This window comes from Gobio gobio (genome assembly GCF_949357685.1).
Source record: "Gobio gobio genome assembly, chromosome: 12".
Lineage (NCBI taxonomy): Eukaryota > Metazoa > Chordata > Actinopteri > Cypriniformes > Gobionidae > Gobio > Gobio gobio.
The window spans coordinates 37563706-37817530 of NC_137105.1; the positions used below are offsets into that span (position 1 = coordinate 37563706).

The following is a 253825-nucleotide window of genomic DNA, read 5'->3' on the forward strand; positions in this document are numbered from 1 at the left end:
TTGCCTTGTGTCTTCGGATGTGAAGTCATCTGCATGCCTTTAGGCTATACCATCCGCTTAGACATCATGGCTCCATTCTTTGTCCGGGTTGTTAATTAACATGATATCCTGATCACACACACACACACAACCCCATTGTTTATGTCTGATTTGATTAGGAGAGTCACGAGTTGGTGTGTAAAAGTCTCATCCGGTGACGTATTCGGCCCAAAATCTGATTGAATCGGGACATTGTTGCTACACACTTGTAAATTAAATACTTTTATATACAGTTTATTAATCTGTAATACAATTTTATGAAATGGATAAAAAATAATCCAAGGAGCACTAAAATAATTGAATTGAAGCTAAAGACAGCATCAACTGATGCCATGCCACCCCCACTTCATGTGCACAAACATTAAATCCAAAAATAAAATATTTTGGTTACAACTGCATCTGTCTGGGATGAAAAATCCCTGACTTATTATTGTTATTTTCAGCGCTTTTAATATACTCTTATTATAAAAATAACTTTATTAACATTTATTTATCTTTAACAAGTATCCTTTTAGTAAGGAGATCTCAGAAATCTGAAACCAGAATGGAAAAAAAAAATTGTTTTGCTCAAATTGGTGGTTTCCAAACAAAGGGAAAAAATAAACATATAGGTATCGATATCGGCATCGGCCAAAATGAGTTGAAAAATATCGGCATATCAGATATCGGCAAAAATCCAATATCGTGCATCCCTAGTTTCTGTTTGGGACAGAAACAAGATTGCAAACAGAAACAATATTATCTTGCTTACCCCATTGGCAGATCATTTCGTTTTTTTTAAGCAAAAACTCACTTCAATTTCATTTTATTTTCCAGAAAACAAGGAAAAATGTCTTGTCAGTTAACTTATCTAGTAAATACATTTTGATTTAAGAATTTTTAGATATATTTAGACTAGAAACAGGCCAAAAACACTAAATAAGAGCATTTTTTCCAGTGCACACAAAACGTAAAAAATATTATTTCTATATCTAGAATGGCTTTATGGTATTTAGTGTATAAACATATATATTAGATATTACATTTCTGACAAATTACCACGATTACAGTTAGTGTTACCACAGTAAATCCAGGATAAATAGGGGTGTAACGGTACACAAAACTGACAGTTCGGTACGTACCTCGGTTTTGAAATCACGGTTCGGTACGGGTTCGGTACAGTAGTTTTACAAAATTGCTTTTTATTTATTTTTATTAAACAGTGGTTTACTGAAGAAAAAAAATGTGTCTGTCCTTAATGAATTAAATTATAACTAAAAGTTTATTGAAAATATTGCTGTAAAATATATAGGGAACCCTTACTTGCACATTAATATTAAAGGTTAACAACAGAGCCCAAACTATTAGCCTAAATTCAGTTGCTGTTTATTTTTAGATATAATAATCAACACTCAAATAACACATTGTATGCCAACATGTAAACTTCATATAAGTTTTTGCAATAACTTCTAAATCTAATTATAAAATTATAACGTTTTTTCTCCAATTCGTAGTTGAAATATAACGTTAATCATTTTAGCCTACACAGTGGCTGTCATTTTCATGACAGATTTATTTAAACATACATGAAATAATCAAGACTTCACTTAACATGTTAAGTAGAATATAATGAATATATAGGCTAATATAGTGCATATATTGAGTGAAAGAGTTGATTTCTTTAGTACAGCGGTTCCCAAACTGGGGTGCGCAGACTGACCACCGGGGGTGCGTGAGAGAATGTTTGTAATGGCAGAAAAATGGTCTCTTTTTAATTTTTACGTATTTAACTTAGGTAAACTTCACATGTCAGAGTATTGATAAATAAAAACTTCACATTACAAGCTGTAGTAAATTACTCATATTTTCATGTAATTTTACAAGCGTGTGCACACCCCGCCCTTTTCATATTAGGCGCTAAGTGATCATTCATTCATTCATTTTTTCGCTTACTACATTCATCAAAATGGACACCTGGTTAAAAACTGGCACTTTAAAGAAATCAAGGGACAGTGAGCCATCTACATCGGCATTATCTGTGGAGATGTACACCGGCCACGGCTGTGAATATATGGAGAAACCTGATCGAACGGACTCGGAAGATAATGAATGGGGTGAAGAACAGAGGCGGGAACAGAGAAACGCTGTGTTTCCATTACAGATTTGCGCAAAACTTTTGCAATATTTTCTAAAAGTCGATAAAAAAATATTGCGAAATGACAGCGTTTCCATTAACTGATTTTATGTGACTTAAACAAATTTGTTTTCCTCCAAAGTCATTCCAAAAATTATGCTACGTATGTTGTTAGGTTTATGTATATCCCAGCCACCACACTAGCCATTATTTTTAATGGAAGGAGACGTGTGTGTTATCATTGGTGGCAAGGAAAGCACCTTATACTTGAGCGGCACGTGTTTCTCCCTCATAACTGCTTCAATGTCTTGATAAATGGTGGCATTTCTTTGTTTAGGATCAAATATTCCTGTAATTATTTTGTCTTTTATGAGTTTAATAAAGAACCCTGCCATCTGTAACAAATGATCGACATTTACGTACGCCAGGTTATTGTGACGCATTGCTGCCACATATAGAGAAGAGCGAAATGTTTGAATTTGCATGGTGGTAACTCAAAGTTTTTTTTACCACTTCGTTATTTTGGCTTGGAATTTAGTTTGTAGGAAATATGAATATAAATATGGTATAAACACCATAATATGAATATGGTGACATGTTTAACTAGTCGAAATACATATTGGTCAAGCTCAGGGACTAAAAAAATAATAATTATGGGTAGATTCATTGTTCAGACACGGGCCGTGAAGGTGTTCCACCCTGTTAGGGACATATACATATTTATCACAAAATGTTAATAATGTAAATGTTAAACAATAACAAGTTTTTCTTGGATAGTATATGTCCCTTATGCCATCATGGCATTTTTTTTTAATTCTTGAAACAATAACAAAACTATTATTGATGAATAGAATGTCTTGATTATTAAGAACAGGTACTTTTTGTACCCATTTTTGCCAACAGGATGGTAAATAATAAAAAAATGTGTTTAAAAACATATATTGTATATGCTTTTAATGATCCTCACCTCCCAAAATGAAACATAAGTATGCAAAACATTTAACCTAACAGGGTGGAAGACCATAACAGTGGATGAGTTTTCCGTCATTGTCCTGCATGATTTGCCATCAGTAATGTGTGGCACTGCACCTATATAACATGGTTTTATATATAATATTTATATATGCATATATGTGTTTATAGAATTTGCAATATACACAAAATACGATTTATTCTATTAGAATTTCCACCCTGTTAGGTTTATAGATCTAACAGGGCGGAATCAACAGGGTGGAAAATTTTAAGATAAGTTAGCCGTAGCTCTTTGAGGGATCAACGTTTAGTTAACTAACCTTTTACAGATAAACAGAACTTTTATAACTATGTCAGATATGTTTTAACATTTTTTTGACCGGACAAACATTCTTCATAACAGAGCCTAACAGGGTGGAACTTTAAGATTGGGACAAGCAGGATAACATTTCAAAAACTAAAAAAAAAGGTAGAGGTGAGTTGAAGCTTACTTAATTTTGTACGGTTGAATTCCAGCAGGAAAAACTAATTATGTAATTTCCTGAAAATTGTCTCAATGAAATTGTGGTATTTTTTGGAAGTCGAGAAATACATTCTAACAGGGTGGAAGATGACTTCAGGGACACAGTAAATGAAGACAATTGTAAAAAAATAAAAAATAACTATAGTTTCACATGATTTATATGTATAACTAGAGGTAGTTTAGCCTATTCTATAACATAATCTAAAAATATTTTGAGATTTTCATCATTTCATGGTTTATAGTTCTTGTGGAAGTTGATTACTTTGCACTGAGGACATGATAAAATTGAATGCATATATCAATAAAAAGGTGTGCAAAATACAAAATAGTATTTTTAATACCTATTATATCTGTTTAAGTGATAAAGAAGACCTACATTTATAATTTAAGCCATTTCTTATGTGACTCATTTTATAGAAAATATGAGTAAGTAAATCATAAAGACAGAAAAGTCACTGTATAACAGGAACGACCCAGCTACAACATGCGGCTGTTGTCATCGGTAGAAGTGGTGCCACTCTCGTCCTCGTCCGCGGCACAAGTGCTTTGTATTTTAACCATAGATTTTAAACGAGCAGCTATGGTTGCGCGTTTCCAACCCAGTCTCACGTGGCGTTTCACACACCCTCTCCGGACCACTTTGGCTGCGTTCGAAACCGCATATTTCCCTACTATATAGTATGTAAAAAGCAGTAGGCGAGCGAAGAGTATGCTCGAATCCTTTGTATTCATAAAAGAGTAGGCGAGAACTACCAGGGTTTTGGAGTATTTCTCGCGAGATTCGGACGTGCGTATACTGATGTTGCGTTCGAATATGCCTACTTACCTACTATATAGTAGGCGAAAACAGTACGTGAAAGGAGAAGTATGTTCGAAACCTCAGTAATCATAAAAGAGTAGGCGAGAAGTTCCCGGATGGCTTGCTGATTCCGCCTGATTTTTTACAGTCTATGATTCCGCCCAGATTGTGAAGTACCCATCGTCGGATACTTTTCTATCCCTGCCTTCCCATGCCATGAGGCCACAGGAAAGGATACGTCAGGCGGAGAAAAGCCAATCAAATGTGAGTATTACAAACCAAAATCACCGTTCCTTGTGTTAAAATCGCATTTGTTGGACTACTGTAGAGTAACGTTATACTGTTGAATTGTTAAAAGTGTAAAGACGACAGACAGTATAGTGTAGTTGTGATTGGGCTGTAAAAACACGTTTTATTATGTATGAGCTCCAGTCACACACACACACACACACACACACACACACACACACACGTCTCCAAAGTGGATTTACATAAACGATATACTTAAAGATAAAGATGCTTACTAAATGTTTATTTAACATCTGACAGGAACATTTTCGATAAGTATTGCAGATGACATCACAGCATGAAATAGACATCTGATCAGAGTGATGTGTGTGTGTGCTATAATGTAGAGTTCACTGTGGTCAACACTGCTTACTTTACATGAACGTCAGTAATGTTAATAGATCTACATAAAGTAACTAAACATAAGTTATCTTTTTTTATTTGTCCATTAGTACTGTTGATGAATTGAGGAACATTAACACATCAGCAACTACCTCAACATTTAAGGCTATTGAGCACATAAACTTTTATGCTTTTATCAAGGTGTTGTTTAAGATACAGGTAACATGAAAGTTGTCTGATGTTACAGGGGCAGAAGAGCACGTGTGTGTGTGTGTTTATCTGGTGGAGACTGGAGAGAGGGTGATGAAGGAAGCCTGTCATCAAAGGCTTTGAGTATACTACAGAAATGAATAAAACATACATTTAAATCTTAAGTTGTATTTTATTTTAATTTCAAACAGAGTTATTTCAGCACTTTTCTGATTCTTGATGTCTGTGCATTTGCTGCAGAGCTTCTGTGGTTGAGCCTTGCTCAAGGACACACTGGTGGTGGTGACGGCTGCGGAGATCCAAGCAGAAACCTTCTGCTTATCAGTTCAGTGTTTAGCCCACTACACCACAAAAGTCATAAAGCTACAATACAAGTAGAATGTAATTGTAAAAAATATTAAATCAAATATGGCAAGAAATGGGATGCTGACAACATGAATTGTAAAACGTTTTAAGTAGTCATGCTGGTGGACAGCAGGCACACGGATGTTTGGAGTAGACATCAGCAGTCAGAGATTGTCCCGCACATGTTCTCCACTCTTGCTTCAAGGTTGTGGGGTTCAGAAGGGACATGATGGACATGATGGAGGGACATGATGGAGGGACATGATGGACATGATGGAGGGACATGATGGACGGCTGGACAGGCGAAGGTGTTCACGGTGGTCAACTGCTTCATCAAGCTGTGTTGAGATGGCAGCAGATGTGGGGTTCACCGTCTGTAAATGTGTGAAGGTTTGTTAGAACAATACGTTTGAATAAAGCTTTGTTTCATGGTGACTTATTCATTTGTGATGTTTACTTTTATTCATTCTTTTACTCATTAATTCATGTTTCCTATTGTTGTCAGTAAATAAAATATTTTATTAACTCATGCATTTATTCATTGCTTGACTGAAAATTGGTATTCACATCGGCTGCATTTGTTCTAGTGTATTTTCATGCATCGCTATGTCATATGACAACAAGTTGCATTTTGCTTGTTTTACTAAAACAATATAATTTTCAGTAAAAAAAAAAAGTAATATAATTAAGTATTGGTCAGCATTTGTTATTATTATTATTGTAAGTGTTTTAGTGGGCTAGCAATGCAATTCATTCTGGGGTAATCTTAATTTTTAATAGTAATAACTTACATTTTAAGAGTATAAAATCAACAGTGTTCTCCCAAGGTGAGATCTTCGAGCAGCTGAAAGACGTCCTCGTTGCAGACTCTGAGGGAAACCGCACAGGTCGGGCTGTGGAGTTATTGATGCTTTGAGCTGTTACTGCACCTGTCACTCATAGGCCTATCTTTTATTTTATAATTACATGGTTGTATCTTTAACAATCCTAATAATAAAACAAATATCATGGGTTTGCATACATTATATACAAAGAAAAAACAATAACAAGGTTAGATATCTTTGAATAAGGGATTGAGGGATAAAACAGGAGTTAAATTTAAAAAGGAAAATATAAAGGAGATTTAGGCCAATTTTGCTTGTGGATGACATGCTTTGCATATAAAATAAAGAAATTAACAACATATTTAAGAGATCACGATTGTGGGTTTTGGTAAGGATAAAACTGGGTCAGATTAGTAGGGTTAATATCACAAAATAAATGGGCAGCTGTTTCTTCAACAAGCCCACACAATTAGCAAGTTTAATCAATATTAAGATATTTATAGATCGATGAATTAAACCTGTCACTCGTCTTTCAAGTTGTTGCGCTTGAGATAACGTCGTAGGACACATGATAACGTCAACATGGCGCATAAAGTGCGGATCGCATTCATACTTAACGAGATCAGGCAATATAGTACCTACTCTTTTAGAGCTCGTTAAGTAAGTACTTATTGAAAATGAGTACCTACTCAATGAGTATGCGGTTTCGAACGCGGCCTTTGAGTTGTTGACACTGACAGCGGCAAAAGCGACGCATGCGCTTTTCACTTGTAAAACTCAAGGGTGTATGGGTAATGTAGTCTCTGCTCGCAAATGAGCGTACCGGTACGCTAAAAGCACGTTCTGTGCGCACGGAGAGGTGACGGTACGCTCAAGAGCTATATTTGGTACCGGCCCACTTAAAGCACTGATTACAGTTTTGTGAAAATTTCCTTTTTCGAATTGCCTGAAAAACCACCTCATGCGAGCGTAAAAACTTTTTACGATATATGGGCGTTTTTGCAAAATTGACTCGTTTCCATTGCGTGTATTTTAAATTTAAATTTTGCGCAATTTGAATTGTTAAGGAAACGCGGCTACTGTGACAGTTACATTGGTTTCGGGTTTACATGGTGATGCAGAAAGTCCGAACCCGCAATGTGTAGTGTGTGGAGAAGTGTTAGCTAACAGCAGTCTCAAGCCCTCATATATGGTTCGGCACTTACAAACAAAACTAGATGCCAAGAATGATTTGAGAGTAAAACTGTCATCCATTACCCTAAATTTTGATGATTTGTGTCTAAACATGCAGGCCCATCCATCTCACTAAAATGTGTACGAAGCAATAGTATATATATATATATATATATATATATTAATTTAATTAAATTACTTATTTAATAATCAAATATGAGTAATACAACGTGTCACCCACTCCACCTCAGATGTGTGCACTTCAGAATGTGTGGACGCGCTCTTCCTGAAACAATGCACTGAAAACGCCAACTAGACCCAGTAAATTCACAACGATGTATTACAATATTGTTCTCTTTATAATGATATGTAACATGACAGTCCCAATCATAGTCATTATAAGTTGTGCATTGCTGTTGGAGCTGCATGCGCTGATCACGGCACGCTTCACTACTGCATTAATTCTTAACCAGATGCATCCTATATGAGATTAAAAAATCAGCTATAGAAAGGCCCACGGAAAATGTACAACTTACATGTGCACAAAGCAAAAGGCTGCGAATGCACATGCAAACTTGCAGTCAAGATGAAGGTGTAACTCTAGCTGTAAAATGGTCCAAAAAACAGAGCTCCGGTTCGCTCGCATCATTATTCCTCGTGCCTGATTTACATGTTTCTCGGTTGAGCAGCACGCACGCGCATGACCCTGATTAATCGATGATCGATAGATTTTATCGATTTAATGTATTCTCGACAATTAATCGATCATCGATTAATCATTAACATCCCTAATATATATATATATATATATATATATATATATATATATATATATATATATATATATATATATATATATATATATATATATATATATATATATATATATATATATATATATATGGTAACACTTTACAATAAGGTTCATTAGTTAACATCAGTCAACATTAGTTAACATGAACTAATAATGAACTGCACTTATAAAGCATTTATTAATCTTTGTTAATTTTAATTTCAACATTTACTAATGCTTGTTAACATTAGTTAATGCACTATGAATTAACATGAGCAAACCATGAACAGCTGGATTTTTATTAACTAATGTTAACAAAGATTAACTAATGCTGAACAGAGGTGTTGTTCATGGTTAGTTCATGTTAACTAATGCATTAACTAATGTTAACTAATACAACCTTATTGTAAAGTGTTACCATATATATATATATATATATATATATATATATATATATATATATATATATATATATATATATATATATATATATATATATATATATATATATATATATATATATATATATATATATATATAATAACTGAAATGTTGATGTTTTCTAATATACAGTGGATATTTGTATTTAGTTATTGCTATTAAAAAATGTGATGTTTAACCAAAGTAAGGTGGGGGGGGGGGGTGCTTGACAGGTGTCAAACACTAGAGAGGGGTGTGTGCAACAAAAAAGTTTGGGAACCACTGCTCTAGTGAATAAAATTCTGTGGACACTGAATGACTGCCTGAGGTAAATGTGATGATACATGACATTGTTTACAAGCAGTTATATTGAGGTCTTTCCGCCGTTGAAACAGTGATTGAGCGATTACATCAGTAAGTTGTAATGTATCCTCAACATACCTTCAGATGTTCATTCATTTTTATTCTTTAGGAAGAGATGATCGATAGCGTTCACAGATGATCGAGTTCACGCGCGGTTGCTTGAACTGTGATCAGTGATCAGTCACGTCACATTAAACACGCGTGCACCGAACCGAAAGCGGTTTGGTAATTGGTACGAATACGTGTACCGTTACACCCCTAATGATAAATGTTGGTGAATTGTTGTTTGAAAAGTATTTTAACTGGATCGGCTCAGTGTTTCTCCTGATTTGCACGTTAGTGTTGTTGCAGGGCAGTTTCAGCTTAAACTAAATAAACCTCTGCGCCGAACTCGAACGCTTCTCACGGGCTGTTTAGTGGTCGTGTATTCGAAACACTCAGCAAGTAAACACATCTGTTCAGAGTCAGAGCTCGCGAGTTGCGCTGCACACAAGTAGCCCTGTTTCGTTCCGCTTTTGGCGCGTTAATGTTTCCCTGGCCTAAAATCTAGTACCACCTTGTGTTGACATTGTGAAACTGCAAGATTTGTAAATTATGCGTAGCGGGCCACATATAATATATTTTAAAGGTCCTGTTCTTCGTGATCCCATTTTTCAAACTTTAGTTAGTGTGTAATGTTGCTGTTAGAGCATAAATAATACCTGTACAATTATAAAGCTCAAAGTTCAATGCCAAGCGAGATATTTTATTTAACAGAAGTTCCCTTTCAAAGCCTACAGCGAACGGCTGGTTTGGACTACATCCATGTACATCCTGCTTTAATTACGTCAGTAGAGCAGTTTGTTGACTAACCTCCGCCCACAAGAATACGCGAAAAAGGGGGCGTGGTCTTGTTGCTCCCTCGTGGAGAAGAGGAAGTGTTGCGTTCGGTTCGGTTCGGTTCGGTTGCGTTTTGTCGCCATGTCATTCAGACGCTGTTATTTTCATCCCGGAGTCAAATCACCTTTGTTTGGCCTTCAGGGGCTGTAGTTTGAGCACGTTCATCTCCCCGTTATGGTAAGAGGCGTGACCTTCCCGGGCAACGTGAGCTAAGCTGCTGTCGAATCACAACACGGGAATCGCTGGCACAATCAGAACTCGTTACGTATTTCTGAAGGAGGGACTTCATAGAACGAGGAAATTCTCAGGCCGTTTTGAGGACAGTGAAAACAGTGGTATACAGATAAGTAACTTGTGTGAAAAATACTGTGTTTTTTTACACATGAAACATGAACACATGTTATATTGCACACTGTAAACACAATCAAAGCTTCAAAAAAACACGAAAAACGAGACCTTTAATAGACCAGCTGTGGGCCGTTTGAAATTCATCCACAGGCCGGACCTTGAACACTCCAGTTCATAACTTAAACATTTTTTGAGAAAGATAGTGCTTATGATTAAATTAGCAATTTTAAAATTAGCAATCAAATTGTTCCCAGTGTTACTCGTCGTAATTGCATCTTTACTAGTAATTCAATTGTAGAGTTCTCTAATTCAGTTGTTACCAGTAACCATTACGATGAGAGAGCTCTCTAATTCAATTCTTACTAGTAAAAATGCAATTACGACGAGTAGCGCTGGGAACAATTTAAACTAAACCGGCTTGCCATAGTAAAGGGCGAATTTAATCAATCTAGACTTTATAATAAGATTATGTCTGATTTATCCTCCCTTGTTTGAGCCTTTTTGCACACATTTTGGACAGAAGCAATGACTCAATCCATTAGACTGTAAGTGCCTTGCAAAGTAGGTGACCAGATTTCTGAAATGAAAACCGGGGATTTTTCCTATTTGAGTGGTCAAAATATCACTAAAATCTTATTTGTAATTATCTTTTAATTAAAAAACAGGGACAATGTATTTTTGGATGTTTTGTTGTTGCTGTTGTGGGCTCCCTATATTAGGCTATAATTAACATTAATAATTATTATGATTTTGTTTGATTATTAGGATTTTTGGATTGGATTTGATCTGGATTGAATCTGGATTTCATATTTATAATATTATAACATGACTTAATAAAAACACATAAAAAAATAAAACAACATAAATATGATAAATAAAATTATTTAACAAATATTCACATGTATTTGTTGCATCTGCACATGTATTTGTTGCAAGTGTAATTGTTTAGGTATTTTTAAAGTAAGATGTGTGGTAACGTTAATCCCTGCTTTGTGACGGCAGAACTTTTGTTGACAAAACAATCCCGCACCCAGTTGAGGCTCTGTTATAAAGCACATACAAACAGTATTACTCTAATTTAACATGACTAGTTAGTATGTTACTACCTTGAAAGTGATAACGATGTTTCTTTTGATATTTGACGATAATGGCGCTCAGCTCTCGGTTCTTCTTGAAGTAGGAGCGGAGAGCGCGCGACCAAGTAGAGTCACGGCGCCATCTGCTGGTGAAAATAATCACTACACGATTGCTTCTATAACAAGAAGCTGCTGTATTTTGCAATATATCTGCGGGTTGTTTTGAACGAGTTGTAAAATTGGGGACATTTCCGGAGACAGCTCCAGTCGAGAGAAAAAAATAAAAATAAAACAAGGAACTGTCCCCGGAAAACGGGGATGCCTGGTCAAAAGTGGACGCTTTTGTTCAATTAATAGCTAATAAAGATTTTGCACACGAATAATTCCACAGAATATAATAATAATAACTGTTCAGATCATATGTATTAAAGAAAACATACAAATTAAGTTTGTTACTATTCAAAAAAAAATTCAAATTCAGTGTGGGATCACGTGCTCTGCTCATATGCATTTGCTTGCGTGAATTTTTGTTGCTATAGCGACGCGAGTTTTGAATTCTGCCTGAATATATACACAACAACCGATCGTGATCGCTATCTTTTGGTTGAGAGACCAGGAGAATTCACGCACTTTTGCTGAATATTTTCTGAGCGGATTTTGTGATCTTGAAGCTGATTTCTGAGAGGAGACTTCTATTCTAGAAGGACATCGCTGGATATATCCTTTATAGAGTTATATTTTTGTTGTATTACTCATAATTTTTTTATAATATTATTTCTGCGGATACTTTTATTTTATTGTTATTTTCTTATGTTAAAAGGAGTTTGGAGTTTTATCTAATTGTTTTGGGAGGAGTATTTTTAAGGAGACTTGTAGGCTATTTTATTGTATTGTATTTTGTATTGTATTTTGCACAGTTTTTTATTGCAGATTGGACTCGCGATGGCTCACATGACGGGTGAAAGAGGGGGTGAGCGCTTTTGTTTTTCAGTTGTTTATGGTATGTTATGGTATGCTGTCCAATGATTGACTACATTAATGTGAAGAAAAGTGTGCGAGGAATTCCATTTGATCCCCCAATTTACGCAGCTAAGTGGTATTTGATTCCTTGCATATGAAATAAAACTTTTCAATTTGAGTAACTATAGTAACAATAATTGTAATTGACACTGACATTTTTTATTGATAATTATCAAAACATTATTAACTATGTGATGTCTGAAAATTTCCAGGATCTGATAGCCGAAGCGAACCGGGCAGGTCCGACAGCCTCGATTGGTCGAGCCCTCCACTGCCAGGTCAAGTTCCGGTCGGGCCAACAGAGACTTCGAATGGCGGAACTGCTCAGGGTGCCATGGAGGCTTCTCCTGTGAAGATCTCAACAGGTGAGATTGAAATAAGGCTGGGCGGTGTAAAGTGTACATACAGAGATTTTGATATTTCATGCATAACTGCTTCAAGTTTTTATCATGTTAATGTCTGGTCACATTTACTGTTGCTTAGCAAAATTTAGCTGAAATTGTCTTAATATTTTTAGAAATATTTAAAGTGGACATTCGTCTAACATTTTCAGAACATTCAGAGAACATTCAACCATAATGCAAAATTATAAAATAGAATGTTCCTTTGACCAAGAAATTTTTTTTTTTAAACATTGAAAAAAACAGACGAAAAAATTCAGAGTGCAGTCGAGTCCGCGTCATGTGTAACAACAAAACCGGCATAAAACTAAGATAAGAAATAAATAAACGTCTCCCCGCATGTCATTTTACTGCACCACACCGGCAGGCAGCAGTAGCATCATCTTATGTTTGCAGACAAAACACACATCACACACTGGATTGCAATGCGTGGCTAGGACAATGTCTTCAAAGTCAGCAATAATTTGTTTTGCTTATGAAAATCATAAAAAATGTATTTGCAAGAAATCCGGAAAAAAGAAGCACATTGCAGATTGCAAAATGTGCAAATCAACTCTTACTAATGTGTCTGGCACGACTTTCTACTGACATGTTCAAAGAAAACTATAACAACAATAACAAATAACTTATTAATAAATAATAAATATATATCAGATTTTTGTGTGCATACACTTAAAGCGGCAGACAGAAATGAGGCCGCCTCATCGTGCATCATCAGTAACAAATTATCTAATGGTTTACTCTTGGACTGTCAAATAAATTCACATACATCATGTCAAAATGCAAGTCTGACGGAGTATTCATGTAAACACAGTCGGTTATATCTTAAGTAAATGTAAAACAGTCAATATAGCAGTCCAATAAACCTGATGCCATAATGTTAATCAAACAACAAAAGACAAAGAGAAAATCACTCACTCACTCACTCACTCACTCACTCACTCACTCACTCACTCACTCACTCACTCACTCACTCACTCACTCAATCACTCACTCACTCACTCACTCACTCACTCACTCACTCACTCACTCACTCACTCAATCACTCACTCACTCACTCACTCACTCACTCACTCACTCACTCACTCACTCACTCACTCACTCACTCACTCACTCACTCACTCACTCACTCACTCACTCACTCACTCACTCACTCACTCACTCAATCACTCACTCACTCACTCTTCTGCTGACTAACTTTAATAAGAATCACTGTTCATGTAATACAGTGAAGTTTGTTTTATTTTACATTTAATTATTTTATTTAATTTCTATATTTTTATTCTTACTTGAATGAGAAAACATATAATTATTGTGAAATAAGATTTTAGTATCGCCCACCCCTAAACATTAGCATTTGGTGATACCACAGGCATTAAATCATTGAAATACAATAAAACAGGTTCATTTGTGTTTTTCATGCAATTGGAATAATAATTGTGTTCAAATTCATGAATGTTCATGTTCATGTTCAAAAATGTGTTCGAATTCATTGTGTGATCACGTCATGTGCTCTGCTCATATGCATGTGCGTGCGTGAATTTTAGTTGCTATAGTGACATGAATTCTAGTTATGAGTTCTGACTGCATATTTACACATGCGAACTAGGGTTGTGCCGATGGACGATATCATCCATCAGGATGGCTGACTGACATCACGATGGAGCTCCACCATCGTGATGCCACGCCCCCCATTGCGAGTCTTGTTGTGAGTGCGAAGTAGGGATGTGACGGTGAGGAAATTTTCCCACCGGTTAATTGATGTGTGACAACACCGGTAATACCGGTATCACCGGCGGAGGCTTTTAAATCACTAATTCTATCTAACCGAAAGTAACAAGCACACGACCGCTCTGAGCTGAAAACGCGCCAGTGTTGCGTATTCACACACCGTGAATGACAGCTCGTCTGTAAATGCGCGCTCTGTGAGGCCATGGGTGCGTCTCAATCAGTTCCCTAGTTCAGTAGTCAGGGCACTGATCAAGCATTGATCAGTCTATGATTGAAATGCACGCCATGAATGAATAACAGTTCGTCCGTAAAGCCTTTATACTCGACGCGCCCGCACAAGCGCGAGGGTGCGCGCGGCAAAAATAAATGCCCGCAGTCAGCGTAGCGCGGAGGCTCGCACTGCGGAGCCAGGCGAAAGTAAACAATTCGCGCTCTGTGCGGCCGTCTACATTTTACTTTCGGTTTTGAATTAGCGCCAATTCGGCTGCGGGTTGCTTGAATTGTGGGTTCATTAGCCTATTATTTTTTATGAAAAACACAACAAAACAAATGACAAACTCCCTTAAATAGGCGCTTTTACGTTTCGCTTTGAAACCAAATCTTCCGCGATCATCTCAGTCAGCTCTTCACTCTTAAATCTGATGAATGACTCCTGCCGCTGCCGAGACTCACGGTCAGATCCTGCTTTATTAAGCAGATACGTTCAGTTTTTATTTGTATTGTCTGTTCTCTAACTGAACTAAATTATTTTATTACTATAAAAAAATCAAAAAGACGGTGGGCGGTGCCACGGTGGGCAAGTGATGTAACCGGTGTTGAGTCTGAACACCGGTAACACCGGCAACACCGACTATCGTAGCAAGCCTAGTGCAAAGCACACTAAATCCTTTTCTATAGTAAAAAACTTTGCAGGGATTGCCCTGAAAATTAAATTGAGAATATAACTAATGCATATATTCTATTTTAAATACTGTAGTCTATGCCAGATATAGCCTACATTTTGAAATAATAAACGTGGCTCAAACATCCATTTCAAGCATGCGTGTTTCTTTCAGCGCTTCCGTCAGTGAAACAACACACCACAGCCTGTTAAATATTGAAACAATTATCAGTAAATAATGGTAACCTAAAGAATATAAGAAAATTAAATATTATTAAAAAAAAATAAAAAATTCATTTCCCCTCAATGATGCGTCCCCTCCGCTCTGCGCGAGATCACGAGCTGGATAGACACCTTCTCAAATATCTTCGTCTTCATGTTTTCTCATGATCTTGCAAAGCCACACTTGTTGAAAAAGGTCTGAAGAGCGAATTTTATCTTCCACAGGGTAAAGACATTTAAGCTATGTTTGATTATTCACTGCCAGAGAAAACAAAAGTAAAATGGCCTGTGTGTGTGAAATGCGCTATTCAAATAAACTTGACGCGCCTTACCAAGTCTAATAACAAGCACAAAATGTGTTAAATAAAATTAAGTAAAAAGGTAGACTATTCGTCCTACAATGTTTTTCTACTTTCCCACAGTAAAGGACGTGAATGGGTATAATAGACTTAATTATAAACAAACGAAAGGAAGAAACGTTTATAATTCCCTGCGAAATGGGTGTGACGCGAGTGAAGATTTGAGAAAAGAAACGAGATGTCCATGTGGGATAAAATGGACTGACATTAGGCCTATTGTTAAAATTCACGGAAATCGCAAAACAGAATAAAAAAGCTGACAAATCTTAAACTGGGCTCAGCCTACCTCTCTCATTCGGCATGAATCCATTCATGGCTGCGAATTTATTTCCTTTGTAAACAAAGCTTTGTGCTTCACTCTGTATTATTCACATAAAACAGCATTACCATACAAAACACTGACAAAATTATAGTTTTGAAGTAGAAAATGGTATTTATGTAAAGAGATATATTAAAATAAAAAGTGCACAACTCTTCTTAAGTGTAAGGAAGCTACTTTTTTCCCCTCACGTGCAACCTAGCGCGGATGAGTCATTATTTGGGTTAGAAAAATAACGAAATTATATAGTTTTTAAGTAGAAAATAGTATTTATGTAAAGAGATGGTAAAATACAGATATAGCAAATTATATATTTGTATTAATAAAAAAAACGACGATATCATCGTCCATCACAATGTTTTACTGTAAACATCGTCAACTGCCAATTTAGGAGACATCGCCCAACCCTAACACGAACCGATCGCTATCTGTTGGTTGACAGACCATGCGAATTCACGCACTTTTGCAGAATATATTTTCTGAGCGAATCTTGTGATCTTGAAGCTGATTTCTGAGAGGAGACTTTTATTCTAGAAGGACTCTTATTTTTTTGTTCTTTTCTTATTTTAGAAGAAGTGTGAAGTTTTATAAAAAATTTTGTTTTATTTTATTTCTAAGGAGAGTTATAGGCTATTTTACTGTATTTATTTTGCATTGTTTTTTTATTGCAGTTTGGACTGGGAGGACGTCGATGGCTCACATGATGGGTGAAAGAGGAGGTGAGCGCTTTCGCTTTTCAGTTGTTTATGGTATGTTATGGTATAATGTTGTACAATGATTGACTACATTAATGTGAAGAAAAGTGTGCGAGGAATTCCATTTGATCCCCCAATTTTCCCAGCTAAGTGATCACATGTATTTGATTCCTTGCATATGAAATAAAACTTTTCAATTTCAGTAACTATAGTAACAATATTTGTAGTTGATCACTGACATTGTTTATTGATTATTATCAAAACATTACTAACTGTGTGTGTCTGAAATATTCCAGCCTCAGGCCGCTCCAGATCCAGAAGAGCTGCTTTCTCTCAGACAGCTGGTCAGGAGATTTGGAGACCCTGTTCTGATGAGCTTGTTCAGGATCCGCTGCCAGACCTGACCCAGACCCAGAGCCTAGAGCTTCCTAGACATTCAGCTTCACTGTGTCTGTCTGAGTTCTCTGCTTCTGTGTCCACGGGTCAGGCTGACGGGAAGAGGACGCAGCAGAGCGACAGCCAACAGAGCTCAGATGATGGACACCCATCCACTTCATCTTCATCTAAACGCTCTTGCATGGGTCAGAATAGGCTTTTAATAAAGAATTTATGGCTCAGTTTCTATTTCTATTTTCAATGTCTGATTTGACGTCTGAATTTTTCCAGACTCAGGCCACTCCAGATCCAGGAGAACTGCTTCCACAGATTCTTCACTGGGCATCATGTCATCATTATCCTTGTCACTTAGCAGCAGAGGCTCGTACAGCGTCCTTTGGAGGTGGAGTGGCGATGGATCTGATAGCCGAAGCGAACCGGGCAGGTCCGACAGCCTCAAAGGGTCGTGCCCTCCGCTGCCAGGTCAAATTCCTGTCGAGCCAACAGAGACCTCAAATGGCCGAACTGCTCAGGGTGCCATGGAGGCTTCTCCTGTGAATAAGATCTCAACAGGTTAGATTGAAATAAGGCTGGGCAGTGTAAAGTGTACATACAGAGATTTTGATATTTCATGTATAACTGCTTCAAGTTTTTATCATGTTAATGTCCGGTCACATTTACTGTTGCTCAGCAAAATTTCGCTGAAATTTTCTTTTCTTTTCTTTTTTTTTTTTTCTTTTTTTATATTTAAAGTGGACATTCGTCTAACATTTTCAGAACATTCAGAGAAAATTCAAAAGTAACACTCCCATAATGCAACATTATAAAATAGAATGTTCCTTTGACCAAGAACATTTTTTTATTAAATATTGAAAAGAAAAAACTGACTTTTTGAACATTCACAGAACATTTAGAAATAACGGTTTCTTAATTTAATGGTAACGTTAGCAAAAGTTCTCAATAAGCCATGAACTCAGTGGTACTTGTGCTGTCTGACACACACCCGAAACTTACGCACAGAAAGCCGTTTCTCAGACAGCATACAATCCCGAATATAATGTTTTTATTGCTTCTACATTGTCAAATACAATCGTGCCAAGTATTAGTAGTAGTCGGTTATGACATAAATAATACATTGCTATGCATTTAATAAAAATCTATATTTAACGATATTATATTTAATATAATATAAATATATTTTAAGATATGGCCCATATTATCTTTGCCATTACCAGAACTGAGCCACACGTGTCAGAGTTGGCCAAATGAAGCCAAAAAGATCAGATAAAACAAGAAAAATATTGTGACTATTAACATTGTGAAATAAGATTTTGGGACATTTATTCAGGCATTAAGCAGAAGTCATGGGGATAGCATGGAAATATTTCCATTACTTTAGATTTGTAACACTACAGATGAGAATTTAATAGTAAAATGTAAGTTATGTCATTATATCATTGCTTAATTTGATGTCATTGTAATAGTTTTTTTTTCATTCCTGAAAAACCTACAGAATGTAGGAAAGGAATTCGTTCTTTCCTCCAGAGGCTATGGAAGGCTGTGAAGAGTCCTTTCTGCTGTTGTCTCAGTAGTGCTGTGGATGCAGAGTCTTTTAAATCTTTCTATAACGTGGGCGAGATGATTGGATCCGGAGGATTTGGCAGGGTGTACAAGGGAACACGCAAATTTGATGGCAAAAAGGTAAATCTTACTGAATTGTACAAACATTTTGCTCTTGCATGCATTAAAACATTTACAGATTTACAGATTATCCTTTTTGTTGCAGGTTGCCATCAAGCAGATAAGCAAGACTGACAACAATCGTTATCTTTATATTGTAAGTTGGCCAAAACCTGAATATGTATTTAGTTGTTTAAGTACAGATTACTGTAGTTAAAACACCCGTAGGAAGCATTAGGAGTAAATGTGATTGACAAATAAGCCTAGAGGCACCAAATAACTTTGAGCTGAAAAGGCTATTTGAACGTATCTAAAAAGATATATTTAAAAATGATATGTTTTATTCAGATTTTTACCCAGCTAACCTTCTGACTACTATTTTCTCTAGCCTGGGCATCCCAAACCTCTCGTTACAGAAGTGGCGTTGCTGCTAATGATGAGGCGAGAACCCATAAGCCCGCTCATCATACAACTATACGAGTGGTTCGAAAATCCTCGAACATTCACTCTTGTCATGGAGTTCCCAGAGCCTTGCGTGAGCTTGCTGGACTATATCAATCGTAAACCCGTAGTGTATGAACCAACAGGACGGTTCATCATGCGACAGGCTCTTCTGGCAGTGCAAGTCTGCATCGAGCATGGTGTTTTTCATAATGACATTCATGCGCAGAATTTCCTGATAAACGAAAACACGTTGGAGCTCAAGCTGATAGACTTTGGCTGCGGTCAGCTGTTTAGTAGGGATGGCTACGAGAGCTACACATACGTTGGTGAGCATTTTGAGAGTGTGGGAACCTAAATGTAGTGACTTATTAATGATCTGATGCTTTTAAAAAAAAGCTCAACCATGTGAAAATGTCTTGCTTACAGGAGTACCGTATTACTGCCCACCTGAAGTCTTCACAGAACCTCGATTCCACGCCATCCCAGCAAATGTCTGGTCTCTGGGAGTGCTGTTGTACACTATGGTGCACTATGGATCTCCTCCCTTTCTCAATCGGACAGAGATCAGACGAGCCAACGTTACATTTCACAACTACAGCTTATCCAAAAGTGAGTGAATAATATTGAGAAAGCTTATAAACACATACACACATAAAGCAAAGACTCTGAACAGAAACAGTTAAAGATGAAGTATGTTTATATGAAGCTCAACGTGTAGCGAGAGTTTGGGGCGTAGCTACTCTAGCAGGCGGAGCCATGGGAAAAGAAATTCAGCTTTAGTTACGTGAATGCCAAAATTTGCTGCATTTATACTGTAAACAGGTCATGAACATGTCAAAGCGAACAGAGCATTGTGATACAAAGCATGCTTCGATACCATACAGCCTCATCCTGCACCCGTTCAGAAAGATACATTTTCATAAAGACAAATGCAACACAGCTAAAAGTATTCCTAATATGTTGAACCTGAAACATGCCCTTCACAAGAGCTGTGTTTGTGATTTTTGAGTTGGGGAAGACGCGATGCACAATATTATTATTTTGTAATTCCGCCCTGTGCCACTAATGTCGCAGAAACTACATACTTCACTTTCAAAGTAAAGATAAGGAACATTTTACAGTGTAATAATCATGTTTTAGATGCTGTTTTCATAGATGCATGACTAACTCCTTATTACAATTTGTACAGAATGCAGGGATCTGATTAGCCAGTGCCTAGCCCGGGATCCAACTAAACGGCTGACGTTAGAGCAGATGTCAAAACATAGATGGATGAGATGACCTACTGTAGATTGGAGAAGTTCAGGAGATTCACTCGATCAGTGATTTCAGGTGTGAGGAAGTGTAACAGACAGAGTAGGATTATTATCATTTGTCTTATTTCAAATGAGATTTTAAAATTTGTGTTCATTGTAATGTTCTTCTTATAGTCAAGTCAACGTATTTTATATAGTGCTTTATACAATACAGATTGTTTCAAAATAAAAATCATTCTTATTTTTGACTTATTCAAATAATCTTTGTATTGAATAGGAAATAACATACTTGCTGTCCTTGGTGGAGGGCTTGATCTCGAGACTTGAGCCGAAGCCTGATGTCCAACCCCAACCTGACAGGGAACTCAGAGCCTGTCCACGTCTGAGCAAGAACATGAGAGACGGCAAGACTGGGAAGAAGTCATCAAGTCATCACAGCCACATTTGCTTTGTTGTAAAAGTCATTTTTGCTTTGTTTTTAAACGTCAAGACAAGACAAGTCATCTGTATTTAGGCGGAGCTAAAGAATGACGAGTGCACGCAGATATTGTGTTGAGCTATGCATGTTTACATAGAAAAACAATGGAATCGATAGCTAACAACACAAAGACATTTGAAGCATTTTTACGCACCGCCTGCTACCAAAACACGACCGTGAACCTTAATCGCTGAGACAGCTCCATCCTTCAGCATTAGACGAGCTACAAATCCGGAGTTGAACTGTACCTTGTCGTGAAATTCAGGGAACAAACAAACACTTGCACAACTCCGTTGCTACTTCGAAAAAACAAACTCCATCCACTGTCCCATTAATGCTGGGTTCTTTGGGAAGCTGTGCAGGGTTGTCTTGCCATAACAACCAAAAACACACTTGGTGACATTGTTGATTCCGTAAAGTCCTGTGACTGCAGCGCAGCCGGTTTGCTCTCTCGCTCTAGTCGCACGCATGCCCTTCCAGGAGAAGAGCCCGTACGGCCCATACAAGGACATTCCGCCCCATCTGACGTCACATATACCCATACTCGAAAAAAACTTTCTGAAACTTATGAGAAACCGGAAGGAGTATTTTTGGCACAGAAATACTCCATCAAACGTCCAACTTTTTTGGAAACTTTGTCCATGTTTAGGATGGGAATCCAGGTCTTTAACAGGGTAAAAAGCTCAGTATGCATGAAACAGCATTTCACCCTACCTTTAAAAGAAATGTATGAATTAATGTAATTTAAACAGCGGGGCATCACTGACGTCCATCAGAAAAGTGAAGTCAAAGTTTTGAAGTTTTATTTTATTCATACAGCCTAAAGTTAATTTTATTTTGATGTATGATTTTGTTTTATTTACCATACAATATTCCTAACGCTTCTACCTCCATAATATTTCAGTCCGAATCGGCACATGACAGCGCAGATAAGTTAAACTAATAAGTTAAATAATCTGTTTTTGAGAAGGATAGTGCTGATGATTGTAAAATTCATGAAGAACGTGATCCTCCCCTCCTTCATTAGTAAAATCATAAATGGACTTTATATCTTCACCACTCTACTAACTCTACTAATTACACTTTTACTATAGTAGGTAAAATTTCTCAATATGCGTTCTGTCTGTACTGGACTTGTGAAACGTCATCAGTCGCTGCCCAAGTACTGTTCCATTTCAAAGTTTACATCTAGCCAAGTACAATTAAAATCCCCGGATGTGTCCTTGATCCGGCCCTTTTATCGAGGATGCATCGAGAGGTGACTTGAGCGGACTTGTGACAGACAGGTATCCCAGAATGCATCTCACGCCAACCAACAAGCATATAGCGGATGAGAAATCCAGCGTAATTTAACAATACTACTGTTAATGTGTTACGAAATGTAGTTTTAAGACTTTTTCAGGCGATAATGTACTTGTTTGTAGTTTCTGTAGTTTATTTATAAAGAGATGGCCTATTTGAATTTTTTCTGGTGTTTTCTGAGTTTTGAGATCCAGTCGATCAGCGGGCGTTCAGTGCTCGTTAATCCGCCGAGAGCAGCCTTTCCTCGGCTAGTCCTTCTGATGTTTACGGCTGGCTCTGATGTCTCTGTAGTAGTTAAACATGAGATATTATTCGTCTAACGAATTCGTAGATCTTTGGTCTCGTGAATCTATCATTTGTTCCCTGGCAAATCGTTTTGGCTGAGGGCAAAGTGAAGTTTCATAACTTTGTATTTTATTTTTTTAAATAAAATTACTAATTACTTTTTGTATTTAACTTTACCGTTGTAGCCTTAGTGCTGACTTTGTATGTTTGACTGAATTTTTTTATTTTATTTCTTGTATCTCTTATACCTTTACCTTTTATGTTATATTTTATTCCTTTCATATTTCCTTTTACTGAAACACTAAAGAATTGTGTGAATATGGCCTGTACTATTGTCTGTACCTCTCACTGAGAGAAAGCACATGTAATCAGTATGTTACTAGTACTAGAACTAAACCAACTCCAACCTTGGAGAGACTGTGTATCTGTGTGTGTGTGCTGTAGGAAGGTCACCACCTGCCTAAATCCGGGGTGAAAGTGTCAACAAGTGATATATGTACACATGAATCTGATTAACTGACAATGTGTGGAAATTTACCATGACTGTTAATTTTCTCTGAGCCAATCAGAATCATCCACCTTGCAGTAATGACGTGGCTAGACCTTGAAAACAGTATAACTGTTGAGAAATTGTATGTACCATAGGCGGGTAGAGGGAGCGCGGCCTACGAACTCCTTGTGAGACTTGAAGCTGGCTTCTGCTGATGAAACTGCAAACTATTCTTCAGTAAATTTTTATTTAATGAAATTGCACTCCTGACTCTTGGTCTTCATTTTTCACTACTGGTCCTGGGTCCTAAACTGTTAACCCAACATAAGTTTGCTCTTTCCAAATATTCTATTCAATACACAACAAGCCAAACTGTTCTAAAATTCATCCACTATCCTGAAAGCATTTTGAAATTTGGGGTTCTTCCGGAGCTTTTTGAGTGGTGCCACTTTGCCCTTGCCTTTGAAGGTGCTGGTACAGTCCTCACCACTAAATACATAGTACCCAAGCAGGGTGCTGCAGTACGGCTGCCTAAAAGAAGTGGCCAGCTCTGTGCCATTGACCAGCTGACGGTGCCTACCCTAGATGACGAGGTTGATGGCGTCAGTGTGCTGCAGGAGGATGAAGAAGATGTCGGTGTCCAGGGTCCTCACTACTGCCGACTTGAATTCTAGCTTGACGGCATAATGCAGGTAGAGCACAACCCGGCTGTCTGTCTCCTCCTGGTCTGACTGGAGGGGATGGATCTCAATAAACTCAAACTGAAATGCCAGAAAACACCCCAATGCATTCTTGGCAAACAATCTGCTAACACAAAGTTTCCTAGGTATGGCTCAATCAACTTCTCCATCCGACGACATTAGCTGATGAACTGTTCTTTTGAGTTTATTTGTTCATCTCTCAATCATCATTGTGTTGCATTGCATTATATGTTTTGCCCCCTTCAATAAAAAACTACAGAGCTTTGATCATAAAAGCATTTAAATATAATCTTACTAAGACATTATTGGGAAACATAGAGTGACAACTGATATTTATATATTTTATTTATATATGCTTTTTATGTAAGCCTATTATAAAGATCTCACTGGCTGACATTACAAGCTATCAGAATTTCATCTTATGTTTTGACAATATAAGGAATCACTAAATCAAATCAATGAAAAAGGTTCAAACTAGCCAAAATATCTTTATATTAATAATCTCATCGTGGATCGGCAGACAAAAAAAAAAATTATAAAACGAGTTTAATGACACTCTTTAGGAAATGCACAAATACAAATTTGCATTAAAATAATTGCAATGTGACCTATTTATATCTACAGCAAAATCAAATATACAATATATCATCCTTATCGCAAGAGCTGTTCAGTCCAAACTGCACTCTAAAAAATGAATCATGGATTTTGTAATTTTCACAAAATAAATTGTGTATATTTCCTTAATAAAATTGTGGTTCAGTGTTGTACAGAAAATATTAAGAACATTTCACATATAAAACCAAGCGATACATTTCCCTAATTTTTTAAAGGAAATTTAAACTATTTTGAGGCTTAAATTGAGGAACCGATTAAAGGGGCTATATGCAACTTTTTCCCCAAAATAAACGTAACAATAGCTTTTTTATTTTACCATTTATGACTCAAACATCTCCTGATGAGCATACTGACACCTTGTCCGCTCACAGTGGGTGCACCTATAAGCCTGTATCCTATTTTTCCTATTTTCTGGCGGGTAGGTTTTTCCCGCGGTGTCTGCGGATGTGACGTCACCACCGCTGCGAGAGCGAGCAGAAAATAAGAGCAGTTCTATTTTTTGGCCACAGGTGTCAGTCGCGAGTTTAAATTTCAGAAAAACGCATATAGCCCCTTTAAGCTGATAAAATTAAGGGAAAAAAGGCTACCTATTTATTTTAAGAGAATTAGCTCAATTGTGCAGTTTATTTAGAGACACCATTGTTAGTTTCCAGCATGAAATATATAGTACTGTTGGGGTAACAGTTTAGGACCCAGGACCAGTAGTGAAAAATGAAGACCAAGAGTCAGGAGTTAGATTAATTAAAGAAATATTTACTGAAGAATAGTTCAGCAGAAGCCAGCTTCAAGAGGAGTTTGTAGGCCGCGCTCCCTCTAACAGTCTCCCCGCCTCCGTCTAACAAACATACAATTTCTGAACAGTTATACTGTTTTCAAGGTCTAGCCACGTCATTACTGCCATGTGGAATGATTCTGATTGGCAGAGAAAATGCCCAGTCACGGTAAATTTCCACACAAGGATAGATAGCAGAGTATATCACTAAAATGGGTAGACTAGTTGTCGCCCCATGACTAGATTTTTAGATCTCAATGACCCAGGAGGTCATAGAAAGACGTCTTCAGGTCTGGTGTCGTGTGCAGAAAACGTCCATCTTCAAGATTGGGCCTGCACCGATCATGCAACACACACACAAAAGCTCCAGAGAATAACAGTTCCCTCAAGGTTGAGAACATCTTAACTATCAACAAGGCACTTCTCCAAGACATGCTGATACATCTAGTACAGAAGTGAATTTATTCTATTTAGTAAGAAAAGCATATAAAAGAGGTACATTTCTCTGAGTCCCCAAAAGTCCCGTAGACCTGTATCCAAAATCACTCATTAAATATAGAGAGGTTATAGGTGAACTGATTTATTAAATATAGAAAATGGTTATAACTTGATTATCATTGATTCTTATTTTAATATTGATCATGTGTATGAACGAAGAGGCACAGGTATCTGACCTGCCCCTTCAGTCCCCCCTTTTAGACCAATGGGCGGTCCCATACCGCACATCTGGTCTACCAGTGAGGTCACTACGGAAGGTCACTACTTTTCATCAAAATGACTTAATTATCAATTCATATTCAATCAGCTTGTTTACTCATCTTTATCATGTTGACATTATGCTTAATCACACTTAATACCCAATTATTAATCAAATTCACCATATTAATAGTAAAACATTCAAAATCATTCATCAGGGTTTTCTTAAAAGTACCCTTTTTTAAATGTTCTTTTATTCTCAATGTCTTGTCCATTAAAACTCTTCAGGTGTAAGCTCCAAATGACCAAAATATTAAACCTCTTAATTCATGTCATTTGGCAGTGATACTTCATCAAATCCTCACTAGCCTTATCTTGCCGCTTACACCCAAAAGTGTCATAACTTTACCAAGAACAAATTTTCATAATCCCCCATATTACTTTAAATTTGGACTATAAGTCATCATCAATTTCTTTGAAGCCGTTTAAAATGATTTGTTCATTCATATCTATATTAACTCCATTTAACTTTACTGGTGTTCCTAAATTCTATTTCACAACATTAATCTTTGGGCTATTTCTCATTATTCCTCTATTAATCTGCAGATGCCACCCAATATGATCATTATTGTTTCTTATCTCTCCTGCTCTGCAGAAACCAAAATATTATATTCCTCTTATCTCAAGAAAGGTTTTCCCCAATCACATGATGAGAACGGCTTCACTCCAGTATGAAACATTATGAATGAAACTGACTTGACACTTGCTTTAACATTGTAATGAAGAAAATAAGGTTAAATAATGCAGTTGTCAGTACACGTCAGGCTTTTCTTGCGATATTATTGCCGCCCGTCATGTGTACAGATAATTTTCATACATGAGACGCGCTTTCAACCCCTGACACGCAAGTGTTTGCCGCGGTAACGGACAACAATACCGTAATGTGCTGGCGTATATAGTCTAACTTATCTGAGAAAATCCGTTTATAATAGGCTTTTAGGTCTGAACTTATTGGTCCTGCGCTGCTCATTGATTCAGTTAATTTGAATGTAAATACATCAGATATCTGATCTATTTTTAGTGGCATTCAGTGTAAGGATTTGACTGTTCATAGATTAGGTCAGTTCTCTTGCGCTGTTGCTTCACTAGCATCGTCTACATCGGGAGTTAACACACTTTGAGCCAGCGGCTCGCATTGATAAAGCTCTGGGTCTGTGTCTACAGACAATCCACCCTCCTCCACTTCAGGTGAAGGTAGGAGAAATGACCGCTCTGTTGCAAAGCTGGCGTCACTCCAGTCATTCTCCATCTTTGCGACTTGCGAGTCAGACAGCTGTCAATCAATCCGTCACTAAGGGTCTCAGGTGCACGCCCACCGCTCAACCCCGCCCTCGGTTCGTCCCCTCTGTCTCCGCTGGGCTCTGCCCACTTTTCCAGCATTTTTCAAATATTGCCAGTGGGTGGAGTTAAGCTCTGAGCTGGGGTTTAGTTACCCTTTAATAAGCTGGAAAAAGGAGCTCAGTTTTGCACTTGTATGTCAGAGGCGGCTTTATTACGGTATGTGTGCGTTTCAGATGCGAGCGCGAAATCTGCGGGAATTAGTAGAATTAACGTTATGTGCAACCCCGCGCAAAATTCAGACCGGTCACACCAATACTTGCAAAAGTCCAGCAGAACAACCGTTCGCAATGTTCAGAGGATTAACTGGACTGAATGAGAGGAGGCGGGTGCGTGTCAACTCGCTGTCGGTCGGAGAGGAGAGCGCAGCTGGAATCGATACTGTAGAAAATGAGTATTGTATCGGTTCAGATATTTCAGTATCGATACATAGCGAAATATCGATAGTTTTGACAACACTAGTAGGCATACACACAGGTTCGAAGACTCGTTCTCTCGCCCCTACAGTGCAATTCGGCTAGGTATACATCCGCGCTAAAATAGCTTGCGTAGTATAGACCCAGCTCCCAACCCAACTTTGAGAATAGATTAACGGCGATAATCGTGATTACTCAATTTGACAGCACTATTAGTAATTCATATTTATTCATGTTTTACACTAACCTGGCTCCGCCCTCCAACGTACTTCCGCTCAATTTGAATTTTCCTTCAGAACTCCGTCTGGGATTGCGGTATATTCTCTGGTTTTCTCCGGTCAAATTTTAACCGGTCCAATCAGCGAACAGAGGGAGTGGCTGAGAACGATGACGTTGATGTTGTGCGCTAGTTTGAGATGACATGCGTCAAGACCAAACGTCAGCGATTGGTTATGGCAGATCCAGAGGGGCTCTGGGCAGATCCAATAGTTTTAAACTTCAACAGAGTACCCGCCTTCAAGGAAGTTAACTAGTCAATGGAGAGTGGCCAGACTCTCTGTACAAATAAAATGTACGAAAGTCTGGTAGGACCAGGCTAGTTTTCCACTACATTCCTTAAACTTTTCCACTGACCCCCTAGCAGGGCTCCAGACTGAAAATATTAGGGGTACAACCAGAAAATTTAGGGGCGCACACCATAAATCAATATGCTAACCAAATCTACTAATTTCTAGGGCTGGGTATTGACACAAATTTCACAATTCGATTCGATTTCGATTCACAAGCTTTCGATTCGATTTTCGATTCAATTCAATATCGATTATTTTGGATATGTATCAGGTATAATACAAGGAAAACTAATTTCTGAACTAATGTTGTAAACTATGGGAGTCAGTTGATACTATATTAGCCTACTTATATTGAAGGTAAAAATTAACTGATTTATATACAAACACTTAAATGACACTAAATTATGTTTTTTTTATATATAATAATAGTTATAATATTAACTTTTACAATAACATAATCATAATTCTACTCCAATTCGTTTTTTTGAAATATAAACATTTAAAGGGTGGCTGTCATAACTTGCCAGATTTATTAAATATTGAAGAACATTGACAATGAATATCTTATGTAATGTGGTGCATATAATTAGCAAAATGCTCCCCTCTAGAGTCCATTTTTGTAGCTGACTAACGAGTTTATGGGCACTGGATATGTTTTTTCTGAGGTAGCTATGACGTTACGTGACATTGTTTACTTGTAAGCCGCTTTACTTGCATCTTTCTGCGGTTGAAACACTGAGCGATTCTATGTGACATACAGAGGTGGACAAACTACACAACTCCATTACTCGAGTGAAAGTAGAAGTACTACTGGTCAAATATTATACTCTGTTACAAGTGAAAGTTGTTAAAAACTATTTTTACTCAAGTAAAAGTACAGAAGTACTTGTTTGTAAAAGTACTTAAGTATCAAAAGTAAATTTCCTTTTTTATGTCAATGCATTATTTTATTATTGTTGCATTGTTGTATGAATGCACGCTACAGCCCTCATGGTGGTTTAAGCCAGTCAGTGATGCTCCATCTGACAAGCTAGCATACGACTATCTTGAACTAATTTAAATACTTGTAAAAAAGTTACAAAGCTGCTGTCACTTTAAGGCAGAATGCACAAATCCTAAACACTGATACACATCCGATATTCCCCCAACTGTTTACGTTCACTTATGACATAATCAACTTTGTTTAAGTGAATACTTTCCAAAAGGAAAATTTTGACATGTTGTGTGTATTGGTCTGTTTAAGTGTGAAAAAAACACAAAAGAAAGCTCTATTCAGTACTCGAGCTCTGGCATCTCAGAGGCACCAAAAACAGACTGAACTGAGCTCTTTCATCATCCATATATGCTTCTCTTTCTCCCAGACATTTACATTTTTGAACATTTTACGAGACATTCATCAAGTTTATTCCAACGAAACTAATCTTTAATCTTTTCAGAAAACTGAAACTTACTTTCTAATATGGCCATGGGTGCACACACTGCACAGAGGAACCGCCTTCCTCCATTTAGCTATAAACTGATCAGTGTTCAAAAAATGTTGGGAAATTATGACCCTACAAAAGTGTTTACGTAGAGGCTGTCTGCAAAAAAAAAACAAAAACACTTTTAAAGAAGAAAAAATATCATGCACTGACTTGCAAAGCTGCTACAGAACGAGGACCTTGATAGAAAACCCTGTTCCGTGGATTCCCCTTTTGCCTGTCTGTCCTACCTTGTTTGCCTGTTTGGACTGCTTGCCTGTGTATGACCTTTTGCCTGTTTTGATTACGATTGTGGATTACCTTTCATTAAAGCTGCATTTGGATTCTCAACCCTTCTGTCTCAGAGCAGTTAAGTTGATCGACTTTTATGTAGGCCAGGTTTCTGTTAGGGATGCAAGATATTATCGGCACGACATCGGAATCGGCCGATAAATGCTTAAAATATAAAAATCATGCCGATATGCCTTGCCGATATGATAACGTGTTGATACGAGCCTGCAATAACTCACGTGTGCAAGGACTGCTATAGCGATAAGACAGGGTTGCCAACTCTCACGCATTTGGCGTGAGACACATGCTTTCAGTCTCACGGTCTCACTCTGCCCAACTTAATCTCACAGCAAACTGCCAAACCTGCTTTTGATATTAAACAAAGTCTAAGCTTTTTAATTTTTTCAAGTTTTAATGCGAAATTCAAACAATAAATATCGTTTTGGCGCACTTGATGAGGCATACAGTTAAAGCCAGAGGCGATGAAAAACCGAGTTGCGACATGCTTTCATCTCCCGGCGGCGCGCGCGGTCACGTGGTTCACGGAGCGCTCAATACTTCTAGCGCTGTGTCAATGCATTTGAATGGCTTAAGCGGATACACAACAGCTTCCACTATACAGGTATTTGCAGCAAGTTTTGGTAAACAGTACAGCATAGTGTGCATTGATTAATACGTCAACCATATTTACAGGATCGTTTTATTATGGAGAGTGGTGGAAATGCAACATTGTTAACATTAATGTTAATGTTTTTCTTGTATTTAGCCCTCAGGTATTCCTTACTAATTGATCACACTCATACTCATTGATGGTCAAACTAACTATTTTGCTATTAAATAAATGTTCTATATTTTAGTTCAATAATATTTATTGAATATTTTGAGGTGATCTTTTGGTACTAAATACTATTTGTGAAATAATTATTGTAAATAATAAATAATATTTATCTTCTAATATTTTTTATTATTTATATTACAATTAGTGTAGTAATTAAGGTTAAAATAGAGAATTCCAATGCAAAGCAGCAAATTATAGTCATGTTGTGGCTAGAAAAATAATAATTTTCATTTGTAATGCTATTACCCACTTAGGTGCCTGTATGGCCCTTTAATAAATATACATGCGTCTAGTTGTTCAAAGTATTGCAGATCATAACTGCTTACTTATTTTTAGGTTTTGCATTTTAATAAATATTTAGATGGGATCAAACACTAGATTTCTTTAAATGTGACATTTTAAAACGTTAATAACTTACATCCTAATATTTTTAATGATACTTATATAAGCACACACAAGTGAATATTAATGAATGCGAGCACATATAATTTAACCCAAGAAACGTTTTAAAATAGCGCTAAAATAGTGCTAAGGCAAACTTATTTTTCCTTATATGTACAGTAGGCTATATACATATGAGTTGATACTGAATCAAGATCGAAATCGATATTTGTGCCTATCACAAACCCCCCAACCCCCCTTTTGAATTTGTGAATCAAAGCAGGATTGCCAGGTTTTCACAACAAAACTAGCCCAAAACAAGCACAATCACGTCTCCCCACTCTCTAGCTCGCACAGCAGCCTCCACAGCAGCTGAAGCTCCTCCAGGTCCTAGTGCCCGCCAGGTAGATCGTTATATATACCGGTAGCCTATTTAGTAGGGGCGCTGTTGTTATAGTATTAAAATGATAAGTAGAGTACACAAATACATTGAAGTTACTTCTTTTTCTGAATAAATAAAGCAGAAATGATGTCAAAGCACAAGCATGACACTTGTAACAACAATAAATTCTGGGGAATAATTAATTCAAATGGTATGAATATTCATGAGTCTATGAATATTATTTGCTTGTTGTACAGAAAAATTAAGGAACCTTTAATCATTTAAAAGTAACCTTTATCCAAATTGATTTCTTCATCAATTATCAATCTTACAACCCTTAAGAAATATTGATCTGTTTGATCAGGACAAATAATATCTCTTATGTTTGTACGATCTGTACTACTGAAGTAGTACTACATGAAAATCAAGCTTAAATGGGTAGCTTAGATCTTACGCTTCAGTGACTTCGAGATTTGTGAGCAAAACAATAAGGATTCAATTTAATGCAATTATTGGGTTTTAATAAAACAACTACAGAATACAAAGCTACGAATCACACGGGGGTAAATATGCATATAGGAGAAACAAACGATATGGCACAAACAAGGAAAAATCAAACTTAACGAATAAAATCAAAGGGAAGAGAATGATGGAAAGAGAGAATCCACGAGGGAGAGAGAGAGAGAGAGAGAGAGAGAGAGAGAGAGAGAGAGAGAGAGAGAGAGAGAGAGAGAGAGAGAGAGAGAGAGACAGTTCACCACAGCCCTTCAGACATTTATGATTTCGTGAATCAGGATTAATTTAAGACAACCTCGTACAAGCAGTTTAAGGTGAAATATAATACTTGCATTAGGCTCTCTCGTGTACGTGTCTGAGTTCGAATCGTCGTGGAAGTTCGCTACGGAGGTGAGTGTCCGGGAGAGTTGCTGTGAAGTTCAGGAAAGTCGCTCCAGAAGTTTGCAGGCCTCTCTCTCTTGGCTTGGTGCCAAAGGAATCCTTCTCTCAAGGGGAGGGGGCGAAGGCCAGGGTCGTCTTTCCTCGGGATGGCGGAATGCGAGGAGTTAATGATAAACTTCTGCTCTTATAGATGGAGTGGCCGAGCCCGACAGATGGAGAGATCCAATCATATCCGTGGAGAGAGAGAGCGCGAGTGTTTCATTGTTCTCTGAACCCCTCTCCTCTGAGTTAATCAATAGGGTGGAAATTCTAAAGCCTCTATTTCTTTAGAAAGCTGGTATTTCTGAAATTATGCATCAAAATCTGATTTTTGAGCAAGATTTGGCCTAGTCATATTTTTGCGATAACAGAGATACTAAGAACGGTCATTCTGCGATTTGCGCGTCCAGATATACAAGATTATCACAGTTACTGGCATACAGGTTTTGATTTACAACAGTAAACATCCTAGTTCCCTTTCAGTCGGTCACGTTCGACGTACGTCGGAACTGACCGACGAATTGGGATCTGATCTCAGATCTCATATTTTTTTACGGTCTATGATCGTTATATATATAGCCTATTTAGTAGGGGCGCTGTTGTTATAGTATTAAAATGATAAGTAGAGTACACAAATAAATTGAAGTTACTTCTTTTTCTGAATAAATAAAGCAGAAATGATGTCAAAGCACAAGCATGACACTTGTAAATTAAATTCTTTTATATACAGTTTATTAATCTGTAATACAATTTTATGAAATGGATGAAAAATAATCCAAGGAGCACTAAAATAATTGAATTGAAGCTAAAGACAGCATCAACTGATGCCATGCCACCCCCACTTCATGTGCACAAACATTAAATCCAAAAATAAAATTTTGGTTACAACTGCATCTGACTTATTATTGTTATTTTCAGCGCTTTTAATATACTCTTATTATAAAAATAACTTTATTAACATTTATTTATCTTTAACAAGTATCCTTTTAGTGAGGAGATCTCAGAAATCTGAAACCAGAATGGAAAAAAAAAAATGTTTTTGCTCAAAATGGTGGTTTCCAAACAAAGGGAAAAAATAAACATATAGGTATCGATATCGGCATCGGCCAAAATGAGTTGAAAAATATCGGCATATCAGATATCGGCAAAAATCCAATATCGTGCATCCCTAGTTTCTGTTTGGGACAGAAACAAGATTGCAAACAGAAACAATATTATCTTGCTTACCCCATTGGCAGATCATTTCGTTTTTTTTAAGCAAAAACTCACTTCAATTTCATTTTATTTTCCAGAAAACAAGGAAAAATGTCTTGTCATTTAACTTATCTAGTAAATACATTTTGATTTAAGAATTTTTAGATATATTTAGACTAGAAACAGGCCAAAAACACTAAATAAGAGCATTTTTTCCAGTGCACACAAAACGTAAAAAATATTATTTCTATATCTAGAATGGCTTTATGGTATTTAGTGTATAAACATATATATTAGATATTACATTTCTGACAAATTACCACGGTTACAGTTAGTGTTACCACAGTAAATCCATGATAAATAGGGGTGTAACGGTACACAAAACTGACAGTTCGGTACGTACCTCGGTTTTGAAATCACGGTTCGGTACGGGTTCGGTACAGTAGTTTTACAAAATTGCTTTTTATTTATTTTTATTAAACAGTGGTTTACTGAAGAAAAAAAATGTGTCTGTCCTTAATGAATTAAATTATAACTAAAAGTTTATTGAAAATATTGCTGTAAAATATATAGGGAACCCTTACTTGCACATTAATATTAAAGTTTAACAACAGAGCTCAAACTATTAGCCTAAATTCAGTTGCTGTTTATTTTTAGATATAATAATCAACACTGAAATAACACATTGTATGCCAACATGTACACTTCATATAAGTTTTTGCAATAACTTCTAAATCTAATTATAAAATTATAAAGTTTTTTCTCCAATTCGTAGTTGAAATATAACGTTAATCATTTTAGCCTACACAGTGGCTGTCATTTTCATGACAGATTTATTTAAACATACATGAAATAATTAAGACTTCACTTAACATGTTAAGTAGAATATAATGAATATATAGGCTAATATAGTGCATATATTGAGTGATAGAGTTGATTACTTTAGTACAGCGGTTCCCAAACTGGGGTGCGCAGACTGACCACCGGGGGTGCGTGAGAGAATGTTTGTAATGGCAGAAAAATTGTCTCTTTTTAATTTTTACGTATTTAACTTAGGTAAACTTCACATGTCAGAGTATTATTGATAAATAAAAACTTCACATTACAAGCTGTAGTAAATTACTCATATTTTCATGTAATTTTACAAGCGTGTGCACACCCCGCCCTTTTCATATTAGGAGCTAAGTGATCATTCATTCATTCATTTTTTCGCTTACTACATTCATCAAAATGGACACCTGGTTAAAAACTGGCACTTTAAAGAAATCAAGGGACAGTGAGCCATCTACATCGGCATTATCTGTGGAGATGTACACCGGCCACGGCTGTGAATATATGGAGAAACCTGATCGAACGGACTCGGAAGATAATGAATGGGGTGAAGAACAGAGGCGGGAACAGAGAAACGCAGTGTTTCCATTACAGATTTGTGCAAAACTTTTGCAATATTTTCTAAAAGTCGATAAAAAAATATTGCGAAATGACGGCGTTTCCATTAACTGATTTTATGTGAAAATCTAAAACAAATTTTTTTTCCTCCAAAGTCATTCCAAAAATTATGCTATGTATGTTGTTAGGTTTATGTATATCCCAGCCACCACACTAGCCATTATTTTTAATGGAAGGAGACGTGTGTGTTATCATTGGTGGCAAGGAAAGCACCTTATACTTGAGCGGAACGTGTTTCTCTCTCATAACTGCTTCAATGTCTTGATAAATTGTGGCATTTCTTTGTTTAGGATCCAATATTCCTGTAATTCTTTTGTCTTTTATGAGTTTAATAAAGAAACCTGCCATCTGTAACAAATGATCGACATTTACGTACGCCAGGTTATTGTGACGCATTGCTGCCACATATAGAGAAGAGCGAAATGTTTGAATTTGCATGGTGGTAACTCAAAGTTTTTTTTACCACTTCGTTATTTTGGCTTGGAATTTCGTTTGTTGGAAATATGAACTGAATTTAGAAATGCTTTTGAAATGAAAAACTTTGCGTTTAATAAACAAAATATATTTTTGAAAAATGAAGACGGCGTTTGGAGTGGAGTGCATGCAAAATAATCTGTTCCCTGAATCCACGACCTTTGTTGTTATTGTAAGTGTAAAATAAAAAATAAAAGCAGACAATTTACTGTTTATATCTTGCACTTATCTGTATGGCTATAAATGATGGAGTATTGTGAGTTGTTTCCGCTGTCATAAAGGAAAAAATCCATCAAAAGGCGCCGACGCCTTAGTCGGACAGAGAGTTAAAGAAAACGCAGCCTATTTAGTTTCATAGTTAGGCTATGTTTAAATATGATACATTTTTTATTTCAGATGTTGATTATGAAAAGTGAGCAGCATGAGTAAGGCTACATAATCAGATGCGCAAATATCTGGAGACATGGAGTGGGGTCAGACATGATTTTGAGCACTTCTTTTTAAAGTCAATTTTAAAGTCTTTCTTTAAAATTAATTTAGTTTTGTATAAATTGTGTTTTAATTTTGATCAATTTTTCATCAACTATTTACCTGTATATTTAATAAATAAGAAGCAAACCAAGATCTTCGGGAATGGATTGACGTGCGTAACTGGCCTGTTTCCTCTGCCTCTGAGTAAGGCTCAAACTATAGCGTCTTTCTGTTTTTAATGCATTTCTTGAATATATGTCTTAATTACAGTAGGCCTGTAGATAGTTATGATATTTGTGGCTGCACCGGGTCCGTCATTACTAAGTTAAAGTTACGCCCCTGTCCTTATCAGGAGAAAATATATGTGGTTTTAACGACATACTTGAGTGGAAAAAAAAATATGTAGGCCCTATCAGGGCTCTACACTAACATTTTTCTTGAGGAGCACTTGTGCTCCTAATTTTAAAAAATTAGGAGCACAGTCAAAAATGTAGGAGCACTTTCTGATCAATAATACGCATTCCAATTATGACTTTCCCATTACAGGAGTATCTTTGTCCCTTTAAATTAATGTCCAGGGGCATTTTTATAAGAGCAATGTTTTCTAATCTTATTAAATATATGGATCATCTTATCAATTTCTTCAATAAAAATAGAAAAGTTGTTTTTAAAATGTTAATTTAAACAATAAATTCAGTTAGAGCAATACGACACAATCAGACTGTTACCAATATAATTAAATCAGCATCAAAAGATCCATATTTGCAGTGTAGAAGTGGCACAGCAGCTCTATCTGAAGTGGTGTTTAGACTGTTTAAGATGACGGGACGCGCGCAGCTCATGGGTAAATAATGTTGTTGTATAAATGTTTTAAATATAAGTTTTTGAATTTAGAAATGGGTTATGTACAAGTTAAACTTTAAGTTTGATATTTTAAATAAAAAGTTAATCCAAAGTATAAATATGAAAATAAAACCGCCAGTAGGTGGCGTGTCAAGTCTATGTGTGAGTCATTGATTCAATCGTTCAACAGTTCTGGTGTAGTTTTGATTTTCATGAAATAAACAGTATTGTGGCTAAAACGTTGTTACTTAACATCAGCTTGTCTATTGGACTTTTGTACAAGGTCAGTATAACATTTGCAATCATGCCAACTCGGAGCAACAGCAGTCCGTAACTTTTGGCGCTCTGGCGCTAATAAACAGAACTGCATGCGTCTCGCGGAAGAACATTGTGGCCGGATCTACTTCTCTCTGTTTATGTCTATGGCGAGTCACACAGGGACTGTGCTCCTCCGCAGCGCTGCGACCCAAACTGGAATAAAATAGTCAGAATATAAACACTTATTATATGTGTACCGTAGTGATTCAGGGTAAGATAAAAACACGGTTTGGAAAATGGATTCATGATGTACTCTCATATATACATCTAGTCATTTTTAAACACGAGAAAAGTTGTGGACTGAAGCTGATAGCCTAAAGATTAAATCAAGAAAGAACTCATACATTGGCTTTTTTTAGTAATTATTTTTTGGCGGCATTTTTGCCCCAAGCCCCCGTTAATTTCCGACCTTGTTTATGATAATCCAAATGTGGTATTTCTAGTTCATTTTGATTTGGCTGGAAATAAACATCAGCGTGTGGCGTCTGGTAAGTGCGCATGGCCGTGTCACACCCGTTTCACCTTGTAAACAATCTACGAAGTGTAGTCCGTTGCACACGTTTTTTGCACATGCTCTGCTGACAGAAGGCATGACAAGCAGTCGATCGCAGAACGAAACGCAACTGTTGCTCAGTCAGTGTTGATCCACTTTGGCAGTTGAAGTTTTTATTCCGATTGTATTATAGGCTACATTTATTCATGAGAATCGATCAGGTCACTCGCACCGGTGCGCCTAAATATTTTTTCACAGTCGCACGCAGTAATTTTCAGGCGCAAATGCGCCCAAAATGGTCGCTATGTAGAGCCCTGCCTATGTGGCAGCATTGTGTCACCAGGTGACCTCTAAATGTGAAAAAACTGTTTCCATTGCAGTCTGTGCTTTAAGTGGAAAAAATAAAGTGCCGGTACTCACCAGAGGGGGCGGGGCTTTGTTGGGGCGTGGTTATGGGGGGATTGTTTAGTCAATAATTCAAGAAGGTCCGTATTTTAAAGCTCTTTCTAACTTGTTCTCAGCCTTAGAACTTACATATAGTTCTTGTAATTGTGTAAATATATCATTTGTTACAATAAGGGTTTATTTACAAAGCAAGTCCATTGACGGCACCTCATTAGGCTACCATATAGGCCAATGTTAACTTTTTTCTTTCTTTTTTCTAATCAAATAGCAACACAGTTAGAAACTATAGCTGGGTCATTCCTGGTATGCGGTAACATTTTGGCTTCATAAATGTTTGAAAAAAAAGTACATGATTTTCGTGTTTTTAGCATTCTACCAAAATGGTGACATGTTTAACTAGTCGAAATACATATTGGTCAAGCTCAGGGACTAAAAAAATAATAATTATGGGTAGATTCATTGTTCAGACACGGGCCGTGAAGGTGTTCCACCCTGTTAGGGACATATACATATTTATCACAAAATGTTAATAATGTAAATGTTAAACAATAACAAGTTTTTCTTGGATAGTATATGTCCCTTATGCCATCATGGTATTTTTTTTTAATTCTTGAAACAATAACAAAACTATTATTGATGAATAGAATGTCTTGATTATTAAGAACAGGTACTTTTTGTACCCATTTTTGCCAACAGGATGGTAAATAATAAAAAAATGTGTTTAAAAACATATATTGTGTATGCTTTTAATGATCCTCACCTCCCAAAATGAAACATAAGTATGCAAAACATTTAACCTAACAGGGTGGAAGACCATAACAGTGGATGAGTTTTCCGTCATTGTCCTGCATGATTTGCCATCAGTAATGTGTGGCACTGCACCTATATAACATGGTTTTATATATAATATTTATATATGCATATATGTGTTTATAGAATTTGCAATATACACATAATACGATGTATTCTATTAGAATTTCCACCCTGTTAGGTTTATAGATCTAACAGGGCGGAATCAACAGGGTGGAAAATTTTAAGATAAGTTAGCCGTAGCTCTTTGAGGGATCAACGTTTAGCTAACTAACCTTTTACAGATAAACAGAACTTGTATAACTATGTCAGATATGTTTTAACATTTTTTTGACCGGACAAACATTCTTCATAACAGAGCCTAACAGGGTGGAACTTTAAGATTGGGACAAGCAGGATAACATTTCAAAAACTAAAAAAAAAGGTACCGGCACCGGAGACCTTGCGTCCACAGCTCCGAGCAGCCGCTTTGACAATGGAGGTGGAGAACATGGTCCACTCGGACTCAATATCTCCAGCCTCCCTCGGGATCTGGTCGAAGCTCTGCCGGAGGCAGGAGTTGAAGATCTCTCTGACAGGAGACTCGGCCAAACGTTCCCAGCAGACCCTCACAGTACGTTTGGGTCTACCGAGTCTATCCAGCTTCCTCCCCCGCCATCGGATCCAACTCACCACCAGGTGGTGATCAGTTGACAGCTCCGCCCCTCTCTTCACCCGAGTGTCCAAGACATACGGCCGCAGGTCAGATGAAACGACCACAAAGTCGATCATTGACCTACGACCTAGGGTGTCCTGGTGCCATGTGCACTGATGGACACCCTTATGCTTGAACATGGTGTTCGTTATGGACAAACTGTAACTAGCACAGAAGTCCAATAACTGAACACCACTCGGGTTCAGATCAGGGGGGCCGTTCCTCCCAATCACGCCCCTCCAGGTTTCACTGTCATTGCCCACGTGGCCGTTGAAGTCCCCCAGTAGAACGACGGAGTCCCCAGTCGGAGCACTCTCCAGCACCCCTCCCAGGGACACCAAGAAGGTCGGGTACTCTGCACTGCTGTTCGGCCCGTAGGCACACACAACAGTGAGAGACCTATCCCCGAGCCGAAGCCGCAGGGAAACGACCCTCTCGTTCACCGGGGTAAACTCCAACACATGGCGGCAGAGCTGGGGGGCTATAAGCAAACCCACACCAGCCCGCCGCCTCTCACCATGGGCAACTCCAGAGTGGTGAAGAGTCCATCCCCTCTCGAGTAGTGTGGTTCCAGAGCCCAAGCCGTGCGTGGAGGTGATTCCGACTATCTCTAGTCGGAACCTCTCAACCTCACGCACAATCTCAGGCTCTTTCCCCGCCAGTGAGGTGACATTCCATGTCCCAAGAGCCAGATTCTGTGTCCAGGGATCGGGTCGACTAGGCCTCCTCCTTCGACTGCCGCCCGATTCGCTTTGCACCGGCCCCTTATGGTCCCTCCCGTGAGTGGTGGGCCCATGGGAAGGTGTCCCCACGTTGCTCCTTCGGGCTGAGCCCAGCCGGACCCCGTGGGGGAAGGCCCGGCCACCAGGTGCTCGCATACGAGCCCCAACCCCAGGCCTGGCTCCAGGGTGGGGCCCCGGCTGCGCCGTACCGGGTGACGTCACGGTCCTCGTTTTATTTGTCATCATAAGGGTTTTTGAACACCGGAAGTAAGGGATGCCGTCAAGCTGAAGAAGGAGTCCTATCGGGCCTGGCTGGCTTGTGGGACTCCTGAGGCAGCTGACAGGTACCGGCAGGCTAAACGGACTGCAGCCCGGGTGGTTGTGGAGGCAAAAACTCGGGCCTGGGAGGAGTTCGGTGAGGCCATGGAAAAGGACTATCGGCTGGCCTCGAAGAGATTCTGGCAAACCGTCCGGCGCCTTAGGAGGGGGAAGCAGTGCCCTACCAACGCTGTTTACAGTGGCGATGGGCGGCTGTTGACCTCAACTGGGGATGTTGTCGGACGGTGGAAGGAATACTTCGAGGATCTCCTCAATCCCGCCGTCACGTCTTCCATTGGGGAAGCAGAGGCTGGGGGCTCAGAGGAGGACTCGTCCATCACCCAAGCTGAAGTCACCGAGGTGGTCAAGAAACTCCTCGGTGGCAAGGCACCGGGGGTGGATGAGATCCGCCCTGAGTACCTCAAGTCTCTGGATGTTGTGGGGCTGTCTTGGCTGACACGCCTCTGCAGCATCGCGTGGCGGTCGGGGACAGTGCCTCTGGGATGGCAGACCGGGGTGGTGGTCCCTCTTTTTAAGAAGGGGGACCGGAGGGTGTGTTCCAACTACAGGGGGATCACACTTCTCAGCCTCCCCGGGAAAGTCTATGCCAGGGTACTGGAGAGGAGAATTCGGCCGATAGTGGAACCTCGGATTCAGGAGGAACAGTGTGGTTTTCGTCCTGGTCGTGGAACACTGGACCAGCTCTATACCCTCTACAGGGTGCTGGAGGGTTCATGGGAGTTTGCCCAACCAGTCCACATTTGTTTTGTGGATTTGGAGAAGGCACTCGACTGTGTCCCTCGCGGCGTCCTGTGGAGGGTGCTGAGGGAATATGGGGTCCGGGGTCCTTTGCTGAGGGCTGTCCGGTCCCTGTATGACCGAAGCAGGAGTTTGGTCCGCATTGCCGGCAGTAAGTCAGACTTGTTCCCGGTGCATGTTGGACTCCGGCAGGGCTGCCCTTTGTCGCCGGTTCTGTTCATAATTTTTATGGACAGAATTTCTAGGCGCAGCCAAGGGCCGGAGGGTGTCAGGTTTGGGGACCACACGGTTTCGTCTCTGCTCTTTGCGGATGACGTTGTCGTGTTGGCCCCTTCTAACCAGGACCTTCAGCATGCACTGGGACGGTTTGCAGCCGAGTGTGAAGCGGCTGGGATGGGGATCAGCACCTCCAAATCCGAGGCCATGGTCCTCAGTCGGAAAAGGGTGGCTTGCCCACTTCAGGTTGGTGGAGAGTTCCTGCCCCAAGTGGAGGAGTTCAAGTATCTAGGGGTCTTGTTCACGAGTGAGGGGAGGATGGAACGGGAGATTGACAGACGGATCGGTGCAGCTTCTGCAGTAATGCGGTCGATGTACCGGTCTGTCGTGGTGAAGAAAGAGCTAAGCCGTAAGGCGAAGCTCTCGATTTACCGGTCAATCTACGTTCCTACTCTCACCTATGGTCATGAGCTTTGGGTCATGACCGAAAGGACAAGATCCCGGATACAGGCGGCCGAAATGAGCTTTCTCTGCAGGGTGGCTGGGCGCTCCCTTAGAGATAGGGTGAGAAGCTCAGTCACTCGGGAGGAACTCGGAGTAGAGCCGCTGCTCCTCCACATCGAGAGGGGACAGCTGAGGTGGCTCGGGCATCTGTTCCGGATGCCTCCTGAACGCCTTCCCGGGAAGGTGTTTCGGGCATGTCCAACCGGGAGGAGGCCCCGGGGAAGACCGAGGACACGCTGGAGGGACTATGTCTCCCGGCTGGCCTTGGAACGCCTCGGTGTCCCCCCGGAAGAGCTAGAGGAAGTGTCTAGGGAGAGGGAAGTCTGGGCATCTCTGCTTAGACTGCTGCCCCCGCGACCCGGCCCCGGATAAGCGGAAGAAGATGGATGGATGGATGGAAAAAAAAGGTAGAGGTGAGTTGAAGCTTACTTAATTTTGTACGGTTGAATTCCAGCAGGAAAAACTAATTATGTAATTTCCTGAAAATTGTCTCAATGACATTATGGTATTTTTTGGAAGTCGAGAAATACATACTAACAGGGTGGAAGATGACTTCAGGGACACAGTAAATGAAGACAATTGTAAAAAAAAAAAAAAAAAAAAAACTATAGTTTCACATGATTTATATGTATAACTAGAGGTAGTTTAGCCTATTCTATAACATAATCTAAAAATATTTTGAGATTTTCATCATTTCATGGTTTATAGTTCTTGTGGAAGTTGATTACTTTGCACTGAGGACATGATAAAATTGAATGCATATATCAATAAAAAGGTGTGCAAAATACAAAATAGTATTTTTAATACCTATTATATCTGTTTAAGTGATAAAGAAGACCTACATTTGTAATTTAAGCCATTTCTTATGTGACTCATTTTATAGAAAATATGAGTAAGTAAATCATAAAGACAGAAAAGTCACTGTATAACAGGAACGACCCAGCTACAACATGCGGCTGTTGTCATCGGTAGAAGTGGTGCCACTCTCGTCCTCGTCCGCGGCACAAGTGCTTTGTATTTTAACCATAGATTCTAAACGAGCAGCTATGGTTGCGCGTTTCCAACCCAGTCTCACGTGGCGTTTCACACACCCTCTCCGGACCACTTTGAGTTGTTGACACTGACAGCGGCAAAAGCGACGCATGCGCTTTTCACTTGTAAAACTCAAGGGTGTATGGGTAATGTAGTCTCTGCTCGCAAATGAGCGTACCGGTACGCTAAAAGCACGTTCTGTGCGCACGGAGAGGTGGCGGTACTCAAGAGCTATATTTGGAAGTGGCGGTACTGAGTACCGGTGCGTACCGGCCCACTTAAAGCACTGATTGCAGTTTTGTGAAAATTTCCTTTTTCGAATTGCCTGAAAAACCACCTCATGCGAGCGTAAAAACTTTTTACGATATATGGGCGTTTTTGCAAAATTGACTCGTTTCCATTGCGTGTATTTTCAATTTAAATTTTGCGCAATTTGAATTGTTAAAGGTCCCGTTCTTCGTGTTTTTTTGAAGCTTTGATTGTGTTTACAGTGTGCAGTATAACATGTGTTCATGTTTCGCGTGTAAAAAAACACAGTATTTTTCACACTATTTACTTATCTGTATACCGCTGTTTCCACTGTCCTAAAAACGGCTGGTGATTTCCTTGTTCTATAAAGTCCCTCCTTCAGAAACACATAACGAGTTCTGATTGTGCAAGCGGTTCCTGTGCTGTGATTCGACCACAGCTTAGCGCACGTGAAAGCGGTTCCTGTTTCACGAGTTCACACTTACAAATAAGTCAGATAGAAAGAATGGTATGCGTATTTGGCGTGCTGTCCGAGGAGAGGGCTCCGAGCTCGGTATTTGGCCCGAACCCAGAGTACCCCCCCCGTATGTCTGGTTTAGGAAGTAACCAGGTGAGTGTGAGGAAGATGGGGTGGTGGAGGGATGCTGCAAAACTTGTCGAGAAACATTGGTGAGTTGACTGGGTATTTATATGATCCTCCACTTGTGCTGATTGGGTAGACATGTTGATTACTGATTGCTGACAGCTGGTTGGAATGACATTATGATTAGATAGATCATTTGAACGTGCTCCTCCCGAACTTTGTTACTGAAACATAATGTTGTAATTTGACAGCAGCTTAGCGCACGTTGGAAAGGTCACGCCTCTTAACGGAGAGATGTATGCGTTCAATAATCTCTACAGCGTCCCTGGGAAAGCCAAACAAAGGTGATTTGACTCCTGGATGAAAATAACAGCGTCTCAATGACATGGCGATAAACACACTCAACGCAATAGTTCCATTTCTCCACGCGACCGTCCGCTTCTCCACGTGGGACAGCAACAAGACCGCGCCCCCTTTTTCGCGTTTCTTTGTGGGCGGAGGTTAGTCTGTTCTACTGCTCTACTGACGTAATTAAAGAAGGAAGTACCAGGATGTAGTCCAAGCCAGCCGTTCGCTGTAGGCTTTGAAAGGGAACTTCTGTTAAATAAAATATCTCGCTTGGCATTGAACTTTGAGCTTTATAATTTTACAGGTATTATTTATGCTCTAACAGCAACATTACACACTAACTAAAGTTTGAACAATGGAATCGCGAAGAAGGGGACCTTTAAGGAAACGCGGCTACTGTGACAGTTACATTGGTTTCGGGTTTACATGGTGATGCAGAAAGTCCGAACCCGCAATGTGTAGTGTGTGGAGAAGTGTTAGCTAACAGCAGTCTCAAGCCCTCATATATGGTTCGGCACTTACAAACAAAACTAGATGCCAAGAATGATTTGAGAGTAAAACTGTCATCCATTACCCTAAATTTTGATGATTTGTGTCTAAACATGCAGGCCCATCCATCTCACTAAAATGTGTACGAAGCAATAGTGTAGGTGCCAGCAACAGTGCGATGTCTCTTATTTTGAAATAGTCTTTTATTTTGAAATTGTTCTTTTCTGTTTGGGTAACTTCACTTAGGGTGTAGGTGCTTATATTACCTGTTCATTGTGAATGGCAGACAGGGAGGGGGTGAGTAGCTGGGACGCTCACTTTCTGTTGACCGTTTTCGTACCATATATTTTTGTATTGTTATTTTGTTTATTTTATGTTTTCTGCTTTATTATCAGTATACAACACTTGTCTGTTCCTTTAATTAAACTATCTTAATTTGAAACGAAACGCGTCAGAGATGTTAATCCCACTGCTTAGCCTCTCAGCGGCAACTGGCGGCCGCTATATTTAGTCAACAGAAAACCGCTACCGTTGGATTGGAGCCAGTGGATCATCGGAAAGGATTCCATTGCCGCATGTGAAACACAGCCACACACACTGAAGAGAAACAACACGCTTCTGTATCCCGACGACAGAAGAGGTATGTGAAGCGGTTTGCTATGTTTGGATACAGCACTGCTGTTTATTGAGTGAGATGGCGAATGGATCGCGGTTGTGGATTGAAGTACAAGTTGGCGTGCTTGGTATCGCTCGATGGTGCTGCGCTCATTCATGAATTGGTGGCGTGATTAATGCACGTTGAATACGGCGTTGGAGTACTGGGCTCGCGCTGTGTGTGAAATGGACGACGATGATTCTGAGCGTGCTGCTGAGAGCAGTAAAAGAGAGCCTAAGCTTACGGCAAAGGCATTGGCACTGAAAATTGAAACACTGCAAAAGGATCGTAAAGCTAAAGTGAATCACATGAAGAGCTTGATTTTATCCATGAAAGATCTCATGAAATGTGATGAGAATGATTTAAAGGTGTCTTCAATGTTGGGATCTTTGAAGTGTTTGAAAGATGATGCATCTGGGTTGCACAAAGAATTACTTCCTTTCTTACCTCCGGATGAACAAAACAAACAAAATGAGTGGTTTGGTTCGATTTCTAAGCACAATGATGGGTTCATGGAAGATGTCGATCAATGGTTGAATGAAGCTGAGAGTCTGAGGCAAAATGCTCAAATAACAGAATCTACGCAAGGTTATGGAAATGTACCATCACTCTCTGGTGTTCATGATGCAATGACAATGGATAACTCTGTGGAACCTCGGTTGACTTGTGATTCAAAAATTCCATCGTCAGCTGGACCAGTTTCATCTTCTCGTAACATGAATGTTCCAAGTGAATGTCAAAACAGCGACTATGGTGATGTGCAAAGTCAAGTACAACCAACAGACAGTATTTCTAATGTGAGCAGGAAAACTCATGGATCTCGATCAAGTCGATCTTCTATTGTATCTGCTCATCTCAAGATCAAGGCTGAAATGGCTGCTTTGTTGACACATCAAAAAATGTTACAACGCAAACATGCATTACAGCAAGAAGAGGATGATCTGAAGAGGAAAAAGGAACAAATGGAGCTTGATTCTAAAATTGCTGTGTCTATGGCCAAGATGAAAGTATATAGTGATGCAAGATCAGAGGCGAGTGAGTTTACTAATCGTCCTGATACCAATGCATTGAGGATGAAACCTACTGAAACCCGTTCTCTTAACCCTAATGTGAATTCATTTGTACCTTCAAGTTCACATTCAATATCACAACAACCACCTGTATCTTATTCAACGACTCGAGCAACACAAGATTCAAGGCGTCTTCCAACTCAGTCAACTCAACAACAACAGCAACCAATTGTAAGACCTAAAACAAGTTTGACACCCTCTGCTTTGCCCAGTATCAGTCATGATGGTGTATATGGACCTGGATTGCAAGGTGCACATGGATCAAGTGTACAGGATGGTTTGGAAGGAGGAAGTATTCTTAAGCTGATTGACAAGCAAAATGAAATTGCTGCTTTGTTAGTTCAACAACAGAATTTGTCTTCACTTCCACCAAGGGACGTCCCATTCTTTGATGGAGATCCATTGCGTTATCACGACTTTATGAGAACGTTTGAAGAGGTTGTAGAAAAGAAAACTAGTGGCGGTGCAGATTCATTGCATTTCCTTGAACAGTACACCAGAGGGCAACCTAAGGAGCTGGTTAGGAGCTGTCAGCACATGATCCCATCGCAAGGGTACATAAGGGCTAAAGCTTTGCTCAAGGAACACTTCGGCAATGAGGTGAGGATAGGCTCTGCTTACATGGAAAAGGCGCTGTCATGGAGAACAATAAAGTCTGAGGATGCTAAGGCTCTGCAGGACTACAGCTTATTTCTCAGAAGTTGTTGCAATGCTATGCAGAATATTTGTTACATGAATGAGTTAAATCTTGCTTCTAATATGCAAATTGTTCTTGCAAAACTTCCTTATAAGCTCAGAGAAAGATGGAGAGGAGTAGCTTATGATCTACAGGAAAGACGTAACCATCCAGCTTGCTTTTCTGATATTGTGAACTTCATAGAAAGACAAGTAAAAATAGTCACTGATCCGGTATTTGGAAACATTCAAGATGTTCTTCCTAGTGGAGGTAGAAACTTGAATATCAAACCACCTCATTCAAAACCCAGAAGCAGTTTTGCCACTACAGTCAGTGAAACTGGTGCAAAGGGGTATAGTGGGAAGATTGTGAACAACATCTGTCTTTTCTGTGAAGGAGAACATGCTTTGGATTCCTGTAAAAGGATTGCTGAAAAGCCTCATGGCGAAAAGATGAATTTCTTGAAGAAGAAGGGGATTTGTTTCGGTTGTTTATGTACAGGACATATCAGTCGTGATTGTAAGGAGAGACGCATATGTAAGATATGCCACCTCAAACACCCTAGCATTCTTCATATTCTTTCATCAGAGAAAAGGGGCATTCAGTACAAAAAGGATGAGTCAAAAACTACAGTGGGAAGTGCTTTGGTCTCACTCCAGTCCAGTGCTCTTACTGGGGCTGGTAAAGATAATTGTGCATTGTCCATTGTTCCTGTATGTGTGAAATCGCAGAAAGGAAGTGAAGTTGTGACCACCTATGCTTTCCTGGACTCTGGGAGCTCAGCATCTTTCTGCACCGAGAGTTTGATGTCCAAGCTTAATCTCTCTGCAAAGAAAATCAACATTCTAATGAGAACCATGAGTCAGGACAAATCAGTTTTCTGTTATGTTCTTAAGGATTTGGAAGTGTCTGGACTGAATCAAGAGCATTACTGTGCTTTACCAGAAGTATACACGCAGAAGAATATGCCTGTAAGTAAAACTAACATCGCTACACAAAACGATCTTGCATTGTGGCCTCATTTAAGTCATCTATGTTTGCCTTCAATTGATGCTGATGTTGAGTTGTTGATTGGTGCTAATGTTCCAGAGGCATTGGAGCCGTGGCAGATTATTCGCAGTCAAGACAATGGCCCATATGCTATTAAGACCATGTTTGGGTGGGCAGTTAATGGACCAATTAAGCATCAGGAAGAGGATGCTGTTGAGGACCATCCTCACATGACTGTTAACAGGATCACAGTTATGAAACTTGATGATTTGTGGGAGCAACAGTTTAGGGTTGACTTCCCTGAGTGTGTTCAGGAGGAACAGCAAGGATTGTCAAAGGATGATCATCAATTCTTGGATTTTGTTTCAGGCTCGGCAAGACTGATCAACGGACATTACTACATTGGTCTTCCACTTAAAACTGAAAAGGTAGTCATGCCAAAGAATAGATCACTTGTGGAACAACGTGCTCTGAATCTCCAACGAAGGTTTCAACGAAACACTGCTTTTCATGCTGATTATACTACCTTTATGGAGAGTGTCATTGCTAAAGGCCATGCTGAAAGGGTTCCCACAGCTGAATTGGAAAGACTGGATGGACGCTTATGGTACATACCGCACCACGGTGTGTATCATCCTAAGAAACAAAAGATCAGAGTTGTGTTTGATTGCGGAGCATCCTACCAAGGAACATCATTGAATGAACATCTTTTACAAGGTCCAGATTTAACAAGTTCATTGGTGAGTGTTCTGGTGAGATTCAGAATGGAGTATGTTGCCATGATGGCTGACATAGAATCAATGTTTCATCAAGTCAAGGTGCATCCTGATGATTGCGATCTTTTGAGGTTTCTCTGGTGGCCAGGAGGAAAGCTTGATGGCAGTCTGCAAGAATACAGAATGGCTGTACATTTGTTTGGAGCGACATCATCTCCAAGTTGCTCTAGCTATGCACTGAGAAAGTGTGCAGAGGACCACAAGGATCTGTATGATGCTAAGACTGTAGACATTGTCTTTAAAAACTTCTATGTAGACGACTGTCTTGTATCTGTGTCTACAGATTCAGATGCTGTACTATTGTACCAGAAGCTCACGGAGTTGTGCGCCAAAGGTGGATTCCGATTAACAAAATGGATAACTAACAGCCGCACTGTGTTAAGTGCTATCCCTGAGGAAGACAAAGACACGAAAGTAAAGAGCTTGGATTTGGAACATGACACGCTACCTTTGGAAAGAGCATTGGGTGTTCAATGGTGTGCGGAGTCGGATGTTTTCAAGTTCAAGGTGACCATCAAGGATAGACCTCTTACCAGAAGAGGTATTCTTTCTATCATTAGTTCTATATATGACCCTCTTGGCTTTCTGTCTCCTGTGATTCTACGTGCCAAAATTATACTTCAGGATCTGTGTAGAGAGAAAATTGGATGGGACAGCACGATTCCTACAGTGTACATTCAGCGATGGACAAGTTGGTTGGAGGAACTTCATGAATTGGAGAAATTCAAGGTTCGCAGATGTCTGAAACCTGAAAACTTTGGTGAAGCTCTGTCTGCCCAATTGCATCACTTTTCAGACGCCAGTGAGAAGGGTTATGGCATGGTGTCCTATTTACTACTTCAAAATGATCAACGACTTGCCCATTCCTTTCTTCTAATGAGTAAAGCAAGAGTGACGCCTTTAAGATCTATTACTATCCCTCGTCTGGAGCTTACAGCTGCCACACTGGCTAGTCGCATGGACATGCTGTGGAAAAAGGAGCTGAACATACAATGTCAGGATTCTGTTTTTTGGACAGATAGCACCTCAGTGCTTAAGTACATTCGAAATGAGACTTCAAGATTCAAATGCTTTGTAGCAAACAGAGTTGCTGAAATTCAAAGGGTTTCTGAAGTCACACAATGGAGGTATGTGAATTCATCCAACAATCCAGCTGACCTAGCATCCAGAGGTTTGAATGTAAATTCATTCTTGAAAAACCAGATATGGATTTCTGGTCCTCCATTTCTTATTCAACCACAAGAGTTGTGGCCCATGGATCCTACTGATGTAGATGTGATGTCCACTTGTGACCCAGAAGTGAAAGGGAGTGTTCTGGTAAATGTGGTACAGGTTCATCAAGAGTATGATTTTATGCCATTCTTTAAGTATTACTCTTCATGGATGGGATTGAAAAGGGGTGTGGCTTGGATCCTTCGATTCAGAAACATTCTGATTGATCTCAGCAAGAAAAGAAAAGGGTTGATGACTACTTACTCTGACATAGACAAGTTCCAACAAGAGATTGTTGTCAATCAAGAGATGCAAAAATTCAGATCCAATATGCCTTCGAATTTGTTGTCTTCAGAGGAGCTGGAAAGGGCTGAATTGGAGATTATCCGTCTTTGCCAAAGGAAAAGGTATTCTGAGGAACTGACTAGTCTTCGGAAAGATGGATTGGTAAAACGGAGTAGTGAACTCTATAGACTGAACCCTGTGCTTCACTCAGATATCATCAGAGTGGGTGGACGTTTGGACAAGGCTATGATGCCTGAGGAAGTGAAACATCCAGTAATACTAGCCAAGGATCTACACATTTCAGATTTGATTCTGTTGCAAATTCATCATGACATTGGACATTGTGGACGGAATTATATGCTGGCTAAACTGAGGCAGAGATATTGGATCCCTGGTGCTAGCACGGCTATAAGAAGAATTTTGTCTAAATGTGTAGTCTGTAGACGTCTTCACGGAGCTACAGGTCATCAGCAGATGGCAGATTTGCCACAAGACAGAATTACACCTGACAAACCACCATTCACGTATGTTGGAGTAGACTACTTTGGTCCCTTTGAAGTAAAACGGGGAAGGAGCGTTGTAAAACGTTATGGAGTAATCTTCACATGTTTGACTATGAGAGCTGTTCACCTTGAAATAGCTGCTTCACTTGATACGGACTCTTTCATCCATGCATTAAGGCGATTTATTGCACGTAGAGGACAAGTAGTCGAGATCCGTTCAGACAATGGAACTAACTTTGTTGGTGCCCAACGTGAACTGCAGGAGGCTATAAAAAACTGGAATCATAATCAGATCAATTCAGTTCTGCTGCAGAAAGGAATTAAGTGGAACTTTAATCCCCCGGCTGGTTCGCACTTTGGCGGAATCTGGGAAAGGCTGATAAGGTCAGTAAGGAAGATTCTAAATTCTATCCTTAGAGGACAAAGTTTGGACGAGGAGGGTCTCTACACACTCTTTTGTGAAGTTGAATCCATCCTAAACAATCGTCCTATATCCAGAGCATCTATGGATGTTAATGATTTAGAAGCACTTACTCCTAACCATCTCATCCTGCTAAAAACACAGCCATCTTTACCATCTGGACTGTTTAATAAGGACGATCTGTATTCACAACGAAGGTGGCGTCAGGTCCAATATATGGCGGATTTATTTTGGAAGAGATGGATCGGGGAGTACCTACTTCAACTACAAGAACGTCAGAAGTGGCTGGTGAAGAAACGCAATTTTCAATTGGGTGATATTGTGCTTGTAGTGGATGAGACTGCCCCAAGGAGCTCATGGATTATGGGCAAAATCATTGAAATCATACAGGATAAAAGAGGATTGACACGTCAAGTAAGAATCAAGACAAAGAGCACCTGCTTGACCCGACCCATTACTAAGATTTGTCTTCTCCTTGAAACAGAAGACTTCTAACTGTTCTATGACTGACCGACCGACCGACCGACTGACTGACTGACTGATTGACCGACTTATGAGAGCTCTCAAATGACTTACTGGATACTTTGACTATAGACTGTTTGATGGACTTATTGACTTTGATTGATTTGCAGGACATTATTCACACATTGAAGAACTGGACATTTGCACACGTACACATGTTTTTGTATACACTGTTTATTTGTAAAATTCATGATTTATATGTACTTTGATTGTATTGTATTATGATTATTACTATTTTGGGGTGTAATAATCAGGGGCTGGAATGTAGGTGCCAGCAACAGTGCGATGTCTCTTATTTTGAAATAGTCTTTTATTTTGAAATTGTTCTTTTCTGTTTGGGTAACTTCACTTAGGGTGTAGGTGCTTATATTACCTGTTCATTGTGAATGGCAGACAGGGAGGGGGTGAGTAGCTGGGACGCTCACTTTCTGTTGACCGTTTTCGTACCATATATTTTTGTATTGTTATTTTGTTTATTTTATGTTTTCTGCTTTATTATCAGTATACAACACTTGTCTGTTCCTTTAATTAAACTATCTTAATTTGAAACGAAACGCGTCAGAGATGTTAATCCCACTGCTTAGCCTCTCAGCGGCAACTGGCGGCCGCTATAAATAGTATATATATATATATATATATATATATATATATATATATATATATATATATATATATATATATATATATATATATTAATTTAATTAAATTACTTATTTAATAATCAAATATGAGTAATACAACGTGTCACCCACTCCACCTCAGATGCGTGTTTTTTTACACATGAAACATGAACACATGTTATATTGCACACTGTAAACACAATCAAAGCTTCAAAAAAACGGGACCTTTAATAGACCAGCTGTGGGCCGTTTGAAATTCATCCACAGGCCGGACCTTGAACACTCCAGTTCATAACTTAAACATTTTTTGAGAAAGATAGTGCTTATGATTAAATTAGCAATTTTAATATTAGCAATCAAATTGTTCCCAGTGTTACTCGTCGTAATTGCATCTTTACTAGTAATTCAATTGTAGAGTTCTCTAATTCAGTTGTTACCAGTAACCATTACGATGAGAGAGCTCTCTAATTCAATTCTTACTAGTAAAAATGCAATTACGACGAGTAGCGCTGGGAACAATTTAAACTAAACCGGCTTGCCATAGTAAAGGGCGAATTTAATTAATCTAGACTTTATAATAAGATTATGTCTGATTTATCCTCCCTTGTTTGAGCCTTTTTGCACACATTTTGGACAGAAGCAATGACTCAATCCATTAGACTGTAAGTGCCTTGCAAAGTAGGTGACCAGATTTCTGAAATGAAAACCGGGGATTTTTCCTATTTGAGTGGTCAAAATATCACTAAAATCTTATTTGTAATTATCTTTTAATTAAAAAACAGGGACAATGTATTTTTGAATGTTTTGTTGTTGCTGTTGTGGGCTCCCTATATTAGGCTATTATTAACATTAATAATTATTATGATTTTGTTTGATTATTAGGATTTTTGGATTGGATTTTATCTGGATTGAATCTGGATTTTATATTTATAATATTATAACATGACTTAATAAAAACACATAAAAAAATAAAACAACATAAATATGATAAATAAAATTATTTAACAAATATTCACATGTATTTGTTGCATCTGCACATGTATTTGTTGCAAGTGTAATTGTTTAGGTCTTTTTAAAGTAAGATGTGTGGTAACGTTAATCCCTGCTTTGTGACGGCAGAACTTTTGTTGACAAAACAATCCCGCACCCAGTTGAGGCTCTGTTATAAAGCACATACAAACAGTATTACTCTAATTTAACATGACTAGTTAGTATGTTACTACCTTGAAAGTGATAACGATGTTTCTTTTGATATTTGACGATAATGGCGCTCTGCTCTGAGTGCTCTCGGTTCTTCTTGAAGTAGGAGCGGAGAGCGCGCGACCAAATAGAGTCACGGCGCCATCTGCTGGTGAAAATAATCACTACACGATTGCTACTATAACAAGAAGCTGCTGTATTTTGCAATATATCTGCGGGTTGTTTTGAACGAGTTGTAAAATTGGGGACATTTCCGGAGACAGCTCCAGTCAAGAAAAAAAACAAAAAAAAAACAAGAAAACAAGGAACTGTCCCCGGAAAACGGGGATGCCTGGTCAAAAGTGGACGCTTTTGTTCAATTAATAGCTAATAAAGATTTTGCACACAAATAATTCCACAGAATATAATAATAATAACTGTTCAGATCATATGTATTAATACCTTGAAAGTGATAACGATGTTTCTTTTGATATTTGACGATAATGGCGCTCTGCTCTCGGTTCTTCTTGAAGTAGGAGCGGAGAGCGCGCGACCAAGTAGAGTCACGGCGCCATCTGCTGGTGAAAATAATCCCTACACGATTGCTACTATAACAAGAAGCTGCTGTATTTTGCAATATATCTGCGGGTTGTTTTGAACGAGTTGTAAAATTGGGGACATTTCCGGAGACAGCTCCAGTCAAGAAAAAAAACAAAAAACAACAACAAGAAAACAAGGAACTGTCCCCGGAAAACGGGGATGCCTGGTCAAAAGTGGACGCTTTTGTTCAATTAATAGCTAATAAAGATTTTGCACACAAATAATTCCACAGAATATAATAATAATAACTGTTCAGATCATATGTATTAAAGAAAACATACAAATTAAGTTTGTTACTATTCAAAAAAAAAATTCAAATTCAGTGTGGGATCACGTGCTCTGCTCATATGCATTTGCTTGCGTGAATTTTTGTTGCTATAGCGACGCGAGTTATGAATTCTGCCTGAATATATACACAACAACCGATCGTGATCGCTATCTTTTGGTTGAGAGACCAGGAGAATTCACGCACTTTTGCTGAATATTTTCTGAGCGGATTTTGTGATCTTGAAGCTGATTTCTGAGAGGAGACTTCTATTCTAGAAGGACATCGCTGGATATATCCTTTATAGAGTTATATTTGTGTTGTATTACTCATAATTTTTTTATAATATTATTTCTGCGGATACTTTTATTTTATTGTTATTTTCTTATGTTAAAAGGAGTTTGGAGTTTTATCTAATTGTTTTGGGAGGAGTATTTTTAAGGAGACTTGTAGGCTATTTTATTGTATTGTATTTTGTATTGTATTTTGCACAGTTTTTTATTGCAGATTGGACTCGCGATGGCTCACATGATGGGTGAAAGAGGGGGTGAGCGCTTTTGTTTTTCAGTTGTTTATGGTATGTTATGGTATGCTGTCCAATGATTGACTACATTAATGTGAAGAAAAGTGTGCGAGGTAACGTTATTCCATTTGATCCCCCAATTTACGCAGCTAAGTGGTATTTGATTCCTTGCATATGAAATAAAACTTTTCAATTTGAGTAACTATAGTAACAATAATTGTAATTGACACTGACATTGTTTATTGATAATTATCAAAACATTATTAACTATGTGATGTCTGAAAATTTCCAGGATCTGATAGCCGAAGCGAACCGGGCAGGTCCGACAGCCTCGATTGGTCGAGCCCTCCACTGCCAGGTCAAGTTCCGGTCGGGCCAACAGAGACTTCGAATGGCGGAACTGCTCAGGGTGCCATGGAGGCTTCTCCTGTGAACAAGATCTCAACAGGTGAGATTGAAATAAGGCTGGGCGGTGTAAAGTGTACATACAGAGATTTTGATATTTCATGCATAACTGCTTCAAGTTTTTATCATGTTAATGTCTGGTCACATTTACTGTTGCTTAGCAAAATTTAGCTGAAATTGTCTTTGAAATTTTTTAGAAATATTTAAAGTGGACATTCGTCTAACATTTTCAGAACATTCAGAGAACATTCAACCATAATGCAAAATTATAAACTAGAATGTTCCTTTGACCAAGAAAAAACAATTTTTAAACATTGAAAAAAAAACATACAAAAAAATTCAGAGTGCAGTCGAGTCCGCGTCATGTGTAACAACAAAACCGGCATAAAACTAAGATAAGAAATGAATTAACGTCTCCCCGCATGTCATTTTACTGCACCACACCGGCAGGCAGCAGTAGCATCATCTTATGTTTGCAGACAAAACACACATCACACACTGGATTGCAATGCGTGGCTAGGACAATGTCTTCAAAGTCAGCAATAATTTGTTTTGCTTATGAAAATCATAAAAAATGTATTTGCAAGAAATCCGGAAAAAAGAAGCACATTGCAGATTGCAAAATGTGCAAATCAACTCTTACTAATGTGTCTGGCACGACTTTCTACTGACATGTTCAAAGAAAACTATAACAACTATAACAAATAACTTATTAATAAATAATAAATATATATCAGATTTTTGTGTGCATACACTTAAAGCGGCAGACAGAAATGAGGCCGCCTCATCGTGCATCATCAGTAACAAATTATCTAATGGTTTACTCTTGGACTGTCAAATAAATTCACATACATCATGTCAAAATGCAAGTCTGACGGAGTATTCATGTAAACACAGTCGGTTATGTCTTAAGTAAATGTAAAACAGTCAATATAGCAGTCCAATAAACCTGATGCCATAATGTTAATCAAACAACAAAAGACAAAGAGAAAATCACTCACTCACTCACTCACTCACTCTTCTGCTGACTAACTTTAATAAGAATCACTGTTCATGTAATACAGTAAAGTTTGTTTTATTTTACATTTAATTATTTTATTCAATTTCTATAGTTTTATTCTTACTTGAATGAGAAAACATATAATTATTGTGAAATAAGATTTTAGTATCGCCCACCCCTAAACATTAGCATTTGGTGATACCACAGGCATTAAATCATTGAAATACAATAAAACAGGTTCATTTGTGTTTTTCATGCAATTGGAATAATAATTGTGTTCAAATTCATGAATGTTCATGTTCATGTTCAAAAATGTGTTTGAATTCATTGTGTGATCACGTCACGTGCTCTGCTCATATGCATGTGTGTGCGTGAATTTTAGTTGCTATAGTGACACTAGTTATGAATTCTGACTGCATATTTACACACGCGAACTAGGGTTGTGCCAATGGACGATCTCATCACGATGGAGCTCCACCATCGTGATGCCACGCCCCCCATTGCGAGTCTTGTTGTGAGTGTGAAGCACACTAAATCCTTTTCTATAGTTAAAAACTTTGCAGGGATTGCCCTGAAAATTAAATTTAGAATATAACTAATGCATATATTCTATTTTAAATACTGTAGTCTATGCCAGATATAGCCTACATTTTGAAATAATAAACGTGGCTCAAACATCCATTTCAAGCATGCGTGTTTCTTTCAGCGCTTCCGTCAGTGAAACAACACACCACAGCCTGTTAAATATTGAAACAATTATCAGTAAATAATGGTAACCTAAAGAATATAAGAAAATTAAATATTATAAAAAAAATAAAAAAAATTCATTTCCCCTCAATGATGCGTCCCCTCCGCTCTGCGCGAGATCACGAGCTGGATAGACACCTTCTCAAATATCTTCGTCTTCATGTTTTCTCATGATCTTGCAAAGCCACACTTGTTGAAAAAGGTCTGAAGAGCGAATTTTATCTTCCACAGGGTAAAGACATTTAAGCTATGTTTGATTATTCACTGCCAGAGAAAACAAAAGTAAAATGGCCTGTGTGTGTGAAATGCGCTATTCAAATAAACTTGACGCGCCTTACCAAGTCTAATAACAAGCACAAAATGTGTTAAATAAAATTAAGTAAAAAGGTAGACTATTCGTCCTACAATGTTTTTCTACTTTCCCACAGTAAAGGACGTGAATGGGTATAATAGACTTAATTATAAACAAACGAAAGGAAGAAACGTTTATAATTCCCTGCGAAATGGGTGTGACGCGAGTGAAGATTTGAGAAAAGAAACAAGATGTCCATGTGGGATAAAATGGACTGACATTAGGCCTATTGTTAAAATTCACGGAAATCGCAAAACAGAATAAAAAAGCTGACAAATCTTAAACTGGGCTCAGCCTACCTCTCTCATTCGGCATGAATCCATTCATGGCTGCGAATTTATTTCCTTTGTAAACAAAGCTTTGTGCTTCACTCTGTATTATTCACATAAAACAGCATTACCATACAAAACACTGACAAAATTATAGTTTTGAAGTAGAAAATGGTATTTATGTAAAGAGATATATTAAAATAAAAAGTGCACAACTCTTCTTAAGTGGAAGGAAGCTACTTTTTTCACCTCACGTGCAACCTAGCGCGGATGAGTCATTATTTGGGTTAGAAAAATAACGAAATTATATAGTTTTTAAGTAGAAAATAGTATTTATGTAAAGAGATGGTAAAATACAGATATAGTAAATTATATATTTGTATTAATAAAAAAAACGACGATATCATCGTCCATCACGATGTTTTACTGTAAACATCGTCAACTGCCAATTTAGGAGACATCGCCCAACCCTAACGCGAACCGATCGCTATCTGTTGGTTGACAGACCATGCGAATTCACGCACTTTTGCAGAATATATTTTCTGAGCGAATCTTGTGATCTTGAAGCTGATTTCTGAGAGGAGACTTTTATTCTAGAAGGACTCTTATTTTTTTGTTCTTTTCTTATTTTAGAAGAAGTGTGAAGTTTTATAAAAAAAATTGTTTTATTTTATTTTCAGACGAGTATTTCTAAGGAGAGTTATAGGCTATTTTACTGTATTTATTTTGCATTGTTTTTTTATTGCAGTTTGGACTGGGAGGACGTCGATGGCTCACATGATGGGTGAAAGAGGAGGTGAGCGCTTTCGTTTTTCAGTTGTTTATGGTATGTTATGGTATAATGTTGTACAATGATTGACTACATTAATGTGAAGAAAAGTGTGCAAGGAATTCCATTTGATCCCCCAATTTTCCCAGCTAAGTGATCACATGTATTTGATTCCTTGCATATGAAATAAAACTTTTCAATTTCAGTAACTATAGTAACAATATTTGAAGTTGATCACTGACATTGTTTATTGATTATTATCAAAACATTACTAACTGTGTGTGTCTGAAATATTCCAGCCTCAGGCCGCTCCAGATCCAGAAGAGCTGCTTTCTCTCAGACAGCTGGTCAGGAGATTTGGAGACCCTGTTCTGATGAGCTTGTTCAGGATCCGCTGCCAGACCTGACCCAGACCCAGAGCCTAGAGCTTCCTAGACATTCAGCTTCACTGTGTCTGTCTGAGTTCTCTGCTTCTGTGTCCACGGGTCAGGCTGACGGGAAGAGGACGCAGCAGAGCGACAGCCAACAGAGCTCAGATGATGGACACCCATCCACTTCATCTTCATCTAAACGCTCTTGCATGGGTCAGAATAGGCTTTTAATAAAGAATTTATGGCTCAGTTTCTATTTCTATTTTCAATGTCTGATTTGACGTCTGAATTTTTCCAGACTCAGGCCACTCCAGATCCAGGAGAACTGCTTCCACAGATTCTTCACTGGGCATCATGTCATCATTATCCTTGTCACTTAGCAGCAGAGGCTCGTACAGTGTCCTTTGGAGGTGGAGTGGCGATGGATCTGATAGCCGAAGCGAACCGGGCAGGTCCGACAGCCTCAAAGGGTCGTGCCCTCCGCTGCCAGGTCAAATTCCTGTCGAGCCAACAGAGACCTCAAATGGCCGAACTGCTCAGGGTGCCATGGAGGCTTCTCCTGTGAATAAGATCTCAACAGGTTAGATTGAAATAAGGCTGGGCAGTGTAAAGTGTACATACAGAGATTTTGATATTTCATGTATAACTGCTTCAAGTTTTTATCATGTTAATGTCCGGTCACATTTACTGTTGCTCAGCAAAATTTCGCTGAAATTTTCTTTTTTTTTTTTCTTTCTTTTTTTTATATTTAAAGTGGACATTCGTCTAACATTTTCAGAAAATTCAGAGAAAATTCAAAAGTAACACTCCCATAATGCAACATTATAAAATAGAATGTTCCTTTGACCAAGAACATTTTTTTATTAAATATTGAAAAGAAAAAACGGACTTTTTGAACATTCACAGAACATTTAGAAATAACGGTTTCTTAATTTAATGGTAACGTTAGCAAAAGTTCTCAATAAGCCATGAACTCAGTGGTACTTGTGCTGTCTGACACACACCCGAAACTTACGCACAGAAAGCCGTTTCTCAGACAGCATACAATCCCGAATATAATGTTTTTATTGCTTCTACATTGTCAAATACAATCGTGCCAAGTATTAGTAGTAGTCGGTTATGACATAAATAATACATTGCTATGCATTTAATAAAAATCTATATTTAACGATATTATATTTAATATAATATAAATATATTTTAAGATATGGCCCATATTATCTTTGCCATTACCAGAACTGAGCCACACGTGTCAGAGTTGGCCAAATGAAGCCAAAAAGATCAGATAAAACAAGAAAAATATTGTGACTATTAACATTGTGAAATAAGATTTTGGGACATTTATTCAGGCATTAAGCAGAAGTCACGGGGATAGCATGGAAATATTTCCATTACTTTAGATTTGTAACACTACAGATGAGAATTTAATAGTAAAATGTAAGTTATGTCATTATATCATTGCTTAATTTGATGTCATTGTAATAGTTTTTTCTTCATTCCTGAAAAACCTACAGAATGTAGGAAAGGAATTCGTTCTTTCCTCCAGAGGCTATGGAAGGCTGTGAAGAGTCCTTTCTGCTGTTGTCTCAGTAGTGCTGTGGATGCAGAGTCTTTTAAATCTTTCTATAACGTGGGCGAGATGATTGGATCCGGAGGATTTGGCAGGGTGTACAAGGGAACACGCAAATTTGATGGCAAAAAGGTAAATCTTACTGAATTGTACAAACATTTTGCTCTTGCATGCATTAAAACATTTACAGATTTACAGATTATCATTTTTGTTGCAGGTTGCCATCAAGCAGATAAGCAAGACTGACAACAATCGTTATCTTTATATTGTAAGTTGGCCAAAACCTGAATATGTATTTAGTTGTTTAAGTACAGATTACTGTAGTTAAAACACCCGTAGGAAGCATTAGGAGTAAATGTGATTGACAAATAAGCCTAGAGGCACCAAATAACTTTGAGCTGAAAAGGCTATTTGAACGTATCTAAAAAGATATATTTAAAAATGATATGTTTTATTCAGATTTTTACCCAGCTAACCTTCTGACTACTATTTTCTCTAGCCTGGGCATCCCAAACCTCTCGTTACAGAAGTGGCGCTGCTGCTAATGATGAGGCGAGAACCCATAAGCCCGCTCATCATACAACTATACGAGTGGTTCGAAAATCCTCGAACATTCACTCTTGTCATGGAGTTCCCAGAGCCTTGCGTGAGCTTGCTGGACTATATCAATCGTAAACCCGTAGTGTATGAACCAACAGGACGGTTCATCATGCGACAGGCTCTTCTGGCAGTGCAAGTCTGCATCGAGCATGGTGTTTTTCATAATGACATTCATGCGCAGAATTTCCTGATAAACGAAAACACGTTGGAGCTCAAGCTGATAGACTTTGGCTGCGGTCAGCTGTTTAGTAGGGATGGCTACGAGAGCTACACATACGTTGGTGAGCATTTTGAGAGTGTGGGAACCTAAATGTAGTGACTTATTAATGATCTGATGCTTTTAAAAAAAAGCTCAACCATGTGAAAATGTCTTGCTTACAGGAGTACCGTATTACTGCCCACCTGAAGTCTTCACAGAACCTCGATTCCACGCCATCCCAGCAAATGTCTGGTCTCTGGGAGTGCTGTTGTACACTATGGTGCACTATGGATCTCCTCCCTTTCTCAATCGGACAGAGATCAGACGAGCCAACGTTACATTTCACAACTACAGCTTATCCAAAAGTGAGTGAATAATATTGAGAAAGCTTATAAACACATACACACATAAAGCAAAGACTCTGAACAGAAACAGTTAAAGATGAAGTATGTTTATATGAAGCTCAACGTGTAGCGAGAGTTTGGGGCGTAGCTACTCTAGCAGGCGGAGCCATGGGAAAAGAAATTCAGCTTTAGTTAGGTGAATGCCAAAATTTGCTGCATTTATACTGTAAACAGGTCATGAACATGTCAAAGCGAACAGAGCATTGTGATACAAAGCATGCTTCGATACCATACAGCCTCATCCTGCACCCGTTCAGAAAGATACATTTTCATAAAGACAAATGCAACACAGCTAAAAGTATTCCTAATATGTTGAACCTGAAACATGCCCTTCACAAGAGCTGTGTTTGTGATTTTTGAGTTGGGGAAGACGCGATGCACAATATTATTATTTTGTAATTCCGCCCTGTGCCACTAGTGTCGCAGAAACTACATACTTCACTTTCAAAGTAAAGATAAGGAACATTTTACAGTGTAATAATCATGTTTTAGATGCTGTTTTCACAGATGCATGACTAACTCCTTATTACAATTTGTACAGAATGCAGGGATCTGATTAGCCAGTGCCTAGCCCGGGATCCAACTAAACGGCTGACGTTAGAGCAGATGTCAAAACATAGATGGATGAGATGACCTACTGTAGATTGGAGAAGTTCAGGAGATTCACTCGATCAGTGATTTCAGGTGTGAGGAAGTGTAACAGACAGAGTAGGATTATTATCATTTGTCTTATTTCAAATGAGATTTTAAAATTTGTGTTCATTGTAATGTTCTTCTTATAGTCAAGTCAAGGTCTTTTATATAGTGCTTTATACAATACAGATTGTTTCAAAATAAAAATCATTCTTATTTTTGACTTATTCAAATAATCTTTGTATTGAATAGGAAATAACATACTTGCTGTCCTTGGTGGAGGGCTTGATCTCGAGACTTGATCCGAAGCCTGATGTCCAACCCCAACCTGACAGGGAACTCAGAGCCTGTCCACGTCTGAGCAAGAACATGAGAGACAGCAAGACTGGGAAGAAGTCATCAAGTCATCACAGCCACATTTGCTTTGTTGTAAAAGTCATTTTTGCTTTGTTTTTAAACGTCAAGACAAGACAAGTCATCTGTATTTAGGCGGAGCTAAAGAATGACGAGCGCTCGCAGCTATTGTGTTGAGCTATGAATTTTTACATAGAAAAACAATGGAATCGATAGCTAACAACAGATAGACATTTGAAACAGTTTTACTCACCGCCTGTTACCAACACACGACGTGAACCTTAATCGCTGAGACAGCTCCATCTTTCAGCATTAGACGAGCTACAAATCCGGAGTTGAACTGTACCTTGTTTATAAACCATCGTCGCCGAAATTCAGGGAACAAACAAACACTTGCACAACTCCGTTGCTGCTCCGGAAAAACAAACTCCATCCACTGTCGCATTAACGCTGGGTTCTTTGGGAAGCTGTGCAGGGTTGTCTTGCCATGACAACCAAAAATACACTTCTTTGGTGACATTTTTGATTCCGTGAAGTCCTGTGACTGCAGCGCAGGCAGCTTGCTCTCTCGCTCTAGTCGCGTGCGCGCTCTTCCAGGAGAAGAGCCCGTACGGCCCGTACAAGGACATTCCGCCCCATCTGACGTCACATATACCCATACTCGAAAAAAACTCCAAAGTTTTGACGTTTAATTTTATTCATGCAGCCTAAAAATCATTTTATTTTGATGGATGATTTTGTTTTATTACCATACAATATTCCTAACGCTTCTACCTCCATAATATTTCAGTCCGAATCGGCACATGACAGCGCAGATAAGTTAAACTAATATGTTAAATAATCTGTTTTTGAGAAGGATAGTGCTGATGATTGTAAAATACTTGACGAACGTGATCCGTGATAAATGGGTGTGGCGAGCAGCGAGGCCGATGGACCGTGAGGGCGGGACGAGGCGGCGCTCATCAGTGGGGATGAGCGCCAGCTGCGAGTCACAGCAATCTCGGCCCTTGCGGAGGAGTGAGGGAGTATAAAGGAGGAGCGACAACAGTGAGGGACGAGAGAGGACCAGGCCTGGATTTTATGTTATGTTTTATTTTGTGTTCGCTGCAGTCGTCCGTGAGGGGCTGCAGCTTTTTATTTTCACTTTGTGTTTATTTGTGTTTGTGTGTAGGCGGCAGTCGGCCGTGAGGGGCTGCCGCCGCCATATTTATTTTGTCTTTATTTTGATTAAATATTTTGAATGTCCGCCGGTTCCCGCCTCCTTCTTCCCGTACAAACAACGTTTACTACAGTGGTGCCGAAACCCGGGAGGAAGGAGGGACGCGCTGTCGAGGAGCCCTCGCAGCTGAGGGGGATCGCGGTGCCGCGGAGTTCGGGCAGCGCGGAGGAGTGAAGTCCGCGAGCGGCTGCCCGAAGCGGTGGTGCTGGAGCGGATGAAGGTCGGTGGGACGGAGAGCTCGCTGTCGTGCCCCTGGGTCGAGGTGGGGTGGCTGCCGTCCGCGAGGGGGCGAAGGAGTCCCCAGCGCTTGCCCGGAGCCGAAGCCTGCTGCCTTCCGCCATCTTGGGGAGGAGCCGGAGCGCTGCCGTCCGCCAGGTTGGGGAGGAGCAGGGAGCGCGGGACGGGGACTCGCTTCCGGCCGCCCTCAGAAGGAGGAGCCACCGCCGGCCGCCAGGGGGCGGAGGAGCGTCGAGCCGTCCACCGGCCGTCCAGTACCACCGCATGGCACCGCGAGGAAGAGCCTCTCGGCTGGCTGAGGACCGAGCGGCAGTGTGTCTGGGAACCGGACCAGAATTTTTTTTTTTCTTTTCTCCTCTCTCCACTCTCTCGTCTCTGTCGCTCCTCATGCTCCCCGCTCCGTTCTCTCACCTCGCTGTTCTTACCCCCAGGTCCCGCGGCCGCCGTGATCGGCCCCCCCCGGGGAGGGGGGGGGGGAGTAGAGCGCAGACTCGGGAGTGCCCCCCGGCCTGCGAAGGGCGTTGGGGGTATGTGGCGAGCAGCGAGGCCGATGGACCGTGAGGGCGGGACGAGGCGGCGCTCATCAGTGGGGATGAGCGCCAGCTGCGAGTCACAACGATCTCGGCCCTTGCGGAGGAGTGAGGGAGTATAAAGGAGGAGCGACAACAGTGAGGGACGAGAGAGGACCAGGCCTGGATTTTATGTTATGTTTTATTTTGTGTTCGCTGCAGTCGTCCGTGAGGGGCTGCAGCTTTTTATTTTCACTTTGTGTTTATTTGTGTTTGTGTGTAGGCGGCAGTCGGCCGTGAGGGGCTGCCGCCGCCATATTTATTTTGTCTTTATTTTGATTAAATATTTTGAATGTCCGCCGGTTCCCGCCTCCTTCTTCCCGTACAAACAACGTTTACTACAATGGGCTTTATATCTTCACCACTCTACTAAATTATGTTTTATTAACAAAGTTCGGGAGAAGCACGTTCAGATAATTGACACAGGTGGAAAGCACTCAGCTAATCAACAATAGAGGTATATATACACGCAGCAGTCGCAGTCCTACCTCCGTTTGTTGACAGTTATCAGCAACCCTTCCACCACCACTTCGCCACACCTTTTAACTCTAAAACCACTTACATATACGGGGGGTACTCTGGGTTTGGGCCTAATTCCGAGCTCGAAGCCCTCCCTCCGGACAGCACGCCAAATACGCATTGAATTACATAGTTTACATCTAGCCAAGTACAATTCCAATCCCCGGATGTGTCCTTGATCCGCCCCTTTTATCGAGGATGCATCGAGAGGTGACTTGAGACAGACAGGTATCCCAGAATGCATCTCACGCCAACCAACAAGCATCAATAGTGGATGAGAAATCCAGCATAATTTAAAAATACTACTGTTAATATGTTACGAAATGTACTTTTAAGACTTTTCAAGCGATAATGTACTTGTTTAAAGGGGTGTTTCCGTGTTTTTTTTCTAGGCTTGGTTGTGTTTATGGGGCGCAGTATAACATGTCTTAATACTTCTTTTTTTTTTTTTTTTTACGCCGTATTTTTCTTATATTTTACCTTTATTCCACACCGCTGTCTCCACTGTCCTTTGAACGGCTCGTTTGCTTCCTGCTTCTATGAAGCCCATCCCTCCGAAAAACGCAATGGTCCTAGATTGGTTAGATGGCCAAATGTAGTTTGTAGTTCTGCAACAGCTCTCTCTCTTTCGTAATGACTGCGACGTGGCCTCGCCCACTTTGTTGCGTGTTCATGTTAATAGCAAGGGTTTATGATGTCACCAACCCGGGAAGAAGCTTGTTGTAGTCCAAACCGGCCGTTTTTGTAGGCAATAAACTGCCATAACTTTAAAAGACAATATCTCCGTTTGCATTGAACTTTCAGCGCTGTAACTTTGCAGATACTGTTTATGCTCAAGCAGCAACATTACACACTAACTAAAGTTTAAAAAGTGAAATCGCATGCAACCACCCCTTTAAAGCTCAAATCTGTGGTTTATTTATAAAGTGATAACCTATTTGAATTTTATCTGGTGTTTTCTGAGTTGTGAGATCAGCGGGCGTTCAGCGCTCGTTAATCCACTGAGAGCAGCCTTTCCTCGGCTAGTCCTTCTGATGTTTACGGCTGGCTCTGATGTCTCTGTAGTGGTTAAACATGATATATAATTCGTCTAACGAATTCGTAGATCTTTGGTCTCATGAATCTATAATTTGTTCCCTGGCAAATCGTTTTGGCAAAGTGTTATTTTTTAAAATAAAATTACTAATTACTTTTTGTATTTAACTTTACAGTTGTAGCCTTAGTGCTGACTTTGTATGTTTGACTGAATTGTTTGCTTTATTTCTTGTATAGCTTCTTATACCTTTACCTTCATTTTATGTTATATTTTATTCCTTTCATATTTCCTTTTACTGAAACACTAAAGAATTGTATGAATATGGCCTGTACTATTGTCTGTACCTCTCACTGAGAGAAAGCACATATTATCAGTATGTTTTGGGAACATTTTTGTGGTCAGTAATAGAGCTCAACCAACTCCAACCTTGGAGAGACTGTGTATCTGTGTGTGTGTGCTGTAGGAAGGTCACCACGTGCCTAAATCAGGGGTGAAAGTGTCAACAAGTGATATATGTTCACGTGAATCTGATTAACTGACAATGTGTGGAAATTTACCATGACTGTTAATTTTCTCTGAGCCAATCAGAATCATCCACCTTGCAGTAATGACGTGGCTAGACCTTGAAAACAGTATAACTGTTGAGAAATTGTATGTACGATAGGCTGGTAGAGGGAGCGCGGCCTACGAACTCCTTGTGAGACTTGAAGCTGGCTTCTGCTGATGAAACTGCAAACTATTCTTCAGTAAATTTTTATTTAATTAAATTGCACTCCTGACTCTTGGTCTTCATTTTTCACTACTGGTCCTGGGTCTAAACTGTTAACCCAACATAAGTTTGCTCTTTCCAAATATTCTATTCAATACACAACAAGCCAAACTGTCTAAAATTCATCCACTATCCTGAAAGCCTTTTGCAATTTGGGGTTCTTCTGGAGCTTTTTGAGTGGTGCCACTTTGCCCTTGCCTTTGAAGGTGCTGGTACAGTCCTCACCACTAAATACATAGTACCCAAGCAGGGTGCTGCAGTACGGCTGCCTAAAAGAAGTGGCCAGCTCTGTGCCATTGACCAGCTGACGGTGCCTGCCCTTGCAAGTTTCAATGTAGATGACGAGGTTGATGGCATCAGTGTGATGCAGGAGGATGAAGAAGATGTCAGTGTCCAGGGTCCTCACTACTGCCGACTTGAATTCTAGCTTGACGGCATAATGCAGGTAGAGCACAACCCGGCTGTCTGTCTCCTCCTGGTCTGACTGGAGGGGATGGATCTCAATTAACTCAAACTGAAATGCCAGAAAACACCCCAATGCTAACACAAGGCCTCACCAAAGTTTCCTAGGTATGGCTCAATCAACTTCTCCATCCGACGACATTAGCTGATGAACTGTTCTTTTGAGTTTATTTGTTCATCTCTCAATCATCATTGTATTGCATTGCATTATATGTTTTGCCCCCTTCAATAAAAAACTACAGAGCTTTGATCATAAAAGCATAAAAGCTGTGACCTATTTATATCTACAGCAAAATCAAATATACAATATATCATCCTTATCGCAAGAGCTGTTCAGTCCAAACTGCACTCTAAAAAAAAGAAAATCATGGGTCTTGTAATTTTCACAAAATAAATTGTGTATATTTCCTTAATAAAATTGTGGTTCAGTGTTGTACAGAAAATATTAAGAATATTTCACAAATAAAACCAAGCGATACATTTCCCTAATTTTTTAAAGGAAATTTAAACTATTTTGAGGCTTGAATTGAGGAACCGATTAAGCTGATAAAATTAAGGGAAAAAAGGCTACCAATTTATTTTAAGAGAATTAGCTCAATTTTGCAGTTTTATTTAGAGACACCATTGTTAGTTTCCAGCATGAAATATATAGTACTGAACCATTTTCCAAAATTAAAGTTTCTTACTGTAAATTAGCACGTGGTCTGTGGGGGAGGGGAGGAACTGTGAAGTACTTTCACTACAACATGGACTACACCAGTGCAAGAAGCTGCCATTTTCTCAGTGTCTTCGGATAGAAACGAGTGAAGTACAATGGTACGGTGACAAATTGCTGCCACATACATATTATTTTTTCGACTCAATTATGTCGTAATAACCAGTGCCATCGAGCCACCGTGTTAATAATTTTAGAATCTCCTTTACAGTGACTTTAATTAAGTGATTCCTCTGCGTACCACTAGAGGGAGTCTGAGTACCACAATCAAATTACACTTCAAATCAATTTTTTCCAAAGATAGTTTCTATCATTTTAGGCTGTTTTATCACGCTGATGTTAGTTCAAGTGTTCGTTCTTTAAATAAGTTTTAGTTAGTTATTTGATGCTATAAAAACGAGGGTGTGACGTTAGAATTGACAGTTTCTCTAAGCGAAGTAGTCACTGAGGCACTAACTGACATTTTTTGGGAACTTCGGGAGGAGATTGGAGCTTTAACTTTAATCTCTACATTTCCATAACTGTTTATTTCACAAAAAGTTGTTGATTAGGCGGGAGTGTGGGCGGGACCTTCCCAGATAGCAAACAATATCTGTACGGCTTCTTTTTGCCGCCGACCCTAAGCTGTCAGCTATAGGTGTGTCCTGCTGGCGGGGATGAAACGTTTGCCACCTAATACGTCACTCCCATTTCTTGCGAGATGCCTCCAACAGGCCGCCTTCAGTAGCCTATAATGAGCCAGCGGTGCGCTGTCAAACGTGTTTGTGATTACGCCATTCTGACACTTCTACTGCCTCCGAATCACCGCCGGCGGTCTGCCGACTCATTGCTATCTGGGTTGATATCATCACGGCTCATCTTCACTACTGCGCAGACTCTGGCTCCAAGTTGCTACTGCGCAGACTCGAGACCCAAGATGTCAGCACCATATTGGAACACTGGCGGCTTCAGTTACGTCAACGGAAGAAAGTGAAGGCGCGTCGTCCATCTTTTTTTACAGTCTATGGTTGACATACTGCGTTGTATTGTAGCTCATTTGAGTGACGTTCTGCATTGCAGCAGTAACCTGAGTTTTATCTATGTATGTGAACTTAATAAACTTATTTTTTGTACTGATATCCACGTCTCTTTGTCCTCCATGGTAACGAACCTGTGTGCCCTATTTCTATTGGGTAGTTACTTCCCCTTTGGAAGTGCCTTGCTCAAGGACACACTGGTGGTAACTGCTGGGATCGAACCAGCAACCTTCTGCGAAGCAGTCCCATGGTTTAACTCACTGGACCACCAACTCCAAATCGTCAACAATAGTATTACTATTAAGATTTGGAATTTGTCAACTATTCACCCCCACCAGCACGCTACATTCACATATCAATATCACCCCACCCTCTAAAAGCCTTTCGACTTATTCGTCATGCATGGGCTTTCAGCTTTAGTTCAGGTTCTCATGTGTGTAAAACATGTGATGCATCATTATTATCTAAAATGTTGGAAAATTAAAGTGTAAAAAGGATATCATATATTTTATTGGTGTTTTAATATAGGAGACCACTGCATGTTTAAAATGTTAGTTTTATTAAACTTTAGACCATTGCGAAAACCATTGAACTCATCTTTTGTTTTATGATAAGATTTATGACAACACCCAAAAGATAAAGACTTGCAAGTCTGTGATAATGAGAAATGACTGAACATTCCTGATAGTCTTCGTGTTAGTGTAACAGCGTTGTTGGTTTTTTTCTTTCTCAATTATTCATTCCAGTTTGATCCACCTTAAACTAGTGCCAGCAGAGACCTCCCTCCTCTTTGAGACTTCAGATACGCTCAATTGGTTACATAACAGGCTGATTTCAATGAGATGGTAGCAGGGAAATCTGCTCTAACTATTAAGAACAGAAAAAAAAAACATTATTGTGGCTTTTTTTAACTCTGAGGGCTTGAGACCATCTTCAGTTAAAAGGTAAGATTTATCTTTGTGACATAAGTGTCAGTCTTGCAGCATATATTTAGACTGGTGTCTGTCTTTGCGTCATCTGCTGACATATTTTTCTTAATGAATAAATGCAGCACATCCATGCCAAACATTTGAATGATTCCTGGAATAGCTTATTAAATATGCATATCACAATTGACGTAACAACACTAGTGTAATATTGTGTCTTTTTTAATAACTGTGCATTTTCACAAGACCATGTGCGTTTGTTGTTGTTTTTTTCTTTCATCATTCCATGTTTCTTTTGCAGACTGACAACATGGCCAAGCGTGTGGCTGTGATTGGAGCAGGCAGCTCTGGGCTGACCTCCATCAAATGCTGTCTGGATGAAGGGTTGGAGCCAGTGTGTTTTGAGAGCAGTGATGATATCGGAGGACTCTGGAGTTTTAAGGTTGAAATTAAACTCAATTTTTAATATTTAATGTCTGAAATGTAAACAGCTCAACAATAAAGGTGAAGTGTGTCGTTTATATGCCATCTGCAGTACCACACGGAAAAACAATGACTGATATAATGATAATTGACAATCATTTTTAGCACACTGTAATCTAAACCAGTGGTTTTCAAACCTGTCTTGGAGGCACCCCAGTCCTGCACATTTTGTGTGTCTCCATCATTTATCACAGCTGGGGTCCGTTCTTCTCAGTTAGCTGGATTTGATTGTTGACGATTTGGCATGATCTTGGATTGTTTGGTTCTTTGAAGCTCATCCTGGACTTGCTGTCATAGCAAAAGGTCCTGCCCGCGAGCACAGGATTGTGGTGTCGTTGCAACCACTGCTTCTTTATTACAAGAGTTCCTTACTGAACCAGGGGCAATACTAATTCTAATTAGGGCAATACCAGGGGCAATACTAATTTTAAATAATAATAATATAAAAATTTATTTAAAAATAACATTATAATGTTGTGTATAATACTATATACACAGCCACTTGATTGAGAGATTCATTTTTGATAGGATAATTACTTTATAATTTTATTGGAGTATTACACACATGCTGCTGTACAGTTAATCTGAGCTGTGCATTAATTTGAGTGATGATGGATATTATGGGAGTGTCTTGATGCAGCGCAGGAGATGCAGATAACTTGATCTTGACCCTTAAGAAACTTTAATTAATACTGTCATGGGACAAATCTGCTTCAAATTAAATAAAAATGTAATTAATTAATTACAATATTGAAATAAAAATTTAAATGGTGTACAAAAATACTATAAAATTGTGAATATAAATAATTGGGAATCATGTTTAAAAAAAACATTTATCATTTATCTATTATAACTTTTATGTTGGTTTGGTCGTTTGGCTGTTTCCTTAAAAAAGGTCCAGAAATTTGTGTGTGGGTTTTTTCTGTTTTTTTTTTTTTTTGCCAGGTAGCTTTTTTAATTATATGGTGTCATCAGAGGTGTCAGTAATAAAGTACAAATAGCTACTTCGTTATCTTATTTAAGTAGAAATTTTGGGTATCTACTAGGCTACTTTACTGGAGTAATTATTTTCCAGCCGACTTTTTACTTCTACTCCTTACACTTTCACGCAATTATCTGTACTTTCTACTCCTTACATTTAAAAAAATAGCCTCCTTACTCCCATTTCATTTCGGTTTGTTTTCATTTTAGCGCCATCCATATAGAGTGAATAGCATTTATTTGAAACAGAATTTTCTTTGTGACATTATAGATGTCTTTACTGTCACTTTAATCAATGCATTCTTACTGAGAAAAGTATTAATTTCTTTTAAAAAATTATTATGAATTGTTATTATACAATTAAATTTTTTTTCTTTTATTGTCTTTGTTGGTTTTTTGTATCTAAATATTTTTATGCTCTGACCTGTTTGACTTTTATTATTATTATTATTATTATTATTATTATTATTATTATTATTATTATTATTATTATTATTATATGTTTTAACAGGTTTCCCAAACACTGCCATTGGTCAACAAACAGATAGCCCCGCCTCAAACTCACAATATTGTTTACACAATATTCCATTTTGTTTACACTTTTGGGGGCAATAATCCTTCAAATTACTTATAGTTATGTATATTAAGATGGGATATGAGACAGTATTTTTACATTAAACTACTATGGATTTTTAAAAAAATTCATTTTTTTTTTTTTTTTGACCCTGCCCCCCTGTTCATTCACAGGACAAACCTGAGGCAGAACATTCCAGTATTTATCGTTCTCTCACAGTGAACACCTCTAAAGAGATGATGTGCTATAGTGATTTCCCTGTGCCGGATCATTACCCAAACTTCATGCACAACACTCTGATCATGCAGTACTACAAACTCTATGCTGAGCACTTCAAACTGCTCAAGCACATTCACTTTCAGGTAATTAACACAATGACATCACATCCGCTTTTCACCAAGATTTCACCAAGAAAGATATGTTTCTTGATAAGATATGTTTCCATCCATATTGGTCCTGGAATAACATTCATTTCAACAGATTTTAGGGTTAGGAGTGTTTGTTGGACAAAGATATTCCCAGAACACATCCTACTTTCAAATGCAAATGTGTGTTTATAAGTATCATTACTTTTATAGATGACATGTAGCATTTCATCTCTTTGTGGTTTTGTGTGTTTCAGACCACAGTTCGCAGTGTGAGGCAGAGGCCTGATTTCTCTGATTCAGGGCAGTGGGAGGTGGTGACCGTAGACAGAGATGGACAAGAGGAGAAACATGTGTTTGACGGGGTGCTTGTGTGTGCGGGACTCTACACACAACCCATCAAACCCGTCTCAGACTTCCCAGGTGATCTGTTCATTTGATTACAGAATGTTATGTACTGTGGAGCATTCAGCACTGTGTGTAATAATGATTCCCTTTATGGCTCTATACAAAAAGCATCAATATATTTGGTAACACTTTATTTCAATTCTACTAACTATAAAACCCCTTTTCCACCAGAATGAACCGGGTGCTAGTTCAGAGCCAGTGCTAGTGCCAGTTCGGAGTTGGTTCGACTTACGAGCCTTCTAAGAACCGGTTTGCCTTTCCACAGGCTAGAGAGCCACTACAGAGCCAGGTCTTACGTCACTCATGTCTTATCTTTTTCAGCAACGCTAGCGAGGCAGCGGGAAACACAAACACACCAGACTTGTTCGAGATGCATCAGCGCTGCGCAGACCAATCAGCGTATGATATCGAAACACAGCAGGAGCGATTCAAAAGCGTAAGGAGTCGTATGCTCTCGTTGGACTCGTTGTCATACGGCGATCGGTCTGCACAGCGTCGATGCATCTCGAACAAGCCTTCCATCGACAATGGCGAACTTTGCGTTACTATTGATGCACATGGCTTTGCGATCCTACATCGGCATCAAAACACAGCGAATCCAACGCATTTGTGCAGCTCACTGTGATTTGTATAGACAGAGATTACAATCGAGCAGCTATAAGCTCGATTAGCTGCTATTTCAAAAATGGCGGTCACAAGTTAGTGTTCGTCTTGTTGGTCACGGTAACCCCGCCCTCAGCCCCTGACGCAAGCGGTTCTTACTTTTAGACCAGCAATGTTTTGGTGCTACTTAAGAACCACTTTTCCTGGTTCAGAGCTGATGCTTTGGGTTTGGAAAGACAAAGAACCGTTTTGAAACTAGGCTCTGGCTCCGAACCAGCATCACCACTGCCTCGGTGGAAAAAGGGTATAGGCCTAAGTAACTTTGTACATGTAAACTATCAGTCATTAGAGTTATTCGACTGTCTGCTTAATATCTGTTGATACTTTTGCTATTAAGTTACATATCTGCTAATATTTAGATTTTCTCCTACTGATTTTAAGTAACTTTGCAACTACATGTCAACTTACTAACCCAAACCCTAACACCTAAGCCTAACCTAACAGTCTATCTACTAATACTCTTACAAGAGTTAGTGGACATGTACACTAAAAAAAAGGTGCTATAGCACTAAAAGTGGTTCTTTGGCTCGTAATCATAGGTAATCATAGGCACCAAATGTTGGTGCTTCAGTGGTTCTTCACCGGTTCTTTGAGTTGACTGAGGCGCTATATAGCACCGCTACCATACACAGAACCTGTTAAGATATGGTGCTATATAGCACCAAAAGTGGTTCCCCTATGATTACGAGCAAAGAACCACTTTTAGTGCCATATAGCACCATTTTTTTTTTTTTTGAGTGAATTGCAAAGTTATTTATAGTTAGTATGTCTAAAGTGGACCATCGAAATAAGTTTAACCAAATATGGTATAACGTTAACTGTAATTTTGTCTACTACAGGTATTGATACATTCCCAGGGACAGTAATTCACAGTTGGGAATATAAGGACCCTGATCCTTACTTTGGGAAGAGAGTTGTGATCGTTGGGATTGGGAATTCTGGTGGAGACATTGCCGTGGAGCTTAGCCGAGTGTCTGCGAAGGTGTCTAATATATTTTGTAATATATATATTTTACTGATATTTTCTCTAGTTTTAGATTCTCAGCAAGGTCAAAATCAGCATATATACACTTAAATATTATTATTATTTCAAATGAGTAAAAAAAACCTAGAGCTTTATAAAACATTTTGTATAAATCTTAAACTTTTTTAATTAGTGAATACGAATAAACTAAATAGTCAATTTCCTTGTTCAATGAAGATTTATACAGAATGTTTTATTAAGCTCTATTTTTTTTATCATTAAAAAATCTTAATTCATAATATGAATACTAAGTAAGGATTATTCAATTCAATTTGATGGAATTTTACTATTAATTGAAATGCGTACATCTTGAATAGAAGGCTTAACATTTTTTGAGTGTATGGAGGGGGTGCATCCCACTAATATAATATGTGTTATTTTTATGACCAACGGACTCTTTTCACATTAAATAATAAATATTATTGCAATGTTCCAACAGCAAAAAAAATATATAAAAATTAAATAGAGGAAAAATTAAGAGAGAGCGATGGATGGTATTTAACCAAACACTACTAAACAATTTAATGTAAAAATCAGGATATATTTAATTTCCTCAAACCCCTTGATTTGAATTGATTTAATTTATCAATATTAAAATATTCTAAATATTCTAACCCTCCACCCCATTGGCTCCGCCGGGCTTCTCCGTCACCCTCCCACCCGTCTGCGGAGCCCCGTCTCCACCTCAGTCCCGCCAGCAGCTTCATCTTGGCTACCGTGCTGAGTATGTAGACCTAGTCCATCAGCCTCTCTGCTTCGTCAGATACTCTACACATCTGGGTTCCGCCTGGGCATTCTGCCAAAGCTCCACCCTGACTCCACCCACCATCGGCTCCACCATGGTGTCTATCTCCACCGACTCCTCTCCTAAATCAGGATCTTGTGACTGAAGAATACATTAAACAGAAAAGTTATTTTCAAATGTAGTATTTTTTTTTATTTACAATATTACTGTTTTACATTATATTTGATCAAATAAATGTAGCCTTGGTGAGCTCTTTTAAAAAATCTAACCAACTCCAGACGTTTGTATGTAAATAATCTCTACCCCTGCTAAATCAATCTTTTAACTCTGTGAAAAGGGTCATAAGATCATTACATTTAACCCTCCCTATTTTGAATATGTTTCACTCTCTTGGTTCTCATTCATTTTCAAATTCAAGTTCAAAGTTCTGGTCCATCCACTAATTCAGTTTTCCTTTCTCACCCTACTTTGGTCTCCCTATTCCTCAGACGTTCCTGAGTACTCGTAAAGGGGCGTGGGTCATAGGTCGCATGGTCGGTAAAGGGCTTCCTCTAGACATGACGATGGTTAGACGAGTTCGAGATCTGATTTACTGCCTCCTGCCTAGATCTCTGCTCAACTGGATTGGCGAGAGAAGCCTCAATCAGAGATACGACCACAAGCTGTATGGACTACAGCCTATACACAGGTGAAGGGCCAAAACTTTGCTATCGTTGGTGATTAAATTAAAGCCCTGTGAGTTTATTTAAAAACTACTTCATCATTCACAGTGACCTTTGCCCATATTTTGTTATTCTAGAATCCTTGACCAGCGTCCTATTATCAATGATGACCTCCCGGGTCGCATTCTGGTAGGAGAACTGGTGATGAAACCAAATATGCAGAAGTTCCAAGGCTCGACGCTTGTCTTCGATGATGGGACTGTTGAAGAGAAGATTGATGCAGTGATCTTATGCACAGGATATGATTATACATTTCCCTTCCTCCCCGCCTCTTTAAAATCTGGTGCTGATGGAGATCTGAAACTCTACAAAAGAATATTTCCTCCATCTCTAGAGCGTCCAACACTGGCCATCATAGGCCTGCTGCAGACCAGAGGGCCAATCATGCCAGCTGTAGAACTGCAAGCTCGCTGGGCCACCAGAGTCATCGCAGGTATTGAGCAAACATGACATGAAAAATTATGTTGATAGTTATAGAAAAAGCAAATATAAAATTCATAATCATTAATCATATTTATATACAGTGTTGGGGAAAGTTACTTTTAAAAGTAATGCATTACAATTTACGTTACTCCCTTTAATATGGAAGCATATGGGTAGCAATATTCAATTTGTTTGAAATGTAATATACAAAATGGCAATGTATTTCTGTATTTAAATGTACATTTTCCATACCAAATGTGCAACGTTTGGAGCAAAATGCAAATTCAATTATATAATTTAAATGAGCTATTTCCTACACTAGTTGCATTTTCAATTCCACATTTAATTTGTCTTCATTCGCTGCGGGACATTTAGTGTAAATGCAATTAAGAAAAATGTAAACTTAAATACAGAAATACATTGCCATTTTACATATTGCATTGCGATTTTGTATATTACATTTCAAAATTAATATTGCTACCCGTATGCTTCCATACTTTTAAAGTAACTAATTGCGTTACTTAGTGTAATGCTTTTTTTTGTCACCTAGGCTGGGCTTGCTTGTTTGTTTTTTAATAACAAATGTTATTCAAATGTAAAAGCCCTTTCACACCAAAAGTGAAATTAATAAACTTCTGCTGAAGGAAATGCAAATTCCTGTACTGGGCGCAGCTCAAACAAATCTTTCAGCTGTGCCACCATTTCTTACTTTTGTTGATTTCTCTTAATATGGGGACAGGAGAGGTTTCATACAAACAATGGAGAAGCAAAGTAACTTGCATTACATATTTGAAAAAAAGTAACTCAGATATTTTGTTGTGAATTTAAAAGTAATGCATTATTTTACTAGCCTGGATGCCAGCCGAACATAGCCCCGCCCACAACATTTGAGGTCAGGCTTTATACGATGATGGACAGATGATCAACAGTAACGTAATCATGCAAGTCACCAAAGAGCTTGATTTCGTTGATTTCGTTCTAATCCTAAACGGAGAACTTGTTCGTATATATGCATTCACCTTTACTATTTCTCTCAAAAATGATGATCGTCTTGGTAAGTACTCAGTGTATCCTTAAATTCTTTTTTTAAAACACAGGTAAAGATCGTTTACACTCATCTTCTTCTACTTCTTCCAGCGTGCGTGCAGTTGAGTTCTGTTGACAACTATGCGTCGCTCGACATACATCACTTACTCCGTTGCTCTGATTTGTTGTAGGTCTATCCAATTGAGTGCAGAGGCATTTTCTTTCCTGGTTCGGTTGAAACACGCCTCATAATCACAGCCCAATGGAGCAGTATCAGACTCATATTCTGACTAGAATTGAGTATGACGACGTCAGGCTATTACTTTACTTAAAGTACTTTTAACAAGTTACAAGTAAAACTCGTGTTACATGTAATGCATTAGCCCCAACATATATTTTTTTATTAATGCAGATTATTAGTATTAATTCTTTCCAGAGGCTGTATGACTATGAACTTAGTGACTGATCTCTCCATATATTTATACTTATCTCATGCTGCTTTGTCATAATGTTGCTTGGGTTAATATGCTAATATGATGCGCTGCTTTTTAAAGACGTATTGCTTAGTTATTTATTAAAGGCACAATATGTAAGATTTTTGGATTAAAATATCCAAAAAACACTATAACAATGTTATATATTTTGTCGACTTGTGTCCTTGCAATCTCCCAGATGTTTCCAAGAATGTTTAAATCCAGAGAAATAAGCTATTTTAATCAGGGCACGGACCTATCAGCGACGTCATACCTGCCTTACCCTCGATTTCTGGTTTTATTTTGTAGAAACCATGGGAACACCAAAGACGCTTTAATATATTATATGTTTTATTAGACATGGGACAGAAAACTAATTATTGTTATATAACTAAAACACGTTCAGTCTTATTGTTTGAATCTCGTTTTCTTGATTTTACGCAGAGAAAAACACTATTTTGTCAAGTGGCTTACATAACAATCAGATGCAGCTTAATTTTTAGTAACAGTGATACAGCAATTTCAATTACTTTATTAACGTAATGTAACTGATTAATTTTGATTACTTTTTGATTACTTTTCTAATTTCCAGCACTGAAATGCATTTTTATCACTTGCCGTGGCTGTAGCTTATAGGCTGTAGCCTCCCGGATAACGGAAAATGGCCAAAGAGGCGGGACGTGGGTTGAGCTGAGGTGCCTGGTTGCTGAAACCATGCCCGCCTAGCTCGACCATAGTGGCAACCTACCTTTCCATCAAAAGTTCTGTATTATTTAATGGACCTGCGCAAACATGATCTAACAATGAACACATAAACAGAGATTATAAGTAAAAGTGTATTGCAAATTGTTAAAGTTAGTTAATACAATATGGCACCTTATTGTAAAGTGTTACATATGATAAAATATATATTAAATATTATGAAAGCATAGTAAAACACGTTTCCAAGACAGTTTTTACGTGACCTTGTTATATGATTTAATAATTGATTATGTTTTGAAAACTTTTTTTATGTATTAATTCTTCTCTTCTTCAAGGACTAAACCGTCTTCCTCCAGCTGATAAAATGGATAAAATAATTGAGAAGGACATTAAAGCAAATTTAAAGTGGTAATTGTTTATTTACCTTGAAGGTTAATTCCAAATATATTTTGGTTTGACAATTAATCTATGCTTGTTTCGAACTCTCTATTCCTGCAGTTACCCCTGCCCTAAGCTGGCTGCCCTTCAAGTGGACTACATCCCTTACCTAGACACCATAGCAAATGAAGTGGGCGTCTGTCCCAACATTGCCTGGTTGCTCCTGAGAGACCCTGCAGTGGGACTGAGGGTTTTCTTCGGCCCCTGTACTCCCTACCAGTTTCGGCTAAGCGGACCAGGGCATTGGAGAGGTGCCCGTAATGCTATTCTTACCCAATGGGAGCGTGTGGCCAAACCCATGAAGACACGGCCCATTCCAGAACCTTCCTCCTCCCGTTTGTTTGTTTGGCTGGGCCTGTCAGGAGGGGCTGCAATGATTTTTGCCGTTATAGCAATGCAAAATAAGATCCCACTCTGTTTCTGAATAAAATCTCTTTCTTGTATCTCATAGACATCCTATATTCGAATTTTGGGTAGCTCTGTTTTGAACTTTAACCTTATTATTCCTTTATCTAATTCTTGGAATTCATTATTATTTATAATACAAGTTATATTTTAAATCTGTTTATCTTTGAAGGAAATTGAAATTAAACAGCATTGTGGTCTAACAAGTTGTATCTGTGTCATAGAGCTGCACGATAAATTATTAAAGGATTGCAACCTCAAATTCAAACTCTCATGTGATCTTATTCCTAAATGACAGCGATTCTCCTGTGTATATTAAACCAAAAGAACACCGTGTGACGTAGTGTCCATGTTGTCACCCGAAGGTCTCTGAAGAGCATTTTTGAAGCCCAAAGTGGGAGGAGCCGGCCATCATCAACTTGGCAGCAAGTCACAGCACGTAATTCCTGGAAAACCGAAAATGGGCAAAGACGCACGACATGGGTGGAGCGGACAAACAGCTAGTAGCCTAGTGACAGCAGTGGCAATCCACCTGTCACTCAAGGGGCCTCGCCCTTAATTATGCAGAACTTTAATGCTTAGAGGATTAGTTCACTTCACAATGAAAATTTCCTGATAATTTACTCACCCCCATGCCATCCAAGATGTTTATGTCTTTCTTTCTTCAGTGGAAAAGAAATTAAGTTTTTGAGGAAAACATTTCAGGATTTTTCTCCATATAATGGACTTCAATGGCAACCAAGTTGAAGGTCCAAATCAATGCAGTTTCAGAGGGCACTGCATGATCCCAAACGAGGAATGGGGTCTTATTTAGGGAAACCATTGGTCATTTTCTAAAAAAAAAAAAAAAATTATATACTGTCACGGAGCGCACGCCTGTCACTGAGCGCGCGTCTTCACCTCTCTCCGGTCTCACACGCTCCTTGTCACCTGAGTTCTAGAACTGCAATTCCCATCATTCCCCTCTGCTATCATTAGTTCCCAGCCCTGTCTGGTTGTCTATTCAGTATCCTCACATCCACCTGTTTATCATTATCCACCCTTTATCTGGACTGCCTTGTTCTTTGTTCTTTGTGAAGTGTTGTTTTGCCACGCTGCATGTTGCTACGTGTTTCCTGTGTGGTTTATGTCAGTGATTTCTTGTTTCATTACTTGATTCAATAAAGTTCAGCAGATGGATCCGCCTGCCTCTACTTCATCATTACAGAACACTTCACCACCACAGGATCCAGCAGACTTCCAGAGTCTTGTTTCCGAGGTTCATTCCCAGGCATCTGTGTTAATCACACACCAACAACAGCTGGTCAAGTTGACGAATCTCACCGAGGAACTTGTGAAGTCAGTTCATGCTCTCACTCTACAGAGCGCGGACGCTAATTCAGTTCAAGCTCCCGCTGCACCTGCGCACCTCCCATCAAGCGTGAGTACAGCTTCAAGCAATCCCAGATTATCTCTACCTGAGAAGTTTAATGGTTCACCGGCTGCCTGTAAAGGATTTCTGTTGCAGTGTGAATTATTCATCAGCCAGCAACCCCAGCTGTATCCCAATGACGCGTCCCGCGTTTCATTTATCTGCTCTTTACTCACCGGGAGGGCGTTGGAGTGGGCAACGGCTCTCTGGTCGGGTGGTCATCATACATTTCCCTCCTATAACGTGTTTATGTCTCAATTCAGAGAGGTGTTTGAACATCCCGCGGGCGGCAAGGAACCAGGGGAACTGCTTCTCGCATTAAGTCAAGGAGATTCCACCGCGGCTGATTACACGCTTTCCTTCCGCACCCTGGCAGCACAGACGGGGTGGACCGAGGAACCTCTTAAACTGCTGTATCGAAGGGGTCTAAAAACTAATCTGCAGGGGGAACTGGCTTGTCGTGACGAGGGGATGTCTCTCGGAGAACTAATGGAGCTGGCCATTCGTCTCGATAACCTCATTCGCTCTCGACGCACGCCTCTCTCATCCAGTCTGTTTGCCTATCCTTCCTCCGGCACGGAGTACGAGCCCATGCAGGTCGGCTTCACACATCTCACTACGGAGGAACGTGAGAGAAGGATGCGGAATAAATTATGCCTGTACTGTGGCCAGGCCGGTCATCAGAGAGCTTCATGTCCTGTGAGATCCAGATCCCGTGATACTTCTGCGGTGAGTCCTTTGATTAATTCTCCCAGCTCTCTAACTCTCGAAGTTTCATTTTATTTTAATGGAAATAATTGTGAAACAAGAGCTTTAATTGACTCTGGTGCCGCTGGTAATTTTATCGATTTGGAGTTTGCCTTGTCTAAAAATATCTCTCTCATTCCTTGTGAGCCTCATGTGGCAGTGGCCGCTCTGGATGGACGCCCCCTGGGGACAGGGGAGGTACAATACATCACGCAGCCTCTCACGCTCAACTCCGGATCTCGTCACACGGAGAGAATTCAGTTGTACACGATCAACTCACCCCTTCATCCAGTGATTTTGGGATAGCCATGGCTGGAGAGACACAACCCTCTAATTTCCTGGAGCGACAGGAGAATCACTAAATGGTCCCCTTTCTGTCATGACCATTGCCTGCCTGCTCTCCATGGTCCTGAATCTAGCCACAGTTCCTGTGAGAGAGTGAATCTGCAAGGTATTCCTGCTGTATATCATGATTTAGCCCAGGCATTCAGCGAGAGAGAGGCTTCACTTTTACCCCCGCACTGGCCCAGCGACTGCGCTATTGAACTTCTACCTGGAGCCGTTCCCCCGCACGGCCGTGTGTATCCACTTTCACGACCGGAGACTGAGGCTATGAGAGTGTATATCGAGGAACAGCTTGCTAAGGGATTTATCACCTCCTCCACATCTCCAGCATCCGCAGGGTTTTTCTTCGTCAAAAAGAAGGACGGGAGTCTTCGGCCCTGCATCGATTTCCGTGGTCTCAATGAGGTAACTGTGAAGTATCGTTATCCCCTGCCTTTAGTCCCTGCAGCCCTGGAAATGCTTCGCTCAGCTCGTTACTTCACCAAACTGGATTTGAGGAACGCCTATAACCTCATTCGCATACGGAGGGGTGACGAGTGGAAGACGGCCTGATCTACGACTACAGGCCACTATGAATATCAGGTTATGCCGTTCGGGCTGTCTAATAGTCCTTCTGTATTCCAGTCTTTCGTTAATGAGATCTTCCGTGACATGCTGAATCAGAATGTGATTGTTTATATTGATGATATTCTGATTTTTTCAGAGACCCTCGACGATCATGTACGGGACGTGCGTGCAGTTCTCAAACGCTTGATTGAGAATCAGCTATACGCCAAAACTCAGAAATGCGAGTTTCATCAGACTCGGATCACCTTCCTAGGATATGTCATCAGCGCTGAGGGGGTTCTCATGGATGACAGCAAGGTCAAAGCCTTAGTGGACTGGTCTCAACCTTCTTCTGTGAAAGAATTACAGCAATTCCTGGGGTTTGCAAACTTTTATCGTAGATTTATCCGTAACTTCAGTCTCATTGTGTCTCCCCTCACATCTCTTCTCCATGGGGGGGGGGGGGCGCTTCCGGTGGTCTCCTGAGTGCACTGCAGCGTTTAATCAGCTGAAGGAGAGATTCACTGCCGCACCCATCCTCCATCATCCAGACTCGGAGAGGGAGTTCATCGTGGAAGTTGACGCCTCGAACACTGGAGTGGGTGCGATTCTGTCCCAACGTCACGGTAATCCTGCGAGAATGTTTCCCTGTGCCTTTTACTCCCGCAAGCTAACCTCGGCGGAACGCAATTATGATGTGGGTGACCGGGAGCTTCTAGCCATGAAGGCTGCTCTGGAGGAGTGGAGGCACTGGCTGGAGGGGGCACGTCAACCTTTCAGCGTCCTCACAGACCACCGAAACCTCGAATACATCAGGTCCGCCAAGCGTCTGAATGCTCGTCAGGCTCGCTGGTCAATATTTTTCTCTCGTTTCAATTTCAGGATCACATACAGACCTGGGTCCAAAAACGGGAAAGCTGATGCCCTGTCTCGTCAGTTCGAGGATTCCAACGAAATCAGCCAACCAGAAACCATCTTACCACCCACTCTGATCGTGGCACCTGTGCAGTGGGATATCATCTCGGAGGTCACTGAGGCTCAACAAGCTCTTCCTGTACCGCCCGAGTGTCCTGTGGATCGCCTTTTCGTGCCACTCGAGGTCCGTGAGCGGGTACTTCAATGGGTTCACTGCACTCCCAGCGCCGGACATCCAGGTATCTCGGCTACTGTACAGTTAGTCTCCAACCGCTTCTGGTGGTCCACACTCCGGGCTGATGTTATCAAATTTATCCATCAATGTCCCACCTGTAACACAGTTAAATCTTCCCACCTTAAACCTGCCGGTCTCTTACAGCCACTTCCAGTTCCTCAACGCCCGTGGTCGCACATCGCTGTGGATTTCGTAACGGATTTACCTCAGTCTCAGGGATTTACCACAGTTCTGTCAGTCGTGGATCGCTTCTCCAAGTCCTGTCGGTTCATCCCCCTTAAGGGTCTACCTACTGCCATGCAGACTGCGGAGGAGCTTCTCAATCATGTGTTTCGTCTTTTCGGCATCCCAGAGGACATTGTCTCCGACCGTGGCCCTCAGTTCACCTCACGTGTTTGGAGTGGACTCTGCTCCAAGCTCAATATCAACGTCAGCCTCACCTCCGGATACCACCCACAGTCTAACGGTCAGGTTGAACGGTTGAACCAGGACCTCATTCGCTTTCTGCGGACATACTGTCATGATAACCAACAGGACTGGAGCCGATTCCTGGTTTGGGCTGAGTATGCCCAAAATTCCCTGGTAAAGCCAGCCACAGGTCTAACACCTTTCCAATGTGTCCTAGGTTTCCAACCCCGTCTCTTCCCGTGGGCTGGAGAGCCGTCAGACCTCCCTGCGGTGGATACATGGTTGCAACGCAGTGAGGCCACTTGGAATACCGCTCATGTCCATCTGCAACGTGCCATCCGCCGCTTTCGTCTTCATGCAGATCAAAGGAAGTGCAGATCAAAAGTCCTAGGTACAGGCCCGGACAGTGGGTGTGGTTTTCCTCCCGTGATCTACGTTTAAGGCTCCCAAGCAAGAAACTATTGTTGGGGAAAAATTTAATCACAGAAGATTTAATCTTCCAGACCTGTTTTCTCTATTGTGTTTTAAATGAGTCAGATCAAAGAGGCCTCACCTGTGGAAGCCATACATTGTCCCTTTTATCTATTATGGCTCTTGGAATTGGAATTCCTGACTAGCATCTATGCGTTTGAATAGATATGCTGATTAAGAGTAGGTGATACTCTGTCTGTTGTTACAGATGAAGGACCATTGTGTTTCTTGCTTTTAATTGCTTAAGGCGAAACCTTCAGTGGGTTTCGCCAGATGTATGGGAAATTACTGAGGGGGTTATTTAGACATTGGGGGTATAAGAAGCTTGTGGCTTCTTTGTGTCTCCAGTTCACACTCAAGGTAGCCTCGAGCGGCTGCGTTTGACCGTGGCTCTTCCTTGCAAGGAAAATAAATCTTTATAAAGACAATTGGATCTTGGTTTGTCTCTTATTAGTGATGTCGACGAATTAATTTTTGCCATTACAGTTGGTGTCAGAAGTTTGGGATTCCTTGGATGTGCCTTCTGGACCCCGAGAGCAGACAGTGACCTGATCATCCTGGACTTAGAGTCACAGCCTTACCCCGAAGAATTGAGGGAGAAGGGCTGACTGCTCTGGGGGTGTCCGGAGGGTCCAGACACAGGAATCAGAGAAAACGAATCCGATGGCAACGGGGCGCTTCTGGTAAGAGACAAACTTTTTAAATTCAGGGGGAAATGTTTTATTTTTTATTTTATAGAATTTGGTTTAATTGAAAATTGAATTGATAGGGATAAACCATTAGGCGAGTCTGACTCTGTGGCAAATGCAGCGTGAATTGATGTTTTTTACGAGGTAGAAAAAAGAACTGAAATCACGTGGGCGATTAAATACCTAGATTGGTATAAATAAGACCTAGATTGGTCTGAGAATAAATAAGACCTAGATTGGTCTGGGAACCATATTACCTAGATTGGGTTGGTTCCGCCCGCGGTCAGGTAACCAGGGCACAAAATCGGGCACTATTGAGAGTGTCCGCCCGGCTGATCTCGGGCGAGGAGATCAGATCTGTCCGGAGACGTCCAACAGATTAATAGCGCGCGCGCGAAAAGCCACAGAATCAGACTGCCAATATGGGGAAATCCAAAGCAAGCTAGCTGAATATGAGACACCGGTATTTTATCAAATGAGAAAATTATATGGCCAGAAATGCATGCAACGTATACGAAGTTCATTAAATGTCATGATTTGAGTGTCACCGCTGAGTGACCGGACTGGGACTGTGAAAGAGAGTCAGTTGAAGGAAAAGGATAAATCGATGGGCTGTTGTGAGAACGTGTGTGAGAAATGTGAGCAGACACTGAAATGCTGGGTGTGAGAGGCATTGACTGTGGAGAAATGAAACGGAGAAATTAAAATGCCACAGCTGTTTAAAGATCGCTGGTGAGTATGAACTTTGACTAAATTTTAGCTAACAATTTGAGTGATATGATCAGTAATTTGATTAGTCGGTATAAAGATTGTAAGATGAACAAGAGCAAATGCTGTAAGCAGCTCCGCTCTGAAAACCTGACTTCAAAGAAATTTGCTGGACTGATGAAGATAATGGGCAGAAATGTTTTTATTGTAATTGGAAGTTAACTAGCTACAAACAAAGAGAGAACAAGAGAATTCAAATTTGTAGATGTTTGTGCGTATTCATTAATTTATAAAATGGGGGAGGTGCCATAACCGAAGGGAGATATACAATTTGAGTAACTAAAAATAATGTTGGTGAAAAAGCAGATAAACTTTGATAAAGCACCATAAATTGCAAGCCATTGTCTGTTTTATTGGACCTCGAGCGAGCTCTGTTCTCAGACAGACTGCCACTTTTGGAGCACACAGGTTGCTGAACGTTGCTCCATAAGCTAAAGATGAGAGCGTTTTAATTGTGCTCAGCTGGGCCATTGATTTTGCGCGTAACTGTGTCTGAACACCCATAAGGTGTAAAAAGTGTGGCAAATCAGGCCACCAGACTAAATTCTGTAAATGAAATCAGTAAAAAAAAAAAGAATAAAACAGAGATTTACACTAAGAAAATGAGAAAATAATAAGCTTGATAAATTCTTTAGTGATTATTTTTGAAGGAAGGATTTGAGATAATTTTAATATGAGGTTAAAATTAAAGTTAAAGATGATAAAACATGTTGTAAAAGATATATATAAAATATATAAATCCTGATTAACCGAGTTAAATGAAAAAGATATAATAAATATGTTCTTGCTCTTCTCACCTTTGCAAAACTCTGATAATGATGATTTGACTGAATATTGGGTTGTTGAAATAACTATAGGTGTTAAAATGTTGAAAACCCTAGAAATTGATGTTTTGGTTTCAAAAGATAAGATTGTGCTGATCTGAAATAAACCATTTGTAATCTCAATCCGGCCACCACGTGGCCTAATTTGAGTAACAGAGACTCAATCTGAGTGGAAATTAAAGTTTCTGAATTAATTTTGGGGGCAAGAGACAAATATAAAGTTATGATCATTTGAAAATGTGATTTCTGTCTAAGGATAGAGTTAAAAGGAAAATGTCTCATTTATTTGAAAACAAAGCCAGATCTTACGCTGAGCTAGTGTGAAGAGTGAGAAGTTTATGAAAATGCAGTGTACCAGCCCTGAAGGCCTCAAAGTCTCTCTCTGATCCCAGACCAGCTCAAAGCTGATATATGAGCCTGTGCCACAGATGATAGAAGATATTGATGAGTAAAGGCACAGGGTATCATGTGAACATAATAGACAGTTATTTGTTAAGATAGAAAAAGGTGCCATCAAGAGGGCAATAAGACATGTTTTAAAAATACAGACTTTTAATGAACTGAAATGTTTGACTAATGTATGATATGACCAGTAACTTCTGTCTGCTTTTAGCCTTCACCATGTACAGAACCATTGGTCACATTGGCCTTGGTCACAGATGTAGCAGAACATTAAAATGAATGGACAGGTGTTTTGGCTAAATTCACTGAAAATAATCTAAGCACTGCTATGGGGCAGCTTTGAAGAAGTATGCTGGATTTTAGTGATTAAGTTGTGTTATAATTAGCCTGTCTCCATGTTTTTGCTAATTTGAAAGCAGACCAGATGGCTCTGATGACTCTTGAATGCACTTTCCGAAAGGCTCCAGAAAATATCGGATCCTGTTTAGGGTCAAAGATCTCAAAGCGATGACGAGGTTGAGCACGATGTGGTTGTTCCCGATGACGGGTAAGACTTCCTACGGCCTGACAGGATAGCAACCCAAGCCAGGGGAATCACGATAAGTCGCCTTGGACCCCCTACCAAAAAAAAAAAAAAAAAAAAAAAAAAGGAGGAGGGGGTTTTATGTGAGGTGTGTATTAGAGGTGAGGCAGATGTCTGTGAGGCCAGCAGCATCTCTGTTGGGGGGGGAAGCTGTGTTTCGTAAGGGCCAAGGTCAAGACTGGACACAGCAGCCCCTGCCCTAATATTGGCCCCTCTATACCGCTCACCAAATACCGCATAAATTGAGAGCCAGGAAACACCCTGAAGGAAAAGAGCTATGAATGAGATCGGCATTCAAGAGCCAGCTGAGACCATGCTGTGATTGTGATTGATAACTTTGTGGAGCAGAACAAAATTTATTTGGATTAGTAAAACTGTATGATATTGAACTAATATGTCTCTATCATAGTCTTAATCCTGCAGGTCATTAGGATGGCAGAGGATAATTTGGAGACATGGTGATGGCTTTAAGATGAGGACGGCTTTTGAAGTTTAAAGAGAAGGTCTGAATAACAAAGAAATCTAAACTAAAGATAACTTGAAACAATAAGTTACACTATGAAATTTCTAAAACTTTGTGAAGGATTAATGATTTAAGGGTTAATGAATTTAACATTATAGTTAAAGTCTTAGAAGACTGTTGAAAAGATTATCTGGGTGAGAGAGAGAGAGAGAGAGAGGCTGGAAACAGGGATTGTACTATATCCGTTATTGCTCAGTTAAAGCTGAGACTACACAAAAACAATGATATCAGAACAAAACAACCCAGCTGACTTTTCTAAAAATAAACAACTAATGAACGAACATATTTGAAACTGGTTAAGAGACCATGTAAAAGCACATCTTGAGAATGAGCAGTTCATATTTATGTGTCATGATTGAGTGTAGTGTGTCAGTAACCTCTGGAATTAGTGTCTTTATCATTACAGATGAGTTAAGTTAAACAAAACAAAAAAACTTTAGAGGAAGTTGATTATTCTGAGTGAAACTGATGAAAAGATGATCAGAACATGGGACGAGCTTTAAGTGGATTGGACATCCAGCTCTGTCTGTCACTAGTAATTATGACCAAATTTGTCATGGATGAAGACTATTTTAATTTATCTTTGGATTAATTAAGAGACAAAGTGACAATTTAACCGAAGTCACTATCCAAATGATCTAGAGACTCCCTCATATTTATGAAAGGCCGGAGGGCGAACCAAAAAGATAACTTCTAAAAGAATATCTAGATAACTTCTAGACATATTTTGATTCATACAGGAAACAAAAAAATAAATAGAAAATAAAAATAAAAAATTAGGATTTCTGACAGGGATTGTGAACAATCAAAGTCAAATTAGGCTAAAATGGACATTGAAATATGAATGCTTTTTAAAATAGAGACTGGTTTTAACCAGCGTTAAAGAAATTGATGTGGCAAGTTTGATGATAAGAATCACTGCCAAATTACATGATATAAGAGGAGTTTTAATGGACAGGGCATGGAGAAAAGGGTACTTTAAAAGAAATCCTAATTGATTAATTAATTAATTTTGTTTATTGATAACAGGAGCTGAAAAGATTTTGATAAAGAATTGGGTATTGAGTATGATTAAGTATGATGTCACGAGATAAAGATGAGTGAACGAGCTGATTGAACGTAATACGAATTGATAATTTTGTCATTTTGATGAAGTATATTTAACATTAACAAATTTAGATTTATATTTGTTAATGGTTAAATATGAGGTGGGCTATGATGAGTGAAAATGGTTCTGTTGGAAATAGTAAGTAGGGAAGTTTGTGAAGAATTGTGTTGAAATGACTGACTGAAGGAAGGTTGATAAGAATGTGATGCACAGTGAGAAACTGTGGGCAAAGCACAAAATGTAAACTGAAGGATGTTTTATGTAGAGATTTAAAGCGCTAAGATGGATTATTATCTATCTTACTTATTTGTATTGTTTAGTTTGAGTTTGAGTGAATGCCAAAAAGGTCTGTTATGATTTTGATTAATCAAAAGAACCACTGATTGTTTGTTTTCATATATGCTTTCTAAAGTGTTTAGTCTCTGAGGAGTGACTGTGGGTCTGACCTAGGGATGTGTGTGTCGTCAAACGGTTGATAGCAGAAAGTTGGCATGCTTGAATTTTGGAGGTATCACACACCCCTAACATGATGGGAGAGCAGTGACAGTGATTACTGACTTAGCCCGGCTTACAGAGATGAAATACGGATTTGTCTTCCATTTTATTGGATATTTTCAGTATGTTTATGGGAAACTTTCAAGTTAAGACTTAAATGCGCAGCGTAACTAACAACAAAGAGTTTATTTCAACAGAAAACCATGAGAGCAGATGCGGCTGCGAAGGCCACGGCAGCACAGCAGTCAAAGGAACCAGAATGTATTTTATTATCTGAAACTAACACAAATGCTTTGATTTCCTTACAGAGTATGCAGGCATTTGCCACAGCAGCGGAGAAGCACCTGTGGAGACGTGGCTGGAAACTTATGAATGATGTGTGAATGTGCAAAATGGCGTCTAGACAAGAAGTGATGGCAAGCCTTGTTTACCCCAACAATATTTTCAATGATTATGATAAATGGCTGCATGGGCGATCCTGCAGCCAAAGGGGGAATGGTAATGGTAATGGTACTCAAATGAATGAAGTTTATAAGGGGATTACAATATTTGCTGAAAATTTCGCATTTTGATGCATATTGAAATACATGAAAACGAGAAAAGGCCTTGAGTAAATCTGAGCCCGTTTGAGACATTTTTTTTGGAAGACCACCATTCATGGGAATGGAAGGGGGTAAACAATAGCTTGCATCAATAGAATTGTGAATTATTGCAAAGAAATGTCTTCTCTGTTGTCTGATATCTGTGTGCAGGCGAAAGCTGCTACAGGGGAAACCGGCTGAGACTCCCTTGCACAACATCAAGCCAGGAGATCACGTGGTAAAACAGGACCTGAGTACGAAGAGCTGGAAGGCGGAAAGGTGGCTAGGGCCTTTTGTCAGGCTTCTGACGACACTGCCGTCAAAGAAGCGGAGAGAGATCGGCGTGGGTGCATGCAAGCCATTGCAGAAAGATCCCACCAGTGATCGGGGAGGAGGAGCCGAGAGGAGAGAGAAGCAGGAGGAAAACGTCTGTGCGGGCAGATATATAAACATCATTTGCCGTTATCATCTCAGGAGCAGAGACACTGGCACAACGTGGTGCTGAGCCAACCAGTTTTCAAGTTAAAGAAGAATTCAAGAATCAAGAAATCAAGAATTCGACCACAGGGAACTGCACAGCGGTGATAGGCAGTATCACAACAGGTTTTACCTGTACGTTTAGCAAACCAAGTGACACTTCGCATGCTGTAATTTGGGTTTGTGGTGACAGAAACCATTTCATGCCACAGAAAGACTCGACAGGTTGCTGTTACCCAGCTTTAATGAATGTGATGAGTGACTATTATTACTACTTCTATTTTTATTATATACACATTTAAAATTTTTCTTTTTTGCAAGTTATCAAAGAATGATAAAAGGGGGAAATTGTTGGGGAAAAATTTAATCACAGAAGATTTAATCTTCCAGACCTGTTTTCTCTATTGTGTTTTAAATGAGTCAGATCAAAGAGGCCTCACCTGTGGAAGCCATACATTGTCCCTTTTATCTATTATGGCTCTTGGAATTGGAATTCCTGACTAGCATCTATGCGTTTGAATAGATATGCTGATTAAGAGTAGGTGATACTCTGTCTGTTGTTACAGATGAAGGACCATTGTGTTTCTTGCTTTTAATTGCTTAAGGCGAAACCTTCAGTGGGTTTCGCCAGATGTATGGGAAATTACTGAGGGGGTTATTTAGACATTGGGGGTATAAGAAGCTTGTGGCTTCTTTGTGTCTCCAGTTCACACTCAAGGTAGCCTCGAGCGGCTGCGTTTGACCGTGGCTCTTCCTTGCAAGGAAAATAAATCTTTATAAAGACAATTGGATCTTGGTTTGTCTCTTATTAGTGATGTCGACGAATTAATTTTTGCCATTACACTATCCCCTCGCTTCATTGGGCCCTTCAAGATCCTTCGGCAGATCACTCCGGTCTCGTTTCGTCTGGCTCTCCCAGCACATTATAAAATCTCACCCACTTTTCATATGTCTCTTCTCAGACCCGCTGCCGCTCCCAGGAGAGAGGAGGTCCAAGAGGGGGTCGGTTCCGTGCAGGCTCCCCCAATTGAGGTCGGAGGCGAGGAGGTGTACCGGATACGAGACATCCTGGACTCCAGACGTCGCGGCAGGGTACTGCAATATCTGATTGACTGGGAGGGCTGCGGCCCTGAGGAACGTTCCTGGGTCAGATCTCAGGATGTCCTGGACCCTGCTGTTCTTACCACTTACCATCACACGCACCCAGATCGTCCTGCTCCCAGACCCCGTGGTAGACCCCGTCATCGTCCAGGTCCTCGCTTCCGGAGCCGCTGGCAGGGAGGGGGCTCTGTCACGGAGCGCACGCCTGTCACTGAGCGCGCGTCTTCACCTCTCTCTACGGTCTCACACGCTCCTTGTCACCTGAGTTCTAGAACTGCAATTCCCATCATTCCCCTCTGCTATCATTAGTTCCCAGCCCTGTCTGGTTGTCTATTCAGTATCCTCACATCCACCTGTTTATCATTATCCACCCTTTATATGGACTGCCTTGATCTTTGTTCTTTGTGAAGTGTTGTTTTGCCACGCTGCATGTTGCTACGTGTTTCCTTTGTGGTTTATGTCAGTGATTCCTTGTTTCATTACTTGATTCAATAAAGTTCTGCAGATGGATCCACCTGCCTCTACTTCATCATTACATATACTTTTTAACCTAAATTGCTAATTTTGCACTGCTCTGCAACACCACGGATTGCTCAATCACGTTGGAAAGGTCACGCTAGACGTAGGCAGAAGTACCGCCCCTGTATTTACAAAGACTAATACAAACATCCTTTAGTAAAAAAGGTCAAACCATGATGTCGGACGATTTTGAAGTAGGAGATGGAGTTTTTTTTTAAGGGTGTTTGTATTAGTCTTCGCACGTTCGCTTGGGGCGGTACTTCTGCGTGGTGTGTCGCAGAGCAGCGCAAGATGAGTAATTTAGGTTAAAAAGTATATAAATGTTTATTTTTTCTTGAAAATGACAGATGGTTTTGCTAGATAAGGCCCTATTCCTCAGCTGGGATCGCACATTGCCTTTGAAGCCCTTCGAAGCCCTTTGAAACTGCATTGATTTGGACCTTCAACCCGTTGGTTGCAATTGAAAACTATTATGTGAAGAAAAATCCTGGAATGTTTTCCTCAAAAACTTAATTTCTTTTCAACTGAAGAAGAAAAGACATGAACATCTTGGATGAGATGGGGGTGAGTAAATTATCTGGAAATTTGCATTTTAAAGCTAACTAATACTTTAATATAATTTGAATGGATTATATATTTTTTTCTTTTAAATCAGGCCCTCACAGTTGTCATGAAGGGCAAAATTAGCTATATAGACTAAAACCACTTTTCTGTTCAGAATCGTGGTCTGTATTTGGAACAAAACAAAATTGTGATTGTCAATTAATCCAGATTCGTGCAGCTCTACTGTGTCAATAACAAGTTGCTCTTCCAAATTCCCAGACAAAATAATCATCTTTTGTTGTTGTTGTTGTTGTGTAAACAGGGAATAGCGTCCTTACCTTTTGACAGTTATCACATATGTAAAGTAGCAGCATTTAATTCGTTTTTTTTATTATATAATTTTAAATAAAACAATCGTTCGAGAAGCCTGAGTTTGGAAGAAGTACTATAATTTTAATTTAATATTATAATAAAAGAGCTTGGTAAACACGTTTCCGACCATTTTATTGTGACCTTCGTATAACATAAAATGTATTGCTTGAAATGAAATGCTAAAACCCAAATATGACTTTGAAAAAAACAGTACTTTGTAGAAGTGCGATCCAACATTTAATATTTGTTAACATTATTAAACTAATTCAACCAGAGTGACGGCTATGAATCTCCACTTCTTTACATCTATGCAGGGGTGTGGTGTGTTTGTGTGGAGTGACCAACATCTATAACTACCCAACGCACTGCTGTGCTCTAGGACTTATAAGGGGAATTTTGAACATAGCAAATATCAAACCATATAAGGGGTTTTTATTTATATTATACTTATACAAGATGTTTTTGTTAAATATAAGGGGAATTCTAGTTTTCTGTAGTAACCACAAATTTGTTTGATAAAGCTTTGATACTTTTCTCAATAGAACTAGTGTGTTCGGCAGTCTTGAACAAGTTCTCGGAAACTTCAAGGTGGGACAGCTGCAGATAACACCAACTAAGGAATTTCTTATTGTGTTTTTGTGTTATTGACTAGAAGTCACCACCCACTGAAATGAGAGCATAAAAGAAGAGTGAGGCTTCCACGCTGTCTTTCCTGACTGCAGACACAATCTGTATGTCTGAACTGACCTTCTTGGCAAGAATAAAAGCTTTTAAAGAGACTTGCTTGTGAAAAGCTTGTGTTTTTCAATTCCAGCTTCACCATGATAATTATTAAAGTTTCTTTTTTCCACAACAATTTGGTGACGAGGATGGGGATCCCGTGAGTGATTCGTCTGGACTTGCAACGTTGGTGATTGGCCATCCTAACTGAAAAAGGTTAGCCTCTACCCCAGAAATTAAGGGATGAGAGGACTGACAGCTGGGGGCCCGGCCTGTCAACACCGGGATCTGAAAAGAACAAAGGAAAAGGAGAACGGTGAGCCTGACTTTGAAATTTATAATAGTGAATAGAGACTGACATATACTTGAAATATACCTGAGGGTTTCACTAGTTCGTGAAACATTTCTTACAAGTTCGTAAGAATCGTTCGTACACAGGCTACACAAGTTCGTGCAGGACACAGAGGTAACGACCACTGTGTAAGGTATAAAGACGCGTCTAAAGAACTTAGGTACAAAGTATGGGATCTGGAAATGGCAAACACAATTTTCCTACTGCAGAGGACTTGGATAGTCCCATTTAGAGAGAAATTAAAAGGAAATATGGAAATGGCTGGAATAATAGATTTAAAAAAAAAATGGTTTTCCAGCAAAGGGTACAACAATTGTGACTGTTAAATAAGTTTAAAGAAAATATGGAAAAACATGAAGAAAAATTGAAAAGCAAAAGAAAGTTGAAGGACAGACAAGAAGATACATTTCAGATATATCAGAATGCAATGACTAATCTCTCTGACCCAAAAGGGTTTCTATTGTTCTGACAAGATTTCAGTCCCGGTATATGAACTAAAACGATTGTGGATGCTCCGGTTGGGGCCAGCAGAGTGGCACAAGATCAAAGCCCACTTTCCAACAACAGATTCGAGGAGAAGCAATGTCAACTGGACGCATGCTGAAAATGCAATGTACAGACAACACATTGAAGACCTGTGTACATGCATTAGGGAGGCATTACCTGCAAAGACACTGCGTAAGGTAAAGGTAGGCACCTGCAAGCAAGATGAAGATGAAATGGTGCAAGAGTATTATGTGTGATTAAACAAACTGTTCAATCGACACAGTGGAATGTCAGAACCCCCAGAAAGAGAAAACACAGTGAATCTGTGGAATGCGCACAAGTGTGTAACCCAGATCATTAACCTAGGTCATTAGCATTTATTGGCAATTTTATTTAACTATTATTGTTATAATATGTATAAAAGAAAGAAGAAATATGCAGAAATATTGCTCCTATAAATTAAAATTAGAAATACTCCTGAAACCATTTCTCATTGGTGAGGTGAAAGGTTAGTCCCGCCCCCTGCAAAAAGTTTGCGCACAAGCAAGCAAGCAGAACGAGAGTGAACTTGATAGTGATGGAAATTTCGATTCTTTCAAGAGATTCGTTCATTTTCAGTTCGTTCATCAAAATGATTCGTTCAGATTCGTTCATTGATTCGTTCAGTGACCATTTTTTTTTTTATTCCATAAATATCCCAGCAGGTGGCAAAAAGAGTGTCTTATGCGTTATTTCTTAAGTCAACGAACGAATTTACTTACAAAAAAAAATCATTTGGCTTTATTAAAATGTGTGCATCTATCATTAAATAAAATAAGTCTAAATAAGTGGTTCAGAAGACCAAAGCACAAAGGTTTTCTTGCATGATTAACAATTAATTGTTTGGTCAGACATTTACACATTCATATTATTCAGATATATCTGGGATTATGGTAAACGAACGTAGAGTTATAAACAATCGTAGCCTAAAACTGCGCTTTGCAGCCATCCGCTCTCTGCTTATTGCTGAACGAGACTGATTCACATGCTAAATGACCGACATCCATTTCCACGAACGAGAAGCACCACCAGTTCGTTCACGAACGAGATGTAGCAGCAGTTCGTTCAATTCGTTCACGAACGAGATCTCTCTCTCTCGTTCAGTGATGGGCGTGTTCGTTCAGTATCGTTGGTGGTTCAATTCGTTCATGAACCAGATGTACCAGTTCGTTCGTTCACGAACGAGATCTCTCGTTCAGACTCAAAAAAGCAACTCGGTCAGTGATGGACGTGTTCGTTAACTCCAATAATATCGCATTTTTTATTTGTTTTGCAGTTTTTGGAGAATTGCATGACATGACTCAAACGTAATGAAGTAATTTGTATTAATTTTATAAAACAACAACAATGAAAATAAATAATACAAACACAATAGGCTACATCAGTAATTATACATTCATTTAACCATCAGCCTGCATTATTACACTGTTTTCATTAAAATGGTAAAGTGTACATGTCTTTCTTTGCTGCATACCGTATATGCCTAACTACACAAGCCGAGCTCTACATGTTCGCTATCAGTATCGTTCAATAGCTGGTTTGTTTCGTTCACGAACAAGTCGAGAAGGAGATCTATGGCGTCATATAGCTGTCTTTATTATGAGAGCGCACACACAATATAAGCAAGCACAGAAACAGAAATCGAGAGCGTAAAAACAGAAACTGAACAGATGAAACATAATCTTGTGGCAAGTAAAGCTGTCATCACGAGCGAATAAATTGTGATCCAGCACAGGTTTGAAGGTGGCAGCGATGTCTCAGTGTGATCGAATTCGTTTTCGGATTGGCAGCTCGGTCGCGTTATCATCTGCGCTCTCTCTGTTTGAAAATTCTCCTCGCTCTCGATTATATCTTCCAACCGGAAACACGTCATGGATTAAGGCTTGACAAGACGATCACTGATCAATTGAACTGCATTACTACGAACTGCCACTAGAGTTCAGAATTGCGACTTTGGAGTTAATTGCCAACAACAACAGATGGAGGAATAATTGCAACTCATCTGCTCACCTGGTTTACTGAAGCCATGGAGTCAGGAGAAAACGTAAGTTTAAAATATTTCAAATTACACATGTTGATGCGTATGCGACTTAATAGTGAACGAGTTTTGTGTTTATTTGTAATGGCTAAAGCTGCAATTTTAAAAAGTCATTAATAGGCATTTGTCTAAAACCTGCAACCTAGGCAAATAACCAACAGCCAGCAGAGGGAAAACTAGCAACAGCAGTAGCCAGTTAGTTTATGGACTGATGCATTTTAATCATTTAAATGAAACAGTTTTCACATTCATTAAATAAATTATCATTTGTAATTTACATTTTAATACAATGCATTTAAATTACACATTTAAAGCAATGCTAGTCTATTGTAGCTCAAAAAGACTAATGCAGTGTTCCTTGTTTAGGAAATCCTACGTAACATACTGGAACGTCTGACGACAAGACTTCAGTGGATCCTTGAACAGTCTTCTGTTGACCTTGATTATTTGGAGTATGTTTGCAATCAAGAATACATCTTAATTGATGCAGCATCCCGAATCTTTGATATACCCTCCCCCATAACAGAGGGTCTGAAACAATTAGGCAGACTTGTGCATGCTGGCATAGAGGAAGAACAACGACCTATATTGTTCACACTTGAGCAAGGGGAAAGGGGACGCCCAAAATGTGTGCTTTCCGCTGATTTCCTGACATATCTTTTTGAAATACCATTACCTGTTAAGTGTGTGGCCAATCTACTCGGTGTTAGTCATAGCACAATTTTTAGAAGAATGAGAGAACTTGGCATTTCAACAAAGACTTCATACAGCTCTATGTCAGATGAAGAACTGGACAACAAAGTTGCTGCTGTTAAAGCAAGAGTCCCTAATGCTGGATACAGACTTGTCAAAGGACTGTTACAGTCCGAGGGCTATCGTGTTCAGTGGGACAGAATTAAAGGGTCTATGCACAGAATAGACTCTGCTGGAGTTCTGTCCCGAATGACACGCATGGGGAGCACAGTGAGACGAACTTATTATGTCCGGGGTCCACTGTCACTTGTCCACATCGACACCAATCATAAACTAATAAGGTTTGCATGATATAGCACTAGTAGTACCAGTAGTTAGTTATGTGCTCATATTGGTTTGTATTGAAAGTGCCTTCTTATCTTTAAAGCCAATGATTAACATAAAATGTTAAAAAAATATTTAATTCTGTATTTATTCCTGTGGGTTAGGATGGTTAGAATAATATCTTCAAATTTCATATCTGACAATTTTAAAATTGTTTAACAGTATGTTTTTTTTTTACTTGTGTAAGGTACAACATTGTGATATTTGGCTATGTGGATGGCTACTCAAGAAAGGTAAATATGATGTGTGCATTGGTCAGTCAGCTCGTGTGTTCCTGATAGGCTCTCAGACAGGATAACATTATTTTGTTGTTGTTGTTAGGTCCTGTACCTGAATGCTGCAAATAATAACAAGTCGAGCACTGCGCTTGCTTTTTTCCTGGAATCTGTGCAGCGGTTTGGTTGGCCGTCAAGGTATGCTTATTTACTCTTCCAAGACTGGCCAGGTGAAAAAAAAAAAAGTACATTTCCATACTGCTTTATTTTCACACACTAATTTTGTACTTAAAGTACTAAAGACGAATTTTTAGTATATTAAGAATCGTAAAAGGATAGTTCATCCAAAAATGAAAATTCTGTCATTTACTCACTCTCATGTTGTTACAAATCTGTATAAATTTATTTGTTCTGGTGAACACGAAGAAAGATATTGTGAGGTATGTTTGTAACCAAAGTGACCATGAGCCCCATTCACTTCCATAGTAGCAAAAAAAGAATACTATGGAAGTGAATGGGCTCATGAATGGTTTGGTTACAAACATTCCTCAAAAAAGCTTCCTCTGTGTTCATCAGAACAAAGAAATATATACAGATTTGTAACAACATGAGAGTGAGTAAAAGATGACAATTTTCATTTTTCGGTGAACTATCCCTTTAAGAACATCTAAGTGAACTTATATGTGCTGTTTTGAGACACCATGAATATGAACTAAAATGTGCCAAAAAAATGATTTGTATGAAAGACAGGTTTAATTCAAAAGACATACAGTTTTCTTTGTCGCTACATGCAGAGTAAGAGGTGATCAAGGGGTTGAGAACCTGGGCATAGCACGCTGCATGTTTACAGTGCGGGGGACTGGACGAGGCAGCTTTGTGTCAGGAAAGAGTGTACATAATCAGAGGTGTGTGAAATTTGTAATACATCCTTAGAAATTGAAAATGCAAATTAATTACACTCTAAAATATGAACAATTTCAGAATCGAGCGTTTATGGAGGGACGTATGGATGGCTGTGACCCAGATCTACTACGAGGTTCTGCATGGTCTGGAAGAAGATAGCCTACTTGATCCTTCTAATAACATTCACATGTTTTGCGTTCACTACATCTTCCTACCTCGGCTGAACGACGACCTGGCAAAGTTCTGCGATGGTTGGGACAACCACCCACTACGCACGGAGCAAAACCTAACTCCAAACCAGCTGTGGGTCATGGGCCATATTCAACATTCCACCACTGAACCAGAACATCTTGAGCAGGTATACACACAATAACAGTATAAATTTAACATTTTAAATTCTTGTAAAAACACTTTACGGTTTAAAACAAAGTATAGCCAGTTCAGAACAGCTCCCTATGAATGTCTGCATTTGTGTTGTTGCAGCCTGCTGAGGACAACACCATTGACTGGGAAAATGTAGGGATCCCACACGGGTCTCATTATGGCATTGAAGTACCAGAGATTTCCAGCCCATTTAGTCCTGAAGAAATGGAACAGCTACAAACTACCATTAATCCTAAAGGACCATCACAATGCTTTGGCAGAGACATTTATTTGAACATGGTACAGTACATACAAATAATTCTTGCCAACTCGAACAACAATCACTAACAAGGTCATTGTTCGAACAACAGTGACAACAAGGATATTGCATATACCAAAAATAACTGATAACAATCATGGCACTTTCATTTTGCCATTTACTTTTAGTGTAAAAAAAGATTTTACAATGTTTACCAAAATAAAATGTAATCTGTGCCAAACATTAATCATTGTCTTCATTGTTCCACAAATTAAACTCTACCAAAGACATTCCCAAAACGCAGAGCCAGAGTTAGTACATGTTTGAACTCACTGTAAGAGCTCATGTGTGCCACTGGAAAAGTTATGGTCTTGGTACAAGCACTAACTATTGGAAAACAAATTGTATGTGCTTCCTGTTGGCAGACATGATTGAATTTCACATGAATTTCAAAATTGTTTCTCTCACTTGGTAGTACTGGCTTGTGTGCCTGGCCAGTTAACCACTGCAGGACAGCCGGAACTGTAAGTGTCTTGGTGTTTGAAACCACTTCAGTGTCTGAGTCTTCGATTTCGGCAAAGTGCTCAGGAACTGCATCTAATAAAGTAAAATACTACATTTAATTTTCACTTACAAAAAAACTCAAGCAACTCAAATCTGCACAATTAAAGCTCTGTACCATCATCCTCTAGTTCCTGAAGAAAATCTTGAAAGTAGTTCAGAATACTTTGTTCAAGATTATGTCTTGAGGTGCCTTTTTCACTTAAGTCAGGTTTGCAGCTTGCCATAAGGAAGTTTGCATCAGGCTAGTAAAGACAAAAGAATAATAAATATCACAGAATTTATGCCTAGCTTCAACTAAATTCAAACGATTTTACTTTGTTATCCTGCAGTGGCACAAACAAGGGCCGACAGAGGTCCATGTGTTGTTCCATCACATCTGGAAGGTTGTAGAGCTGCAAGCCTTTTCGCATTTGATCAAGCATGGGCAGAACTCGGGCCAGGGAGTTTAGAATGATTGTTCTGAAGAATAAAATATTTTTTTTTTACTATAAACATATTCCACTCTCAATAACACTAGATAAATTATGAATAATGTTAGATTTTATGCTTTTATAAAAAAAAGTACTAGAAAACACTTAGATCCATCAATAACATATACTTAAAAAGCTTTAGCAGTTGATAAATCAATGAGGTACATTTTAGTGACTACAAACCTTATTATTGGGTCCTTTCTGTCTGTTTTTATGAGACCCGTATATCCACAGGAAAGCAGATTATCAGTGAGACTCCGTAATTCGTCATCGGTGGCTATTCTTACCTGTAACATACAGGTTACATGATACATGCAGTGCACACATACTTTTTAACTGTTTTGATGGGACACCTAGTGTATGTAATTGAACAATATATTTTATGCTCTTAAAAAAACACAGTACACTTCATCTTCAGGAGGATTTTGTGCCCAAACTTAGTTAAATAGCTTTCCACAAAATATGAGAGCATATACTAAAGGTATTTATTTTCTGTTGAGGTGTACAGATAGGCAAAACACTCATTTAATACAGCAGATGAATTGCATTTAAAACATTTATGGGTGGTTTCCCGGACAGGTCTCATCCTAGTCCCAGACTAAAACGCATGTTTGAGCTGTTTTAATTTAAAAACGCCTTGCACTGACGTATATATCAGTGTCATTGTTTTGTTTTTAAGATGCACACCAGTATTGTTTTTTGTAAGGTTTGTTTAACTACTTAAATGCCCTAATATAACTAAAGCCTAGTACTGGATTAATCTAAACCATGTCCGGTCTAAACCCTGTTTCCCGGACAGGGATTATCTTAAACCAGGATTAGGCCTTAGTATAATTATGAAATATAAGTAGTATTAACAAACATGCCTTACTAAAACATTACTTGTGTGCATTTTGAGTCAAAACGAAGTGCACTGGTGTATTTTAAGATATATCAGTGCAAATTTTCAGTTTGGACGACTAGTCTAATCCCTGTCCGGGAAACCACCCCATAATATTGCATATACCATTATTATAGCTTTACCTTTTCAATCAATTCGATGGTTTCTACATCTGTGACATCTTCGGGGGTTAACACCACACGGTCAAAATCTCCTGTAGCAAGATAGGTGTAGCACCAATTGCGCATGAAGTCAGGTGCTGGACCTCCTTGAGCCAAGGAGCAAGCAATGATCTCTCCAAAGCTCCTAAGGATATTTAAAAGACAAATTTCAAGCATATACACCACCAATCAAAACTTTGAGTACACTTTCATAACTTTATATTCAAAGTGTACCAAAACTTTTGATTGGTAGTGTATACACACACACACACACACACACACATAAAAAAGGAAAATACATAAGTAAAACTTAATGCAATAAAAAGGTTTTCTTAAAACCTGAAGTAGCTCTCCTCCAGGGCACTTATTGAGTATATAGGATTCTTTCCCTTGTTGTCAGGGCCAGGCTCAAAGTAGCGTAATTCAATTCCATTCATCAGGTCTGCCAAAATCAATAAGTGCACGTAAGTTAAACAGCACAAGAAGAGAATATCAACGAGATATTGTTCACAACAACTGATACACCAAAAAAATGAAAGACAGTTACCAGTAAGGAACTCCTTCTTTATTGCTCCTGTATCTATACCTGCCTCTCCAACAAAACAAACTTTAAGGGAGCATTTTGGGGTGCTTTTCTTTTGTCTTTTCCATTGTTGAATAGCACGGTGAAAGAAGTTAGATCGAGTGACACAGACTGAGAATGTCTGAGAGTTGTCCACCTGTTCAGCTAGATTTTGCAGGATGTCATCAAGGCTGGAAAAACGACAACTCAATCACATATGTGTGTGTGTGTGTGTGTGTGTGTCACACACACACACATATATTTCACGATAACAATTTCACAGTTTATCTACTGTAATCGGTTCTGACCTTTGAGGCTCATTTTTTTCTACATCCAAGGTTCCTTGGTTTTCTACAGGTCTGAGAAATATATACAATAGAAAAGAGAACAATGTCACAATGGGAAAACTTTTGTTCCTTCATAAAAGTAAATGATACACTATTGAACGTTAATGAAACATGTTTTTAAACCTGGGTAACATTTGGATGCTTAAATTACATTTAAAAAGCTAATAATGAGAAATTATACAATTAATCACAAAGTAAATTACATGAAGTTCAAATAATCTGTATTTCATATTCTATTCTGCAATAGCCTGATGTGTTTCAGAACATAGGATAGTTTAACCACTCCTACCTCTCACCACATGTGCTTGCATGCACCTCTAGAAAATAAAGAGGAAATGGTTCCTGGCATATTGGGCAAGATGCATACTCGCTCTGAAAATATGAGAATACATACATGGGAACATAAGCAGGGTATATAATTCTATAAATTAGAAAAAAAAGATTCCATGACAACAATTACCTTTTTGGATGGTTCTGCATTCAGAACAGGTGGAACAAATTCCACATCAGAGTCACAGTTGAATAGCTATAAAAAATATAAATTGCATTACATGGCAATACTCAATATTGTGGTTTTAAAAATACCAGGAAATAGTTAAAACACGTTAACTTACTTCTTTGCTGCCTTCGTCATGCACACCTTCTGCATGCACACCTTCGTCATGCACACCTTCTGCAGCATCCGATTCCACAGTTATTGATTCCTCACTGTCAGAAAAACTTGCACTGCTACAGGAATTGACATGGATTGCCAAGAGCTGTAATGGCATTTGTTCATTGCATCTACTGCAGTGAGCTTTGGGCATTTTATCAAATTCTTTGGAATTGAGTGGCAATGGAGTCATATCAATTTCCAGTTGAAGTGGCACTATATAAAGAACAGATTTGCCACAATTGCTTGCTGTTTGTACTAGTGCTCCTGTATAGCCTTCTGATTCTGGGGCAATCACAGTTAGGGGCCTCTGTCCACTTCCACCTGTGAATATAGCAAAACTGAAATATAGAAAAGCTAGTAAAAGAGCAAAAAAAATTTAAATAATAAAATCAAACAATACCCATTGCTTTATACAGCAGCCAGCCTCCATCCAAGCCTTGCATTTTGGGGAATTCAAGACACAACATCTCAGACAACTGTATATAAATAAAATGTGTTTACAATGTGAGTGTGCATTATATAAGTATGGTCCAAGAATTATACTATTACCAGCACATACTTCGGCATGACTGATGTTATCGTTAACTTGTAAGCTTCTTTTCCCAAGTCCTGCCTCAATCAACTTGAATTCATCACTGCCTTTTGGAGTTTTTGTAGTCATGTGAGGCAGAAGGTAAAATGACATCACAACTGTCTTTGGTGCCTTGCGTTTCATGGGGACAAACTTTGATTTTCCCTTCAACCCCTTTTGAAAAACTCCTGGAAATGATCTAAAATGATACAAACAACAATTCCCACATGTATATGCATACTATAAACTAATATATTTAACAAAACCTACAGAATTTTATCCATCACAAAAAACAGAAGAATGAACCTTATCATTTCCTGCTGTACGGAGGTCTGGGGCGAGGGCTGTGGGTGGCTGATGTGTTGTCCTCTTGTCTGGTTAACCTGAAGACTAGTTAACCTAGGAGACTGCAATGTGCTGTTGATTACGGTAATGAGGTTTTGAGCTGTGTTCACTATTTCCCTCATAGTGCTCTAGGACAAATGAACACAAAGTATATATTAACATCTCTTCTGACTTGCACTTAACCACTGTTTACTAAGGTTTTTTTTTTATCTTGAAGGCACAGTATGCTAGTTCAGAGGTTTTTTTTTTTTTTTTGAAGCTACCATTAGTGAAAAAAACATCATAATCTGGTGAGCTGGTTTTAGCTGGTCTCCCAGTTTGGTATAAGCTGGTTTTGCTTGTGTAGCAAGCTGTTCTAGTTGTGTTTTGGTCACTTTTTAAGATGGTCTAGCTGGACTTAGCTGGTCAGGCTGGAAGGACCAACTTAAACCAGCTAAAACCTGCTACCTGCTTATGCTGATTTGAGCTGTATTTTTCAGTAGGGAATTTTTTTAGTAACGTATTGACATGTAAAGGAGACATAAACACACATTCCATCAGCAAGCTATTAATTATATAGATTTAGCAAGTACACTTTATGTAGAAGTATGTTTCACAACACCTCTTCACCAAATAAATGATTAAACTGATAATGATAACTGTACTGCTGTTGGTTATTTGCCTAGGTTGCAGGTTTTAGACAAATGCCTATTAATGACTTTTTAAAATTGCAGCTTTAGCCATTACAAATAAACACAAAACTCGTTCACTATTAAGTCGCATACGCATCAACATGTGTAATTTGAAATATTTTAAACTTACGTTTTCTCCTGACTCCATGGCTTCAGTAAACCAGGTGAGCAGATGAGTTGCAATTATTCCTCCATCTGTTGTTGTTGGCAATTAACTCCAAAGTCGCAATTCTGAACTCTAGTGGCAGTTCGTAGTAATGCAGTTCAATTGATCAGTGATCGTCTTGTCAAGCCTTAATCCATGACGTGTTTCCGGTTGGAAGATATAATCGAGAGCGAGGAGAATTTTCAAACAGAGAGAGCGCAGATGATAACGCGACCGAGCTGCCAATCCGAAAACGAATTCGATCACACTGAGACATCGCTGCCACCTTCAAACCTGTGCTGGATCACAATTTATTCGCTCGTGATGACAGCTTTACTTGCCACAAGATTATGTTTCATCTGTTCAGTTTCTGTTTTTACGCTCTCGATTTCTGTTTCTGTGCTTGCTTATATTGTGTGTGCGCTCTCATAATAAAGACAGCTATATGACGCCATAGGCTTATGCTCATTTACAATCATTTCTATCACCAAAGGTGCTTACTCCTTGAGGGAAACGGAGGAGAAAAAACGGAACATAAGGCAAGAGAAGCTGTTATATCTTTTATATTACGTTATTTGTATACTTTCATAAACACCGCATCCGTAGGGGCTTCCATTGTTGTTTCGTGGGCTATGTGACGTCAGAGCGCATAACTGGGAGTACAATGATCTAGAACGAGTTCACAGGTGGGAAGTCACGGTTTTGACTGCCGTTCCAGTGCACTTTCACGGGTAGAAGGTTGGAAAAACACGGGTTACGGGTTGCCTGGAATGCGACATTAGACTGAATAATATCGCATGTCATTTTTCAAGATTTGTGGATTCAGGTAACCCGGTAGCCTAGAAATCTAGACGCACCCTAGCGGCAGCAAAAGTAATTTGCAGCCAGGGTCATCTAGCAACTCTCCGTTGGCTTGCGAGCTTGAAAAACCAAACTCTAGTCAGGCCAATCATATTGTGTATAGAGTTGGTGGGCGGGCTTAACATAATGACGGCTCCACGTGAATTCCCTGCTACTTGAAAACAAATGCTGCGTCCCAATTCACATACTATCTGTCCTAAATAGTATTTGAAAATAGAATTAGTATGTCCCAAATCATAGTAGCCTATGTTGAAAAGAGTATTCTAAAGATACCCAGATGGTCTACTACTTTCGGTTGTGCAGATCGATGCTTACTCTAACGGCTGATATTGCCCACAACCCATTGTGAGTTAGACGAGGATTTGATTAGAACTACAAACGCAGAGAAAAAAAAAAGAACAAAAAAACTACAAATGACAGATGGGCTAGTCCGAAGAGAGGCTTATGCTGGTTCCAGGCAACTCGTAACCCGTGTTTCTCCAACCTTCTACCCGTGAAAGTGCACTGCAACGGCAGTCAAACCCGTGACTTCCCACCCGTGAACTTGTACTAGATCAATGTACTCCCAGTTACGAGATCTGACGTCACATAGCCCGCAAAACAACAATGACAGCCCAGTACAGATGTGGGGCCTGTACCATGATGGTAGTTGAACAAACTCAGGGTTACAGGATTAGTTTCGAGTTGACAAAACCAAACCAATCTATTCAGGCTTTGTTGGTCCCATGATGCTGATCATCAACTTTCTCTGTCAACTCAGGCTCTGATCCTGAGTTTAGGAGTTTAGCTGTGACATCAGCAGTGAACAGCCAATCACATGCTGTGGATCAGTGAAACTGAGATTCACTTCTCACGAGAGAAGCAGTGTGATTCACTTCACTCTTCTGCAGAATATACATGATTGAAAAATATTAAGAATTTAAACAAATTTACACAGAAGAAAAGAGCTGTTGAGGACAACTTTAAGAAAAATCTTATACGTCAAAGCAAGTAAAAGTTATGAAGTTAGTTTAGTTGATATATAGAGAGAATTGAACATTTATGCTCACATGTAATTTTTTATAGACTTAGTTATTGAATTTAAAGCTTATTTGTATGACCTTTTATATAGGCTATTTATTTTAATATTAACAAAATGCATATTAATGATTGATTTACTAAAATGATACATGTGTAATTGGTTAAGGGTATAATAATTACATAAATTATTTTTAAATAATTCAAAATTATTATTATTATAAATAACCATTGTTAAAAGCCAGAGGCTTAAGTCTTTAATAGCCATTTGCTATGTAGTGACCTTTAATTTGGAGTAGAAACAGGGGGAATGACTTTATTGCATCAGAGGTGTGTCACTTTGCTCACAGCTGATTGGTCCAATTTCAGTTTGAGATCTCTTATCCAGAACATAACCTGCCCTGGAGCAGGTTAGCTGTGGAGCTTAAGTTACTATGGAGATGAACACTGCTAAAAGCCAAACCACTTTAATGGTCCCTTAAACCCAGGATTGGCACAAACTAAGCTTAAACATATCTGGCTAGCCAGCTAAACCGGCTTCATGGTATAGGCCCGTGGTGTTTATGAAACAAATATCAGGGTTCCCGCGGGGTCTTAAAAAGTCTTAAAATGTATAAAATTCCATTTTTTAAATTTAAGGCCTTAAAACGTCTTAAAAACGGCCAGATTTTCACCCGAGGTCTTAAATTTAATTTAGTTAGGTGTTTGTGCATTATTCAATAAAATAGGCAGGAGCTGAATCACAGTGTGTGTCTTTATTTCAAAAGCCCAGCGCCAGCAGCGCGCGAGCAGGAACCAACAACGTCACCACCTGATACAGACCATATATGGCATTTCACCGTAACATCTCCCTTTCTTTAAAGAGTTGCCATACTTCCCTAAGAACCCCCTCAAATAATTAACATCTCTGAACATGAAGAGTTTGCTAGCCAAACTTATGCTGTGCATTACCGAACCTGAACTGCATTAGTCTGTCTGCAACACTCAGCAGAACTCACAAGTCAAGTCTCTGTGGTGGCCGTGACTGGCGGCCACTGCGCGTAATGATCAGGGTTCCCAGCTGGGAAGGCTTGTTGGACACTGACAGCCTTCGTTCCTGGCCTTGCTCTGGCCCACAATCTGTGCTGTCCGATGCGTCATATTCTCTGATTGTCGTTTCACCGTCGCTAGCCACTGAACCCTGGCTGCTCTCCTTCATCACTGCCTCTTGGTGATTAAACTGAGAGTGCTCCGCCCTCCGCAAATCCACACGATTGCGCCTGTATAATGTGCCATCCACATCCACCACATAAGACCTCGGATTCACTTTTCCCAGACACCTGCCTCTCCGCCACCGTGCGATTTCCAGGCAGTGGTTTCATTCTGATGTGTTCGCCGACATTAAGCTCCGGGAGATCTTTGGCTCTCGCGTCATAATGGAATTTTGTCATGCGCCGTTTCCACCTCAATTTCTCCGAAACTCCTTCGACCACTTTGGGGAACAGTAAACTGTTTGCCATAGGAAGTCCCGTCCTAAGTCTGCGGGACATAAGTCGCTGTGCAGGACTGCTGTGTAATCCCTCTGTTGGCGTGTTTCGCCAATGTAGAATTGCCAGCCATGGATCTGTTCCGTCGAGTTTTGCCCTCTTACAGAGTGATTTCACAATCTTCACCGCAGATTCGGCCTTTCCGTTAGATTGTGGGTGCTGGGGTGAAGATGTGACATGCATAAACTCCCATTGTGCCGCAAATTTTCTGAACTGTTCACAAGCGAATTGCGGCCCGTTGTCCGTGATTACCTGATCTGGCTGTCCGTAACGTGCAAACTGCACTTTACAGCGTGTAATGACTGTGTCCGCTGTCATATCTGGCAACTGATCAATTTCCCAGTAATCTGAGTAGTGGTCCACTATGATAAGAAATTCTCTGCCACCATACGCATACAGGTCCATACTCACGATTTGCCAGTGGCGCATAGGGATTTCATGGGACATCATAGTTTCTTTTTGCTGGTTGTGCGCATACTCATTACATGCGGGGCAATTAGTCACATAATCATTTATCTCACCTCTCATGTTGGGCCAGAACAGCGTTTCCCTCGCCTGTCTGTAACAGGCGTCTCCTCCGATATGAGTGGCGTGAATCCGATTCAGCATCGTTGCTCTCAATGCCTTCGGTATAATGACACACTGACCTCTGTAAAGCACACCATTCTGAACGCTCAGTTCATCTCTGAATGGCCAGTACTCGCGCACTGAGAGCGACACGTTTTCTTTGCGCTCAGGCCAGCCAGTTAGCACGATCTTTGCCAGCTCCTGCAATGCGTCGTCAGCTTTGGTCTCAGTTACAATTTGACGGAGACTGGCATCAGTCACGTTGAGGTGTAGGGCTTGGTCTATGAATGAGAACACAGCCTCTGCGCTGTCCATTGTACTCACAGCATGTTGTTGTGGTCCGGGCTCGTTGGACACCTGCCTGTCGGACGCTGCTCTGCTCAGAGTGTCACTTATGTACATCTCAGGACCAGGTTTGTAGTTCTGAAGCTGTAACATCATGCTTTGGAGGCGTTTGGGAGCACTCAGGAGTGGTTTCTTACAAATTGTCACGAGAGGTTTATGATCGGTTTCAGCCGTGATTATCTCCCTGCCATACAGATAATGATGAAACCTCTGACATGCGAACACGATGCTCAAGCATTCCTTCTCAATTTGGGCATAATTTTGTTCTGTTCGCGTAAGCGGGCTTGACTCCCCTGAGAATGTCTGGTCTATGGATTTTGACATACATAGACGATTGGCTCATCATAGCTGACTCGAAGGAAAATGTGTTGCAGGACACCTGCCGTGTGCTCGCGCACATCACATCCCTGGGCTTCTGGGTGAATGTGAACAAAAGCAATTTTGCACCCAGCCAGAATGTGATCTTCTTGGGCCTGGAGCTGAACTCAGTCTCCATGCGAGCGCGTCTCTCTCAGGAGCGCGTTCTCTCTCTGATGAACTGTCTACCGCAGTTCAGGGAGGGGGCAAAGGTGCAATATCGCACATGCCTCAGACTACAGGGTCTTATGGCTTCATCTATCCAGGTTTTGCCACTAGGACTCCTGAGGATGAGGGCGTTCATGAAATGGGTTTCGTCACTACATTTCAGCCCGTTACACGATCTCTGTCGCTCGGTAACAGTGACGCGCACCTGCGCCGCAGCTCTGCGCCACTGGAGGAGCACAGACTTTTACGCACAAGGTACCGTCCTGGGGACGGTATTGTTGCGGAAAGTTGTGACGATGGATGCGTCCTTAACAGGCTGGGGTGCCACCCAAGAGGGCAGAACTGTGAACGGTTTGTGGCCGAACAAACTACGTTCAGAGCACATCAATTATTTAGAGCTTCTGACCATTTGGAAGGCTCTGAATCATTTTCTGCCTCGTCTGCAGGGACATCATGTGCTCGTACGCTGTGACAATACAACGGCAGTGGCTTATATCAATCGTCAAGGCGGCGTGCGCTCGTCGAAACTTCATGCCCTAGCTTACAAGCTGCTGGTATGGAGCAGACGTTTTTTCCTGTCGTTACGCGCGACTCATGTTCCGGGAATCCTGAACAGAGGCGCGGATCTTCTATCGAGGGGGAACCCGCTCTTCGGAGATTGGCGCATTCACCCTCAGATAGTGAGCATGATATGGATGAGATTCGGACAGGCGTCCGTAGATCTATTCGCCTCGCGCGAAAACAGCCATTGTCCTATGTTCTTCTCGCTAAAGGACTTGGACGCGCCCCTCGGGGTGGATGCACTGGCCCACCCGTGGCCCAAAGTGCTGCTGTATGCCTTTCCTCCCCTGTGCTTGATAACTCCTACACTGGCCAGGGTGAGAGAGGGGGGGCTGTCTCTTATCCTGATAGCTCCCAGGTGGCCCAAAGCGCCCTGGCTGGCGGAGATAATCCCTCTGTTACATGCTCAGCCGTGGCGCCTCCCCCTCCGCACGGACCTATTGTCTCAAGCAAACGGGGAGATTTATCACCCACACCCGGACAGGGTAGCTCTCTGGGCCTGGCCCGTGAAAGGACGAACCTGAGCGCGTTAGGGCTTCCCCCGCGCGTGGTGGCTACTATACAGAATGCCAGGGCCGTTTCTACACGGTCCTTATATGGCTGTAAGTGGCAAGTGTTCGATGAGTGGTGTGATGGGCGGGGTCTCACGTCATATCAGTGCTCAGTCTCTGATGTTTTGTGTTTCCTCCAAGACCTTATGGATAAAGGAAGGTCTTTTTCCACTATTAAGGTCTATCTGGCAGCTATCTCTGCTTGTCATGTGGGCTTTGAGGGCTCATCGGTTGGGCAGCATCTTCTAATCCGCAGATTTATGAAGGGTGCCCGCCGCTTGTTGCCAGTCGTTAAGGGAACGATCCCTGAATGGGACCTCTCCTTGGTGCTGGAAGCTCTGTCTCAATTCCCTTTTGAGCCACTGGGGGATATTTCCCTAAAGTTGCTGTCTTTTAAGACAGCTTTGCTCTTGGCCTTGGCGTCAGCCAAACGTGTCAGTGAGTTACATGCACTCTCGGTTCACCCCTCGTGCATTAAGTTCTCTCTGGGCGGGAATAAGGTTTTCCTTAAACCTAATCCAGCCTTCATGCCGAAATGTTTTCCTGCGTTCACATCGGGGGTATTGGAGCTGTCCGCTTTTCACCCTCCGCCCTTTTCCTCCGCGGAGGATCAAAGGTTAAATGCTCTGTGTCCGGTCCGTGCGTTACAGACGTATTTGGCTAGGACCAGTGCATTCCGGAAGAGTGATCAACTCTTTGTTTCATGGGCCCCTCCCCACAAAGGGGATCCCCTGTCTAAACAACGCCTTTCGCATTGGCTTGTGGACGCTATCATTTTGGCTTACGAATCAAAGGGAGTGCAACCTCCAGGGGACATCAGAGCTCATTCCACAAGGGGCTTAGCCGCCTCTTGGGCTCTGTTCAGGGGAGTATCACTGCAGGATATCTGCTCTGCTGCCAGTTGGGCTTCTCCCCATACGTTTGTGCGTTACTATAGGCTGGATGTTACCAAAACTCCGGTAGCACATTCGGTTTTGGAGGTGGGGTCTTCCTAACCCTGCCTTCTCTTGTGTGTGCCACACACATTTCATGTCCTGCTTGCACACCGCAGTTACGTGTGTGCGTCGGTGTGGCGGGTTCATGAGTATGAGACGTGTCAAGCACCGCCCCCTTGGGGTGACCGTCTTTTTCCTGGCTAACAGAACCTCACTGTGAGTATATTGGGCAATCGGGGAGCTGTCCATGTCTCTCCCATAGGTGGATCTCGAACACGAGATGATGAACGAGAACAATAGGTTACTGTCGTAACCCCGGTTGTCTGAAACATCGAGTGGAGAGATCCACCAGCCTTGCCCCGCTTGCTGCACGAGAAGCGAATATTCTTACTGGAGTACAGTAGCGCGTGCAGGCTATATATGCCCACAGGTAAGGGGCGGGGCCTTACCGGGCATTGGCTGCGCGCTCCTGTCTGTCTTGCCAGACTTGGTGCAATTGGATGCTTCTGCAGAGGTCAGGTACGGATGCCCTTCCCATAGGTGGATCTCTCCACTCGATGTTTCAGAGAACCGGGGTTACGACAGTAACCTATTGTTTTATTAGTTTACATATAAGTTGTATTGACGGACATATTTGAAGCTGCACCTGTCATTCAATATGAAAATACATTTTGATTTGGTTAACTATGTATAAATGTAGGCTATTCTTAATCAATGGTCTTTGTAGTGGTCTCATCTCGTACACTTTCTTTCCCAAACGCAGCTGCATAGTAAACATTCCTGAGGTAAATAAAGTAAAATATTTTAAAAAATTACAGCCATCAGCTGCTTCTCAACACTTTTATTTTGTTTACATATGCATAAAATATAATATGCGAATTGCCATAACCATTCATAAATACTCTGGTTTGTATAATAACTATGAATGTTCAAATGCTATAAACTCTTTCTGTTATAAAGCTGTTAAAACTCTTTCAACGGCTCTGCTCCGTTCAGGCGATGCCGACGCGCAATGACAGTTTGGTGTTCCCTTTCGAACGGTCAGTTCGTACTGCGTCTTAAGACGCCATGGGAATTCTCCTATTCTCGAATATACTGAAGTAATTTGTAAAATCACGCAGTGCTACTGCCCAGTCAAAACAGTGTCGAGACATCTCGCACGCTATTGGCTGGCCAGTGGGAACTGCATGAACCAATGGCAGAACAGCATAATCTGAGCGAACCAATGGGCACAAAGCCCGCAAAGCTGAGCGCAAGAGCCCGCGAAAGGGGCATATAAAATACGCTGTAACTGTCAAAAACGTCAGATTAATCTCCTTCAGCGACGATCTACGGTCCTCGCTGATAAACTCGAACTTCACCACCTTCACCGTGAATTGACGAGCCTGCAGCGGAATAGCGAACTAACCAGCCCGGACGTCCTGCGAGAGTCAGCGGCCTGCTGTATTTAAGTGCGCTCAAATCGCCAGCGATCCCGCATGCTGTCACGCCTTTCCCCTGCGCTCTTCGGTGAAACACTACGGTGTATCCTTCTGTACAATACTGAGAAAAACATATCACTTGTGTGCAGTACTTACCTGCACTAGGAGGATAACCACGAAGGGTGCGTGATCTGTCTGGGCAAGGCCCACGCGGACGCTGCTCTCGTCGGGTCCGGCTGCTCTCACTGCGAGGGTATGCCCATTTCCTCCCTCCGTTCGCGGATAGCGCTCTTTTCAGAGCGCGACCCCGGCCCTCGCGCTCTCCCGTTCCCATTTCCGCCCGAGCCTCGGCGGGAAAGAATGGCGGAGACAGAGGGCTGAGTATACCGAGGCTAGCGAGTTCACGTCGGCCCAGTGCCCGCGTGACTCGTCTTCACCTCAGAGAGACGTTTCCCCTGTGACGTTCTCTCGATCGGACCGCTCCCTCTGCTCGACGCCGAGGGCTTGGTCTCATTCGGCGGCAATGAGGAAGACGAATCCGCACGATTACCAACGTCTCGCTCTTCCTCTTCTCTCACTCGGGCCGCGCTAAGAAGCGCCGCGGACAGAGAATGCCAGAGTGGATGAGCAAACTAATGCCGGTGTCCTGACATTTCATCCTACCCGTCAGATTGTCCTACCAAGGCTTACTCCGCATGCCCACATCAATATTTTTTATTTGTATTTTTTATATTTACATTTTAAGGGTAGGTTTAGGGTAGGGATAGGGGTAGGTATGGATATTAATGGATATTAATAAAGCAAATCACATTAATATGATTCTGGTAGCACAATCTGATAGGTAGCATTTTACATCCATATTTAATATTTATTTATTTAAAATATTTACATAGTTTTAAGGGTAGGTGTAGGGTAGGAGTAGGTATGGATATGAATAAAGCCTCAAATCAGATGAATATGATGCTGGTAGCACAATCTGATAGGCAGCATTTTTAGCTGTCGAATCGTGCTACCTACTTTTTTAATGGGAGGTAGCAAAATCTGACATGGTAGGACAAATCGACAGAACACCGGAGCTTCCCGCATTACTTTCTCTCAGACTCCTGGAGATATTGAGAGTGCGCCTTACGTTACAGGCTGTTGTCACTGCAGCTCGCGCTTCCTCAGCGGCAGCGCGTACGCCCCCTCTCTCTCTCCCAGCGCGCTCACTATCTAGAGCGCGACTTACGTCATTGCTGCCTCGCTGTCTAGCGCATAATGGCGTCGTGAATGGCGGCCAAGCCCTGCGTCTTTTCACTCTATCACTTCTCTCAGTCCCCTATTGAGGCGACTGGAGAGGTTCAACAGTGTAGTAAACGAGCCTGTTATGAAACACGCATGCCACACACACTGAAAACACCATCAAGAGCGCGACTTACGTCATAGCCAGGCCCTCTGCTGTTACGGTGTACTTCGCACACAGGGTTGCCGGTTCGAGCCCCGCTCTCACAGGTTTCTCAATGAGTCTCAATTTAGTGAATGGCGGCCAAGCCCTCCACCACTTCTCTCAGTCCCCTATTCAGGCGACTGGAGAGGTTCAACAGTGTAGTAAACGAGCCTGTTATGAAACACGCACGCCACACACACTGAAAACACTGTCAAGAGCGCGACTTACGTCATAGCTGCGCCCTCTGCTGTTACGGTGTACTTCGCACACAGGGTTGCCGGTTCGAGCCCCACTCTCACAGGTTTCTCAGTGAGTCTCAATTTAGTGAATGGCGGCCAAGCCTTCCACCACTTCTCTCAGTAAACGAGCCTGTTATAAAACATGCACGCCTGTACACAGAACGCTGTATTAACGGTGATCCTAACAAACAATTAAGAGTTCTTTCCTCTGTTATGACTGCAGGCAGTGTGTCCCCTACATAGGGTGTACCCCTGTATATAAGCACTGTTAATTCAGCGCTATAGAACCACTCAAAAGTCCTGCTGTGGCCGGATTACCACTACAGACTTACTTTACATTCTCTCAATCCCCTCGGGTCAGGCGACTGGAGATGTAAATATTGCAGTCAACTAGCCTGTTGTCAAACACGCTCGCCTGCACATCAACGCTGTGTTTTAACAACGACTTTACTAAAATACATGCACCTTGCACATAAGCACTGTTCTCACAGATTACTGCTCACGCCGAGAGCGCTCCATATGTAGAGCACGCGCCCACTACAGGTGTGTGCCGCTACACATAAGTGCTGTCCGCACAGTGTCACATCTCTCCCCTCGGCCCGTTTTTGTTCCGGTCAGGGAGAAAAATACTGTTCTGAATGTTTTTCATGCAATGAATGTAAACTACGAGTCCGTTTTAATGCGTGCTCCCCTGCATTCTACCGCCATAAAGGCGAGTTAAAAAATTCCAGCTCAGAGCGAGTCAGGGTTTTTTACAGCCGCTACTTCCTTGTTCCCCAAAAAAAAAAAAAAAAAGATGGCGGCCTCAGGCCCATCTTAGATCTCAGACACCTGAACAAGGCTCTATCAAAAGGCCTTTCAGAATGCTGACATTAAAACAGATCATCGCGCCAATCTGCCCGATGGACTGGTTTTTCTCATTGGATCAGAAAGATGCTTACTCTCATATCCAAATTATCCCACGTCACAGACCGTTTTTGAGATTCGCGTTCGACTGGAAGGCTTATCAGTGCACAGTCCTGCCATTTGGCCTGTCCTTTCACGAAGTGCATGGATGCAGCTCTCTCCCCCTTAAGACAAGCGGGAATGCGCATTCTGAACTACCTCGACGACTGGCTCATACTGGCCCAGTCAGAGGAAGAAATAAAATCTCACAAATCTATGCTACTCAGCCATCTAGAATGCCTGGGTCTCAGAATAAATACAGCCAAGAGCTCATTGCTTCCCAGGCAGAGAACCTCTTTCCTGGGAACGATTTTAGACTCAGCCCAAATGAGGGCGTGGCTATTGGACGAACGCGCTCTGACTACACAGCAGCTTGCATGTTCATTCAAATGGGAACCAACACACCCCTAAAAAATTTCAGAGAATGCTAGGCCTAATGGCAAAAGCTTCTCCAGTACTTCCGCTGGGTATGAAGCACATGCGCCCCCTGCAGTACTGGCTGAAATCACGGGTTCCTTCCCAAGCGTGGCATTCAGTCCAACTTTGTATCAAAGTGGGCCGCGGCTGTGTCAAAGCCCTGGCCCCGTGGTCACTTGGAAACAGTTTCCAGACGGATGGTGGTCCCCACGGACGCCTCCAACTCGGTTTGGGGCGCTCTGTACGAGGCGAACCGGCCTTCGGCTCATGGTCGAGCACGGAGTCACGGTTGCACATAAACTGCCTAGAAATGCTGGCAGTAGTGCTAGCCCTCAAGACTTTTTTACCACGTCTCTCAGGTCACCATGTTCTAGTCTGCACGGACAACACGACTGTGGTCTCCTACATAAACCGCCAAGGCGGGCTCAGGTCGAGATGGCTCAACCAACTGGTCAGACATCTCCTCCTATGGGCAAAAGGCAAATTACATTCACTAAAAGCAGTGCATGTGCCAGGCAGACTGAACAAGGGAGCAGACATGCTCTCCAGGGGCCTCGTGTCTCCGGGGGAATGGGCCCTCCATTCCTAAGCGGTTCAAATTATATGGAGTGTTTTTGGGAGGGCAGAGGTCGACCTCTTCGCCTCCGAAGACAACTGTCATTGCCCAATCTATTTTTCAAAGAGCAAGGATGCGCTGGCCCACGAATGGCCCAGCTGCATACTTTATGCTTTTCCACCAGTACTGCTCATTCTCCAGATTTTTAAAAGGATCAGGGAATGCGAGCACACAGTCCTGCTAGTGGCTCCACTCTGGCGAACCCACATCAGGTTTCCCGAGTTGATTCAGTTACTATCAGCAGCCCCATGGCCTGTTCCCCTAAGGAAAGATCTCCTTTCTGAGGCGAACGGGACAATCCGGCACCCCCACCCCAAAATTGTGGCCGTTACATGTTTGGCCACTTAAGGGGGGCTCGAGAACCTGCCAGTGAGTGTCTTGAGCACCATCAGTGAAGCTAGAGCTCCGTCTACTAGACGTCTCTATGCCCTTAAATGGTAAGTGTTCTCTGACTGGTGTTCAGTCAGGAACTATAACCCAGTGTCATGCGAGATATCACAAATTCTTGTTTTTCTATAAGAGATGTTGGATGCAGGACACACTCCATCCACACTCAAAGTCTACACGGCAGCTATCGCCGCATCTCATACGCCTATAGCTGGCCAATCAGTAGGCAGACACGACATGGTCATAAAATTCTTAAAAGGAGCCAGGAGGCTTAACCCCCTTCTCCCTCCTACGGTGCCATCCTGGGACCTTCATTGGTCCTAAGAGCACTAAAAAGACCTCCCTTCGAGCCGCTGCATACGGCTGAATTAAAGCCACTTTCGCTGAAAACTGCCCTGCTATTAGCACTGGCATCTGTTAAGCGTGTCAGTGACATTCAAGCGTTATCTGTGAACGCGTCATGTTTAGAATTGGCCCAGGCGATTCTAAAGTCATCCTCAAACCAGGGCATGGTTATGTACCTAAAGTGCTTTCAACACCGTTCAAAGCACAGGTAATCACTCTCTCTGCCCTCCCCACTTCGGAGGATGAGAGACAGTTACACCTGCTCGGCCCTGTTAGGTCGCTTAGAGCATATATTGAGCGGTCCTCCCACTTTAGACAGTCGGAGCAGCTCTTTGTAAGTTTTGGTGACCGAACTAAGGGACTTCCGGTCACCAAACAAAACCTAGCCAAATGGCTAGTGGACGCGATAGCGTTAGCATATGACACTATGGGCCTCCAATGCCCCATAGGTGTCAAAGCTCACTCCACCAGAGTCATGGCCTCCTCTTGGGCGTGTGGTCTAGTGGAGTTTCTATGGGTGACATTTGTAGATCGGCAGGTTGGTCCTCACCATCTACTTTAACCAGATTCTTCAGTCTGGATGTCCCTGCACTGCAGGCACAAGTCCTCGCTGTATAAAAATACTAAGACGGCCTAACGAATATTAGACGGCCTTGTAAGCCCGTCCCCGTCATAAGTTGGCATTGGGGCCTTCATATGCTTCAATGCTTACACATTCCTTATAGTTACCGGCCTCTATGAGCCCAGTAGTATAAGACGTGTGTACATATTTATTATATATATAAATGATGTGTCAGTAACTCTAGTCTTGAGCCCTTTCTAATAAGTGTTCAAACTTGAGGGAGTACATGTCACTGCGCTTATCACAGCACGGCGGGATTTTACAGGTTCCCATGGCGTCTTAAGATGCAGTACGAACTGACCGTTCGAAAGGGAACGTACTCGGTTACTTAACGTAACCTCGGTTCCCTGAGATAAGGGAAGGAGTACTGCGTAGACGGCCGTGCTATGGCGCTGACTCGGGTGATCGTCGCTTCAGTCGATTTAACCTGACGTTTTTGACAGTTACAGCGTATTTTATATGCCCCTTTCGCGGGCTCTTGCGCTCAGCTTCGCGGGCTTTGTGCCAGATTACGCTGTTCTGCCATTGGTTCATGCAGTTCCCTCTGGCCAGCCAATAGCGTGCGAGATGTCTTGACACTGTTTTGACTGGGCAGTAGCACTGCGTGATTTTACAAATTACTTCAGTATATTCGAGAATAGGAGAATTCCCATGGCGTCTTAAGACGCAGTACTCCTTCCCTTATCTCAGGGAACCGAGGTTACGTTAAGTAACCGAGTACGTTTTTCACTCTCCACTTCCTGTGAAGTGATGTATCGATGTTCCCTTCTTCCCTACGCCGTTCGCAGTACCCTTCGAACTGAACATGTTCGCTCCCTTTGGATTGGAATCTCACTTAAGATGGCGGAATACCCTCTGCAGTCCACTTCGCAGTCCACTTACGGTCGAATGGAAAGCACCCAGTGACGGGATGCACTTAACTAACCGACAGAGTCCGTTATAGATGACGAAGTAGTATGTCCCAAAGCTTGCATACTCTTCTGCTACACACTCAAAAGTATGTACTTTTTCTTCACAAAAAGAGTACATACTTTTAGGTCGTAGTAATTGTAGGCACATTAGGACGCAGCAAAAGAAGATGGCTGCTGCTGCTGGCGAACAGCGGTCTTCTGAATCGGCTTTGTACAAAGAACGGCACTGAAGTCATAGCTCCTCTGACTACGTCACCTTCTTTGCAGCGTTGCCAACTAATTTTCAGGGAAAGTTGCTAAAGGCAGGTCGATTTGTTGCTAAATTTTGCGAAATGACGTTGTGATGTCATTGCATGTCATGATGACTTGACTGCGTAACCATGACTATGGTTAACCATGATTATTGCCTAGAATACACAATGAGATTACACAAATCTCAGTGAAAAATATGATTTGAAATGTTAATTTAGAGTTCGTAAAAAATAATATAAATATTTTATTTTTAAAAGTAATATAAATGACATTCTTCATGATCAGACATTTTTGTCTTTAAGTACAACATTGAATTATTGAAGAGTTATACATTTTTGAACAATTTCATTTTATGTATTTTCTTATTAACTAGTAAAACTACACATTTTGAGCAATTATAGTTTCTTTTAAGCATTGTATTTGTAGTTGGTGTGCTACTACACTCTTTTACAAGTCTGTAAAAATAGGGCACGGTGCACTGTGTTAGGCAGGAATAATGTGTAGTGATTTTTCACAGCTATTTTACCTGTATTTTAAATTGCGCGTTGCATTTTGTGTTTAGGGTTACAGGGTAAAAACTTAACGGATAATGTGCTAGCAAAAAATTACCAGTGCCTTTTTCATTTTTTTGTAAAATTTTTCATACAGTGTACCTAACTGAACAACCATTATTGGAACAAGCTAATAACTTGCGGTGTCATAAATGAACAATTATTATTGAACAATTGCAGCTATAGCAACTTAATTCACATTTGATGTGTGTATTGTTAGGCATCTTTCTCTGGCTCTCTTCAGGCTGATGTGCTGATTGGCTGGCTAGCTGTTCTAAGGTTTCCTCTTTTTGTGTACTTTAGATGAAAATATGTGCCCTTTTATTGTTTGAGGCACTAAATGTTGCCAAATCAATTTTAAAAATAGCTAAATTTGTTGCTAGGTGCTTTTTGAAAGTTGCTAGGGTTGCTAGTAGCTAGTAGTGGTTGGTTGTAGCGCTATTGCATGCAGTGCAGAGGGAATTTGAAAGACAACTGTTTATCCCGCCCCTCGGATTGAGCCCTGCCAATGGTGTGTTCCCAGACCCAACATCTTGATGTGGGTTTGGCTTGTCAGGCTAAATAAATTACGTAACTTGTACTTCGTATTAGCTGGGAAGGATTTGCATGCAGCCAGGTATGGTGTTCATTCTATTCATCAGGAGCAGTTAAGTTCCATATATTTCATTAACAGTTCATTTAAGTATTGTGTATTTAGGCATGTTAACTGTTATTTCCATAATTCCCAAAATGCCACTTTTTTCACTTTGTGTTATTTTGTATATTTTAAAATGACTGTGGTGGCTGATACCAACTTAGTAACTTTATTGTTTGAACAAAAATAGTTTAGGACTACTATTAAATAGCCTTACCTTATACTGTTTATTCATCAGTATTTGTCATAACTTTACAATTTATGTGTAAGTTAACTGGGGCGATGTGTGTGTGTTATTTTTTTATATAAATTTGCTCAAGTGAAATTATTTAACTTAAATATACAAGGTTTATAAAAATGATAATTCTAGAAGAAAATTTCAGATGGCACTTAGAGGCTTTTGCATCTGAACTCTATATATATATCCTGTCAGAGTTCCATTTTCTAATGATTGCTCCAACAGTGGACCTTTTTTCACCAAGCTGCTTGGCAATTTCCCCGTAGCCCTTTCCAGCCTTGTGGAGGTGTACAATTTTGTCTCTAGTGTCTTTGGACAGCTCTTTGGTCTTGGCCATGTTAGTAGTTGGATTCTTACTGATTGTATGGGGTGGACAGGTGTCTTTATGCACCTAACGACCTCAAACAGGTGCATCTAGTTTAGGATAATAAATGGAGTGGAGGTGGACATTTTAAAGGCAGACTAACAGGTCTTTGAGGGTCAGAATTCTAGCTGATAGACAGGTGTTCAAATACTTATTTGCAGCTGTATCATGCAAATAAATAGTTAAAAAATCATACATTGTGATTTCTGGATTATTTTTTTTTAGATTATGTCTCTCATAGTGGACATGCACCTACGATGACAATTTCAGACCCCTCCATGATTTCTAAGTGGGAGGTGGGAGAACTTGCAAAATAGCAGGGTGTTCAAATACTTATTTTCCTCACTGTATGTATATATATATATATATATTTAATATATATAAAAAACTTTCACAAATTATAAATGTAAAATTATGTCAAACAGGTGTAAAATTTAATTTTGTGTATTATGAATAAATAAAAAGCTGGCTATGACATTAAATTTAGCATGACACAAATATGTTTCAAAACTCATTTCTACACTGGTGGATAGTTTCATGTTTTGGTAAATGCCAAAAATCTCTAGAAGATAGTTAAATCATGAGGTTTCAAGTGTGTGTGCATAATTGATGACATTTCTTTCTTTTTTTGGGTGAATTATTCCTTTAAATTTGACAGTTGTGGATCAGCATGGCTAAACGTGTTGCTGTGATCGGAGGAGGAACCTCTGGGCTGACCTGCATCAAATGTTGCCTGGATGAAGGCCTGGAGCCAGTGTGTTTTGAGACCAGTGATGACATTGGAGGTCTATGGAGGTTTAAGGTGAGATATGTCTATTTGATTGGGCTCACTGAAGTAAAAAAGAAGGGGGCCAAGAACTGAACCCTGAGGCACTGTTCATTGCAGACCATAAATAAACAAGAAGCTTATGCAGTTTGTTTTTTGTCTTTCCTTCTTAGGAAAATCCAGACCCAGATCGTGCTAGCATTTACCACTCATTGATTATCAACACTTCAAAGGAGATGATGAGTTTCAGTGATTTCCCCATCCCTGCCCACTTCCCAAACTACATGCACAACTCCCTCATCATGGACTACTTCCGCATGTACGCCGATCACTTCCAGCTCAAACGGCACATCCGTTTCCAGGTCTGGCCTGAAAAGCTTGAATGTGAAGTTTTATAGAAATATTCTGTACCTCATATTTATCTTAGGTTTTTGGGGTTTTAGAGATTCTCTATTATTCATGTTTTGTGTTTCTTAGACTAAAGTCCTTCATGCTACTCCAAGGCCAGATTTCCCTCACTCTGGTCAGTGGGATGTGGAGACCGAGTCCAAGGATGGCCGTAGAGAGAAGCAGGTGTTTGATGCTGTGATGGTCTGCACCGGTCACCACTGTCACCCTCATCTCCCTCTAAAGGACTTTCCAGGTGCAGTACATGTGATGGCTAAGCAAACACAGTCCATGTGCAAAGTGCAACAACAAAGTCAATAAAAGCCAAACTAGGACACTTATAGTAAACCTTAGTTGAACAAGAGTAATTAGGTCTTATCACAGCTCTTGTACAACTGTTGTATCATTAACAGAATCTCAGGCAGCAATATTGTTTAATGCGTTTACAAGGTTCTCTTTCAAACAATCACATATGGGAACGCCCCCTTGCACCAATTACACCACGCCTGTCCGAAGGACGGACAATCACAGTGGATCTGTTCTCAGAGAACCCGGGTTACACAAGTAACCTAATGTTCTCTTTCAAACAATCGCTCGGTATCTCACATATGGGAATGATATAGCCAACTCACTGGGAATGAATGCAACAAGCTTTAAAATTATTCAATAACAAGTCAAATGATTTTACTAATTAGTTAATTTTATTGCTTACAATATATACAAAATGTAAATGCAATGGCAGACTTAATAAATTATATAGATAAGTTATATATTGCATTACATAACATATAGTGCATCCGGAAAGTATTCACAGCGCTTCACTTTTTCCACATTTTGTTGTTACAGCCTTATTCCTAAATTGATTAAATTAATTATTTTCCTCAAAATTCTACAAACAATACATCATAATGACAACGTGAAAAAAGTTGGTTTGAAATCCTTGCAAATTCATTAAAAGTAAAATAACAAAAAAAAATCACATGTACATAAGTATTCACAGCATCCTGTTTCCACTGATCATCCTTGAGATGTTTCTACAACTTGTTTGGAGTCCACCTGTGGTAAATTCAGTTGATTGGACATGATTTGGAAAGGCACACACCTGTCTATATAAGGTCCCACAGAGCACAAACCAAGTCATGAAGTCCAAGGAATCGAGGCACAGATCTGGGGAAGGGTACAGAAAAATGTCTGCAGCATTGAGCACAGTGGCCTCCCATCATCCGTAAATGGAAGAAGTTTGACACCACAAGGACTCTTCCTAGAGCTGGCGGAGGAAACCAGGCACTGCTCATTCCCTGGCCAGTACCATCCCTACAGTGAAGCATGGTGGTGGCAGCATCATGCTGTGGGGCAGGAACTGGGAGACTAGTCAGGATCATGGGAAAGATGAATGCAGCAATGTACAGAGACATCCTTGATGAAAACCTGCTCCAGAGCACTCTGGACCTCAGACTGGGGCGAAGGTTCTTCCAACAGGACATCGACCCTGAGCAAACAGCCAAGATAACAAAGGAGTGGTTTCGGGACAACTCTGTAAATGTCCTTGAGTGGCCCAGCCAGAGCCCAAACTTGAACCTGATTGAACCTGATTATCCTGCAAAGAAGAATGGAAGAAACTGCCCAAAAATATGTGTGCCAAGTTTGTAGCATCATACTCAAAAAGACTTGAGGCTGTAATTGGTGTACATTTGAATTGTTTTTTTCTTAATTTTTTATTTGTAATCAATTTGCAAAGATTTCAAACAAACTTTTTTTACAGTACCATTATGGGGTATTGTTGGTAGAATTTTGAGGAAAATAATTAATTTAATCCATTTAGGGATAAAGCTGTAACATAACACAATATGGATATAAGTGAAACACTGAATACTTTCCGGATGCAACTGTAACTGAAACAGTGATATCCTTTCTATACAATAGTGGCAACATTTTTTAATCCTCTCTTTAGGAATAGACACGTTTAAGGGGAAATTCTTCCACAGCCGTGAATACAAAAACCCTGAAGAATGGCGAGGAAAGAGGGTAGTTGTAATTGGCATTGGAAACTCTGGAGGAGATATTGCTGTAGAGCTGAGCAGAATGGCCAAACAGGTGATATGCCATAACGACAGTATAAATAATTATAGTATATGAATAATTATACTTAAAGCCTCTGCATTCCACATTGTTTCCCTTACTTACCTTCCCTAATTCCAGGTTTATTTGAGCACCCGAAGGGGATCTTGGATACTAAATCGTGTAGGAGAAAATGGTGTTCCATCAGATATGTTTAATAACAGAATGCGTACTTGGCTTATTCAAATGTTGCCTGTTGGATTTATCAACAATGTCGGTGAGAAAAAAGTCAATAAACGGTTCAACCACAAGCTCTATGGGCTGCAGCCTGCGCACAGGTACTCTGAACACTGGAGGAAACAAGACTGCTGACTTTGGTCCATGAAAGTGTCTTTGCTGCAATTAACCCTTTTCATAGTGTACTATATAATGTCTTTTGTTTATTTCACAGATTTTTCAGCCAACATCCCATGCTCAATGATGATTTACCAAACCGGATCCTCTCTGGTACCGTCTCGGTCAAGCCGAATGTGCTAGAGTTTCGTGGATCAAGTGTGGTTTTTGAGGATGGCACAGTTGAGGATGACATTGATCTGGTGGTGTTTGCCACAGGCTACACTTTCTCATTCCCCTTCCTGTCTTCACATGTAATTCCTGTCTCAAAGAACAAGGTATCCCTGTACAAATACATGTATCCCCCAGCACTGGAGCGCCCAACTTTAGCCGTGATTGGTCTGATCCAGCCTCGGGGAGCCATTATGCCCATCTCTGAGATGCAAGCACGCTGGGCCACACGTGTTTTTAAAGGTATCAAACATGATGCTGACCTTCTGCACAGACAATTAAGGGCTGTTCTTGAAATATATGTTCATATTCAGAACAACAAAGTCTACATATACTATTGGTCAAGATTTCTATCACCAAAAAATGTTGTAGTGTAGTTTTTCATGAGCATTTTCTCTCTGACATTTAATTAAGCACAGATTTTAACTATTAGACAATGACCTTTTCTTTTTTTGGTCTTGTCTTGGTCCTTTTGGGCTGGTTTTAAGTTTTGAAAAGTTACAGTATGATGGCATAGTACTTATAGTATTTTTCAGGATGTGATTACTCTTTTAGTTTTACTTTAAAGTAATATATGAATATGTCAGAACATTAAGTACACAGTGTTTTTGTACGTAACAAACTGTGATATGCTCACTAGGACTTTGCAAACTGCCTTCAATGAGTGCAATGATGAAGGACATTAAAGCAAAGGACAATGCAATGGCTCAAAGGTTCTCCACACTTCACCTCACATGACTATATAACACAGCATTTACACAATTTCTACAGTTAAAATGTCATTTTAGTGTATCTTGATGGCTCTTAATCATACTGTCACGCAGGTATGTGGCTGCTCAGAGACACACCATCCAGGTGGACTACATCCCCTACATGGATGAGTTGGCTAAACAAGTGGGTGTCCGTCCTTCTATGCTGAAGCTTCTCCTGACAGACCCTAGACTGGCTCTGAACATCATCTTTGGGCCCTGCACCCCGTACCAGTTTCGCTTGCACGGACCAGGCCGGTGGGAAGGTGCACGGCAGGCCATCCTGACTCAGTGGGATCGAGTCACAGAGCCCCTGAAAACACGCTGTGCACCAGAGCCACAGTCCCAGCGCTCCTCTCATTCACTCATATTCTCAGTGTCTGTTGCAGCGCTGCTGTCTGCTCTGTATTACTGCAGGGCCAGTCTGCACACACTCATAGCAGACCCTTCATCTCTCCTCGACAAGATCAGGACTTTTGTACCATTGCCAGTGACCACAAAGTGATCATGTAATATGTTTACATATTATATATGTATATATATATATCATCACAAACTTAACATACTTTAAATGAAATGTAACATCGTAACAAGTGTGCTTCAATTAGGGTAAATTGTAGTCAACATCATAAAAAATGTATATTTGACATTACTTATAAAGTATAAAATGCTTGATACTGAATCATAAGTGCCATAACATTTGAAACACAGTTTGTGTATAATGGACATTTAATTTTATTGTAAAATTGATTTTATTTGCATTTTTGTATGCAATTATCAAACTCTTTTGTTGTTAAAAAGTATTGTCTTAATGATGAATCACAACTGCTGCAGTTGTTAGCATGTCTGGTTAGCATATGCATTTACTCAAATATGCTGATATTGAGAATAGTAAGGCTGGTTAAATTGTGTAGCAAAATCAAATCTTAAAAATGTATTTTTAAAACAATGTAATTATATTAATCAAATAAAATGCCACTTAAGTCTACTTAAACAGAGTGTACTTTCATAACTGTTTCTTAACACACTTAAGTGAACTTTAGAAAAGTAATAATTTACATTACTTCTCAAAACTTTTGCGTTCCCTCGAGAATGTATGTTCGTTCTCAAAACCTTTGTATTCACACGAGAAATTTACATTTGTTTTCAATACTTTTGCGTTCCCTTGAGAAATTTACATTCATTCTCAAAACTTTTGTATTCCCTTGAGAAATTTGCATTCATTCTCAAAACTTTTGTATTCCCTTGAGAAATGTATATTTGTTCTCAAAACTTTAGCTTCCCCTGAGAAATTCACATTTGTTCCCAAAATATTTGCAATCCCTAGAAAAATTTTCATTTGTTCTAAAAACGGTTGTGTTCCCTCGAGAAATGTATATTCGTACTCAAAACTTGTGCGTTCACTCGAGAAATTTACATTTGTTTTCAAGACTTTTGCGTCCCCTGAGAATTGTACATTTGTTCCCAAAATGTTTGCGTTCCCTTGAAAAAATTATATTTGTTCAAAAAACTTTTGCGTGCCCTCGAGAAATTTAAATTAATTCTCAAACTGTTAACGTTGCCTGAAAAATTTGCATTCATTCGCAAAATGTTTGCGTTCCCTTGAGAATTTTACATTCGTTCTCAAAACTTTTGTATTCCCTTGAGAAATGTACATTAATTCTCAAAACTTTTGTGTTCCCTCTAGAAATACACTGATTCTCAAAATGTTTCCATTCCCTTGAGAAATGTACATTCGTTCTCAGCTTTTGTTTGTCATTGAATCATTCATTCAACAGATTCGTTCAAAAACGCTTATTCATCCAGTAATGAAACAATTGAAATCTTTATGAGCGAGTCATTCATTTATTCTTTCAAACTGATTTTTAAAAAGAATTCATTCAAATTAATTAAGCTTTTAACATCTTTTTCAGAACCTCTTGTAAATTGCGTTATTTTGTTTAGTTATCTGTAGCGCGCTACGAAGACTCTAAAGCTATACCTTTAGCAAAGGTATACCTTTCCTAGGCGTCTTCTCCGAACTATACCTTATGTGCGACATTATCAGATGCTGAACATGGAGGTGGTGCTGAATTGGTTGATATTGATGGCTCGAGAATCGATTATTCACTCTATATAACAATCACTCTGTTACTTCACTGCGTTATGTGAGAAAGCGGTGTTCTTTATAAAAGAAGCACTTCAGAAATGGTTGAAATTGCATTTATCAGGACTCATGGGATCTTATAAAAATAATCCAAATTGCAAGCTAAATCCAACCCTCGATATTTTATATAATTTCAAAACCTGCAACCTCATGCCCAAAAGTATCATGAGGATGATGAAAGTGAAACAAGGTTTATTAAACAAACTCTAACTAAAGCCAACTGCAAGACAGCATGCACACACGCGCAATACCAGACAAATGAGAACTGAAAAGACTGCAACTTAAATAGTGAACACAAACGAGATAATTAAACAGACACAGCTGAACTAAATGAACTCATAATGACAGTGACCATGGTAACAAAGGAGTGGCGGGAAACGGAACAAAGGAACAAATCAAACAAGCAAAACAGACTGAACATGTGACATTACTCACCCCTCCTGGAAGGCCTCAAAAAGTCTTTACTGGACACTAGACAGAAGGGTGCAGTGAAAATACCCTTTTCGTTCGTACCGCAGTGCCCCTACGAACGCGATTTCAAATGTCTACCTTATGCGATTTAACCAACAACTGAGGTTCATGATGGAACTGCAGGGGGTTCGTGAGTTTAATGAAAAGCTATTCAATCATATTTTTAAATAAATCATTGAAAAATAAAAATAATTCAAATAAAAAAAAGTATTTTATTTGTAAACTGTGTGTCATGTGTGGGATTACAAATTTAAGAAAGTACATTGCATTTAGCATTTAAGGTAAAAATGATGATATCAGATGAATTAGTCTGCTATGCAAATCTTCCAGACCTGTTTTACTGATTTCAGAGGCTCTAGCAAGAGACTCCTTTCCTGCCAGTTCCTGTTCTCTTCATTGTAAGTAAAATGAGCACCATTTGTCTTTAATGGCTCTTGGAGCCCTTGAGTGATTGGATTAGCATCTATGCATTTGAATGACACTGTTATGCTGATTAAATCTGGACAGGTGACACATGTAGGGTGTGTCCTTTTACCTATACAACATTTGCATTGTATTGTTCAGAGTGTCTCCTCCCCTGCTGTATAATCCCTCCCCCTAAAATGTAGATAAAATACAATCTATAACTCCTTTAGTTAGACTTGGAACCTCAGCCGAAGAACAACACAATTCTCAATAAACGAGTAACGTCTGCTTTAAAGATACCCCAACGTCTCCTGGTCTCTTCTTCAAACGAGGAAAAAGAAGTTCACAACACATGTGCCCATTAACTGACAACTGAGAAGTGTGAACTTAATTTTATTAGTAGTATTGTGCCATTGTGAGCATAACATAATCATGTAATGATAAGTAACTGTTGTCTGCTTATGAGTATTAATATAATCTAATTACAAGTATTTAATATTTGGAATCTGATTACATAATCCAGATTACATATAATTACTACCCAGCACTGGCCAGGGGACTAAAGTTTTCACAGATTAAAAAACACATACACTAAATGACTCTGCACACGGCGCCATCTTTGATTTAGCTCAACTATTCGCTGTATTGCTGCCAGTTTGACCAAACTCCCCACAACAATAATTTAAATAGACTCCTAAGCCTGGAGGAGACTGGAGGTAAACGGCTCCAAGTAGCCTACTGCTCAAGAAGTGACAAAATAACGCCAACACTTTCCTATTTACATGTTGTGATGTGTTACACCGTGTACTAAGACCGACAGAAAATTAAAAGTTGTGATTTTCTAGACCGATATGGCTACGAACTATTCTCTCATTCCTGCGTAATGATCAAGGAACTTTGCTGCCAATGATATTGCACAGCGCCTGGTGTTATTTTGTCACTTATTGAGCAGTAGGCTAGCTGGAGCCATTTACCTCCAGTCTTTGTGCTAAGCTAGGCTAGTGGTGGGTGCTTCAGACAGAGTTACTGCACGCACGGAGATGAGAATGGTATGTATGGACTTATCTAACTCTGGGGGATATGGTGAATAAGGTAAAGTCCCAAAAAGTCGGCGTGTTCCGTTAAAACCAGACCAAAAATCGTAATAATCAAACTAAATCATAATAATAATGGTAATAACAATATAGGGAGCCCACAACAACAACAACAACAACAACAACCACAAAAAAACATTCAAAAATATATTGTCCCCGTTTTTTAATTAATAGCCTAGATCAGTGGTTTTCAAACCCTGAGACTTAAAAAATGGGTCGCCAGGATGATTTAAAAAAAAATGGAGTGGCATTAAAAATATAAATTGTTTCATAAAATCAGCATATAGGCCTAAATAAAAGGAATAAATACGCGAAATATATTTGACTTAAATAATTAACAGATTAACAAAAAGAAAGAAAAAAAATATGACTGTTAATTGGCATCCCATATATAGGCCTAGCTATCAAATTAGTGCAGAATCAACATTGCTTTGCAAATGCATCAATAATCAAAAGCTGTTATGTGGAAAAGTGCTGAGCTGAATTTTTGTGCCATCTAGTGGTTTAATGGAGAATATAGTCAAATAGCCAATTGTCTTCTTATGCTTGTCTTGACTTGTTTGAATGTAATTGGTTGTAGGCCTAGTATATGGGTCACGACAACAACAACAACAACAAAAAAAAGAGGGTCGCTCTTACATTTTTTTAAAACCACTGGCCTAGATAATAACAAATTAGATTTTAGTGATATTTTGACCACTCAAATAGGATTTGTCCCCAGTTTCCATTTCAGAAATCTGGTCACCTTAATTTAGGTGTTCTTGGAAACATTTGGTGTAAGTAGTGATAGAAATATTTTATATAATGGCCTCAGAAGTGGTAAAAGGGTTTAACATGAAACTACAGACAAACGCAGACTAAGGATGTTCAGGTCAAAGACCATGTAGACTTACCCAAATTACCTTAGATTACCTACCTTAGATCATTATAAACCAAAAAACTTAAATGGACATTCAGTTCAAGAGACTCGTATGGTTGTTGTGAACAGTGATCTCCCGGCTGTGAATAAAACTTCATTTCAGCAAAGAGCAACTTTGGAGTCGTGTCAGGTATGCTGCGCAGCTGAGGAATAGAAGTAGCCTACTAAAGATATATGCTCAAAAGATCACAACAGAGACAGTGATCGTGTTGGAAGACTATAGAGCCGTTCTCGGGGTGAGGCTGTAATACGTTAAGGATCCTGCAGAGACCAGCGTACACCTGAGAAGGACGGTGTGAGATGCTAAAGACCTGTGTGCTCGTGTGTTTGAGGTAGCTTCTCGACGGGACGCCGTCACCTTACTTCGGGAGGGGAATTACCTCGAAGTATTGAATTGTATTAGAAGTATTCGAGAAGGGAATTACCTCGAGATAGCTACTGTAGTATTATATTAACAACTGGGAGTTGTTTTGAATTGTCTGTATAGTGAAGTCAGATATTGAGAATTTCCACTACAGTTTACAAGTTCTAGTGGTTTGTGGATATTTTAATCCAAAAATCTTACATATTTTGTGCCTTTAAGAAGGTTTCGGGAACCCCTGTTCAGAATCGTGATCTTGTTCCACACAAAAAAAATGTGATTATCTATTTATCATCGTGCTCTACTGCGATCATAACAAGTGCTCTGCCAAATTCTCAGACAAAATAATCATTTTTGTTGTTGCTGTTGTTTAACTGAGAAACGTGTCATTGTCTTTTGTCAGTCGTCACATAAATAGGCCTAATAGCAGCATTTTACTTTTATTAAATACTTAATAATAAATAAATAAAACAATCGTTGGAGAAGCCTGAGTTTGGAAGGGGTACTATAATTTTGTTATGATCAACTCTAGATGATAGTTATTAGTTATGCAGTAGTTGTTGCAGTCATCATTTTAATTTAATATTTTAATAAAAGAAAGCATGGTAACGTTTCCAACCGTTTTAATGTGACCTTCATATAATATAAAATGTATTCCTTGGGACATTTAAAGTGCTAAAAGTTTAAGAAAACCCAAATATAGCTACTCTAAGCACGGAGTATTTCCATGCATCAGGGGCCCGTTTCAGAAAGGAGGTTAAGTGAAAACTCTGAGTAGGTTAACCCTGAAATAAGGGAAACTCTGGGTTTTCTGTTTCAGAATGGGAGGTATGTCAAACCCGAGAAAGCAGAGTAAGTCAAGCCCGTTTCTGAAAGAGAGGTAACTTATACTCAGAGTCAGTTACCAGGGTAACTTACTCTGTGAACCTAACCTGGTCAGAAGCAGGTTTTCTTTTGTAAACCCAGAGTTTCTTTCGTTCTTCTCCCCATTTTTAAAGCACCAGCAGTGTTTAAATACTTTATTCATTCATTCAAACGCCACAAATGCTTTTCTTACTGAGTATTTTGGTCGTATTTCAAGTATAAATATAAAAAATATATAAATTTAATCTAAATCTAAAGTAAGCAAAGTTTACTTAAAACAAATTAAATTATCTGACACTTGACAATAATACAAAGTAAGAAAAGCATTATTTGCAGGAACATTCATTGCTCATATTTCATCATTTTATCATTTTAAGTGACAAAAATGGCATGTCCTTTTATACAGGATCCTGACGTTCACTTGATAATCCTCTAGAAGTAACCTAATAATTCTAATTTCCTTTAGGATTTCCAGTGGTTGGACGCATTTATGACACTCATATACCCATCATCACACTTTCTGAAAACGGATTACTGTATGGAATGGAAGGATGCTGCCAGATGGTAGTACGAGATATATGCCATAACCACCACCACAGCTGTTAAATACATTTATTTACATTTTTTATAGTCATCTTTATTTCCTACAAATACTTTATTTTTTTTCCTGTTGGGTGTTAATATTCTTCCTCCATCTCCTCTTCATCTGTCAGTGGTGCTGAAGTTTGGCTGGCCTGAGTAGAAGTCAAATGTTAATGTCATTACCCTGATTAATAAATGTAACAGGTGGGATCAGAGAACATTTCATTATGTGAAAAGAGCATAGAACCTTTTCACATTTCTGGGTTTCCGAAGCTGAAGTCGTCATAGTTGGGTTAACTCTTATAGCTGTGAATGAGAGAATACATTAAATATATATTTTTGTGTCTCCATTTGCTCAAATAGCAAAAGAAAAACTCCACAATAGTGATTTCACAACTTTCAAAAAGATGGAAAAATTAAAGTGAGATTGATAACTGCAGTGAAAAGAGAGAAAGATGTTAATTTTAACTATCACTCCCATAGACGCTTTATTAGAAACACTCTCACAGCAGCGGTAACTTGATTTTTGTAATTTGATGCAAAAGTAATATAATACAATGTATTAGTGTTATAAATGTACATACATAAAAAATAAATAAAAAAAACATTGCAGGATTTACGATATTGATGACCATTAAAACACGTCATCACAGTCTGTGAAAAGGGTCTATGTGGGAAAAGCTGCTGCACATTGGACACTGAATGATATTTATTTAATATGTCAAATGTTTGTAAAGTCATTAAACCAACACCCATGAACATTTTATGCTTAAAGCTTTATCTGATTGAATTATGTTTTTATTTTATTTTTTATTTTTAGCTGCTGCCACATTCTTTGTTTGCCTTTTGGATACCATGAAAATTAAACTTAATTAAAATAAATAAGAATTAAACTTGTGTATTGACCCGGAAGTATGCAAACGTCTTTTTGTTGGGTGCTGTTGCCATGGTGAATCGTAATTTCGGAGCTCCATTGATCGTGGCTTTTCATAGTTGGAATGCATGAGCTTAACTCAGAGTCAGTCTACTCAGAGTTGATTGAACTACCTCAATTCAGCTGTTCTGAAACCCAAAACTCAGAGTTTCCCATCTCAGAGTAAGTCAACTCAGAGTTCAGGTTTAAACTCAGAGTTTGTTGAACCTCCTTTCTGAAACAGGCCCCTGGTCTACACACACACACACACACACACACACACACACACACACACACGCAGTAGGATACTTTGAACAGGTGCGATAACTGCGATCCAACACAATAGTTCAACATTAATTCAACGTACATATTGACCAGAGTGTCGGCCATGATTCTCCGCCTCTTTTACATCTATGCAGGGGTGTGGTGAAGTGTTTGTGTGGAGTGAACAACGTCTATAAACTTCCTCGCTACTGCTTGGTAAGGTCGCCCCTTTTACAGTCTATCTATGGGTTCGCCACATACTTTTTATTGACATATCGCTTAACGTTACGTGACTTAACGAGCTGTTTGTCCGAATCTGACTGGAATATTTATATTTGCGTGTGTTCTCTCTTGTTGTCAAAGCTTTAGCAAGTCGATTTCACAACAGACCCCGCGGGTAGGCTACACACCGCAGTAAATAGTTTGCGGTTTGAAATTAAGATTTATTTTGATTTGTCCGAGAATCCACGTTCCAAAAGTTAAGTTAGTCACTTCACGTGCTATCGGAACTATTGTAGTTTCCTTGTTGGCGCATTCCTGTTATCCAGTAACATTTCGGCTTCCTAATTTTTGAAAGAGTTGCATGTTTTTCATATTTTTAGCATTTAACGTTGTTGTCAAATTATTATTTAAAAATGACTCCTCTAACAGGGTGGAGCGGAGCATATAGGGTGGTACACGACAGTGGATGATTTTTCCGTCACTGTTTGCCATCAGTTATATAATATAACGAGGACATCAAATTGAATGCATAAATCAATAAAAAGGTGTGTATAAAATAGAAAGTTGTATTTTTAATGTCTATTATATCCGTTTAAGTGATAATAAGACCTAAATATGTAATTTAAGCCATTTCTTATAAATATGTGACTCATTTTATAGAAAATATTAGTAAGTAAATCATAGAGACAGAAAAGTTACTGTATAACAGGAATTACCCATTTAAGAAAATTGGACATGAACGCCCTCTCAAGTCAAAATTTGAATAGGATGAGCTCGAATTCACGATTTCAGAAGTGGGAAGTAGGACATTTCCGGCATTAGCTGACTGGAATCAGCGTCATCTTGACCAGATTTGTGCTAATTTGTGAAATATTTCACAGTTCAGTTTTGCTCAGTTAATTCCCTGGGTGCCTAACTTCACTATTCTGATTTGTGAAATATTTAGCAGAAAATCAAAACATTCACAAATCACAATTGTAAAATTATGCAAAAAGAAAATGCATAATTGCATATGAAATTAAATTTATCACGATGACAATTTTTTCAAAACTCATTTCTACCACAAAATGCTATGCATAATTTGAGATGTGATGGAAATAACACTGGTGGATAGTTTCATGCTTTGGAAAATGACAAAAATCTTTAGAAGATAATTAAATCATATGGGTTTCAAACAAAAAGTGTGTGCATAATTGATGACATTTATTTATTTAAATTTTTTTTGTGAATTATTCATTTAAATAAAATGTTTCGATCATCTGCATCTGCCTAAAGTCTGACAGTTGTGGATTATCATGGCTAAACGTGTTGCTGTGATCGGAGGAGGAACCTCGGGGCTGACCTGCATCAAATGTTGCCTGGATGAAGGCCTGGAGCCAGTGTGTTTTGAGACCAGTGATGACATTGGAGGTCTATGGAAGTTTAAGGTGAGATATGTATATTTGATTGGGCGCACTGAAGTAGAAAAGAAGGGGGCCAAGCACTGAACCCTGAGGCACAGTTCATCGCAGACCATAAATATATTCAAAATGCTGCAAGAAACTGATGCAGTTTGTTTACTGTTTTTCCATCTTAGGAAAATCCAGACCCAGATCGTGCTAGCATTTACTACTCATTGATTATCAACACTTCAAAGGAGATGATGTGTTTCAGTGATTTCCCCATCCCTGCCCACTTCCCAAACTACATGCACAACTCCCTCATCATGGACTACTTCCGAATGTACGCTGATCACTTCCAGCTCAAACGGCACATCCGTTTCCAGGTCTGGCCTGAAAAGCTTGAATGTGATGTTTTATAGGAATATTCTGTACCTCATATTTATCTTAGGTTCAGGGTTTTAGAGATTCTCTATTATTCATGTTTTGTGTTTCTTAGACAAAAGTCCTTCATGTTACTCCAAGGCCAGATTTCCCTCACTCTGGTCAGTGGGATGTAGAGACCGAGTCCAAGGATGGCCGTAGAGAGAAGCAGGTGTTTGATGCTGTGATGGTCTGCACCGGTCACCACTGTCACCCTCATCTCCCTCTAAAGGACTTTCCAGGTGCAGTACATGTGATGGCTAAGCAAACACAGTCTATGTGCAAAGTGCAGCAACATAAAGTCAATAAAAGCCAAACTGGGACTTTTATAGTTCAAGAGTCATTAGACCTTATCACAGCTCTTGTACAACTGTTGTATCATTAAGCAGAATCCCAGGCAGAAATACTGTTTATGATTAGTAAGTTTCAAGTTTTGTAAACTTACAAGTTTAAAATGATTCAATAACAAGTCAACGCTTTTACTTATTAGTTAACAATTGTTACAATATATACAAAATTAATATGTGGAAGTTACTGTCAGTGCTTTTGCAAGTCGATTTCACAATACATTCCCACATATGTTACACTAGTGGTGACACACCATGGTATTTCATACGGACTGCATGACACAGAGCCATACTGTAACGGTTGTGTTGCGGCAGGAAGACAGAAGAATAGATCCAAATATTCCAAGTTTAATTCAAAAATCCAAGACAGGCAGGATAAACACAACATATAACGGTGACTGGACAAAGACTGAGTGAACAAGAGGAACTAAAATAGCATACAGAAATGAGATAATTACCTAAACACAGCTGAACAGAACTAACAGAACATAGTAACTACGAGGGTTACTATGGAGACAGACAAGTGGCGGGAAAAACAAAACAGACAGACAGAGATGTGCACTAGGGCTGCACGATTAATCGAAAAAAAATCACGATCTCGATTCAAACATAAATGCGATCTCATTTCTTAATGTTGGCGATTCACTTCCGTGTATTTCCCTCAGATCATGCTGCGTTCACGCGTTATTGGTCACACTCACACAATAACAAAACACTAACCAATCAATCATAAATCTCCACTTCTCTCCTCTCCCTCATTGGCCATGTTTCGCTGTTACTGACGTGTAACAAGACGGCAGAGCAGATCTAAACGGAGTCAGACTTGTAGCGGTAAGAGGTAAAAATTTACCGCAAACTGTGCACGCGCGCACGGCAGAGAGGGAGAGAGAGCGAGAGACCTTGCGTGTGTGTGCTGGTGTGCACCTAATGAAGCGCATGTAAGACGGAGAGCGTCCTGATTGGCTTGTTTCGGTAAGTCAACCAATCAATTGTCAGTGCGGGCGGGCTTTTATCTCTTCTCCCGAACCGAATTAATCAGTTCAGTGTATCTAGAAACTGGAGCGCCATGGCAGAGGGAGAGTGCCACAAAAAACGAAAGTATAAACATAATGACAATCTTGCACGCTGTACAGTTTGTTACTGACATGTTATGTTTGAGTTAAACAAGTTTCATTTCATGTGCATATTTTTCAGGTCGGCTAGTTGCCAAGGCTACATTAAAACAACAAACTCCTTAGACCTGTTTAAAGTTGCAATGAAATATAAATAAAAGCAGTTTACATAAATAGTATAAGCAGCTTATGTAAATAGTAAAAGTGATCTACATAATTTTACATATTTTTTTTTTTACAAATAATTGCATAGGCCTATAGAAATTATATATTAATGATATATTATATTATAATATACAAGTAAAGTCATGTTCTGTGGTGAAATTCGGGATACTTTTCCTCCTTTCATGTTTTTTTTATTTTTATTGGGGGGGCGTACCTCCCTGAAATGACTTTTTTCAGGTTGGGATGTCTGTAACACTGTCTTAGTACATTAAGCCACGTTAAGCGTTTTCTTATAACATTTTTTAAAAAATATTTTATTTATAGTTTTCATTTTTTACAAAAACGCAAAAACAAAATGAAACAACGAAATAAGACAACAAAAACCCTCTCTCCACAAGGCAAGATATTAAATAATCATAAAAATTGAAATTAACGGTAATAAGCATATATTTACATCTAGTCTGTCTACATTTGTTGTTTCTACATTTTAATTTAATTGTAACTAATTACTTTTATTTAAAATTGATTCATTTTTTTTAAAGTATAAGAAAAAATGAGAATCGTGTAAGAGAATCGTGATCTCAATTCCCATGGAGAAAAATCGTGATTCACATTTTAGCAAGAATCGTGCTGCCCTAATGTGCACATACATGTGCTAGTTGCTTATGCTAGACAAATGATTACATAAGAACAGTAACGGACCACCACCACATTTCAGTATACTTAGGTTCCCTTGACAAAAAGAATTGTTCTTAATTGTATCGAATGTGCACTTGTAGTGTAGGCCAGGGGTTTTCAAATCTGTCCTGGAGGACCCCCAGCCCGGCACATTTTGTATGTCTCCCATATTTGACACACCCACTTCAGGGGGTATTCCAGAGAGCAGGTTATGTGACATACCTGGGTATAGTTAAGAGTAAGCAAGTGGATAACCTTTCGGTTCCAAAAACGGAGGTAACTTAAAGGGTATGTAAGTAGCCATAGCAACTCACTCTCTGAACATAACCTGCTCCAGAGCAGCTCATGATCCAGGGTTAGTTTGCGTTGTTATATAGATAAATTATACACTGATCAGGCATAACATTATGACTGGTAAAGTGAATAACAATAACAGTGAATAATCGGAGGTGAAGTAGGAAAAATGGTTATGTGTAAGGATTTGAGCAAGTTTGACATGGGTCAAATTGTGATGGCTAGACTACTGGGTCAGAGCATCTCCAAAACTGCAGCTCTTGTGGTCTGCTGTGGTCAGTATCTATCAAAAGTGGTCCAAGGAATGAACAGTGGTCAACCGGCGGCCAAGGCTCATTGATGCACGTGGGGAGCGAAGGCTGGCCTGTGTGGTCCGATCAAACAGACGAGCTACTGTAGCTTCAATTGCTCAAAAAGTTAATGCTAGTTCTGATAGAAAGGTGTCAGAATACACAGTGCATCGCAGTTTGTTGCGTATGTGGCTGCATAGCCACAGACCAGTCAGGGTGCCCATACTGACTCCTGTCAAAAGCGGCAACAGTGGGCACGTGTGTGTCAGAACTGGACCACAGAGCAATGGAAGAAGGTGGCCTGGTCTGATGAATCACGATTTCTTTTACATCACATGGATGGCCGGGTACGTCACTTATCTGGGGAACACATGGCACCAGGATGCACTATGGGAAGAAGGCAAGCCGGCTGAGGCAGTGTGATGCTTTGGGCAATGTTCTGCTGGGAAACCTTGGGTACTACATCCGTGTGGATGTTACTTTGACACGTACCACCTAACTAAGCATTGTTGCAGACCATGTATAACCTTTAATGGAAACGGTATACCCTGGTGGCTGTGGCCTCTTTTAGCAGGATAATGTGCCCTGCCACAAAGCAAAAATGGTTCAAGAATGGTTTGAGGAGCAGAACAATGAGTTTGAGGTGTTGACTTGGCCTCCAAATTCGCCAGATCTCAATCCAATCGAGCATGTGTGGGATGTGCTGGACAAACAAGTCCGATCCATGGAGGCCCCACCTCGCAACTTACAGGACTTAAAGGATCTGCTGCTAACATCTTGGTGCCAGATACCACAGCACACCTTCAGGGGTCTAGTGGAGTCCATTCCTAGATGGATCAGGGCTGTTTTGGCAGCAAAAGGGGGACCAACACATTATGTTTTGCCTGATCGGTGTATATTGCATTACATAACATAACTTCACTTTAACAGTGCTATCCTTTCTATATTATAGTGGCTAATGGTCCAAATCCTCTCTTTAGGAATAGACATGTTTAAGGGGAAATTCTTCCACAGCCGTGACTACAAAAACCCTGAAGAATGGCGAGGAAAGAGGGTAGTTGTGATTGGCATTGGGAACTCCGGAGGAGATATTGCTGTAGAGCTGAGCAGAATGGCCAAACAGGTGATATGCCACAACTACAGTATAAATAATGATAGTGTACTGTATGAGTTATACTCTTATTAAAGCCTCTGCATTCCACATTGTTTCCCTTACTTCCCTTCCCTAATTCCAGGTTTATCTGAGCACCCGAAAGGGATCTTGGATACTAAATCGTGTAGGAGAAAAGGGTGTTCCATCAGATATGATGTTTAATAACAGAGCACTAATGTGGTTTCTTGGATTGTTGCCCGTTGGATATCTTAACAAATTGGGGGAGAAACAACTCAATAAACGGTTTGACCACAAGCTCTATGGGCTGCAGCCTGTGCACAGGTACTGGAGCAAACAAGACTCTGATGATGTTTTGTTCAGAGTTAAATACAGCATATTATCTTAAATATTATATTGTGTTGTATAGTTTTGTATTGTGTATGTTGTTTTTTTTTACCTGACAGAGTTTTCAGCCAACATCCCATGGTCAATGATGATTTACCAAACCGGATCCTCTCCGGTACCGTCTCGGTCAAGCCGAATGTGCAAGAGTTTCGTGGATCAAGTGTGGTTTTTGAGGATGGCACAGTTGAGGATGACATTGATCTGGTGGTGTTTGCCACAGGCTACACTTTCTCATTCCCCTTCCTGTCTTCACATGTAATTCCTGTCTCAAAGAACAAAGTATCCCTGTACAAATACATGTATCCCCCAGCACTAGAGCGCCCAACTTTAGCCGTGATTGGTCTGATCCAGCCTCTGGGAGCCATTATGCCCATCTCTGAGATGCAAGCACGCTGGGCCACACGTGTTTTTAAAGGTATCAAACATGATGCTGACCTTCTGCACAGACAATTAAGGGCTGTTCTTGAAATATATGTTCATATTCATACAATTCAGAACAACAAAGGTCTACTTATACTATTAATCAAGATTTCTATTACCAAAACATTTTGTAATGTTTTTCATGAGCATTTTCTCTCTGACATTTAATTAAGCAAAGACTTTTGACAATTAGACAATGACCTTTTCTTGTTTTGGTCTGGTCTGGGTCCTTTTGGACTGGTTTTAAATTCTGAAAGTGACAGTATGATGACAGTACTTAAAATATTTTTCGGAAATTATTCTTTTAGTTTTACTTCAAAGTAATATATGAATATGTCAGAACATTAAGTACACAGTGTTTTTGTACGTAACAAACTGTGATATGCTCACTAGGACTGTGCAAACTGCCTTCAATGAATGCAATGATGAAGGACATTAAAGCAAAGGACAATGCAATGACTCAAAGGTTCTCCACACTTCACCTCACATGACTATATAACATAATTTACATAATTATAATTTATAATTATAAACATAATTTCTACAGTTAAAATGTCATTTTAGTGTATCTTGATGGCTCTTAATCATACTGTCCCGCAGGTATGTGGCTGCTCAGAGACACACCATCCAGGTGGACTACATCCCCTTCATGGATGAGTTGGCTAAACAAGTGGGTGTCCGTCCTTCTATGCTGAAGCTTCTCCTGACAGACCCTAGACTGGCTCTGAACATCATCTTTGGGCCCTGCACCCCGTACCAGTTTCGTTTGCACGGACCGGGCCGGTGGGAAGGTGCACGGCAGGCCATCCTGACTCAGTGGGATCGAGTCACAGAGCCCCTGAAAACACGCTGTGCACCAGAGCCACAGTCCCAGCGCTCCTCTCATTCACTCATATTCTCAGTGTCTGTTGCAGCGCTGCTGTCTGCTCTGTATTACTGCAGGGCCAGTCTGCACACACTCATAGCAGACCCTTTATCGCTCCTCGACAAGATCAGGACTTTCTTACCATTGCCAGTGACCACAAAGTGATTATTATATATATATCAGGAACTTAACATACTTTATATGAAATGTAACAGCATAACAAGGGCTTCAATTGGGGGTAGATTGTAGTCAACATCATGAAAATGTTATAATTGACTTTATAAAGTATAAAATGCTTGACACTGAATAACAAAGTGCCATATCATTTGAAACACAGTTTGTGTATAATGGACATTTAATTTCATTGTAAAATAATTGATTTGATGTCCTGTTTCATATGTAATTAAACTATTTTGTTGTGTTAAAATTCCAAGTATTATCTTATTGATGTATTACAACTGCTGCAGTTGTTAGCATGTGTGGTTAGCATGTTAATTAATATATATGTTGATATTGAGAATAGTAAGGCTGATTAAATTGTTGCAAATGTATTTTTGAAACGGTGTAATTATAATATTATATTAATGAAATAAAAAATTATAATCTTTTCTCTCGGCTCACATTATTTCATTCACCAGCTATTTCAATACTTTAGTGCATCCTGGATCTGTGGATGCGGTGCGATTAACAGGACTTTGGCGATGAGATGTAGCCTAAACCTATTATCTAAAAAGAACAATAACGGACCACCACCACGTTTCATTATACTTAGGTTCCCTTGACAAAAATAAGTGTTCTTAATTGTATCAAATGTGCACTTGTAGTGTAGGCTACTTAAAATCTTAAAAGTATATACCTGCAGATAGTATAATATTAAATGAAATAAAATGCTGTGTAGAGTAGGCTACACTTTCAAATTAAAAGTTTTACTTTAAACTGCATATTAAATCATCATGTTTAACAATCTGTTGTCGTATTTTAAAGTAGGCTACACTTATTTTAATGTGTTGACTAATATGGTAAAGACAGAAAGTAGTTGATTATATATAGCTATAGCTATGCCTTTCATTTATAGTGTAAATGTACTAAATTGCAACTTCATTACAAATGTGTAAGTACAAATATATTTAATTACATGAAATTCAAATTTCAATAGAAATTAAATTAAAGTATAATTTAGTTTACCGTAAAAGCTTGTCAGTATATTTGACAGTGCACTTTAAATGTAATTCAAAGACAATAAAAGTAATTTTTGCATTACATATACTTAAAGAGATAGTTCACCCAAAAATGAAATTTAGCCCTTGATTTACTCACCCTCAAGTCATCCAAGGTGAATATGAAATTCTAAGTTAATCTAAGTTATATTTTTTAAAAATGCCCTGGCTCTTCCAAGATTTATAACGGCAGTGAATTGCTGTTTCTGTTTTGAAGTCCATAAAAGTGCTGGGGGGTTAATAAAGGCCTTCTGAAGCGAAGTGATGCATTTGTGTAAAAAATATATCCAAATATATAACTTTACAAACTGTAGTCTCTAACTTCTGCTAACTGTCGTACATGTGATCACGAGAGACTGGCGTTCCAGCGTATGACGTAGGACGCTCTGGTGAGAACATGCTAGTTTCCCCAAAAAAAGAAGTTTTATTTTGCTCTATCCTCTGCACTCCTGCGTTCATCACCAGAACTTACGCTACACCTGTGTTACGTCTTACGCTGGAACGCCAGTCTTACATGAATGCGGGACAGTTAGACAGTAGAGTAAGTAAAGTGAGTAAAGTTTTAAATATGGATATTTTTTCTTACATAAATGCATCGATTCGCTTCAGAAGGTCTTTATTATATTATGGTCTTAAAGAGAGAAAAAAAAGAAGATTGTCATATATAGGCTATCTAGGATGACTTGAGGGTGAGTAAATCATGGGCTAATTTAAATTTTTGGGTGACTAAGTGAGTCAAAAAATGACTAAGTTCAACTGTAAGAATGCTAAAGTGTACTTTTTCCCAAGGGTTACATTATGCTTTCAAGTCACCATGAAATCGTAACTGACAATTTAATTTCCTTTTTTTATGGAATATGTGTCCTTGTTATCTTTAATCAAAACAACTGACCATGAGAGCAACACTTGCAGCGACATCTCTTCTCTGATGACGTACTGGCGCGAGGACAGGACAAATCACTCACTTGAGATCACTGCAGTTCATAATTTTAAGTCACGTGACTGGCACAAGAGACCTGGAGGCCAAAACATCCATAGAACTGCTGAACAGGCATGTCAATTTTCCATCTGTTTCAGGCCATGAATATTTTGAATATTTAGCTCACCTCTCAAAAGAAGAACAAAATACAAGTTTTGGACACTTATGATCCATAGGTCATATACAGTGCCTTCTGCAGTATTTAAATTACTATACTTAAAGTATCTTAATGTACAAATTCAGTGTACACCTTATTGATGATGCATATATAGGCAAGCAGATGAGCCCAGAATATGAACACAATATGCTAAATGGTTATAAGCGTCTTCTTTGTAATGGTTTTCTGTTGAGAAACTGCATGTTGTATTTATATTCTAGGTTCATTTGCTTGCCTGTACATAATATGCATCATCAATAAGGTGTATTTTGAACTTGGTCTTTTAATATCACTCTCTTATTACATTAGTACTTAGTATGAGCCTATAAAAATGACTGGCTGAACTTTGCTCTAAATATTTTGAGCTGTTGTTCAGCCGAAATAAACTTTGTTGAATAATTTTCCTGTTAAGCTGCTTTGAAACAATCTGTATTGTATAAAGCGATGTATAAAGGTGACTTGACTTTACTGTTGGGCAATAGAGGAAAGTCTTCTTGGGCATTCCATTAAGGGTGTGACATGAAAACTATGAATAGCAAACCACAACAAAAGGAAGTTCTGCCTTACATTTGTTCTTGTTCGAGAACCCATTTCACTTGGATATGTATCACAACAGGGAAGAAAATACAATCACAACTTTAATAGTGCTGGAACCTTTACTTAGCTCCTCACTTTATCAGCTGTTACTGCAATTAATTGTAGCTACAGTAAACTCTGGTAACTTCTTTACCAACGCTGTCATCAAACGCATATGTTTAAAGTCCATATTTATTTTTTCAGAAACTGAATAATAATTTTATCGTTTAGTACTAAAATCATAGCAGCGTCTTCTTACCACAACTGAGATGTCTGAGATATAGAAACCAGTTTAAATCCAAAATCTCATTATTTATTTCTACCATCTGCCTAAAGTCTGACAGTTGTGGATCATCATGGCTAAACGTGTTGCTGTGATCGGAGGAGGAACCTCTGGGCTGACCTGCATCAAATGTTGCCTGGATGAAGGCCTGGAGCCAGTGTGTTTTGAGACCAGTGATGACATTGGAGGTCTATGGAGGTTTAAGGTGAGATATGTCTATATGATTGGGCTCACTGTAGTTGTGCAAATAAAGAAAAGAAGGGGGCCAAGCACTGAACCCTGAGGCACAGTTCATTGCAGACCATAAATATATTCAAAATGCTGCAAGAAACTGATGCAGTTTGCTTACTGTTTTTCCATCTTAGGAAAATCCAGATCCAGATCGTGCTAGCATTTACTACTCATTGATTATCAACACTTCAAAGGAGATGATGTGTTTCAGTGATTTCCCCATCCCTGCCCACTTCCCAAACTACATGCACAACTCCCTCATCATGGACTACTTCCGAATGTACGCTGATCACTTCAAGCTCAAACGGCACATCCGTTTCCAGGTCTGGCCTGAAAAGCTTATGTGAAATGTGAAGTTATACTGTACCTCATATTTATCTTAGGATTTGGGGAATTCAAAGGTCCAAAAATTCATGCTTTGTGTTTCTTAGACAAAGGTCCTTCATGTTACACCAAGGCCAGATTTCCCTCACTCTGGTCAGTGGGATGTGGAGACCGAGTCCAAGGATGGCCGTAGAGAGAAGCAGGTGTTTGATGCTGTGATGGTCTGCACCGGTCACCACTGTCACCCTCATCTCCCTCTAAAGGACTTTCCAGGTACAGTACATGTGATGGCTAAGCAAACACAGTCCATGTGCAAAGTGCAACAACGTAAAGTCAATAAAAGCCAAACTGGGACACTCATAGTCAACTTTAGGTGTACCAGAGTCATTAGGCCTTATCACAACTCGGTTGTAAAATTAAGAGAAAACTCTCTCACACTTTAATGTTGAATATAATTTTTATATATAATTTATAATAATTAATAAGTTTACAGGGCTCACAAAGAATAATTCAGCATCAAAATATACAATATGCAGTTGATAGATAGATCCAAATTATCCATACTTTTCCATATTATACATATCTATATTATTCTGTACATATCCTCTCTTTAGGAATAGACACATTTAAGGGGAAATTCTTCCACAGACGTGACTACAAAAACCCTGAAGAATGGCGAGGAAAGAGGGCTGTTGTGATTGGCATTGGGAACTCTGGAGGAGATTTTGCTGTAGAGCTGAGCAGAATGGCCAAACAGGTGATATGCCACAACTACAGTATAAATATAGTGTATGAATTATTATACTCTTATTAAAGCCTTCATATTTATTCCCATTCCTCTTTGTAAACTACCCACCAATCACATTTTGATACATTAGAATTTAAACAATACATTTATTTTACTTTAAAAGAACACCTTATCCAAAAATGAATATGCTTGCCAGTTGCCAGTGACCACAAAGTGATCACGTAATATCAGAAGCATATTTATATGCAATGTAACATCAACAAGTGTGCTTCAATTAGGGTAGATTGTAACAGTGTAAGAAAAAGAAAAATTAGGTGAGATTTTTACATTCTGTGAATTAGCTGTATAACTTCCAGCTATCACTGCGAATAAAAATGTAACAAATATAAGTTTTATAAATATATTTGTAATTATTTGTAATTGTTAAAGGTATAAATGTATATTTTTCCAGCATACACAAGCTATTTTAATCAAGTATGAGCATAATCAATTTCATCCAATTAATATCAAAATGTGACTATTATTATCAACAAATGACCCTATCAGTTGTTGTAATATTAATGAGAAAAATAAATAAATAAAAACAGCTCATAAAAGCTTGTGTTGAAATGCATTTAAATATATAAACTGGGCTGAAGCTTGGGTTATATGCTGTTTGTGAAAAATACTGTTAAAAAATAAAGTAAAAGGTTACATTTATATTTTTACATGTATCCATCTGTTGAAGAAATTTAGGTTGGATATTGATTATTCTAATGATTTTGTTCAAATTCAACAGAAAAAGCCTATTGTTTAAAACCTTTTTTTGTGCAAGTTTTGGGGGGTGGATATTGAAAATTTTATTTAAAAAAAAAACATAATATAACTATTTTATAGGCTACAGTACATCAAAATTATTAATCTTGAATATTAGCATATATAATTTTAAATATCCACAAATATTTTATGAATATTATTCAAGATTAATAATTTTGATATAGCTTACTGTATGTATGTAAAATTCCATTTTCTTGTTCAACGTTTTGTTTTTTAAATGAAAAATCCACATACACTAAAGAAATGGTCAGGGTCAAAACCAGAGTTCATTTCCTCCAGGAGACCATGGACTTATGGTCTCTTATGGTCTCTTAGAGCTCATGTTTGTTATATTTTTGTAAGACCTACTATTTTTTAGGTATTTTTTAGGAGTTTTCTATTAAAGAATGGCTGTTATGTGCACTGGCATATTAGTGTAGATATTTGTATAGTTTTTCTAATTAAGAGAACAGTCAGCTAGGCTCCTTTCAACAAGTATAAAGGGCGCCATCTGCTGTGTCTTTGATAAAGGCGCTTTTTCAGCCGCTGACGCTGCGCAGCGCCTGTACGCGGTGACGTCAGGCTCTCGTGGATTGGCGCTCTGCCATCTTTGATTGTGCGACAGGCCGCGGCGCGAGCGGGGCCCTCTCTCGAGCGCACGAGACACCGCCAACCGCCCGTTACTGCTCACCTCACACAGGCGGCGCGACCAGAGAGAGAAAAATAAAGAGAAAGAAAACGACAGAGAGAGGGAGATAAGTGCTTCTCTCTCTTTTGTGGAGGAGGTTTTGTGGGTCGCTAACCGCTCGGCTAGCTGGGACTAGCATAGCACGAGCTTTTGTAATCCACAGCCGGCCACTCACACATACATACATACATACACACACACGCTCGCTCGCTCAAACACAATACAAAGGGCCAGGACTCAGACCTTCTGGACGGGATAAACGATATACCTGAAGAGAGCAACGGGACCGGCGGAGACAGGTATGTTAACGGTTGATCATTGTGCTGCTGCTGCAGTGGTGTATGAAGAGAAAAGATTGAGTCTAGCTAATGTTAGCACTTCCATGAGCAACGACAAATCACGCAACCAAAAACCAGTTTTCTTATTTTCTCACACAGGTCAGCATTAATATGGGCAGGTTTAGTGTAAAAATTGCAAAAAGATGATAGCCAGAGGCAGAATTTGGGGATGAATGGGGTGTCTGGAGGCCACCTCACAGGGCCCAGTTGACCAGCCCATTTCAATAAATGACTCATTTTGCCGGTAATATCGGTGGTATTTGGGAAATTGTTTGTTTTGTTAAATCATACGTTTGTTGCATTCGCACGACCTCAACTCGATAGTTATATTGTTGCATTTAAAGCTGAAAGACAAGCTCGCAGTCCTGAGGAAGGGACTAGTTATCCAGTGTCCTATTCTTGGTTGTGCAGAGGTAGGTTAGCCAAAGGTGATGGCTCACATGACTATTACAGATACATCAAACAAAATATTAAAATCAGTGCATGCAAACGTGCAGCCACAACTTCCACTTTACCACATGCAAGATGCACACAGTAGTGCTGCATGCTTATTCCCCATCATGTTGAGCATATGCATGTGATTTAACCCTATACATTCATCTGTCATATTTGATGCATGAAAGCTTCTAAATTTAGCAAGTCCTTTTAGTATAATTATAAAAATGTCTACCGTTTTTGTTTTTTTGCTGCAAAATATTTAAAGAGGGAAACTTCAGAATAACTTTTATATTGTTAGTAATATTTTAAGATGAACATTTACTACACTCAAGCAACTTACGTTTGTTTGATTATCCATGCAACATTTTTGTATTTAGAAAATAAAACATGATACAACAGTTGTTTTAGGAACATTAATATGTACATCTCTCTATCATTTGTATTTTATGCTTTGCCTCCACAATAAACCTACAGACCTTTTTTCATAAAACTAATGTAAATGTTATCTTACTAAAGGCCTGTTCACACCATTGACAGTAACTAAGTTGTTAATTCTATGAGAATAGGGAAGTCTTTCTTTTTATACTTTATCTAAATGTTCTGTTCATATGTCGTGCTCTACAGGGTTAAACCTAAGATTTGCCTATAGCATCTATCTTAATGGATACTTCATTCTTTTGTGATCCACATCACAAATTACTCATTCCTTCTGTATGCATGATGTTTTGTGGGCCTTGAAACTAGATCCGTGAGGTTTTGTGAAAACAGCATTAAACTGAGCAAGTCAGAAGCTTTTTGGGGTCAAAGCACAACAGAGTCTTTCAACAGAAGCAGGAACAAGTCAGATTTGATTCATCACAGTGGCAGCAGGATGGAAAAGATGCTTGTGAGCGTCAGTGAAGGAAGACTTGATCGTTTAACTTCCACTTAAAGAACTTTACATATTCATAAGAGGAAATGCCAACAAGGACACCATTGGTTGAAACAAGACCAGCCTTGAGGGGTGTTTAGCAAAGAAAGGAGTGAAGCCGCAGGAACAGCGGATCAAGTGAATGTTTTGAAGCTTCCTGGTAACTGCGGATCTGTTTGAGCTGTGAGGTTTCATACTAGAGTGCTCCCTTCATTTCTTTAAGACTGCCCCTCACCAATTTATTGAAAAGATATTGACTTTACTCATCCCTCAGGGGCTGCGGCTCAGTGCAGTGATTGCTTGGATGCTCATTTGGGAATATCAAAGGAAAGCAGCTATTGGCGCGTGTATTTGGGAGGCAGATGGCCAGGTTATGGGGGTGTGATTGGATGTCAGAGGTTGGGGTTGAAAGAATAAAGATGTTTTAATTGAAACCTCCAGTGAATCTCACCATTTTAGACCGAATTCTTCATTGCTTGTACTGTGCCTATACCCTGCTGTATGTTAGTCTTCCTCTGTTTACAACGCAAGTAAAATGTGTCACAAGCCTGGAATTTGTTACTTAAAAGGCATGTTTTCCAGCCTTAACCATTTTGGTCTTAGACATTCAAAATATGAGTCACACTCTTTAGGGGGTTTTATCCATTCATCTGTCTCCGTCTCCTGTCCTGGCCGTATGGAATAAAGAGGCTATTGAATGATAGCCTAGCCTTTGCACACTCCCTTTGGTTGAGTTAAGCTACCTCTGTAACCTTTCCTCCCTCTACAATACACCAGAAGACTGCTGTATTGATGAAGGCTCTTGAAGTCTGGATTGAGGGGAAGTTGGCATTTAACTGGTGAAGCTGCGCACAGTTTTTCCTCGTTGAAGTGTTTGTCTCAGTACCCAAAGTAAAAGATGATTGCTTTCACTTTCATTACACCTGTCTTGTCATTTGACTTTTACTTTTGTGTGTGTGTGTGGAGCTGGTTTGCATTTTATGTGCTATATATATTTGTCCCAGAAGTGATCAACTGTTAGAAATGTTTGTGACTCGATGCTTCAGCGTTCAGTCTTATGATTCATATTAAAGCTGTGAATTTCTAACAGCTTCTGAAGATTTTGGTGTTAATTTCTGTTATGGATAGGGTTGGGTACTGAAACAATATGGCACCGGTACCTATATGACCGGTATGTAACCGGACTGAATCAGAACGCAGATTTCGGTGCCTCATTTCGGTGCCACTTAAATTCAAACGTAGTGCTGGGCGGTATGACCAAAAATGTATATCACGGTATTTTTCTAAATTATATCGGTTTCACGGTATATGACGGTATTTTTCCCCCTATGCATGAAAATTTTCTACTGATTGAGAGAGGAAATACTGCAGTAGATTGACTAGAATGCCCTGCTTTACTGTCATGATGAGTGAATATTGTAGAAAAACTCCACACTAGAGATAATACAGGTTTGCAAAGCCCCACAAAATGATGCTGTGGAGAGACAACCAATAAAACAGACCTGCAACACGCTCATTACAGGCACATGAATATAAAAATATGACCACAGAGAGAGAAACAAATGGAGTTGAGGGCACCGTTAGCATTTAAAAAATCGTATCTTGTTGTTATAAAAATCCTATATAACAACAAACTGCCAAAACGAGGGAGAAACGCGGATATTTGCAATACATTTAAGAGCACTCTCTGAACAAATGACACATCAGTTTAACACAGAAAGAATAAAGCAGTTGCTTTTTTGCCCATTCTTCTTTGAATTGTCAGTTTATTTATTAACTTACATCCTTCATTGTCTTTTGTATAACGTTAACAGAATAATCCATTGTGTCAGATGGTTGTATCAGTGTAGCCTAATCAGTGCACATTTCATTTGAAGAAGGCATGATGAAATATGTGCGCATACACGATTCGGGTTCACGTTTAGATCACTATAGTATATGAAATATGTCCATAAACTTAAACGCGCTCGCTATATGTCTATATATATGTATATGTGTGTGTGTGTGTGTGTGTGTGTGTGTGTGTGTATATATATGTATTAGGCTTGCTACGATAGTCGGTGTTGCCGGTGTTACCGGTGTCCAGACTCAACACCGGTTACATCACTTGCCCACCGTGGCACCGCCCACTGTCTTTTTGATTTTTTTATAGTAATAAAATAATTTAGTTCAGTTAGAAAACAGACAATACAAACAAAAACTGAACGTATCTGCTTAATAAAGCAGGATCCGACCGTGAGTCTCGGCAGCGGCAGGAGTCATTCATCAGATTTAAGAGTGAGGAGCTGGCTGAGATGATCGCGGAAGATTTGGTTTCAAAGCGAAACGTAAAAGCGCCTATTTAAGGGAGTTTGTCATTTGTTTTGTTGTTGTGTTTTTCATTAAAAATAATAGGCGAATGAACCCACAATTCAAGCAACCCGCAGTCGAATTAGCGCTAATTCAAAACCGAAAGCAAAATGTGCACGGCCGCACAGAGCGCGCATTGTTTACTTTCGCCTGGCTCCGCAGTGCGAGCCTCCGCGCTACGCTGACTGCGGGCATTTATTTTTGCCGCTCGTGCGGGCGCGTCGAGTATAAGCAAGGCTTTATGGACGAACTGTTATTCATTCATGGCGTGCATCTCAATCACAGACTGATCAATGCTTGATCAGTGCCCTGACTACTGAACTAGGGAACTGATTGAGACGCACCCATGGCCTCACAGAGCGCGCATTTACAGGCGAGCTGTCATTCACGGTGTGTGCGTACTGGCGTGTTTTCAGTTCAGAGCGGTCGTGTGCATGTTACTTTCGGTTAGATAGAATTAATGATTTAAAAGCCTCCGCCGGTGATACCGGTATTACCGGTGTTGTCACGCATCAATTAACCGGTGGGAAAATTTCCTCACCGTCACATCCCTAATATGTATATATGTGCTATATGATCCATGTGGAGAACGCTGTTAATCTCATCACGGCGCTCTCTCGCGCGCGCCGCATGTAGTTTGAATTCTTCACTGTAATCAAGTGCTGAATCCGAGATAGCCCCCTATAACCTCAAATAGGCATTATTTGGAGGGGACAGCGCTTTGTAGTGGTGTCCGAAACCATAGTGGACGTTACTGAGTGCAGTCATTCTATCCCACATCGCAACGCTATAACGAGTGTACAGCCGATGTACACACAACGGTTGTCCGACTTCAGGCACTCGTTTTCATTCACTCCTTCAAATAAAGTTATAACGTAGGGAATAGTGAATGAGGGTATAGGAGGCGATCTTTGATTCAGCCATGTAAAGTGATCTCAGCTGTGCTCTGACTGCTCAGCTCTCACTAGTACAGTGCAACAGGGAAATGCGTCCCCTCTCAAACAATGACGCGCTGCGCCGCGTTACGAACGTTGTTTAAGCGACATACCGGTATCATAAAAATTCATATCATAACAAAAATAAATACCGGTATTCGGTATAAACCGGTATACCGCCCAGCACTATTCAAACGTGCTTTGACTGGCGCAGAGCCACAGACCGGTATGCGCTCGTCACATATTACTACTATTCAGTGTTTTCAACCACATCATTATTTTAGGTTTCAGACATTCATACTTGTTTTATTCGTATCAGATACACATTATATAGTAACTATATAGTTTACTCTATTCTTCTCCCAGTTCAGCGGTCATTTACTTTCATGTATTTCGTGAGACGAGGAGGAATTTACGCAATGTAAATCCGACAGATCCGATTCTCTGAGGCGCAAACAATCATGCCATCGCGCATTATAGATCAGCTAACACACATTCACTCACACATATTTGAAAATCAGAATATCAGATAGTTCATGACATGGTTAACAAATTTGTGAATATTTTAAATAAAAAAAGAAAAGGAAAAAGATACAGCTGAGCTGTCATACAGCGCTATTGCGGCTGCTGTGTGTCATGTGAGAAGCATGACGCGTCACCATGGAAACAATAAGGCGACCCTTTCTAAAATATTTAGCCAGAGAATATGGTCATATTTCCAAATAAAGCTGAACCTTGAAGCTGGTTTGTAGCATACCAAGAATGTAGACTACTTTGCTTTTATTACTGTAACTCTTATTTAGTGTTAAATTAGGCCTGTTGTAGTTTGGGTAAGGTGGCTTAGGTTTTATTGTGAATTTAAGTAAATGGTGTTTTGTATCTATTTATTTATATAAAGTGTTCTTTAAACTTGTGTAAAAAAAAAAAATCTATATAAAGCCATTCTTTAATGTCATCCACCGTTTTGTCTTTTTTTATTTTTATTTTTTAGTATCGGTTTAGGCACAAATGCCGATCAACAAGTATGGTATAACTGCATAAGTCAACCTCATGAAATCATTTAAATGTGACCAGTTAAAGATAAAAATAAAAAAACAGATCAATGGAAATAACTTGGTTACATGTTTGCTAACGAAATAAACCAATTAAAGCCATTTGTGTGGTGTGGCTTTTGTTTTCATGGTTAAGTGCTAGTCTAATTTCAACAGTTTATAGGAGACGTTTGCTAGCCTTGGTCTTTGATTAACATTAACATTAGGGCTTTAACGGTTTGAGCAAAAATAAAAATCTCGATTAATAGAACATTTTACCTCGATTACGATTAATGAACGAATATTTTTCTCTTTTTTTTGCCTTCCTTTTTTTGCCCTCATAGTTCACTGATAAGGTTTGTACTGATACAGATAAATTAGCACATAGGCCTACATTACATCTATCTGAATGCATTAAAGAGAGCGTGATTGTGTGTGTGAATTAGTCATAAGGCTGATTTATACTTCTGCGTCGGACCTACGCCGTATCCTCTACGCCGCAAGTTACGCGTTGGTTTTCATTTATACTTCTGCGTTTTTGTCCGCATCAATGTGCAATTATGCATGCAGACTGCTAGTTAGCAGTGTCCACGGGCATGTTGATGGTAACCCACAGTATCAATGCAAAAGCTGAGAAAAAGCTTACATTGTCTTACTTGTTTACATTGTCATTGCATGCGTCTCAATCAGCTCCCTGGTTCAGTAGTCAGGGCACTGATCAGGACATAAGTCAATGGGCTGCCTCCCTGATCAGTGCCCTGACTACTGAACTAGGGAGCTGATTGAGACGCACCAAAGTATCAGCAGCAGATAGCGGCTTTTCTTGCGGCTTGAGTTGTTGTATGCAATACAAATTAAGCATCTCTAGTTGATTAGTAGAGTTACATAAGAGGCGATCTGGCACTGGAGTGCGTTTGTGAAATCATGCAGAGTGCTCGTTGCCGCTGTTTTCAGTATCGGTAGCTCGTGCACAGACTAGCGCTTCAATCGATTGCTGTTGCGGAGACTTTACTCGTTCCGTTGAAATCTCAAAACGAAATGCACCCATTTTGATGTGTCCCTGTTCTTGATATACAATCACTCATTAACATCTTTGGTTTTAATGAGGAAATAAACCAAACACAGCGGATCTATGTATGTATTTATTCACCAACATCAAGAATCTCTGCACTACAAAATAGTGTTATATAGCAGATGTAAGGATTAAACTATCATCCCATTTCTGGACACACACACTCCATCGCAGATTTTTTTATGTATTTATTGACCTGAGGGAGGGGTTCTGGCTAGAGATGCTCCGATCAGCATTTTTGGGGCTGATTACCGATCACCAAGTCACCAACGAGTGCTGAGCGGTTTGACCACTGGCAAGACTTAAAAATAAATGCAAATGATAAGCTTTAGTGACGATGCGACACTGCCTCGATTGTGCAAAGTGGCAAATCCTGTGTCAACTGTGCAGCTCAATTTTAGTGCACATGCGATGCGCTGATGTGAAGCCATTTCAGCATTTTGAAAGGGACAGAGAGAGCGCGCGCACGCGGTGATTCACGCGCGCTGTTTGTGAACTTGTGTCCCACAGAAAGTTTTCAAATGACTGCGTAAGTTTATTTAATATAGAAATGTGAATTGTACCTCACCTTCAGCATTATAATTATTTTACCCGCGCTGGAAAGAGAATGAGACGGTGTCACTGCATGTCATGCCCTAGCTCTCACGGCAGGTGCGGGTTTTATGTGTCGTCAGCATGCGATGCGATCGGTTCATGAGATTGGCCTTTTTGGAGACCGCCGATCAATCATCCCAAAGCGGTTATCGACCGTCAATCGGAGCACCCCTAGTTCTGGCAGACCGATCACAGTGCTTGCGGTCTGCGTAGAATTGACGCGTTGTTACATTTTTTGGAGGTGCGCGTCAGGGTACGTCGTAGGGTACTAGTGCTGGGCGGTATACCGGTTCATACCGAATACCGGTATTTATTTTTATGATATGAATTTTGATGATACCGGTATGTCGCATAAACAATGCTCGGAACGCAGCGCAGCACGTCAGTGCTGTGTTGCACTGTACTAGTGAGAGCTGAGCAGTCAGAGCACAGCTGAGATCGCATTACTGAATCCGAGATCGCCTCCTATACCCTCATTCACTATTCCCTACGTTATCACTTTATTTGAAGGAGTGAATGAAAACGAGTGCGTGAAGTCGAACAACCGTTGTGTCGGCTTTACACTAGGGCTGTCAAAATTGCTCAAAAATGATGTTCGAATATTCCTACTACTTACATAGGTAGTCTATTTAAGTTTAAACATATTTGACAACATATTACCTACACAAAAACAAGTAAATCAACTAATGGCTAAAGACCGCAGACCCCACTCTCTCTCGCCCTCACGCTCTCTGCGCATAACGGCGTAAATGAACAAACACATTTCGAGAGCTGATCAAGAGTTTTGTACAAGCAATTTAAGGTCGCGACTCTTGTCCAAAATATAGCAGGCTTCATTCAGTGATTGAAACAAATATTAATATAAGTTTTACAGCATATTATTGAACGCTCCGAGCGAGCTGTGCTGTGGTAAACATGGAACTTTTCTTTGACATGAAACGGTAAATAATCAAACCAGTGGAAGCCGTGCATTTATCCTTCATTCATGCAATATCTATTCAGGCAGTACCTCGGTTCCATTGCTTGACAGAACTCCCTGAAGCCGCCTCATCCACGACACTGATCGCTCTCATGTCCTTACAAATTAACAAAATTAATTTCTCCGTTATGGCCTCGCGTGTTGCAGACAGAGAGCTTGTGGCGGGCGATGCAAAGTAAGGGTGGTCCAGTTTGCACATACAAATGAGTTGCTTATATTTATAAAACGAGCCTACAAAAGCATAAAGTCCGTTTAATAAAGAAAAGTGAAACTAAGTGAAAACTCACTAAAGTGTTTAGTGAAATTATGAAACATTTAGATATCATAAATTGAGTTGTATTAGTTAACGTTACATTTCTACATACATTTTGTTCTCATGTCACAAGTAATATCAAGGTTTATTTTGATCTGTTTTACATGATTCTTTTGTAGTGTGGTTTTCGGTGAAGTGTACTTAAATAAATATCGTCACCTGTGTACATTAGCCCACTTCTTCTCGACGCTTTTCCTGATAGTTTATAGAACAATTACTCCGAGTCGCCATCTGTCGTTTCAAAGAAAAGCACAACGCCGAGCGCGTCAATTATAAACGCCTCGTCCGTTTGGGGAGGAGCGCGCAGTCAGCGGGGGCTCGCGCTCTGGAGACGGGCCAAAGTACACAAGGCTTCAGGCGCGCTAGCGCGCCCACTCGCAAAGCAGACAGCCACGCCTCTACTACCGCGGGCGTTTTTTCCCCCACATTTTTTTATTTATTCGAATATTAATTTTCACCTTCGAAATTCGTTTTTTAAAAACTATTCGAATATATATTCGAATTTAGAATATTCGTTGACAGCCCTACTTTACACTCGTTATTGCGATGCGATGTGGGATCGAATGAGTGCACTCAATAACGTTCATTATGGTTTCGGACACAACTACAAAGTGCTGTCCACTCCAAATAATGCCCTATTTTAGGTTATAAGGGGTGATTTCGGATTCAGCCCTTGATTACCGTGGAGAATTCAAACTACATGCGGCGCGCGAGACAGAGTGGTTTCTGCGCGGAGCGCTGTGATGAGATTAACAACACTCACCACATGGATCATATATCCGATATAGACCGGAGCGAGCGCGTTTAAGTTTTTTATGGACATATTTCATATACTATAGTGCTCTAAACGTGAACCCGAAGCGTGTATGCGCACATTTCATCACTCATCATTCGTCTTCTTTAAATGAAATGTGCACTGATTTGGCTACACTGAACTGATCACGACCGCAATGGATTATTCTGCTATACAAAAGACAATGAATGATGTAAGTTAATAAATAAACTGACAATTCAAAGAAGAATGGGCAAAAAGTAACTGCTTTATTCTTTCTGTGTTAAACTGATGTGTCATTTGTTTAGCTCTTAAATGTATTGCAAATATCCGCGTTTCTCCCTTGTTTTGGCAGTTTGTTGTAGGATTTTTATAACAAGATAACATTTTTGAAATGCTTACGGTGCCCTCAACTCTGTGGTCATGTTTTAATATTCATCTGTAATGAGTGTGTTGCAGGTCTGTGTTTTATTGGTTGTCTCTCCATAGCATCATTTTGTGGGGCTTTGCAAACCTATATTAACTCTAGTGTGGAATTTTTCTACAATATTCACCCGTCATGACAGTAAAACAGGGCATTCTAGTCAATCTACTGCAGTATTTCCTCTCTCGTCTCGTCATATACCGTGAAACCGATATAATTTAGAAAAATACTGTGATATATATTTTTGGTCATACCGCCCAGCACTATAGGGTACGCGCGCATCACACAGCCTACGGCGTAGCTACGGCGTACACTCGACGCAGAAGTATAAATTGGGCTATACCGTCTCTATTCATTATGAAGCTGTGGTTTGTGCTTCAAAGGTATTAAAATCTATAGCGGTTGAGTTTCTAAGCTACTTAAGTGATAAATCAGGACGGCGTTGACAATGAGTTTCTGCGCTCCTCTCTGCACGCAATCTTCACGTAATGTGCGAGCTTCTGTCTGAGTGTTTGTGTGTCACAGTATATCAGGCATTAGTTCAACATAATACACATCTGATGGTCTAAAATCACTACAATGTTCAAACTTGCAGACCTTTTAAAACGCATACAAATGACAAAGTTTTGTGAGGACACAAGTGAACGTGATCTGGCTTCAGGGCGCGCTGTCAGAGACACGACAAGGCTCGGCTCTCTGTGTCACAGAAAACAGCTCATGAGCACTGAACGGAGAAGTTTTCCATAACGTTGTTCTTGAATATTGCACAGTCGCTTTAATGTTCAAAATGGCAAGCCTTTAAACCCATTTAATTGACAAACTTCATGAGGACGCAAGTGAAAGTGATCTGGCTTCGGGGCTTGCGTTGCGTCTGTGTGTATCAGCGCAAATAAGAATGGTGATTAACTGACCTGTGTAAAACATTAAATTACCATAGTAATACTGAGTAGGGCTGTGCAATTAATTGAATTTCGATTTCGGCTCCCAACGATCACCAAAATAGTAGAATCGAGAAAACGATTATTTTGCCATGTTCAGTTTTGCAAGAACACTCTTATTTTGTCTTGCGTTCTGAATGAAACGTGCACGCGCACATCCGCCCCTCCCGAAGCCACAAACTCTCTCAGGTCGTGAGTCTCGTGACTCGTGTGCATATCATCCGCTGGAATTTAAAAACTCGGCGCGAGTAAAGATGGCAGAAGGAGGGCAGTTACAGCAGCGTTTGGTGAGCAAAAAAGGCAAAACCAACTCCGTTGTCTGGGAACAGTTTGGCTTCGAGGAATCAGACGACGAGCAGAAACATGCTACGTGCAAGATTTGCTACATGGTAGTGGCTGCAACGCAAGGGAACACCACAAATTTGTTTAACCACTTGAAAATTAAACACAGAGTGACCTATGCCAATCTAATAAAGAAACAAAAACTGACGAGAGCAGGGGTGTCGTGTAAACTTCCTTTTTTTTGCCAGAAGACGCGAATGAGAAGTAGCAAATATTGAGTTCTCTTTCAAGTCTTGCTCTTGAACGGACAAACTCACACAAAACGTATGTCAACGTCCATCTTGATGAGTATCCTAGCAGACATAGTCTGTATATGCCTTAAAGGGGCTATATGCGTTTTTCTGAAATTTAAACTCGCGACTGACACCTGTGGCCAAAAAACAGAACTGCCCTCATTTTCTGCTCGCTCTCGCAGCGGTGGTGACGTCACATCCGCAGACAGCGCGGGAAAAGACGACCCGCCAGAAAATAGGAAAAATAGGATACAGGCTTATAGGTGCACCCACTGTGAGCGGACAAGGTGTCAGTATGCTCATCAGGAGATGTTTGAGTTATAAATGGTAAAATAAAAAGGCTATTGTTACGTTTATTTTGGGGAAAAAGTTGCATATAGCCCCTTTAAGTAAACTTTATTCAGTCGAGAAAGACGAAGCATATCCGAGCATTAGGTCTTAAAGGGGCAGTAGCCTTTACTGCTGTCTGTTTAATGTCAAACAAAAGACAAGGACATCACTCACTGCTCTTGATTGAATAGCTTTTGTAAGTTTAATAGGATTAATCTTTAATTTATGCACTCAAATATGCAATGTTGTTTTACATTTGATACATTTCTGTACCTGAAAACTAATGTTAGACGTACCTGAAAAACCTGAAAAGCATATCTAGCCGAACCATATTGTTGATCTTATTTATTTGTGGTTATCATTTTTACTTGAATACTTTTATACTTTGATTTGAATATATGTTATATTATTTATTTTAATAGTTCAAAAAGTACAACAAATGTTACAATTTCACAATTTACTTTTTAATAAATGCAACACATTCCCAAAGTCATGTGAAATAATCGTGTTACATAATCGTGATTTCAATATTGACCAAAATAATCGTGATTATGATTTTTTCCATAATCGAGCAGCCCTAATACTGAGCATCTATAAACTCAGATAACTCCTGAGTCTTGCATCTTTCCGTGTGCCTGCAAACTGTACTTGATGTGACTGACGGGGCGGAGTCACGTGAAAACTGAAATAACCGACATTGGAAAATAACGTCAGTTAGAGGTTCCAAATTTCGGTTTTGATTTGTTCTCGGTTAATTGTCCAGCCCTAATTAACATTCAAAAATATTGATTGGCTGTCAAATTCTAACTGTCTGAAAGGATTATTGCCGCTTCCATAGACACCAGTGTGTATTTTTTGCTAGTACTTATGTGCATTTAAATGCCCGAAACCTAAAATAAACATGTGTTTTGAAAACACTGAATAGTGTTTGCCATATTGGCACCGGGTTTCGGTACCCAACCCTAATCTTTACTGGGCTACTTCCTCTGTATCTGATTCAAAATGACCAGAAATCTGTGAGAAATATAACAACCCAAAGACAAAAGAACTGATAAAAAAAGCTGTTATGTAGGAGCGCTGTGTCATAGCCTATGCCTTAGCATTCTCTCATGACTGTGATGAATCTATAAGCTGATTGACGGTAGGCCTATATCAACTAGGGATGCCACAATTCTCAATATAATATTGAACCGTTCGGTACGGCATTCAAGGTTCAATACGCGCTTGTGAATTGCTCGGTTTTGCATTTAATTAATAATTTTTCTACAAATTCTATAATTTGCCTCCATCCCAATATTCTGAACAACGCGACATACATTCACATCACACATTACTGGAGTTATACTCACGGAACACTAGTTATTCACAATCACCGAAGTTCATTATTTGCATGCGTTTTAAAGCCTTGCCGGTTTCATTCGCGTGAAAGTAAAATCGCGTGTGTCTGTAGATGCACGCAGGTCTTAAATTGACAGCAGTGCAGTAGTGAACATGCTGTCCTTAAAGGGACAGTTCACCTCTAAAATTATGTCATTATTTACTCACTCTAATATTGTTTCAAACCTGTATTCATTTCTCGATGACCATTTTCATTTTTGAATGAACTATCCCTTTAATGTTCATACAACAACAAAAGACAGAGAAAATCACTCACTGCTCTTGACTGAAAAACTTTAATACAGTAGCTTTAATAAGAATCAATGTAGGCTATATTTTATAGTGAAGTCTATGTAGTGTTTTATTTTTACATTCATTCAATTTCATATGTAAATGCTGTTGTACAGCTCTGAGCTGCCAGTGTAAATCTATCTATATATATATATATATATATATATATATATATATATATATATATATATATATATATATATATATATATATATATATATATATATATATATATATATATATATATATATATATATATATATATATATATATATATATATATATATATATATATATATATATATATATATATATATATATATATATATATATATATATATATATATATATATATATATATATATATATATATATATATATATATATATTAATTATACTATACACTAGGAATACAAGGGTTTTTTAAAGTAAAGTTTTAAGTTTAAGGTAGGTTTTTCAATTATTTTAAGTAAAATAAAGAGAGTATTGCAATACAAAAAGTCTTTTCTCCTTAACCCCTTGCTGTTCTTGTCACCTAAGAATAGAATAACAAAAAAGTGATGTGACAAGCCATCAGAACCGAACCGAAAACTGTGGTTAAAAACCGAGGTATGTATTGAACCATGGACTAACTGTATTGTTGCATCCCTAATATCAACTATCCTAATTTACTGGCTTAATATTTATCTTGTGGACCATACATTAATTGACAGTGGAAAGTCACATATTCACAGTGGAAAGTCACATACCGAAGTATAGGGGTGTGACGATAACCGCATCACTGCAATATTGCGGTAATGAGATGCCTACCGCTAGGGGTGCTCCGATTGATCGGCAACCAATCTCGATCGGTCGATAATCGCTTTGGGATGATTGATCGCCGGTCTCCAAAAAGGCCAATCTCATGAACCGATCGCATGCTGACGACACATAAAACCCGCACCTGCCGTGAGAGCTAGGGCATGATATGCAGCGACACCGTCTCATTCTCTTTCCAGCGCGGGTAAAATAATTATAATGCTGAAGGTGAGGTACAATTCATATTTCTATATTAAATAACTTGCGCAGTCATTTGAAAACTTTCTGTGGGATGTACGTTCACAAACAGTGCGCGTGAATCACCGCGTGCGCGCGCTCTCTCTCTCTCCCTTTCAAAATGGCTTCACATCAGCGCATCGCATCTGCACTAAAATTGAGCTGCACAGTTGACACAGGATTTGCCACTTTGCACAATCAAGGCAGTGTCGCATCGTCACTAAAGTTTACCATTTGAATTTATTTTTAAGTCTTGCCAGTGTTCAAACCGGTCAGCACTCACGCGCTGTCCAGACCGTGCACGCGCGCACACACACACACACACGCCATCTCACAAAAGCTTGCGAGTTCAAATTGCGCTGAAATGGTCAGATACACACAAATGTATGTACTAAATGACCGTCTTGACGAGTATGCACGTAAACCCCGTCGTGACTCGCGAGTGAACGTTTGTGCAGCTGCATGTAACCGTATCCGCTTTTAAAGTGACAGCTATCTAATAAACTGCTGCTGTCTCTGATTTTCTCTTTGTCTTGTGTTGTTTGATGAACCTTTATGACACTCACTGCTCTTGAATGACTAACTTTTGCAACCTTAAGTGTAAGGATTAATCTAATTTAATTTATTCAGGGAAGACCAATATTAATTTACATTTGATTTATTATTAAATGTCTTTAGTATTTCTTACCTCAATACTAATGTTAGACCTACCTGAAAAATTGGTGAGATAATTATATACATTTATTATATCAGGGTTTTTCCTGGGTCAAAAATGGTCTTCGGTGGTGGCTGACAGACATGGTCATCCATACACACACACACACACACACACACGCACGCACAGTAAAAAAGTTCCCTACCCACGTGATCTGCAAGTGCAATACTGACAAAACATTTTAAATAAATTCAAAGAAAATTTGTAATTTTTGCTTATCTTATTTTGATACCTTGATGTTTGTTTTTGTTCCTCATTTTTACACTATTTACTGATAGTTGTTTTGGTATATAATCATATCAATATTAAAAAGTAGTATTAAAAAATGAACAAATAGCCTAATTTTCTGCTATATACAATTTCATAAAATTATCAGCTAGCTAACCACAACTTTGTTCTGGGTTCACTCCAGTCTAAACTAAATGATTTTAGGCTATTTATTTTACTACACATTGTCCAAATAAATAAGCTGAAAGACTGTGGATGATTAAAGCTAATTCTTACTATCCACTCTTGCTAAAGTGGGTAAGCACACTTGTGTTCTCATTTCAAGTGTTCTGAGTAAATGATTCAACTGATTCATGAGTTCAGTGTTGGACTGATCCGTTCTAACCAGTCGTTAAAATGATTCGGTTCAAAGGAGTCATAATGTGGCGAATCGGACATTGGCTGACGCGCTGTGTGTGAATCCCTTCTGTTAGAACATCGCGAAAGATTTGTCAACACACAGAAAACACTTCATAACCGGATAGGATTTGTTTCACGTTTATTGAAAGTATGCTTTATGTCAGCTGGTCAGAGAATCAGTCAATGTTTTTTGAGCGCATTTCACACCCAGCGGCAATTAAAGGAAAACATCGTCTGATAGCGCCACGTGCAACATGGATTCGGTCTTCCGACCTTTTGATTTTGATTAACGTAATATGTGAAATATTAGAAAGCTAAGAATGCTTATTTTGAAGACAGAGAGCGTGCGAGCGGGAGAGGAGCTCTCTGGTCGTTCTCTCTGACACTCAGTTAACGCAAGGGCAGCGGTCATCTATTCTACATCACTCCTAAATCACAATAACTCATCAAATAAGGCTTTGGCGGGACAACAATTTGTTTTGGCGGCCGCCAAAAAATTTTCAATGTAGGAAAAACCCTGTATATACATTTATTTGGGAAAGATGGCCTACAGTAGCCTTAAGTTCTCATTTTCTAAAATAAACACTTGGTGGTTCTCCTCAGGGATGGAAATTAAATTTTTTGTCCACCGGCCACTGTGGCTGGTGGATTTCAAAATCTACCAGCCACTCAATGTTTTTACCAGCCATTTCTTGTTTTTAACCGACAATGTGTAACTGCATGTGAAAATTAATACTACAAGCTCTACAATACTTCAGCAGTTTATTTAATCTCAAGTCTCAATGAAATACTGGCATTTTCTCTTTCTCTCTTATACACACACAAACCATGAACTGATATTAATTTCATTAAATGAGTAGGGCAGATTAATGGATGTGGCATTTGGATGATTCGTGGTCTTTTATGGCTTCCAGTTTTAGGTTTTTAGTCCCAACAATGAAACTATTCGTTTTGGCATCTTCTGAAGCGTGTTGATGACATACTAGGGTTGCCACCTTCAGTGTGGCAAAATAAGGGACACCCGTTCACGACAATGTAACATTTTTATATTATTTTACATTTGATTATTTAATTTATTTCTAAAGCCTATTTGGTGCACTTTAAGGGATAGTTCACCCAAAACTAAAACATTCTGTCATCATTTACTCTCCCTCATGATGTTCCAAACCTGTATGAGTTTCTTTGTTCTGCTGAACACAAAAGAAGATATTTTGCTGAAAGTTTGTACCCAGGCTGCTTTGGGGGCACCAATGACTTCCATAGTAGGAATGAATCTTCCAATGTGTTCAACATAACAAAGAAATGTGTACATGTTTGGAACAACTTGAGGGTGAGTAAATGATGACAGAATTTTCATTTTTGGGTGAACTGTCCCTTTAAGCAGTCATTCTGAACCACTAATCACTTTTTTGACAATTCTGAAATTCAAAATTGTTAAATTTTGTATTAATTTACTTAAATTTTGACTGTTATTATGTAATTATTTGTCCAATTTTTATCTAAATATTATTTTAATAAAGGGCAAACTTTATATGGCAGGATTATTTATTATGTATGATTAAAATTATACATTAATAATAACATTAATTAGGCTATAATCTATTAATTAACCTGTCTAAAAATATATAATAATTCTGTCTGCCAAGCTCTGATAATGTATGGAATATTATATAAATATATTATCCATTTAAAAAAACAATAGACCTATACCTTGTAACAAGTACAATTCGGTGCTGCTCCTTTAAGGGGGAAGGCACTTATTTTACTCACTCGCTGAGTGGGCAGTCCTTAGATGGAGCACGAGCTGTGAGCTGCATGTATGCTTTATATATTTCTGTTGCTCTTTATCGTTTATTTTTCCATTCAATAACGCTGTTGTCAGTGAAGTGTTGCAAACTAACGTTACCCCATTAGTGCATGGGAATGGCGCTGATAATAAACCCCATGTGAAACGTCAGATAACTCACGTAGGCAGGCTTTGCTTGCACTTGGCTGAAGCCATTTGGTCCAGCTATCCGGTCTCTCTCTGTGTCACTGCTGCTGCTTTAAGTCAGTCAGTCTGAACAACTGAAATGCTTCTCATAAAGTGTGCAGTTCGTCTGAGGTTCATCACGAGTTACTGGACAGACCCATTGATACCTTTTTTTCTATTCAGCTCTATATCTGGAGATCCTCTTGCGTTCAAACGGTGAATGCGACGCGAGCTCGATATGTCTTTAAAAAAACCGCGCACATTTCCAGCGCATGTTCTCGATTCCGCCGCTATGGCAATAAAGCCGCTTAACGCAACCACGCGCAAATTAACTTCTCTACTGCATATTGTGAATTTGATTTGTAACGGCACATTTCTTTTTGAAGGTGTGACTCCTCTAAAAGTGTCCGCCGTCCAGCTGAAACAGTCGGCTATGCTATTTTTATTTACCCGCCACGGTGGCCGGTAGGTGAAGCGAATCTACCCGCCACAACACAAAATCACCCGCATTTGGCTGGTGGCGGGTGCTAATTTCCATCCCTGGTTCTCCTTAATTTAGAGTTAGTTTAATTTCTACAAATGGTGCAAACTCTGCAAGATTATGGATAAAAGATTCCCATTCCCCTGCCATTCTGTGATCGGCAATCGGCAGATTGTGTTTGATATGAACTACAATAATCATTGCTTATAATTTACTGTCTTCCGTGAGTCCTGCATGTTCAAGGGCTTCTAGAGCAAAAAAAACCTTTCTGAGCAAGGGAGGGACAGTCCATTAAACATATGGGGGATTTTATTTGTGTGCTTGACTGATTAGTCTATTATTAATTAACTGCTAGGTTTCAGTACTTGATTAGGGATGCTCATATTGACCGTTTAACCGTTAACAGAAAGTAAGACTTTTCTCGGAGAAGGCGCGCCACACAGTCAGCGGAGGCTCGCGCTGCGGAGCCAGACGAAAGTAAGCAAGGCTTGAGAGGGTGTTTTCTGCTGCGGGTTTAACTGTCAACAGGCTGCGCTCCAGACTAAAGGTCCTTTCACTCCGGACGAGTAATGAAAAAGCGAAGCGGGAAAATTAATATTTTGTGCGAATAGTTTGCGTCAAAACCATTCACATCAGCCGCGACGCGAGTTTGCGACGTCTGTGACTCTTCAGAGCTCCAACATTCCAAAACATTTGCGGCGACAGCTGAGAAAACAACATATACACTATCATTCAGTGAAGACAAGCTTTTCATTTTATTTAAAAGACCAAAAAGAAGGTTTTGAGTGCACCCAGTCTTAAAGAACAGAGTCTGAAGGGCAGTATGTTAATCTTGTACAGGAGCTAAAACTTTATCATGGCTGTTTCCGCACTTATTTTCAAATTTCCGTGGGACAATTTGAGGAGCTCCTCCAGAGACAGTAGCACCGCATCTGACGAGACAGATACCCCTTTTCCACCAAGGCAGTGCTAGAGCTAGTTCAGAGCCAGAGCTAGTCCCAGTTCATAGTTGGTTCGACTGAGGAGCCTTCTAAGAACCGGTTTGCTTTTCCACATGCTGAGAGCCACAACAGAGCCATGTCTTACGTCACTGTATACGTCTCATCTTTCTCAGCAACGCTAGCGAGGCAGCGGCAGTGTTGCCAAGTTGGACTACTTCATCACTGTTGCCGCGGGCTGTTTTTCATGTCCGCAGGTTGAAGCGACCCCAATTATGTGATATTTAGCCCTAGGAATGCGAATTTTAGTAGGCAACCATGCCAAAAAAACACATTTTACCCCCAAATGTGATTTTTACCGGGGAAGCCCCCCTGAAACGCGATTGGGCTTGTTTTGAGTAGCAATTGGGTGGGTTTTGTTGTGAAAACCTGGCAACCCTGGGCAGCGGGAAACACAAACACACACCAGGCTTGTTCGAGATGCATCGGCGCTGCGCAGACCGATACACGTATGATATTAAAAAAAACGCATGAGTGAATCAAAAGCATAAGGAGTCGTGTGCTCTCGCTGGACTCGTTATCATACGGCGATCGGTCTCTGCACAGCACGGCTGCGAACAAGCCTTCCATCAACAATGCAAACGTTGCGTTACTATTGATTCACATGGCTTTACGATCCTACATCGGCATCAAAACACAACGAAAACACAGCGAATCCAACGCATTCATGCAGTTCGCCGTAATTTGTATAGACGGAGATTACAAACGAGCAGCAGCTATTAGCTCCATTAGCTGCGATTTCAACAATGGCGGATCTCAAGTTTTTGTTCGTCTTGTTGACCCCGCCCCCAGCGCCTGACGTAATCGGTACGTTCTTCTAGCCCTGTTTTAGCCCAGCAGTAGCCACGTTTACATGCGCACTTTTTTGTCATTCCGATTTAAAGATTCGGTGGACTGTTTACATGAGACGTTATCTAAACCGATCTGGTGTTTACATGTGCTGACTTTCAGTAGGAATCATTTTGTGACATGCGCAGATTGCGCACACAGTTTGTCTGCCGCCTTAGATTCGTTACGTATCGTGGATCAATAGTTCTGTGTTGGTAATTTTTATATTTATTTATTTTTCTGTGGGCGGACATGCAGTAGTTTAACCTAATTTATGTCCTATACAATGGCTATTTCAACAGCTGTGAATGGTGAATGCGGAATCAAAAATGAATTAAATTCATTTATTTTGAAAAACACAAAATTAACATAAAATGCACTCAAATTATTAATAAAAACATAGGATATACGGTAAAACATGAATGAAGCATTCAAGACGTGCTCAGCATCATTACTAGTTGTACTAAACATAGCCTATATATTTCAGATGATTAAGGAAAGATACCATACATTTTTTTTTTATAGCTAACTTAACTAACGAGAAACAGAGAGCAGCATGAATGTTCCCCATTGAAATGGCAGCTCTCAACGGCCACCAGGACTGTACAGTTTTATAAATGCTATTTATTATTTGTCGTAAAGTGTAAGAATCACCTCAGAAAAATAAATTCTGTCAGGCGCATTTGAAGCCTAGGACAAATGCTGTCAAGATGAGATGGTGTAGCCAGGCTATGTCTGTGTCATTATTCCAACATCATGTTCATAACATGTTACGAAATAAAAAGTTTAATACCTCAGAAAAATGAACTTTCCTCTCTTGTCAACATTAGCCTGGTGTGAGCGCGGCGCGCACTCTTCAGTTGAGGAGGCGCGCGCTGTATATCACGTCACAGAAAGACGTGCACTCAAAGTAATCGGATCAGATCGTTTACATGGTGGAATTTTTCGGTTGATCGGTTCATGAAAAGGTTTATCCCACCCCTCTCAAACCGATTACAATTTCATTCGGTTTGGCCATTTTTATTCCGATTGAGGTGTTTATATGGAGTATTTTTATTCGGATTGGACTTTCAAACCGATTACAGTGCTCCATGTAAACGCACCTACTGTTTTGGTCCTACTTAAGAACCACTTTTCCTGGCTCGGAGCTGGGGCTTTGGGTGTGGAAACACAAAGAACCGATTTGAAACTAGGCTCTGGCTCCGATCTAGCTCTAGCACTGCCTTGGTGGAAAAGGGGTAAAACACACACTTCAGGAACCAATCGATCCAGAGCAGCTATGTTTCCAGTTGAGTCACAATGTAAACATTTAAGTGCCACAGTCGTACTGATGGAAACACATTCACTTTCTATAGTCGCTTACACAATTAGGTTAGAAAAAAATCTACGAGTTTTAACTCAAAAGGTTATGTTCTCGTTGTCTGCAGCCTACAGTGGGCAAACACAGCTGCAGCTATACAGCTGTAAACACAACTACAGCTGTAATCATGAGAAATGCGATACCTGGCAACGATTAATGTTGATTGAAAAGCTAATGACATCAACTGGACATTTCGTCACCTTTGTTTCCTTGTATGTGATTGGTTTAAGCCTTTTCTGTCGCTCGTGTTAAATTTTTTTTACATCGAAACGGAAAAAAATAAACATCGTTTTTTTCGCCGCGGCACATTTCACGTTCGTTATGAAAGCACTCACATCACTTAAACATGTTACTTTTTAAAAAACATACAAGGTGATGATTGAGGTAGGCCTGTTATTTTTATTTGACGGAAAAAAAACTATTCCGGTTCTTCAAAGCTTCAAACAGATTCAGTGTATTTTCGTTTTGTCATCTTTAATTAGGTAATTATTTAAGTGAAAAATATTTAGTGTAGGCCTATTTATTTTATGCTTTTTATTTCTATTTTATTCTGTTTTTCTCTGTTGTGAGAAACGCTGCAGGTGCGTGAACATAATGTGAATCCAGGGTCTGTTGTTGGTCTGATCTGTATGCTGCAGTTTGCACAGTTAAATAAACCCGTCTTTTTAACGGGTCACAGACATTCATCAATTGTATTTTTATTTAATGCCAATTATATATTATAATCTTATCAGTTAACGGTTAATAATCGGATAATGAGCAGCGGTTGTCGGTCGGGAAAATTAACCAAATGAGGAGGCTAGGCTACTTGTGATGTTTACAGATAATGTTTAATTAAATACACACAAACACAGGCATGCAAGACAAAAGCATAACGTAAAAAAGTTGGAGTTAGATTTTAATTGCAAGTGGCGGCCCTTTTTCTTTAGACATTGTTTTTCAGGTAACAGTGCGTGGATATAAACGCAGTTGTCCAAACGCAACTTGTTGAAACTTTGAATAATTTATTCTACAAAAAATGGGTTGCAAGCGATGACACTGTTCCATAATTCCTATTAAACTCAAAATATATATATAAAAAAAACAAGTTATATAAATAAATTGTATTTCATATTATTGTTGTTAATATGTCTTATGTTAATAATAAAAAATTTTTTAAGGCCAATACGAAATGAAATAACGAAATTGAAAATCCTGTGAATAACTGGGCAAAACTTACAAAACGCCAATCAATGCTCTGAATTTCTGCTGTCCATTTACATGATCAAGATAAGAAGACTTTATTGATCCCGAGCTGGAGAAATTCGCTTGTTATGCTGCGTTCACACCAAACGCGAATAGAGCGTCAAAATCGCGTCTAGTTTGACGCGTGAACATTTTTAATCCATTTGGCGTCCGCGGCGAATTGGACGTGTGTAGAAATCGAGCCTTTGAAGCGAAATGGACACGCTTTCAAGGCGTTCCAGGAGAAATGTCATAACACCTCTCTGCCTCTTTTCATTTTCATTAAAAATATATATTAAGCATTAATAGCCACACAAATGTGGTCCAGGCAACTCCTACATTATCTTCACTGCCTGTGTATTTAAAGATCCTTAAAAAATAAAGTTATGAAACTTCTCTTTGGCCTCAGTCAAAACGATTTGGCAGACAACAAATTATAGATTCATGACACCAAAGATTGCCCGTTAGATCCACTCAAGATGAACCACTACAGGACATCAGAGCCAGCGGCAAACGTTAGAAGGACTAGGCGAGGAAAGGCTGCTCTCGCCGGGGTTATGAGCGGTGATTGCCCGGTGATCGCCTGGATCTTACAACTCTAAAAACACAAGATCATTTTTTTTTAAATAGGCGCTCTCTTTATAAATAAACCACAGATTTGAACTTTAAACAACTACATTCTCACCTGAAAAAGTCTGAAAACTACATTTTGTGACACAATAGTAGAATTTTTAAATTATGCAAGGTTTCTCATCACGTCACTTTACCACGGGACCGCAGCGAGCAGGCTCCTGATTGGTTAACGCGGCGCGAATTGACGCCAAAGTTCAAATTTTTCAACTCTGGCGTCAGACGCGAATTCGCTTCAAACGTGTGAATGCACAAAAGCACCACTCTCGTGTATCGCGCAAGACGCTCCATTTGCACGAACTGGACGCGCGAATGAGGCGGATTCGCGTCCTTCGCGCTGCGGGACCTCCAGACGCGCGTCAACGCACCTTTCCATTGACTTAACATTGAAATCACTCGCGCCAGATGCTCTACGCGTTTGGTGTGAACACAACATTATAGCGGCTCCAGATACAACACATCAGATGGCTAAAATACACATTAAATAAAAAATAAAGAAATGGTGAATAAGAGCATAATATAGGCTATAGTGCGGCTATATGTATTCAGTGCGGTTGGCAACATTGTGAACATGTTGGTTTTCCTGTCATAAAACCTGAAGACCGAAAAATAAAGCAGCAGGACTTGCCGATTCACTTAAGCGGCAAAACACCCGAACACTTGTACTAGGTTAGCTCTTTTATATTGCATTTTGAAAAAGGTTGTTTAAGTTTAGCCTAAATAATATTTAATTATTAGGGATGAACGATATTATCGGCACGACATCGGAATCGGCCGATAAATGCATAAAATATAAGCATCGGCTGATATGAAAAAATTATGCCGATATGCCTTGCCGATATGATAACGTGTTGAAACGAGCCTGCAATAACTCACATGTGCAAGGACTGCTATAGTGATAAGATCATGTCAGCCGTGTGGTCATTCTTGAAGCAAAAACAAGCACATGCATTGCATGTATGGTTTTTTATATTGACCGTTTTTAAATGCTGCCTTGAATTTGAGAATGTACAGAAGGACGTGACCGATAATGTAGGGTTGCCGGGTTTTCACAACAAAACTAGCCAAAAACAATCGTGTCTCCCCACTCTATAGCGCGTGCAGCAGCCTCCACAGCAGCAGAAGCCTCCTCCAGGTCCTAGTGCCCGCCCACTAAAATGTTATATATATATATATATATATGTATATGTAGAGGGGGGCGCTGTTGTTACAGTAATAAAATGAAAAGTAGAATACACAAATAAATTAAAGTTACTTTTTTTTTCTGAATAAATAAAGCAGTAATGATGTCAAATCACAAACATGACACTGTTTCAAATTAAATACTTGTATATACAGTTTATTAATCTGTAATAAAATTGAATGAAATGGATGATTAAAAATAATCCAAGGAGCACTAAAATAATTGTATTTTTTTTTTTATTTGAAGCTAAAGACAGCATCAACTGATGCCATGCCACCCCCACATAGGCACAAACATTAAATCCAAAAATAAAATATTTAGATTACAACTAAATTTGTCTGGGATGAAAAATCACTGACTTTATTATTTTTAGAGAAAATATACTCATTATAAAAATAACTTTATTAACATTTATTTATCTTTAACACGTATCCTTTTAGCAAGGAGAAATCTGAAACCAGAATGGAAAAAAAAGTTTTTGCTCAAAATGGTGTTGTTTCCAAACAAAGGGAAAAAATAAACATAAATCGATATCGGCATCGGCCAAAATGAGTTGAAAAATATCGGCATATCGAATATCGGCAAAAATCCAATATCGTGCATCCCTATTAATTATTATTTACAATTTAATATTAATTTGCTGTTTTCATAATAAACTGCTTTATAATTATTAATTTATATTGTCATTTTACAAGCTAAAGGCGTTCTTGATCGCGTCTTTATTTGTTTTTTTTGGGGGGGGGGGTTAGGTGTGGTCTGGTCGGGCGTGTGCGGTTAACAGCCAAACTGCGAGATTATTTGCTTCACCGCGGTAAGAAAAAATCCCATACCGTCACAGCCCTACTGAAGTACCAGTACTTTTGACAACCCTAGTAAATAGTGCTATATTTGCGTACCGCGATCTAGACAATAATTATAACTATGGACATTGTATACCGTGGTAGCGTATATATCGCCATACCGCCCATATATAAATATTGCTATAAAGATATAGTGTGGCCTACACATTTCTTAGTGAGCAGTCCGGTATTGTGGCTGTGCAGTGAAACTCATTGTGTATGGACATGTTGAGGTGACCCTGTTGCTTCTACTGTGCGGTCTTGGCGTACGGCCTCACACCACATCAATTATGAATGGAGCCCCATGTGGCTCACGGTAGATTGCTGCACCCCCTCCCTTGCTGTCAATTCACTATCTACTCTGACATTGGCATGACAACGTGATATGCATCATTGATTTGAGCCATTGAGATTTAAAGATGTAGAGTTCTGACTGCCTTTGCAGTCCATCTGCTTCAATGACACACAACTAGTAATAGACAGAAAGTTGATATTTTGAAATTATTAATGTGTGTATAATATATTCAGCACATAAGATTCTGCCTCTAGCAGGAAGTTGGAAAGTTTATAAAAGACCTGTTGTGCACTTAGTGTTTTAGTTATTTTCTGCAAGTTAGGGTCATGGCCTTAAAAAAAACCTCCCAGTTTGAAGCACTGAATTCAATTTAGTAATGTTTGTGAAACAAGTATAAAGGCTATCATTCGTGGTGTTTGGGGAGAGTTGCTTGCTCACATACACATTTGTCTGTTTCTCCCTGTAGTTGCTCAACGATGGCTTCTGGTTGTTGTGTTGTAGCTTGCTCAGGAAATACAGCTTAAAACACTTAAGAGGTGCAGATAGATATTAGAGTAAGTATCTGGATTTTCTTTCAGCTCATTCAGTCTTTAATTTCTTTGTCTTTTCCTTAAGGGGCTGGTTCTGAGGGGTGAGGCCGCAGGACCAGACTCAATGAGTTTCCAGCGAAATGTCCGAGAAGTCAGGGCAGAGCACCAAGGCAAAGGATGGCAAAACAAAGTATGCAACCCTTAGCCTCTTCAACACGTACAAGGGCAAGTCTCTGGAGACCCAGAAAACTGCAGGTGAGTCAACTGACCATCCTTACAAATTCTCAGTATTGGAGCGGATCTCTCTCAACCTGTCAAGAATGTTACATTTCATGTCAAAATTGAAAGCTTGTAAACTGCATTTTGCACTTTTAAAAATTAAGCAAATGGAAAAAACTAACTTTTTAAATAAAATAATTAATGCTCTAATCTTTTAATACAGACAATGCACTACATTTATTTTTGTCTGAAATGTAATCTTGGCACATTTTGAGACCTTCACATGACGTGTAGCTCATGATAATTTGCACTTCAACTCTTAATGTAAGAATTGTTCATTGAGAAGAGCGTCAAGTGATGCAGTGGAGTCTTTGAACTGTTGTTAATTGAGCTCCCCAATCAGCCTCCTGTGCATTGCTGGATCAAATAAGAAGCCTTTGTTCACTCAGTCACTGCTGTGAATTCCTATGAGCTTTAGTAGATCGAGAGTGCCCAAAAAACATTTGTTATTGCAGCTGTAAATTATGTTCTTGTTAAAACTCAGAAAACTATAGTTTCTTTGCCTAAATCAAAAGATTAGTGTGTAATTGTTAAGGCTAATTAAAAAAAAAAATTCTCCTCCTTAGTTGCCGCCAGACATGGGCTCCAAAGTTTGGGCAAAGTTGCCGTTAGTCGACGCATGCCCCCTCCAGCTAACCTGCCCAGCCTGAAAGCTGAGAACAAAGGCAACGATCCCAACGTCAGCATTGTACCCAAGGACGGCAGCGGATGGGCCTCCAGACAAGATCAACCAGGAGACGAACGGTAAAACTACACCACCTTAAATGATAGGTGTATTGCCTGTTGCAAGATTAGTTTTGGAAGTTATAACACTTGTGTTCCAAGCATACTCCTTTAGATTCCTGTGTTCCATTGACACTTCCCTTATGATTATAGGCAGCAAGAGACCCCTCCACCACAGCCCAAGCCAACTGTGCCCCAGACCACTGATGCCCCTCTGGGAGGCAGCCGCTCCTGGGCCAACAGCAAACAGTCTGGGCAGCTGGACGGTAAGCCTTTTCTTCTGTAAACCATTGTTGTTGGAGTGTTCTCAAAATACTACTCGGTGCACTGTAAATCCTTATCTAAACAAATTTATGTAGCAGAATGATCAATTATGAGTTTTAAACCGCTAAAGCCAAGTGCTTCAATGTCACTATGTGCAGGAGCTCCTCGGATGAGCAGTCAGTTCCATCAGGAGTTTCCGAGTCTACAGGCGGCGGGTGAAGTGGAGAAATCAGGTGATCAGGAAGATGAACCCTATGGACCGGGCCCCAGCCTCAGGCCTCAGAGTAAGACAATTGTCATTCCCATTCACTCACAAGTTTTGTGTAACCTCCCTGATGCAAGAGTTTGAAATATGCAGCCATTTCTTAACTAAAATAATTTTGATGAAAGATGCACCGATAGCCTACATACATGCATGCATACATACATACATACATGCATACATACATACATGCATACTAACGAAACAAAGACAAAAGCTCTCCATCACACCAAAGTAATTGTGACAGAAATATATGAATGTTGTACAGTAGAATTTCAATGTAATATATGTATTTAATTTATACAGTGAAGAATATGCAGTGTTATTTAACATTTGATTACTTTATATTAAAAAGCACTGTTTATTTGATCAACTTTGCTGATTTAAAACATGATCAAAACACTATCCATTTTAATGACACAATTTCAAATAAGAGGGTAAGTGACAAATTTCGGATTTCGGCCAATAATTGTTTGTTAATATCGGTATCGGCCCCAAAAAATCCTATCGGTGCATCATCATGTGCACTCCCTCACTCTGGTCTTTTAATGTCCATTACCAGATGTGGGTAGCTGGCGAGAAGGTGGAGGCAGGAACTTAAACGTTGCTCCCAGCACCTCAGAGACTGAGAGTAAGCCCTCTGAGGAGTTGGGCGTGGGTAGAGGCACACCATCTCCCTCTGGGGACTCTGATGAGGCAGGAAAACCCTCTGCCGTTGAGGGCAGAGAAAAGAGGGATGCCAGGGATAGGCTCCCACCTACTGCCCCTCAGCATAAACTCAACGGTGGCCAGCAACCACCGGGAGGGATGTCATCTCAGTTCCATGCTGCCCAGTTCAGGAGCATGATGCCGCCATATGTGAGTGATTTGTTATTTAACCATTGTTTATCATTTCTTCTACCTTCTGAAATGTGGCATGCTGTTATATTTATCTGGCTGGTACTGATTTTGTGCAGTGGATTGGCAGTGTTATTTTAATGTGTGAATCTTTTCAGATGTTCAATGCTTACCCCCGAGGGCCCTTTCCTCCTGTACAAGGCAGCTTTAGATACCCTGGACAACAGGAGATGTCTAAGTATGTAGTCCCATAAGGTCTGAAACCAAACTTAACTGGCTTTAGATGGGGAAAGTTGAAATTGGAAGCAGTTGAATGACAATCTCAATTGGACAAGACAAGCAATTTGGCATTTTCGGATGCTTCCAGGACATTGGGAGCTTTGTAAAGTCTTGCTTTCTCATGTTTCTCTCTCTTCTCCATTTAGGGGTCCACGGCCTGGAAGACCCTTACAGCCTCCCTCTCAGCCATGGCTGCAGGATCCAGACAGGCCTTCAATTGTTAGTGCCACGGAATTAAAGGAGCTAGACAATCTGGACACTGATGCTGATGAGGGTTGGGCAGGTGAGAATGACCATTGGAGAGGTTTCCCCCCTTTTCTTTGTTTGTGTTCATGGTTTGTGGTAGGGTTGGGTGGGAATGTACAGTGCAACAGTAGAAATGTCTGTCATTAGTGCTTGCTATACCATTTATATCATGACCGATAGTCACATGGCAATCAGCTTGACATAAAACTGGAATCATCAAATTTAACTGCTTTAAATGTGGCTCATCCATTCAGAATTTATAGTCAATAGTGTTTTGTAATTTTAGATTTATTTCCTGTTGTCAGTTTTGAGAAAAACTTTTTAACAGTTTTTCATGGGTACTAACCAGAAGTACAAAATAATAATGAATATGAAGTTCAGTGTTTCCCCTAGGTTTACAGCTTTGGGGGGAGGGGCCTCCCGAAACTACTAGTGTCGCGGAGCGGGAGTGTTACGGATATGTGGTGTTGCCATAGACAATAAATTAATTCATTTGGTAAATAAATATAAACAATATATATACACTATATTTCAGGGCTCAATGCTAAGGATTTTTTTCAGGGGTTCAAATTTTTACTTGCCCTGTCAGAATTTTCACTGACCCCACCACAAAAAAAATGACAAATAAAATAAAATAGGCCTAGTATTGTTTTTGAGCCATATAAGCTTAATAATTAAGGTTATGACTCTAAAAACTAATATCCTAACTCATATATTTTTTTTTATATTGTTAAAGACCGTCAGTAATAAAATAAGAACAAATAATCAAATTATGAGCAAAAGCACAAATAAATAAAGCAGAACAAACATATACAAATGAAATAAACAGTTATTTTCATGTAGGTCAAAACTAGATTGTCAGGTACAAAAATAGTAATCAAATGTAAAATATAACTGCATAGTCTGCATAAAATGATATGCCACTGCATATAAATACAGATTAACCCTTATTAAAAGTTATTCAGTCAAGAGCAGTGAGTGATTTTTTTTTTTGTCTTGTTATCTCAATATTTATATAGCCAATGACGATATTTTCCGGCTTTCCATGTTTTCACTGTTATACGGTAGGGGGCGCTGTAGCGCATTTCCTGCACGAGAACAGAATCTCCTGATCAAAACACTGCCGAAGAAGCAACGTGCGATATCATGTGTAAGCAGATGCATAAAATAACGTGATCATCACCATTAAACAGCATATAAATCAAAACTGCCTAATGTTATTGAATGAAATGTCAACCCAGGACGAGTTATAGGACTGTCAAGCTTTGGGGTGTTGATGGACTCCATCTACAACATCTGTGTTTTGTTCATCGTTCCGACGTAACGTAGTCTTTTACAAAAACGTGATTTTTTCAGCTTTATGCTCAAAATGTTGCTTTTTCATGAAACTTGCAACATTAAAAAAAAAATAATATATGAAGCTGGAATAAAACAGTGGGTCTGTTCTTTCTTTTGATATATTGCATGTTTAGATATTCTGTGGACCATTAAAACTTGTGAAAATTATCATAAATGCTGGCGGTGACTGGCAAATTTCATGTTTACGTTCATTTAAAAGACCTAACCGACTATGTTTACGATGATACTCAACAAGACAGTCATTTTGATATAATTGTGTGTGAATATTCGCGTGGCCGTGCGTGTGTGTGTGTGTGTGTGTGTGGTGTGTTGCTGCCCTTCGCGACGAGCAAACTGAGAGACACACTTTCTCGTCTATGAGCGCTTGAATATTTAAATTGGCAAGGCTTAAAAATGCTCAAATTATCAGTTTCCGTGAAGATGCAGCTCTGGGAGTGTCTTTCACGCTGGCACTGAACCATCGGGTAATTCTTATTGTCGACCGTAATGACAAATATTTTTTGTCATTCGTTCAGGGGGGGCAGGGGGTCGTTTTGGGAGGGCGGGGCGCCCCCCCAAAACAATGGTAGGGGAAACACTGAAGTTCTTAATTTCCTGGCTTATTAGTTATTGTCACATTTTATTTCACATGTAAACCATTGTCCATCTTGTCACCATTTTTGGTCTTATTTAGGTGCCCAGATGGAAGTTGACTATACTGAGAAACTGAACTTTAGTGATGATGAGGAGAACCATTCAGCTAAGGAGAAAGGCGATAGCTGGTAAGCGCTTATCTATGTTTGGAATAAAATTTGCCACACATATTTGGGCATAGTATAATTTGGTTCTATGAAACTTTCTTGCTAAAACTCAGGGAGTGGATGGCTAAAGTTGATCGTATGCGGTCAAGAAACATTGATGTCCAAGAGGGCTGGAAAGAAGGAGCAGAGGAGAGGGGTGACAGCAAGAGCTCATGGGTGGAAAGTGGAGATCCCAGGGCTCCCTCCCCTGGCAATATTGTCCATTATAGCAAGACAGACCAACAGGTATGACGTGCACTGGGACGTAGTCTCTGATTTGACATGAAGTTGGCTGAGAATTTGTTTAGCTATTATTGCTTCATTGTTTTTTGGTCTATAATTTCCAAAAATATTTATTGTGCAGGGACAAACTGTTGGACGTTCTGTGGGAAGTGGTGGCCCACGTGTTACAAAGCTGCCCACTACAGCACCCCCTGCTGGTGAGGAGGAAACAGAAGCATGGCGACAGAAACGGAAGAAGCAGTCAGAGCTCTCAGAAGCAGTGGAGCGTGCTCGCAGGCGGCGTGAGGAGGAGGAACGGCGCATGGAAGAACAGAGACTTGCTGCCTGCAAAGAGAAACTCAAACAACTAGAGGAGAAACGTCGACCTTCAACTACAGAAAGTACTAAACCAACTACGCAAGCTCACGACGATCACCAGGAAGTGACTGAAACTGTGCCTAAACTACCTGCTGAAACTCCACCCCCTCAGCCTCAACCACCACCACCCCCTGCACCGCAACCCTGCCTTCCCATGCCAAACCATCAAAGGACAGAGCCCACTGTGGAGGAGGTGCCACAATTTGTTACTCGGCAACCAAGCCCTCCTGTTCATAGGACTGCCCCAGAACCTCAAAGCAAGGTTGATATTGCTGTAACTGAGGAGGTGCATAGACAGGTGGAGAGACAACCAATGAGAGACTACTTCAGTGCTGAGGAGCCCAGAGGTAAATGGATTGAAAACATGTGATTTTGCTGGTACAGTTCACCATCAGTATGAAAGTGGTGCATCTTAAATGGCGTTTAATATGCATTTTTGTATGCTCCTGTCACTGAATTTCGCATAGATGTTTGTCTCCCAAAATTTTCGAGTGCACATTCCATGCATGTATGGCAGTGTTTTTGCAGCATATGAATGCAAATAGCTTTCTGTTGCGGTGAAGTTTTGATTGTAAATCTAAAGAATCAAGTAGTTTAATGTACATTGTAAAAATGGCCCAGTGAGGGTTGAGTGTAAAATCTTGTTCAGACAAAACAATGTGTGGCAAGAACCTTAATTAAGCTCACCTGGTTTGATGCATACAATAAATAAATTGAGATGGACTTTTCCTGTATTGTAGCTGAAACAATTGAGCATGGCACTAGCAACGTCAAGGTCATTGGTCGCTTTGGATAAATTCATCTGCCTGATGTGTAAATGGTTATTCTAATGCAGTGTGCTATTTTTTGATTCAAAAATGTCTTCTTCTTTTTTTTCTCAGTTGAGGAGCCTCAGTTGTCTTTGTCCCGACTGGATCATTCTGTTAATGAAGATACACCTCTTCCGTCTCAACTGGAAAATGAGGGAGACACCAGCACTGCTGTTCGCACTTCTGTCACCTCTGGATACTCAAAACAATTCCAGAAGTCTTTGCCACCCAGGTTCCTTAGACAACAGGTGCTCACACACATCCCTGGCTTTGTTTGTTGCCTGCTTCCTTTAAGCATCAATGTTAGTTTGAATCCTGTAAAAGATAAAAATGTACAGTATGTTCAGGTCACCTGTCAGATATAATTTTTGAGAACTGGATTTCTTTGTAGTAATTCCTGCTTTTAATGTAGTTTTGTTTCTTTTTTTTCTCTCTTAAATTCTTTAGGAACAGCTTAAACAACAACAATGGCAGCAACAACAACAGCAGCAGCAGCAGCAAGGTGGAGGGGGTCCGGTCTCTCCCTCAGGGGGTTCTGTTCCCCCTCAGCACAGATCCCTATACCAACCTCTTGGCCCCCACCACCAACACCTAGCCTCAATGGGCTTTGACCCTCGCTGGCTAATGATGCAATCTTATATGGATCCTCGTATGATGTCTGGACGGCCACCTATAGACATGCCTCCTATGCACCCCGGTATTTCTTGCTAAATGAAATGGTTTCCTTCCCTAGTATCTTGTTAACAAACCTGAACACTGTAAACTATTTATAAGCTGCAAATACAATTTCCTTGTTTTTCTTTTAAAATACGTCTCCAGTTTTAAGATTTTGATATTATTTCTGACAATTTAATTTGTTTTGGAGCATTCTATATGTGAAGTTGTAGTAACTTTATTTTTCATCATCAGGGAGAATGCCCCCTAAGCAACTGGTACGACGAGAGCCTGCAGACAACAGCAGCTCTGGATCAGACACTTTTGATCATCTGACCCGACCAATCAGAGAACACGGAGTTCCCAGTGAACCTCGAATGGTCTGGGGGTCTGAACCATATCCCCCAACAGAGCCCCTGCCGCCTTCTGCCACTGCTAAAGGACGAGAAGATGGCAAGGAGCCAAGGTTAGAAACTATATTTTTGTTAATCTGAAATCTCTGAAAATGTTAGTTTAATAATATAATATATAAAAGTTATAAGCATTCAACTTCTAACATGATTGTTTTCCTCTTAGATTGGATGCTGGTCTGGAGCTGGATAGAGGTCTATCAGGTGTCTACCCTCAGGACCATAGCCCACTGGAGCCCCGGGGCAAAAGTGACTTTTTCAGGGATTCATCTGAAACCTTATCTGCTTTTAGTCGTATTACCGAAGATGTTCCAGGTCTCCTACAGACTGACAGAGCACCAGTCATCCCTTCCTTTGAACCTGAGGAGGTTAACCTCTCCGGTGCAGATGAGGTTGAAGCCATTGGACAGGCTGTGTTGAAACGGAGTATCTCTCAAGGCTCCAGTCACTCTTTGAAATTGGAAGAGCCCAGATTTGATGGACTTAACATAGCACAGAAAACCCTAGACTTTCCTGATACTGTGGAAAGACCTGAGGACCCTAAGTCCAGAAAGGAGCCTTTTAGTCAAGGATCTGGGATCAACAGCCGTTCTACTCCTCCAGTGGCTAATGATGGTATGCACAAAACTGAAAAGCTTATCTTACCTGCGCCCAGCAAGCAGAAGTCAGAAATGCGCTGGGGATCCCGTGGACCTGGATCCGGGAGGAGAGAAGGTCCCGGAGGGGAGCGGCCAGTCAGGAGATCTGGACCTATTAAGAAACCTGTACTGCGAGATATGAAGGAAGAGAGAGAACAGAGAAGGGAGAAAGAAGAGCAGCGAGGTGAGAGATCCAAAAAAGAGGGCTCTACTTCCAAAGGTGTTCCTTCAGCTGCTGTAGAAGTGTCCGATGGACTGAAGCCCTCTGGTGATGGGAAGAAAGTAGTGGTAGAACCTGAAGTGGGAGTAGCGACTGGTGGAGCAAAATCCAGAGATCTTCAGACAACAGTTGGCTCTACAGTCTCAACTGCTGCTGAGGAAAAGCCAGACATGCCTCCAACTAATGACAAACGTCCTGAACCCAAACTACCATCTCGCAAAGAGTCCAACCTCCCCCCCAGAGTTTATCGCCGAGACGAGAGGGAGCGAGATAGAGAACGGGACAGAGATCGGGACCGAGATAGGGACCGAGATAGGGACCGAGATAGGGACCGAGATAGGGACCGAGATCGGGACAGAGATAGGGACCGAGATAGGGACAGAGAAGCTGAAAGAGAGAAGGACTGGCCATCTGATTATAAAGGCCGTGGTCGGGGAGAGTATTATTCCCGTGGCCGTAGTTACAGAGGCAGCTATGGTGGGAGGGGCCGAGGTAGCCGTGGCCGGAGTCGAGGGGACTATCCATACAGAGAGCCTCGGTCACGCTCGGACTTACCATTAACTGCTACAGGGACGGCTGGGTTCCGCTGCCGGGAAGAGAGTGAAACCCGTAGTGAGAGCTCAGACTTTGAAGTCTTGCCCAAGCGCAGACGCAGACGAGGCTCGGACACCGATTCTGAAAGTGAAGGCAGAGAATCTGCCAGTGACACCGGAGCATCAGATCGTGAGCCCAGCGCCAAACCGAGCAGACCACTTCGCCGTGAGCTGCCAGAATCACGATCTTCTAAATCTGCCACTGGATTTGCAGCTGGACCTATTTCTGAAAAACCTGGGTCTCGGGATGAGGATGGGCGACCTAAACCAGGTTTTCTGTTAAAGGGTGAGGCTGCACGCCGGGGAAAGGGTGGCTTGCACAGCAGACGAGGTGGTGGCAGGGAACGAGGTGGCCACAGATCGGCTCCTTTCCGTCGGGCTCCTGTCAAAGAGGGCTCACAGTGGCCCTCAAAGCCCATGGAGACCTTTCGGCCAGAGGAAGCTGAGACCTCACGCACTGATAGCACACCTTCTGAACGACGGCATATTAAGTATGACAACAAGAAGATTGGTGAGGGTGGACAAGGCATAAGGGAGAGGCCACGGAGACCGAGGGCTGCACGTCCTCCCAGACAGGACAAGCCACCACGATTTCGGAGGCTTAAAGAACGTGAAGCAGCAGTTTATGCTGGTGAAGCTACTCCTGGTATGCCAGTACCTACATCTGTCTCCCCGACACTGTCTAAAGCTCATGGAACTCGGGTCACTTCGCCCGAGGGAGGGGTTGATGCCACTACAGCACCTTCTCTCACTCCTGATGTGACTTCGTCTGAACTTCCTGTCACAGAGACAGTTGTTCCAGAAATGGGAGCCTCTACTGTAGTTGCTGCTGGCAGCAAATCACCGGACTTGTCCAATCAGAACTCTTCTGACCAGGCCAACGAGGAGTGGGAGACGGCCTCTGAGAGTAGTGACTTCAATGAACGGAGAGAGCGAGAGGACAAGAAGCAACTTGAAGCAGCCATGACTGCCACCACTTCCTCCTCATCTGTGCCTACACAGATCTCTGGGGGACCGAGCAAATCACCCACAGAAAGTGTGGCAATCCAAAAACGGGAGTTAGCCTCGGCAGCCAAGAGGAGCTTCTCCAGCCAGCGGCCTGTGGATCGACAGAACCGCCGCGGAAATAGTGGGCCTAAAACAGGTCGAGGCTACCCTGGAGGCAAGGGCGAGAGAAGGGGCGGATCTGGAGCCAAATCGGGACGCAGAGGGTGAGTCCTGAACTGTGTTGTCCCAGGAAGTAGGGTCTGAGTTTCAATATCTGTTTCAATATGCCTGTTGTGAGTTTGCAGGTCTGAATATACTTCAGTCTTTCATGGCTTCCTGCTTTATTAAAGCATTATTGGAAACCAGTTATTTGATTCTGTCTTACTCCAAATGAGCTAATATTTTCTGTTCCCTACAGTCCTGCTGCTCAGAATGCAGAGGGTGCTCAGGCTGGTACAGGTCAAAAGGCTGGGAAAGAACAAGCAACCAGCCGCCGGAAAGACGAAGCGAAACAAGCTGTCAAAAAACCCAAAGAGAAAGAAAATGCTTTGTCTCAGTTCGATCTCAACAATTATGCCAGTGAGTGATATCAACTTTTGTCTATATTACAGTTGTTGCACCCAGTAGCAACCTTTAATTAATAGACAATTTTTTTTATTAACTCTAACCCTCTTACTCTAGCTGATTTGTTCCAAGCAAGAAATAATTTGTAATTGTTTTATTATTATTATTATTATTATAGTGTCATTGTATGACTAAGTCTTAATATTGGTAAACTGAATAAAAGTTTGAAACTCATTGGTCCTCTTTCTTGTCTTCCACAGGTGTAGTGATCATTGATGACCACCCAGAAGTCACGACACTGGAGGACCCTCAGTCAAACACGAATGATGATGGGTTCACAGAGGTTGTTTCACGGAAACAGCAGAAACGTTTGCAGGATGAGGAACGGAGGAAGAAAGAAGAGCAGACTGCACAGGTGAGGAAAGGAAGGAAACGCATTCCTTTTATTTTATTCATTTAGTTTAATGTATTGGACAGTTGGTACACTGCCATGGTGCAATGTATAATTGGTTTATTTCACATCCAATGTCTTCTATTTTTTTCCAAATGCTGTGTAGAACTGGAGTAAAAAGGGTTCTGGAGAGAAGGGCAGGGGAGGTGGTGGTTCTAAACTTCCTCCACGGTTTGCCAAAAAGCAGCAACAGCAGCAAGGAATGGCAGCAGGGCAGCAGCAGCAGCAGCCATCAGCCCCAGCTCCACAGACCCAGTCTGTCCTGCAGCAGCCTCAACCACAGCCAGCTGTCTCTGTTTCACAGCACAACCTGCCCGCCTCTAACCAGAGCACTAGCTCGCCCCAGCCTCTCGAGGGTGCTGTAGCACCTCTGGCTCCTGCACCTGTAGACTTCTCTGCCAAGAGTCAGACACACAACACCCTGGGTACTGAACTGTGGGAGAGCAAGGTGGCTGGCTCCACCGTTCTCTCTGATGTCAAGAAACGTACGTGTCTCAACTTAAAGCCATGTTTGCTTACACCGCATACTGTATTTATTAATGTTTACTTGAGTAGTTTTTTGAAAAACTAATAAATTAACACGTCAGTTTTTCTTCTTGACAACTATTCGTTGTTTGATTTAATTTTAAAAACAGTTCTGTATCTGATGGTTGTCCCATTTCTCTTTCTATTGTAGTTGGACCTATCAGCCCTCCCCAGCCTCCCTCTGTCAGTGCCTGGAACAAACCGCTCACTTCATTTACTGGGACCGTTACACCTGAGGTGTGAGAAGGATATTTAAATATTTTATTAAGAATTAAACAAGGATCTTTTCCACCATATTGATATTGTAACAGGCTGACCAACACTATTTTGAATATTCTGAACTGATTAATTAAAGTGCTGATAAATAATTACTTGTGTGTGTGTGTTTTAGGGTGTGAAAGCGGGCACAGACACTGGGGTTGAGCTGGGTATGGACAGCATCCAGTTTGGTGCCCCCTCTTCAGCAGGCAGCACTGACAGTGATGGAGTGCCCACCCTGCTAGAGAAAACCTCTGATAATAAACTACCTGAACCCAAAGAGCAGAGACAAAAACAGCCCCGGGCTGGACCTGTCAAACCTCAGAAGGTAGTCCCTGCCTTTGTCTAGAAGGACCCTTATATACGACATCACAACGCAGCATATTTCCAAGTGAAACAGAATATTTGTATATTTGCGAGATATGTGGAACAGGACATTTATAATGGAATTGATGTAGATCATGAAAATTGGGCTGTAAAATTTACTGTTGTTAAAGCAAAACGGGGTCCTACCAAATACTAAGAGATTCTGATCAAATTAATGTGCTGATATGCAAAATAGAAGTGTTTTTATGAGTGTGTCCCAGACTTTTGTGTATATAGGTGAATAATGAACATCATTTAAAAATCTAATTCTCCTCTACAGTTACCTGACATCCCTCCTCCTGAGCACAAGGAATATAAACCTGGACCCATTGGTAAAGAGCGTTCGCTCAAGAACCGCAAGGCAGCCAAAGATGTGCGTCAGTCTGATGGAGAGGTTCTGGATAAAAGTGGAACTGGAGGCAGCAGAGACAGAGACTCAAGCTCCCCTATTAAAGACAAAGTTCCTGAGCTGGGTGGAGACATTGAGGGCATGATCACTGCTCCATCAGCAGAATACTCCAGCAGCTCTAAGGTTCAATATAATATCCTGCTTCCTCAATACTTTCATTTATACACTACTGGCATCAGTTTAATACATCCTTTCTGAAGAAAAATACTGTTCAAACGTTCAGTGAGTTTTGAAAATGTGTAAAGACACTGTTATAAAATGGTTATTTCAGCTAAATGCTGTTCTTTTGAACTTTAATATTCAAAGAATCCTGAAAAAAAATCTGATTCCACAAAAATATAAAGCAGCACAACTGTTTTCAACATTGCAGCTCAAGAAACATTTATTGTTGTTATGAAGTCACATAGAAAACTGTTATTTTAAAGTGTCTATTACACTTACGCTATTACACTTTTAAATCAAATTTAGCCTTGGTGAACTTGACTTTTCCAAGCACACATTTTTTAATAGTAGTGTATATTTTATAGGAAAATTTGTAGTGTTTTTTTTTTTGTTTTTTTTTTTCTGTCTCTGACAGTCTGTCTGTTTATTGTGCAGGAATCTGTGACTGACTACACCATTCCATCGTCGTCTTTAGCTGACAACGTCCCCACTGCAGGGACCAAGATGGAGGAGAGCCTTGTGACCCCTGTTAGTGCTTCAGTGCTTTAATCAATCTATTTGTGTGTGTGTTTTTTCTGTGTGTGGTCTGATCACTTTCTTGTTTGTTGGTTCAGGTTGCTCTCCCGCACCCGTTACCTATTCAGCGAAGAGAGGCCCTGCAGCAGAGCTCCAGCCTTGCCACTGTCTCTCCTGCTACTGTAGACCTTACACTCAAAGTAAGACATGCACTGAATGATTAATTTGCTAATTGGAATTTTGCTACCAAAAGCATCTTGTAAAACTGTCTCTCACTGTTTTCCTGCAGATGGAATCAGCACGCAAGGCTTGGGAGAACTCGCCTAGTCTGGGAGAAAAGAGCTCTCCTGTCACCTCCTCTGCTTCCCCCATCACCAGTGGAGGAGGAGCAGGCAGTGCCTCCTTCAACTCCTTCTCCAGTGCTTCAGTGCCTCAGATACCTGTGGCCTCTGTGACCCCCAGCACCTCGCTGTCCGGTAGGATTTCACACTTTATGCTTAGACCCTTTTGTGGGGTGTGCTGGTAAAAGCGTTTCAAACAGACATTGGCAGAATTTTAATATTGGTCCTCTGTTACACAGGATCCGCGACCTACACAACGTCCTCTCTAAGCACGAAGAGCACATCAGCCTCTGACCCTCCCAACATCTGTAAAGTGAAGCCCCAGCAGCTGCAGAGTTCAGGAATGTCCAACACTAACTTTTCCCAGCTGGGCTGTGCGCCTTCTCTGTTACCGCAGCAACAGACCCCACAGGTGTTCGTATCCCAGTCTGCAGCAGGTATTTTTATTTATAGACCACAACACCCTCATGCAGCTATTATAAATACTTTTTTTTATTTTTATAATTCATGTTGAATTAAGTATTTTGAATGCAGCTCATCTAATTTAACACACTACTGTTTAAAGGTTTGGGGTTGGTAAGAAAAAATGTCTCATGCTCACATTTCTTATTAGTTGAAAACCATTGTGCTGCTAATTATTTTGTGGAAAACTTATTTTTCTTCAGGATACTTTGTTTAATATAAAGTTCAAAAGAACGTAATTTATTTGAAATGGAAAGTTAGAAAGTGTTAACATTATAAATGTCTTTACTGTCACTTTTGATCAATTACATCCATCCATAATTTCTTTAAATTCTTACTGACCCCAAACTTTTAAATGGTAGTTTGCATTTAACTTGTAATTTACGTGGACTTACTCAAAAGACTTACATGGCATTTCTATATTTTATAAGTGATCAACTCTTGTTTTTTAATCATAAAGGTTCTGCAGCCCAAATCCCAGCCTTCTACATGGACACCAGCCACTTGTTCAGTGCGCCCCACCCTCGCTTGGCTCCTCCCACTATAGCCCAACAGCAAGGCTTTCAGCCTGGACTCTCACAGGTACCACCCACTGCCAGTGTCCCCCTCCAGCAGGTTCAGCCTGTCAAGTCGTTATCTTTGAATAATGTTCCCAATAATCTTACTTTCCTGAAGTCATTGAGGTTGGTTGACACCCTGTTATGATTTATTCCCTATAGCCCACAGCGGTGCAGCAGATCCCCATACCAATCTACGCTCCTCTGCAGGGGCAGCACCAGCACCAACACCAACACCAACACCAGCACCAGGCCCAGATGAGCCTCAACACTGGACCTTCGGTGTCTCAACCTCAAGACCTCTTCAGCTCCTCTTTACAGACCTACAGGTACGGCAGACTGCTTTTAACTCTGCAGCATCCAACTATTTTATATGTAATATTTCAATATATTTATTGTGCTCTCTTCCCTTCACAGGTCTCAGCAGGCATTCATGCAGAACAGCCTCTCCCAGACATCTCCCATGATGCTGTCTGGGACGCCACTGCACAGTTACCCTGGAGTGCAGCCCCCAGATTTGGGCAAGCCTCAGTCTAACCTGGCCTTCCAGCAGACCTCAAACACCCAACATATCCCCATCCTGTTTGAGCCCCAACTGAATCAACCGTCTGGCATGGGAGGATCGCAGCTGATAGACACGCACTTACTGCAGGTCAGAATTTAATTCCGGCTGCTCGTGGCCTATTATATTTTACTCTTTCCCACTTTTTCAACCTGCCATGACCTTGATCTAAAGTCTGCTGGGCTTTTTTTTGTTTGTGATGATCTGCAGCGTCAGGGAATGAGTCAGCACTCAAACCTGTACTCTGGACAAGTTCAGCAGCAGAGCAGCTACTACAGCTCAACACAAAGTCCCAACTCTGCCCTACAGCAGGTGACCGTTCCTGTGCCAGGTTCACAGTTGTCTTTGTCCAACTTCGGCTCCGGTGGTGGTCAGCCGCTCTTGGCTTTGCCTCAGTCCCTTCCTCCGACTCCTCCCCAAGCCCCTCCTCCTAGCCTCAACCGCCAGCCCCCCAACAATCCGCCCTACCGTAGCCTTATTGGCCAGAATACACACAGTATGATGCAGCCTTCCAATAAGGTTTGTGCACAAATACACATACACTGATACCCATGATGTTTTATTTGCTGTTTATTTTGATATTTATTGTACTTCATATGTTGTTTAATTTACTTACAATTATCAAATTAAACCAGGGATATTTACTCATGTTTGCTGCTTGGCAAGTGTTCATTTTAGACCCTGTTGTATATTCATTGCTGCACACATGAAAATCAATGTTCTGACATTGAAATAGGCCTTTCACCTGATTTTTGTTTTTTTATGCAAGTTTTTATTTGTAAGGGAGTTGGGTGGGTTATATGTATGTCAGAAGGGAACATGCATCTGTATGATGCCCAATGGGGTTACCATGGAACATTTCTATTTCTGCTGTTCCATAAGCACCACCTATTTTCAGAGAGTAAATTTGTCCAGACCAATTTTATAATATACATAATTAAACTGAAATGTGAGGTGTATCATTTTTAGACAACTTTTTATATTTGTCAACTTGTATTTGAACTGTAATGAGATTTTGGACACCACAACTAGGGATGGGCATTTTTGTCAATTTCTCATTTCGATCATCGATAGGTTTCAAAAACGAGTAATCGATTACTCGGGGGCGGGGCATGTGCTGGGGGCGGGGCATGTCCGTCATTGAGATAATGAAAACTGTTATGAAAATGGTTGTTGACAAATACAAACGTGACATGAAAGCAGGTATATGAAAACATGAACATATAAAACAAAAAATAACTGCTAGATTATGATTCATAAATGTCTTTGAAAAAGAAACATCTTTATAAAATGACTGTCTCAAATAACCAAGTCAGTAATATCGAGCATTGCCTTTGAGCTGAAACTGTGAAATAACACCACCCTGCAGAGCTTGCTAGCTGGTTAATAAACTCAACCAAACGCACCATATGTCAATATTAATATGAAGATTATTATGAACCTATTACGACATAAATCAACACAAAAGGATGTGAATGTTCACGTGAACTTCAGCGTGCTAGATTTTACAGGCGAAGGGTTTGAAACGGAACATTTTGAATGCGCTCTTCCCTTAACAACGCTGATACACAGACAACGAAAGCACACAGAAACAACATTTTATTAAACTCCTGTTCTCATTATAATGCTTTGACAGATTGACTCTGCACATCATGCACTTAATTTTATTATTCATGATCAAAGCGTTTACAGACATCACTGCTCGTTTTCAAACTCATAACGAAAAACAACTTTAAATAAACTAGGTCTACTGTTAAAAAATACGAGAACAGTATAGCACTGCTGCATTACTAATATCAATGATTCTGGGAAAGAAATAGCCTATCTAAAAAGAATTTGACTGTCTCTAAACCATCATGTCGAGCATGAAATATGCGTTTGAGCTGAAACTGAAGAGAATGAACAACAGCCGGTATAACGGCAGCGCTTTGCTAGCTTGTTAAGCTCAACCAAACGCTTCTTATATTAGATTAACCAGATAGACAACATAAAAGTAATCTTACAACATGCATTTTGCAGAAAAGGACGCGAATGCGCACATGAACTTCACGCGCTTCTCGCTAGTTTCTCTGTGGATCAGCTGATACACTGGGAACTAAGCACAGATCATTTACAGCATTCTAATTTCCATCGTGTTCTCATTATAATGCTATATAGGCTATGACAGATTGGCGCTGCACATCTTGCACTAACCATTCAATGATCACAGTGATTCCAGACATCACTGCAGTGCACGCCTCAGTTTCACTTTATTTCGCCGCGGTCAGGAGGCTGTAAAACGCTAACCAATCAGACCTCCGGTACCGCGCAAAACGACGCAGTAACCAATAAAAAAAAGAGACAAATATTTTTTTTTCAGGGCGATCATCGTTCTCATGATCGATGATCGCTGTCACGTTCGAGTACTCGATTACTCGACCACTGTTGCCCATCCCTAACCACAACACCATATGATTGGTGTTTTTAAAAACATAGTTCTATTCTAATATCATAATTGCAGGTATGCTATTACTGTATCTCACATGGGGCATTTTGAAACATGCATCGTTTTTATCTGTTGTAGATGTGCGAGATGGATCTGAAGCTCTTCAGCGGTGGAATGGATATGAAGCCTGGAACTCCACCTGTCAGTGCCAGAAGCACTACCCCCACCTCTAGCCCTTATAGGTGTGTTTGTGTGCATGCAAAGCCATCCAGATTAAGGCCCAGACACACCAAACCAACATCAAAGAATGAGTGGCGACAAAAGCTGACTGGTGTTGCTTTGTTTTTTTGTTTGGTTTTGTTTGGTTTTTTTCTTCTCTTATGCTCACAATGGCTGCATTTACATGGTCAAAAATATAGCAAAGTAATAATGAGACATTTTATTATATTTATAAATGTTTTCTATGTTAATCTTTTTTAAAATGTACTTTATTCCTTTTTATGGCAGAGCTGAATTTTCAGCATCATTACTCCAGTCTTCAGTGTCACATGATCCTTCAGAAATCATTCTAATTTGCTTATTTGGTATATTTTTGATCTTTTTATTCAAATAATTCTGGAGACAAAAACATTCCACAGAATATTAAGCAGCAAAAACTTGTGAACATTGCTAAGATCCATTATTGAATACCAGTAATTGATTATTACAATTTATAATATGAAAACTGAGCACCAATCAGCATATTTCCCAATATTACTGTTTTAGTGGTTTTTTGATCAAATTAATTCAGCAGTATTCTGCATAAACTTTTGACCTGGAGAGTACAAACCTTAAAGTCTGTGCTTGCTGTTTTTCCCTCTTGACTTCATTTTTTGAAATTCAACAAGATCAATTGGCTGAAAAGCCACTGGCAGGGTCTGACTAGTGTCAATGGTGTAGAACGCACCCAGAGCAAAAACTAGACCAACAGACAGATGCTCAATTACAGCTCATTAGCTGACAAATAACCTTTGGTTTGGTGTGTCATGGCTTTTTTGCGCACTGGATGCCTATCCATTATCTGTTGTAGGCATATTTTGTATGTTTTTTTGACAGCTTCTTTGTTCTCAGGGCAAGTTCCACAAGCCCCAGTAGTCAGTCTAGCAAGATGAACAGCATGCTGTATCCCAAGCAGTTCCAGTCGGGATCTCAAGGAATGCGCATTGCCCAGCACTTCCCAGGACAGTTCAACCCACAGGTCAGCTACTAGACACAAAGAACGTTTTTGGGAATCTTAATTCAGTCACGCTTGAGTATTAACAGTGTTTCCCATCTTTATTATGTATACAGATGTTGTCTCAAGCCAACATGGTGTCTCCATTGGTGCGTCCACCCCATGCAAACTCCTTTCCTGGAGGGGTGCAGCGTTCACCCATGGGTCCACCCATGTCCCCTAACCTGAGCGGCGGTCTGATGCCCCATCCCAGACCCCAGCACCCTCCACGTGGCCCACCTGGTCCCCCGTTAGCAGTCCGCGGAACACAGGCTGCCCTAAAAGCAGAACAGGACCTTAAGGTGAGCATTGTGAATGCATTTATTAAAGTAAAAGGGTGGTTTTGATTTAATGTTGACTTTACGGCATTGGTTCTCAACCAGGGGTCCTCAAGATGACTTAATGATTTGTTTTATTTTAAATAATTTTAAGCAAAAACAACAACAAAAATTAATTCACCCTTTCTTTGAAGCACAGGGAGGCCATGGGCTCAGTGAAACCGTTCTACAAGTTCCTTTACTTTGGTCTTAGTGACAGATAACTGTATATACACAAGGGCAGGGCCCAAGTGGACTGTAATAGCTTCACACACTTGCCTTACTATTTTGTATTATTGCATTCTGGCGCCTCTGTTCTGCAATACAATGAGATAACTGCGCATGTATCTCTATACATGTTATAAGCGCTGTTAGCAGAGTTATTAAAAGCTACGTCCGCCATTACATAGACTCGACTCATGTAAACAAAAGAGATAATGGCGCACAATCTGATGTCAAACAAAGGAGAGAACGGTGCACACTTCGACTTAAGCCGAAATCTCCGGTTTCACCAATCTACACAACAACGCTGCAACCGGAGTTTCTAAAAATCTTCACCCTGGCCGGAGTTTTCAAAAAAGTCTGGTTTCAGTAACCGTATACTGCATTTACGTGTGGGCGAACAGCCAAACCGCGTAGAAAAAGCTGCGGTTTTGAAAATACCCGTGTTCGTGTGGACAGGGCCTAAGAATCCACATTGATGAACATCAAAATGAGAATCGATTAAAATCAAGAAATCAATGTTTAACCTAGCTCTAATATCTAGAGATTGTGTCCGATTTTGACAGGTTTGTTCAGTTCAGTGCTGTTATAACGGTTTTAACATAGGGCTGGGCGATATATCGCATGACATTGTTAGGCGCATCTCGTCAGTAAAGCCTGTTCCTTGATTAGTAGTAAATCGCCATCACCTGCTTTCAGATAGAGCAGCATTTACTACACAGAGCCGTAGTTCACTGACAAGCTGAGCCATATCGCATTAATTATCACGGACGTATCGCCTGCGATAATTAATGCGATATGGCTCAGCTTGTCAGTTTTTTTATTTTTATTTAATTTACTACTTGAATTTACTACTTGATTTACTACTAATCAAGGAACCGGCTTTACTGACGAGATGCGCCTAACAATGTCATGCGATATATCGCCCAGCCCTATTTTAACACTTTTCCTAGACTGTATTTTCTGTAATTTCACTCCCTCCTTACTAGGGTTGGGTACCGAAACCCGGTGCCAATATGGCACCGGTACCTTTATGACCGGTATGTACCAGACCGAATCAGAACGCAGATTTCGGTGCCTCATTTCGGTGCCACTTAAAATCAAACGTGCTTTCGCGCTTTGGCCGGCGCTGAGCCAGAGACGCTCAGCGCTCGTCACATATCACAACTATTCAGTGTTTTCATCCACATCATGTTTATTTTAGGTTTCAGACATTTAAATGCTCATAAGTACTAGCAAAAAATACACAATGATGTCTATGGAAGTGGCAAAAACAATCCTTTCAGACAGTTAAGATAACTTAGTGTTTTATTCACATCAGATACACATTATATAGTGACTATACAGTTTACTCTATTCTTCTCCCAGTTCAGCACGTCACTTACTTTCATGTATTTCGTGAGATGAAGATACATGTATGTGATGTAAATCCGACAGATCCGATTCTCTGAGGCGCAAACTAACGTGGCGCCGCCCATCGCGCAGTATAGATCAACTAACACACATGACATAGTTAGAAAGTTTGTGAATATTTTGATTAAAAAAGAAAAAGCGAAATAAACCCGATACAGCTGAGTGAGCTGTCATACAGCGCTATTGTAGCAGCTGTGTGTCATGTGAGAAGCATGACGCGTCTCCATGGAAACAATAAGGTGATGCGCTCTAAAATATTTAGCCAGAGAATATGGTCATATTTCTGCAAAATAAAGCTAAAGCTTGAAGCTGGTTTGTAGCATACCAAGAATACAGACTACTGCTGTTATTACTGTATTTAGAGTTAAATTAGGCCTATTGTAGTTGGGTTAGGTGGCTTTAGTTTTACTGTGAATTTGTTATGTAAATTGTGTTTTGTGTTTTGTATTTATTTATATTTACATATTTAAGTATACTTTAAACTTGTAATAAATTGTTCAATTTAAATAATAATAAAAAAAAATCAATAAAAAGCCATTCTTTAATCTCATCCACCTCGTTTTGTGGCTCTTTTTTTAAAGTATCGGTTCAGGCACCGTTTAGGCACCGGTACCGTTTTAAAAGTATCGGTTTGGCACCGGTATCGGAAAAAACCCAAACGATACCCAACCCTACTCCTTACATACATGGACCACTTTATTTATTGAGGTAAAATTGTGTTGAGAGTGCAAAAAATAAAGTGCAATGTCACTGAAGTGTCTCTTTTAAATAAAAATTTTTTTTTTTTAGATAAACGGGTAACAAATATAGCATGTAAAAATAATTCTAACAAATTAGAGCGTAAAACATTCTGAACAACCTGAATTTTAAAAAAAAGCTACTTCAGTGTAGCTTAATTAAATTCCATCTTTTTATTTATAACAACAGTAATATTGTAATTAGTGATGCACCGAAATGAAAATTCTGGGCCGAAACCGAAAATTTAGGATGCACTTGGCCGAAAACCGAAACTGAAGCTGAAAAATATATATAAATTGCTTGAATTTAATGGATCTGGGGGGAAAAAAATGCACAAACCAATAGAATAATCAAACTTTTATTAAGTTGCATATAAAACCTAAAATATTTTTAACAATAAATATAAATAATACCAAATAATAATATTCTTCATGTTTTATGTTCCACAAAAAAATTGTAACAGTTGTGCAAAAAAAATATCCACAATTATCTGAATAACTGCACACAAAATCACAGAATGGTTCTCATTAACAACATGAGATGCTGCACTGAATAGTCTCTGCTGGTGCTTGGGGCAGATAAATACCTCCGTGCAAGAAATGGAAAGCGGCCTTCGTTCGCGTGCCAGTAGTCAAGGGGATTGTCGCTTCTGGCAATGGGTAGTTCAGCTATACGTCTCTTTGTTCTCATATCGCTGACATGCTTAATCTTTGATAGGCAGACTCGTGATAACCGCTCGACCGTGAGTGAAACCTAAGCGCTTGCGCACGGATAGGAGGGGCGGGTGACTTTCATCTTCGGTTTACGTTTTTGGCTGTTATTTTTTTATTTCGGCCCAAAACCGATAATGCCATTTTCGGCCAAACATTTTCGGCGGCCGAAATTTCGGTACACCCCTAATTGTAATATTACATTGTAATATATATTGCAATAATATTAACAATAAAATAAATGTACAAAGTTTAATGTTTTCAAATAAAAGACAGATTAACTTTTCAAGAACATAAACAAACCTTTTAAAACTGTATTTTAAATTAATGCTTAATACACTAAAGAGTGAAGAGAATGGAATACGCTTGAACATTCACTAGAATATGCATACATTGTAATTGCGATGATGTATTTGTTGTTTTATTTTTCTGACAGAGTCCATCTCATCTAGTGTTATCAGAATTATTATTGTTTTTTTTCGGTCTAGATTGAAATGCTTGCTCACAGAGCTATGTTTTTATCTATGCGTTTACTAGGCTTGTTGCGATAGTGGGTCTTACCGGTGTTCAAGCACGACACTGGTTACATTACGTGCCTGCCGCGGCACCGCCAGCCACCGTCTACAACATCTGAGTTTTGTTCATCGTTCGGACGTAACGTTAGTCTATTACAAAAACATGATTTTCTCATCTTTATGCTCAAAATGTTGCTTTTTCATCAAACTTGCAACATTCAAGTGTTGATTAAAAAAATAATGTATGAAGCTGGAATAAAACAGTGGGTCTGAACCCCCCAAAACAATGGTAGGGGAAACACTGGATTAATTGAAAACACTCGCTTTGCTCCGCTCCGTTATGATTTCCCGAGCGGCCATGTGCATTTTACTTTCCGTTTAGAATTACCAATTTAAAAGCCCCCGTCGGTGATGGCGGTATTACCAGTATTGTCACACGTCAATTTAACTGGTGGGCAAATTTCCTTACCGTCACATTCCTAGCGTTTACACAGAAATTACGCAGTGATTTATTTCCATGTAGCCGTAATCAGTTAGGTTTTTATTAGCGAAATAGAGTAAAGTTTAATATTCATTAAATATAATTTAGGGAGTTTTAAACGAGTGGATCTTGATAAAAGATGCATATTGTGGGCATGCTAGAGCATGGTCAGTGAGTGAACGGCACTATGAATGCGACTTTACGAGACTAATAATGAGCATGGATGACAGAGAGGGAATTAAATTCAGCAGTTTCATTTCCATCATGCACTCATGTTTAATTTAATTAATGTAAAATTACGTCTTTATTGTGACATAACTTGATGCATTACGTCACTGAGTTTCTCTGTTTATTTATTTTTAGCACCATGTTTAAACAACATACCAAGCATGTTACATCTCATTTGTGCATTGTATTAAGTAAAGTTTATTGAGGGAGGTTACTTAACATTTTATAGGTGAAACAAAACTGATACCTAATTATGGAAAAATGTTTAAATATCAGGAAAAGTATTGGTAAAACCAATTATAGGCCTATCACTACTAATATCCAATCATGTGAATATTGTTGTGCACAATTGGGGCCTTTGTAGTCACAAAAGGTTTAAAGCCACTGCTTTAGAGGTTGTATATGAGGGCACTTATATACTCTATATTGGCTTTAAATGTTGATCTCTCTCTCTCGCTCTCTCTCTCTCTCTCAGGCTAAACAGAGAGCTGAGGTATTACAGTCTACACACAAGTTCTTCTCTGAGCAACAACAACTCAAGGCTCCAGTAAGCAAGCCCACCCGCATGGAAGGAGCAGGCAAACCCACCGACAGCATCACTTCAAATCACCAGGGGATGCCATCCGACCGCGCAGAGTCTGACAAACCTGCACCTCTAGCAACAACCAAACCCATCCGGACGGGTCCGATCAAACCGCAGGCTATCAAACCAGAGGAGAGTAAATAGTCGTTATTGCTCCAGAAAGAGCACATGGATGGATGGATGGAAGAATGGACTTTGAGGCCGGAGGCTTGAGGGAAGGGAAGGGAGGGGAGGGGGGGGACGTCCTACAGCACCTGAAAGCAGCAGAGAAGTGTAGGGAAGTTGAGTGATGGAAGTAAATTTTACGAGGTGATGTGCATTTCTCACATTTACTGTGCCCTTTTTCCTCATCCTTTTATCAGTCCATCCATTCTCTCTGCTGTGGTTGGCATTACAGAGAAAGCGCCCCTCCATTGTGTGAACTGTACATCCCCAGTGAACAATGAAGGTAGACATCAACAAAAGTTACACTTGCTGCTGAGAATGCCATTTTAAATAGCAATATGATTTCCTTTTTCACTTTCACATTTCGTCATGTAAAGAAACATGTTTTAGGAAGGCAGATATCTTTTTTTCTCTTTTTTTTATGATTGAAGATGTTTCCCACTTTATTTTGTTGTTCCTGATGTTCTCGAGCAACAATGTTGAGGCTATGACGATTAAAGATGCAATTAAATGTCTACACACACACACTCGCATATAATTCATTATTGCGTGTCTGTGTGTGTACACCTCTCAACATTACCTGTACACTTACTTTTCACTTCAACCATGTGTATTGGCCTTAACAATACATAGAACGTCATTTCAGCAGATTAGGAATTGATTACCGACGTGTCTGATTAATTCATCGATTGCAAGTCTCCACTGTGAGCCTTCCCTCTTGCCTTCTCTGTCAGTAGTCTGCGCCTGCAAGAATTGAAGATTGTGCGTTTGCGTGTGTGCGCGAAATAACCTTGAATCTTTAGCCAAAGGTTAGGCGTCAAGAGACCTGAATCCTTTTAGATGAAAATATGATTTTGACAAGGACTGCTCCGCTTGGTCAACAGATAGTAGAATTATGATGGAATATTTTCTTTTCTTTTTTGTAAACGGTTCCTCCAGATCAGGCCTATGTTTGATATGTCCTAAGCTTAAGCCCCTCCCCTTTTCTGTGAACGAGTACAGATGTAGACACGCCCATTTCTATAACTCCACTCTTTCACCTCTCCACACAGCTCCCAACCATGCTGCTGACCAACTCTGACTCTCCTGACCAATCACTGCAGAGGAGGGGCGGGGTTTGGGTTGGGGTGAGTGGTCAAGCAATTTAGGTTCAATGCTAAAGAGCTGCAGGTTTAGAAAGAGAGGAATGTTGAGCATAAGGCAGCCAAACTTGATGGGGGGGTTTGGGGCAGGAGTGATGCAAGTCTTGAACAGAGGTTGCCAGACGTTTTGGACTACTCTGTTATGGTGACCACAGGCCTTAGTATACAAGGTCTTTCTCCAAACCGCTCCTCTTGGGTTGCTATTGCAAAGAAGGGGCATACAGTTGATCAAGGGGTTTAGTATGCCCCCCCCCCATTTCTTGTTTGTTTAGTAGGTATGAGAAACTACAAACAGAAGGGGAGGAGAGGGAATTGATTTGGGTTTTTTTTTCTTTTTTGATTTCTGTTTTGTTTTACTTGTACAGGGGTTCAATCGCTGTATTAAAATATGTAAGGTCTTATTTACATTCTCCTGGTTTGGTTACAGAAACTAATAAAATAATATGCTGTAAAAAATGAGCTGTGGTCATGTTTGTTTTTTGGTTTTGAGGTGCTGAATTCATTAAGATGCATGCAAAATAAGACAACACCGCTTAATTAAAAAGAGAGCCACGCAGATTAACTTTTTTTAATCTTTATTCTCATAAGTTAATATACTTAGAGCCACAAGATCCCAATCTTAACATCTCAAGCAGCACAGAGTCTTGAGGCAAATTCATAGGAGAGTAAGGAAAATATTCATCATATACAGAGTAAGGATAGTAGGCTACGGTTGCGTGAGGATTAGAGCATGTACACAAGCAAGGGTTTTTGTTACGGTTTTTAAAGCTGCAAACCTCTGTACAATCTTTCATCCAAGAGGCAGGCTTACTGTAATTGTATGCCATTATATTTTCCCCTTCCTTGAATTGATTCAGTGCCGTAAACACAAAAAGACAAGACATTACTTACAAAGGTAGAAAAATAATTTCTCTATTAACATGTTAAGTGGACAAAATCACTGAGGACTTAAATGTGGCCTCAATTTATTAAAAAAAACTGATATCATGATACATGATTAGATACTTTATCCATATGGGAACTTGTTGGTCAAAGGAACTTCTTTTTAGCATGCTTATCATGAACAGTCCACTTCTTAATGTGAATATGTGCAATGTAGTATGCTTAATTTCTTCAATTGTTGTCTTGGAAATAACAGCCTTTAAACAATTGTCTGTGCTTGAATATCAGGAAAAATGTTTTTGTATTCATTATATATGCGTGCTGTTGGTGCTATTGTTTATGTCACCAGCATAATTATGGTTGACTTGTCCAGTTGCCTTTTAACGCTAGATTGTCTATAATTGTCTTTGAATATCAGTAAATTCAACAATAGCTGTCCCACTGGATGTTAAAATATTAAAAACATTACAAAATGCGTCTATAAGCTGGGGTGATATGGAAATTTATGCTGATGGCGTTGCTTTACTCTTGCTTGCCTAGTCTCACTTTATAAGATACGATATAATAGTTGTCCCAGGCATTTAGCTTTCTCTGCGCTGGGTTGTAGTCTACCATGCTGTTGTAGCGATAGCGGTTTTTGAATGGCACTGAGATCGTTTTACCCTGACTGGTTGCAGTGTCATACATGTAATTTACGGTGGTGTTTGGCGAGGTGTAACTAGCAACCGTGTACAGCTTGCCACAGATCATAAAAGCATTAGCCACGGAAGTCTTGCGGATTTTAGTCTCCCAGGTGCCCTTCACCTCCAGGTTGTGAGGGTCCAGCTGGGAGATCACGATAGCACCCTTGGCTTTGTTGGTGCTGTATATGGCCCATAGACCATTCTCATCTATTGCCAGGTCAATGTCTGTGTAACCACCCCAGGAGTAGGGGAATATACCATGGAAGCCAGCATGGGGAAGATCACGGCGGGCGGCAATGTTCTCGGAGAGTAGATCGTATCTTAGAAGGGTGCGACTGAGCCTCCGTTGGTAGTACAGGGAGCCTCTGTACATGGTAGCACCTGTGCTCTCCACAGCTTCTGGCAAGAGGAGGACTTTGGTAGGAAACCCACGTGACAGCTGGTCCATGTTTTCATATCCGAAGAGTTGACGCACATCAGACCCTACGGCGTCGATGCGCCATACCATATCTGGACCATACGGTTCCGTAGCTTCTGGGTCTTGCATCCAGACACCGTATTTACCTGCAATACTGTCAGCCTTGCGGTGCATCTCGGGCTCTTCTACCCACACCAGGTCACCGCAGCCTGAAAGAAACCAAGAGATAGGACACTTGTTGGAACCAACGGATCGCCAATGACGGGTTGAAAGGAGATGCCATTAAAACAAAATCTGCCAAAGGTGGAAGAGAGGACAACTTGTCCTACCATTCCTGCTAGTGTAAAAGATTAGAAGCACACTTAACCTTTCCTAAAATACCCTGTAAGAGAGAGGTACTGGGGGGAGGGATGCTTGGCAGAATTCAAAGGACTTCCTGGGAAAAACCTGAACCATGATGTCTTTGTTTAGCAACATGGTCGCATCAAGTGATTCGCATTACCATTTTGGCGCCTTACTAAACATACACGCTCCTTTTATAAGCTAGATTATTTTAGACTTAAATGAATAGGTAAAAATAGCAGTATTTGTGTTAGTGCTGTCAGCAGGAATGAAAGCTATGTGCACAGTATCAATTTTTCAGGCACCTGAGATGAACAGATGTAGGGGCATGGGGCATATATATATATCAACATGACTTGACAGTCGAGCTAATGTCGGAAGACATCTACTAGGCCCTGTTTACACCTGGTATTAAGATGTGTTTTTGTCGATCAGATCACAAGTGGACCACGCTAAATGGGGTCTAAAATTTTTGCGCTTGTCCACTTTCGACCACTTCCAGAGGTAGTCAAAAACGCCTTTTACCGGATTGCTTTTGTAGTGTAGACGCTCAGGGTTGAATGTGTTCGAACAGCCACAAAAGACTGCCTAATCTCTCTGACTTAATGCCTAAACATTATGGGAAGCACACTAGCCAGACAGGATTTAAACTTTGTCGGCTGAAGACCCAAGTTTGAAGACGAAATACGTATCCAGCACAATGTTCTCTCAGAATTCCTGATTTCTAACAGTCACTCACTCACTCACAGCATATTTTTGTCACATTCATATGTAAATTAGGCAAACTTATTTTGTCCATTAGATCGAAAGATCTGAAAAAGGCCATAAATTTACCTGCGCATAGACCCTCCCCTCGAAGAAATCAGGACAGAAGTGGTTGAAAGTGGACAAAAGAGAAGAATAAAAGTGCTAGGTGTAAACTGAAATGTCTCCCTCGTCTACTTGTGATCCGATCGTCCAAAACGCATCTTATGCCGCGTTCCAGGCAACCCGTAACCCGTGTTTTTCCAACCTTCTACCCATGAAAGTGTACTGGAACGGCAGTCAAACCTGTGACTTCCCACCTGTGAACACGTACTAGTTCGATGTACTCCCAGTTACGCGCTCTGATGCCACGTAGCCCGCGATACAACAATGGCAGCCCCTACGGATGCAGTGTTTATGAAAGTCGTACATTAAAAACCAAAACGTTCATTAAAATAAGGTATTGCTCTAACGTTATTTATCTGCAAATGTTATGCATTATCAGCAGCTTTTCTAGCGTTAGCTAGTTTTCAGTCCATTGAGTGTAAGAATAAATTAATACCAAATACATTACCAAATACAAATATACAAATTACGTAAAATAACAGGTATAACAGCTTCTCTTGCCTCATGCGCTGTTTTTTCTCCTCCGGTTCCCTCAAATAAGCAAGGATTAAGCACCTTTGGCGATAGAAATGATTGTAAATGAGCATAAGCCCTGTACGGTCCGCCATGCTTTGTTTACATCTAGCTACCGCTCTAGCAGTTTGGCGTAACTTTGCCTGGAACGCTACAAAGTCGTGAGTCGTGGTTTGAAGTCGTAACTTACAGGCTCAAAAACCTTCCTGGAACGCAGCATTATTACCAGGTGTAAACAGGGCCCTAGATTGTGGCTTTATGTGATAAAGACATCCTTGGGCAGGGGTCTCCAAACTTGGTCCTGGAGGGCCACTGTCCTGCAGAGTTTAGTTCCAACCCCAATAAAACACACCTGAACCAGCTAATCAGTGTCTTACTAGGGTCTAGCAAGACACTGATTGGCTGGTTCAGGTGTGTTTATTTGGGGTTGGAGCTAAACTCTGCAGGACATTGGCCCTCCAGGACCGAGTTTGGAGACCCCTGCCCTAGAGTTAGGGTGTGACTCTCACCTGAGATGTCCGCTGGACCTTCCAGATTTGGGGCAGACACCTCAGTGACCACAGCTGTCAGCTCTTGATATCCTGGATTCGGATAATGCCATGCAGGATCTAGGAGAGCAATAACAAAGAAATTCACATACTCAAATTGAGACATGCATGTGAAGGTGTTGAGGTCTACATTTGTCAAGCCTTCACTATTACAATGGCAACTAGTGACCATGACAGCAGCCAGTAACAAGAATATCAAAGATCTTGTCTTATTTGCAGTATGGATGGTGCAGTTGGTTCTCTGCTTGAGTAACTATACCCATACCTCTTAAACTGCTTGTGTCTCCTTGTGTATTCCCAGTTCTGGATACGAAGTGGGAAAGTGCAGGACCTAAAAGGCAAAAGACACATGATCACTATATACCGTTATGGTCTGGGGATGTTTGCTGTCCCTTATTATCTGGATTCTCTAGACCACAAATTTGTAGATAGTCCAATCAAAAGGTTATAATCAGCTCTCAAGTAAGTACCATGACCAAGTCTAAACGAGTCAAGTTGGACAGACCTTTAGGCTTGGCATTGATCCTGAGTTGCCTGAGAGAGGTATGTTTGTTGGGATGCATGGTTTTGGGGGACTGGCAGCTCTACTGACAGTCAGGAATCTAACAGAAGGAAATAAACAGCCCTGAGTAGATTCCCAGCTGTCCCGGAGCCTGCCAGACTCCAGACCCCCCATTACACATCCGAAACTCAGACATGCACTCCAGCAGGGTGCACATACACACTTCCTGGTTAACAATCTCAAACAAAAGCAAAGTCAAATTAAAAGCCTTTTTTTATTGTAAAAATACCTTTCCCTATCCCAAGTTATGCATGGCTTGTTTGTCAACTTGTGGCTCAACATGTACCCGTTTGTCCAAAGTCCAAAAAATGGAAGCTGGTTGAGAAGGGGTCTTTTAGAAACTTTGTCTGACATTTTTAGTCAGTTTTGTTTGGTCCTACCAACGACGCAGAAAGGACCTGAACAACTCACACTCACATTATCTTAAATTTTATGCCATTGTATTGCCCATGGGCTTAATTACCTCTATTAGGCCCTATGACCAACTATGGTGCCACATTATCATTGACGTCTGATCATGTGCTCACATGTTTACAGGCTTTTATAATACACTTTTGAGACGTGAACATCTGAAAGCAGTGATTGACTGCTGTGACGATGGTTAAAAAGGGCTCCTGATGATGATAGCTTGCTCAGACCTGCAGTGGGAAGGTCTGTAGTTACTACTTTATCCCTATAATCAACACATGCCCATGGACATGGGTCTATGCACCACTGCAAGGCAACAAAAGCATGTAATTCCCAAGGTTTGTTTGCAGGTGTTTGTACTTATCTGTATATCGTGCCTAATGGTTCCCTGAGAGATCAAGCAGAACTAAAGAACCTTCTGGACCAGCTGGTAGCGTGTTGCAGGCTAATTTATTTGCAGGAGCCTTCACATCTTGAAAACTTTGGAGGGTGTTTTTTCTTTGGTTTTGTTTTTTTGGACTGTTCTTTTGGGTTTTGCAACTCTAGGCTGTGAAGCACATGCCAACTCTTATTATAATTCTAAACGAGAATTCCTTTCGTTTAAAATATCGTATTGAAGATTTCCAAAACACTGATCTCCAGAGCAACGCATTCAAATGTTCTTAATGAGGTGACACTGACATTGAACATTCATATGGCTGATCTTTTTTCTGTTTGCATGTTCAGTTTGGCAGTTTCACTGCTCAGTCATTTTTTCTCATTAAAATGTTTTACATGGAGTAGTACTTTAAAAAAAAAAAAATTCTTGTAGTCGTAGAATAAATTAATCACAACTGACTATAAATATTGCATTTCTGCTATTGCATTGGCACCAGAAAACATTAGCTTTTGCTGCTAAGTGTTATTCCAAGACGACTGCCGTATATAAGCAATACAAACAAGTAATAAGTGCACCTTTGAACCTTCCATTAAGCAATGTAATTAACGTTTTTTATCCACTGGTAAATTACTGTTTATTCAGCCCCTTTCTGAGCTTGTGCAAGATGGATGGCCTGGTTTCTTTTCAATCTCAAAGAGCTGGAATCTGTCGTCCTTTTGCAAATGCACAGAGAGAAAGAGGGTGTCAAAATTGTACTTTTAGCAGTACAACAGCTTGTAACTGGGGCAGTACCCTTTGTACCTTTTTTACTCCTAAAAGGTGCATATTAGCACCTTAGAGTACAAATGCGTCTACCTTAAGGTACTACTATGAATCTTTTTGTGGTAAAACAAAAGGTACAAAGATGTCCTTTTGAAAGGTACTTCCCCAGTGACAAGCTGTTGTACCCCTAAAGGGACAAATTTGACACCCTTTTTCTCTGTGTGTAGGGTCTCCTCAGTGCTTCTGTCATCTGTCTTGTTAAACTCCATTTTTAAATGGCATGTGTTTTTTTCTTCTTTGACGGAAGTGTGAGGAGCTGTGGTGCTGTTCACTGGTGTCAGTGTGAGAAACAGAACAAATGTCAGTACATGGACAAAAGGAACTGATGGGGAGGAATATATAACCTCTATAAAAGTTATTAGGGACATTAACTTTGAATACCTTTTAGTGTCTAAAATGTAAGTTATTTGATATTACCTTTTGTTTATTGAACTGTAGTTATATATTTGGTAAATTTCAATAACAGAATATGTCAGTAAAGCTTAACCAAGACAAGTTTTTTAAGGTACCAACACCAGATTTAATCCAGCACTAACAACCCCAGCGGGGATCAGTTACCCCTGACCTCCACCCCTCCTCATGCAGCATCAGTCAGTGGTCTCCTGGGAGCTGTCATTAAGGCTTTACTGCCGAGTATTAGCACACTACTGTTTTACTGCTTCAGTGGCTTGCCAGCAACACCCTCATGACTGTCTTTCACTCATATGTTGACCTGCTCTTATAATATATGACAGGGGGATGTCACCTAGTTCAGCTCTGATCTATATACTGTTCACTGCTCCTTTAAAATGAACACAGTGCTTGCCTATCCCACCCGAGGTGTGACTCACACTTCCAGGCAGATATAACTGGAAATATATACGTAAACAATTAGAGTCTGTTCCAAGGTGCCAGCGACTCTATAGCTTTCCCAGACACCCCACCTGTTTACAAGTCACTGCTCAATTGCATTTAGTAATCATAAAAGTAAGATTACAAGTTAGTTTATATTTTGCTTGAGCATTTTCCAACATTATATTGACAAAACAAAAATAGGTATTGGGGATCTTTCACACTTTATGATGAAATTTACACTGTCATAAAAATGTGCAGCAGTTTTACCTTTAGGGGTACAAGAGCTTATCACTGTAGTACCCTTAATGGGACACTTTTGTACTATATTTATCCTTAAAGAATGCATTTTAACACCTTGGAGTAATAATATGCATTTTTTTGTGATATTACTGTGAACCCTTTTGGAGTAAATAAGGTACCAAGGTTTTCTTTTGTGGGTACTGCCCCAGTGAAAAGCTGTTGTACACATAAAGGTAACATTTTTGCATATCACACATATATCCCAAGCAGATAAAATGTTTTAAGGTATTGAACATTTGACCTCGGGGGGGAGGGGCTATATTGGCTATAATTTTGGTTGCGTGAGATGAACTACAACAAAATATCCCCTGACAATTTTCTTGGTTGTCACAACTCACCTGGTCTGAAGCTGTTGTCATTTTGCGGCACTCTGGGAGGAGGTTGTTGGGTGCAGGGTCTGCTCTTCAACCTCTCAGCCTCCTGGCGGAGCTCTTCCAACCTCTGCTGCAGGTCCTGAACCTGTCTGTCCAGTCTTTGCTTCTCTCTCTGGAGCTGAGCGTTCTCCCCCATCACCTGGTTGTAAGAGTCCTGGAGACCTGACTGAGATCCAGAACCCTGTGATGAGTCTGACGCGGCTTCCCCTCCTACGAGACGGGCGACCAGCGCCTCTAGCAGCCCCAGTCGGGACTTCATGGCCGCCATCTCAGGATTTAAACCTGGTGATGGACAACTGGCCTCTGTAGGGCTGTCCACCGTGAAGCTGTACTGACAGCGGCCATTGCCGGAATTCGCCCGACGAAAACTAGCACTGCTCTGAGCCTGGGTGCCCATGAGCAGGCAAGAAGCACACAACACAGCCCAAAACCACATGTCGAGGTAGACCTCAGATACCTGGAAACTTCTTTATCTGATGCTCTTCTTCCAGAAAGGTTTACGCTGAGGCGACTCTACTCTTTCTGCAGATCACTTGTCTGTCCTGTCCTCTTTAGCTCCGGCACTAATCTGTCCCTTCCCTTTCACCTGACAAGCGTAACTGGAGCCGCTCACTTCTCTGGCGTTCCACTAGTGACCTCTCACCTGAGTCTTTTCAATCTTTCGCTCCGACTGACTTCCTCTCGGTTGTGCAAAAGGTTGCCTTTGAGGGGCTGTTCAGAGTGTCTTGGTTTTATTGGTGGTTGATGCCTGTGATCCCTCAGTTTGTCTCTTTAGGTTTGGAGGCAGTTTGTCTGTGTCCGGGGCACATTACGCTGGGACTTATTTATACAGTCAGGGAGGAAAGGGAGGGAGGGAGAGACTCAAAGAGGGACGGAAGAAAAGGAGGGATGCTGTGTGCTTGAGGGATTGCCACAACAAAAAGATCCTTCCAGAGTTCTTTCTTTGCCACCTCCTCTTGGAGGGCATATCGGAGCATGTGTGGAAGGGTTTGTGTGTTGTTTGTTTAGCTTTGTGTGCAGGAATGCAGGGGCAACCACAGGTGAACACAGGGTTTGTTAATGTCAAAGTGTTATTTAATGGTTTGTATGCTCAGGCATGTTCCCACTGGGTATTGTAGTAATTACTTATGTAATGTGCCTAACAAACTAGGTAGGTGTGTGCGAGAGTTTCAAGAGTACCTACTGGGGAGAGCATACGTTTCTCCTGCTTTCTAATTCGGGGGTTGTGGTGTATGTGGTCCTATCGGTTTGCTGCTGGTGATTCACAGCCAGGGGATCTTACTGTGGGGAACCCAAGACAGGCTGTTAAGAGGCGGGGGTGGATTTGGATAAAGTTACCCCGACCGGACAGTCCATGGGAGAGGTCCACAGTGTTGGTTTACATATTGAGCTTAGCTAAAGGGGTCAGAGTGTGACGCAAACAGTAGCAGAGGTCAATGCGTGTTTGAGGTCTTGGTGATCTTGTTGATGGCATTTGTAACAGTTTAACATAACACCAATAACAGCCTCAATCTTCAGAATCATGCTCCCTTGCCCATTCCTCATTCTGTCACCAACCTTCACAACCCCTTGCTATTTAGTTTCCTTCTTTCTCATTTACTTATGACATCCCACTGTCATTTCCACCACTCTCCCCTCCACAGTTCATCACCTCACTCTTTCAACAGATCTGTCACTTGTTTTTGTTAGTTTACTTTGTAAACACTGGCTCAGAACACTTTCACACTCTTTTATTTGTAATGTGGCCCAGATGGCTCAGGTCTGGAATCTCTCTTCATGGTGGCCATTCATTTTTTGTTTTGTTTGAATGTGCATGAGATCTGAATTTCTTGCCCGGCTAAGTCCTCTGTGAAATTTAGTAAAACAAATACCTTTTACACAATGTGCATTGCTTCTGACTATTCTTACTTAACAATCCTAATACCATTAGTCTTAATTGTTTTCTTCTTTGTGTGCAGGTGAAATGTTAAATGGTCGATATGTATGTTTTGTAAAAATGAGTCATACATTCTATCCCACTATACAAAAGAGTAATGGTAAGATGGGCTTCTGAACAATCTGCATTTACATACAATGATACTATGCATATCTTAGCAAGTATATTATTAGGGGAAATAAATAAACATATTGGCTAACATTTTGTACCATTTATTCCATAAAATAAATTTTTTCATAATCACCAAAATGGCTTTGGCAAAATGGCAAAATGGTTTTATTGATGGAATTACCAATTAATAATTCCATTAAGTATTTACATACTATATTTCTTTTTAAATTTACTGACATGCAACTAGCCAAGACACACCTTGACATGCAATTTCTTGCCAAAATTACGTGCTGATGTGAGTAATGTTATCTAATGGTCCCAAAAACTATTTAAACACATCACATTTAAAAAGAAATGAATTTCAACGTATGGATGACAAAATATGAAACCACGTCACATCTGCAAACAAATGATGCCAGATAATTTCTTTCCAACTTTTCTGAGCAATTCGGAATGACTTTCAAACGAGGTGCTATGGTGATTTTTAGTAGATATCGGTTCTCCTCAAGTTCGCACAGCTGTCCCCACAGGAATATTTCATCACATATGTTTCAATAACATTTGACATTCACAAAGTGTCCAAATACATTTTTGTCTTGATTTTGAATATCTATTGTTTTATAATCTATTACACCTGTTTTTGTGAAATGTTTTGCTTGTGTGCTTGAAGTCTTAAAATAAATGTCACATGGTTTAACATTTTGTTATATAATATTAAGACATCAGTACATCTTAAATACCTTTTGGGGCTTGAAGTTTTAACATCGTACTTTTGTTTTCAGCACCTTTGCTTTAACCTTCTGACCGTTCTTCGGGACCACCATCAGAGCTCTCAAATTTCACCTTGCAGGCTTCATTTCATCTATTACCACATCAGATTTATGGAAGATTGAAGAAAAGAGACATTTACCAGAAACACTTGTGTATTTACAAGACCATGCCTGCAAAATATTTCCAACTAAATCCTTTATGTCAAACACTCAAGCTGTGGCAGTAACTGGAGACACTGACAATGAAGGATGTTGTAGAATCAAAGCTTACATTCCTTCAGTCAATGCAATTCTTAAACATTCCCTCAGTCTATCCAGTTAATATCTGCAATCCTATTCATGTCATTTACAAACTCCATACAAACATTAGATTCTGATTTATGATATATCACAAAAGACGAAACTTGTGTGTGACCTTTTGTTTCAGTATTGAACAGATTTCCAGCAAGTTCAGAACTGTAAATCTGCAACAAAACTTCATTAGCATTTATTGGCTCAGCAACTTTACATATAGAAATATATTGCCAAAATTATTGGGACACCCCTCCAAATCATTGAATTCAGGTGTTCCAATCACTTCCATGGCCAGAAGTCACCAACTTTCTGCAGAGTCAATAACTACAGATCTCCAAACTTCGTGTGGCCTTCAGATTAGCTCAAGAACAGTGCGTAGAGAGCTTCATGGAATGGGTTTCCATGGCCGAGCAGCTGCATCCAAGCCTTACATCACCAAGTGCAATGCAAAGTGTCGGATGCAGTGGTGTAAAGCACGCTGCCACTGGACTCTAGAGCAGTGGAGACGTGTTCTCTGAAGGGACAAATCACGCTTCTCTGTCTGGCAATCCGATGGACGAGTCTGGGTTTGGCGGTTGCCAGGGGAATGGTACTTGCCTGTCTGCATTGTGCCAAGTGTAAAGTTTGGTGGATTATGGTGTGGGGTTGTTTTTCAGGGGTTGGGCGTGGCCTCTTAGTTCCAGTGAAAGGAACTCCAGCATACCAAGACATTTTGGACAATTTCATGCTCCCAACTTTGTGGGGACAGTTTGGGGATGGCCTCTTCCTGTTCCAACATGACCAGTGCACAAAGCAAGGTCCATAAAGACATGGTTGAGCAAGTTTGGTGTGGAGGAACTTGACTGGCCTGCACAGAGTCCTGACCTCAAACCGATAGAGCACCTTTGGGATGAATTAGAGCGGAGACTGCGAGCCCGGCCTTCTCGCCTTCAGCGCCTAACCTCACAAATGCGCTTCTAGAAGAATGGTCAAAAATTCCCATAAACACACTCCTAAACCTTGTGGAAAGCCTTCCCAGAAGAGTTGAAGCTGTTATAGCTGCAAAGGGTGGGCCAAGTCCATATTAAACCCTACGGATTAAGAATGAGATGTCATTAAAGTTCATGTGCATGTAAAGGCAGGCGTCCCAAAACTTTTGGCAATATAGTGTGTAATGTATAATACATTTATAAATGCACATGCTATTTACACTGAGCAAATATTAATAGCTTCTATTTACACAGTGAAAATAGCAGTATTTTTTTAGTGATAAGCTTACACTAAGTGAAATAAGCGATAGATTCTATTTGCACTATGTAAAAATAGCAGTATATAATAAGTGTAAAAAGTACATAGATACTATTTGCACCTCAGTATTTTAGTTTTGCACCTCAAATTGCAGTTCTAAAACACACTTTTTTCAAAACACTACACACAATTCTCTGCTTTTGGCACAATTTTCCTGCAGAAAATATCTTGTTTTCACAAGGAACACACTGCCATTCAAATATGCACACTGACTCATCACAAGGGCAAACACCCGTCACACAGTTTTACAATTAGCAATCAGAGCTTTAGCATAAAAGGGCAACAGGTGAGCTCTTCTGTTTTGGAGCAATGGATGCCAACATTGGAAACAGAGGCAGAGCCAGAGGAGTGAGAGTAAGAGGAGGAGGACGGGGAGGACGAGGACGGCCAAGGACCGTAATCTCTGATGAGATCCGAGCCACTTTGGTTGATCATGTGGTCAACCATGGTCTAACAATGAGGGAGGCTGGGCAAAGAGTACAGCCACATTTGAGCAGGTACACTGTAGCATCCATCATCCGGACTTTCCGAAATGAGAATAGGTAAGAAATCTACTCTCACTAGAAAATTGCAGTACTGCATATCAATACAGTACTCAATGAGTACAGTAGTACAGTATTGACTGTGGACTGTTCTGTAGGACTGTAAAAATACTGTAAAGTATGTTTCAAGTAATTAGGATATATATACCTACTTTGTATTTACAGTATTTTACTATTTGATGAGGTGCTGTGGCCAGACCGCAACAGAAGAGAGGATGCAGCATAGGTATTTTTTTTTTTTTACTGTAACTGTATACAGTAAATTCTTCTGTTGTTTTGTATGTAGTGTATGTGCAACTTTGTGTTGGTTGGGAATGGGATGTACACTCTGTACATTGTTTTTGCTGGAAACATTTTTTTTTTTACTGTGTATTTGTGTGTTCTGAGTATAAAAACAATATTGTCAAATATTTTACAACACACTTATGTTTGTACTGTCTGTAGTAAGTGTAACACTGAACCAAAAAAAGGCCTAAGTCATTATGAATGGAGAAGTGTTTTACATTCATCATAGTGTTTTACATTGAATACATCAGTGTTCATCTGGCTCTTATAAATGTCTATACATATGATGGTTTGTGGGTGTCATTTGAAAACAAAATCCCATTTTGAGAAGAAATAACATTGTTTTGAATGTAAAGTTTCATTTTGCAGGAGAATCGAGGGGTTTTGCCCATTGTGTGTGGGTTTTTTTTTGGATTTGTGTGTAGAGTTCTGAGAATATGAAGCATGCTTTCAGAAAATGTGTGTAAACAATTGAGAAAAACTGTAAATAAATGGCGCCTTATTGGGACATAGCCATCCCTTCACCTATACCCCTCACCCTACCCGTAAAACACTTATTATTAAATAACTTTTAGGCACTTTAATTCCACTTTTCACATAATTTATTCATATTTGTTGAAAATAAATGCCTTTCCAATCTGATATATGATGGGAAAAGATATAAGAACTTGTGAAGGATCTAAGACTATTTTGAATGGGAAACACACACACACACAACTTAGACATCTTGCCTGGGGAGAGAGCGGAAGAAACTTAGTTACATAACTAATGAGAGATGCTCTTCATGGCAGCGATTAAAGACTGAGAAATTGCTGACACAAAACAGAACAACATAACCCTCCAGCAAAATTCAGTTAAATAGTTCCATCCATACACGCACAAAACGTCATGAAACCTCAGGTCATGTATCTTTGATCAGATTTACAAATTTCACCCAGTGGCATAGACTTGAGCCATACCGGACCTGAGCCATATCTAGAGACCAGAATATCATAGACTTTGGTAAGTTAGTAAACCACCTAGAACTTCCTAGTAATCACATGACTACATGCTAAAAAAACATCAAGAACCTCAGCAACTGCAATGCACTGGCAATGTGACAGTTACTTTTGCACCTACAAACAGTACTCACATTACCTGGTAAAGTGTAAAAAAAAAAAAATATTACGACTTAACTGGAATCAATGAGCCACACAGGGATGGGGAATGATGGGAAATAAAAGGAATGCAGAGCCTTGGATACTGGACGCTCATTGATATACCAGTCAGACTGATTTTTGCCTGTCTCTGAACTCTCTTTGTCCAAAGTTGGTTACTACAGATGGAGTGAAGCCGTCTGTCATGAACACATGGGAACCAGAGTGTATGACTGAGATGAGAAGAACAGACAGAGATATAAAAAAGTGCAGGAGAAGAGGGATAAAAGACTGAAAGCTAAGTAATTCAGTGTGAGGAATTTAATGATACTTAAAGGGGAGTGAAAACAGATCTAAAGGAGTAAAACTCAAGAGCTGGTGTTTGAATCAGACCTATAAGTGCTGACCAGGGAGTTGAATTTCAATGTTTTTCAATGTTAAAGAAGGAAATATAGTACTTAGTGCATTAAAAAGACTTAATAATAAACCATAAATGCAAAACAAAAACTATTAGTGAAGACGAGACCTTTACAATGTATAATTCAGGTCACAAGAGTTAGGCTATATACGCCATTTATAAAGGCATATAAATCCTTTGAACTGACATACCGTTTGTCTTGTATATTACTTGCCAAACACTAGGAGAATTACTGTGGCTGTTGACAAATGTTATATATAGAAAGTTAGGGGCCATTCAATGGAGCCCCTAAAGACTATGGGAGGAACATTTTGATTTCACTGCTTTTGCATTCTCACGTAAACATATTGCGTTCTCTTGTATTTACATATAAACACATTTTGTTCTCTTGCAAAAGTTATAAAATGTATGGCGTTTTTCAGGGGAGTATTCCAGTAAGCAAGGTTAAGTTACCGTCACATATACCTTGAACTCTCGGTTGAATAACCCAAACCTTGCTTACTCGAGGTATACTGGTTCCAAAAACGAGTCCGGGAGTAAGTTCAGACAACTCAGAGTATGTTCCCGGATAACACAAAAGACATTCTCAGCAACAAAAAGCGCACTGTTCTACTTCCTCTTCTTCTTTTGTTTAATGGCGACTAACCTACTTAGTGCACATCGCCACCTATTTGGTGGTTATGCAAGAATTTTTTCAATGTCTTCATATAATAAGTAATCTTTATTCACTGAGGATAAGGATTATATTGTTTATTTGATGCCAATTAATTGAATGCAGATCCATGTGTGAGATGACAATAAATAAATAATATATTTGAATTGAATTAACATTTAAACATTACCTTGTTATAATTTTTTATTCTAATTCTTTAGAATTAATATATAATATTGTATATTATATAACTGAAACAAATTTGGTTATATTAATAACTATATTAATTATTTTAAAAAAAACATCTGAATACCTCTTAACCAAACTAACCCTGGATCATGAGCTGCTCTGGAGCAGGTTATGTTCAGAGAGCGAGTTACTATGGCTACTTACATCCCTTACGAAAATGAACCATGGTTTTACTACAAATAAAACCAAAAAACCATGGTTATTATAGTTAAACCATGGTAACCACAAATTGGTTTTGCAACTCTAACCATAGTTTAACAATGGTATTTGTGGTAAAACTGTGGTTGTATAAATGAGAATCAATTAGCCAAAAAACCATGGTTAACTACATTTTTACTACAATAAAACCATGGTTAATTTTCGTAAGAGATACCTTGAAAGTTACCTCCGTTTTTGGAACCGAAAGTTGAGGTTATCTGCTTACTTACTCTTAAAGGGTTAGTTCACCCAAAAATGAAAATTATGTCATTAATTACTCACCCTCATGTCGTTTGACACCCGTAAGACCTCCGTTCATATTCGAAACACAAATGAAGATAATTTTGTTGAAAGCTGATGGCTGAGAAAGGCTTCAGATAGGCCTCCATTGGCATTCAGTACATTTACACTCCCAAGACCCATAAAAGGCACTTAAAGAGCACCTATCATGGCATTTAAAATGTTCCAAATATTGTTTTAGAAGTCCCCAACAACAGTTTTGCATGCATTCAATGACAAAAAAGACTTTAGTTTTCTTATAATATGCATTTATTTTTACCTGTTTTGACAGTGATTCTCAAATGATTCCTTTAGTGATTCACTTTTCAAAACCCCGCCTTTACGTGACGCTAATCTGCGCTGATTGGTCCGATGACCCAGTCAGTTGTGATTGGTATAGTCTGTGCAGATATTTTCGGAAACGGAACGGCCATCAAGTCTTATAGTGACAGTAATTTGTTAATATGTGTCAGGAGTTATGAATATGAAAACCGCGTCTGTACCTTTTGATTGTAATATGAGCCTCAGCTGATCTCATTCATAAAAAAAACTCCTCTATTCTCCTCACGAAGACTCGCGACAAATCAACATCCCTCAGGGCTTTTAGTTCAAAAGTGTGCAGATGAGGAGACATATTGATAGATTCTCATATGTCTGTGTCAAATTTCTAAACAGAGGAGTATTTTTTATTCAATACTTCCTCAAAATGCGCAGATATAGCCTAATCATGAGCGATTGAGTCTCTTATGTGTTGTTTTCAATTCATACTGGCAGCCGGAGGGCGCTCTGTGCACATGTAGTCCATGTATGGTACAGACAGACGAAGAAGAACCATGTGCCATAATAGAAGTCCATAATAAAAGCTTCCTGAGATCGCGAAACATACATCGTGGCCATGATGTTTTCTAGTTTTCACTGGCGTGGCGTCTTGGAGCGCAATAAGTGGGCGTATCGTATTCAAATAACTTGACAATTTGACGTCATCTAGTCAGAGAAAAAGCTTCGGTCTTCTAACGATTATTAAAAATGACTCAGAATCGACTCTTACTTTTGAAAGAAAATAACTATATATACGATGCACTGTCATATTTCAAACTATGCAGGATGTTTTTGTTCACTTAGATCTATGTTACACACTACATGAAAGGTAAATTTCAAAATTCCATGATAGGTGCTCTTTAAAACGTCGTTATTAAGTCCATCTCACCACAGTGACTCTACAATATTTTTACAATGCGACGACAATAGTTTTTGTGCGCAAAAAAAAAAAAAACTCCTTTATCCAACTTGTTCTTGTCTTCCGTGTGTGCCTCCACGACGCATGCGCGAGAATATGACGCAGATCTGGCGCTCGGACACATGACCCAGAAGCGATTTGTTTACAAGCAGAGGAAGACGCGCGTATCTAAGCTGTTGAATTCTACATTGATCGTGCTTTAGGTCTCGGCGTAGTTCTCAAAATGGGGTTAGAGTGTGCATTTCATGGATTCCCGAACCCCGGCGCTACGTCATTCTCACGCATGCGTCGTGGAGGCACACACGGAAGACAAGAAGAGGTTGGATAAAGGTGTTATTTTGATTTTTTTTTGCGCACAAAAACTATTGTCGTCGCATCGTAAAATTATTGTAGAGTCACTGTGGTGAGATGGACTTTGTAACGACGTTTTAAGTGCCTTTTATGGGTCTTGGGAGTGTAAATGTACTGAATGCCAATGGAGGCCTATCTGAGGCCTTTCTCAGCCATCAGATTTCAACAAAAATATCGTCATTTGTGTTCCGAAGATGAACGGAGGTCTTACGGGTGTCGAACGACATGAGGGTGAGTAATTAATGACAGAATTTTCATTTTTGGGTGAACTAACCCTTTAAACATACCAAGGTATGTCACAGCCTGCTTTCTAGAATACCCCCCAGATCTTTCAATCTAATGGACAAAATAAGCTCACTTAAAGGGTTAGTTCACCCAAAAATGAAAATTCTGTCATTAATTACTTACCCTCATGTCGTTCGACACCTGTAAGACCTCCGTTCGTCTTCGGAACACAAATGAAGATATTTTAGTTGAAATCTGATGGCTCTGAAAGGCCTCCTTTGGCACAATGGCACGGTTCACTCTCAAGACCCTTAAAAGGTACTAAAGACGTTGTTACAAAGTCCATCTCACTACAGTGGTTCTAAAATAACTTTATGAATCGGCGAGAATAGTTTTTGTGCGCAAAAAAAACCTAAATAATGACTTATATAGTGATGAAGATTTCAAAACACGGCCTCATGAAGCTTCGAAGCGTTATGAATCAGTGAGTGGAATGAGCAGTTTGGATCGCCAAATTTCAGCAGTTTGGTGGTTTGACACACGATCCGAATCATGATTCGACTCACTGATTCATAACGCTTCGAAGCTTCATGAGTGTTTTGAAAGGTCTTACGGGTGTCGAACGACATGAGGGTAAGTAATTAATGACAGAATTTTCATTTTTGGTTGAACTAACCCTTTAATTTACATATGCGCATGGAGATGACGGAAAAACAGAGCATCCACTTTCGTTTATGCTCTGACAGCCGCAAGACCACACCAAACACCATGAGTGCTTGTTAGAAATCAGGAATGGTGAGAACATTGTGCTTTAGCTATACATTTTTCATCTTCAAACTAAACTTGGGTCTTCAGCCAACAATGTTGAAGAGCCCTTCCGATAATGTAAAAAGGCGTTTTTTTGTGGCTGTTTGAACGCATTCGACCACATGAGCGTCTACATTACGAAAGAAATCCGGTTGAATGCATTTTGACTTCCTCTGAAAGTGGACAAGCTCAAAACGTTTTACACCCCGTTTACACTTTGTATTTAGCGGCGTCCACTTCGGGGCCTCAGGGGAACGCAAGCGTTTTGCGAGAGAACTAAAATGTATTGTGAAAGCAAAGTTCCGGGGTACACAATACTAAAATATAAATAATTTTACTCTCATTTCACTTTTTTTCTCTCCACCATGTCCCCTTAGGGGCTCTATATCATTCATACAGAATGTGTTTTTGCGTTTAAACAATGGTCAACATGTCAAACATGAAAAAAAACAATGAAATGCAAAATCGTGTTATGTGTGGACGGCCCCTTGTGATCTCAATTTACTCTTTTCAGCCGTAATGCGTTGTGAGTGAACCGAGAGAAATTTTCTGATTGGTTGCGTTTTGTGATGGTCACATCCTGTCCACTTTTCCGTGTTCGGTGTGGACTGTGAACAGATATAGGCTATTGCTTCTCACTGAAATCCTAATGTATCGAACCCGACTCGAATACACCTCATGTCCATCCGTTTTCCTGTCTCGCTCCCCTCTCTGCAATGAATCAGACCAAATGCCCTTTAAAATCACTTTATTTCAAATGCAAGATTATTTCACAGTCTCCCGAAGGGAAGTCAATGCTGACTTACATGGGAAATAGATATTTACAAATAAATATAACAAAGAAAAAAATGCAACAGTCAGTAAAATAATATGGATTAAAGTTTACAGATGTGTTCAGGTCACCTTCAGCAACAGTCAACCAAATCATCATCACACACAACTATTACATTACTGACCAATAACAAGCTGTTCAAACTACACCAGTGAAGAAAACTACAATTTTTACAAGCATGGTAGGCTGTGAAAAAAGCTTAAAATAATTCCTTCATATTAAAATAATACCAACTCAACAATTAACCACGATCAATTAAAAACTTTGTTGCGAAAAAAACAAAAAAAAACAGCAGGTAATAGCAGCAAATATTAAGTAACATTACTTGTTGCCTTTCAGACTAACTTTAATTACACCCAATGTTCATCCATGTTAAAACTTACGGAAGTAATACAGACAGATGATGAGAACACCGCCATGGTGCAGCGTGACATCATCAGGTTTCCTATTTGGCCCCGCCCACCTGAGAAGAGAGTATTTCATAGACCTACCTATGTGGGAAATGGACACTCTAATGGTTAAATGTATGTGCACGCGTCATGGTGTAGGCAGAGCGGCTCTAACGTATAATTAACTATAAAGTGGACATCGAAATACCACCAGAATGCAGGGCTAAAAAAAATCTCTATGTATAGTAAATCTTTCATTTGTTTTAAGTCTTACTGAATGCATATACAACAAATTAACCATTGTGTTTGTGCGCATACAAGAGATTGGTCTGCACCAGTGTTGTGCCTTCATTGTGAGAGCTTGATATGTTGTGTTGTCATACACGCACAAAATAAACTCTGCCCCTGTTTGTTACGTTTCCAGACCCTGCCAAAATAGGCAAATACAGTGGGCAGCCCAACCCTGTGCAGCGCCCCCTCTGGTATGGAGGAATGACATCAGGAAGATGAGGGAGAGGAAGGAGGAAGAGTACGTTATGCCTCTAACCTCCTGGCCAGACATTAGCGATACCGCAAGATCACAGGAACTGCAAAAAAAAAAAGAAAGAAAAGAGGGACGCAAATTCAAGAGAAAGAAAACCTGAAGTCAAATACTCTCAAATACTCAGATGGATTGTACTGACAGTTTACATATGTAAAAGTTAAAATGAGTGTGTGTTTGTGTGTGTGGAGTGGACTTACTGATTATGATAAGGAGAAGGATGACCACTACCAACGCTACAATCATTTTCATCTGGTGACAGGAAAAAAATAAATATGATAAACAGGCCTAAAGGACCCCATAGTGTATGATTTCTAAAAAATATATTTTAACAGAATATTTATGGAACAACATTAAAGGGGTGATGAATTGAGAAATCAACTTTCTTTTGATTTATAAAAGTTCATTGTGACATAAGAATATCCTGCAAGTTTCAGAGCTGAAAACGTCCTTGTTAGTCAAAGAAAAGCTTTTATTGACACCGGGCCCAGGAAACGTTAGATCTCAGAATATGTCGACCACTGACGTCATAGAATGCCGAAGCACCGACTCGTGGAGCTAAACGGGTCGCGTTACAGAGCAATAAACAGGCTGGTTCCAGCTCACGTGCGTAAGACATTGCGCGTTTGTTCGCTTAATTTCACCGTAGAATCGATTGTAAACAAGATACAGGTCGAGACTGGATTTGCAGACATATTGAGATTAAAACACAATGCTGTACCTTCTATATTGGATCCGACAGGAACGGTGCAACACACACTTATGTGAGTAAAACATGTTTTTTATATGTGTTAGTATTGCATTGTTACAGATCGTTTGATATCTATTGATTACATACCTTAGCACGCAGACACAGGCTCCTTTATTTGAGGTGTTATTGGTTCATTCGTGATCAGACTTGGACTTGTAACGTTATGGGCCAGGGCTCACAAAGCCCAACGTCCCGGGTGTTTTTCAGACGTGCAACCAAAACGTATCACCGGGCTGCCGACGGGCTATCTAAAATAGTGAAATAACATTCCATTATTGTGCACGTGTGTGTGTGTATGGTTCGCGGTTATATTCACTGATCCGGCCAGCCAAGTAATAAAAAAAATTACATTCCAATCAATCCCGCGTGGATGAGAGAGAAATCATTGTGTTTGTTTGGTAAAGGCATTTTGCGAGTCCTGTGAGCCTCCAGACGCTTTCAAAACAATCCCCACATGTACTGAGGGGAGCTGAAGCTCATTAAATATGCAAATCTTATCCAATCCTAGCCGTGGGCGTTTACTTCCAAGTCTTCAGTGCGGCACGCCCATAAAAACCAAGCGTTTCTTCAGAGAGCCTCAAAACCAGGGTAGAAAATAGCCTATTACTTATTCATTATGATGTTTTTGAATGTAAAAACCACGCAAACGTCATAAGTTGACCTCAGACCACAGCATAACATTTTTTAAAAAGCCAGTTCATGACCCCTTTAATGTGTTTTGTTTTGTAATAATCATGAAAAGGGCAAAAAGCCCCCAGAGTTGGTACAAGTACGGTACTTCAGCTACAATAATATTTTATTACATGATACGACTAATATCATATTTTTTTTAAATATGATGGCTTAATTATAAATGTTGATCATTTCTCAACTTAATAAATATTGAGCATCTGATCATGATCTAACCATGTCAAGTCAACAAATGGAAAGCCCAGACTTGTTATTTATTGTCAAGTCAATTATTGTTCAATTTTTACACCAAACAAACATATTCTTCAGTTGATTTAATTACCTTGAACAAAACTGTTATGTATGTATATGTGTGTGTGTGTGTGTGTGTGTGCGTGTGTGTGTGTGTGTGTGTGTGTGTGTGTGTCATAGTGAGATGTGAATGGTTTAGAGGAAAATAAAACCATTTCTACACCAATGGAGTCACTATACACAAAAGTAAAGGCCCTTCAGATTTAGAAGATCATCCAGGAAGCTCACCTTCATGTCTCTCCACCACATCCTTCTGTGGAGATGCTTGGCTCTACTGCTGAACGCTGATGCATTGTCCGACAGGCTTTCTGAAAGTCACGTGACAAGAGGTTCAGTACTAAGGTTTACTTCCATGCATGCTTGTTATTTTATAATCACATACACTCATATCCAACTGAGACTTTTATATGGTTTATCTTTGCCTCCTAGAGATGCTTGTTGACTTTCAAAGATGCTGTTGTGGGATATTACAGCTCTGCAACATGTGGGACCAACTAAAACACGTTCAGCCTCATTAGTGCAAAAACAAGAATCAATAAAGCTGAGCTCATACCAACTGCCATTCAACAACCCCACAGAGGATGACTGTGTACCGCCAGAAAGATACAAAGAACACAGGGACCCTACTAATACAGAATGCTTCAGTTTACCTGAAATTCATGAAATCAGTCTTATGCAACTCATTATGATGATCAACTTTAGGATTAAGCAAACTAAACATGGCAACAGTATTGTTTACTTAATCATTTGTCCATCCTTATGGATGATGCACAAAGGCAGCATTGCAGACAACATATGGAAAACATTTCCCTTTGTGAAGTGACAATGTCTTCCAGATGCTGCACTATAAAGCTACTTGTTGTCCATTTGCAAACAAAGAGGAAGTGTTGTTTTTGAAATGGAAACAATGGATACAGATACTCCCTTTTTCAACACACCTGTCAACATAAGCGTCACGCCAAAAAGTGTTGCAATTTCAGCAAGGCAGCAATATGCGGGACCGGGTAGCCTGAATGCCAGCCACAACATTTGAGGTTGGGACTTGCATTTACATTTTACATTTATGCATTTGGCAGACGCTTTTTAAAGCAATTTCAACATTAACTTGTACATTATTCAAATTAAAAGATGCATTTCTTAAAATGAGTTAATGCGCTGTGAACAAACAATAAACAATTCATTTGTACTAACATTAACAAAGACTAATAAAAACCAAAAAACCCAATTGTTAGTTCACGTTAGCTAATGCATTAACAAATGACCTTATTGTAGTGTTAACCATCTCTTAAGTTTTGTGAGCTTTCATCTAACATTTGTATTATTTTTTTAGCTTTATTCCAATTATCAAATAAGTTAATTTTAGTTAACATTAACAACACTGCTTGAAACTTTGCTCCGCTGAATTTAAAGGGTTAGTTCACCCAAAAATGAAAATTCTGTCATTAATTACTTACCCTCATGTCGTTCAACACCCGTAAGACCTCCGTTCATCTTCGGAACACAAATGAAGATATTTTAGTTGAAATCCGACGGCTCAGAAATGCCTCCATTGGCACAATGCACGGTTCACTCTCAAGACCCTTAAAAGGTACTAAAGACGTCGTTACAAAGTCCATCTCACTACAGTGGTTCTACAATAACTTTATGAATCGGCGAGAATAGTTTTTGTGCGCAAAAAAAACCTAAATAACGACTTATATAGTGATGCCGATTTCAAAACACGGCCTCATGAAGCTTCGAAGCGTTATGAATCAGTGAGTCGAATCATGATTCGGATCGCGTGTCAAACCCCCAAACTGCTGAAATTTGGCGATCCAAACTGCTGAAATTTGGCGATCCAAACTGCTCATTCGACTCACTGATTCATAACGCTTCGAAGCTTCATGAGGCCGTGTTTTGAAATCGTCATCACTATAGAAGTCGTTATTTAGGGTTTTTTTGCGCACAAAAACTATTCTCGCCGATTCATAAAGTTATTTTAGAACCACTGTAGTGAGATGGACTTTGTAACGACGTCTTTAGTACCTTTTAAGGGTCTTGAGAGTGAACCGTGCATTGTGCCAATGGAGGCCTTTCAGAGCCATCAGATTTCAACTAAAATATCTTCATTTGTGTTCCGAAGACGAACGGAGGTCTTACGGGTGTCGAACGACTTGAGGGTAAGTAATTAATGACAGAATTTTCATTTTTGGGTGAACTAACCCTTTAATGCACTGAGGAACATTGACACTGTGGCGCTATCACATAATAATTTCATATTACGAAATATTATGTGCGTATTATTAAGCAGCAAAAACAGCCACACTGGCTCAACCAATGGAAACCATCATAACTCTGAAGTGTGGAAATGATACACACCTTTTTTCCTCTTCAAAGTCAAATCAATGCAACACTACTCTTACTTTTGAACTCTGAACACAGGGGCTACTGTTACCCCAGCCTCACAAGGTTCGTCAACATGCACGTCTAAAGTACAAAATCGAATCTACAAAAACAGTACCAGACATGTGCATTTGTCATGGGGAAGCTGAGCTTGAACCTCCTTCAGTACACTTGACTCCAAAATGTTATGTTATGAGATTAGTAACTAATCTCAGAACAACCTGGACATCATGTTCATTTATTTTCCACATCTGGGCCTGAAATAATAAAAATATCACACCATTCTGTGGGACAAGGGACATGTTAGCCACTCTCCATACCATATGTCCCCAGGCAGTTCCAAAACGGAATAACAGAAATGGGACATGACTCACTAGGATCAGGTCTGATGAAATCTGAAACTAACAGAAGGTTTTATTCATGTGACATTGGGATTCAATACACTTTCCCACAGTTCTTCAAAACAAGTTTGGTCAAGTGTAATGAGCTGTTGAATATGTTTGATATGGAAACAGTTTACATACTTCCCTATCTATATAAGCGTTGCCCTGAAATGATTCACATATGCTTTGCGAATCTTACTCTGATTAATTTAATTTCCAAATGAATAAAATTGAATGCTTTGGGAGCTAACATTGCAAATATTGCATATTTCCACTCACATCAGGACAAAAGGAACTTGAGCTGAGCAACAGAAGATCTGTTGTTCAAAAACTGTGATAATTTTACATTTTCACTGGCCCCACCTCAAAAAGTAATAAATAAGTAAAATAAATAAAATATGCCTGGTTATTGTCTTCATTGTTTTTGACCCATAACCGTAATAAACGGCCTAGGAGTCTGATACAGACGAGAAGAAATTGTTGAATAAAGTCGCTATTTTTGTTTTGTTTTTACAAAAAGTATTCTCGTCGCTTCATAACATTAAGATTGGACCACTGGAGTCACATGGACTATTTTAACAATGTCTTTACTACCTTTCTGGGCCTTGAAAGTTGCAATGACGTTGCTGCCTATGGATGGTTCAGATGCCTATGGATGGTTCAGATGCCTCTTGGATTTCATCAAAAATATCTTAATTCGTGTTAAGGAACAACATAAGGGTGAATAATTAATGACAGAATTTTCATTTTTGGGTGAGCTAACCCTTTAGGATATAACGGACTATGTTGCCGATACCAGCTTTGTTCCAAAAACAAGGACTTTTGTGTTACAATGTTGCATTTTCTTCTAGGTTCAGTTCGCTTTCACTAGGCAACCTTTCAAAGCGTACCAAAATGTGTTTATGTAAGTCACATGCCAGTAAAACTGTCCTCTTATTGGTCAGAGTTTCTTATTGCTCTGTCATCCATTAAGATGATTGACAAGTTCGCTCCACAAGCTTATTGTGGATTATTTGTAACTGTCGACAGACACACCACAAACCCTATACAAATGTTGCAGTCTTTCCCATTATTATATGTGACCCTGGACCACAAAACCAGCCATAAGGGTCAATTTTTTAAAATTGAGATTTATACACCATCTGAAAAATGAATAAATAAGCTTTTCACTGATGTATGGTTTGTTAGAATAGAACAATATTTGGCCGAGATACAATCTAGAAAATCTGGAATCTGAGGAAACTAAACTAAATATTGAGAAAATCGCCTTTAAAGTTGTCCAAATGAAGTCTTTAGCAAAGCATATTACTACTACTAATAATTTTTTTTATATATTTACGGTAGGAAATTTACAAAATATCTTCATGGAACATGATCTTTACCCAATATCCTAATGATTTTTGGCATAAAAGAAAAATCTATAATTTTGACCCATACAATGTATTTTAGCTATTGCCACAAATATACCCGTGCGACTTATGACTGGTTTCGTGGTCCAGGGTCAGATATAGCCAATATAAAACAGATAGACCAGGAAGTAAGGCTTCGTTGGGACAACATTCTGGCAATTCACGGAGAAAAGCAATTACACAATGCTCTTTGGTTTTCAACTGCAAACTATTGTGCTCACTCACAAAATTAGACCCTGCTGCTTTTTATGTAACACATTTGCGGTTATGAATTATGATACTGCTTGGTTCATTGGTCCGCTGGGTCAGACTGCTTTCTCACCTTAACCGAACTGCTCCAGAGTTCGTTTGCAATCTGGCTGAGACCACCTCGTTCAGGCGATCTCGGACCAATTGTTTTGGTGCGGATCAGAGCGTGATTGCGGTGTTTATATATGTCTAAACAAACCGAACCAAGCGAGAAAACGCACCAGGTTACAAATGCTTCAAACGAGCCAGGTGTAACCACCCTTAAAAAACACATGCAAATGATACACTTTTGTGATGCAGCACTGGCCCTAACTGTCCCAAGCAACGTTTACGCTTGGCGCGGTCCTTGGGCGGTCCTTATTGTTGAGCCTTGATGTTAATCCCTAGAATTAAATGGAATCACAAAGTGCCTAAATATTCATAATGAGCTGTCCACGTCCATCTTACCAGATTTATCCTGCAACTCATCCAGACGTTCCCCACGTTCGATCACTTTGGAGATGTTCTCCTGCATGACATCAATGACCTCATCAACTTGAGACTGCACCCTGAAGGCCACCAAGAAAGAGAAGACAACATGAGAGAACAATCTGGCACTTCCATTTAATTCAACAGAAAATGTTAACAGCTTAGATGCACATGTTCATGTCTGTGTTTCTAATATTTTGAAGAGAATCCTTTCTTCTTCAGTAAACCGCTCCAGATATCATTATGACTACGATCTGTTGACCCTGCAGTGTCGAGAGTAGGTGAGAACGTTTTGCTAGACGTGGTCTAGACACATCCAAATAGTTTAAACTATTTGATCTCGTAGACGTGACACGCAAATACGCACTAAATAGCTTGTGAGGTATTTAGCTGCTCTCATACACCTGGCACAAGAGGCTGGCATGGCTTTTGGAGACGCAGCCTGTGAATGAACTGAGAACAGGATGTTTTGCCCCTTGCTTCCATGCTTGGATGCCCAACTAGTACACACCCTGATCTGCGCCAAACGGCCAATCGTGAAGGACCTCGCTCATCTCTTGCATCTGGTAACCTCTTGTATACAAATTAAGTAACGCAAGAATCCAAGACGTTCATGGAAAAGGTAAGAAAAAAACATTAGGGAGATTTCACCTTCCAAGTTTTCCCTATTAAATTCCATTATTTTATGTGTTACTCCACAGTGCAGCAAATGGTTACATAAACCTGTGGCTGCTCACATGGGGCGAAGCTCAGCAGGGTTTCCTTTGGGAGAATTACTGCAGCATATTAGTATGTACCAAACTTCATAACAAAGAACAAAGAAAAGCTCACAGTCCGGCTACTACAGCTTTCGTCAAGAACCGAGGATTTTTGAATATTGGGAGTAGCTGTTTACTTTTTCCTGCAAATATTATGTTGTGTCATAGAAACCCAGATGGTTACAGTGCTTCCCTTCTTTTCGGACGGGAGGTGTGTTTGTGGGTGTGTGTTTTCACAGATGTCATTATAAGGAGTTATATAAACTCTACAAGACACAGCGACATGGGCAGTGCTTCCGCAGTCAATAACTGTGATTTCTATAACATCCTGCCAGTGGAAATTATTAGATATCGGTCTCCACATTCCTAAACTGAACCAATTCTACTATTTGGAAATAGCTAATTGTTCAATTCTGAAAGGACCCCCTCACACAGGTTATGCAACAGACCGTTGCAGAGATGTTGCTTCAATTTGTGTGGCTTGTTGACAGCTATTGCTTTTCAACAGAATCAGACAGTTTTCACTTTCCAGATGATAAAACAGATGCACATTGAAGTAAGGACCTGAGCTATATCTAGACAGCAGAACATCATAAACACTTGGCGGTGGGCTCTTTTGGAACTCATCCAGTAAGAAGCTCCCCGCGAAAAAAACACCCTAGCAGCACCCTGGCAACCATCCCCAGCACTCATTTTACTTACAGCTGCAAGTGTTGTAGTCAAGACCAACTTGTTCGACTTCCACCCCCAATAACGGGTTCATAGTCTTGACTCGCATTCAACCATCTTTTGGTCTTGGTGTTGACTCAGACTTGAATGAGCCCATCCCGACTAGAAAACTGGAAACTGCTCTATGGATATATGTAGATAGTGACAGTCTTGGAAGACTCCGTAAGAATGTGTTTGTAGTAGAACTGCCCCAAATAGTCGACTTAATGTTAGTCAAAGTAAAGAGGCTTGAGGCCTATTCGGACGGGATTAGTTTCACATGGAGAGGTGCGGTAAAGTAATTATTACCAGAGCTTCTCAGTGATTTTAGTCCCGTCTAATTGTGCCATTTCAGTAATCATTACAGACAATGTTGGTTAGTCGCAGGAAAAAAATACTGCCAAGTCAGGCAGGCCTTGAGGGACAGATCATTAACGGTGGTTCCTTGTGGTAATTACAGTATGTCGGGAAGGAAATCTAAACGTTTGCCTATCATCCATCAACCTCAAATATGGATAATCATTTGAAACATGCAAGTAGTAGCAACTTTACTTGCCCGCTTGGTCTAACGTTAACCTAGATACTGTAAATGTGTGTAATTATTAGGCGCATATCCAAGTGTTTGTGCGGAGTGTGGAAGCAACAGCGCTAAAATACTGTCATTTTTGGTCATACAGATAAGAGAAATACTGTAAAGGGTCTACTTTTATGTGTGTAAGCTCACAATAACAACAAAACGGTGTGCTTTTGTAAAATAAAGCAGGATGCGCTTTCTGCCGTCTCGATCTCCCTGAACTACAGGCAGCGCTATACTATTTACGTTCGTACACGGAGATGGCGAGTCAGCATCTTTGCATCCTACACTGGCTCAGTAAACACTAGTTTATGTAAGGAATAATTGACTATTAGAAAAATAACGCATGATGTATTTCAAGACATTTGTCAGGTTTTGTCCTTAAAACGCTCGTGTGCAGGACTAATTTCTTATGCATCTAAACCCAAGCCTCCGTTGCTAACTGCAAAACGTCATTTTAGAGCTAGTAACGGAGGCTTGAGCCACTGATAACAGACTAATGCAGTTGCAATATATGACATTTACATTAACATTTATGCATTTAGCAGACGCTTTTATCCAAAGCGACTTACAACTGAGGAGTACAGGAAGCGATCCGTCATGAGGAGGCAGCGAAACACAGAAAGTGCCTGAAGTACTAAGTTTTGGACATCGCACAGAGCATCACTCACTAGGGCAGGGAAGAAGTAGAGGAAAATAGAAGGAAAATAAGGAAAAGGAAAGGTTTTTTTTGTGAGAGAGAGAGAGAGAGAGAGAGAGAGAGAGAGAGAGAGAGAGAGAGAGAGAGAGAGAGAGAGAGAGAGAGAGAGAGAGAGAGAGAGGTTGTGGATTTTGGTTCTTTTGCTGTTGTAGGCTGTAAAGTTAGAAATAATTGAAATAATTTGGCGTAGTAATATGGACATGTAATGAGGTCAAGACCTGCCTGGAACTACTTTTGCTGAGTGTTTCCCTGAAAATAATTGCACACCTTAGAATGTTCATCAACCAATTCAATTCAAGCATTCATCAGCCCCGTAGTATTATAATAAAAAATGTCTCATTGCTATTTTTTCTGGCACATACATAATGAATACTTTTGCAAGTGATTTGCGGCAAGCTTTAGTTAGAGACTTTTTTGTTGTTGTTGCTCAGAACAGGCTATATATTACGCCTAAGGCTCATTATGGTTTAGTATTCCCCCCAGTATATATATTTAAGTAATTCAATTAATATAAACATGTGATTAGTTGACTAATGGCTTAAATAAAAGACTACTATTCAGATAGATAAATATTTAGTCGGGGGCAGCCCTAGTTTGTAGTTTTATACCAATCAATATTGTTTTGTATTGCATGTTCATAATTTTCCATTAAAAATGTGTTTATGAATGTATGGATTCACACACATGGAGTTGTGAGAAGAGCAAAGCAAGTATAAAAGTGGGCCAGTAAAAAAAAAAGGCCTATAAACATACATACTGTCTAATTTTGTCATTTTGGCCTCCAAATCTTGGTCCCGTCGGTCCTCTCCTGCAAATAAAAATCCATTTCAGTAACCAAGTCTTAAAGAACTTTCCTGTTAAAGCTGTGTGCAAACAGTAATTAATGCTCAAAAATCAGTTTATTTGTCGATGGTGATTATGCATAACTACAGACTTACAGGAAAAAGTCCTCCTCTTCATCCGAGTCTTCCTCGAGCAGGTTCCTCTGCAAGTTAAGAAGATCAGGGTGTCAGGCTGGTTAGAACTGGTGCAGAATGGGTTTAATACAATATTCCGTCTGAAGACATAACAGTGAGCAGACTGAGACTCATAAAGATCTTATTGTGAAGTATACAGTCGTCCACCAGCCGTCAAAGACAACAGAACACTCTGAAGGGCACAATGTGGGAACAGCGCGTGACAACAGTATTCCTGGAACGGAATTCACCTGGAGATAAACCCGTTCAGAACACAAACTCCTACAAGGAGACAAGAGATACGAGTCCATGTGGTCTGCATTTGTGCCATCTGATCTCTGCTGCAATGAATCACAGATCAGGAGGCATCTAGTTGACCTTCCATTAGTTTTGTTGAAACATCCATGACTGATCACATATAACAAATGCCTCACCAGATAATTTCAACATCCCGATGACTAATGTTATATAACTCTCCATAACTGCATCCAGACCTGCGACCCTCATTTAAAATTCCATCTGGACAATTCCATGATAACGTCAACCTTACCACGGAAAAACGAAACGTTTACCAAAAGAAAATAAGTTTACTGTAGTAAAAAGCTATACATTTAAATGGAAATGCATTGTTTAAAACGACTCCAACAATCAACGACTCTTGCAATGTTTGTGTATACAGCTACTTAAATGAGCGGTGAAGAGAAACACAAATCACTTTCATTACTACTGATGTCATCAATCTGCTTCAAGCTAAATGTTTTGGAAAGGAATGTCCGTTAAAAAGTAAGGTAAGGTTTGATCTCTCTATCTAAAATATATTGTCCTACAGATTCAGTTCATGCATTTTTACAATGAATCATGACTCATTTGTAATACTAACTTGAATCCGTTTTGCTAGCCACAAAATCTATAGTTTGATCATTTAGACAAACAAATGGAACTGAAATATAATAAACTTTTAACATTTCATATGTCTACCCAACATCTAGGGTAGTGTACATACCAATATCTCAGTGCAAAGTCTGGTGGTTTCAAAGCATTTTTAGGCTTGTTTCTCACTGTCATATAAATGTTGCCGTTTCCGGAACTATGATGTTTTTCAGAGGTGTCAGGAATATTCAAAAATGATTCATACAGTAACTGACCTTACATTTCATGTTATGACCGCACACAACACTGCAATTGCTCATTTCGATTTGGCCCTCTACTAGGGAATATTTAAAAACAAGGACTGGGTCTTTTCACGGGTCACGGTCAACGGTGTTACATAACCGGCACGTGGAAAGCCACATTCATCTTAGCTCTATTGCACATTCTTGCTCTCTCAAAATTCTGCTGCGTAGTTCGAGCTTCTATGCGAGGCAAATTAGAGGAGGCTTTTCTTTGGATGTGCTAATGTCCCAATCATACATCAGTCGGGATTTGTACCCAAGTGAAATACACAAGGTTATCATATCCTGGCAGTGACTGTAAGGTCTGGCAGGGTTTTTAAGGACAGACTCTCTAGGACTGGCAGAAGATGGAGGCATTGAATGTTAATGAGATTGGAAATGACAGATTCTTGGGAAGGGCTCCGCTAGTTTATAACCCCCTGCGTGAGCTAATGTCGGTTACATCACAACTTTTCCGTTCGCCTGGTTTTGTTATTCAAATAGAGATGTATTATTGCTTATGTCCATCTGACAAGAAGCCTCTTAAGCAAGGAACACACCAAACCGACGCCGACCAACTAGTAGCGACGAAAGCAGACTGCAGAGTTGGCTCACGTTGGCAGCGTCTGGGTCCAAAGTTGCTCTGACCCACCAAGCAGATGCTCGACATTCGACGGCCACGCAGCACGTCCGTTCTCCGCCTGCGTAAGAGTAAATAGCTTTATGTACCAGCTGGTGGCAATAGTCTGTTTTTGTTATTCAAAGCGGGAAACCGGAAGAGCTACCCCGTATACCCTATATAAACAATTCACCTCATAATCTCACTCACCACAGACGCTCACTTCTGTTTTTTTTCTTTCCTTGTGCACTGGTTCGCTAGCAGAACAGCCAATCAGAACGATCAGATGGCCCGACTGACCGACAAGTGTCGACGCCGATTCAACATGTTAAAAAAATAGCTGACAAGGACCAACGTCAGCCGATGGTTTCGGAACACACTGAGAAAACTTAGTTGGCCGACGCACGAAAACTGCCCGACGGCCGACCGTCGGCTTGGTGTGTTCCAGGCTTTATGCTCACCAAGGCTGCAGTAACATTGTTAAATATTATTACAATTTAATATAACTTTTCTATCGTAATATATTTTATATTCAGCAAAGCTGAATTTTCAGCATCATTACTCCAGTCTTCAGTGTCACATGATCCCATTCTAACATGCTGATTTGCTGTTCAACAAACATTTCTTATTATCATCAATGTTTAACATGAACTATTTTTTCAAGATTCTTCGATGAAAGTTCAAAAGAACACTATTTATTTGAAATAGAAACATTTTGTAACATTATACAGTACGTGTCTTTTGAATCAATCACTTTTGATCAATTTCTTGCATCCTTGCTAAATATTAATTTCTTTAAAAATAATATGAACAATCTTGATTACTTTGACTGCTGGAAAGCAATGCATGGGCCAAAAACACTCATTTTTTTCATTTAAATAATCTAGTTTACATATGATGTCTGTTTATTTCTACAAAATCATGTTCCATTTTATTGTCGTTTTTCTGTTTATTTTTCTCTCCATCTGTTTTATTTTTCTTCCATCTCAGTTTATCCACTGCTATTATGACATGTGGTAACTGCTTGACACTGTTAAGAACAAATTGCTCTCTGAAGGGTTGTACAACACAGGAGTTGAAATGTAGTGTGTGAGTGTGTGTAATGGCATGAACGCTGCAGTTGTAGATGGGTTATGCAAGTTGTGCGGACACTGGGGAACATGAGGGGAGAGCTGTTTACTCATATAAACAACACAAACAGCTCATAGGGAACAATGGGGTTGTAAAAGTGCAGAGATGTGCAAGTCTGGCTCTGGTCAGCTTTAGACCTCTCATATCCATGTTGTCATCACCTCTTGTTACTCTATATGGTAAAAACGGACTCCTCAGTGACTTACCCGCTCACTGCGAATAGAGCCGGTGACCTCCTCATCATGCAGATGCCGTTTGAATTTGGGGGGCATGCTGGGGTCGAGCTGCTCCTCCCTCTCTGGCTCCCTCTGTAGGCAAACACAGGAAGCACAGCTGTGATTGACTAGATTTATGTCATTTTGCGTCTCATTTTTCTCATATAATAAAATAATTTCAGCTCAAATAATATTTCATGTCTATTTGTGACCCTGGACCACAAAACCAGTCATAAAGGTCAATTTTTTTAAATTGAGATTTATACATAATCTGAAAGCTGAACAAATAAGCTTTCCATTGATGTATGGTTTGTTAGGACAGGACAATATTTGCCTGAAAATCTGGAATCTCAGGGAGTAAAAAAATATAAATATTGAGAAAAATGCATTTCAAGTTGTCCAAATGAAGTCCCTAAAAATGCATATTACTACTAATAATACATTTTTGATTTATTTACGGTAGGAAATGTACAAAATATCTTCATGGAACAAGATCTTTACTTAATTATCCTAATAATTTTTGCCATAAAAGAAAAATATAGATAATTTTGACCCACACAATGTATTGTTGGCTATTGCCACAAATATACCCGTGTGACTTATGACTAGTTTTGTGGTCCAGGGTCACATTTGATGTCCAGTAAGCCAGTAATTGTAGCTAAATAATTCTATTTTGGGCTTATTTTGAAATTATGACCAGGTGACTGTACATTATCGCTTATAAATTGATGCATATGGCATTACTGTCATGCAGTACAGTTCATTTGCTTAAAGTTAGGCTTGGTTTGGTTGACTTTTGCTGTGCATTTAATACAAGAAGTGTGCATTTATCAGCTATTTTACAATGCCTTTGAATGGGACTCACCTAATCAGATTTTAGAGCTAGAACTAGGCCTATTTGTTCTTTAACTGTTAATTTAGACCAGACTGTGACCTAAGTGAAAGCTCAGCTATAATGACCACATATTTGAGCAGGGGTCTGTAAATCGGTTCATTAGACTGAACTTTAAACCATAAAAGCTGAACTACTTTTAAGTAAATCGGATAGACCACCCGTTATATTTAACTAGTTTAGTCAAGGGGATCAATCTAGCCACACCGTCTGTAATGTGAAGCTTGCAAACATCAAACAGAGCAGTTAAAGACAAGCTCTAAGTTGATGTCAAAGTCATAACGTTCCTCAATGTGTATTTGCTTTACATTCACCCAGCAGTTCATTTTATGGTTAAACCATTTGGTCATTCTTTTACAAATCTGTAGCCTGTAGCCTATATATAGCTAACCTATAGCTTTGAAGTCCACAGCAGGTTTTCAACTAGAAACTACCAGACATATAAACTTTACCTATGGAACAACAATTACTGGTTCTCAAACAGTCCCTCCGATGGACAGTTTCTCACCACCGAGCATTAGAGTGCAGATCTAGAATCAGTACAACTAATAGGAAACTCATTTTAAAATTGTAGCTTGCCAAATTCTAACATGCTTAACCTTAACCTTGATAACAGCAATATTTAGCTAAATACTTATGTCCCCCAAAAGACAAAAATGTTGCACTGAGACTTCAAGGAAAACTAAAGTGTGAGATTTTGGCTCTATGATAACCTTGAGCAAAAATATCATGGTTTCACGATATTGCGATTACAGCTCTAAAATGTGTTATTTTTAAATGTCTGGGTAAAAAACAACTTTTTTCCATGGAACAAAATATATTTTATTTTTAAGCAACATATAGAATATTTGGAACAGTAGTAAACATGAATTGATCAGCTAAAGACAACTACTCCGATGTACACTTCAAGCAGCTCTATATCCCACAATTCAACTTGATTGTTATGTCACAGCTGATCACGCTTAAATGAAGTTTATGATATATGAATTATTTTGAGAATTAATCACAGTGCATATTATATTAATTATGTTGAGATTAAATAACATAATACTTGTGGTGGCTACTGTAAGTTTATACTATTGATATTTTTTTCCTTCGTGTAATTTTATTTTTCTCCAACAGCTCATATACCTTTAGGATTTTAAATATTTTCTCCAACAACTTGTATGCATATAGAATGGTGCATAAAACAAAATTAATAAGAGACCCTTTTCACAGACTGTGATGACACGTTTTAACGGTCAATCCTGCAACGTTTTTTTTTGTATTCGTATTTTTTTTGTTTTTAAATGTATGTACATTTTTAACACTAATACTTTGCATTTTATTACTTTTGCATTGAATTACAAAAAACAAGTTTCAAGGGTGTTTCTAATACAGCGTCTATGGGAGTGATGGTAAAAACGAACATATTTCTCTCTTTTGACTGCCGTTTGTTCAGTCGATTTGTCCTACCTTGTCAGATTTTGCTACCTCCCATTAAAACAGTAGGTAGCACGATTCGACAGCAAAAAATGCTGCCTATCAGATTGCGCTACCAGCATCATATTCATCTGATTTGAGGCTTTATTAATATCCATACCTACTCCTACCCTACACCTACCCTTAAAACTATGTAAATATTTTAAATAAATAAATATTAAATATGGATGTAAAATGCTACCTATCAGATTGTGCTACCAGAATCATATTAATGTGATTTGCTTTATTAATATCCATTAATATCCATACCTACCCCTATCCCTACCCTAAACCTACCCTTAAAATGTAAATATAAAAAATAAAAATAAAAAATATTGATGTGGGCATGCGCAGTAAGCCTTGGTAGGACAATCTGACGGGTAGGATGAAATGTCAGGACACCGTTATCAACCTCACTCTATTTTTTTCCCTCTTTTTGAAAGTTGTGAAATCACTATTGTGGCGTTTTTCTTTTGCCATTTAAGCAAATGAGCACAAACATTTAATGTATTCTCTCATTCACAACTATAATAGAGGGACCTGGAAATGTGAAAAGGGTCTAGTAAAAAGGGGTTTAAAGGGATAGTTCACCCAAAAACGAAAATTTGATGTTTTTCTGCTTACCCCTAAGGCATCCAAGATATAGGTGTCTTCGTTTCTTCAGTAGAACACAAATGAAGATTTTTAACTCCAACCGTTGCTGTGTGTCACTCATATAATGCTTGTCAATGGAGACTAATTCTATTAGAGTAAAAAAAACATGGACAGACAACTTCAAATTAAACCCAGCGGCTCGTGACGACACATTGATGTCTTAAGACACGAAACGATCGGTTTCTGAGAGAAACCGAACGGTATTATGCAAATATATCACCTCATATCAGACGTATGTCTTCAGCTCTCCAGACTGCCATCACTTCCCGTAGGTGAGGTCAAAATAGCGGCCGGGTCATAGATATATACATAGATACCGCATTAGTGCCTGCGTGGATCATGGCGTGGATCGCTCGAATGAGGAATCTACGTATACATATCTATGACCCGGCCGCTATTTTGACCTCACCTACGGGAAGTGATGACAGTCTGGAGAGCTGAAGACATACGTCTGATATGAGGTGATATATTTGCATAAATACCGTTCAGTTTCTCTCAGAAACCGATCGTTTCGTGTCTTAAGACATCAATGTGTCGTCACGAGCCGCTGGGTTTAATTTGAAGTTGTCTGTCCATGTTTTTTTTACTCTAATAGAATTAGTCTCCATTGACAAGCATTATATGAGTGACACACAGCAACGGTTGGAGTTAAAAATCTTCATTTGTGTTCTACTGAAGAAACGAAGACACCTACATCTTGGATGCCTTAGGGGTAAGCAGAAAAACATCACATTTTCGTTTTTGGGTGAACTATCCCTTTAAATAATAAATCAGCTCCTTAGTGATTCCAAGTGATCATGGGCTTCCGCCAGTAGTGGGAACTCGTGCAACGTAATCAATGAGTCCACGAGATAGAGGGAAGTAAGTGAGTGAAGGGCATAAAAAATTGGAACGCAGCCTATATATTTATATAATTACATCCAAACTGCTGTGATTTGATGATCGCACTAAGCCAGATCTCATTCTCACATCCATTCATTGTCAAAATTCATTAAAAAAAACATGTACCGGGAAAATTACAAGTAATGGGTACAGCACCGATTTTTACTGGCATTTGATACTTTGAACCCTGGCTACTGTCCCGCAGATGGCGCCGCGTGCGCATGCAGGGCTGTCAGAAGCAACCCGTGCATTAAATAAATGTTTTAGAAAACTAAATATTTTGCAGTTTATTTAGTAATTGTTTGGGCCATTTCACGATTTCAATCATCATACGTTGATCAGCTACCGCCACCCCTACCCCTCGTCTTTTCCGACGGAGGAAAAAGTTCCAGGGGTCAGCCATCCTACACACAAGTGACTGACTGCTCGCACCAACCAGAAGGGGAGAGGTCGTGTTACTCTCTATGCTGCACACAACCTGAGAGATACCGGTCACCGGCCCATGCCTACAAGGATCTCTAACTAGGGGTGCTCCGACTGATTGGCAACCGATCGCTCTCGGCCGATAATAGCTTTGGGATGTTTGAAAGATGGTCTTATAAAGGCCAATCTCATAAACCGATCTCATGCTGACTACTCATAAAGTTGCACACCTGCCATGAGAGGTATGGCATGACATGCAGCGTCTCAATCTTTGTCCGGCGTGGGTAAAATAATTATAATGCTGAAGGTGAGGTACGATTCATATTTCCTTATTAAATAACAAAGTCATTTGAAAACTTTCCTTGAGACATAAATTCATAAGTGAATCACCGCATGCTCGCTCTCTTTCCCTCTTAAAATGCGCAAATGGCTTCACATCACCACATCGCGTCTGCACTAGAAGCGAGCTGCACAGTTGATACAGGAATTGTCACTTGCACAATCGAGGCAGTCGCATCGTCACTAAAGTTTATCATTTGCATTTCTTCTTAAGTCTTGCCAGTGTTAAACCACTCTCCTAGAAGGTACGCTCATGCACACTCAAAGTGAACACACATAAACCGCCTCACAAAGAGCTTGCGAGTACCAAATTGTGCTAAAATGGTCAGATACAGTCTGTAAAAATCCTGATTGGAGCATCCCTATAAATAATTCTGCATTTTAAAAAGAAGGCTTCATGTATCAGTGATCGTAGCGGCAGATATGGTTTTCTGTGGTCGACCAACGTGATCGGCTCCCAAAATCCTGATTGGAGCACCCTTATCTCTAACAGTCTTTTATTTTAAATAAACAAAACAAAAAGATGGTCAAAGGAAACGATAAACTAAGTAATCCAATGGGGAAACCACAAACGTGAAAAAAAAGACAACAACCGACAATGAACTAAAGAAACTATGGAATAGACATACGAAGCAGTTCATTGACATTAAGCAACTTGCTAAAATGAATCATTCTAAGAGGGTGTGTTTGTCTAATGTACAACACAATGTGACATAATAAACTGATGTAATAGCGTCATGCTACACTGATAGCTTCTTACTGAAAAAGCTCATCTATTTTAACAGCTACTGATAAATGTAATTAGGTTGTAGTTAAATGTGGCAGCTACACTAGTTTTGGCAAGTTACTCATTTATGAATTCTTGCTTTTTATTCATTCTTTAATAGACAAACTAAAGCTGCTTCCTTCCTCCACCCACTGGACAACACTCTCGACCCAAACTCCAAGTCTAGTACCATTGAGTCCACTGTCCTCTGCTCTCTGACTGCTCTCTGCTTCTCTTGCTGGAAGAGCTGTAGGAAAACGGCTTCTCCTTTATCCAGGAGTACGGCAGAGCGTTCCAGAAAGCAGGAAAGGGGGAAAGCGAGGCTGGGGACAGGGAACGAGAGGAAGGGAAGAGAAAAAGGTTTGAGAGAAAGAGCATGAAAAGGTAAATAAAAGATGCCAAGACAGAGAAATAAGGACACAGAATCTAACCACCACCCACCATTTACTTCTCTTTAAGATCATTTCATTGCAAAAAATAGACCTTACCATGGTGTCTTAAAGACTGTCATCATTTATTCATCTTCCCCTTTGTGTGAGGAACAGACTGAAATGTGTTACTCTTTGACCTCATTGTCTTAGAATATTAAATTGTTTAATTACGGTTTAAACATGCTAGTTTCAATGGCAGAGTTCAAGATAAATATTTCCATTACAACTGGAGCTGCCAGTTTGCTACGTTTCAAATAATGATCCAACAGCAAGCACAAACTATGCAAAAGCGGCAGACCTTCCAGCGCACTCAGTGTCCGAATTCACTAACTCCTTCAAGTGGACTATATTAGTGGAGTAATGTAGGGAATAATGAATGAGGGTATAGGGGGCGATTTCGAACACAACATTGGTGTTTCCTAATGAGTTATATGAGTCACCTGAGAACCAATGATGTTGTGCAAATGTGTGGTCAATCTCAATAGGAATCCACTCAATCAGAAATTTTGCTACGGGTCACCAACAGAAAGCTGCTTGGTTTGAAAGTGACTTCCGAGAGCACTGCATGTGCTTCATACCCCATTATATTGAAAAAAGACAATGAACCTTTTTTGCCTATGAAATTTTGCATGTGACCGTACCTTAACTAATGTTAAAAATGGTGAAACACAACTTTAATATTTAATTCTCAACTTTAATTTAACTTGAAAATAGTGATATGAAATATGGATGTTTGGATGGATGAAAATAGTCATATGAAATATCGATGTTTGGATGGATGAAAATAGTACTATGAAATCTGGATGGATGGATGGAAATAGTGGTTTGAAATCTGGATGGATGGATGGAAATAGTGGAATGAAATCTGGATGGATGGATGGAAATAGTGGAATGAAATCTGGATGGATGGATGGATGGAAATAGTGGAATGAAATCTGGATGGATGGATGGAAATAGTGGTATGAAATCTGGATGGATGGAAATAGTGGTATGAAATCTGGATGGATGGAAATAGTGGTATGAAATCTGGATGGATGGAGGATGAATGGAAATAGTGGTATGAAATCTGGAGGGAGGGATGGATGGATGGATGGATGGAAATAGTGGTATGAAATCTGGAGGGATGGATAGATGGATGGATGGATGGAAATAGTGGTATGAAATCTGGATGGATGGAGGATGAATGGAAATAGTGGTATGAAATCTGGAGGGAGGGATGGATGGATGGATGGAAATAGTGGTAAGAAATCTGGAGGGAGGGATAGATGGATGGATGGAAATAGTGGTATGAAATCTGGATGGATGAAAATAGTGATATGAAATCTAGATGGATGGATGAAAATAGTAATGTGAAATATGGATGATAGAAATAGTGGTATGAAATCTGGATGGATATAAATAGTAATATGAAATATGGATGGATAGAAATAGTGGTATGAAATCTGAATGGATGGATGGATGGATGAAAATAGTAATATGAAATATATGGATGGATGGATGGAAATAGTGGTATGAAATCTGGAGGGATGGATGGATTGATGGATATAGTGGTATGAAATCTGAATGGATGGATGAAAATAGTGGTATGAAATATGGATGGATATAAATGGTGATATGAAATCTGGATGGATATAGATAGTGATATGAAATCTGGATGGATGGAAATAGTGGTTTGAAATATGGATGGATGGATGGATGAAAACAGTAATATGAAATATGGATGGGTGGAAATAATGGTATGAAATCTGGATGAATGGAAATAACGGTATGAAATCTGGATGGATGTAAAAAATGGTATGCAATCTGGATGGATGGAAATAGTGATATGAAATTTGTCTGTCTGGATGGGTGGATGGCCATTTGTGGGTGTATAAAGAACAAGTTGGGACTGGAATGATAGCAAATAAAACTAAAAGCTGAAATCTGGCCATGATACAAATGCAAACTATACAAACCACCAAACCCAAATTAACAATCTGACAGCAAAATGTTTAAAGATTCACAAGTGATCACACTGATTAAACTTTCATGTGCGTCACATTGTTATGGAACAGCTTCATAACAGACAGCTCACAAACAATACTAACAGGTTAGGCATCATTCCAGTGTTCTCTCCATCACCATCACTGCCACTCAACGCTTCAGAAACACTGAGATCACTAACAGATGAGAAGAATTTTATAATTCAGGGAAAAAGAAAGCCTTGACTTTCTATCAACAACTGTGGATTAATCAGAGTCTGTTTGAATAACTGAATCTAAATGACACAATCACGGAGCAGAAAATATATAATGAAACAATGAACAATACGAGACTGGAAAACAAGTCCTTCGCTTATTCATTTGTCAATTCATTTGTCAAATTTTACAGGACTCAACTTAGTGAGATCAGGATGTAATGTGATGTAATGTGCATATGGACCTAAAAATATTCAAAATATTAAGATTAAGAAACCAAACAACTCCTAAATGTACTAATTTTCATGCAAAAATTCAAATGACCACACATAACCGGTGATTTCTAATAAAACAGCTGATGTTCCTGCCCAGCACCTGCTAAACAGAGCTGTATGCTAGTCATCACAACCATGTAAACACTGATCCTACAAGACGCTAAAAGATCGACTCAAATGATAAGACATGCTTTGAAGCATGAAATGAAACGATCTATGAAGATTTATGGAAGGGTTGAAACACTGAAGTGAAAGCAGATGGGATGACAGCTAGCATAACTGCTAACACCTCTGGCTACATCACTGACCGCTTGACAGACAAACAAACACACACGTACAAAGGCCTCAAGAGTCACATCTCCGGCCAGTCTACCTCGGAGATCTTGTTTTTGTCGATTCCTGTTTGGAAGAACCGCGTCTGTGTGTTAATAATCCTGATCTGAACCTGATCACAGCGACGCGTCCTGAACGACGATGCCTCTCGCTCGGCTCTGAAGCGGAAGTCAACACACAGCTGGACGGATTCTGTTTCCTGCAAACACATCATCATTTTAGTCATCACCATCTTCATCTTCTAATAAATATTAAATCAATATAGTAAAAGTGTATGAAAAAAAATCCTCAACAAATCGCCACCATTATTGAAATCATCAACATAATCTAATCGATGAAAACCACCATCACCGTCTAATAATAAAATAAACATATCTCCATCAAATAAATGCAGTCTTGGTGAGCATAAGAGATTGTGTTTATCACACAAAATACGTTTTTATACATGTACGCACAGAATATATAAATTAATTTATATGTATATTATATTTTTAATAATTATTGTGTATGAAGGTTAACTTTTCATATCAGTCAAGTTGAATATTTTATTGATCGGATTCCCCGAAAAACACTGAAAACAAATAAAAAACCAAGGACTTGAGAGGATTCATGGAACATTTGGAGCAATAAATTCAGATCATCCTGTCATGAACAAGAAGAAAAAAATGCAGAGTGGTGCAGCTCTTCAGAGGAGAGATGGTTTTGTGAGCAGGCCCGGAATGTGTCCCGAGAGCTACAGGAGACATGATCTGTAAAACAGGCAACCTTGAGAAATGTTTCACATGGGGATAGAAGGTGCTTTGCAAAGTGAAAAGTGTCATGTGTCCAGTGTCCCCAAAAAAGGGCCTTGCTAAAGGTCACACTTTTAATACTTAATTCCCTTGTAAGGATGCACTTATAGACATAAAAGTGAGGTTTTTTTGCATGCCTTTTGAGCAAAAACCTGGCGTGCATCTCAATCAGCTCCCTAGTTGAGTGTACATTCGGGCACTGGAAAGGACAGTAAGGAAGGACCCACATTGGGTCATTGATGATGATGACGTGACAACGAACTTGTTGTTCAATGTCACTACTGGTATTTATGAACAACAGCAGAAGTAATATTTGTCTGACGTGATTTAATGTACATTATGATAAAAACTTTTATTGTTGCACATAAAATAATTATAAATGTTAGCTAGATTATGTTCAGTAGGCTACCTGTATAGATGTATATTTATGCTGAAATAGTATTAACCCTTAAACGCATACCTCGGGTCTTTAGTGACCCAAGATGTAATTCACAATACCCTCCTCCTAATTATTATTATTATTTTTTTTGTTAGACAGCAACATTCTTAGTATTCCTCAATCAATTCATTATAAATAACAAGAAAAAATAATACGATTATAAAAGAATGCCTGTTTTCTCATATATTTTTTTGTAAAAATTGTATAGGGTCCCTAACGACCCAAGGTGTGTAGGTATTTTTTTTTCTGTTCAACAATTGAATGAGTGCAATTCACCTTTATTCCACAATGTGGCGATGTCTGATACACAATGATGAAGTGATGTTTCACTCATAGTTACTGCAGGCAGAAAACAAAAGAATATCAGTAAAACTTGAAATGGCTCAATGATTGAGTATGGGGTCACTGCGTTTCTAAATTTGTGGGTGTTTTCAAACTGATGGGTGTTTATAAACCATGCAATCAAAATGATCCCCTTCACCTGACCCCACTCCTAAACCCTACCCACACTGTGACATGGGCAACATCTGATGTTTGAGATCATGAATAGGCTTGTTTGAGATGAGCGAAATCTGCGCAGAACCGATCAGGTGATCAACCCCAGGTGTCTGATCCACTACGAGAAGAGAGAACTGTCCGGCTTGCCTGCACTTTTTTCACTCCTCCCCTCACTGCAGCCGCCTAGTCTCGGCTGAATTTCAGGCGAGGCGCATCTCAAACAAGCCTATTATGATGCTGAATTTACTGGGAAATGAGCTCTGACGAGGACATGTGATGATGGTATAAAACATCTGCTCAAACTGAACTCTTCCAAGCTCCAAAAGGAAACAAAATATGCTTCATTTTAGTCTTCTGCAATTATAACTCTAATATCAGGAGAGTTTTATATTAACGTGACCAGAGATCCATTCGTCTTACATAGAGATCCGGGTCGCTAAAGACCCGAATATGTAATAATGATTGGCGAAGCATTCATGCATTAAGGGTTAAATAACACCTTGCTTTTTCAAAACATCTAACGTGTGTGTGAGTTAACTCACGTGATTTATGTTTCGCTCTTCAGAACTTCCATTAAGGGAACATAGTGTGAATCGATGCTCCCTGGTTTTCACGGTGCATTTTAGGACTTTTTAGGGATCATTTCAGTGCACTGGAAGGAATTTGAGAATGAGACAATCCTTAAAATGGCCGACTCCCTGATCAGTGCCCTGACTACTGAACTAGGGAGCTGATTGAGACGCACCCCTTGTCTATTTTAGCTGGAGTGTGTAAAGTTCTGTGTATATTGACTCCCTTGAACTCAGAATCCTGCAAGACATTGAAGGAAATGGAAAACCGATGAGAAATATCATTATATACACAGTGAAAGCCAAGTCTGACTTTGAATATTCCACCAAGTAATTTGCCTCGAGTTGTTTATGCTATTTGAATTGAAACCGCAATATTTTTAACAAAACAAAGAGCATTTGGAACTGTACAGTAGTTAGCTATTTCTCAACCCTCCACATTTAAAAAGACTCCACTGGCTCGCTTTTCTATGACTTCTGACCTTCAGGTTAATTTAAGCTACCCGTGGGACACTTTGGGTTGTTTTTCAGGTGGGTTATAAAGTTGTACTCCTCATACTTTCTGTTTGTCCTGTTTAACCTCCAACATCTCTTCATACAATGGAGGGAACATGCTTACAAGCATACATATCAGCAATTCACAGAACATTAAACCAAAGAAATATATTCCAAAATTTATGAGGAAACAAATTTATGACCTTTGACTTCAAATGTCACTAAAAGGAAGTATTTATCTGCCTGTTGATCCTAATGTTTATACACTCAGTGAGAGTCCAGGGTTTGGTGCACGTTGAAAATGGCTAAAATAAACTTCCCCGACGTTCTGATGAGACAAGCAGACGTCCTGAAAACTAGGAGAGAAAGAGCAGGAGCGATTTTGTCACAGAGGATTTAGTTGAGGCCTCTAGATGGACAATTTAACATTTCATAAGGGCAGTATATGGAAAGGTGGTAGGCTGGTGGATGGGATAGTGATCAGCGGGAATCCTGGCTTTGTTACAGGATTATAAACGGCAAGGGCGAGGAGTGCAAGGCAGAAGCATGAGTGGTAAAACCTGTGACAGATAAGTCCCACATGCACTTGAGCACTTCCTTCTGTCCATAAAAAAAAACTTGTTTGAATTACTAAAATAACTAAAACTAGAAAAACTACAACTAAAAACTAAAACTTAAAGGGATAGTTGCGATGTGGCGACACATTGATGTCTTAAGACACGAAACGATCGGTTTCTGCGAGAAACCGGACAATATATATTTTTTTACCTCTTATCAGACGAATGTCATCTAGTATTCCCAGCGCCATAACTTCCGGCGAAGAAGGTCAAAATACTAGCGCGATCAAAGATATATATATATACGTAGATGCCTCATTCGCCCTCAAGCCATCTTAGGGGTATATGACTTCTTTCAGATGAACACAATCGGAGATATATTAAATAATGTCCTAGCTCTTCCCAGCTTTAAAATGGTAGTGAATAGAGGATGATATTTTGAAGCCCAAAACAGTGCATCTATCTATCATAAAAGATATCCACACGGCTCCGGGGGTTAATAAAGGCCTTCTGAAGCAAAGCGATATTTAATATTTCTCCGATTGTATTCAAAAGAAAGAAGAAAGTCATATACACCTAGGATGGCTTGAGGGTGAATTTTTATTTTTTGAGTGTACTATCCCTTTAATATCATTGCAAGTGCAGCTAGTGGAAACAAAAGAATGTCTCAGATAAACAATCTAAATATTCTGTTGCTTGATGTATCATTGAACACAGAATGCGTTTTTCCATTCCACTGCCCTACTTTCCATTGCTTTCTATGGATGCATGTTAGACAGATGTGTTTGACCGTTGCACTCGCTTTTCGCATCTTTACAGCGTCTAGCACAGGAAACGGCTCTCTAAAAACTTTTAGAAAAAGAATTTTAACTTTTAGAAAAAAAAAATTTAGATGCAAAAATGTGTTGTATGTGAATGGCCCCAAATCCATCTAGCTCGTGTTTAGAAAATAATGTAAAAGCAGCGCAGTGGGATACTTTTCCCCCTGTTTTGTTGTTGCTGTAGTATCTGAGGCAGGGTTGCCAGGTTTGCAAAACCGCCCAATCACTGTCAAAACTAGCCCAAGCACTTTGTCCAGTAAAAATTGCATTCTAAGAGGGGGTGGGGGGGTGTTCGCTTTAACCCTTGGACTAAAAAAACAACCCGCAGCAACAGTGTAAGGCCCTGTCCCAAGTGTAATCTTAACCCCTCACGATCTTCCTCCGAGTCCACACTTTTGTGATTTAATGCCGCTTTGAAAAGTCTGCTGCAGAGCTCACGGGCTTGCAGCAGCTCTGCAAAAGTGTCCGCATACGAGGCCGCATATCGGCCGCAAAGGGGGCGCTTGCCAGCACCCTTCTGAAAACTAAAATGACAAATGGAAGACATTGTAAGTCCACACGACCACACAAGTGTGTCCTTCGGGACAGGTCCAAAAATAGCCGACAGCCCTCCTCTGGTAAGCATTTGCATTTAAAGATACAGACACGAAAACAGCCTGTTTTTGCTTTCACACAGAACCTTAAAACCTAGCCCAAGATGGTTTTCATGACATCTCACCCTGAGGGTGAGGAGGTCAAAATGTGCCTTTCTTTCTCTCCCTTTGCAGTTTCTTCCACTACCGGTGCAGTTGATCAATCTTACACTGACCATGACTGCAGAACAGACCTCAATCAAACATCCATGTCTCCGGATACATTAGTCATTGCTGTGTTTCTGCATGTGATGGAGCAGGAGGCATTAATCTTTCCTAGTAATGTGTTTACCTACTGTCATGAAGACTTCAAACACCATGACAAAGGTCACACCTGCCATGTGTCCTGAAGTTTAAAGTTCACCAGAGGTCAAATTTACTTCCGAATGTTGTCCATACAGGATGCCGCCGTTTTACTCAGTATTACATGTGTTCTAGACCGTGTGCACCAGGATATGTTTAAATATGTATATATTCATACATTAGTGCTCTTTACACTTACTCATCATGACACATCTTATTCATCATGGGTTGAAAACTTATGATTTAAGTCAAAATGCTTCTACTTTGCTTTTTTATTTTTATATTTTTTACACATTATGTACTCATCATAATCATTTTTAGTAAAAATTCTTAATTAAAAAAGTAAATTGCATTTCAGCATTTATTACATCATCGTTTTACATTAGGGACGGTTTCCCAAACAAAGATTAAGCCTAGTCCTAGACTAAAATGGCCCTTTAAAACAGAAATCTGCTTTCTCTGTCATGGTTTTAAATAGTCCTAGACTTAGTCTAGTCCAGAATTTAATAAGCTGACTTCCTGGAGGAAGACTAGAGCTATTCCAGGACTAAATTGAGGCTTAGGAGGCCAGGAGGCAGGTTTAACTTCAGATTAATGTTGTGTTTTAAAGAAGACACATGTATTACTTGGATACATACAGTCGTGGTCAGAATTATTGCCACCCTTTGCAAATATGAACAAAAAAATCACAAAACCCTAACCTTTCATTGAAGTAAAACAGCTGAAAATGAACGTCATCTCATAATGAAAGGTTATACTACACAAGGGCCACAATTAATGGTACCCTTTTATTCAATACTTTTTGCAACCTCCTTTTGCCAAGATAACAACACAAAGTCTTCTTTAATGCCTGATGAACTTGGAGAACACCTGACAAGAGATCAGAGACCATTCCTTCATACAGAATCTCTCCAGATCCTTCAGATTCCCAAGTCCATGTTGATACACTTTCCTCTTTTCAACAGGGTTCAGGTCAGTGGACTTGGACGGCCATGGCAAAAGCTTCATTTTGCGCTCGGTTACTTTGTTGATTTTGATGTTTGTTTTGGGTCATTGTCCTATCTCTCTCTCTCTCTCTCTCTCTCTCTCTCTCTCTCTCTCTCTCTCTCTCTCTCTCTCTCTCTCTCTCTCTCTCTCTCTCTCTCTCTCTCTCTCTCTCTATCTGTCTGTCTGTCTATCTATCTAGGACCCCACTGAATAAGGAAAATTACATGGAAAAACATGCTTTATGGATTTGTATGGATGTTACTCTTTTTTCACTTCACCCTTCAAACAGACCTAAACAATGTTCATGAAACCCTTGGATCACCTGCTGCTGTCTAGTCAACAAGGCAATAAACACGTTTTCCCTAAACAGGAACTGTGCGCACAATTACTTCACCAGATCCGTAAAGGCGCTACTACCCCACAAAAAAAGTCCTGCTGAAGATGAGCACCAGGTGTTTGTGGAGGCCTCCTGATGGGTCACTGCAAGATGCTGCTCTTGATTATGACCTTTTAAACTGGATTTCTGCACTTTATTGGACATCTTGCAGAGTTAAGAGTGCAGTTTATGGCCTCATTCACCCACACGATTAGTGATCACTTTCTCATGTTTGAAGTTAGAAGTCCATTAGAGCATGACTCTTTAGTCTCTGTATGTTTGAATGAATGGAACATTATATTGGTGTATTTATAAGTTTATACAATACCGTTTAAAAGCTTGGGTTCAGTATAAGATTTTAAAATAAAGTAATACTTTTATTCAGCAAGGACACATTGAATTGATCAAAATGGACAGCAAAGGAATTTATAATGTGTGGTAGATTTTTCCCCTACGCACCTGACTTAAGTTTACCTGGGACCTCTCTTAAAGCTGGGACCGAGATGGGTCTTGTGCATGTTGCCCACTTGGGTCCCATAGTGGCAAGTGGCATCCTATATGAAATCCATGTGGGCAATTAACATGGGGCCATAATGGAACCCACAGACAATCCCATATCGAGCCCATTTTTCAGCCCGTTTCAAACCCACATGGGCCCCACATATAAATGTTGTCTGGGTTAAAGCTGGGACCGAGATGGGTCTTGTGCATGTTGCCCACTTGGGTCCCACCTAGAGGCAAGTGCCATCCTATATGAAATCCATGTGGGCAATTAACATGGGGCCATTATGGAACCCGCGGACAATCCTATATGGGGCCCATTTTTCAGCCCTTTTCAGCCCATTTCATACCCATATGGGCCCCACATATTACAGTTTTTCTCAATTGCTAAAACACTAAACCCTATTGTCTGAACCAAATGCTCAGTTGCCTGAACCCACTGATTGAATCAATCACTCTTTTGGCAAAACCATAAGCACTTTTCACCTGTTTAGACACAACTTGCCAACACATTTTCATTGTGATGCACCCGTGCTGCAAAATGGTGAGCACAGGTGACAAAAGTCAAACACAATTAAAGCACAGATGTCACCACTTGAACACAACAACTCAAAATTGATCACACTTGTGGCTAATGATGTGAGGGAACATATACAGTAAGCCAGTTCAGAGAGCACTGGTTTGTGAGGCCCTACAATGGATAGAAATCTGAGAGGAAGAGTTCGTGTGAGAGGAGGTCAAGGTGGTTGAGGTGATCAGCGAAGACAAAGAACAGTAATATCTGATGAAATCAGAGCTACTGTGATTGACCATGTTCTTGTCCATGGTATGAGCATGAGGGAGGCTGGACAAAGGGTACAACCAAACATCAGTAGATTCACTGTGTCCACCATAATCCGAAGATTTAGAGAAGAGAACAGGAAATTACCTTTTTTTGACATTATAGTACAGTATGTAAATGTTGACAGCAATTACTGTATGACATACTATATACTGTACCACAGTATACTGTAAGTAAATATATGTTTCAGTACATCACTGTACCAATATACTGTAGTATTGTATTGGAGGGTTGGTCTAACTGTTCGTAGGCCAAGTATTCCATGTATATTTTTGTACTTTATTTTCACATGGGCTTACTGTACACAAGTGGCAAATGCATAAGATTTCTGTTTTGTCTTTTTGTACAAGTGCTAAATGAACAGGTTTTTTTTTGTTTTGCAACATGCATTTAGCCTACAGTGAACAATAAACATTTATTTCTCCAGCTTCATGTCCTGAGCATTGTGTTTTCTATTTTTCTACGTAGTGTTTAGTTCAGTAGTGTTTTTAATTTTGATTGACGCGGGGCACGATTTGACAACATAGTTCAGTTTTGAGCACAGATTGAACTGTTTTGAGGTGAAAGTTTGGTTTTGAAAGAAGAGTCTGAGGTTTTGTGAATGTAGCTTGAAAATTGGGTTTTGTGTTCACAGTTTAGAGAAAAGGAGAGCAGCTTTCAAGAAATGTGTCTTAGCAATCGAGAAAAACTGTAATGTTAGCTGGGTCGTAACCGATGTCCCTAAACGTCTCCTGATCAACGCTTAGAAATGTATCTTCTAGCACGTCTATAATCGATGTCGGCTGAGTCAGTCAATGTCTTGACCCCTTATGAACACTATCACTTGTGATTAATATCTCTCGTGTTCTAGTGCTGTGCAGCATTAACTAGACAGACTCAAGATAATGCCTTACACTCTAAAAAAATGGTGCTATATAGCACTAAAAGTGGTTCTTTGGCTCGTAATCATAGGGGAACCCCTGCTGTATAGCACCAAATCTTGGTGCTTCAGGGGTTCTTCAGCGGTTCTTTGGGATGACTGAGGTGCTATATACTTTAGCACCGCTATCATACAGAACCTGTTAAGATATGGTGCTATATAGCACCAAAAGTGGTTCCCCTATGATTACGACCACTTTTAGTGCCATATACAGCACCATTTTATTTAGTGTATAATATACTTTATTATGTGGCTCAGTTTTTATAGAATAGGAGCATAGCAAAGGTGAATAATTCAAGGAAACCCTTTTGTAAAAACAAATCTGGATTTCTTGAATACTTCACTTTGTTACTCAAAGTCAAGAGTTTATATATTTAGTAGGGCTGTCAAAAGATTAATCGCGATTAATCGCATCCAAAATAAAAGTTTGTGTTTACATAATATGTGTGTGTACTCTGTTAATTATTATTTATATATAAATACACACACAAGCATGTATATGTTTAAGAAAACAATATTATTTTTATATATAAAACATTTATATTTATATATATCATAGATTATATAAATGTATATACAGTATATACATGCAAATATTTCTTAAATATATACATGAATGTGTGTGTATTTATATATAAATAATAATTAACAGAGTACACACACATATATTATGTAAACACAAACTTTTATTTTGGATGTGATTAATCGCGATTAATCTTTTGACAGCCCTAATATTTAGATATCTGTCTAGTTAAATTTCCCTTTTTGTTATATTCAGATATGATTCAGACACTTTGGCCCAAGGTTTGGGGACATCTAGGTTTCAAAAGCATATAAATGTTGATCCTGCAAGAAAAATACATGTTATTTATGATTAATAAAAAAATTACCAAAAATGTAAATATTTAAAAATAAATGCTGTTCATATGAATGTTTTATTAATCAAAGAATCCTGAAAAAAGTATCACAGTTTCCACAATTGTTTTTTACCCACAAGGCATTTATAAAATATATAATGCAGATCGCCAGACAGCCCATAGTTGGTTGTCTGACAAGTCTTATTGTTTACAGGATGTTTATTTGCCTTAAACTCTTGTTTTCCCCACTAGACAGACACCCGATAACATGTTTACACATTGTGAACTCAAAAAGCATCAGACAAAAGCATTACCACACGATTAAGAGTTGAGGAATGTTGTTGTGTATAATTGAGGGCCATCAAGGTACCTGTTTCTCACCGTCTTTCTTTGTTTTCCATGGATGCCACTCCTTGATCTTTATGGGCACACTCCCATTAGCCCAGCAGGACGCGGCCCGTGTTTTGATGTGGTTTGGACATAGACAGTTAGCTAGGGCTCCTGAATACCAGAAATGTTTACCCTAGCCATTTGACTCAGTGCTCTGTCGCATTCTCTCAGCAGTTGTTTGCCTCCCAATCATCCCGTGCAACCATGAGGAATTCAAACCTGTGCTTTTAAAAATTCTTTCCCCCCACAATGATCCAAACTAAATTTAAGAGCATCCAGCAAGCAAATCCATTGTAAAAGGCCCTCAAATGCGTAAAACCCAACTATTTTCAGTTTGAAATTTGAGCCTAGCAGACATCATTTAAATGTTTGCTTTATAGCCGTATAAAAGTTTTTTAGCTTAGTGATTATATTTCTGTGTCTGATGAATCTAACATTAGGCTCATATTAGAAATGTTGAACCCATCAGAAAATCAAGAGACCTAGAACTATGGCCGTCTTGGAGCGGTTACACAGACCAAAAGCAATTTATTGCTCCTATATGTATAAGCATTATTTATGGCATTGTACATGCATAGCAGTGTGTCTGAGTTATGGCTGAGAGCAAAAGCATATCACATACAAAAATGAACACACTACCATTTAAAAACTATACGATTTTTAAAAATGTATTTGATAGAAGTCTATTATGCTTATCAAGGCTGCATTTATTGTATCGAAAATACAATAAACACTAATATTTTGAAATAATGTATTTCAATATTATATTGTAATATATTTTTAAAATGTAGTTTATTCCTGTGATGGCAAAGCTGAATTTTCAGCATCATTACTCCAGTCTTCAGTGTCACATGATCGTTCAGAAATCATTCTAATATGATGATTTGCTGCTCAGGAAATATTTCGGATTATTATCAATGTTGAAAACAGTTGTGCTAATATTTTTTTTTTTTCAGAATTCTTTGATGAATAGAAAGTTCATAAGCATTTAACATAACAGCATTTATTTGAAATAGAAATCTTTTGTGTCATTGTGAATGTATTTACTGTCACTGTCAGCTGAAAAAATGTATTTATGTATTAATTTGTTTACTGATCCCACTGA

At 39.8% G+C, this 253825-nt stretch overlaps 7 protein-coding genes across 11 annotated transcripts; 5 read left to right on the forward strand and 2 right to left on the reverse strand.

The window, feature by feature from the left end:
• The first annotated feature begins 70600 nt into the window (after positions 1–70600).
• LOC307135044 (flavin-containing monooxygenase 5) lies at positions 70601–80975 on the forward strand. Its single transcript, XM_079831197.1, has 9 exons — positions 70601–70726; positions 71010–71150; positions 72920–73108; positions 73369–73534; positions 75022–75164; positions 76440–76639; positions 76751–77106; positions 79633–79705; positions 79796–80975. Exons 2-9 carry the CDS (start codon positions 71019–71021, stop codon positions 80157–80159), a joined length of 1623 nt encoding a protein of 540 aa, XP_079687323.1. The 5' UTR covers positions 70601–70726; positions 71010–71018; the 3' UTR covers positions 80160–80975.
• Positions 80976–121641: 40666 nt separating this feature from the next.
• Positions 121642–127797, forward strand: LOC307135043 (flavin-containing monooxygenase 5-like). The gene is made up of 9 exons (XM_079831196.1): positions 121642–121662; positions 122941–123084; positions 123222–123410; positions 123526–123691; positions 125387–125529; positions 125635–125831; positions 125945–126300; positions 126698–126770; positions 126882–127797. Exons 2-9 carry the CDS (start codon positions 122953–122955, stop codon positions 127309–127311), a joined length of 1686 nt encoding a protein of 561 aa, XP_079687322.1. The 5' UTR covers positions 121642–121662; positions 122941–122952; the 3' UTR covers positions 127312–127797.
• Positions 127798–134909: 7112 nt separating this feature from the next.
• LOC307135042 (flavin-containing monooxygenase 5-like) lies at positions 134910–143125 on the forward strand. The gene is made up of 9 exons (XM_079831195.1): positions 134910–135041; positions 136323–136474; positions 136624–136812; positions 136926–137091; positions 140716–140858; positions 140971–141170; positions 141293–141648; positions 142047–142119; positions 142254–143125. The coding sequence occupies exons 2-9, from the start codon at positions 136343–136345 to the stop codon at positions 142681–142683; spliced, it is 1689 nt and encodes a 562-aa protein (XP_079687321.1). The 5' UTR covers positions 134910–135041; positions 136323–136342; the 3' UTR covers positions 142684–143125.
• Positions 143126–145788: 2663 nt separating this feature from the next.
• LOC307134768 (flavin-containing monooxygenase 5-like) lies at positions 145789–150587 on the forward strand (the record flags this gene model as incomplete). The annotated part of the gene is made up of 5 exons (XM_079830765.1): positions 145789–145935; positions 146096–146284; positions 146393–146558; positions 146900–147042; positions 150477–150587. Exons 1-5 carry the CDS (start codon positions 145804–145806, stop codon positions 150585–150587), a joined length of 741 nt encoding a protein of 246 aa, XP_079686891.1. The 5' UTR covers positions 145789–145803.
• prrc2c (proline-rich coiled-coil 2C) lies at positions 148424–200661 on the forward strand. 2 transcript variants are annotated; one of them, XM_079831159.1, is made up of 33 exons: positions 148424–148815; positions 174985–175154; positions 175745–175922; positions 176055–176167; positions 176324–176449; positions 176990–177285; positions 177423–177502; positions 177690–177826; positions 179822–179909; positions 180002–180173; positions 180292–180874; positions 181409–181584; positions 181784–182033; positions 182246–182456; positions 182567–185062; positions 185257–185417; positions 185663–185817; positions 185960–186338; positions 186530–186615; positions 186770–186964; positions 187283–187534; positions 188009–188101; positions 188188–188289; positions 188379–188565; positions 188670–188867; positions 189353–189474; positions 189612–189778; positions 189867–190101; positions 190222–190530; positions 192575–192678; positions 193532–193673; positions 193766–193990; positions 198788–200661. In XM_079831159.1, the coding sequence occupies exons 2-33, from the start codon at positions 175040–175042 to the stop codon at positions 199037–199039; spliced, it is 8385 nt and encodes a 2794-aa protein (XP_079687285.1). In that variant the 5' UTR covers positions 148424–148815; positions 174985–175039; the 3' UTR covers positions 199040–200661. The 2 variants fall into 2 exon arrangements, with proteins under 2 accessions (XP_079687285.1, XP_079687286.1); XM_079831160.1 differs by having other exon boundaries at positions 193547–193673.
• Positions 200662–200763: 102 nt separating this feature from the next.
• Positions 200764–208937, reverse strand: myoc (myocilin). The gene is made up of 4 exons (XM_079831161.1): positions 208102–208937; positions 204724–204789; positions 204420–204518; positions 200764–202394 (listed from the first exon to the last, which is right to left on the reverse strand). The coding sequence occupies exons 1-4, from the start codon at positions 208571–208573 to the stop codon at positions 201607–201609; spliced, it is 1425 nt and encodes a 474-aa protein (XP_079687287.1). The 5' UTR covers positions 208574–208937; the 3' UTR covers positions 200764–201606.
• Positions 208938–219646: 10709 nt separating this feature from the next.
• vamp4 (vesicle-associated membrane protein 4) lies at positions 219647–242910 on the reverse strand. 4 transcript variants are annotated; one of them, XM_079832125.1, is made up of 9 exons: positions 242750–242904; positions 239719–239851; positions 234103–234204; positions 230978–231024; positions 230797–230847; positions 227279–227379; positions 222637–222716; positions 220877–220928; positions 219647–220722 (listed from the first exon to the last, which is right to left on the reverse strand). In XM_079832125.1, exons 2-9 carry the CDS (start codon positions 239719–239721, stop codon positions 220697–220699), a joined length of 462 nt encoding a protein of 153 aa, XP_079688251.1. In that variant the 5' UTR covers positions 239722–239851; positions 242750–242904; the 3' UTR covers positions 219647–220696. The 4 variants fall into 4 exon arrangements, with proteins under 4 accessions (XP_079688251.1, XP_079688250.1, XP_079688252.1 ...); XM_079832124.1 differs by having other exon boundaries at positions 242785–242903; XM_079832126.1 differs by lacking the exon at positions 239719–239851 and having other exon boundaries at positions 242785–242910.
• Between the last annotated feature and the right edge of the window lie 10915 nt (positions 242911–253825).

What these genes read in the sequence shown, in the direction of transcription:
- LOC307135044 (XM_079831197.1), top strand. Translation starts at nt 71,019, where the DNA reads ATGGCCAAGCGTGTGGCTGTGATTGGAGCAGGCAGCTCTGGGCTGACC. An exon ending in TTAGCCGAGTGTCTGCGAAG is followed by an intron (nt 75,165 to 76,439) that starts GTGTCTAATATA and finishes CCTATTCCTCAG; the next exon opens with ACGTTCCTGAGTACTCGTAA. An exon ending in ATTAAAGCAAATTTAAAGTG is followed by an intron (nt 79,706 to 79,795) that starts GTAATTGTTTAT and finishes CTATTCCTGCAG; the next exon opens with TTACCCCTGCCCTAAGCTGG.
- LOC307135043 (XM_079831196.1), top strand. Translation starts at nt 122,953, where the DNA reads ATGGCTAAACGTGTTGCTGTGATCGGAGGAGGAACCTCTGGGCTGACC. An exon ending in GGCCACACGTGTTTTTAAAG is followed by an intron (nt 126,301 to 126,697) that starts GTATCAAACATG and finishes TATGCTCACTAG; the next exon opens with GACTTTGCAAACTGCCTTCA. An exon ending in GACAATGCAATGGCTCAAAG is followed by an intron (nt 126,771 to 126,881) that starts GTTCTCCACACT and finishes ACTGTCACGCAG; the next exon opens with GTATGTGGCTGCTCAGAGAC.
- LOC307135042 (XM_079831195.1), top strand. Translation starts at nt 136,343, where the DNA reads ATGGCTAAACGTGTTGCTGTGATCGGAGGAGGAACCTCGGGGCTGACC. An exon ending in AACGGCACATCCGTTTCCAG is followed by an intron (nt 136,813 to 136,925) that starts GTCTGGCCTGAA and finishes TGTGTTTCTTAG; the next exon opens with ACAAAAGTCCTTCATGTTAC. An exon ending in TGAGCAGAATGGCCAAACAG is followed by an intron (nt 140,859 to 140,970) that starts GTGATATGCCAC and finishes CCCTAATTCCAG; the next exon opens with GTTTATCTGAGCACCCGAAA.
- prrc2c (XM_079831159.1), top strand. Translation starts at nt 175,040, where the DNA reads ATGTCCGAGAAGTCAGGGCAGAGCACCAAGGCAAAGGATGGCAAAACA. An exon ending in CCCCAGCCTCAGGCCTCAGA is followed by an intron (nt 176,450 to 176,989) that starts GTAAGACAATTG and finishes GTCCATTACCAG; the next exon opens with ATGTGGGTAGCTGGCGAGAA. An exon ending in AAGGAGAAAGGCGATAGCTG is followed by an intron (nt 179,910 to 180,001) that starts GTAAGCGCTTAT and finishes GCTAAAACTCAG; the next exon opens with GGAGTGGATGGCTAAAGTTG.
- myoc (XM_079831161.1), bottom strand. Translation starts at nt 208,573, where the DNA reads ATGTGGTTTTGGGCTGTGTTGTGTGCTTCTTGCCTGCTCATGGGCACC. An exon ending in TGACAACAGCTTCAGACCAG is followed by an intron (nt 204,790 to 208,101) that starts GTGAGTTGTGAC and finishes TTTGCCTTTTAG; the next exon opens with GTCCTGCACTTTCCCACTTC. An exon ending in AGACACAAGCAGTTTAAGAG is followed by an intron (nt 204,519 to 204,723) that starts GTATGGGTATAG and finishes TTGCTCTCCTAG; the next exon opens with ATCCTGCATGGCATTATCCG.
- vamp4 (XM_079832125.1), bottom strand. An exon ending in TGTGGTGGAGAGACATGAAG is followed by an intron (nt 220,929 to 222,636) that starts GTGAGCTTCCTG and finishes TCCTGTCACCAG; the next exon opens with ATGAAAATGATTGTAGCGTT. An exon ending in CCTTCTCCTTATCATAATCA is followed by an intron (nt 220,723 to 220,876) that starts GTAAGTCCACTC and finishes TTTTTTTTGCAG; the next exon opens with TTCCTGTGATCTTGCGGTAT.